The 261403-nt window shown below is 37.4% G+C and overlaps 2 protein-coding genes across 2 annotated transcripts; both read right to left on the reverse strand.

The window, feature by feature from the left end:
• Positions 1–33499: 33499 nt before the first annotated feature.
• Positions 33500–69994, reverse strand: SERPINI2 (serpin family I member 2). The gene is made up of 9 exons (XM_036851344.1): positions 69971–69994; positions 63129–63381; positions 58080–58310; positions 56075–56269; positions 55803–55995; positions 44259–44356; positions 40975–41061; positions 37833–37922; positions 33500–33595 (listed from the first exon to the last, which is right to left on the reverse strand). Exons 1-9 carry the CDS (start codon positions 69992–69994, stop codon positions 33516–33518), a joined length of 1251 nt encoding a protein of 416 aa, XP_036707239.1. The 3' UTR covers positions 33500–33515.
• A 1688-nt stretch (positions 69995–71682) lies between these two features.
• WDR49 (WD repeat domain 49) lies at positions 71683–227690 on the reverse strand. Its single transcript, XM_036849652.1, is given in 23 exon segments — positions 71683–71813; positions 88860–89006; positions 90870–90950; positions 90953–90978; positions 99941–100119; positions 104025–104222; positions 104996–105183; positions 107171–107335; positions 108998–109096; positions 111040–111096; positions 111099–111173; positions 111645–111652; positions 121379–121518; positions 124685–124849; positions 155413–155646; positions 173831–173979; positions 175833–176000; positions 195791–195965; positions 197138–197314; positions 200628–200916; positions 200918–201057; positions 225531–225539; positions 227523–227690. Coding segments are annotated over 23 exon segments (3168 nt in total).
• Positions 227691–261403: the final 33713 nt, after the last annotated feature.

A 261403-nucleotide genomic window follows, 5' to 3' on the forward strand; every position in this document is an offset into this window, starting at 1 on the left:
GATAAAATATCCTTTCTGCTGAAGCAGAAGGCATTTAACTGGCACACCAGCAATTGTGCAAATAAGTTACCACATCTGTATCAGGAGGACAGTATTCCTGAGAGTTTGGGCAAATCCATGCTTCATTGTGTCAGTCTGAAGACAAGATCTGAATGTAAGTTTTCTGAACTAGAAATATTCAATTTAAAGAGATAAAAATTAAGCATGAAGAAATTGAGAACACAGACTTACTGAATTCAAAAAAATAACTGCAACGTCATGCTTAAAAAGATACATTCTCTCTCTCATACACACACACACACACACACACATACACACACACACTTCCATTAAGCAAGCCCAGCTCATCAAGTAACCTTATTTTGTACTTGGTAGGCACTACCTGGAGGAAAACTGTGGCTGGTCTCAGGACTTTCTAGTCACTCACAGGTAATAAAAGTTCTTAGATGAGTAATACAAATGTCCAGTCCCACATAATTGTCAAAACTCTGCATGTGACTTAACATTAAGGCTGTTCTCTTTCACAGTGGTTGGGCCTCCGGAATGCAGGGAAGCCTGGAGTCAAGCAAACATTAAGAAAAGCTTGGGTTTCCATTCCTCATCATCCATTCATGTTTCAGTCTTACTGATTGCCTGTGTTAGGGTCACAGGAAAGGATGAGGGTTAAAACAGAACAGTCTTAACTTGCCTGGTTATGAGCCTCCTGGGTGTTTAAAGCAGACCATTCTCCAAAGACCACTCCACTCCATCCAGTGGGGACTTCTTACCTGCATTGCTCTGGATGCAGGTGGCACATTCTCCTCAGACCTTTGCTTACTGAGCCCCTAGGCATCAAGTGATCATTCTCACTTCTCTCTGTAGGATATCAGTGGTCCTCCTGGAGAGAGTTTTAAATGACCCACTTTCTCTTACGTTTTTGCATGTCCCATGTCGGACCTGTAGAAACGCTCTTTCACCCTTTGCCCTGCCACGCTGTGGGAATGCAGGACAGCCACGTGGTCACCTCTCTTTGGCTCAAACACCAGCAACCCGCCAGCCTAACAATCGTACTTCTGACTCCTCAGATGGAATAAAAAACCAGCCAACTGTGTCCCCAGCTGCAGGGACCCATTGATGTACATCTTACCAGGCTTGAAATGACAGTCAGGGACTGTCAACAGACATTATCCAAAACCTGGAAATAAGCTAAAGGAATAACTACATGTCTTTTCAGATACACTCTAAGAGTCCACTCAAAGGTTATCTTATCCTCTAGGAAAATGTACCTTTGTGTGATCATCTTTTACTAATCATAAAGCTCTGTTTCTGTGAAGTTACATGTTAATCAGTAGGGGTTTTTTTCATCTACAATTTTCACATCATCTGCATCTAGATTTTTGAACCAGCTTAAACCATCCTGGTAGTTCCCGCCTTAATGAATAAAAGAAACATGTAAATTCTATATTTATAGAACATCATGTTCTTAACTATTGAAATTATATTTTGATAGTAGGTACCAAGCCTTCCTCTTCTGAAGGGAGATGGGACACATGGTAGACCAGAAACTGGCCAAAAGTACTCTTTCAATCTTCACTCCACTCTTGGCTCCTCAAACTTTTTTATAGGCAGAAGTTGATGGTCAGTTCAGGATTGTAAAACAGGTTTTCCACCATCTCCCTTTTACACGTCCTGAAATTTAGGTTTACTTTGAAATGGAGCACCTAGTTTCTTCATGCCCTGGCAGACACTGACTATGTGTCCTATTACATACGTATGGGATTTTTCAAATTGTCAAGGGTAGCCAAGCTTTAGAGGCAACATAAAATAACAAAAAGATTTCTCAAAAATGTAAATTAGGGTGATATAAATATATTTAAATATATCTTAAGGATTAAACTTAAAAAGGAAAAAGAAGAAACTTGTAGTTAGGAGGTGGGATTGTCCTTTTATAATTTTTCTCAGCATTGTAATTTCTGGCTGTCACCTATGACACAGAATTCTTCAGCAAATAAATTTTCATAACACAAGGCAATGATCACTGATGTTTCAAAAGTGGAGGAAGATCATCAGGGCATATGATAAATTCCTGCTTCCTGCAATGTGCAGTCCTTTCCCAGTTGAAAAATAAATGTATAAGCTTTTTGGATGGGCATAGTGTTTTTAACCAGCATTTATTCAACACCAGCTCTATTGCAGACACTGCCCTAAGAGGGACACAAATAGGAGCAAAGACTGTATCTCTGCCCTTGAGGAACCCATTGTCTCTTGAGGGAAGTGAGAGATAACAAATAATTAATATGTAATATAGCAAGTATTATATTCACAAAGTATGGGAGCAAGACGTGTGTGGCATGGCCGGAAGTTCTGGGTGGTTCAAACATAGCATGTGTGACAGGGAGATAGGATAAAAAGCTGTGCTGGGGTCAAATTTAAAAGCACCTCGACATTACACTGTTCAAAATGGAAATTACAAAATTGTTTTTAAAACAGAAATTAATCATCTCAGTATGCTTATAACAGCATCTTTTAAAGATAATTCTGGTGGTAATGTGAAAATAGAGCCAAAGGAGAAAATGGAGACAAAGAGACACGTTTAAAATATGGTTATATTAGTCTGAGATAGAAATGATGAGTCTGGAATAAATCAATGCAGAGGGCACAGGCCAAAGATAATAGATTCAAGGGGATTTCATAAACTACAACAGGATTTGAAGACTGAAGAAACGTGGTTGTCGAAGAACAGGAAACAGTTCACAGAGTGAGGGTTGAAGAGATGGCACAGAAATGAGTTCAGTTTTGACGTTTTTATTTTTGAGATAGCAATTGGAAATAATGAAAAGTAAAATATAGGTCAAGTTGTTGGGAAAGTGATGGGGTTGGCCATGTATATCAGAGTGTCATCAGCATATAGAGAGTAACCAAAGCTAAAGGAGGAGTTTTGAAAACGTTCCAGGAGCCTTCTAAAAACTATGGAGGAAGTGGTTTTGAGAGAGACATTCATCCGACATTGCTAAAATAGATGGATATGAAACTCATACTTGGCCTTTTTTATCCAGCAGTGTTCATTGCAAGGTCCTCACAAATGAGCATGACACCCTGAATGAATTTATTAATGTGATCCTCAGTTATTCTCACTGTCATTCATATATTTACCGCTGAGAAGCATGGACTACATAAGTGGTAAAAATAAAAGAACTGGCATTGGTCCCTGAAACATGTGTTGCCAATACAAATACACCTACATACAACTTAGGTAAACAGGTTCAGAGTAGATGAAGATAGAACTCAGGTGAACTAGAAAGACACTTTATTTGACTATAACATTATGTTCTTTCTTTTTTTTTTTACTACATCCTCTGATTTAATATGAGGTTAGTATTTCTTGGTTCCATCCAGAGATTAATAAACACCTATAGTGCACCAATAATCTACCCCTCATTTCCCTCTCTTTGCCTGGCAACAATCTGTGAGCTTTGGCAGCCATGTTTTCCTGCACTGCCCAGCCCACCGTTGTAATGATTTAGTGGACAGAGTCCATAAATACGTGAATAAATTCAAACAAGATTCTTTCTCGTGAGAATGTATATTTGAAACTGAGAGGGTGATTCTTGGGTTAACAATATTCTGCCATGTCAACTAGAGAAAGAAAAAAAAATAAACGGAAGAAAGGACAAAAGGAATTTTAAAAAGGAAGAAGGGAGGGAATTTTATGGAAGCTTTCCCTTTCCTGAGGACTAGCTACATTCTAGCCTTTGGGTTCCATGATATACTCTTATATCCTTAAAATAAATTCCCCTTTGTTACTTAAACTGGCATGGCTTGATTTCAGTTGTACAGAAAAAAGAATCTTGACTAAGATGACTGTCAGAATTGTAATACTAAAGTAACTTCCTGTATAAGGCAAGTCCAAAGTTAGATTCCCAGAGAATTATTTTAAACAACGGTTGAACATTAATCTATGTCTCTCATAATTTTAAATTAATATTCCTACATATACAAAGATAGGAAGGTAATTTGGCATTCTTTTGAAGCCATTCTATCAAAAAAAAGGTAAAATCTCTTGTTTATTTTTGAATCAGTTTAATTTCTTAGTTTATTTACTTTAAGTGTAGCTGTGCCAGTTTTGCTAGCAGACAATTATTTATAATTGATGTAGCTTTAGGGAAAAGCTAACCTTAAAAAGAAAAAAGCTGGCATTTCAGAGAAAAAGACATTCATTTTGATCCTTGCCAAGCTTTAATAAGTGTATCGTACTGTCTTCTTGAGATTTATGCACTGTTAGCTGTACCTCATTCGGAAAATTTGCATTTTTTCTCTTATGCAGTCAAGCTGGGAGGCACAAAACAAGAGTTATAAGGTTTGTTTGACATGAGATATCTAACAGTAAATTTCTTTCATCAACTTTATTCTATAGCTCTGATCCCCAAGGGCAGATTTTTCATCATATTTTGTGAAATATTTTATAATAGCCTTACCTTTTGCAGAAGTTGCTCCCAAAACATTCCAAAGGAGCTGTTACAACTCTCTCCACTATAGAACATACTAGATTTACCATTCTTATGCCCACTGTGAGTTAACATGACCTATGTATCCATCTTCATATTAATTCAGAAAACCATATGCATCTAATGTAGCCAGCTTTCATGAAGGTGTAGACATTCGCCAAATACTTCTTGAGGACCTATTATGTCCCATTTACTTGGACAAATAATGGCTACAATGATGAACAAGACAGATTTGTATTCTGTCCTTGCAGAAAAGACAGTTTAGATGGGAGGTACAGACAAGAAACTCAGAATATTAACTACTAAATCTGTATGAGAAATAATACTCTAGAAGCACAAAGGAAGGAAACTAACCCAACAGTTGAGGTTCAAGAAAGGCTTCTTAGCCTAAGTGATGCCCTATCTGGTTTTGGCCCAATTGTTGAGTAGGAGCTCCAGACTGGTTTGGGGGAATGGGTGAAATTAGGGAGTATTCTGGGTAGAAAAAAAAGCATATGCAAACATCCCCACGATGAGTTAGAGAATCTAAAAATGCCCAACATTACTGAAACTTGAAAGGGACTTAGGAGAAGTGGGGAAGAGGGAGAAAAGAAGTGACAGTCACACAACTCTGGCAAAGGGGAGAATAAAAGCCCATTGCTACAGTCAGGCAGATACTAGTGGCCTACGACAAGATAGCACGATTAAAAGAAAGTTTAAGGATCCAATATTTATATGAAAAATTCATCAGTGGACTTGGAATTGATTAGATGAGAGGCTGAGGAATAAAGGGTGATCCCTAGTATTTATGGACCTGAAGATAGGATTTTCGTATCTATGTTCATGAGAGATATTGGTCTGTAGTTTTCTTTTCCTGTAATGTCTTTTTCTGGTTTTGTTATAAGAGAAATGCTGACCTCATAGAATGAATTAGGAAGTATTCCCTCTGCTTCTATCTTCTGAAAATAATTGTACATGATTGGTATAATTCCTTCCTTAAATGTTTGGTGGAATTCACCAGTGTATCCATTTGGGCCTGGTGCTTTCTGTTTTAAAAGGTTATTAATTATTGGTTCAGTTTATTTAATAGATATAGGCCTGTTCAGATAGTCTATCTCTTCATATGTGTTGGTAAATTGTATCTTTCAAGAAATCAGTCAGTTTCATCTAGGTTATCAAATCTGTGGACATAGAGTTGTTCTCTCATTTTGCCTTAGGTGGCTTGGATAGAGGCTTATTGATTTTATTGATCATTTCAAAGAACCAGCTATTGGTTTCATTTATTTTCTCTATTGATTTCCTGTTTTCAATATTATTGATTTCTGCTCTAATTCTTATTATTTCTTTTCTTCTGCTAACTCTGGATTTAATTTTATCTTATTTTTCTAGTTTTCTAAGGTAGAAACTTAGGTGATTGATTTTAGATCTTTTCTTCTAATGTATGTATTCAATACTATAAATTTTCCCCCTTAGCACTGCTTTCACTGTCACACAAATATTGATAAATTGTGTCTTTTTTATTTCGTTCAAAATATTTTTTCATTTCTCTTATATTTCCTCTTTGACCCTTGTGTTATTTAGAAGTGTGTTGTTTAATCTTCAAGTATTTGGAGACTTTCCAGCAATCATCCTGTTATTGATTTCTAGTTTAGTTTCATTATGATCTGAGAGCAGACACTATATGATTTCTATTCTTTTTGTTACTGTGTGTTTTATGGCCTAGAATATGGTCTATCTTGGTGAAAATCCATGTAAGCTTTATAAGAATGTATATTCTGCTCTTGTTGGATAAAGTAGTCTATTGATGTCCTTTATATCCAGTTGATTGATGGTATTGATGAGTTCAACTCTGTCCTTACTGATTTTCTGCCTTTTGGACTTGTCCATTTCCGCTGGAGGAGGATTGAAGTCTCCAACTATAATAATGAACTTATATATTTCTGCTTGCCATTCTTCCAGTTTTTGCCTCACATATTTGAACACTGTTGTTAAATATAATATATAAGTATTAAGAATTGTTATGTCTTCTTGGAGAACTGATCCCTTTATCATAAGGCAATGTCCCTCTTTATTCCTGATAACTTTCCTTGCTCTGAAGTCTGCTCTGTCTGAAATTAATATTACTTCTGCTTTCTTTTGATTAGTGTTAGCATGGTTTATATTTCTCCATCCTTTTACTTTTTTGTATATGGGTCTTTATTTTAAAGTGAGTTTCTTTTAGACAATGTATAGTTGGATTTTGGTTTTTGATCCACGCTGACACTCTTTTAATTGGTCCATTTAGACTATTGGTATTCCAAATAATTATTGATATAGTTAAATTAATGTCTACAAATTTGTTACTTTTTTCTTTTTTTTTTGCTCTTGTTCTTTGTTGTTATTTTTATCTTCCACTTTTTTCTACTTTTTCTGGTTTTAATTGAGCACTTTACATGATTCCATTTTCTCTCTTCTCTTAGTATGTTAGTTTACCTTTTTTAAAATGCTTTTTAGTTGTAGTCCTAGTATTTATCATATACATTTAGAACTAATCCAAGTCCACTTTCAAATAACACTAAACTGCTTCACAGATAGTGTGAGTACCTTATAATAACAAAATAATCCTAATTCTCCCCTCACCTCCATTATATCACTGCTATCATTCACTTCATTATATATACATATGAATATATATATATACAATATTGAATACATTGTTGCTATTATCATTTTGAACAAACTGTTGTGTGTTAGCTCAATTGCGAATAAGAAACATAAAAGTTTTTCTTTTATCTTCACTTATTCTTTCTCCAGTGTTCTTCCTTTCTTTGTGTAGATCTGTTTCTGACCTATACCATTTTCCTTCTCTCTAAAGAACTTTTTAAAAACATTTCTTTCAAGAAAGTCTACTAGAAACAAATTCCTCAATTTTTGTTTATCTGAAATATTCTTTACTCCTCCTTCCCTCCTGAAGGATAATTCTATGTTAACTCTTAAGTTACAGAATTCTAGGTCAGTGGGATTTTTTTCTCAACACTTTAAATATTTCATTGCACTCTCTCCTGGCTCACATGGTTTCTAAGCAGAAATCAGTCTTTACTCCTCTCTAGGTAAGGTGTTTCACCCTCTGGCTTCTTTATATTTGATTTTTTTATAATTTGAGAATGATATGCCTAGGTAAAGTTTTTGGCATTTATTCTGCTTCATCTTCTCTGACCTTCCCAGATCTGTAGTTTGGTGTCTGACATTTATTTGGGCAAATTCTCAGTCATTATTGTTTCAAATATTTCTCTCTTTCTTCTCCTTTTGGTATTCCCAGTGCATGTATGTTACACCTTCTGTAGTTGTCCCATAGCACTTGGATATTCTGGGTTTTTTTAGGCTTTAATCTATTTGTTTTTCAATTTTGGAGGTTCTTATTGAGATATCCTCCTGTTCAGAGACTCCTTCTTCAGCCATGTGCAGTCCACTAATAAGTCTATCAAAGGCATTCTTCATTTCTGTCCCAGTGTTTTTGATTCCTAGCATTTCTCCTTGATTCTTTCTTAGAATATCCATCTCTCTGCTTACATTGCCCATCTGTTCTTGCATGATGTCTTCTTTATCCATTAAAGCTCTCAGCATATCAGTCATGCTTTAAATCCTCAGAACTGATAATTCCAACATCCCTGACATATCTGGGTCTGGTTCTGATGCTTGCTTTGTCTCCTTGAACTATGCTTTTTGCCTTTTAGTATGTCTTGTAATGTTTTTCCTGATAGCTGGACATGATGCACTCGGTAAAAGGAACTGGTGTAAGTAGGCCTTTAGTAATGTACTGAAAGGTGTGGGAAGAGGGGAAATATTCATTTTATGACTAGGTCTCAGTCCTTTAGTGAGCCTGAGCCTCTGGACTGTGATCTTCCCATATACTTCTCAGTTGTTCCACCTCCCCTTCAGCTGGGACAGAATGACTAAAGCAAGCTGGAGTTGGGTGTTTCCCTTCTCCCAGGCCAGTTAGGCTCTGCTAAAACCCCAGCAGGTTAGACTCTGATTAAATAATTTTTCCTAAGGGTGGATCTTCTGAAGAAGAACAGAAAGCTCTGGTATATTTAAAAACAACTTTTTCCCCTCCCCTTGCCAAAAGCATGAAGGGTTTTCCTCCAATATTTACTGTGAGAACGTGGTAGAATTTCAGGAGGCAAAACACACAAAAGTGTGTGGTCCCTCCAATGACTGGGTCCTTCTGGAGTTTTTGACTTTCTAAGTTGTCTACACTGCACCTCCTTCAATTCTTCAATTACAGTTCAGGTTTCTTGACCCTGGCACTGGTTCCCCAGGATGTTTCTGGTCCAGAAAGTTGTGATTCTCTGTATTTTTCCTGTGGGTCTCTATAATTTGGAGGCAGTGGTTGGCCCTGTGACCTCACTTCTCTTGTGGATCTAAGAAGCACTGTTGATTTTTCAGTTTATTCAGCCTCTTACTTGTTGTTAGGACTGAATGGTGACTTCCAACCTTCTTGCCAGTAGAAGCTCACCAGACCAGAAACCAGAATCGTCTGTTTGTTTTTTTAATAGTTCATATGAGACAATCATAAAAATTTGCAAATCTTAAATTTGCATTTACTTCATAGTGAGTTTTAACATTTTCTAATGGCCATTTGTATTTCTAGTTCTGCTAAGTGCTTCTTTTCAACATGATTGATTTTTAATTGTTACCATTTGGTCTCTACTGTAAATAAGGTCATCTTTTCTTTCACCCAAATTATTGAGATATATACTTAAAATGTAATACAATAGATTACACACATTTTAAGTTTACAGCCAATGAATTTTAACAAATGTGTACATGTAATTACCACTAAAATCAAGATAGAGAAAATATATATCATCCCCAAAAAGTTCCTGCTTGCCTCTTTGCAATTAATACCCCCAAACAACCACTGATCTGCTATCTTCCACTGTGGAATAATTTTTCCTTTTCTAGAATTTATTATAAACATAAACATAAAGTTTGTACTCTTTTGTGTAAATCTTCTTTCACTCAGCATAATGTTTTTGAAATTTTTCCATGTTGATGTGTGTATCAGCAATTTGTTCCCTTCTGTTGCTGAGAACTATTTCACTGGATAGATATACCACAATTTGTTTATACACTCACCTTTTAATGGATATTTAATTGTATCTAGTTTTTGTCTCTTACAAATAAAGTTACTATAAATACTTATGTGAAAGTATGAGAGTTCAATTTACCACCACTTCTTTTATGGGCATGACCTGGAAATTGCATGTATGCCTTCCGTCTATATCCCATTAAACAGGGCTTGGTCATGTGACAACACCTGGCTGTGAGGGAACCTGGAAATATAGTCTGTATCTGGGAGACCAGGTATCTGTCTAAAACTCAGGGTTTCTATTACAATGGAAGAAAGTCAAGATGGAAATGTCAGGGATTGTCTTCATGTGAAGGGGAGAAATCTCATCTGGCTTCTAGATTTTGGATGGGTGTTGGTGCCATTATCTGATTTGACATTTAAGTGGATGGATGAGTAAACTGTTCACTATAACACTCTGATATATTTCCAGCACTGATTAAAGCTGAAAATATAAATTTGGGCGTCATCAACATATGGATGGAATTTAAAGCAATGGGATGAGATAAGAGTCCCTAGGGAGTAAGTGTAAGATATGGTTTCTATCTGATGATGCAATGATTTCACCAACTGCTTTCAGAGCCCAAGCTAAATATAACTATCACTAGCAGAATGCTAGTTAGCCTAAAACAAAACAAAACAAAAAATCCTTTTACCTGGTAATATAGTAAACTACTTAAGGATTATATTTCCCAGCCTCTCTAAAAGGTAGGTGTGGCTGTATGACTAAATTCTTACCAACAGAATGTGAGTGAATCTCCAGTCTGGATGCCCATCCCCAGACAGACTCTTCTATAAAAGGAAAAACTAACTTCTTTCCTATTTAAGCCACTATATTTGAATTTATTTTTAGCAGCTTAAGTTTTTATTTTCAGGATCAGATGGCCAGATTTAATAAATAATATTAAAATTTGTCAAAGGCAACGAGTAAAAAAATTTGCATATTGACAAAAATTCACTATGAAGTCAGGAAGTTGTAGACCTGGTGTTTCTTTTATTAAGTTCTGAGGACCTTTTACATCAGGATCACCACAGGTCCTTCTTATTTTTTCCAATACAGATTTTGGGGCTCCACCTTGGATTTATTGAATCTCTCTCCTAGAATCTTCATTTTAATAAGTTCCATAACTGACTTGATATAAAATTTTTGAAAATCAACTTTATAGAAGGACATAGAGCACTATTTTCCTCCCTCCTCAAGTAAATTAAATCTAACTTTGTGGTAAGGATTTGTCCTTGGGGTAGAAAATTTATTTTACTGTAACAATAGTCAGGAACTGGTCTATCAGATTACTGTAGCAGCTTAAGTTTTAACTGATTCAAGAAGTATATCCAAGTATTTCTTATGCTCAACTAAATGAATCTCCACTGACACTCATTTTATTCATTCTTATTGATTTTATCACAATCTTGGGGGGTTTTTTTAGCATCATTTATTTGGGTTTAGTTTTCAAAAAGTATCAGGTTGCTAGTATTTCTAAACTACTCCAAGAAATAAAGATACTACCTTACAGAATATTAATGAATATTTTCTTCATATACTTGCAATTCTTTCCAGTCATTGCCTCAATTAATTCTTGATGCTAAAGTTTAATAAATAATATTAAAATTTGTCAAAGGCAATGAGTTAAAAAAAAGATAGCTAATGTGGTTGTCCTCATTTCACTGAAGAGGAAACTGAAGTAGAGATATTAAATTATTTACCTATAAGAGAAAACCAAATTAATGGAGAAGGTGGAAGTAAAATGCAATTCCCTCACTTCTGTCTTTATTGAACTATTGAATTACAAGTCACAACCAATTAAAAACATGATGTAAGAGCTAAGCAGTATAACCTGTTTATCATGTAAACTATGGGCCCCAAAAAACTGCCCATTAGCAGTTTGTAAAATGTTTCTTTTAGTGAATTTTATTGACCTTTTTCACTATTAAGTTTACATAAATATACATAGATATAGACAGATAGGTGAAGATGTAGAAACTTTTAAAAATAGAAAATATATTCACTCCAAATTTTCCACACTTATCAAATCTGTTTATATCTGGATGTATTTTTTCTAGCCCTTTCTCTATCCATATCACTAATCATTTAATTTTCACATAATTGTGATCAAATATAAATTCAAATGGCATCTAAAAAACATAGTGTTTCTCAGCACAAGTGAAATTCAGCAGAAATCCATTGGGTGGAGTTGTACTATAGCTTAACATTTCGAAGTATTTCTCAACTGTGTCTTTTTAACTTTTTCTCCAGTCTTCATATAGTTTATGGCTAAGCAATATTTGCTATTTGAAGACCTAAAAAATATTTTATTCCAACTGGAAATTGTTTGGAGATTATTGGTTTAGGCATTATTCTCTTTTCTGATTGTGTCTAATACAAGTCACATGCAATTTAGAATTTAATAATCCTGTCAAAGAATATAGTTGCCTATTTTCCAAAAAATATGCAGATTAATGAGATTAAATAGAAAATAACAATTGGCTTGGTAAAAAAAAAAATGCTGCTCTGTCTTTTCACCTCTCAAACTCATGTTTTTTCTGCCATCAAAAAAGACAGGTAAACATCTGATATTCCAACTCCTCTGAGCTACGTGCACCAAATATGCAAGGTTTCATTAATGTTCATCCATTCTAATACATGCTACAGAAAGTTGCCAGAAGTTTTACGTATTCTTGAGGAACAAGCTCTCAAAAAAACTTCTGTACCTGCATACACAATCAGGTTAATCTCTCTCTGGCAGAATTTCGGACTTAAGTGTGCATTAATATCAAGGACCCAATCTTAGAAATTCTGATTCAGCCATAAGAGGTGGATCTCAAGAATTTCACAGGTACCTGCAATGGTCCAAGGATCACATGTGAAAGCACCACCCTGAGGGAAGAACAAAGAAGATGGGGACTTGGCCTCAGTTAGTTCTCAGTCTTGAGCCATGGGAGGAAATAGAGGCGTATGAAAACTGGCCTGTGACTCAATTATCCCTCCAATTCCATTCATTCATCTTCTGAAGGAAGAACTAAAATTTTCTCACTTACTCCCTAGGGTTCATTCCCCAACCCTCTCAAAAATGCACCAGCTACTTATGCCATTTAGAAGAATGAAGGCCAAGATTGTAGTGGGAAAATGATGAGATATGGGAATTTACATATTGTTCTAGATAAGTATTTTCTTTGATTTGTTAGGAATTACTAAATTCTTTCTTAGGAAAAGATAATGTTCTTGAATATTCTGCTTTTGTTCTCACAGTTTGTATATAATAGTTAACAATTTTGGTCCTAGCTGATTTCACCAGTAGTACTGGTCTTTTTATGCAGGAATAAGTTTGTGAATTTTCTTTTGCTGGGTATACAGTAAGTATAGGCAGGATTACTAGTGTTAGAAAGCAGCCTGGCACCATGGAAAGATCATAAAGAATCCTGAGATCTGAATTTGAATCTTAATTCCATACATAGTAGCTGAGTAAAAAAGGGGCAGGTTCTTGACATCCATGAGTTTCACATTTGTAAAATATCAATAATAGTGCTTTAACAACTTCATCATGATGGTCGTGATGAAGTTCTCAAGAGAGCAAATAATGAAAATACTTTGTAAGCTGTGAAATGTTTTGAAAATCACAATAACCTTGTTTCTAACAACATATTCACACTTCCAAGTCATTATCCAAAAGACCACTGGCTGTAAACTATGCATATGAATTGAAGGCTGGGAGTCTGTCAAAATGTTCATCAATGAACGATTAAATCAACACTGAACACCCTTTCTGTTTTCAGTGCAATGTCAACTCTGATACAGCCAGTAAAGATACATTCCTCATGGTGCAGGTGATTACAATAGAATTATAGAATATTAGAGTGAGAGACACCTTAGAGGTGTGTTTCTTGATCATAAGACTCACTTGGGGTGTTTGTTAAAATCTCCAGTTTCCTAGTCCCACATCAGATCTAGTGAATCAGAATCTCCAGGAGACCTGAGAATCTGTATTCTGTAATAAATACAAGGATATTGTTATGATCAGAAATAAAAACCTAGGAAACTGTTTCTAAGCCACTTTTCTCCAAACTCCTATACAATGTTAAGTATCGCTGAGACAATCAATACCCTTTAACATTTTGTTGACTTAAAAAAAAATACATGCGCTACATGAGAGCTGCGAGTTAAGTTTTTTGGGGGCAAAATGAAGACTGCAGCCCTGGAGAGAGCGTTTCAGATAACTCTGAGAAACTGCTCGAGGTGAGCCGTGGAGCCAGGATATATAGGAGTTTTTCAGCAAAGGACAGGTAGTCGGGAACGTCAAAAATTATTCTTAATTGAAGAAAACCAGATATCTCAAGTTAAGGAATTTAGCGCTTTTCTATGTATGGGAAGATGCAAGAGTCTTGGCTCACTGAAATCACTCCTCTGATATGCACCTCAGCTCTCTGGGGCCAGTATCCTGACACATCCTGAGTTTCCTCAGGGCTCACCACGGGGAGTGGCTGCAGTCTGATGGCTGCTAGATGGCAGGGATTCTTTTCAGCCCTGAGTTTCCTCACCTCACATTGGAGGGCTGCAATCGTTGATGACTGTGATATCCTTTGTTTATTGATATGGCAGGAAATATTTCATTTCTCAGTTTCAAAGGGTAATGTATTCTATCATTGGTCTTTCAGTCAAAGAGTTGGAAAGACAAGATCGCATACATGAAACAGCAGCAAGCACTGTAATTGGTGAGTTTTGTGATGATACACACTGACGCTATGTGCTGGACACCTTTGCTCGAAGTAATGTGGACAAAGACATACCTAGAAAATAAAAGCATCCAATTCCAGGTTAATATTTGGTCTGGAGAGCATGACATATGTGCTTCTACAGTAATAAATGTTCAAAAGTAGTAAGGTTTGTACTTTCTTATTTTTATGACAACATCAATTAACCTATGAGTGGCATTTTTAGAGCTCATACCACACCTATGCCAGACACTGTAGAAAGAAATAGGAAGAATTACGTGTTGGTTTCTTCCATTCACATGTGGCCTTGAGCTTCCTCAGAGCAGGCACCATGCCTCATTTTTCTCCCGGCCCCCTTTGCTCTGGGATGGAGAAAGAGCTGCACCTCCTTTCCCAACTCCAGCATATAGAAGACCAACTTGGGTCATGTTTTAAGAGGCTTTGAAATGGCTAAAACATCACCAGCTTGCTTTACGTGGTCCCACCTTCTCCCTTCTCCTCCACTCAGTACAGGCTGCACTAGGAGAGCACCAGCGTCTGCTCCCTCACCATGGCCCTGCCATCCTTCTCATCCTGCCTTTCCCACATAATTGTGAAGTCTACATGTACTGGCCTGGCCTGAGGCTCACCCAAGAGGCGACTTAAACCAGCTTCACCATATCAGGGTGCACACTTTTTTTCCTTTTCCTTATATCTCTCTCTATTTGATTCTGGCCCATTTTGCCTTTCGGCCCACACACATCATAAATTACCAGTTTGACTCTATGACATAAATCACAGCAAGATCCTTTTTGACCCAGCTCCTAGAGAAATGGAAATAAAAACACAAATAAACAAATGGGACCTAATGAAACTTAAAAGCTTTTGCACAGCAAAGGAAACCATAAACAAGACCAAAAGACAACCCTCAGAATGGGAGAAAATATTTGCAAATGAAGCAACTGACAGAGGATTAATCTCCAAGATTTACAAGCAGCTCATGCAGCTCAATAACAAAAAAACAAACAACCCAATCCAAAAATGGGCAGAAGACCTAAATAGACATTTCTCCAAAGAAGATATACAGATGGCCAACAGACACATGAAAGAATGCTCAACATCATTAATCACTAGAGAAATGCAAATCAAAACTACAATGAGGTATCATCTCACACCAGTCAGAATGGCCATCATCAAAAAATCTACAAACAATAAATGCTGGAGAGGGTGTGGAGAAAAGGGAACCCTCTTGCACTGTTGGTGGGAATGTAAATTGATACAGCCACTATGGAGAACAGTATGGAGGTTCCTTAAAAAACTACAAATAGAACTACCATATGACCCAGCAATCCCACTACTGGGCATATACCCTGAGAAAACCATAGTTCAAAAAGAGTCATGTACCAAAATGTTCATTGCAGCTCTATTTACAATAGCCAGGACATGGAAGCAACCTAAATGTCCATTGACAGATGAATGGATAAAGAAGATGTGGCACATATATACAATGGAATATTACTCAGCCATAAAAAGAAATGAAATGGAGGTATTTGTAATGAGGTGGATGGAGTTAGAGTCTGTCATAAAGAGTGAAGTAAGTCAGAAAGAGAAAAACAAATACAGTATGCTAACACATATATACGGAATCTAAGGAAAAAAAAAAAAAGGCCATGAAGAACCTAGTGGCAAGACGGGAATAAAGACACAGACCTACTAGAGAATGGACTTGAGGATATGGGGAGGGGGTGGGGTGAGATGTGACAGGATGAGAGAGTGTCATGGACATATATACACTACCAAATGTAAAATAGATAGCTAGTGGGAAGCAGCCGCATAGCACAGGGAGATCAGCTCGGTGCTTTGTGACCACCTAGAGGGGTGGGATGGGGAGGGTGGGAGGGAGGGAGATGCAAGAGGGAAGAGATATGGGAACATATTGTATATGTATAACTGATTAACTTTGTTATAAAGCAGAAGCTAACACACCATTGTAAGGCAATTATACTTCAATAAAGATGTTTAAAAAAAAAAAAAAAAAGTTGTCAGTCTGATCCATCCATTAAAAATTTCCCATCAACTCAATGATTTAAAAAAAAAAAGAAATATTTTCTATATCTAGTGAATTTATTATGTAATATGTACAAATCAAATATATAAAAATTTAATGAGTATTTATAATTACTGCTTGTTGGTATTTACTCTAAATCCTTCTCTTTTTTGTCTAAAGAATTATGATAGCACATGAAAGAAAGTTTAGTTTTAGATATCTGATATTTGCAACCTTTTAGCAAAATTTAAGGACATGTGAGACACCAGAAATATATTGTTCTTAAATAGGCAGGGTATTATCGTAGGCCAATGTGGCTTCATTCCAAACCTTGTACAGGAGTAGATAATTAAGAGCCATTGTTAAACTGATGAGAATGAGCAAATATCAGATACAAGAAAAGGTAATTTACAGAGATAATCCACGTAAAAGCTAAAGCTGCTGAAAGTTTGATTAAATCACAAAAGCTGTTCATTCACTCACTGATGAACTCATTCATTCAGTCACTCACTCAATAAGTATCTTGTGAATACTTCATCACAACAACTGTTTTGTTAATACAGCACAAGGACAATAATTGCCATTTATAGAGTACCGGTTACGTGTCTCGAGAATAGGAAAAAGATCAAGTTAGAGACAGTGGCAGTGACTGAAGTCATTGGAATTGTTGAAATAACCCAATGAGAAAAGGTAGATGATACAGAACTCTTGAACTCTCTCATAGAAAAGGTAGACAAAGGATAAGGACACTGAGAGGGAGACTGAGAAGGAAAGAATGAGATGATGACCAGAAAAACTAAGTCACAAAAAAAAAACAAGGAAAGAGATTAATTCGAGATGAGGATAGTGTCCAAGGGAGCTAAATGCTGCAAGAGAATGAAGACTGAAGCACATTCACTGCACTTGGGGAATAGAAGATTGCTCCCGAACTCTAATAGGATATTTTCATGAAGAGGTGGGATGGAAAACTGACTGCACTGAACTGCAGACTGAATGAGAGATGAAGGTGAATAAAAAATTAATATAGGTTTTTCTTTCCTGAACTTGACTTTTAAACTGAATGGGAACTCCTGACCTGAAATTAGTAATTGAAGAGGACATTCCAGTGAGTTGTTGTCACCAACAATTAAAAAGCCTATGATGTAGCACAGGGAGATCAGCTCGGTGCTTTTTGCCCACCTAAAGGGGTGGGATAGGGAGGGTGTGAGGGAGACGCAAGAGGGAGGAGATATGGGGATATATGTTTACGTATAGCTGATTCACTTTGTTATACAGCAGAAACTAACACACCATGGTAAAGCAATTACACTCCAATAAAGATGTTAAGAAAGAAAAAGCCTATGATGAGAAAGATGCAGTAAGTGCTTTCTCCAACTTAAGCAACCAATAAACTCTTCCCAACTGGAAAAGAGATTATCATAGCTCCCTTTATGTTATGTTGATTTGCAACCTAAGTGACATCTTCAGAGATAATTAGCCCTTAATAATATGCTTTTATGAGCACCACTTCTGTGTGAAGGGTCTAAGAAAGGCATACATTTATAAAGAAGAATATCAATAAACGCTTAAAGGCAATTTGGGCAAAAGCCAACTTACATTTTTCCCAACAGTGGAAAAGTTTAACACATCTTTCTTAGTAATTTATACAATGGAGACACTTTGCAGGGAGCTCATGAGATTGGAAGTGTGTATGCAAAAGATGTAAATGTTAAGGGAAATCTAAACTATAGGCCCATTAATAAGATGTTTCTTAGGATAGTCCTCAACGTGAGCACCATGGATATATCTAGGAAAAGGTTTTACACTTCAGATTTCACTGCAGATTAGTGAGCTCTCTCAGTTTTTCTACTGTGATCTCTAGGAAGGAAGGAGAAGGGAGAGGGAAGGACCTTGAGGAGTGGCAACCAAGAACTAAGCCCTAACATTATTCCTGAAAAGAAGGCAAGGAATGGAAATTGTGCAAGGTGGAAAAGTTTGAATTTTGCGGGTAGGACTTAGCATTTGAAAAATAATAATCTAACTCAAGAGATCAGTTTTCTCCTAGTAGTTCCTGAATGGCCTGTCTGCCTACTGACACAGGAACTGGGAGGAGAGGCTATTGCTTGCGAAGCTGGAAGCTTTCCCATTCAGTCCACCGCTAGGAGCACCTTTTGCCTGTTCGCTCCACTCTCTGCCCTAAGTGGCCACTACGTCAATGTTTACTTGGTCTGCTGGGTGGCGCCAGATCATCACATAACTACAGAATCCCAGCAGCATCAAGCATTTCAAAAACTTCAAATGCATAAGTATAAAGGTACAACCTTCACTATATTTTTTAAATTTTTCTAACAAAATCCAAATAACGATACCAGAAAGAAAGAGTATGAAATCTCTCAAGTGTAATACATTAATTTAAAATAGTTTTTCCTAAAATTAATGCTAAAACATTTTTATATAGAAGGAATGCCCAAAGGTAATGTCTGTATCTACATGACTTTTCCAATCAGAGAGGCAAATAGAGGTGCAATATGGTTTATGAAAACAATATCCGAGTGTTGTAATTACTGGTATGCTCTCAGATGGTTCTGGGAAGATCTTGACCTGGTCTTACCACCAGCTCAGTGTAACATCTCCACTGTGCCCCAGTCCCTCACAGTGCCTCCAAGTTTATCTTTGGCTACCATATTCTCCTCCAAGCTTATTTTAGGCAACTGTAAACTCACCTCCATACCCAACTCATAATCAGGCCCAAGTAGCCTTCAGAGGGCTTATTCACTCTCTCCCCATTAAAAATATTCCTGTCGTATGTCCCATACTTTCAAGTTTTCACTAAGCAATAGTTACTTTATTGAATTAATTATGCAGAAAATGTTTTGAATGATTCTATGGTAGATACTGCTACTGGTCTATCAAAATCCATACTCCTATCTTTCCATAGTAATAGGGTTCAAACTGGATATGTGGCTATCTAGCTAGAGACTATATTTTCCAGATTCCTTTGCAGCTGGGATGTGACTTAGTTATCATCAAGGGACGGTGCATGGAAGTGATAAGTGCAATTTCTACCTCACTGGTTTAAAAGAAAATTGCCTGTCTTAGACATCTGCTCTTTTCCCTTGCCTTCAGCCAGAACATGGACTTGTCTGCAATTCAGCTTTTACTGCAGAGATGAAGACATTTCCTAGGAACTGACAGATCTTTTAAAGTCATTGTATTTAGGACCTACTTTTTTTAAATAGCAATTTAGCCGTTACTTAACTAATACAGATATTAATAGAGCAGTGAGTTTCATCTCCCACGTTTGCATTTTTGACACAGGTGGCCCAGAGATCTATTTACTTAATGACAAATAGCACCTCTACTACAAGAATTCTCCATGCCTTAGCAAGTCAACCATGTCCGCTACTCTCCCAGCACTAATGATTTGAAGGAAAAAAACTATGTCTTTCTAGCTCTAGCATTTAGCACAGGTTTTAGTACAATGGTAGGTATAGAATAGATGTTTGTATAGAATAGATGTTTAAAAATATTGGGAATAGGAAGGGTTTACAGCCTCTAAAGTCCTGCCACATTGGCAGCCACTTAACCTACTTACACACAGGGTGAGCCCTGCAAAGGTTAGGCTTTATGAGAACCACTACTGCTACATTGATGGATATAATATCAAGCCAGAAAAAAGACCATATGGCTAATGCATCCACATTTTGACCTGCCAGAAAATGCGGCAGCTCATCAGAAGATCAGCAGTAATATTGACATTGCTAACTTTATTGACCTCTGAACTGTGCTTTAATATTAGGTGTCACAAAATTACAGGAATGGTGAGATACCTATAGGCTTAATTAAAAAAATACTGTGGAATTAATTTACCAGATGAAAGATAATAAGAAATTTGAATCTTTAGCATTCATGTCACTGTTTGGATGCTGTATTAAAGCAATCATGGCTCTCCCTGGTGCCTCATCAAAGGCTGTGTTTGGATAAGTTAGGGCACACCTGGGCAACACTGACCTCATTTAAGCATTATTCTCTAAAGGACACTGCTTGAGAGCATTTCTTAATCTGCTCTACACAATAATCTTAGCTTCATTTGTATATTTGGTCTGCCAAGTCTAGGAACCCATCTATAACAAGCCTGGAAAGTGATTTTTGTTCTGGACTTAATAATAACAGCAAAATAAGTCATGGAAGAATGTACTCAACCTATAGTTTTTTGACTTAATATATGCCCAAGGAATACAAATAATATCTTGATGCTAATTTTCAATGCCTCTTCACTAAGAAATCAGAGCCAAGTGTAGACAGAGAAAATGTCTCTTAGGACCCAGGATAAATCTAAGATACAGGATGGTCTTAGTCTACTGTTCTCTGAGTCTTAGAGTGTTCCCTTTCTCCTTCACTCTTCTTTGTCAGGTATTTTTTTAGATTCACCTTCCCTTGCTTTTGAAGATTGAATATAAAAGGCATGATAGGTAGCTCTGGGCTTGGGAGAGATATAAACAAGTTGCTCTGCCTGATCTGATTCCAGTTGAAACTGCCCTATCATAAATCAGAGGATTTCATTTTTGTCTCCCTCTGTCCAGTTCAGCCTATGAAAAAAATACTTTAGAGTTAAGGCAAAAGGTCATTATTAATAAAGCATTTGCATTTTCCTGGTCTGGAAACTCCTAAGAATCTGGGCATGCTGACCGCTAATATTTGCAAGTCATTGGGAAGAGTCAAATGGAGGCCCACATACCATATGTCTAAGTATTTAAAAGTTATAAATCCAGCCAAAAATTTAAAGGAAATATGTCTATTCTCTTACCTTAATAAATAAAACTTCAAAATAACCTGGAAGGCCAGATTTGAATTTAGAATTCTTGAATTAATTGGGTTCCTTTAGCAAAATATGGCAGCATAAAGACAGCCAGCCCCTCATCCCCAGAAGGAAGTAACCCACTCTTTTCTCTTTCACCCTGCCTCTGGCTCACTCTGGAAGGAGTGTGGTTGCATGTCCATCCCAACCTGTAAGTCCAAGCTCCATCTACCACCCTGCAAATACCAGTCCTTTGGCCCTTTCTTGGGTCTCAAGATGGTCCCTCTAGCTGTGCAACAATTCCTAGAGAGAACAAACTCTTGGGAGTGCCCTACACTAACGGTGAAAGAAGGCTTGGGACTGTTTGGGAAGTGAATTCTAGGATTTCAGATATCCAAAGCATGATCTAAAAGAGAGAGTTCCAAGCTCTAGATGGACTCATTCCCTTGGTTTTGCAGATTTTTAGCTCCTTGGTCAAAGGAGGTTTATAACAGGAGACCCAAACTCTCTTGCCTGGGACTAATTGTGAATCTAGGGCAGCAGTAGGCAGCCAGGAGAAGATTTGGAAGTTGGGTTCTGCTCCTGTTTCCTAATACAGCCACCTGATTTCAACATTTGGGAAAGGATCCTTTTGAGTATATCAGTTGTGAGCTATGTTATACAATGACATGGGAATTGATCACATCAAATCAGGTTCCCAAGACTGGTGAAAGACTAGGAAGAAATAATTTGGGGCAGAGCTATGATAAGCATTGGAAATGAGAATTTTCGAATTGTTTACAAAAAGAACTATTACTACAGCATATGTCATATTGCCCTAGTTACTAAATTAGTCTAATTAAGATCTAACTTTCTAGTCCCAAGTGTAGAGCTATAGAAATGATTTTTTCCCCTTTAATTAAGTGGGTACTTACACAGGGACATGTGTAAGACAGCACTGATAAGACACAGGCAAGTGTGAATACCACTTCCAATTTCTCCCTTTAACTAGAGGAATCAAAGACAGTGCATGGTCAAGGAAGAGATTTGGGTGTTAACATTTTTTCAGCATTCTCTAGGCAGCATTGAAGATGAGTAGATCGCATTCGTAAACAGTTTTTTGGCTCTTCCAGGAGAAGCCCACAGTTGCATGTCAGACCAAATTGTTCATGTCCTGCTGACTTAGGCTATAAGGGTGGGATGGCATTTAGGCCTTCCATTTTATGAGTGTAATTGGGTGTAATTCTAACATCACCCACAGTGATGAGGCACTCTGACAAACAGCGTTCTGGACAGAACCCTTTAAAAATGGATCCCAATGCTAAAAGTCAACTGCAGGCTCCCACTTCAGACTTACAGATATCGCCAGTTATTTTCTCAGGTTGCATCAGCCCCCATTTATATATAGGTTCTGATTAATTTAGGTGAGAGTCTGGTGCCCAAAGAGAGAAAGTTCATTATAACATAGCAGTTGCTTAGGGAGGCCCAAACTTCATAAAGAGAACTGTCCAGGGGACTTACACCAAAACAGACACCTACAATGATATGTAAAGAAAGTGGTTTATGCCAGTTACTAGAACTGTAGTGATTATGTGCTGATATCATGATTGACTGAGACTCTGGGTAGGGTAACTAAGTTACTTAGATATAAGTAGAAATCTGTAGCATATAATTACATATCTCTTATTTCTAGTGAAAGGCAGTGTTTGTCCAGCTCTCAAGGCACTTCTCTGAGACCTAATTTATATTCCTTCATGAACATCAGCCCCTAAATACCTGTAAGCAATAACTATGTTAATCAGGGCTGAACATATAACCCAAATTGGGCTAATCAGATTATTGCAAGCTGGAATAATCTGGAACTGTAATTCAGTGATGCCAGCCAGCCTCTGCTGGTGGGTTGGCTTGTAAATGTGGAAACTTACGTGGGAACTTACTTCATACTTAACCATATGCATAAAGCAGCAAAAAAAGCTGATCTACAGAGACAAATGAATTTATCAGGATCCCAAAGAGAAGCAAAGATGAGAAACCATAGTGTTCCAAAAAAAAAAGAGTAATGCTTTAATAACCTCCTGAACACTTGATGTTGGTTACTTCCAGTTTCTTGTCCTTCCTGAAACTCGGTTGCAGTTTCTCCCTTGGTAATCAAAATACCCCTATATCCTCAAATAAATCCTCTTTCCTGTTTCAGCATGGTAGGTTTCTGTAGCCAGAGAGCCTTGACTAAACATTACTTGAATTTCTAATTTACCCTGTAAAGAACTCTGCAAACACTGGGTAGATAAAGATGAGTCTTGCTCTTCTTTTAATGCGTGTTCTCTACAAAACAATTTCGATGATGTTTTATTTCCTCAGGGGAAAAAATACAAACACACACACACACACACACACACACACACACACACACGTAGTTTTTTAAATTGCATTAACTCTCTGTTGCCCTTCCTATGGCTATATTCTGCTCTGTAGTCATGCTCTGCAGTCCATCTGTCCTGCAGTCATGTAAAGGATTTTATAGCTATTCTGTTTCTTTTTCTGGTATGAGAAAAAATTGGGGGGCTGGGGCACAGTAGTACTTGAAATAGTTACCCACATTATGCAGATATCTCTATTATGTGCCTATCTCACAGTACCGTACACTCCTGGCTCCCAGACTTATGCTGCTACTTCTTCCACCCATCAGTCATCTCATTTTTTTGTTTTTGTTTTTGTAATCTTTAACCATCTCCTATCAGTGTGGCCTATGTAAATATACCCTAGGGGTTTACAAGAATTTTGGTCTCAGGGTATCTTTCCACACTTAAAAATCGCTGAGCACACCAGAGAGGTAAATATTTTTCATACTAAAGAATAAAACTGAGCAATTTTTAAAAATATTTATATTAGTTCATTTTAAAATAGCAATAATAAACCTATGACATGTTAACATAAATTATGTGTCTTTATTTTAAAAAACTACATTTTCCAAATTTTAAAACAATCACAGGGAAGAGTAGCAGGTGTTTATATTTTTCATATCTCCTTTTTATATCTCGTTTAATAGAAGACAGCTATAGTTTCATATCTATCTGCATTCAATCTGTTGCAGTATCATATATTTTGCATGTAGCCTATGGAAACTCCAGCCCACGCTCATGAGAGACTGAGAGTGAAATGGGCAAATACCTTCATAATATTATTATGAAAATAGTTCAGACTCATAGAGTCTCAGGTACTTTCAAGAGTTCCTAGACCATACTTCAAAAAGTACTGCCATACACTATAAAACCACAATATTAATCTAACAATCAAAAAATAAAATATTAAATATTTTACAAAAAGTAAATCTTTTTGTTTTGGCTTTTAACTAAACTAAAAAAATTCACATATTTGTGGCATCTTATACCACTAATTTCTGAAGGGAAAATTACTTTCCTATTATAAATTTACTAATGCATAAAATACTTTGGTGAAATTTAAATTGAATCTGAAAAAGCTTATATAATCTATCCATATAGTGGACTAGTTTGTTAACTTTTCATTGTCCGATAGAATGAATAAATTAGTAACTTACTTTATTAAGTGTCTTAGAAGACTAACATTACCTTTTTCCTTTGAATGCTCACATATAGAATTGGACTATTCTAGCATTTTTCAATTTGATATATTTTTTATCCTAACCTACTGGTACAATAAGTATATAAATAAATATACTAGTCAAAATCGAATTGCAGAATTCTATACATCTCTAAAAGGAAAATGTATGCTGTGATTTGGTACATCTGAGAAAGCTCAAACACCCCAACTCCCAAATTATCTTTCTTCAGTAATCTCTAGATAATTTGATCCAACACAATTTCCTCTCTTAACAGTCTTTTGAAAATGCACCAGAGTAGAACTCCCTTAATCATATTCTATCTGTTCTCAGATGATTAGTTCCATGTCAAATTCAATATTTATAAAGATATCGAAAGTTACCTCCTTATTCTTTTCTCCACTCTGGACAGGTACAACACTTCAAGGTGATGTTAAGGGCAGGGAAATCAATTTAAGAAGTAGCCTACCTGGACTGCAGTGAAACATTGCACAAGACATGGAGGAAAACATGTATCTACTTTTTCCCTGTTGAATTCTAGATTTTTTTTTCCAAGGTGGAGACAAGATGAGAAAATATGGATATTAAACTAAATAAGTAACTATTTATGTTGACTTTAACAATCAGCAGGGAAAGCAATGTCAGCAGCTTCCAATTCTTTTAAGACTTAACCCTTTTACATGCAAATCATATTCTTCCCTTTCATGTTATCATTTTCTGTATATAGCTGAATTTTCTGTCTTTGGCCTTGAAAACATCAAACTGATCTGCAAGTAATTTATGGCTGCTAAAATAAAACTCAGCTCTCTTTAAAGCCAGGCAACAAAATCCAGATCGCAGCAACATAATAGAAACATTAACAATGACCAGCACCTAATCAGAATCACTACATACGCAAAGAAGCAGAAATGTGATCCATCAATAAAAGGAAAATCAACCAAAATAACAGAGATAATGGATTTAGCTGACAAGGGCTTAAAATAGCTATTAGAAATATATTTAAGGATCTAAAAGAAAACTTCTAAAAAACTGGAGGAAAATGGAAGGTTTTTTAAAAATAAAACTTCTAGAGCTAAAAATATAATATAATAAAAATTTTACTAGATGGAATTCAGTGAAGATTAGACCCTACAGAAGAAAAGATTAATGAACTTTAAATACATTAAAATGGAATCTATGCAAACCAAGTTATACATAAAAACATAAACAAAGCTACAGTGTCCTGTGGAGTGATGCAATGCAGTTACCATACATGCAATTGAAGTCCAGAAGAGGTGGGGAGAGGAAAAAATGTTTGGAAAAATAATGGCCAAAAATTTCCAAAACCGATATTAACTATTAATCCATGAATCCAATAAGAACAACCCCAAGCAGAATAAACACAATGAAGATAACATCACAGCACATTGTTATCAAATTGCTGAAAAGCAGTTAGAGAACAGGGCACATTACCTAAAGGGAACACTTTAATTGTGCATTTCTCAGCCTCAAGAACTGTGAGAATTAAATGTCTGTGTTAAGCCCACCCAGCCTATGGCATTTTGTTGTAGCAGCCTGAGCCGACTAAGATACAACACCATAGGGATGGAATTACTGAGGGAGATTGAGTCTCTGATAGTCGTGGGACCTCTATACCAGCCATGGACTGACAGCCCCCAGTCAGTGAACTTTTGTTATTTTAAGTCACTATTTTCTGAGTCACTGTTATTCATGGTTGAAACAAAGTCTACCTTACACAATTATATACAATTTTGGGGTCCTCATACTGTCTGATAAGGCAAACATACACCTGAATTGGTGACTCTAACAAAGTTCTTTAATAACTTCGATTTGATGACCCCCCTCACTGAGCAACTATCAGGATGCAGCAGAGTCCTAGGTCCTATGAGAAACAAATGTGAATAAGGCTTTATTACGATGCAATTAAAAAACACACAACTCTTCCTGGGCCCATTGTTATGTGAGCAACTCAAATAACTCTTATGATACAGGGGAGAATGTTGGAGGGAAGAAGTAGAAATCAAGAAAGACTTGGATGGCATTTTTAGGAAAGGAAATATTTGGACTAAGTCCTGAAGCTCAATTAGAGCTTTGACAGACAGAAGAGAAAAGTATTTCCAGTCAAAGGAAGCAGCTTTAGTAGACACCACCCGAGGTGAGAGATCGGAGAGGTGCTGGATGACCAAGCACAGATGAGTGAAGCTTAGTCTAGAAGCTAGACTAGTCTAGAAGTCTTAGTCTAGAAGTCTGGGATTAAATTATGAAAGAATTTGAATATTGGCTGCAGAGTCTTGGTTTTACATCACCTTTGTAATTTATTTACCTCCTTTCATTTGGATTTTTTTTTTTTTTTTTTTTGGCTGCGTTGGGTCTTCGTTACTGCACGCAGGCTTTCGCTAGTTGCCGCGAGTGGGGGCTTCTCTTCGTTGCGGTGCCCAGGCTTCTCATTGAGGTGCCTTCTCTTGTTGCGGAGCACGGGCTCTAGGCGCGCGGCCTTCAGTAGTTGTGGCATGTGGGCTCTAGAGCACAGGCTCAGTAGCTGTGGCGCACGGGGTTGGTTGCTCTGCGGCATGTGGGATCTTCCTGGACCGGGGCTCAAACCCGTGTCCCCTGCAGTGGCAGGCGGATTCTTAACAACTGCACCACCAGGGAAGCCCCCCTTTCATTTGGATTTTAATGTAATCTTTTCTCATTGGCCTTTTTCTTCACTAAATCTTGTGTTCTGGTGGCTTCTTTCAAATCGTACTGATTATCGGATCATTCTAATTATAGCAAAAAAAAAAATCGTAGAAGAGAAGCAGTTTATCTTGTTTCAGTGGTTCTCAAAGTATGGTTCCCAGACCAGTAGCATCAGCACCATCTGGAAACTTGTTAGCAATGTAAATACTTAGGACCCAATCCAGACCTCCCAGGGTGGCTCACCTACCCTGAGGTAGGGACCAGCAATCTGTGATTTGACAAGCCCTCTAGGTGATTCTGATGCACACTGAAGTGTGAGAACTACTGGCTTAGTGATTAAGACGTGAGGTCTGGAGTCAGAGAACCAGAGTTCAAATACCAAATTTACACTCCATGCATGCCCTTGAGCAAAATATCTTAATATTTTGGTTTCAATTTTCTCATTTTGCAAAGGGTGGGGCAGAAATGTGATGATTATGTAAGATACTGTATATACTTTACTCAGTGATAGTAGGACCTCTGTAAGTATAAGCTATCATTAATTACAAAATTGAAATTTAATTGCCAGAAATTTTTCTCTGTATAGTTTCATGGATACAAAGAATATGAATAATGTGATACAAGCCATGACAAACTAAAGAATTCAAATCTAATATGTATATAGAATCCAAAAGAAAATCTGTTTTAATCTCCACAAATGCTTGTTGAGATCTTCTAAGACCAGCTTTTTTTCTGTCATTTTCTGTGAATCATTGAGCACATGCTTTTAAGAATCATTAGCGAGGCCACATCTGCATCCCTTGCAAGTAGGCATAATTTTTTTATATGAGTCAAAAATCTTTTCAGGACAAATCTTTAAAGATACCCTCAACCTCCACCTCCCACTTCCACACACACACACACCCCCCCACACACACACCACACACACACATCCCCACACACACACACACACACACCACACCACACACACACCCCACACACACCCCACCCCCCCCACACACACACCCCCACACACACCCACACACCACCACACACACACCACACACACACCACACACACACCCCCACACCCCCCACCACACACCCCCCACACACACCACACCACACACACACACCACACACACCACACACACACACCCCCACACACACCCCACACAAACACCCCCACCACACACACCCCACACACACACACCCACACAACCACACACACCCCAACACACACCCCACACACACCCCACACACACCCCACACACACCACACACACACACACCACACACACACACACACACACCAAACACACACCACACACACCCACACACACACCACACACACCATACACACCACACACACACACACACCAAACCACACACACCACACACACCACACACCACACACACACACACACCACATACACACACACAGATTAACTAGGAGGTAAAGGCTGGTTTTATATTACGAAAAGAGTCTCAATCAAGAGAGTTATGTGGCAGCCAGTAAAGCACCCCATTAGTGAGCTTTCTGCATTTTACATCCTTCCTCTCTTTTGGTGAAGATACATTTTTACCATGGAGCTGAGCAGTTTGCATGGGAAAATGCACTGTATCATTCCTGTACTTCTTTCACAGAATTAGCCAAAATGAAATAGCATTCCAGAATTTTGTCTTACCAGGTGTCAGCACCAGGATGAGAAAACGTACAGTACAGACTAATACATGGAAAACATGTATTAAAAACATAGGTGTACTACTTTCTTGAGCACTAGGTACCTAGCTCCTGTGGCTTAACATCACATGGTATATTTCTTGTTCCTAGTAGAGTCCAGTACGGGAATCCCTGGTCAAGGGTGATGGGCAGAGAATAGAGTGGCTGTGATCCATGTAATTATTCAGGGACCCAGGCTGATGGAGATTTGCCATCTTCCAGATGCCTTGTCAGGCTTTCAATGTCATCCTTGATGTTGATATGCAGCCAACAGAGTGACAAAAGAGAAAGAAAAGTAGGCAGCTTGCTTCCTCACCACTGTAGCCAGAAGGACACATAACATTGCTGCTCATATTCCACCTGGTGAGGACAGGCCAAGTAGTCTACCAAGTTCAAGTTCAAGAGAGATATGAATGTAGTCTTCAGCTAGATACCTGCGTCTGTATACACATGGTTTACTTTCCAGGTTATCACAGGCAACAGTTACCAAATAGTTCCACAGCTTAACAAACTCTGCTGCTTTCAGCCTGCTCTGTCTGTGTTCTTATTGTTGCTGTCATGTTTTTGCTGTCCAACTACAAATTACACCACATACTTTCCATACTTTACAAAAGCATTCCATTAAAGTACCAATTAACACTCACTATTGTCACTTACAACCTCTTAAATTTCAATGAAAATGTAACTCTTGCTCACATCAGTCCCAGGCCGGTAGGTATTCCTGATTGACTTTGGCCCCAGCAGCAGAGAGGATCCGGACACACGATGACAGAGGAACCCAGGCTAACAGAGGCTCTGTCATCTTCTAAATAGAGCTTCCAGGGTGGCCTTGAGCATTGGCATCTAGCTGGTACAGGAGAAGAGAGCAGTTAGAGAGGGACATTTATTTCTTAATCATTTGGGCTCACAAGCGACACACTCACCTCCACTCAAATTCCACTAAAGAGAACTAATTACAAGGGTCCACTTAGATAAATGCAATGGTAGGAGAAATGAAGTCCTCAGCTAGGCTGCCACTGCCCAGCAACATCTCTGCACCTCAAAACCACTCTCAGAAGTCTTCACTAGATAGGGGTCTCTCCCACAATGGTAAAATTGTTTTATGTGCATTCTATTTTTAAAAATTAAATCTCAAACTTATGAAAGAAACAACTGTATCATTTTTTATAACCTATATGAGAAAAGATCTGAAAAAGAGTTGATATAGGTATATGTATAACTGAATCACTTTGCTGTACACCTGAAACTAAAACAAACATTGTAAATCAACTATACTCCAATAAACTATTTCTTTAAAAAGAAACAACTGTAAATAGTTAATGTCATGGACCAAAATTCTACTGAGAGTTGCATCCTGGATTTTTGTTTTATTTTATGAAAAAACACTGCTTATAGACAATATTGACTCAAAAGACATTATTCCAAATGTATCTTTGTTGAGAAGATTTACAAACATAGGACTTTGGAAAAAGGACTTAAATAGGATTTGTCCATCTTTTCACTGTACAGGTGAGGACACCAGCGTTCCAGAGAATTGAGGTGACAAGCCAAAAATATAACATTAGACAGTGAAAAATATATCATCTTTCATTTCCTTTATATTATATGCCATCAAGGTGGTCACTTGAGGCATCAAAAAGCGAAAGAAACTAGACTTTTGACCTCTTGAATTTTAGGCTTCAGATTTAGAGATGATCACACAAGGAGCCAGAAAAAAAGGAATGGCAGGAGGAAAAAGTGCTCTGACAAGCAAACATTCCAGTAGGTCCACTTTTCCACCCTATTCGTGGAGTCAGTCTCAGGATCCACAGCTCAGGTGGACTTACCCCTTCTAGGGTGTGTCTCAGGCCGTCCTGTGAGAAATATCCTATTTCCAGAGGTCCAAAGCACTGGCTTCTAACAACATTTGCCTAAAGTTTCCTCTGTATCTTTCAAGGTTTCCAGGTTTCTATTAACCAATTCAGGAGAATTCTATAAACCTCATCCCCAAAATACAAATTGTTTATTATCTCAGACCTTTGACCTGCCAGGTTCCACTTCCTAATGTAGCAGACTCCTTCCTCTGAAATATGCCATGAATTATAACTATGTGAAGTCAATGAAACCTAATTCCATAGTTTCCAAAAAAATATATTAATACTTTAATGGCCATTTTGCCTCAAAGAAGAAAAAAAAATATATATATATATATATGATGTATTAAACTTTTACGAGGGCTATTAATTTGACAATATTTTTATCCACATAGATTACATACTGTTATGAATCTTAAAGATTTCATATAGCTTGGCAGCGAAAACTATTTCACTTATTTCATAAATAAATAAATACACATATATATTATAAATATATTCCAGACCCTTCTAACCTTTGTAATATGGAACTATAATAACTACTGAGTTAATTGCAATGAAAGTGAAGATTAAGGTTTTAATCTTGGAAGTGCTCTGACAACTGTGTGTCTGGAATGGGGGAAGGGGAGATTTTCAGCTTGAATCCACACCAGAAGGCTACTCTCTCTCCTATAAGGAGCTTAAACTCTCTCCTTTTGTAAGGCAAATAATACCTACCAGATGTAGAGCATGAAATCAGAGGAGAAAACAGCAACAATGCAAAGCTGGACTCCATTGTAGGGAAACTGAGGCAGACATTTAGCAGATCTTGTTGAAGAAAAGCATCTATATTAGGGACATATGAACACATGTACTTAAAGTGAAACCTGGGCAGTCACCTGATTACATTATCTCATTTTATAAAGCCCTCCTTCTCTCCTTATCCTGTTTTATTTCTTCACTGGTTCACTGTCTTTCTGCCACCAGTAAATTGCCAGCTTGATGAGGGCAGAGACCTTATCAGTTTTGTTCACTGGTCTCTCCCTGGTGCCTAGAACAGTACCTGGAACACAGTGGAAGCTCAATAAATATTTGGGGAAAGAATGAATGACTCTCCAGAGCAGATTAACACGTAACACGTGGAAGAGGATCATAAGAACTCATGCAATCCAGGGAAAACAGGAATTTGGACAGACCTGAATAAAACTACTGGCCTCTTAACAGTGTATTATGCTCTTCTTCCTAAGTCAAGGAAGAATATTTCTAAACCAGTTCCATGGTGAGGAACAAACTTGTGATATATCATGAACATACATATTAGCATTTATATCTGTGTTATATCTAAGTAAGCTGGAGTTGACAGTCCAGGAAAACTAACATTTCTTTAAATTATGTTATGGTTTTAAGCCATCACAATTAGTTCTAAAGTTGTCTTCATAATGTCTTGAGTATTGCTCTAGGTTTTGCTATAGATGGACACCTAGACGTTGGAGACCAGACAGCACAAAGTTTCAGGGGAAGACCTGTGCAACTTTAAAGGACTTACATAGGAGGGATTGTAACTCAGTGATTACGGTCCCAGTCTCCTAGTTCAGACACTCCTGAGTTCAAACTTAGAAATACGGTAAAGACCACCATATTTATTTACTATATGTTCTTGACTAATTTATATAATGTCTTTGAGCTTCAGTTTCTTCATCAGGAGGATGGGTAATAGTATCTCATAGGATCTTTCATGCATTTAACATAATGCCCAAAAAAGTGCTTACTTCAGTGCCTGCCACAAAATTAGGGCTCAACAATGGATAGCCATTATCATTAAACTCTCTGCAGAGAATTGCCAACACAAACAAAAGGACACTTTACATCACTAACATAAAAATGGGAAAACTGTGAAACACTTTATATGAAGTCATTAGAATGTAGTATTATTTGGGGTATTTACATCTGACATCAGAGGAAGTGTCTTGCATTTAATATTTGTAGATTACAATCTTGGCTCTAACACTGCCATTAGCTCAATGTTATAAAATCATGGAAGGTCAGCATCCTGAATCAGGCTAATTTAGCTGCCACTTTCATGTACAGGAAAGTTTTATAAAAGTTCTCATCATTTCTACTTTTTTACATGTTTAAAGCATAAATCAGAAGAAAAAATTGGTATGTCCCCAAAGGTATTGAAATAAGGCAACTGTTAAACACAACACATGGAGTATCAAGTTAAGTTAACTACATACTCAAAGTTTGTCTACTGTCATGGGTACTGGATTTTTGTATCTCAGCTTGGACCACAAAGAGGTACCCAGCACACCCACTCTCTCTTGACCTTACTTCCCCATGGTCTGGATAATGCTGCTATGCCTGGGAGTCGGGTAGTCCAGTCTTTTAAGAATGCAGACTTTGATATCTAAGACAGGAATCTGATATCTAAGCTATCTTAGATGGATTGTTCTAACATATTAATATTAATATCTTATGTAAGTTCACTGCTTTTGATTCATGTATACTCTATAAAAATACAGAAAGAACAAAAACATTTAATGCATAATTTCATTTATTTATGAATACAGATTAATAAAGGCACAGTTTAAAACAAAAAGGATATATAGAAAATATTTGATGATAGTTCACAATCACTATTGTCCATATTCTGAGTCTGTGCTTTTCATTCACAGTGATCCAGATCTCTTCCCTTCATCTTCTGGGTGTCAGGATTTGTCACCCTTTCCCATAACAAAATTGAATCTAGGAAAAGAAAAAAAAAACTTTCGGAATTTCTGGAAAAAATGACAATATGAATATTTCTTATATTTTAACAAATCATTGTCTTTTTTCTCTATAAGGTAAAATAGGCAATGTCTAATAGCAAAACCCACTCCTTTGTCTAAAATAGATAATTATATCATTATTAATCATTTTCTGATAATTTATGAAGTTAAATTAAACACCCAACACGCTTGTCATGGAAAATGCATTAGTCCTGTTTTTCATAAAGGAAAGCAAAAATAAAGTGACAGAGAGGTGTTCTCCTAAATATAGAGACTCAGTCAGGCAAACATGGAATAATAAAATGGTGATGAGCATGGACGCATTTTAAATTTAAGGTATTAGCAGACATCTCTTTATGCATGTAATATAAACCATTGGGGTTAAAAGTGCAGCTTTTCAGATCTCTTCCTTCAGCTCTGAATCAAAGCTTACTGCTAAAGACAATATTTTCACATCTCTAGTGCTTTCAAATCCTCACCGGTGATATAGTATAAAGCAAAAATGTAAACACGTAAACATCTGTTTCCAGCCATTCTGCGTGTGCAAGTGAAAAGGAACTAAGAACTAGAGGACAAAACAGAAATAAATGATGTGTTAAAATCCATTCACCTTTCTTTTCCACTAGGGTAAGGAAGTGGCTCAATGTCAAGCGTGCCTTGAGTTATGTCCCTTAAAGTCATATGTAATAAAGGTTTATTTCAAAAGTGATAAAATAAATTTTACATAATTTTAAAGCTTACATGTATTTGAAATAACAATGGCAGAAATGAAATAAAAAGGAAGAACCCTTTTTCATTAACTCCTTACTGTTCAGTCCAAAAGACAGACACAGTCTTAAAAGAATCAATAACATGGAAATAGACATAATCTTTAGCAGATTTTTTCTTTTTATGATTATAATTAATAATACTTTGCCTCAAAAATCTCAGAATAATTCCCCAAACACAAGAGAACAAATATTCTATTTTTCAGACAGATAGAGATATATAACTTCCTCAGGATGTATACTATATTTAGCCACAATAGGAATCAACAGTAACTCTTGTGTCTTTATAATTCTATGGCATTAAAATGCTTACCAGAATTGCTTGCTTGGGGAATTCTTGAAGTAACTTTCATAGAAACTAACCTCATAAATTGAAGATAATAGTTTAAAGTTCTAAACACTGAGAAGTATAGGACATTACATAAAAGCAATTTGTCCCGGGCTTCCCTAGTGGCGCAGTGGTTGAGAGTCTGCCTGCCAATGCAGGGGACACGGGTTCGAACCCTGGTCTGGGAGGATTCCACATGCCACGGAGCGGCTGGGCCCGTGAGCCACAACTACTGAGCCTGCGCGTCTGGAGCCTGTGCTCCGCAACAAGAGAGGCCGCGATAGTGAGAGGCCCGCGCACCGCGACGAGGAGTGGCCCCCGCTTGCCGCAGCTAGAGAAAGCCCTCGCACAGAAACGAGACCCAACACAGCCATAAAAAAAAAAAAAAAAAAAAAAAAAAAAGCCATTTGTCCCAGCCTTTTCAATCTGTTTTTTTTGACCAAGAGAACCACATTTTGAGTAGAGTCTTCATGCAATCACCAATCTACTCACTACTAAATTGGAACAGATTAGTGAAATCTTCCATGACATAGTCACAGTGGATTCAGAGGCAGGCTAAAGCAGAAATCATTGTTGTTTCCACATTTCTTTCATGCCCACTTCTTAAGAAGTGTCCCTCATATTAATCAATATAGTTATAAAACATCTCCATCAGATGGAAGCAGTTTTTACTTCATAATGTAAAAATACAATAGCATAACCAAAGCTAATGACCTAGAAAAAAAGATTTTTCAGTGAATACCCTGCAGTCTGCTTCTCCCTTCAACCCATGACCTGAAAGAGTTATAAACACAACATTTGTTTATTATGTATGGAGTACTGTCAGTTTCAAAACCAAGATTCACTACTTTCTGAGAAATGGCACATTTCATGTAGTATCTTTGACAATTTTCTTCTGAAAGTCTCTAACGCTGGCCTATACCCTCAGCCTAAAAGAAGAAAAATTGTCCTTCATTTCCCTAGAAGTTTGGCTTGGTAAGAGGTTTGGATGAATATACTGAAATATATATGATAGGAAGTCAAATACTGATAGGAAAATACAAGTAATGTATGGATTTTGCATAAGAGGATTGGTTGACCAAAACAAAATTTAAAATTTAGGTAAAAATTGGTTGTACTAAATCTAAAATTATTCACCCTCATACTCCAGAAATTGTCAAATGAATATATTTTATATAAATCATTAAGCCATTTAGTAGTTTACTATACCATGCTAAATCACCAGCTTCGTTAATCCCCATGATTTCTTCAGTTCATTTGTGAGAGGAAAAATAAATAAATCACTGAATGTGTATTGTCTTAAGGTAATAACCCATTCTACATTTTACATGGCGACAATTTACAGCCTCCAGTAAATGAGTGGCCATTCATTTTAAACAATACTTTAAGGGAGTAACCCTAGTTTAGAAAGTCTCATTACAATAGAGATCATAAAACAGTGGAAATTGTCATTAAGGGTCTGATAGTTAATTATTACCATACATAAATAAATAAGTGAATTATTTTGGGTTTTGAATTTTCACTGCTGTTTAACTGATAGCTATTACATGCCCATAGTCATCAACTTGGAAAATAAAGAGTCAAACATCATTATTCTAAACACCATTATTTCCTAGTGCATTGATGCCCAATGAGCTTCATTTCTTTCTGTTCTCCATACTCAATAGCTACACACTGATGGCAAGAAATTAGAGTTATCCTAAGGTTAAAGGTGTATAGATCAAATGACATACTCAGAATATCTCTTAACACTGACACATCCACTACTAGAATTGAAGTTGTGTTAATACAATCTCAGCAAATCTGAAACTGTCCCATTGTTTCCAAGATATAACTTTCAGAAAGGTCATTCAGCATTAGTTTCATGGAACTTGAAAAAAGAGACTGATATATCCCTTAGGGGGCCAGTATTGCTAGTTAATCTAACAGATTCAGATTCTGAAATTAACTCTGCCTCTTCTCCACGTAAAACAATTTATATAGAGAAAATTTCCATTTTTCTTCCTTCATTTATTCAGTCGTTCACTCATTTACATTTATTGATGTATTCACAATGAACACTATGTGCCAGGCAGTGTCACAGGTTTCATATATTCTTTTATTTAACTCTACAAGTACTAATATTATGTTCAAATAGGAGGTGGGGAAAATAAGGCTTAGAAAGTATAAGTGACTTGTCTTACAACTATTAGTTCATTAAGTTGGGACTTGAACCCCAAGTCCAAACCTTCAATCTCTAGGAGCACTGATATTAAGTGCAAGGCACTTTGCCAAATACTGGGCTGGATAAAGAAATGAATAAGATATAATCTCTTTTCCCCTGGTTTATAGTCCTCACATGGTGTTATGACTCCTGAGAAGTCCTAAATATACACTTAAAGAAAGTTTCCTCACTGTATCCACATTTCTGGCCTCTCTTTTTCATAAGAGAAATTGCAAAAACATCTACTCAGACAATCTGCATTTACGTTGCCATTGTGTCTAACGCCAGTCCAATCGACTACTACCCCTACATTTTGTACCCCTACCTTTTGTGCATTATCTTTCACAATTGGCCAAATTGGAGATTTGGAATAATATTTGACTCCTCCATCCCACTCAGAGCCTATAGCTAGTCACTTATTCTTTTGGAATCTACCTATGAAACCTTTCACAACTGTGCAACTTCCAATTTCCACTCCCATTATGGCATCATTGAAAGGAAAGTTGACTTCTGAAGCAAAAAAGTCTTATTCTCACCACCACTTTTCAGTTGTATGACCTTAGACAAACTACACAACCTCTCTCTGAGCATCTATGTCTTTATTCGTCAAATATCTAACTTATTGGAATGGTGTTAGCTGTCGAGATTGGTATTTAAAATCACCAGCACGTACAGTAACTATCTCGGCAGCTATTACTACTATTGCTCTATTTTAGGTCACTGTCATCTCTTAGAACACAATGCCTGGTACAAAACAAGCACTCAAGAAATAGACGCTAGAAAATTTTTGAAAAAAATTAAAATAAATTCAATAAATTGAAAGAACAAATGATTCAGATGTATAGACTGAGATTAGCATCTAGGACTAGGTCTATTTAACTTAAGCAGTTCCCCCAGGGAATTCTCAAAAAGGTACCTGTTGGGTTATTCTTCATAATAAACAGAAACGGATGGTTTGCTATAAATTGGTTTTGAGGCAGACTCATGATCACAGGGACGTGTATGCCTATGAAACAGAGACAACAGTTATTTAGATGTGCACATTAAGAGATCAGTAAAGAAAATATATCCATAATGTCCATACTAGTTTTTGTAGACAGGAAAGGTCATTTTGTTTGAGAAATTAACATGTGGAAAAATAACCATTTTCTAAATACAAAGAAATTTGGAATAAATTTAAAAATCGAAGAGCAGAAGAATAAATATTGGATTACTCATTGAATAATTCTAACTTCACATTTATGCTCAAGGAAGAAGAAAGCCAGAACTAGTTTCAGTGTAGTGAAAGCAGTTGAAAATTTCATCTTTTAAGCAGTAACTTTCTGCTCACTTTTTATTTGCGTTATATGATTTATCTCATAATTTTTCAACTCCTAATTCCTATCCAGGTATGTTTGTACTTCATTTCTATTCTCCAGGCTTGTAGTAATCACATCTGGCTTCAAATTTACTTTTTTTAACTTTTCCAAAATTATTCTGTGAGCTCAGAACTTTTAGGATTTGTGCTGTGAATGTGTATGGGATTTTTATTATGATATTAGAAGGAGAGGTTTGCTGCCTTAACAATTATTTACTATAATAATTTGTATCATGCTCCTCCATTGTGGCATTTATCAATATTTCAGAGTGGATAAATTTAAATGGCTGGATTGTTTTTCTTTCTAGATTAAATATTTCTGCACTCAATTCAGATGTTTTATTTACCAGTAATGTAATAATTTTGTATAATTTTTTCAGACCTATGAACATAGTTTTTAAAATGCAACACGTGATCAGAATTGAAAAACAAATGTAGAGAAGGAAAAAACTATTCCTCTACACTTTTTGTTTGTAACTGGGGTGTGCAAATTAAACTGACAAAAGACAGATTAACAAAAGAAATGGTTTTATTTTGTATCCACACAGGAGCTTCACAGAAAAGAAACGAATACCCAAAGAAGGGGTTATATCATTTTAACAAAAAGTGGTAAATTGTGGAGAAGTGACTACACAAAGGAAAAGGGGTTTGAGTGTCTAGGGGTGGTAAATTGTGGGAAGGTAAATATATGGGGAAAATTAACGGTATATAGGGATTATTTAGCAAGGTTTTCTTATGCAGACTCATATCAGTGGCAACTTTCATCTCCTATGCCAAATGTTCCTTCTCTTGGCATGGAAGACAAGAAGGGAGATACCTCCACAAGGGAAATTTATGCCCTGATTTTAGACATGTAAGAAGAGGGTAGAGAGCTCTCTTTGTATCTGCTGTTTCTCAATTGCCTTCAGCTCAAAATAACTCTTCTGCAAAAATGGCATATTTGGGGGTGGCATATTCTGATCCCTTGCACAATCCAAAATAACCTTAGTAATATTAAATGCATGGCATTCTTCTACCTGAAATATCAGGGCTATGATAACCAAATTACCAGTGAATATAGACTCGTGTCTGAATTAATGAGATAATACAGAAAAGCACAGTCAGGATCACGCCCATTCTCACTTGGGTGGATACTTGAGTTCCTTTGTTCCTGAGCATCCACTGAGTAGATGCCTGAAAGTCAAAACACTCACACTAACTATTTAAGTGTGATACATCAGGGTCACTGCTGATCCCTTAATGATTGTTACATCCTCTTAGAGAACTCTACGCTTAAAACAAGAGGCATCAGGTGATAGCAGAAAGAGTTCTGAACTTGAAGTCAGGGAACCTGATTTCAGTCCATACCCTACTGTCTATTATTAGCATGACCTTAGGCAAACCACTTCACATGTGGGCCTGTTTCTCCACCGACATAATGAGAGAATCAGACAATGATCAATAAGGACTCTTCCAATTCTGTGTAAAAGCAAGTGGAAAATTTGTCTACGTGAACTAGCAACTTCATCCCAAAGCCACCTTTGATTTCTCCAAGGACTGTAATAGCTCATCCCCTCCAATCTAAGTTGCTTGAGCACAGTAATGCAAAGTCCTTCAGGAGATGACACAACAGTAGAGGGAGTCCAGTGTGCCCCACCCAGATGTCAAAATCCATCGCCATTACATAGCATTATAAATTAATCAAGAAATTAATAATGTGGATATAAATGTATCAATATGACTATTTAAAGGATGCATATCTTTTACATACAGGTTAAAGTCCAAATGGTCTGAAGAATTAAAATAGACTTATGAGGAGTTCATTAAAGTTGCCCTTCCATTTCTAATTGAATTTAAGGCTTTTCTCCAATTATTTTTTGAGTATTACTTTTATGCAGCACAGATACTATCCAAAATGCCATTTGTTCAAGGAAATATATCATAGAAGTGGTTCTCAAGCTGTAATGTGCACACAAGTCACCAAGAGACCTCGGAAAATGCAGATGCTGGCTTAATAGGTCTGGAGTTGAGCCTGAGGTTCTGCATTTCTAACTAGTTCCCAAGGGGCACTGATGCTGCTGGCCTATGCATTACACCCGCAGTTGCAAGGATAGGCTCCAAGTCACTGCAGAGCAGTGTTTCTCAACCTGGGATTCACATTGTTATCACTTAGGGAAAGGTAAGAAAATACTGAAGGCTGAATCTCATCTGCAGAGATACCGATCTAATTATTTTGGGGTGCGGTCTGGGCACAGAATTTTTAAAAGCTTTTCAGCTGACTCTAATGTGCTGCTAAGTTCGAGAGCCACTGCCATAGAGATAACAAGAGTCAAATTAGAAAAGTAGGGACTAAGAGCTCAAAGGAAGAATGAAATTAATACAATTTCTTAAGAGTGAACATTCCTGAGCAATCATGATTTCAGGTTTGAGCCTAAAGTTTTCTCCAAGGGTCCTATCTGCTAATGGGCAGGTAATCCAATTTACAAATAAGTAGATATCAGTAGATGAGCCTCAACTCGTAATCAAGTCCCTTCCCTTTTCTTTTGCCTTAAACTCCAGCCGCACAGATGCATAAAAAGCTTATATAGCCATTTTTCCCTTCCTTCAGTGTACTGGACAGCAGGAGGAGAAAAGGAGATCAGAGGACCACAGAGTGGCAGCACCCTCACGCTCATTTCCTCCAGTCCTTCCTCCTGGCTTGCTGTGACATCATTTGTCCTACCTGTTGATGTTGCAGCTTCACTGCCATCTTCGTTTATCTCGAAGAAAACTTGTTGCATGACTTGGGAAACATACACCTCAGAGGAATCTGTAGGAAAATATGAAAGGGCATTGAAGGGTTAAAACTCAGGGCTATTATTTATTGGATCCCAGGTGAATTATATTTTCAAATGAACAAAGAAAAAGGAAAAGAATCCAAACTCTTTCCAAGTTAGTTAATTTGCTAGAGATAAATGTGGTTTAGGTTTAGCTCTTGCAGAGATGAGGTAGAGAAGATATGGAGACACCAAGTTTAGCTCAGATATAAAAGATAAAGATGGAAGGCAATAAGCCTCAAATCAGGTACCCCACTAAGTGAAATATTTGAATGGACAAAGGGTTTTGCCTCCCTTAGTCATGATCTACAGGCAAGATGAAAAAGGCTTTACAGATTTGAATTAATCCCACCCTATGTCTTCGACCTCAAAGCCAACTTGCCTTTTAACTTCTGTATTGGGTTTTGATCTGAGTTTAGAACAAAATTTACTTTCCTTCAAGACTGATGAGGCGATCAGAGTCTAAAGAGCTTTTGTGTCATCTGTTACAAAATCGCTTCAGAGCTATGCTTTAAAACCTGTCAAATTTCTCAGTGTAAGATAGTGTCTTAATAACGTTTTGTTCTGCCGTGGAAACAAGCTGAGAGAGAAGGCCCCTCTCCTCCCCTTGGTGGAACTGATGCATGTGTGAAGCGTTTCTGGCATAGTGACCTGTGAAGAGTCTCCTCGAGAAGGGGGCGTGAAACCATGAGTTCAGAAGCCACCTGCCACCCAGAACAGATAGATCTGACAATGTTCCTCAGAGAGACAATGGAAAGGTGGTCGTGAGTTCAGTGGTGGCGAAAGGGTGAGGAAAGGAAGGCGAGCCTTGAAACTTGAAGAGAAAGGAGGTTTGTCCCTCGTGAGAGAGAAAGCTGATGTGACGCAGGTAGACTCCACCAAGACGACCGAATTTAGAAGGATTCATGAAGAAATAATTTAGTCAAGGAGAACCAGCTCTGACAGCTTACAGAAAAGTGAATCCCCTCAGGCAAGATAGAGAGAAGTCATCAAAGGGTTATTTGCATAAAAAATGGCTTCCTAAAAATAACTCCAAACTGCTTGTAATGACTCTGTCTGGGCCCCTGATCACCTCTCATCCTCATCTCCGACCCTCCTCTCCGAGTCCAGTAGCTCCAGCTACAAGGTCAAGCATCAAGACTTTAGACCCACCTCTCCCTCTGTTTAAAATCCCTTTGCCCAGAACTTTCCCTGATTGGCTCCCTTGTTACTTAGGTCTCAGCAAAAATGACACTTCCTCAAAGCAATTGTCCCTTCTCACCATGTCTAATTCTGCTCTTATCTGATCTAAATCTCTTTATCCCATGACTCTATTTTAGTTAATCCATAGCATTTATCACCTCACCATTTAATTAATTAATTACTTGTTAATTGTCCATCTGCCCTAACAGATGTAAACTTCATTAGAAGAGGGAATTTGTAGATTTTATTCAGCTCTAGAAAACTGCCTGGCACATAGTTGGCTTTCAGTAAATACTTACCAAATAAATGAATCAATGGATAAGGCTATGTCTAGTGATAGAAACACGTAAGATGGAGAAAAGGGGGCATCTGCATCATTAGTGTGGGTTAACTACATTTTAACTACTTTGATTCTTTGGTTCTGTCTTGTTGCCTGAAATAGAACAACCACAGCCAAGGCTGGCACTATTTCTGGTCTTCAGGAGAATAGTGAATTAATTCCCTGCCATCCCTATTTACCATTTGTAAGTAGCCAATAAACATTTGCTAAAGGCTACTGTGAACCAGTCCAATGCTAGTGCTGTGTGATAGTTACACAAAAGAGACACTATCTTATACTCATGTCATTCACAAGTTTTGAATGAAATGTTTTCAATAGAGTTATTTTGGAAACTTTGAGACGAATATTTTAACGTAGTTAAAACAACTCAAATAGGCAACTCAGAGCAAAAAATGTTGGACATTTATTCTTACGTAAATCTTCTTGTAAAAGGAGATGTTATAGAAGTCACAAATTGCTGGGAATCTGCAGAGCGAGTGGCTGTTTGAAAGTCTGAGATATAGCAAGTGAGCTTCCGAAGGCCAGAAAGAAATTTGAGAGGAAGAGGTGTTTAAAAAATGGTTTGGTTTATTTCAAGTTGGTGAGGTGGCTGCATTCCAGGACACACTTAGATAGCATCCTGTTGCAGTATTTAATTCTGACTGTCTCATTCCTGATGCTGATGAAATTGTCAGAGATGTCAGATCTATCCGGCAGTGTGAGAACAAACAGCTAAATCATGCGTGAAGGTGATAATGAACAGATATGTCACCTGTGTACCCCACCCACCTCCTCCGCCAGGAAAACTCATTCATTCTATTCATTTACTCACATAATTGATGAGTGCATAAATTAATGAATACTTCTCCAAAGCCCAAATTTTATATAGGAATACACAATAATGCTGGGTTATGATATCCAACCCCATCAGACAGACAAGCCTGTATCATTAGGACTGTTGGTTTTTTTTATATATATAAAACAGAAGACTGAATTTAAAAAAGGGCAGATAACTTAGGACAAATTGGCCCTCTTCATCCATTTTTTTCTCTTTAGTTATTTTTGAACTAGTGGGTACTGCCAGGATGAGAAAAATTAAAGACTGTCTTGGGCTTTGTTGTGTAAGTAAGTGTCTTAACCGTACACAATTTCCCGGGTGCCAGTTAGCATAAAAGCTCCTTCTCCTCAGATGTGTTGTCAGTCTCAAGCTAAATCTACAAACTGCAGCATTACAATTTCTAGATTGTGTTCATCATCCAGCAGCTTGTGGATGCCTATTTCATGGCCTCTAATATTACCGAATTAACATTTGCTAATTGGTTTATAAAAGTTTTATTAGCTCTGCTTAGATGAGAGCCTCAAAGTTGTAATTCCCATTATTCAGATAAGGAAATCCAAACAGGGCTGGAATAAAAGCCCATATAATACTTTTCCTACACAGTCTCACTGTAAGCATGGTTAGAAGGCTTATCTAACATTCTATAATGCTGTCTGACTTTCATTAAGCAAAACTACTTAAGTGCAAAATAGAGTGCTTGTTTACAGACAGCTTGACATGACTATGACATTTATTCTCTGTGTATGTATTTTCTGGGGCCAAATGCTCTCTCAGTTTTAAGATCAGTCAGTTAACATCATTACTAAGAAAACATATTTACATGATAATATAAGAATAATTTTCCATATTACCTGTTATTCCAGAAAGGTCACAGCCACCACTAAATATCTCAGTTATATTCAATGAATACAAAGCTTCTTTGAAGTCTAATTTTTGTTCTACTTTAAATCTGTTTTAAAAAATGAAGAGGAAAATTTTTGAAACACTGTACACATTTTCTACCAAAATGATTTTTATAAAATGGATGACTTGGAAGAGATTTTATTGTGAAATATTTTGTTTTCATTATCCCAGTTACGTTTCCTCACTTTTCACACCATTTTTCCCCAGCTCCACTGAGCAGTTCTGAGTTGCTAATAACTTGTTTCCCAGATAAATGGTTGGTTGGGAAGGGAGAAGCAAATACTCTATTTTTTGAAGTAACAATTACCCAACAAAACAGGGTGAATTCTAGTTAAGTTTTCAATTATTTGCTTCTTCGCTAGAAATGTAAAGCTTCCTTCCAGCAACTATACACACTCAGATTTTTCACATCATCAAAGATGGTTCCTGGCAGGCATCCAAGAGACTATGAGCCAGAAACAGAAGCCAACGGTCCTTAAAGAAGATTGTTGGCTACTGAGGTACAGAGAGGGGGCATTAGTAACCTATGAGCCTTCCCATCTATTGTCACAGTTGATGTGACTTCCTTCAGTTTACGGACACACCTAACATCTTCCCAAAAAGCCCTGTATTTTACAGGTAAAAGATTGAAAGAGAACTAAATTTCTTTCCAATAAAGTAAAAATTATAGGAAAAAAAAAAAAAAAAGCTGGCCAATACTTCTAATGCAGGGCCCTAAGTTAGGACTCCAGATTCTACGCAAGTCTCCAAGCCTCGATTTGCCTGAAGAGGGAGCTTCACCAATGAATCTCAAAGATTCTCTCAGGCACTGATCTTCTATGATTCCAAGTCAACAGCAATCAGTGACCCTCACTTTCCCATTTCAATAAAAAGGGGGGGGGGAGAAAAAAAAAAGAAGCTAGTACTTACTGGCTTTAAAGATGCTAAAAGCATCCATTTACATTTGACAACCAGGTTGGAGACTTTGTTTATGAAAGAAAAGAGTCTAAAGTCCTCCAACAGGGGGCTATGTATATTTCCTACCTCAGGGAAATCCCAGGACAGCTCCTGCCCAAGGAGCTCTGTCTGTGCCCTAGCTGGGCCTTTGCCCCCGTGCTCTCTGGTTTGGATGCAGACACGATTGCCCAAGCACAGGATCCTTGCTTAGCTAACAGGTAGGCCCACATCTGGGGCTAGAAATTAGCTTGTGCAATCAGTCTAATTAGATCATTGTTTTAATTGCCAAATACTGAACAAGCTTCTTAATTATAGTTCTTCAAAACAAGGAACATGCTGTGGCAAAAATTTACTGGCCCTATATTATTTCTTGGTAAAATATTATGCCCTTTTGGAAGATGTTTATTCATTCAGAACCCTAGCTGACTGGAGATGGGCACAACTCACTACATGCACATTAAAACCTACTGATAATGAAAATAACTTGTTTTATGTCAATCATTTTCAACTTCTTCCTTTTAACTTCCTGCTAAGAAAGATAATATGCAGCATGATGGTTTTGAGGCTTTGGGGTTGTTCTTTTTTTCTATTTTCATTACCACACTTTTTTTATACTGAATGGAGTATGGGCTTCTAAAATGTTGAGGATAAATGTTCTATTCCACCCATAATTTAGCAATTTTTAGTATAATAGTCCAATGATTTTGGGATAATGACAAGAATACTGCAAGACTTATTACAACCTCTAATAAGGTCTAATTATACCGAGAGTCATTTAAGTAACAGTCTTGCTCATAACATAGTCCAATGAAACCTACAGTGATAGAAACCCATTCAACCATTTAATAAAAGTATAATCTACGGCCGATTTCTAATTAGCCATAATTATTGGAGCCATGAATAGTCAGGTGTGAAGTAGCACTTCTGTGTGTTAGCAGTTAATATAGATCATAGTTTTTAATCTTCACAAAAACCCTAGGAAGTGAGCATTACTATTCCCATTAACATATAAGAAAGTGGAGGTTTTGAGAAGGTTGATTTTCAGACTCAAGGACAAGATAGGAGACAGGGCTAGGATTCAAATGCAGGTCCCTTCCAAGTCAGAGCTAATGTGCTAACTTCCACTGCCTTCTAATCTAAATATAATCCAAAATTGTAATCTCGATTAATACAATATGTGTAGTGTTAATTGTGTACCTCTTCCAAATTTTGTGAATCTTAATATTTATTCTAGATGTGGTTCATTTCCTCTTTTCCTTGACTCTCCTCTAAAATTGTCAAAAAAAATACAGCTAAAGGTAAAAGAATGAGTAGCAAAAGGACTGGATAGACAATTACCAACAAAACAATCATGAAATGAATGTTTTAGCCTATGTAAACATTATCTGCCTCCTTAAAAGGCAGCAATTTACTGCCCTAGGCTACCATTGTGCTTAAAGGGGTCTCACACAGGTTAAAGCTGCAGAAAACGAAGGAACACAATTCAGAGTTTCTGTTTGAAGAAGGAGTCACTCCTGGTCTGCAGGCCCTACTGTGGATTGGTGTTGTCCCTTTCTTCTCCTTTATACCCAGGACTCTTGTTTAATGACAAAATGTCTTCGACTGATTTCCCTCAAGGTCCCTGTCCTTATTGTTTGGAATTCCACTTTTGATACAGTGGGCTTGAGTCATCTTTGGAAGGTTCAGGCTTAGAAACAACCAAGTCTTAGGGCTGCCCACAAGGATAAAAATATAACACAATCCTTTACAGTGGTGGACTTGGACTATTACGTGAGTACATAGTAGTTTCTGGTCACTTTGTGTGTGTGTGTGTGTGTGTGTGTGTGTGTGTTTGTGTGAAATATTCCATTGGCCTCAAGGGCTGAATTAAAAATGCTTTCTGTCACATAGGAAACATATCTGGACAATGCTTAATGTAAACTTGGATTCCAATTTGTATCAGTGTTTGATAGGCTAAAGTGAAAGAACATTTAGAATCATCATTGAAGCTGGTCATGACTTATCTATTCTCACACCCAGCCTCATTTTCCCTGAGGTCACTTTCTCTCACCCACACGCAGTTCACATTCACGCACTTAGAGATCCAAAGCTGGACAAGCCGGGGATGGATTTCTAGCCCAGCAAGAATATGATGTGCTATGGAAGCTGTTATCTCTTTCCGAAAGTCTCTGTGGAACTGCTGCGTCACATCTGTCACCTGGCTGCTCATCCTATCCCTGCCTTGACCATTTGCTCTGTGCTGTGCTCTGCCTCATGTTTGCCCCACATTACACAAGAGTTTTCCGACTCCTGCAATTTTGACTCTGCCATTTGCTAGCTGTGTGACCACAGGCAAGGTACTTACCTGTCTGCACCTCAACTGTAACCTGAATATAAAATAGATCTCTATCAAATTACGGTGGTGATTAACTGAGATAATGGCAAAGAGCGGAAGCATCCAGGATAGTGCTGGCACATTAATGGACTGTCAAGACATTTTAAAGTTGAATGAGAATAATAATAAAAATAATAATGAGATGATCCTGAGTACTAAAAACATAACAAACATTTTCTCATTATACTCCTTGCAGCAACCCAAAGAGACATGTATTATTAGTCTCCCATTTAACAATAAGAGAAAAATCTTAGGCAAGATGATCAAAGTCACGCAGTAAGGAGATGGCAGAGCTCTTGGTCTTCAATATTATGTTCTATTTTCCATAATCTGGTTTCAACAGTTGATAAAAGATACTGTGAGATGTCACATCAGTGAGTATTTTTAAATATTCAGTATCTCAGAAGAACTATGGCTCTTGCTTAGTTATTACTATACTTTTGAATAAAAGTGTAGTATTTAACAAGTTCAAAGACCCAGACTGCCAAAAATTTAATGACAACTATGAAGCCTCTCCCAAAGGAAACACATATATGACCTTACACTCATAAACTTGCTAATAATGTCAAGAGCTTCAAGGACTCTGAATTTTACCCCAGAACTCTCCATAAGTCCGTGGTGCCCAGTCAAGGACTGCTACAAAAGAAGAAGAAAATCAATGTCTTCTCATTTTCCTAGAAAGTCAAACTTAGAACCTCAGAACTATCTATTCCTTCTTAACTCATATCTCGTTAGTCACACACCCCAATAAATGTCTCACCCGCCTCTTACTTCCGCAGTGAGGCTGCTCCTTTAAGCACTAATTACTTAGTGCCCAATTTGTTGCAGTGGTTTCTGAACTTACCATTTGGGCTTCAGTCTTTCCCTCTTTAACACATCCTGAACATCACTATTATTCAGATTAAAGTAACAAATGCTCACTGAGCAGTTACTATTTTTTAGATGCACACATTGTGATGGTGTCGTAGAAAGGAAATATGCATAGCTCCTGACCTCAAGAAGTTTATAGTCAAGTAGGGAAGACGAACAAATAATTTTAATATAACTGCTATGCAGAAATAAACACAAGGTATTAGGAGAACTTTTCCTAGCAGGGAGAAGGGAAGGTGTTGTGGAATCTTGCATGGAGAGATCAGAAAAGCTATCTGAAACCCAAACTTGGTTTTAAGGGCCAACAGAAGTTATCCAGAACAAACTGGGAATGGGGGGGAGAATCGAGAGAGAGTTCAGACAAGTTATCCAGCATGAACAAAGGCACTGTGACTACCAAATATATCTTTCTAAGATGCTGCCTTTATCATTCCACCATCCTACTTGGAAATTTACAATAATTCCCCATTGCATATGAGACTTTTCCCTCTTGATTCTTTTAAAGCCCAGTTCAAATCCTTCTTCTTCCATGAAGCCTTTGTTTACAATTCCAGTCTCTGGGGCTCCCTCTCCCTTCTCTCCTCTCTTTTTTCATGAACCTCTTAGTGCTTACTTGTTGTACTATTATTTCAGTATTTACTGTATATTGTTAGTAAACTTCTTGTGCAAATTTTGCACCACTCTATCTAAGTGGCAACCATCTTATCAAATAGGAATCCTGTCTATCACTTTGCATCTGTCCCAGTCCCCTGTTCACAGTGGGGTCCCAATCAATCTCTGTTTTGAACTGGAGATAAATGTTCTAATAAGTAGTAAACTAATAAGATCATGAGGCTGTGAGCCAATGGAAATGAGAGCTAATCCTGTCTCCCAGCACTTAACTGAATGTCAATCAATTTACTTTTTGAGTGACATAGTTTCCTTATCTGTGGAATGCAAGTTATAACCAAGTCACACTATAGAACTACAGCATTTAGTATTAAAATGTAAATATTAAATGCTTTACAAAGTTAAAATGTTATATAGATGAAAGTTTCTTGTTTATTTACCTTATTTACATGTACTAAATGATCGATTTTGCCCATATATATAATCATAAAAATACAATCTCAAACTGTTTCTTATACAGAGAAAGAAATCTGATACATAGTAAGGGTGTGTTAGACTCATCAACCTGAGGAAATCTGACTACTAAGATGTTTATAGGATTCCCTATTAAATTTAGAAAAAGTAATGTGATGATTTTAGCTGGTATCCAACTGTAGGATAATGTCCAAAATTAAGTATCCAATATGTTACAAATAGTAAACACTAGAAAGCACCCTAGTATTTTTAGACTATATCTTATTGGCCTTGATTCTAAACTAGTCATATATCAAAGAGGGGAAGGAGAAGTGTTTCTATACTGTTTCTAACAGTAACTATAATCTAGTCACTCACACCCTCTTTCCTACTGTTGCTTATATACAAGCATTTTTATGGTTAATTTTTCTTTTCTTGGCATTTACTGAACTTTGCCCCCAGAGAGGTTTTCATTTATTTATTTTTACAATGACAAAATTTTTCATAGTTGGTGGTATGGGTTGAACTGTGTTCCCCTCCCACCCAAATTCATATGTCAAAGCTCTAACCACCAGCAGTTTATAATGTGACCATATTTGGAAACAGGGTCATTGCAGATGTAATTAGTTAGGTTGAGGGTGTAAAAACTTTAATAAACAGAAATATCAGTTAAACAGAGTTGGGAGACCAGAAGGGGGAGCTTACATGCTCTGTGAGGGCAAGGATAACAGAGCTCAACTGGAAGAAGAAAGATTCCTCTTCCTTCCTGCAAGGACTCAGCCAATGAAAAGCCATAGACTCTTTGTTTATTATAGCCCTCCCAACTTCCTTTTCCCCTCTATAAAAGCGTCTCCTTCCCTTGCCATTGGAGGACTTGCATGTGGCCCACAATGGTTGCAGACCCCAAATTCTCTGTTGATTCTGAATAAACCCATGTTTGCTGGAGAAACATCTGACAGTCTATTTGATTCAGGTCAACAGGATCATACTGGAGTAGAGCCAGCCCTTGATCCAATGTGACTAGTGTCCTTATAAGAAAGGAGGATGTTGTGTGAAGAGAGATGGCCATGTGAGGCAAAGATTGGCGTAATGAAACTACAAGCAGAGGAATACCAAGGACCCTGTACAATTTTCCCTCTTCCATACTGAACACAGATTTTAAATGGGTATTTTTCTGTTATAAGGAAGTTGTTCATTTTGAGGAAAATGTATTTCAAGACTTTCAATCCATGATCTGAGTGCTCAGGAAACTTAATTCAATAAATGTGTCCTGGTGGATTAAAATTATTCATAAACTTAGCAGATAAGCAAATCATTCCTTCAAGAAATCAGAAAACTCATCCTTTTAGTAAAAACTGAATACATTTTAAATGTAATGTTGTATTAATGTGATTGAATAATTGATAACAAAATTTTCAGTCTCGTGAATTTTAAAAATGTCATTTTTATTTCTCTAGAGCGAAGTTTCCAAGGAAATGACTCGATGTCCTACCTTTCACTGCATGTATGGGAGGGAGGAATGGCCTCATCAGCATCCTCACAGGGAATGAATTCAAGAGTGACTAGAAAAGTGAATTCTGGTTTTTGAGATACTTAAAATTAGATAAAGGGAAATAACATAGAATCTCTTTCTTTGATTATATTTATGTAATTTAACTCAACAATATTCATTCAGCACACACTATGTACCATGAAATGTGCTAGGGATTAAGGAAACCAAAATGAAGGAGTCATAAGCCTCTCTCCTAGAGCTCACATCTTAATAAGATAGACAAGAGTGTGGGCAAGAAATGAAAATGCAATGTAATATGTGCTATAGTGTAAATTAGAATAAAGTGTTCTAGAAATAAAGATAAGGAATGGTTGATTCTAACTGAGTATGTTGGGGAAACCTACACGAAATTCATTTTAAGGGGATCTTGAAGGATGATGAGAAAGTAGTGGTTAGACACCATGGAGAAGGGCATGACTAAGGGGATAGGAGGGAGGAAGGTTGAGAAGTCAAAGGAATCTTTCTGGTTTGGTACTGGCTGAGCAGTGATGTTTCTAACAAAGAAAAAATACCATTACTTATTTAGCATCTTCTATTGATACTTGCCAGGCTTTGTGCTATGAATAGAAGTATGCAATGAGGTACTGTAACTGAAGGTACCACCACATTAAAAAAAAACTTTGGTGTCTGCCAAGGCGGGGTGCGGGTTGGATGGATTGGGAGATTGGGATTGACGATTGGGATTGACATATGTACACTACTATGCATGAAGTAGTTGGCTGGTGAGTGCCTACTGTATAGCACAGGGGGGAAAAAAGGTACAATCTGTTTGCAGGACATATATTAAGTTAACCTGAAAAATGCATTCAAATATAAATTAGGTGCAGACAAGTACTGTTTGATTCCACTTATTCGAGGTACCTAGAATGGTCAAATTCATAGAGTCAGAAAGTACACTGGTTGATGCCAGGGGGCGGGGGGACGGAGTGGGTGTGGCGGGGGGAGAGGAGGAATGGGAAGTTAGTGTTTAAAGGGGACAGAGTTTCAGTTTAGGAAGGTGAAAAATTTGGGAGATGGATGATGCTGAGAGTTGCACAACAATGTGAATGTACTTAGTGCCACTGAACTGTACAGTTACATATGGTTAAAATAGTATGTTTTATATTGTGACTTTTACCACAATGAAAAAACATTTAAAAATAAAATAAAATAAAATAAAATAGTAGTATTTTGAAATACAAATAGCTACAGTTACAGCAGCTAATAATAGTAATTAGCTACCAACTTTGTTTCTTTCTGTAGATTTGTTTCTTTACATAGCTGTAATCATTGTAAAAAATTTTTAATCCAGTTTTTTTTCTATTAAAATATACCATAATTTTTTCTCATTATCACAGCCTCCATATCTATCATTGTTATTGGCTAGGTTACATTCTACCACACTTTTCTTAAAATTCGTTTACTGTTGAACTTTTACATTATTTCTGTATTTTTTCAAAATAAACAATGTTGTGATAAAAAAAATATTTGGTGCCTGGAATTTGTTTGGAAAAGGTGGTACAACAGCCAACTGATGTTTCTGCTTCCATATAACTGAAGATTCAATTTCGCCTTTTAAGGCAAGTTCTTCATTTGTTTGGGAAAAGCAACACAGTGAGCTTTTTTCATGCAAATAGAACCCCTGGGATGGAGATGGAGAAGTTTGAGATGATGAGAGCAGAATCTGTTCTACCCCACATGAAGACATTGTTTTCACTAAGGGTTGAAATCTACTGCTATAGATTCCTATTACTACTAGGAATCTGGCCTTAGAGGGGATGGAAGAAAATCTGTGTTACCTTCATTTTATGCTAGGAAAAGTTGAAGGACTCTGGATGCTGGGTAGGATGGAGATGGGAAAGACACCTCTTTTGGGTGAGTGGCCCCCGGCACCATGACAATGGCAGGCTAAGGATAATAATGGACAGGGGAAGACTCCCTGGTACAAGAAATGACCTACATTCCAGGAATACTCATCCCTGAAACCTGGTTTTAAACTTCTTTTCACCTTGTAAGCCCTTTTTATTATTAGATTTCAGTAAAGTTTGGTTAAACATTGAAGTTGCTCTTACTTGTAGTAGTTTGCCAAGGGCTACCTTAACAAATTACCGCAAACTATATGGCTTAAATAACAGAAATGTATTGTCTCACAGTTCTGGAGTTTAGAAGTCCAAAATCAAGGTGTCTGCAGCATTGGTTCCCTCTGAGAGCTGTGAGGGAAAGATCTGTTCCAGACCTCTCACCTTGGCTTGTAGATGGCCATCTTCTCCCTATGTCTCTTCACATCATCTTCCCTCCCTGTGTATCTTTGTATCCAAATTCCTCCTTTTTATAAGGACTCCATCCATACTGGATTAGGGCCACTCTAATGACTTCTCTTTAACTTGATTACCTCTACAAAGACTCTATCTCCAAATAAGGCCACATTCTGAGGTAGCGGGAGTTAGCATTTCAACATACGAATTTGGAGAGCTCATAACTCAACACATAACAGTGTTCCTGGGCAAATTAAAAGCAAAGTCTGTGTCCACACTATGGGAGAAGTTGTATGAGAAGTGTGGCTACAGTTTGGAGTGGCTGATAACAAGGCCAAGTGGTTTGGAAAAGCTGTCCAGACTACAGTAGTCTAGGCAGATTTGCGGACTGTGAACCATTCCTGTTGGGATTCCTAAAATGTTGGAGAAGGGAATTCTGAAAAAAGCCTGTATTTCCTATTGTCAATTCAGTTTGGAACTTATACATTATTATCTAGGCATTTGTTATCTAGACTAATGCAGATGGAGATACCTTAGTTATAGGTACCATTATCCCCATTTTGTACTAATAAAACCACAACTCAGGACATTAAGTGACTCTCCTAAGACCCCACTACTAGTACATAGCACAGACAGTTCTCAAACTGAGGGGTATTTTTGTGTGTGACCCCAAATATTAATCTTTCCAAAGGGAAAAGAGAGAGAGAAGTAAATTTGAAAGTAACCAGTTCCAAAAATTATTATTTCTATGATTAATAGGTAAACTATCCATCACATACACCATTATATCCCTGGTGTTTGGCACATAGTAGGAGCTAAAAGAAATACTCTTTGAAAGACTGAATAACATCCAAGTAGAGATTTACAGATGGTAAAGAACTGGAAGAGAGATTGGAAGGAGAGAGTCGATATTAGAGACATGAATAGTAAGGAACAAATGAAAGAGAGAGGAAGAGGAAATTTCTGAAAATGAAACTCTGGTAAATATTATCTGGGGACAGAAGGAAAACAGGTATAAGTCAGGGAGAGGAAAATTTCACAGAAAGAGAGAAAAATAAATAGAAGTAATTAATGCCATAGGGGTTAAAGAAAGAAGGGTCTTCAAGAAAAAGGCAATGGTTAAAAATACTTGGATCAAGAGCCCAGAGTTAGGGTGAGGGAATCATAGGATACCTCTTTCTCCAGGATACCAAGGAAGACAGAGGAAGAGAAGTTTAGCAAAAATGTACACAATTTTTGAGGTGAAGGGTAGAGAGGTGAGTCTGCATGATAATATGTTTTCTTTAAGGAACAGGTAGTTGAGACATACATTGAGAGTAAGAGAATCAACATGAAGCAGTGCCTGGAGAGCAGAGGTAAAATCTTGGTGGGGTGTTAGAAAAGAAAGTTCTCTGAAGAGAAAGACTACTAAGTTCCAGCCTCAGGGAGGCCAGAGTGACTGATTTGGAGAGTTTTGCTTAACAAAATCAGTAGTTGGGAGCAGGAGTAGCTTGTTGAGGAGAGAACTACAGAAGGACAAAGACAAGGTGACAGATATATTTAAAATGTTTGGTGAGAGTACGATTGAAATAACTGACTGGATCCCGGCTAAGTGGGAAAATAAGGAAAAGTCAAGAGGGTGGAGAGGTGGAGGGTCAGGAAGGCCTTGATGAGTTTGAAGAAAAGTTTAGAAATGAAGGGACAGAAAATAATCTATTAGACATCTGTCTCTTTTTAGAAGTTCAGGTAGAGTGTGATTTATTTGGGCACCCCTTACTCTCTGAAGTTTCTCCTGTCTCCAGGAACCATGATATAAAAAAATTAGTGTTTATAATTATGGCTTCCTGAGATACACCTTTGTGATTTCCATTTTGTATTAACTATCTGAAATGACCCCAATATTTCATAATAACTATAAATGGAAAGTAACTTTTAAAATTGTGTAAAAATTAGAAATTTTTAAATATATATATAAATATATATACCCCAATAATAAAAAATGACCCTAGGATTCTATTTATATTTTAGTGACTCTTACAGCACCATCTGTCAAAGGTACTTTAACATATCTTTTAATTGTAGAGTATCGCAAGAGTCTTGGGGATTATATTTTCCTTAAACACAATAGAAGACAAAATATTTTAAATTCCAATCAGGAAAAAAAAGTTAGAGAAAGATAAGTTTGTATAATAAAAAGAATAATAATTCCTTTTAATCTCAGCATTCTGTTTTGAAGACTTACATTTGTTCATCTCTTTCAGAGACTATTGAGTACTTAAATTCCATCCTTCTCATGGCAAAGCAATGCTGGCAATGTTCAGACCTGCCTTTGTAACCATAAAGTAGAGTAACAACTCCAAACGGGTTTTTTTCTTTTTATGTTTGTCAATAGCCTTTTCAAGCATTGGTTATCTTTCAGCCGGCTATTCAAGTCCCTCTATAAGTGAAAACATAAGAACAAGAATGATAAAATGACATTACCTACCTAGGGAGACTTATTTCCACTTCCTCTTCTTGCATCTCAGAGAACCACTGCAGGATTTGATGAGCAGTAATTAGCTTTTCCATTTCTTCTATGCTCACATCTTCTGCAGGAAGTATGATAATTAAACTAAACTCATCACCTTTGTAAGGTAATTCTAAAACCTGGTAGTTCATGGAGGACTCAGAAAAATAACCTGGAACAGAGAAAATAAAATATTAATATACTTGGCAATTCCCAAAATAGTGCTTTAGAGTGTGATTTTTTCATATTACCGTATTTTGTTCTCAGAAGAGTCTTCATCATTGGAATTTTAACTGCTGCACCATATTTCTGAGTGAAATTCATCAGCCTTGTGTCTTCTTTTCTAAATTTCTGTTTCCAATCCCCCTTGAAATAAATAGCGTTCACCAAAACAAGCCGAGTCAGAGGGCCAAATTCTTCCCCTGAAAATATGTTTTTAATTTTTCCTGTGAAAGGAATAGAGGAAGAGGTGGGAAGAAATATGCAATAGTTATTCAAAGGAACTGCTTTAAATGGAATTAAAACAAAAATTTATTTTGCTAATCAATTAAAAACAGGGTGCTTTATCATTTAAACTTGGCAATTTTGAGAACAAAGGGGAACTTTGTTAGATATTTCACTTGGAAACAGGTACAAACAGGATTCCACTAGGAAACAGGAGGTACAGGATTGTCTTAGGCAAATTTGGACAGGCCTAGTAATGGCCTCTCTTTAGTGAGATTATTTGTGTAAATTGTTTCTCAGACAGAAAGAACAAAAACTAAGTATCTCTTCCTCATATTTGTTGGTAATTTTTAAACTTTATTTCAAGGTTCTTCAGCAGGTCAATCAGAATTAATATGTTAATGGTTCACTCAAATTCTCCACTCTTGCAGCTGCAGCCACTGACCATTGGGAGAAGACAAGAATAGAGTGGCTAGTATGATATTCCTCTTCTAACGAACCAGTCTCCTGGACTTCCCTGGTGGTGCAGTGGTTAAGAATCTGCCTGCCAATGCAGGGGACACGGGTTTGAGCCCTGGTCTGGGAAGATGCCACATGCTGCGGAGCAACGAAGTCCGTGCACCACAACTACTGAGCCTGCGCTCTAGAGCCCGCCAGCCACAACTACTGAGCCCGCGTGCCATGACTACTGAAGCCTGAGCGCCTAGAGCCGGTTCCCCCACAACACGAGAAGCCACCACAGTGAGAAGTCCGCGCACCGCAAGGAAGAGTAGCCCCCGCTTGCCGCAACTAGGGAAAGCCTGCGCATAGCAACGAAGACCCAACGCAGCCAAAAATTAATTAATTAATTAATTTAAAAATAAATAAATAAATAAAAATTAAAAACCAGTCTCCTATTTCTATGTCCAATGAGTATTTCCAAGCTGTGAGTCAATAGCATGATCAGGTGCCATGGAGCTGTCTAGGGATGTGTATCATTGTGTATCCCAATAATAGGACTTTCCTATGAACACTGCTCACTGCACCCTTCTCATATTTTCAACTTATGCTTCCCCATAGGAGGCTCCCCATGAAAAGTACAGTGGCGTCTTACACATCACAGTTTTTTGTAACAGAACGAATGAACAAAGAAACAAGCTACTATTAATTGAGGACCTGATATATGCTGTTCATTTCACGTACATTTTTTTTAACCTTCCAATAATCCTGAAATGTTTTAATAGTATCCTCATTTTAAATGGAGCATAGTTTAGAACTCGTCAGAATTTGAACTCAGATCTGTATGAGTTTAATCTTGTGTTCAACTGTGTCACTCAGTAGCGCCTTTGGAATTTTTGCCAGCTTACACTTAAAGTTTAGATTACAACTTTATGACAGAACTATCAATATTTATTATGAAACATTAACACATTCAACTAACATGAGTTAATTATTTACAATATATGTGGGAAAGAAGGCATCTGAGATGGACAGATCTAAGTTTTACCTGGCCAAAGATATTATTCCTGCTGCCATACTTAAAAACCCTATACTTAAACAAAAATTATTATTAAAATTCTTCCATCAAGAATTCTACAAATAGGTATCTCTCTCAAACAAAAAATAATAATCTGTATACCTTTCAAAGCAGCTTACAATTTTTCTCTGTTTTACAATTTAGTATTAATTTGAATAACAGGAAAGCAAAATAGGAGATTTGATCCCTCTGAACCACAATTTAATAGGAAAATATTCAACCATTCTTTACTTTAGGATATTAAAAACCATGAATACAATGGCAAATAATGACTTTATGAAAATGGGAAACTTTACCATCTGTTTTGCTTTCTACCCAGGTACTTATTGTCTCTGCACAAGCCTTTGCATTCTGAAAATCCACCAGTTTTATGGCACTCTGAAAAAATTCCTTGTTGCCATGGAGATACTGTTCTTTCACAGTGAATCCTTCTTGAAGGTAGAGGGCATTGGCAAGATTAAATGTAAATTCTTGTTTTTTCTCTGAGATGGCAGAGAAAAATGACTTCAGCACAGAAAATTCTTCTCCTAAAAAATAATTATAATGTATACTGACATATTGAACAACATAAAAACAACAGCTTCTCAGCTTTGCTTCTAAGCGCTCTGATTCATATCACCATTTTTGGCACCCTTAGGTATAACTAATGATCCTTTCTAAGTTAGTATAAATATTTTAAGCATTTATCTCCTGTGGAATATGCATTTTGTAGAGAAATCAGCTCTCATATAGGAAAAAAAAATGTCCAGGTAAATTTGAAGTTTGTCAAAAACAAGAATATGCATTTAAACAGGCTGAAGGAAACTCCCTCTTTATAATCAAATTTAGCTCATTCTTAGTTGTTGGAAAGGTATCTTTAGAATCTCATTCTTTGCATAACATGCAATATTTATGAAAGAGGAATACTAATGAATGCTGATGGCAGCTAAGACAGTGATGAGCAATCCTTTTCACTACTACTTTTATTTCAGCTTAAGAAAGAATTGCTCTCTTATGAGCAACTGTGCCTGTCCAAGTTTTGAAATTTATGAGGTACCCTTATAATTATCTCTGGAGATGCGTAAGAATCAAAATTACCTATTTTTTCAGGTTCACGAATCTATATACTTTGGCTGTCTTCGTGAACAATAAAGATCTTTAACCATTCCAACTATAACCACTAGCCAAATGAGTCTGTCAGAGTCAGCTACGAATCACTGTTGGCCCATTGCTTATTTATCACTGGGTCATTCTGACCACCATGTTTTCAGGAAGCTGTATGTGCCGTGAGAGAATTCAGCTCTGATCGTTACTCAGTGGCTTCCTATTTATTACCAGAGGGCACCAATATTTTTCATTCCCTTCTGGCTTAATTCTGGAACTCAATTGTTGAATCTGGGAACTGTATTTCAAATCCAAGGTTCCTTCAGAGCCTTTGTTTATTTTGAGTTAAATACTGAAAATACCACTTTCATAACTTAAAAGTTGATTGCATGCAATTAACCTCTATGGAAGAAAACACAAATGGTTCATCATTGGGAGATGTCCACTGAATAAAGAGGGAAAAGAAAAGACTGAGAGGAACTTGCTATGAGGTGTCTATTGGAAATAAGGTGTGTAAGTGTGTGTGTAAACCTTTTATCAGAGAGCTAGCAGCCCATAAGGCATCTTTGTGCAAATAAGAACTCACACCCTCACTGAGTGGTGGTGGTAGGCTGCATGCCCATATCTTGTCCAGCTGAATGGAGACTACATTTCGGTCCCCACTTGTCTCCTTGTCCTGGTGCTCTTGTGCAGATACAACCTACATAACCATAGAGCAGGCTTGGAAGGTATGTGGCATCATATTTCAAACTCCATGATTCTCCATTTGTGGGGATATAGACACAGACATAAACAATTTTAGATACAAACACTTACTTCCATATGATTGGATATGAAGAATATCAATAATTCTTTACAACCCTGGAATTCCTTACATAAGGAGGAATGTTAATCTATTTTACTTGTTTATACAATGATTTCAGATGCAATCATTTCTTGCTATTGGAAGCTGAGAGAATATCTCAACAGCTGAGAGCCTACAAAGAAGACTTTCTGAGGGAAGGCATAGAGCTTCTCCAAAAGAATTAAGTAAGGTCAGAAATAAAGTGGCAGAATTTGAAACCAATTTTCAGAAGTTTGTAATTTATGAACATCTTTAAAGGAATGGGGAAAAAAGGAGAGGGGGAGAAAAATATAGTTCCAACTCATTTGTCAGAGCAAATAAATTTATGTCATGTACTTAAGGTCTAAGACTGTTTGACAAACAGTCAGCTGCCCTTTGATAAATCAGTGGACTCAGAAGTCAATGAAAAAATATCACCAATAGCACAAGTTTGGAGAATATAAAGTTATCTGCCTTATACATTTGATTTAATTTACAGATTAATAGTTTCTTTTAGCACAGATCAAAAAGAATACATATCCATGGCTCCTGGTAAGCAATGAGAATAAGTTTATTTCATTTCCTAAAACAGAGCCATGGAAAACCTACCAGTCATGGAGTGAATGTGACTTTTGGTTTGGTTGTACCAGAACTCCAAAAAATGTTCTAAAATTTAGTACATGTTTACTTCTCCTGCTATTAAAAGCCCAAAGACCAACTGTGTGTACAATGTGAGAGATCCAAAGATGAAAACAAAGGCAGTCATAGAATTATAGATTATTTTAGCTGAAAGATCCAGAGAAATCAACTAATCCAAACTCCTCTTTTTATAATGAGGAATCTAAAATCCAGAGAGATAAGATAACTTGAAAGGTGCCCAATCACAAGGTCATTTGTATGCTTAACTGAGACAGGAGTTCATGCTCTTCTCTTTCTATAACCCTCTTGGAATAAAGAAGCACCTTTAAGTTAGTCTTCGATTAATAAGCAGCATCATTAGAGGCAAAGCAAAATGGAGTATTATCAGATGCTCAGTAAACTGGAGAAGGTAAATTCTGAGCAGACGCTTTGGCAATGGGGAAAGAAGGATAAGTGAGGATACTGAGAGCTCCAGTTGGGGTAGGATGCTAGGAGTTGTATGCCCATCTGAAGAATAAGCAGTTTAGATGTGAAACAGGTTGGTAGCCGGAAAAGTAAAATATAGCCTGACTGAACAGATAGCACCGTTTGACAATCAGAGGGAATTGAAGGCAGGGCCAGGACCAAGATGGGTCAATGAGACACTCATTTTGGCATAAAATTTAAGGAGATGCCAACAAATTCAGTAATCAAGATAAATAATATTTTACTGCAATATATTTTTAAATCAATATTAACACAAAGAAATCCATGATGAACAAAATATAAAAGTTTTAAATAAAGACAGGCTCATTGTTACTGATTTTTCTTTTTGTCTTGGGTTCCAGTATGGCTCTGCTAGGCACTACCTTCTGATCTGTCACACCCTTTGTTCTACCCTTAACACCATTTTGCTTTTCATTCTTTTCATCTTCCTGCACTTTTTCTCTCTGTTCCCCTCCTTAACTCTGTGTCTTCTTTTCCTTTATTTCTTAATTTTCCCTTCTTTTTTTTATTTTCCAGAGTTTAATATTTATATTTTCTCCCTTTTTGGCTGGTCTTCTTTTCTTTTTGTACTTATCCTCCATCTGTGCCTCTTTCTCCCTCCCTTAATGAAGTATAATAGAAAGCAAGTTTGGTAGATTTTGTTACGCGTGTTAAAAGGTTAATGTTTAATTGTCCGTATATACTCTTGCAAAGAAAATACTAAAATGTTCATTATTGCTCTTGTGACCTATAACCCTCAGTGAATCATTTTTAGAACTAGTTCTGGGCAAGTTACTCAACCTTTCTCTGACTCGGTATCCTCATCCGTATAGCAGGGTTATGTCTGCCTCACAGAGTAATTGTGAGGATTAAATGAGATAAGCACATAAAACAGTGACTGGTACACTATATATATATATATGTTTGATAATCTCATCATTATTATTGCTATGATTATTATTATATTCACAATCCAGAGTTGTTAAGACTCCCATGTTCCTCTATAAGATGGATTCATTTAAAGTAATTTAAATTTCGGAGGCTCTAATTTTGCTAGTTTACCGTGGAATCAACTTTACATACCTTCATAAATGTTCTATTACTTTCCAAAGCAGTATCATGTGATATAAATGTTTCTGGGGCTGTGTAGTGGGATTTGCTGAAATTAATACAGACAATGAAGACTAGATCTGCAACACAGTGGCTTCGTTTTACATTATCCACAAAGGAAAACTCTTGCAATTAACTTCACTATCACCAACTTCTTTTCTACATAAAATTGCCTTTATTTAAAATGAAGCAAATAAAACCTTGTAAATAATTTATTCAGAAAAACAATTTCCTAAAAATAACTACTCTGTGCTAAAGCAAACATACTGAAATTGGTCATAGTTACAGTGACTAAATGTCCAAATCAAAAATCTGGAAGTCACCTCTGATGTTTAGGACACAGTATCTGACAGTGATGTAAACATTTTAAACTAAAATGGAAATTGAAAGCACAGGATAGCCAGGGAGATGGACAACTACCCCCTGAAATGGGATACCAGCACTAAAGCATCGACACAGTATCCCAGATAGGCCTTTGGGACGCTAGAAAACAACTACTCACATGCAATGGGTTATATAAATGCTTCTTTTTTAAAATTTTCTTTAAAAACTATTAAATAAGCTTTTAAAATGAATGCTTTTTCTTGGTCTCATTTAAGTGAAAATGTTAAATTCTAATTAAAAACTAATTTTTAAAAGCTTACACAATAATAAGAGATGCACACAAAGATTTCTGGGTGAGGGTACTCACTGAAGCATTTTTATAAGAGAAGTGCTGGATATTACCTAATGAAGAAGGGTTAGGTGAGTATGCAATAATGTTTTCATCAGAGGCAAGAAGACGCAGCAATTAAAAACTACATTCTGAAGCAGTTGCATGATATGAAGAAATGATCAGAACACAGTAAGTGCTAGTAGAAGAATATGTGTATACATATATATGGGTGTATATCTACACATACACATACACACGTGCACGCACAACATAATCTCACTTAAAACTGGCTAAAACAGGCTAGAATAAAATATACAGACATAGTCACAATTTTTATGTGTATAGAATTAATTTTTTAATAAATTATTTTGGTAATATTTTCATTAAGAAACAATTATAATTATTTACATTGACAATTATTTGCATTTAAAATTCACCATTTTATAATTTCATACTTCTCATAACTTTTTATATTTATTAAAGTTCTATGACCCTGAGCTTCTCTGATAGTTTAAAAATAAATTTGGTCAGATCTTATCCAGTATAAATAATCATATGTAAGAATCTCACCAGTTGAGGTTTCTTGAAATTTTAAACTTTGTCTTATCTGCTGTTCTGTTATCCCTTTTGCTCCCAGTTGTACCATTCCAAGGGCCAGAGTTGTTCCAAAAGGGGAAATTATGATGTTGTTCTTATGAGATAAACAAACAGCTTGATAAAGATCCACTGCAAATTCGGTATTTCTTTGAGCCAAGGGGCTTGAGGCTTGACTTCCAGAAAAAGTCATTAGGAGACTCCACAACAAAATCTTATCCATTTTGACCTCTGTGCATTGGTTAATTCAAAATTTGTTAGTTTTCAAAATAATCAGAGTTTACCATAGTAAGCTCAATAGAAAGATTTCTATTAGAACTTTCTGTCTTATTAGAACAAACTACCACAAGAAGATTCTAATGTCAATTTCCAGACTAAGCATCTTCTATTAGGAGAAATAGGCCATGTGCTAATAGCATTTTTAATATGCATTCAAGAAGCAGTACAAATGTACTGCAGTTTTTTTTTAATTAAAGGAGAAATTATAATGCTGGAATATTATCAATAGCAATACTATCTCTGAATAGCTATGTGATAGTTTTTTGCATCTTTTCCATGGTTTTAGATGGGATACTTGCAACTCTGATATCAAGGGAAATTTCTGTTCAGACTACTCTAAAATAGTTTAAAGAACAAAAGGAGAAATGGAATAAAAACCGGACACACTCCAGTGTGGTTTTGAACCTATAATATTAGGAAATTCAAGTATTCTAAATCAGTTGAGTAATCTGGCTAACTTCTTACAGCAACAAGTCTCACACTTTACGGAATGGTGAAATAACCTCCAAACCCACCTCGTACTTTTCCAAACAGAGGTTTTAAAAACTCAGAAAAAAATTATAAAGAAACAAAATTACAATCAAATATAAATGGTACAATAACAAGAAATGAAGAAAGCAATTTTTTAAAACTCAAAGAATAATTTGACAAATAAATTAACAAATATAAGAAAGCTGCGACTGAAAACTGTAACCAATTCACAACACTAATGACACCGTATTAAACTGCTCTCCACTAAAACTCCAGGAAATTCAACCATCTCATTACATCTGGAGCAGAATGAGTTTTACAATATTACTGCAGACTTAGTAGAATACTGACTCTGAAGTATTTTAAATTTTAAGTACTTTAAATGAATAAATTTTAAATAAAATTTCAAAGTATTTAAAATTTTAGTAACACTAGTTTTACCCTACAAATAATACATTTTAGTCACTTTCAATAACTCCTAGTTTAATAGGTTACTAGGAAGTAACTCTTTATTGGCCGTAAATATGAAAACCTCCGGAATAATGTTTTGTTAGCCTTAAAGAAATGAAGAACTATATTTCTAGTGTGTTTTGCAGATTATTAGGAAGGCTTCCATGACCCCTAAATGGCTAAGAAACACTAAAAATCACTATTATACATAAAGATTACTAATAGTTGATTATTTTCCAAAACTAAGTTGTAGAGTCATTATCTAGATATTTCCATTTCTTTTCTAATATGTGTAGTTAAACTTAGATATACAATTTACAAAGAAAAAAATACTCAAAACACAATCCAAAGCAATTGTTAGAAAATAATGTGTTGATAAACTGCAAATATAAATATATGCTATCAAGCAAATGTCTTATTTAAGATTAAATTAGTACATAAGGTTGTGAGTGGTAGTGCAACAATAGTAAAAGTAAAAGTGTAAAAGATGTTTTACATGCAAAATAAATTTCTGAGTATCATTTTCTAATATATTCAATATCTCAGAAGATTTCTGACCAAAATATCAGTTTGTAGATACATAAGTAGTCAAAATGTTATCAAAAATTTTAAGTCATCAAGTGGCAATTCGTTTGGCCCATTTTTAAGTACTTGGTTTATATTAGAATAACAAGCAATATTATGAAGGATGTAATTTTTCCCTAGTAGTAGAATCTGGGAGTTGCCCTATCATTATTAACAGTCTTAATAATTAAAATGTATATTCTTTGAGCATCCATTTCTCCCAGGAAATTTATAGGCCCTTAATAAACTACAAGCTCATGCAAAAAAATCGTTTTAAAAATTCACTTACCTCATTGGGTTTTGGATTGTGTCTCATCAGAAAACACAAAGTACTGGTGAACTAAACAGCCTGATGAATAGTCTTATAAGAATTTGACCTTCAAATTTGTAGTGAAAATTTAGGGAAAATTTAATCTTTTAAGGAAAATAAAAGTAATGTGTTAATTTGATACATTTAAATAATAGCTGCACCAAAGTGAATTGAAATGCCATTCCCTTACTCTATTAAACACTCATGGTCAATGTTGTTGCATACATACTTTATTCAAACGCTATTTAATTTCAAGGTACTTACCCGAAATTGGCTTCTGATTACTCACTGTAATGTTACAGCTAAAATGTGTCTGCTGGGAAACACTAGTACATGGAACACCTGATCAGTCAAGGCCAACTCTACTTATCTTGAACATTGCTCGATTAATTCCTCTAAAACCAAAGCAGGTGTTCACAACATTTGTACAGAAGGACTAACATGACCAGGTTAATGATCAATTATGAAATATGCAAGAACTGAGAGAGAAAACAATAGAATTTTTTTAAATCATTAAGTTTGATTTATTATTTCATCCATTATTCCACTTCTTTTATAAGTAGAAACAGAATGTGGAAGAATGTGCCAGTGGTTGTAAATCTGCTAGTAATTAGTTCTTTTTTTTTTTTTTTTTTATTTTTGTTTTTGTTTTTTTTTTCTTTTTGTTTTTTACAGAACTTCCACATCAGATTACCAATGCATTCCATCATAAATATTTCAGAATGCCTATAAGAAAAAGAATAAAGTTAAATCAAGTCCAAACTGCAGAGACAAATTACTGCTGTGTTTATAGAGTTCTCAACAATTCATCAAATTATACAATAGTCAGAGGAGTTTCCTGGATATACAAGGCCCATTTGAATCCTTAGGAAACAGAGAGAATACTGAAGAAATATAGTCTTTATGTTGAGCAAAAACACCAGATTAAGATTATTGACTTACCAAATTATCAGGATAATATCAAGATATTATTAAATATGAATAATTTGATAATAAACATTGGTGTTACTTTTATATGCTTTTAAAATTCTACATGATTTTCTCTACAAACAGGTTATTAATAAAAAATGGATGTATAACTGAATGGGTTTTGATCTCATTTTTCTAGTGCAAATCAATCACCTCAGGGACTTCCCTGTTGATGCAGTGGTTAAGAATCCGCCTGCCAATGCAGGGGACACGGGTTCGAGCCCCGGTCCGGGAAGATTCCACATGCTGCGGAGCAACTAAGCCTGTGCGTCACAACTACTGAGCCTGCGCTCTAGAGCCTGCAAGCCACAACTACTGAGCCCGCGTGTCACAATTACTGAAGCCTGCGTACCTAGAGCCCGTGCTCCACAACAAGAGAAGCCACTGCAATGAAAAGCCCAACACAGCCAAAAATAAATAAATTAAAAAAAATATTATAAAAAAAATCACCTCAATGGCAATCAGATATTAAACACATTGTGTTATTCATCAGAGGCCTCTGAGAAGAGAAAGGGAAAATTTGGTCCAGTTTCAATTAAACAAATATTCACTATTGATCACTAAATGTAATATTATTTCTGATAAATTTATGAGAAAGGAATAAAATTAATGTAGATACCTTTTAAAAAAATTCATTAAAAAAAACTTTTGCAAGGACCCTGTTAACCTCTTTCAATGTCCTAACAGGGCTATAGCTCAGGCCACAGAAGCCTGATGACAGTCATAGGCTGTCTCTTAATTTACTAAAATTCTTAATTTCCCATCTAGGCATCTCTAAATGTTTTCTAAATCTTGGGTTATATTCTAATATTACTTACTCTAGCATAAGCAAACTCTATTCCAGCTTCAACTTAACGCTGTTGGAGATAATTTTCCAAACACAGAATTATACAACACGAGAACATTATCATTCCTCTTGTTCTACTCGTCAATTCATAAGTAAGTCTGAATGCCTAAGACTATCGTTCAATCAACGCTCTTCTACCCATGCAGTGACACCAGCAAATATCCATCACAAGTACCCTTGGCTACCAAATTATTATGTCTGTACATTACTCAGATGATAATGTGACTTACCCAGGGAAAGGCCATTACTTTTCCTTCCAATGACAGAGACAGACACTCTGTCTTAGTAAGATCACTTAATGAAGTTGTTCGGTAAGAACCTCATGTTATAGCAGTTCCAGCAGAATGTATATTTTCCTGTCTCTTGGGTAGTAAAAAGCAATGGCCATGAATTTCTCCTCCCTGGTTTAAGCTCTTTTAACTGACAATAAAGATACCATGATTGTCCATAAAATATTGCTGCAAACCTTTGAAATATTTTTACAAATCTGTTTTCTCTATAACTCTATTTGCTCCTAGATCATCAAGAAAAAAACATTCATTAGTGAGAGCCAAAGCATCCTGCTATAAATTTGAGCACCATCATTACTGCCACTGTAAAAAATACACTTGAATGTGTATAAAAATAATAGCAAGGGGTTGCAGCTTCAATCTCATTATCTTTCTTAGCGTTTTATAGTTTTTTTTTAAGTAAAAATGTATTTAATTCCAAACTAAAAACATATAAGCAAGCGCTCTCATTTGTAAAGGACATAAAAGTTAATTCTTCCATCTGAGTATGGATTAATTTCAGGCATTCTTTCCTTTGTCAGTTTGCTCTATATATTTTGAGTGATAAGAGGAAAATGTTCTGTGAAGAGAACAGGCTAAATTATATTTAGTGTAAGTCTACACAGTACAAACAAAGTAGCCTATTGAAAATTATGGCACATCCTATTTTGCCATTTTTCCACTGCAGAAAAAATGGCTCTTAAATAATTGAACCTAAATGTTAATTTCAGAAACAGCTTATAAAGTCTTCAGTTCTATTAACATTTGATAGGTGAGACCCTGCTACCTGCCTGGCACAATTAGATGCTGGAAGATATAAAAGAGTTAAGACATAATAACTAAATGTCTTTTTATTTTTTCCTTTTGTGAGTGTTTTTGTTCCACATTATTAGAAACAGTAACATTAAAAGAGACTTTCATACCTTAAAAGTTCTATTCTCATTAAATATAGAGAATAGACAGCTCTATTAATGAGCTGAGACAGTTCCTCTTAATTCCTTCTACCAAACAGGCCCTGAAGTTAACTAAGGATGAATTAGGCTCACACACAGCATAGTGCCATGCACACACAGTAGGCCACAGAGAGAAGTTCTGTCTACATGAACCAAGCTATTTCAGAACAATCACTTCAAACAGAGTCGTCTCCAGGGCTGAAAAAATATAAAATAGGTCTAGTAAAAGAATTTCCAAATTATAACAGAAAAACTAGAGGGCTCATTCAATCTTTACTTTAAAACCATTGCATTTTATGTGCCTTCACTCCAGAAAGCTGATGGCAGGAGAAGTGTATTCTATTTATATGTGTATACCTGGTGTCTACAACAGTTCCTTGCATATGCCTTCAATAACTGGTGGGATAGATGGATGGATGGATGCAGAAAAGGGCCTTCACGAAGTATTTGGTAACCATATTATATCTCTTTAACATCTTAATATTCCTTTAAATTTCTGGAAATAAGGCTCAAATTTCACTCCACTGTACTGTCACCAATCTATGATTCATAGATCATACGCTCTAAGTTTGAAATGATGGATTGTCCAATCAAACCTGCCAACTAATCCAAGAATTCTCTGCAACATCCCTGTGAGAGTTATTCAGCCTCTGCTTTGACATCTCAAGGAACCCTTTGGACTAAGGCAAAATTTTTCATTTTTTAAAATAATTTACTTTAAATACCTTAAATTTACAGAAAAGTTGCTGATATAACACAAAGAACTACCATCTCCGTCTCTCCTTCTCTCTGTTTCTTCAGTTGTTAACATTTCACCACATATGTGTGCTCTATCTATATACCTAATCTCTCTTTCCCTCCCTCTCTCTCTTTTTCCTTTCATATATATATATATATATAATATATATATATATATTATATATATATATATATATATAGTGTGTGTGTGTAAATATATGTGGTGTGTTTGTTGTATACATAAATATATATAAACATTATAATTAGTATTTTTTGAATCATTTGAGAGCAAGATGCAATCACAATTTTCAATCACTCCTAAACATTTCATTCTATCTATCTATCTATCTATCTATCTAAAATCATGAGTTCACATTGATATCTATAATCCCAATCCCAAATCTCAGGGTTGTTTCTAGTGTTCTCCTTTTCAAATTTTATAAATACCTTCTATAACAGTGAGATACTCGGCTCTCATTATCCTCTATATATTTACTAATTTATTCATTTATTTACTCAATATTTATTTGTACAATATAACCAATCTCCCAACTATGCTGGTCATCTCCACTCACCCCTCTGCCTTCCCACCCACTAATTCCCTCTCCCATTGACCCCTCCCATACTCTTGGGTCCAGTAAGCTTCTTTCTGCTGGGTCTTCTCTCAGCTCCTCCTACTTCCTTTCCTAGCTGTACAGTGGGCCTACTGCCAGCAATTCTGTACCAAGATGAGAAGTGAAGATGGGAAGGAAAGGGAAAATAGGAAACCTTTTCAAGTTCAACAGAGATTAGGAAGAAATTCTAGAATCTGCCTTCTTAGCATTGTGCCCGTCAGTTCTACTCTCTTTCTTCACTGCAGCTTTGAAATATTTGAGGATAGTTTGTATCTCCCATGAATTCTCTTTCTTAAGCCAGACCTCCCCATTTCTTTATTTGTTCCTCTAGAATATGGTTTCCAGGAACATTACTGCTCTGACAACATTCTCCAACATTTGTTGAGATTGATTCTTCCAAATATCTTTCTCCTACATCTTTCCCATATGTGATTGTCATTCAATGAGAAGGAGAAGGAATATTCATAGAACTCACAACGTCTGACTCAGGATTCACTTAAATGTAGATGAAATAGGCAACTGTCTTCTGAAAATCCGTCTTCTGCCACCCTCTCTATCAAGCTAAAGCATTTGCTCCACCGATGCTGAAAATTCTACAGTTAGAGTTCATTCCACTGACTTTATACTAATAAGAAATGCATGAACAGAATAGTGAAAGGTGAAAACCATGGCCTTTGGAGTAAAACAGATCTAGGCTCCAATCTCTACTCTGCCATCAATAATTGGGCACTCTCCTAATGTATCCAAATCTCAGATTTTAACCCCTTAAAATAGATATATCTTATACAATTATTGTGAGGTTTAAATATGATAAACTTTTGCAGTTACTGGACAGAGTAGACTGTAGAACCTTACATATTGTCAATTCCTTTACTTGTGTGTGTTACTGCAAAATTCTTAAAAAACAAATATTTTTAAAGGAGTCTTTAAAATACAAAAAAAAAAACTAAAGTTATGTGAATGAATTGATTAATTATTCCTACAGGACACATTAGCTAATGTACCATAAGAATACTGGTTGCCTAGTAGATAATATTTATAAAGAAAAATGGATCAATAAAGTGATGTGTTTCAGAGCCAAACAGTCCCGACTTGACCTTACACATAAAATGAGCCTTTTACACAGCCCCAGTCCCCTATTTTTCCCCCAAGGCTATTCCCTCTTTGGTTGTGCCATGCCTCTCAATTTTAGAGTATAGTATAACAAAGTATAGAAGCAAAACATATGCAGTAATTTCTCAAGAAGTACATAGAAGGATAAATATGTCATTAAAAATTAATAGTAATAGCTGCTATTGACAAGGTGTAATTGCATTATCAGAATCATTTTTTAAAAATCTAGAAAGTGTATATAAGTCTGAATGCTTTTCTAAGTCAAGTTTATATATTCACTGTGTCAGTACATATTTAATTTCAATGCAAATTGATTTTACAATGAAAACTGAACAAAAATATTTATCTATAGGAGCAACAAGAAGTGTGACTGGTTAGAACACTTTGTTCTGGAGTTGTACATTTTTTATATAAAAACACTTGAGAATAGATAATACCAATTGCTATTGCCCCCCTCTTTAGCCACATTTTTCTATTAAAATGTAGAGAAAGTGAAAGGTGATGGATAAAAGCACTAAAACATTGTTTCAAAATGAAGCTTCCTGAAGTTCAAATATAAAGTAAAAGAAAGGAGCAATATTTTTTTTAATTTATTTATTTATTTTTGGCTGTCTTGGGTCTTCATTTCTGTGAGAGGGCTTTCTCTAGTTGCGGCAAGTGGGGGCCCCTCTTCATCGCGGTGCGCGGGCCTCTCACTGTCGCGGCCTCTCTTGTTGCGGAGCACAGGCTCCAGACGCGCAGGCTCAGTAGTTGTGGCTCACGGGCCTAGTTGCTCCGCAGCATGTGGGATCTTCCCAGACCAGGGCTCGAACCCGTGTCCCCTGCATTGGCAGGCAGATTCTCAACCACTGCGCCACCACGGAAGCCCGGAGCAATATTTTTGATTCCATTTTTTTTTTTTGCATTTTATATACATACTTTATGTGACCATGAAATATTTATTTTTCTTTCAATTAGAATGGCTTCTTATTCCTTTTTATCTTCAGATCACTACTTGTGTCTTGACATAATTGCCTGGTTCTTCATTTACGATCCAGAATTTCTTTGGGAAATAGGCTTTTCTCATCAAATACTGCTTTCAATGCTACAAAATGATGAAGAAAATGACATATAAACTATACTTGGCAAAAGATCCAATTAAATGAAATAGTGGGGAGAAATTTTCAAACTTCACTTCTTCTCAAAATGTGGATGTTCTTAAAACCAAGAGTGCTCTGGGAAAATTTCCTCTTAAGCTTCTGCTATTCCTTTTAGTTCAATTTAAATTTAAAAGTTAAATTTTAACAGAGTTTGTCCTATTAATGTATTTATAACAGGGTAGAGATCTACCATTTAACGGGAGAAGTCTAAAGAAGCTTGTGTTTTCCATTCTTGTTTTTTAATCTACTTAACAGCTATCAAGGACTCATAAAAAGCAAAGAACAAATTATTCTGTATTGAAATAAGACAATTAAAAGCATCAACACACAGTTTGACTGTCTGCATGACTAAACAAGTACGTCTGCAATCACATCCTTATAACATAGTTTGACCTGCAGGGATCTGTGGCTTAAGAGGAAAAAGAGCCAAATTATCCCCATGAATGGTTATACGTGCATCAGTGAGAAGCGGGAGGAAACTGTGCCACGCATTCAAAAAAATAATTTTGGCCTTTTGCTAAATTTTGTCATTTCAACAAATGTTTATTGAAAATATATTACGTACTGTGCTCAGGGATAATGGGGCACAAATATAACTAAGTCACAGGCTTCCTCCCAACTGGCAGAAAGTGGGAGCAGTAGCCAAATAACCAAAATGTCATCTATAATATGACACCATTCTAAGAGAATATGAGCAATGTAAATTGTGGTTAAACATATAAAGAGCTTATAACAATACGCAGAGATCAGAGAAAAAGTTTTAAGAATCGGATGCTATTTGAGATAGATCTTGAAGCCCAGAGAGGATTTTCATTGATAATGAGGACTATGGAGATGAGGAAGGGTTTGCAAGGGGGAAAGGAAATGTCAACTAGAAGGAACAAAGTAAATACAAGTATGGAGAAACAGAGCTACTCTTCAGGTAACTCTGAGTAATTCAGTACAATTTAACATAAAGGAGAGGAAAGTAGAATGAGATTGAAGCTGGACTGAGGGGCACTTTAAGTACCAAGCCAAGAATTATGAAACAAAGAAACTACATTAACATTGAATAACCTCACAGTATAGAGGCATCTTTATATATTTGGATTAAAAACAAAAAACAAAAAAACTCTCCACTTCTCTTACAAATATAACTGTAAAAGTCAGTATCTTGCCCCCTTTGCTCTTGAATATTATACAAGGAAAACCAAGAAAATGAGGGGAAGTAACTCCGCGAACAAATTCCACGTTCAGCAAAACCCAAAGGTAGATGTAACCTGCAGCCTACAAAACATGAAGAAGGGTAGCCAAACAGCTGAAATTGGGCAGAAGTTACACAAGATAAATCGATCCGCATGGAGAGTATAAGAAGGCCAGCAGCAGCTGCAGCATTTCAGAAAGTGCTGGCAAAGAGACACTCACTAAAGATGAGGGGCTCACCCTGCGGTCCAAATGCTGTATCTTTCATTTATATCTATGGATGCTACACGGGGTGAAGAAGGCTGGGAGCAAAAGGTCTCCCCAACCTCATTTGGTTCAGCGAAACATATGAGGCAGGACTATATAAAGAATCACACCCACGAGCCATTTTCTGCTAAAAGCAGTCTGCCTCTGTAGGTTGTAAAACTTGAAGGCCACACTGATCCCATGTCCCAGGCTCTCACCCAGGGACCTGCTACAAATTTCAAGTCTAAGAAAACCAAACTCATTAAAGATAATTGATTAAAAGGGTAAATTTTAAAAACTGGCATAGCATGGACATAAATGTATTACAAGCAAAATTAAAAACTTAAATTTAAAAAATTTAAAAAAGAGCAGCAAAACTAATCAATACATAGATCACCACCAGGAACATGTTGCCATTGGACAAATATCGTTACTAAGCATTTTGCCACAAATTAAATTTTAAAACTTGAAAACGCTCCTGTCTCTATGAAAGAAGATCACAGAGCAAAAGTCCCTTCATCTCAGGGATGAGATGAAGACACAACGGGAAGTGATGAAATGTCAGCTGGCAGAGCTCAGGAAAAAAATATCACAAGTGAGAATAGACTGAATGGTAACACAATGGGAAGCGTAGAGTGTACGAGTGAGAAAAACAAATAAGATGAAAATTAAAAACAGAACAAATTAGAGGGAAATGATAGATATTGGGGAAAAAAAGACCTAACAAATACATAAATGGGCTGAGTCCTTAAGAAAGAAAAATTAAGCAGAAATATTTTAAAGTGTCATGTAATAAAACTTTCCTCAAATAAGAGACAACCTGACATATATAAAAAGGACATACTGTTAATTACCTCTTCAATGGCCCTATCTGCAAATAGAGTCACATTATACGATGCTGTGGGGTTAGGAATTTGGGGAAACACAGTTCAGCCCATAGCATATATTTTGGAACTTTTAAATGACCAGTGAAGCTGCAGGAGCTTCAGTCTTGCTTCTGCATTTTTGGTAACTCAGTTCCAAACACAATCAGTTTTATTAATGTGTCTTCACTTTTCCAAAATCCTGATCCCTTTATTTCTTGGTAAATTTGGTATTTCTTGGTATAATTTATGTCTTGTATAGCTTAGAGATAGCCAAACTTTGTTATTGGCCTGAGACAATTTTTAAAATTGTGGCAAACATGGAGTTTGGTGATATGTCTAGTGGAAAGAAGGAGTTGGAGGCAAAAAGGATATAAATAAAAGACCTAACTTTTCTTGCTCTGGGGGAAAAAAAAGGACATAACTTGTGCCAGGAATAATAGAAGAGTCAAAAACAAGGCATATCCTACTAAAGTTACTAGACTTTAAAGATAAAGGCAGAATCATTTGGCAACCAAGCAAAATGATCAAGTCACTCAAAAGAAGAGAAATATATGTATTGCATTTGATATCTTCATAGCAATGATCAATACCAGTAGACAGTAAAGAGAGCAACTCCCACAAGATAAGTAAGGAAAGAACATGTGAGGTATGAATACTATAAACATCCAAACTGCCCATCAAATCTGAAAACTACCAATAGTTTCAACTTGCAGGGAGTTCATGGACTATTGTTCCCAAGAGTCCTTTTTGAGGAAATTACAACATAAACTGAGAAATGACTGAGGAAAAGATTTGGTGGTGAGCACCAAATATATTTTAACGTAGAAGTGGGATTAAAATAACATAAAGTTTAGGATGACAAATTAGAAGGCAAATGTCACATGCCTGACAACGTAGAAATGATACAATTAACAAAAATTGGGAAAGTAAGAAAGAAGTTTCATTCATGTTAGATCAGTAACAGCTGAGAGACAAAGGACTTAAACCAACAAGTCAAGTAATAGCCGTATAAGCAAATTTAACAAAAGCACAAAGAAAAATCATATTATTGAACAAAATTGTGTGGTGGAAGAGGGGGAGGGGAATGAAGAAACATGTTCATTTATCATCAGTCAGCATGGATTTGTTACTGCCCTAGAAAAATAAAGGGCGACAACAATTATAATTATATGAATCTATAAGTATAAAGGTACTACCAGAACAAACATATAACACACCCCCCAAATAAAAACGAAGAAAAAGATTACAGGTCCAGTGAAAACTTCAAAAAATATATAAACAGTAAATAGCAGAAAAGAGTATGAGAAATACAAAACCAAACTGTCTAATATAACAACAAATTTAAATGTGCTCAATTTCATGATTTTAAAAAATGGATTTTTTAGTTGGATCAAAGGCAAAAAAACCCGATTCACATCTAAAATAAAATGATTCTGAAAATTTGAAATAAAAGGATGGGAAAAGTATACCAGGCAAATCAAAATCAAAAGAAAGCAGGGATCAAAATCTAAAATCATAGATGCACGAAGAAACCCTCAAAGGATACACAGACACTCGCAGTAGTGGTTGCCAGAAATAGGTGATAGTGGGAACTGGACAGATCAGCATCATGCAAGGGAGGTAGACTTCTCACTGAACAATGTTTTATATGTTCTATTATTTGATCAGTGTGAATATATGCTGCTTTTCATATAAGAAAGTATATGAAAAACAGCATATTCTGTTTTTTAATAAGACAGAAATGGAACCTGGACCTACCTCATAAGCAAAGTTACAAATGAAAAGCCTTTCCACTTGCCTAACACCAGCGGTACAAGATAGTGTGGATTTCTGCACATTAGCAGTTGATTCTGTCCTCTGTTGTCTGAAGGTAAGCACATCAGAATCACAAGGCATTCTGAATGCCTCAGAGCTCTCCTGAGGTCCACTGTGAAAGCCAAAATGTTACTTCTGAAATAAACCCTAGCTGGTTTACTGAGATCTGTCTCTCAACTAGACAAGGAATTTTCATTGTAATTGACTGGGTTTCAGGACAATTAAACCAATAACTAACCGATAGGCCTTTGCAAGTTCTTTGACAGGGATAATCTTTCTAGGATAATTTATTTTTCTGAGTTAAAAAACAAATGATAAAAAATTCATATGCAATTCATATGCAAGGGTAGATACCTGTTTTCTGGGCCTGAAGCTTACAACTTGGGGAGCTTTCTTTAAGAAAATGAACATAAAATTGCAAACACAAAATTATTCATAAAAGCGGTTATGTACTTAGAATGAGAAAATAAATCTCAACAAATTACTGGAGTTTTGTAGAGCTGAATCCTTTTCTTCTCAGATCTCTTTTAGGAAAGGCACCTGAAATGCTTACCTGGAAATGATTCCTGCTTGCAACCTCGCTTCCTCTCTTCACCCAGAACACCCTAAAACTCCCCGCAACTCCTAATACTCACAAGGGACTTTGTAGATAAGGCTTATAAAACTTAACCTACATTAGCTTCACTAGCAATCTCCTTTATGTGGCGAAAGCCATGTCATTAACCTAACACCTTCTAAATGAATAATGGTCATCAATTCCTCTCACTATTCAGAGTAACAGCATCTGCTGGGTTAATGGCATAATGTTTGCATATAAGTGAGTCTGCCATGGATTATGATACATGTGAGAAACCATTAACCATTTATTGAACCTGTTTAAGATTATCAAAGAATGTCTTTAACCTTGCTGTGATGACTTGTTTTCTTGATGAACTTGGCAAGGCTCTTCCCAGTTATTCAATCAAACACTAATCTAGGTGTTGCTCTGAAGAAATTTTGCCTATATAGTTGAAGTCCCTAATCAATGGATTTTAAGTAAGGAGATTATCCTGGATAATTTGGGAGAGCCAGACTTAAATCAGTTGGAAGGCCTTAGAAGCAGGACTGAGGCTTCCCTAAGACAGAAAAGAAATGCCAACACTGGACAAAACTTCTGCCTGTGCCCATGGAGTTCAGTCCTCTTCCTTTAACTACCTGTGGACGGCTCTACTCCTTTTGGACTTGCTCCACCAGCCCTCACAATCCCATAAGGCAATTCCTTGTCATAAATTTCAATACATGGTCCTGCTTGTTCTGTTCCCTGCACCCCGACTGATACACTTGCCATAAAGTGCATTGTTTAACGCAGAATCATCGTGAAGGGCGAAGCATTCTTATTGAGACAAATAGACTGGTTTGTCAAGGTTCCTGCAGTTTGTGACTGGAGTCTGTCAGATACTCCTTGAAAAGAAAATTTATGTTTATTCAAATATACAGCTTATCTTAAAGCACCTTCAAGTTCCCACATAGGTGTTATGTGGGACCTCAAGCCTTAAACTTCTCGCCTTATGGGTCCAACAACTTACTTAGAATCTTGGTGAGTAGTTCACTCAGAAGGGTGAGTAACAGCCAGTGTATTTGGACTCATTGCATCCAAATGGACCCATCTTTAAAGCTTCTAAGGGCTTCCTTCTCACTTAAAATAAACCCAAGTTTCTTGCCCAGGCTACCTCATCCCACATGAACGGATCCCTAATTCTTCCACCCAAATCTCGTGCTCACTATGAGCGTCTCTCACACTCTACCCTGGCAACACTGACGTTTCTGACCCTGGAATACGCCAACCTTGTTCCCACCTCAGTAGCTTTACACTTCTGCTCCCATCCTTGGAATATTCTGTCCCCATTCGTTTGTGGAACTGCTTCCTCTTATCTTTCAGGATTCAGCCCAACAATCAGAGAGAGCTTCACTGATGCCCCCCCTTAGTCACGTTCCATCACATTGTCTTGCTTTATTTTCCTCGTACCTTTTGTCAATATCACTATCCAAATGTATCTTCTTATATTCAGTTATTTATTTATTGTCTATCATGCCCCTAGGTGATAAATTCAATGAGAGCAAAGACCTTGTTTGTCTTTATACCCCATATACCCTTAGCACCCAGCATTGTGTCTGGTACTTACATAGAAGATGGTCACAAAAATGTATTTGTTGAATAAGTGAGCAAATGAATGAAGATACCTCCAGGCTTGTAAAGGGGTGGGATCACTCCTCACACTTTGGAATTCCTGCCTTCCAGAGACCCGAGGGACTCTATTATGGTAATAGAAGGCTGGTCCTCCATGTCATTTATCTATATATCCATCCACTTACCGCAACCCCTGCTCTTAAAAATTAACATCAAGTGTTATTGGTAACCATTTATGTTCTCTATTTCCTACTTGGGAAAAGATGACATTATACATTAATCACTTCGTTTTATAGTTGGCTGCCCAACAAGGCTTGTTATAATGATAACCAAGAGGTGTTTTAAAAGCGATGAAAATGAAAGACGTGGTGGTCATGAAGCTATTCAAACATTTTCACTAAAATAAAATGATTCAGTGATTTTCATAAAGCAAAGTTAATCTTTATCATCTGATCCCTCCCTTGCCCCCTAATTGGAGACTAACTATATATCAGATGAACAACAGTGGCAAACCTCACAAAGTCACCCTGGCAAGAAGGGACTTAGCGACTATGTAAACACAGCACTGCAATGACCAGCTGTTGTTAGTTTATGAATATACGGTATTCTGAAAACTTTCTCTTCAATTCACATCCTCCATCCTATTCTAAGTCCTCTAGATAAGTGCTTCTCAAACTTTAATGTGCATAAAAATCACCTAGAAATCTTGTTAAAATGCAGATTCTGATTCCATAGATCTGAGTTGAGGCCTGTGATGCTGCATTTCTAACATGCTCCTGGGTGACGCCCAGGCTATATCCACTGCCCGCATTTTGACATCAAGGTTCTAATTCCTAAATATAGACTCTAGATCAGGATGGCCAGGCTGTCATTTAATTTCAGCCATCACTGTGTAACAATCAGGTAACAAAGCAACAGGTTGTTGGCAGAGTAGTGAGAATTTATCAAAATGCTTTAGTGGTCTTCATATGGCTCTTAAATGATCGTGCTTGGGACCCGTTCAACCTTTTTTTTAAGACTTTTTTTTTTTATGAGCTGTTTTATTTTTACAACAAAATTGAAAGGAAGGTACAAGTATTTCTCATATATCCCCTGCCCGCACACATGCAAACCCTCCCCCGTTATCAACATCAGTCACCAGAATGGTATATTTTTTAGTAAGGGTGAATCTACACTGACACATCATTATCACCCAAAGTGCATTGTTTACCTAAAGTTTCACTCTTGGTGTTGCACATTTTAAGAATATTTAAAGGATAATGACAAATATCCTTCATTATAATATCATACAGAGTATTTTCATTGCCCTAAAAAAATCCGCTGTGCTCCTATTCACCTCTTCTCCTCCTTCCCTGGCAACCATTGACCTTTTTATTGTCTCCATAGTTTCGCCTTTTTAGAATCCCATAGAGTAGGAATCATTCAGTGTGTACCTTCTCAGATTAGTTACTTCCACTTAATAATATTCATTTAAGATTCTTCCATGTCTTTTCATGGCTTGACAGCTCTTTTTTTTAAGTGCTAAATAATATTCCATTGTCCGGATGTACCACAGTTTATTTATCCATTCACATGCTGAAGGACATCTTCGTTGCTTCCAAGTTTTGGCAATTATGAATAAAGCTGCTGTAAAGATCTGCATGCAGGTTTCTGTATGAAAATAAGTTTTCAGGTCCTTTGGGTAAATACCAAAGAGCATGATTGCTGGATTGCACGTTAAGAGTATGTTTAGTTTGTAAGAAACTGACAAACTGCCTTCCAAAGTGGCTGTACAGTTTTGCATTCCCACCAGCAATAAATGAGAGTTCCTGTTTCTCCACATCCTCACCAGCATTTGGTGGTGTGAGCGTCCTGGAGTTCGGCCATTCTAATGCGTGTGTAGCGATAACTCATTGTTCTCTCACTTTGCATTTCGCTGATAACATATGATGTGAAGCATCTGTTGAATCTCTTAAAAAAATGTTTTTCACATGTTAATGACTTCTGTTTTATAGGACTCAAATTATGGTGATATCATATAAACAAAGATATAAAATAATAGGAAGGATTTTTTTACTTCTAAGATATCTCTGAGTTTTGTGCTCAGTCTGGATCTTCAGTTATCTAAGATTTCCTGGCATGAATCATGTGTAGAAATCTCTCATTTCCTACTAAAAATGACTATATCTATAAATGCATTCTTCTTGTATTTAATGATTTGTCCAAGTAAGAAGATTTCCACAATATTTGATTCTTTTTCTTTACTGGTACTAGATTTAAGATAGTATTTTAAAGCAAAGATATATAAGGTTGATTTTACTAAAATCCTGTGTGTATACTTTTCACCTGTAGCTTAAGAATTATAGAGAGTAAGTTTGTATATCAATGAAAAACCTGTATTGTCTATAGCACACCCTTCTGAGTAGGCAGATTCTGGCTGAGTTCACCATTTTTGAACTATTTTGCCCCTCTCTGTAAATTGCAGGTTACCATGGATATGCAAACTCCGTCTCATCTGGTAGAGTGTTAACTGACTTGCTCCGCTTCCTTGGAAACACCAGTTTTTGTACCTACCTGCAAATTGGGTCAGGGACAGTTATCTTGCACAAATTATCAACTCTTACCAAATTTTCAATCCTCCCACTTTTCTTCAATATCTGGCCACAATCCTCCAAACGTTTTCAATTCTTCTCACATCTGTCTAAAACTGAGAACTAAAACCTGACAGCCCAGATCTTTATTCAGACTCTATGCTGCCTTGCAGCTGTCCTTTGCTCTCAGGACCTCCAGAACACCAAAACAACTGAACTTCCCCCCCTCCTAACATCTGGTTCAACGGGTTTTACAGAAGCAATGCCAACAAGAATCCCTGAGAGACACTTCTCAAGACAGTTTTGCCCCACCCAGAAGATTCATGATCACCTCTGGGTTGTTCAACAATGAGCGGTAATCATTCATCTTGAACAAAAGTAAGGGGGCTGACAACATTGACCTTTACCCTGTGCAACTAGAAAGTGGAGGCAGTTAAGAAATGGCCCGACCCTCTTGCATTCCAGAAACAGATAACAGCAAAGGACCACTCTTCTCTCTCTCATTCTGAAATAAGACCCTCTTCACCCTCCTCCCAAGTCTAATAAGACTCATGGATTCATTAACCTGTCTCTATAATAGCTCAAGCCCCCTTCCTTTTTTTGAGATACTCCTCTTTAATGACTATTCTCCCTGTTGCAATAGCTTGAATAAAATCATCTCTTTAATTGTCCCGCACATTTTGTCTTTGACAAACAACAACAACAAAACAATTCACCTGAGGTATCACTAATGCAGCATTTTCTCTACGCTGGAAGTTTTAAAGATTTTATAGGTACAATATGATGACTTCTGGGGAATTTATTGGCAAAACCTGACCCAGAGCCACTTCTAAGTAGATTCCAGTTTTTTGAATAAAGCGTATCAAAAAGGGGTTTCAAGCTGTTTGAGAACCCACGGGGAACAACTTGGAAGCTAAAGAGAGAGTGTGAAAGATGTTTCAACTTGAAAGGGAAAGAAAGAAAATACAAAAGAACATTAAAAACACAGTAGGTAAAACTGAAAAGTCACCTGGGGCTTATGAAGTGTCTGAAAACTGTCCCAAGTTCCAAAGCGGTAGTTTAGAATGTTGAAAGTAAGTCTGGCAAAATGCCTCTCATCATACAATTGCCAAATAACCTTCAGCACACTGTAATTATGGAGATTTCAGGAATGTGTGTAAAATGCAGTGCAAAGACTTAAGGTAGACTCTGTAATGATAGTGTGGAGGAGGGCATGTATTAGTAATTGAGATTTTTTTTAAGTGCTCATTTATAATAACAATTTTTAAATTCAGTAGCCTCCTACGAAAAAGGAGATGAACAAATTTAAATGAAAGTGATAAAAATAGGTAATATTATAGTGAAATAGCTGGTATTAGAAAGCCGCATAAGAATAGGTTGCCTAGGGACTACAATTTCAACGTTATTTGAACAAGGGAGGCTGTACCTAGAAATATTAATAACATGGACACCTGTGAAACAGGGACACTTCTCAACTAGGGTCCACCTTTTACTAGCTATGCGAGACTAGGTATGTTATTTAAACTCTTTTTTCTATCCCACAGAGTCTATGCCAGAGACTCTTTATATAGTAAATAGAGGCAATAATAATTCCTATAACATAGAGCCATTTAGTGGAATAATAATGATAAAATACCATCAATAAAGAAGGTGTCAGGCTCTGTGCTAAGGGCTTCACATGGGTTATTTCACTTAATGTTCACAGCAACATTATGAAGACGGTAACTAATACGATGCCCATTATTAGTTGAAGAAACTAAGGCATAGAGAGTTTAACAGACCTGCTAAAGGTCATATAGCTAGCAAGTGGTAGAGTCTTGATTTGAAGCTAGGTTTATGCTTGAAATTTTGCCCTTACTATACCTTTATTGCTTTGAGTCTTCCAAGTTTTATTCATTCTATAAATGGAAATTCTCCAAAAGACAACCATAACCATTAACACTTTATAACTGAGTAGGAATAATGACTGTGATTTCAAAGGTTACAAAATAATGTAAAGGACCAGGAGTGGGATAGAAAGCATGAATAACCAGGGAAGATGGTACTATGCCAATGATCAGTGCATTGCCCCTGAGCTCCAAAGCCACTCTTCACTGCTTGCTGCGTGATAATGGACCAGAGTCTTGTAAATGGTTCTCCTTTGACAGCTGGTACAAAGTTGAGCTCTGTCACTAGAGGGCACTAGAGGGACCCTGGAGGAGAAATGGATTTCTCTCCAAGCGGGTGCTCCCCTCACCAGGCTCCTGCAGGGCAGTTCCTCCAGCACTAGAGTCCTACAGCATGACTTCCCCAGGACCAAGCTCGTCCAGTGCCTTCTGCAGCTCCAGACTCCTGTGATGCAAGGATGGCTTTTCCAGAGCCACAGCTTCCCTTGCCACCCTCGCAGGTGACTTTGCAGCAGAGTGCCGCCTGTCTGCCAGCATGCAATGAATGACTTTCTGTAATCCCGCAGGAGGCAAGAAGAGGGCCGCCAGTGTAACTCCTCCCTGTGAACAGCCTCCCCTGCAGCCCCTTGATGGCTTTGCAGTGAGTTCTGAGACACAGCACCTCCCTGTGGATGGCTTCCCCTGACGCCCCTGAGAGCAGATTTCTGCAAGTTCCATCTGCAGCAGCTCTGCCACCTTGCCAGGTGGCAAGACAGCGATAAGCCCTCTTGCACAAGGTCTGGGTCTCTGCCCTAGCTTAGGTGGGCATATTCCCTGGTCTATCTCAGGCCTGGGAGTCGTGGCTTCTCTTTAGATCTTCTATTCCTGTGTTCTTTAGAATTCTCTTTGCTGCTTACTGGCCAATGTTCTATACTGTGCATATATTATATCTAAAATCGGAAGAAAAAATGAACTGAAAAATAAAATTAATTCTAAAACATGCCTTGACTGTAGTTGCTGCTGACTATAGTTGCTCTTCAGTTACCTTTCTTTTTCTTTCCTCCCTACTGTAGTCAGTTTCTTGGAAAAGTGTTAGCTTTTCTTGGTAGATGTCCCACAGGTACTTCCGACTCAACATATTCTGAAAACTAACTCTAAATCATCTTCTCCTCCTATATTTCCTCTCTCAGTAATTGTCTCTCTTTGACATAGTTATCTGGGCTGGAAACCTGATAGTCATACATGTCTTAACATCTCATCAGGGCACAAAATCCTTTAAATTCTATCTCTGTAACACTTCTCAAATTAATAGTTACTTCCTTTCTAGGGTCCCCTTATCTTCAAAATAATAATAGTTACCATTTATGAGTGCTTATTATGTGCTAGTCATTGTGCTAAAATTAACCCACACAACTCCAAGAAGCAGGTACCATTAGCCCCATTTTACAGATGAGAAAACTGAGACTTTGTAGCTTATTTAATTTATCCAGATATAAACATCTAGTAGAAGGCAAAGTGAAAATTCAAAAGAAGATAGCTGCGTCATACAACAAGTTCCCACCACTCTAATACATACACTGCCTTCAGTCTAGCCCCACTATAATGCATCAACTACACAGTTTCCAGAAAGCTTTCTAGAATGCAAATCTGGTCATGTCACTTGCCTGCTTAAACATTTCAACAGGAATTTTGTTTCTGGATAGGATTTAATAAGTAGTGGCAGGTCTTCCTTCTCATTGCACCAGATAGAAAAAAAAAAAAAAGGTAAATTACAGAAATAATATTCTTAAAGCCTTCAGAGAGCTGTGAAAACAAATATTATCAAATTAAAATTCATGAGATAGTAGAACCATTCTCAGATGAGCTGAGATTGCCAAATCATTTCTTACCTTTGGGGATTAATCATGTCTGGGCATTGCTAAGAAACAGGCTTGCCATAGACAGAGAGATTTTCTAAGGGAAGGGAAAATCAGAAGAGCTTTTGATGACTATGTGGGTTGGTGTGATGGACTGGAATTTGGAGCAACTTTATAACTGTGGCCAGGGTTCCCCACAGGACATATTCTGAGTGCTGGGGTAGTGTGGGAGGCTGTGGATTGGACTGGGGAGGCAGCTTAATGTTTCCTGCGGTCACAGTATTCCACTACAGGGAGAGGCCTAAAACAAACATTTGAAACTGAAAGTAAACGAAGTCTAACCAAAGCCATAACCCAGCACTGACCGAACTCCATCCCTAATTGGATTAACATGATCCACCCTTCATGCTCTCTGTCCAGCTAAGGAAAGGGTGCACTGCCTCAGAGGAAAAACATTAAGTTCATTATCTGTAGATCTTTAACACATAATTTCTGTCATATAATAAAAAATTATACAGAAATTACAGGACTTGCAAGAAAGAAGGAAAATGTGACCAATAACCAAGAGGAAAAAATAAGACGTTAGAAACAGATCCAAGGATCACCCAGATACTGATGTTAGCAGGCCAGGACTTTTAAATTATTATAAATATGTTAAAGAAAACAGAGAGAAAATTTGGACAAAATGGATGAAAACAGAAGTAATTTCAACTGAGTATTAGAATATATATAAACAAGATTCAAATGGCATTTTAGAAATATATATACATATATATATACACACATATACATATAAAATCTGAAATTGGGAACTGATATCATGGGTTTAAAAGAGACTGGCAAAAGAGACAGGACTAGTGAATGCAAAGATAAGTCAATATAAAATATCCAAAATGAAGCCCAGAGAAGAAAATAAAATGGAAAAATGAGAAGAACATAAGAAATGTTTGTGATATGATGAAAATCCAACGTATGTGTAATTGCAGTCCCAGAAGGACTGGAGAGTGGGAACAGGAAAGAAACAATATTTGAAAAGATAATAGCTGAGAATTATTCAACATTGAAGAAAGATGTATTCAAGGATTCCTATCAACCCCAAGCAGTATATATACAGAGAAAAGCATATTTATGCCCACTGTGATAAAACTGCTAAAAAACAAGGATAAAGAAAAAAATCTGTAAAGCAGCCAGAAAAAAGATTGCATTCAAAGAAGCAACAATAATATGAAGAGTGGAATTTTAAACAGGAACTATAGGAGCAAGGAAGCAATGGGATGGTATCTTTAAAGAGTTGAAAAAAACTGCTATCTAGGGTTTTAAACCCAGTGAAAAAATCTTTCCAAAGTCAAAATAAAATAAACGCATTTTTCAGACACATAAAAGCTGGGAAAATTACTCACCAGCAGACCAACATTATAAGAAATACTGCAGAAATTTCTTCTGAATAAAGGAAAATAATCTCAGATGGAAGCCTAGTACCCCGAAAAGAAATAAAGTACTGTAACCTCTAGAGTAATCACTAAAAGGCTAACACAAAGAGATCTACAAACTGAACAATTAATAGAAGAGATAAAATGGGATAATTCAGAATACTTGACTAAAACATTCCAATGGTTCCTCATTTCTGGTAAAATAAATACCAAAGTCCTTAACACAGTATACCAGATGCTCCATGATTTGGCCCCCATTTACCTCTCTGGCCTTAATTCTCATCATGTCCCTTCTAGAACCCAGCCATCTGGGACTACTCATAGCTCCCTTAGTACACCATCCATATACTGTTCCTTTGCCAGAAATATCGTCCCTCTTTTTCCTTACCTAACTAATATCAATTTAACTTTTAATATCTAGCTCAGGCACAATCTGGTTTCTCTGAAAAATCATCTATGAACCTCCACGTGATCCCACAGTACCCAGTGCTTATCTCTATTATAGCCTTTGATGTAAAACATAATGGTTTCCTAATCTAGTTCCCTCAACTAGTCTTCAAGAGCTTTGAAAGCTGTACCTCTACACGTCAGCTCTGTGCCTCTACCACCCAGCACAAGGGTCAGCACAGAGAAGGCATTCAATATTCACCAGGAAGGCTAAATAAACACATGAGCAAACATGATTTCTGCATCAGCTATTTGAAGACTGCTATTATGCAGAGCATGTTACCATCCTCTCCCATTCTCCAGATCTTTATTTCTAAATAGCACACCAGTACCTCAAACTCAGCACATTCCAAACTCAACTCTATTCATCTGTGTCAAACTCAGTCAACGTGGCACCATCTGAAGTCACCCACTGCAGCCAGCTTGGAATCATTTGGACTCCTGCCCTACTTCATCCACAATGCGTCTTTCCTTATGTTTCCTTGATCTTGACTTCCTCTTCTTCTCCCTCACCCTTTGAACTCCTACTCATTTTAAGCCCCAGCTCAGAGGTGACTTCCACTAATTCCTTCTTATGCCCCAGGCAGAGTTAATCTGCCTTCTTCCCTGATGCTTCCACAGAACCTCATTTGTGGTGGCACGTGTCATGCATTCTGTTGTCCTCAGTAGTTTACATCTGTCTCTCCCTCAAGTCGGTGAAACTTCTTAAAAAAGGAAATATTTTCACTTGCAGAGAAGGCAGATGAGTGGAAATATATAAAAGGGAGCAAAGGAAGAAAAGCTGAAGAAGAAAGTAGAAAAGCAAAAGAGAGAAAACATCTTTTTTAAATGGTGTGGAAATTATAGGAAAATTTTATATTAAGAAATCCAGGAGAAAAAATTCTCTTTGAAAATGTATTAGAGTTTTTTTTGTATTTTCAGTATTCCCAACCAGCCGTTCACCCCCAACTTCCCCTACACATCCTCCCTGCCCATGAGGAGAATTTATCTGCAGATGAAGGAGAATTCTCCTGCTGCAGAACATGCAAGGCTCCTCACAGAAACAGGAGCTCCCAGGGCTGAGGAGAGGCATTTGCTGCCCTCAACCTTGCTCTCTCCCACTTCTTGGCTCTCCAGCTTCTGCAGTCTCCTTCTCTCCTATTTCTCTTGCCTCTATTCTGACTCCTTGCTCCATCTTGGTTTCCTCCTGTGTGCATGTTCTCTGTCTGGACTGTCTTTACACTTGGTTCTGGCTCCCTGGATCTTTTCTTACTGTCTGTTCCCCACATTCTCTTCTGTCTGTGACTCAGCAGGACAAGATAAGTCCTCTCCATCTTTATTCTTGAAGATGAATCATCCTGGGGAAAAAGCAGTAGGCTGATAGACTGAAAGCCCAGTCAGATGCACTAAAGGTTATTTAAAGCCCTAACGTTTGTGGATTCATGTTTTTAGAAGAAATGAGAAGATATCATAGACGATCCTCCTGAGAGCAAATGAACGATTATAGATTTAGAAAAGAGAAACTGAGAAAAAGCAAAGGAAGCTGATAATAATTAGACTGGAAATATAGCGGTGAGAAATGACAGCTGTACCTTGTTTACAAGTGGAATTAAAAAAAAAAGAAAGTTGACCAGCTGTTATAAGGAACCAAGCAGAGACAAGAGGCTTAAACTTCCCCAAGTGTAGACATAAATGCCTCCCTCCTACAAGGGTTATTATTTCTCAAGGATGATGTTGAACCCCCATCTCAGAGGATTTGAAAAGTTTAGAAACCACAGATCTCAGATGGTTCGAGTGCAGTTCTGATCTTTTGACTGTTACAAGTTGAAAAACTTCTCTTTTCATTAATTATTTTAAATGAGTTCCCTGCAGTGTCCATATGCTTTCTGAGTGCCTCGCTGAGTAACAGGTTGTGTCGCCTGCACTCCCGTCAGGTCCCTCTTTGCTGGTAGGATGTTTGTACAGAAATTACTCTTCAAATTCTTAGACACTCGGAAGCCTATACCAGTGCGAAAAATAGAGCATTCTTTTGCACATCTTGTTTCCAAATCCTCGGAGATCATTCACTTCTGTTTTCTAAATTAAGCTTTCTTGTCGACTCATCATATTAGCCTAGCACAACAGCTGGAAGGCTCTAAGACAATACACTTTAAGTAGCTGCTATTTATAGTGTTTCACATGAAAAGAACAAAACCAGATTGTCAGAGATTCTGTTCTGAAGCTGCCTTAGGATACCTCTTTCTCTGGTATCAGATCTGAAAAGTAAGATTATTGGGGGGAATGGGTTCTCGTTCATAGCAGACTCATGATATATATTCATGGCATTCTGACTTCAGAAAAGTGGCAAAACAAAAATATTCCTCTTATGTATTTTGGCCTGTTGGCTGTGCTTTCTGAGAACACAGATCGGCAGCTGAGCTATAAATCTTAGCAGTCAAACCACACTTCATTTCACTGCAACCTACAAGGCAAACCCGTGTTACTTTCCTGCTTTTCTACTTTGTTTTCTTCATTGGTTGAGTTTCGTGGGGAGAGAGGGTGGACGTGGTATGATGGTTGAGGACTTACTTTCAGAAAGTGATGGAAGCTCTGGAATTTGGGGACATTCCTCCTCTGGCTCTTCCCTAAAGTATTTCTCAGGGTCTAGAAGAAAAGCTGGTTTATTCACTTCAGGTAGTTCTTTCAAGTTTCCAATGCTTAATGACCTAAAACCGCCTTTACAACGGCAGGTTTTAAGGGAGGATGGAAAAAAAAAAAAGTATAATATCATTAATTCCTCAGAAAGAGCTAGCACATTTCCAAGTTAACTTTTTAAAAAAAATTCTAACCTCCCTGTTACTCAGCTGGTACAGCTGCAGATCAGCAAACCCTATAAACACAGCTGTTCAAGATAAATCCATGGTCCCTTTATGCAAAGGGACCAAAAGAAACTCAAGGCTCCCCATTCATTTATTTTTCATTGTGTATTCTTTGCTATTTTCCCTTGAAAATGAGTATTCTGCAGTTTTGGAAAAGCTCCAGTTTCTCTGTTATCTGCAAGAAAACTGTAGGCTTTGTGAGATGGAATCTATTTTTCAGCATTTAACAACATATCTAAAATTTTGAGTTTGCAGGTTCATTTTCATTTTGCTAAAATGTAAACCAGCTCTTTATTATTGTATCTATGATGCACACAATGAGATAATGGGAAGGAAGACTCTTAATTATGCCCTTACAGGCAAAGTCTTGGACAAAATTAAAAAGTCTTCTTTTTGTTTCATGGGATAAATGGATAATGGAATGGAAGTCTACAAAAACTTAATTCAAGATGTGATTCTATGTTTGTTTAACTGTTAGCTCTGTGAAGGTAAAAACTGTCCGTGCTTTTGTCATTGTGGTGGCTCAGTATCTAGGAAAAGTAAACTAACAGGTAATGAGCACCTGCTCCGAGACAAGTCATGTGCCATGTCAGTGGTTCTCAAACTGTACCAGGCATCAGAATCATCTGCAGGGCTTATCAAAGCACAAACCACTTGCACCATTCCCGTTTCTAACTTAGTTGGGTGGGGATGGGGCCCCAGAATGTACCTAAATTCCCAGTGATGCTGATGCTGGTAGACCAGGGAACGTACTTTGGGAACCAATGTGTTATATTAAACCAAAGGAGAAATCTTCACAACCTGTAAAGTGTCATTATGCCCTTTTGACAGATGAGGAAATCAAGGCTCAAGATGCTTTGGTAACTTGCCTGAATTTACATAACTGGTAAATGGTAGGCCTTGGACATCAACTCAAGTATATTTCACTCTAAAAGTTGTGCTCCAAGGTATAATAATAATAAATAATATTACTAATAAAACTGTATTGAGTTTCTACAATATGCCAGACACTAAGTGCTTCACATATATTTTCTCATGTAATCATGACAAAACCCCTATAGAGTAGATTAGTTTATAAATATGCATTGAATATTAACAAATAATAATGAACATTTTGACAGCAAAGTTTCAACAGAAACGAGCACATTTGCTCTGTGAAAGTGCAGCTTCCCCTTGGACATAAGTTGACAAAAGATTTGTAGTGAGTGAAATATTCTCGTTATATGATGGAGCTTCGAGAACGATTCTCAGTACTCTTCTAAATAACACACTTCAGTATGATAACAATTCTTTTGTTTCAATTACTTTTTTTACAGTTTTTTTCTGGTCAGTCACAACTAAACAAATACGTTGTTCTGTGTGGCTTTGGGCTTTCTGAGAACAAAAATAGTTTTAATTTTATTTTTATCTTTTAAACACTTAGGAGAGAGAATTAACATCCTGTGCCAACTCTGTTTTGGAGACTATAGTGGGCATTTTCCACATGTTTTCTGGTTTAGACCTTATACTTCTGCCTATTGTACACTCTGAAGGCTTGGACAAGTCACTTAATATCTCTGAGCCTCGCTTTCCTCCTTTGTTAAAATGAGATCACAAGAGCTTACTTTCAGATTTATTAAGGAACACCAACATCCCTGGCACATAGAGTAGTTACTTGTTTTCTTCATACCAATCTATAAAATAATAACATGATAAAAATATATCAACAGTGATTACTTACTGAATGATTTTTTTATAACTTCACCATTGTAAAGGTTATGTGTTTTTTTCTTACAAACATTTCTTTCCTTATATTCATACCTAAATTTATAACTTCTGATGGTCTGACACTGGAAGAAAATAATTTATGATGAAACAAAATATCAACCACAAAGGATGAACAGACACTTTCTGGCTATAAATATACACCTTTAACAAAAAAAAATCTCTATCCTGTGGACCTAAGTAGTGACAATTGTTTACACTAATCAAGTTATATCTTTGAATAAAATGCCTACTAGCCAGGTGATGGTATAAAAGTGTAAGAGCCACGAAGGAGGAGAAGCTAGTTAAGCAAAGGTCCTGTCCCATAAAAACTGGAAGGTCAGAGAAAAAACTATGAAGAAGAAAATGCCACAGACATGCACACTATCCTTGCCCTGTGTGTAAGTTATATGGGCTAATCAGTGGTATGTGTCAAAAGCTCTTTTATCCAGTGTTATGCCTGGATCTTCATTTATGGTATCCAAGATGCAAAAAGAAAAAAAAAGTTCAGTGCTTTTGAGGCTTGTTATATGAATCGATAGGAAAACTTTAGATTAGCTTGAATCCACAGGAAAAGCTTTTATCAATAAAACACAGGAAGTGAAACCATTCCATAGTTGTATATAATTCCAGTCAGAAAACAGGAAATGGTCTCAAATATATTTAACATTCACTGTCACAGACCTCAACCTTAACAGCTACAAGCCATGTTTCCAAAAATTGTTATTATTCTCTTGGAAGCCTCAGGCCAGAAAACATACCTATTTTTCACAAAATCATTGAGAGCCATGGGGCCTGCCCTCTCCCTTCTGCCTCCTTTCCTTGCACCCTTTAACCCTTTGTGATTACTGCTGCCCTTAACCTTTATTCCCTATTTTGCTACACACTGAGTAGCTATAGAACCTTGAGATGTTTCCTATACTCTCAGCCTCAATTTCCTGCTCTGTATGAGATTCTTACTGTGATTTTAAAGGAGATAAGATGGATGAATGCTCAGCGATGTGTCTAATAAATAATAGTATTTAATAAATGTTTATTTCCCTCCTTCCTTTTCCTCTCCCCTAGTTGACTGTATCTCCCAAACCCAAATGAGCTTAAATGTAAAAGTTTCATTTTAGAGTAGTTTTAGAGTTACAGAAAAGTTGCAAAGATAGTACAGAGTTCTGGTATACCCCTCACCCAATTCTCCCTGTTGTTAACATCTTATATTACCCTTTGTCACAATCAATACTGATAGTATTAGTATTAGTATTTATTAGTATTATTAGTATTTATTAGTATTTATTAGTATTATTAGTATTTATTAGTATTTATTAGTATTGATCCTAATAAAATTAGGATCAATAAAATAAATTAGTATTTATTAGTATTATTAGTATTTATTAGTATTATTAGTATTTATTAGTATTTATTAGTATTGATCCTAATAAAATTAGTATTTTATTAGGATTTTCCTAGCTTTTCCTAATGTCCTTTTTCTATCCCAGGATACCACATTACATTTAGTTTTCTGACTCCTTAGTTTTCTCTGGTCTATGATAATTTCTCAGACTTGCCTTGTTTTAGATGACCTTGACAATTTTAAGAAATATCAGTCATTTTTTTCGTAGAATCTCCTTCAATTTGGGTTTGTCTGATGTTTTTCTTATGGTTACACGAGGATTATGGGTTCTTGGGAGGAAGATAACAGAGATGAAGTGCTATTCTCATTGTATCTTATCAAGGGCACAGGCTATCAACCTGACTTACCACTGTTGATGTTAACTTTATCACCTGGCCAAGGTTGTGTTTCCCAAGTTTCTGCAGTTACTTTTTCCCTTCCTGTCTATACACTACTCTCTGGAGGCAAGTTTCCAAGCACAGTCTACACTTAAGGAAGATGAAGAGGAGAGTTAAGCTCTACCTCCTTGATTGGGGGGTGTATCTACATAAATTATTCGGAATTATAGATTTTTTTTAAGGAAACCTTTGCCATCCAAAAGACTGATGGTAGGTAGCAGCTTTTCCCCAAATCACACTGGAACGATCTCCCTCACAACATACTATCTCCCATGAATAAGACATATTATTCAACCCTCAGAATGGGAGAAAATATTTTTAAACAAAGCAACTGACAAAGGATTAATCTCCAAAATATACAAACAGCTCATGCAGCTCAATATCAAAAAACAAATAACCCAATCAAAAAATGGGCAGAAGATCTACACAGACATTTCTCCAAAGAAGACATACAGATAAATGGCCAACAAACACATGAAAAGATGCTCAACATCACTAATTAATAGAGAAATGCAAATCAAAACTACAATGAGGTATCACCTCATTTGAGTTAGAATGGTCATCATCCAAAAATCTACAAACAATAAATGTTGGAAAGGGTGTGGAGAAACAGGAACTCTCTTACACTGTTGGTGGGAATGTAAATCGATACAGCCACTATGGAGAACAGTATGGAGGTTCCTCAAAAAACTAAAAATAGAACTACCATATGACCCAGCAATCCCACTCCTGGGCATATACCTGGAGAAAACCATAATTCCAAAAGATACATGCACCCCAATGTTCATTGCAGCACTATTTACAATAGCCAGGACATGGAAGCAACCTAAATGTCCATCAACAGAGGAATGGATAAAGAAGATGTGGTACATATATACAATGAATATTACTCATCCATAAGAAGGAACGAAATAGTGCCATTTGCAGAGACGTTGGTAGACCTAGAGACTGTCATACAGAGTGAGGTAAGTCAGAAAGAGAAAAACAAATATTGTATATCACTTATCTGTGGAGTCTAGAGAAATGGTACAGATGAACTTATTTGCAAAGCAGAAATAGAGAGAGAGGTAGAGACAAACATATGGATACCAAGGGGGTAAGGGGTTTGAGATGAATTGTGAGATTTGGAATTGACATATACACACTACTATGTATAAAACAGATAACTAATGAGAACCTACTGTATAGTACAGGGAACTCTACTCAGTGCTCTATGGTGACCTAAATGGGAAGGAAATCTAAAAAAGAGGGGATATGTGTATATGTATAACTGATTCACTTTGCTGTATAGCAGAAATTAACACAACATTGTAAAGCAACTATACCCCAATAAAAATTAATTTTAAAAAAAGACATGTTTATTCAGCCACTATCTGGGCTTTGAAGACAAGAATGATGGTATCCTTAGAGAGTCATTTTAAATAGTAAGAGAATCTGTAAAAATAAGAAGTTGGTGGTGGATGCAAGAAAGGTAGATTACGGTGCAGTTAGGTCTTGCAGTTACTAGGTTAAGAATATATTTTTTCCCTCAGAAAAGTAAAACTGAAATAAACTGAGGTGCAAAAGTTTGAGGGAGGTCTATCTTTGGACTAGTTAACACCAGACCTTAGTTTTTCTCCAAACACCCTGAATGGTTTCCTGCTTTTAGATCCTTTGTTTTCCAGCTCTCTCATCCAGTGGCATTTAAACTGAGTATCTTTTGTATGAAATGAAAGACTTTGTCTATCTGCACTAAAGAGTTTAATCCACAGAGGGAAAGAGGAAGGCAGACAGTAAGAGAAACTCTTCTAGAGAGTCATAACAATCTGCACTAATTAGATGACTGCCTAGGAAATGGAGCTATACTGATAAAACTCCAAGACAAAGGGCAGTTCTATGAACAACTAGACTGTAGAATCAACTTCGATTTACAGGCCAACCTATTGCTTCTTTTCCATAGACATTTGACTTCTTGGAAAGTGGTTACTAAGAAAATGTACAGGGAACTGGAAAGAGGTGAATATTCCTAAGAGTCCAATATTCCCAGTGGTCGAATACAAAGAAGCTAAAGAATGTAATAAGGAACAATAGAGTTTAAAACTTTTGCAAAAATGTCTTATATGGTAATGCAAGAAGGGAGCCTACTATGGGCTCTGGCATCCTTGCCATCAATTCTATGAGAAGGAAAGACTCTAAATCTGCCATCTCTCGGTTCTGGATGTAGAAAGGAGGAGTGATGTGTGACAAGTCCCCAAGTGCCCTAAAGGAAAGTGAAGGTGCCTAGAGTAGTGGCTTACCCATAGCAGGTACTTGACAAAACATTTGATCACTTGACTCAGAGACCAGCAACTTTTCAATATGGTCACATGTTGCTTGTCAGGCAGGCAGAATAGAGCAGTGGCAAAGTGTACTGACTCTGGGGTTAGAATGCCTGCTTTGGGGTCCCTGGCTCACCTCTTGTTCGTTGTGTAAATCACTTAACTTTTTTCTGTCTTTCTTTCCTAGTTATGAAATGGAGATTATAATTGTAGATATCACCAAGGATTATAGTGACAATTAAATGTTAAACACATAAAAACCCTAGAACAGTGCCTGGAATATGGTAAGAACTCAATAAGTATTGGCTACTATCTCTTTAAGAAAGAATAATACAATATTTTTCACTCAAAGCAGGAGTTCCAACACCCCCTACAGCCAGTTCTAATACCCTTATTTTATTTTATGTTTGTATTTTTTATATTTATAATATTCCTATTTTATTTTCTCACATAAGCTCTACTGGCAGAATAATTAGATAATCACCAGCATATAAATAATATTAAATATCAGTTCCCATCTAATAATAATACGGAATTTAGAACATAATTATTTCATATTTCTAAGGAGCATTAATTTTAAGTGTACCTTCTGCCTTATATAAACTTACAGAGAAATTAATGGAATATATGTTTCATTTCCCATCTAATTATTTTATCCTGGTTTCTAATAATCATTTCCCCATAAATATTTTTTTAATGGTAGCCAAAGAAAAATTTGTCAGATAGTAGAAGATGGGGTAGATTTGCTCTTTGTTGCCCTAGAATAAAATGAAGACGGATGAAAGCATGTCCTACAAATGGATAGATCCGACCTACAATTAGAGCCCTTCTATAATAAAGAGTGGTTGAATAACAGAGAAGGCTATCTGCACGATGGTGAGTGCAGCCCATAGGATATATTCAAGAAGAGGCTGGGATGTGCTTCTCTTAAGGCCTCAATTGGAATTAGTCTAGCAGACATCAGATACCTCTTTCAAGTTCATTATCAAATTATTAAAGATTAACAAACGTGAAAAATGTTTACTCTCACAAATAATTAAAAAATACAACATAAAACTGATGATTTATCAGAGTGGCAATTTTAAGACAATGACAACAGTCAGTGTTGGTTCAGAGACAGCCATTTCCATATACTGCTGGTGGTGGAGCCTTCACATCATTGGGATGACAATTTAGCAAGACACAGAGGCCTTTAAAACTTTGACTCAGCAACTCCAATTCAAAGAATTTATTGTAATGATGAATTCAGTCAGGTACTCTTAACACGTGTGCATGAAGGTATTTAAATAAATGTTTCTCAGTTAAAATTTGTAAACAGTTTAAATATTTTAAAAGAAGAGAATGTTTAAAAAGCTACGTGATAAATTCCTAAGAGGCCATTACGAGTACTGATGTCTGTAGATACTCATATTAAGTAACTCGGAAGTGTACTGGCTGTATGTTTTTAAGTAGTAAAACAGGTTATAAACTGTGTGTATTATATCCTCATGTTTATAAAATGTATATTTGTTTATTTGTATAAGCATGCTCAGAACAAGACCTGAAGAGTGAAATACCTAAGTGTTATTGGTGGTTTTGCTGCTAATGATTTCTTTTCATCTTTTTCTTCTTGCTTATTTGTATTTCTAATTTTTCTCCTAATGAACATGTATTATTTTCATAATAAAGAAATACTGTAAGGTTATATTGTCTAAATTATTCATTGTATCTACAATTTTTCTAGATTAGAATAATTTTGTGTGAATCCAGAAACCAAATATTGCCATAGATTAAGAAAAATGCATGTCCACTGTGGTTTTTGTTCCCCCATTTACTTTTTTCAGTTATTTCTTTTTCCCCCCATTTTCTAGTGGTAATATGACTTTTGCAGAACCTACAGAAGGAGAAAAATCTATTTCTTTGTGTCAATTTCTAACTCAGCATTAGGACTTCCTATTTTCTCTTAAATTCTATATTCATCTGCATATCCCCAGGACTTAAATTGAAGATGACATTTTACCACCTACCTACTTCTCACACACAATACTATAAAATACCTTAAGCACTATGAAAACCTGGTATTTATGTATAAGACAGAACATCATAAAAACCAAGCTTTTTATCCTGGAAATAGAATCTTAGGAGTTAAGATGAGAACACGGCTTTAAATTATTAAAATTTTCCTTCATTTTTCATGCTTCTTTCATTTTCTATTGGCTTTTTTCTTTTTTCATCTCTATCTTTCTTACTCTTCCTCCCCCTCCATTTAAACATCCCTCCACCCGCATACACACACCAAATGTGCTTTTCCCCTTTTAGTCTCTCTAAATTCTTTCATATATTTAGTTTTCTTTCATACTTTTACATATGGACAAGAAATGGCATGGTTTTCTCCTTGGATTTCCTAATCTGATTAGAAATAGGGCACATTCTTCAGAATAATATTTTCTTAGGGAAAAGGTGATCTGTAATCTCTTCAGTACTGGATGGAGGCCACAAAGGACATTCTACAGCTGACAATTGTATTTCATTTGTAGGTTTTCTCCATAGGATTCATGGACATGCTTCTGGGAGAAGTGAGGGCTGTACCTGCCAAGTCAATTCTGAGGATACGTTTTTAACCTTTTCTTTTCAATTAGTTCAGAAATTCCAAAATGATATCATTCCGTTCTATCTCATTATTACAAAGTCGTAAAATTTATTTCAATTCACTCATTTGAATTAAAGGCAGAAATTTTAAATATCACAGGTAATTTTGGATGTGTTGTCACTTGAAAAGATGCAGTAAACAGAGATAACTTTGCTTTTTACTGCCGGGAACATCTCCCAAGGCCCACAGAAATGTATAACGAAGGTGAGACGATCACTCTGCTGTAGTCTTATTTCCTCTGGCAGAATGCAAAGCTCTAGTTTTAAGAGAAATCTGTGAATTTAAGAATCTATACATCAGCACTAATTTTCAGAAGACAAGTAAAGTCATGGAACAATAGGAAATGAAATAAGATGGATAGAAGTCAGGAAAGAAGTCAACAGTTTAAAGTGCCAATTTTTAAATCTAAGGAAAGGCTAATTTTAAAAAAAAAGAATAACTGAGATTGTCATAAGGAATGGGAAATTAGTATCTTGGCTGAAATACTCAAACAGGAATCTGTGACACTTGCATTCACTCTTCTAGGAGTGTCACAGGAAGAGAAACAATGATCAATCTGTGTTACCCTGGGGTAACTTTATCTCCTGATCTGTACAATTGAGTTGGGTGGCTGGGTGGGGGCATTTTATCGTACAGCAAGTCTTTCCATTCTCAGCACTCTATTCTTGTACAGGGTCGGTCATGCCGTATTTCTAAATTGAAAGATTCTTCTGCCTGAAAGTAAAATGCCACTTGACATTTCAGCAAGCCATAATTCAAGGAAATGGAAGAACAAATACCAAAAGGTAATTTAGTGTAACAGGATGTTTAAAGGGGAATTTTTTTTTCTTTCCTACCTCGTCATCAGAGGTCCAAAAAGTCTGAAAGCAAAATAATTAATTAATTAAGAGGTAAAAAGTATTCCCACATTCCAAAGTGAGGTGCTAGATCGATTCCTTGCGCAGGCCCACTTTGTCAATGAGGTAGCGTCTTGTGATGCTCAGGCCAACCACCACTCTAGGATAGAAACAGACTAAGGATGCAGCAATCCTAAGAGAGGACTGCACTGGAGAGAGTCGTAGGTGTGCACTGAGAACCACTCCCACAGGAGAGGAGGAATGCTTCGCCCTCAGTTCTAGCTCCTGTTCACATAAACCAGGCAAAGAGTTTAACACATGCCCCGTGGGGTAACCATTAGAGGGACACAGTGAACCAGTGACTCGTTAATATCTGCAAAAGTCTACTGTGGTTGAAAGTACCCCGGTGAGCAGGGGGAGAAGGGGTAGCTGTGGAGCAGTTTGTGTGGCAAGGATGTGCGAGCTTCCTATTGGTCAAGCAGAAGTTAACCCAGGAGAAGCTGTGCAAGAGGCGAGGCTGCCAGTGTGAGGGGACTGGAACAGAAAAACCCCAACTGGTGGGTTTGAGCCCCAAGAGTTTAGCCAAAGAGTGCATTAATTTGGAAAGGTGCAATGCAGAGGTCTCTGCGTGGTGTCATCAGAGAACCCTCAACTGTACTCCCTTAATGTAAACTATGGACTTTAGTTAATAATAAAGTATCAATATTGGTTCATCAATAACAAATGTACCACACTAATGTTTGACACTGTGTGGGATGGGCGTGGGGTATGTAGGAATTCTCTGTGCTTTCTAGGCAATTTTTCTGTAGACCTTAAAAAAAGTAATATAGGCACATGGTAATAAAAATGCCAATTGTATCAAAGAAAATACAATGAACAAAACTGTTTTCTCAAAAGATTGTTTAATATGAAAGGTGAAATTATGAGAGCATGAGTTAGCAAGAATATAGGAAACAAAAGAAGCAATTAAAACTGCCTGGCATTAGAGTTAGAGGAATGTAAGAATGGGATCCATCAGAGTGGCATGAAAAGAAGAAATGGCTGAACAACAGGAAGGAAAGGCTAGAAGTCATAAAAGGAGAGTGATATCCAATAGTCAAAGTCAAGCTCTTTGAACTTCTGACATATAAACCTCTGTGTGCCTTACCAAAACCAGGAGTAAAATCTGACATACTTTCGAAGATGGACAGGTAACTAGCTAGGTAGATACATACGTACACATATACACACATATATTGCTTTTGAAGAAAGGGGTTAATTTCCAAAATTAGGTTGATGATGGAGTAGAAACAAAAGACTAGAAGACGCAGAATAGAAGTCAAGCATTCAACAGACAAGAAGTAAGAATCAGATATCACCCTGAGAACATACGTTCTCCCCTTGCTACACACACATACCTACCAATAACCTAAATGTTAGCAAAATCTTGAGGTAGTCATTGAACATTCCACAAAGCACAGAAGGAATTTGGGGCCAATTTCACTCTTTACAGGTAAGATGTACTTACTTGTATGTTGACTCTTAGTTTTTCTTATCAAGTAGCGAATGCTTTGATGGGTCTAACCATGATTCCTCCTTATAAAGCAAAGGAATTTCCTTTATGCTTTTCTCTTGAATCTTATCTTCCATTAAATTAGTATTGCTTTTAGGAAGGGAAAAACAGTTCTCAAGTTGCCAATGCTTTGCCTGAAAAAACAGAGATTTACTTTTATAAAATGTATTTTCCTTGAACATTTATATGTGTCTAACATGTGCTAGATTATTAATTGAAGTCCTGGGGACACCAGAAATGAAGATGATATGGTTCCCGAACTCAAGGAGCTTACAGTCTTCTAAGGGAGATGGGACGCATACATGTAACTTTAATAAAGTTAGAAAGCGATGTATCATAAGAAACAAACAGATATTTTCTGAAGAGATAATAATGAACTGCAAAAAAAGAAATTAACATTCCCACTTTAAAATCCTGTATAGCAAGATGTATATTAACTAGAAAGAAAAACAAAGCTTTTGTTGAAGAACTGTCGGAATTTTTCATACTACTACTTTCTTTGCATCTTCCCCTCCCAAAATCTCAAATGCCAGTCCAATTACTGAGTACTTTTTCCTAGAAAAATATATGTTTTACATGAAAATATATGTGTTACATGATAGTTTTCACAGATCTTGGCCACAGCTCTTAATGTGTATCCATCTAGCGAGAGCTCCCCATTGACAATTTATGTTTTAAATACAGAAGCAATTTCCTTGTCTTCTATTTGTTCACAGTGTATCCACAGGAATGCAGCAGGGAACACAGGCTGTGTGATATGAGGGAACATTAGGGGTCCCCAGCATATCTGACTGGCCTACGAATGATCAACCTTTGTCAGAGGATTTACAAAGTAAAATGCCTACAGGGGTCAGGAAGGCAGCGTCAATGAATGAATCAAGTCTCATATAAGATGATAAATAACAAATGAAAGTCAGTCTCAGTGTTCATAGGCAAAAGGGAAAGAAAGGTGGCATTACACCGACTTAGAGGGAACCCATTTTCCATAAAGGGGGCCATAGCTACTCTCAGGGAATGACATGTTCTTTTCCAAGAGAAGCAAGAAATTTGGATCTTATATGAAACCTCTTAATGTTTAAACGTGGGCAACTAAATCAAATTTTAAACACTGGGTGAATAGGCTCAATCAAAGTCACTGGCCATCAAAGCAATCAGCTGAGGAGGGGTGCTAGTACACACTCTGCCCAACACAACAGCGGTTAGTGCTGAGATGGACACTGAAGAAGCACAAGCATCATCTAATTTCTTTTTATACCACAGTCATCTGACAGTTTCCTGGGATAAATGTATCTCCACAGATAAACCATCCCTACCCCTATCTCTCCAACTCTAGAAATAGACATAGCACACCACATACTTTTAAAAATCTAACTTGAAAACCAACCTCAGATCAATAGCTATGTTATAAAACTGATTCACAGTTATTTTTTTTAAAAAACTTCTTTTTTGAAATATACTGAATCACACTGCACTAAATTTTGAATACTTTAATCAGACTGAATGTGATTGGAAAATGAAGCCTTAGTGTAGGAAATTGAAATACATGATTGCTTTTCCTTTTGTTTTTGTAACTGCTAGAACAGAATTAATTCCACGAAAAGACAAATGCAACATTCAAATGTAGGTCAAAAGTCACTACACTGTACAAATCAAACTGGTTCAGGAAAAATTGCTCTGATCCTAGCTATATTTAAGAATTGAGTCTCTTCTTATCTCTGTATTTCCGTGTGTCTCCCATATCTTTCTGTTCTTTCTGTGAAAGGGTGTCTCTTCTCACACTATGAGAAGGACATTCACTGTTGCTTCTTTCCAGCATCTGCTAATTTTCTCTCTTTCTTCCTCCCCTCCTCTCCATTGCCCTCCCCTCCCACTGCCTCCCGTGGCCCTTGGAACTAGCAGCACCCATATCCAAGACAGCTTGACAAAAGCGGGTTCTTAAAAAAAATTTAAAGCTCAAGCAGAAGGGACTAGAAAACCCAGCTGTCCCCCGCTTTGCCCGCCTTTATTTTCTAAAACTACCCAGCTCTGGTGGCTCTTTTCCTATCTCGAACAGAAGGGAAAAAAACCAAACTATTTTCACGCAGGCTATCTGAGGCTGAGTCCTTTGAAATACAAAAGTAGAGATGCGGATGGACCTAGAGACTGTCATACAGAGTGAAGTAAGTCAGAAAGGGAAAAACAAATATCGTATATTAACGCATATACGTGGAACCTAGAAAAATGGGACAGAAGAACCAGTGTGCAGGGCACAAATAGAGACACAGATGTAGAGAACAAACGTATGGACACCAAGGGGGGAAAGTGGCAGGGGCGGGGGGCGGTGATGGGATGAATTGGGAGATTTTGATTGATATATATACACTAATATATATAAAATGGATAACTAAAAAGAACATGCTGTATAAAAAAAAATAAAATTCAAAAAAAAAAAGACTTTACAAAATAACTAAGGAAAACTATCAAGGGTATAAAATGAACAGTTTTACTAGCACATATTTCTTAATTAAAATAAAATTGCAGTACAGATTGTGTTTGGTGGACACAGTTTATATGGCACCCATACCTAGAACAGCCCTATTTCTTGCTTCAGCGCCATCTAAAGGACTTATACTCCAGATAACACCCGCTTGAAGACACTCTTTTTTTCTGCACCTCATCTCACCAGAGCCCATGTGGCATGGCCATATAACAATGTCAGCATTGCATTAACTTCTCCAACTGCCAGAAGCAGCTGTTCAGCTCCTTTCATGTTCAGAATGCCAGCTTTGCCCCACGCTGTCTCATCACACCTGCCCACACACTGATTTGAGTTCCCACCCAGACACTCTTTTTCCTGAGAAAAGTCTAGCACTTGCCTTATTTACAGAGCAGAAGAGGCTGTACAGCTCTTGGAGACTTCCGCATTACCCAGCCCAAAACGGTCCACCTGCCCAATTTACCATCATTTTCTGATTTACCATCACCCTCCATGTCCTAAAGGGCTGTACAGAATTCTGTCAGCACAGGTTGATATCCTCAAGCCGACCTCACAAAGGGAGCAACGACAGACTTTGTCTTCCAGCATGAAGAGAATCGCCATACTCAGGGCATGAGAGTGGTACCTGAGGCTGCTGAATAGGGCCAAGTCAACCGGCCAGATGGAAACTGAGGTTCCAGGGTATGCTCACACCACCATGTCTGAACAGTGCTGGTTGAAACAGATCGGGCTGATATTTTGTCCCCCGAAGTACAAAGGGAACAGGAGCTGAGTTCCCATGAAAATAAACGGAAAAAAGAAAAGAAATGTGAGACGATGAATATTTTCTTTCTTCTATTTTTTTATAAGCAGGTATAAATTAGAGCTTAGTTTCATGGGAGGAAGGGGTTAAAAGCATGAGCTCTGAGATGAGCCAGCTTGAGTCAAACGCCAAACTCTACCACTTATTAGCTTCTGTGAGCCCAGGCAATTTATTCAAACTCTCTGTGCCTCTGTTTCCTCATCTATAAAATGGGAATAATGAGCATTCCTCCCTCATGGGATGGGCAATTGTGAAGATTACATGAAATTATTCATGTAGAGACCTTAGAACAGGAGAAACTCAGCAAACATTAGCAATTGTTATTTAGGCAGGAATAAATCAGACAATGAACAGAAAAGTTTGTTTTTTTTCTAAAATTTTCTATATTTGATTATTACTTGGCTGTCATAGTCATCTGTCTGTTTAATAGTAATGCAGTAAATTTATCCACATTGTAGTATGTTTCTACTAAATTTTGAAATTGAAGGGATCCACTTATTTTGGAGGAGAAATTTTTCTCAGAAATCCTGGTACATTTTGAGCTGCGTAGAGTCCCCAAACTTTTCATGTCTCCAGTGTCCACCACTTGATGGAACTGCCTTGGTTAATAAGGGAGGCCTGGAGCTACAGTTCCAGAAATGGAAGTCAGTTCTTTCATGACTAATGAACTTTAATGGCCGATGAGATTCAAATGGAAATCAGGCCTAGCTCATAATAAATGTCAAGTAAATATTAGAATAATAAAAAAACGATATTTCTACCTGACCAAAGATCTGGACAGGAGCACCACAGACATCAGTCACACAAATGCTGCGGTCTGCAGAGGCAGAGAGAACCAATTAGCGGCCGCCCGGCTCACACATCTCTAAGGAACTTATCCAGTCTTCATGAGGTCGGAACGATCTTATCAGAGTTGGGGCCTCTGTGAGTTTGTTCTTACTGGAATTAAGACAGTACTCCTGAATGAACAGAAATGCCAGAATTCTAAAATGTCCAAATATTAAATGATTGCAGTGATGGAACACTTTTTTTTAAAGTCTGATACGGAAATTGAAAAAGGTACATTTGGGAACAGCAATCTGTGATACAAATGCAAAAGAACAGCTCATGATAACAGAGGTTAGGAAAATGGTATTAACATTCAAAAAAATGTTTCTAACTGATTTAACTAACTTGAGAAGTGGAAAGAAAGAAAGGAGGGGAAGGGGGAGGATGGAAAGAAAAAAAATCAACAGTAAAATCAGCTATTTGATGAAATTGATGAACTTTATCATGTATATAGGTCATCACATATTATACTATTTTATAGTATTATTAGAAAATTGAGCAGGTAATCAGTGACACAAAAATCCCAAACTAACTCAGGATGGCAATAATGTTAGATGAAAGGCCAGGACTCTATTAAATTATGTTTACGGTCTCATTTCAAATAAGGCATATCTTAACTGTTTATTCTCAAACAATGCGTGGTACATTACTGACAACACTGCATTCCTAAATTGGGGGATTGACTTGACGATATATTAACAGAGGATTTTCAATATTGAGAAAAATCTGTTTTTCCCCATGAATTATTTAAAAAAAGTCTGATCAATACATATGTTTTCTTTAAAATCCTCAGATTGATTGTGTCTTCCTTTATCTAGAAAACAGACAAGACCTGATTCATAGTTATCTGCAACAAAAGGCAATCAAAAATAATAAAGATAATGTTAGAATTTTTTCAATGTACCTCTGTATTCCAGATTTTCAAACACCCCTCAAGATCTCCTGCGGCGAGGTATCAATTTGACTTATCAGTAGACACAATAATGGAACCAACAACATTATGAGCCAAAAATTCAGCCAGAATGTGCTTCTTAAATGTATCCCAGAACCTGACACACCCAGATCCTCCACATGACACCAGGTTGGCTCCCCCTAATATGTAAGAGAACCCCTAATTAGGAAACTACAAACACAAGAAACATCTTCCTCACTGGTTTGCCCTGTAGGAAGCATATGGATGTTGGAGAGGTGAGTAGCCCCAAAATCAACTACGAGCACTCTGATTCTCTCAAATATAAACTGGAAAAAGCCCTATGATACCTTCACTGGTTTTTGTTGAATATTAAATGAGATAGGATGTGTAAGATGTTCCATTAAATCTAGTTACCACTACTTCATTCATTATTTTGATATTATTTGGGTTTTCAATTTTGATAGAAGTAATCTGTTACTTCAAAAATACTAATTTCAACATTATGATAATATTCCAATTATCCAAACACATCCAAATAGATCCAATATATCCAAATATATCCAATATTCCAAACACATCTTTCTTAATTACCCATTGGACACGTATACCAAAGAAGTAAAATTCCTCTTGCACAGAGCTGGATGCATATACGTAGTTATAGCAGCATAGCTATTGATTCCTCTATGTAGCCGTATGCTTTGAATTCTACTTATGAGCTTGTGTTTTAATCTTTCATCAAGAATTCATTGTAAGTCCTTATGGAACACTTTCTTGGTTCATAGGCCTAGAACTAACTTTTTCATTTTCCATTTTTATATGCTTGTAGAAGCACTTTACCTAAATTATTCTTCTGTGGCAAAGTTCCTATTATTATTTGATAAATCTGTAGAAGACTTCCAATTTGCTTCACAAGTGTGCTGCCTATTAACAATCATATCTGTTCAAGGTAGAAATAATGGTATGTAGCCGCTTCAGTGGAAACAATTTGGGAATACTGATAACAGCAAGAAGAATTAGTGTTGAGAGCAATTTCAGGATAATAGTTCATTTTGTAAGTATAAGCGCGTCCTGGAAAATAGAGAGCTTTAGAATCTAACTGTTTCAAGGTCTATTCTAAATATTTCACAATGGTTCTAAAACTCTATAAGGGTATACCTTTATTGACTTTTAATGCAGAAAAATTATATAAGAAAATCATGCAGATTTTCCATCTGCAAATTGAATATGAGAAAGTGAATGTGGAAAACATGGTTCAGATATGTTTCGTTTTTCAATCATATAACATATGTATGTCTAGATTCCTAATGTTAAGGAAAAATATTTCTAAAATTAAAAAATTACTTCTTTAGGTGAAAGGTCAAAACTATGCATTGTTCTCAGGAGCAGATTTTTACTTTGGGAGCACGTAGGCTGCATCAACACCACACTAACACAGCCATTGAAGACAAAGGGGAAATTAAGCAAACAGTTATTTAATCTATTATAATATCAAATAACTATGGTAAATCATATGTTAGCATACATCTTAGAAGAAGCTCTAACCAGAACTCTGACTTATTCTGGAAAGGATTCGTAGTTGGTAAAGACACCCAAGGCATTACCCATAGCCCGCCACCAAAAAAATTAAGACAAAGAGCAGGCAGCTCTCTTGATCAGCAGTTAGCAGCAGCTATTTCAAATTTTGCTATTGCCCCCAATCTCCAAGTTTCTCACTATTTTCTCGTAGCCCATTTTGATAATAAGTGCCAGTGTGGTCATCTCAAGACTCAACCCTTCTACCCCATGTAGACCTAAGCTTTGGCTCATATATTTGGAACATGTTTCTTGCTGTGCCCTCTACCCTACCAAATCTCTACGCCACGGCTACAACACCAATTCTGATTGTTGCCCAGAGTTTTTCTCACTCTGATCCTGACATACGCAGCACTGTATAAATTGCTTGTGGGGTCTGGTCTAGCTCCTGCTCCCGGACCCATCCTCCTGAATCCTAACCTCGTCTGCCATGGCCTGTGGCTTCCTGTGACCTGGTGCTGGCTGTTCGCTAGACGCAGTCGAACTCTACAAGACCTCGATCGGATTAGATTGAACTTTCTTTATTGTTCCCTGCTCCAACACTTGACAATATATCAAAGCAGTCTACAGTCAAAATATAAATATATATTTTACCTGTGGCTGCAATGCTTTTTCTTGCTTCAAGGAAGCAAAGCCTCATAACAGCATTATTGCACTCAGTGTCCGTCTCAAAGGAACAGGCTCCCAGAGTAGCCTGGTCAGCCGTGGGGTGGGTGGGGCAGCTCTTCCCAGCACCAGGAAGCTTTTGAGGCTCTATATCTGAGATGGAGAGAAGCCAGGTGTCTTAATGAACAGATATATGCTTTTCAAACAAAACACTTATGAAAAACAATAGGCTCACCCCCATCACAGCCTCCAAAGACTCCAGCAAATCTCACAATAGGTTTCCAGTCAACATCTACGGAGCCTTCGCTGTTCACTTCCTCAACCCTAACTTCAAGGATTGCTTGATTCCATTTTTATTTCTCATACTCCATACAAGCTTACTGTGTTTTCCCTTGATGTGAATTAATAGGGACTTCATTTTATAGTCCCTGCTAACACCTTAGAGATCCTGATACGTTCAAGACAAATGTGATATTTGTCTTGATATTATATCATGGCATTTTCAGCTTATTAATCATTAATATTAAGCTTGCAAATAATTTGATGAACATGAGATACGACTATGTAATGTATTTCAATGATCATTCTTAAGCAATATTATTTTAGTGAGTTACCCTGGAAAGGATATTCCTAATGGTGCTTCAATTATCTAATGATATCATCTCCAAGCCACACTAATAAAAACTGGGGATATTCATCTCAGGATCTATAAATAGTCTGCACACAGTTATGAAAAACCTATACAGAGGTGTCTTCAAAATTTCAAAGCAAGAAATCTATAGCAGTGCCTCTTGTGTCTTTTATAAATTTGACATTATCTGCTTTTCTTTCCTATCTGTCTGGCTGTTTTTAATCATAGCCACAATTAGGTTCGCTATCAGAACAAGACTGTGCTCTCCTGAGGACTAAGGCAGACAAAGAGGCAGAATTCCACCCTCTCCATGGAGGGTTCAGATGAACCCTCATGATTAGCTCTTTGTACATAAAGCAGGTCAGAGTTTTGTGCCTGCAGCCAAGTAAACTCTAAATCTCTTAAGTTAGTCATCTTCCTCCTAAAAAATTACTCCCTTAGCTTTTCACACATACACACAAAAGCTGTATCTGATGACCAGTCCTTTCATAAGGTCTAACTCAGCCTCTGTGAGTTTATCCAGTTAAGACAACAGAAACTCACTGGGCCATGAGGAATGACATATCCATCACCCAAATAAATTAGTCTAAGGAAAAACCTTTAGTATCTAAAGAAACTAAAATAAAATGTGAAAGGCAATTGTCAAGACATTTTGCTTAAGTATAAAATATTCATCTGCTATGCTAAACTCCCATAAAATACAATTTACTCCCATCTCATGCTCCTCACAGGTTTCTAAAGCAAGAAATAATTTAAGATTTCCAGGTGGTGTAATATTTAATACAAGCTCTAGATTGAGCCTGAGCAGCCTATCAAGTGAACACGAGTTCCCATTTTCCTACCAAGGAGTGCCCAAGGTTCAGCCAAAGGCAATCTGGCGAGGTTTATTGGCAAAAAATAAACTAGATACAAATGAGAGGCCTGCTCCCTGCTGTCAGTAATTCAGAAACGCTGATGTAGCATAAAGAGAAGGAACGGCAAGCCATGGAGAATTTGCTAAGCCAAGTAAATCTCAAGGTTCTTTTTAGTCACTTTGACGAGACAACGATATCACTAATCCCTTGTGCTTATAGCCAATCATCTATAATTTAGGAGCAAGCTGCAGCAGGTCCATGAACAAACAACAAACAGCTTACTGTGGCTGAACTCAGCCACATTATTTTAGTTGCAAACTTAACGCTCACCCGATTTTGATTTTAGCAGCCGCTGATAAGCAGGGTGAAGGACATAGTGAGCATTTTCTGTGCTATTGTTCCACAGAACAGTTTCTCCATCATAACTCCCTATTATGAGCCAAGACAGAGAACAGAAATTGCCAGAAAGTTAGATAGAAAATATGAACAGCAATTAGAAGAAATCATTATCGAAATAACTTACACGGAATCTGGCACTTCGTAAGTTCTCACTATGTATTTGGAGATATGAATGAAGAGTAATTACTAGTGTTTTTATTACACTTTAGAACTTAGAAACTTCATGAAATATCTGTTCAGTAAGTGTGATAGAAATTATTGTTATATCTTTTTCATTTTATAGTAATAAAGCAGTCAGTATAAAAGCTTTGTAATGAAACAGCTTGAGTCTGAGTCCTGGTTCTACCACCTACTAGCTGTGTAACCTTGGGCAACTTATTTAACTTTACTTGATGCCACAAGTTCCTCACCTATAAAACTTGGTTAATAATTTTATTTTTTTCATAGGGCTGCTGTGAAGAATGAAAAGCACTTAGTACCTAGCATATTACAAATACTGAAAAAGTGTTAATAATTTTTATCATATTTGTTTATTATTGAGTGAGGGCAAACCAATTAAGTCCTTCTGGGTTTCTGTTTCCTACATTCTTCGTGTGTGTGTGTGTGTGTGTGCGCGCGCGTGTGTGTTCTTTTCTTTTAATTGAAGTATAGTTGATGTGTGTGTGTTCTTTCAGTTCCTTCTCTTTTATGTCCTTTATTGAATGTTGCTTTCTCCAATCTTAAAACTTTCCCTACACAAAGTCCTTCCCTACTGCTCATTACAGAAAACATAGAAAAGCCCAAATAGCGAGGCTAAGTCTGACCAAGCCTGTCCTGGGAGAAGCAGTGCATGCCCAGACCACTGCTCACAGCAGCCCAGTGAGGAAAGCTCCCTAGTGAGCAGAGTGCCAACATCAAGTGGAGAGCAGAAGACAAGAGTTGAGTGGGCTGTACTGATGGTGTCTTTCTTGGGATTTGGAGAGAGAAGAGAGTAATACATGCTGAACTCTGCATTGTCCTGGAGAGGGCAGCCCGTGTAACTCACAAACTGCCCGAGGATGATGGGTTTCCATGGATTAGCTGTCCGTGGGAGTAGACTTCCAGCAGCTACATAGCAAATTCAACTGCAGAGTTGGCCCCCCAGAAGATAATCAGGCAAGTTCTGAAAACAATGAAACTTTAAGTGTAGATAGAGCAGGAAACCTTGTATTGTAACACTTCATAGATATCCAAGCTCTTTTCCTGTAATTTTTCATTCCTCTTAATTGATGACATTTTTGGTTCTATAAAAAAAAATTAGTCTGTCAAAATACAGACTTGATAATTTCATGGTGCAATCTGTCTTTATAAATTGGTTTCTTTGGCTGGAAATGATTCAGCAATTTCTGATCCTCTTTAATATGTCACGTCAAAGTATGCCTGTAGATCCTTTCAAGAGCTTGGATTTATAGACGTTTCATGAGACCAGTCTTTAATCAATGTTATTTAGACTAAATTGTGCCAAAGGGTTAATGTGTTCCCATTATAAAATATCTGAGTGCCACAGAAGTGTGATTTGTACCCAACAGCCCTAATGCTGCTCCTCAAAAAAGGACAATGAAAATAAAAGCTTGTATTTACTGATGAGCTTATTGTGAGCACTGGGTTAAACCCTTACAAGATTATCTTGTGCAATCTTCACTATAAACCAAGATACTGATATATTATTATTAATCGGAAAAAATTATAATTTAGAGTTTAAATAACTTGCTCAGTATGAGGTAGTGGCAAGTGGTGGAACCAGGATCTGAAGCCAGGTAGCCAAGCTCAGGAGCTGATGGTCATCACCATTATCACCCAGCCCTAGAAATAAGGACCAAGAGTATCTCTAAGGGCAAGGACTGCTTCTTTAAGAAATCTTTTCAGTTTGCAGTTGAGAAAAGGCTTTTTCAAAGTGAGTGAGGCAAAAAAAATACAATTTTCACAACTGATTGTCAAGTGAAGGTTCAAGTAACCTGTAACAAGAATTTGTGGAGGTAAAAATGCAGTACGTAAGATATCATTACGGTGTGTACTCCTCCTTTCCATTCTTCAGGCTGGATGAAAAACTGCTTGAAGTTTTTACTTAGAGTAAAACAGACTAATAGCCCTAGTGAAAAAGGATATAGGGCTTCCCTGGTGGCGCAGTGGTTGAGAATCTGCCTGCTAATGCAGGGGACATGGGTTCGAGCCCTGGTCTGGGAAGATCCCACATGCCGTGGAGCGACTGGGCCCGTGAGCCACAACTACTGAGCCTGCGCGTCTGGAGCCTGTGCTCCGCAACAAGAGAGGCCACGATAGTGAGAGGCCCGCGCACCGCGATGAAGAGTGGCCCCCGCTTGCCGCAACTAGAGAAAGCCCTAGCACAGAAACAAAGACCCAACATAGCAATCAATCAGTCAATCAATCAATCAATCAATCAATCTAAAAAAAAAAAAAGGATATAGCATTTAGCTGTGGATGGATATAAAAGTGATACAGATATTGAGTGCCCATCATGCACTTGGATGGTGTGATTTGAGAGGTCTAAAAGATGCTGCTGCCCAAAATTTTATCCCTACTTGTCATCCATAAGGCTGACTTCCCACACTGAACTTGCTTTTGGATGCTCTCCTGAATTGTCTGGTAAATTATAAATATTTAATATCAGAAGGTTAATCTTCCTTTCATAATCATTAAACCAACCATGTATGCATTTATCAGATTAATTATCCACAACCAAGACCCTAGAACAAAATTTCTCCAACATGGAACCACCAAAAGGTTTTTGACAGTAACAATAAAAAAGGGTAGAGTCTGTGGGTCCTTTTTCATACAGTATCTTGAGGAACTATATTTGTGGAACACTTGAAAATGCCACTTCAAAGAAATGGGATGGAGGACAGATATGTTTTCAACAGAAAGAGTAGTTTTTAAAAGGTCAGTATTCTGGGGCACTTCTGGTGAATTTGAGGACAGACCAGAAAAGACAGAGAATGAAATGTCTTGTGCCTGGTAGGGAAGGGAGAAGGCTAAAGTTAAATTTGGGGGGCATCAAAATATGGGGCCACCCTGTTTCCTCTTGATTGCAGCACTGGCTCCCAGCCTCTGGTAAGCCTCTCCCTCCTTCTAGAGCCAGACACATTTCAAAGGAGCATTTGTAATCCCAGGCTTGGTGTCTTCACCCACGTTCTCTCTTCACCTTTCTGAAATCTTGCTTTCTATTCCACCCATGCTAAAGGTCTCCCAATTGCCCTGCCAGTGTAACTAACTCCTCACCCTCTGATGGATGTGAGTTCGTTCCTGGAAATTCTTCTGTTTCCAAACGCCCTGCTTCTCTTCCTGCCTCCCCAACCTTTCACTCTTTGTACTCTACTTCACCTCCCTTTTCTCTTTCTCTCTTGTGAATATGGACATTACTTACTGTCATTCCTCCACTCCCCTCTCACTGCTCAAAAGGGCTTGTTCAGAGATTTTGTATACCACCGTAATTTCCAATCTCACTTCTGTACAAATGGCTCTTAAATTTATCTACATTTAGAACTTTTTCCAGTGTTGAGTCGTTCCCACTTGACAGCTGACAGTTCCATTATAGTTTCCATCAGCAACATATGAAAAATCCAAATTTTTCATCTTCGCTCCACAGGAGGACTCCCTAAATTCCCAAAATTGGTTAATAGACCAGAATTCCAACTTCCTGCATGTCTTTCTCTTCCCTAGTCAAATAAAATACTCAGATTCTTCCTCTGTGATATGTTACATATTCATTCCTTCCTTTTTATTTTAAATAACCAGTGACAGCTTCCTAGCTCAGCACTCACTAGCTCATGGTTGAAAATTTTTAATAGCCTCTTAACCCATTTCACTGTTTCTAGGCTACCCACCTCTGGTACATTCTTCATCCTGAAACCAGATTAATCATTCCATTCAGGAGCTCTTAATACACATTCATTCTACAAGCATTTCTTTTCTCCTTGGAAGTCCCTGTTCATGGTGCTGCAGGGGACAGAGCCATGAACATAAAGTGACTAAAATGCAAAGTGAAATGTGCTAAGTGCCAAGGAAGTACTGACCAACTGCCATGGAAATCCAGGTGTAGAAATCACAGAAGGCTGAGTGAAGGGGTTATTTTTGAGCTGGACCATAACGGATGGGTAAGATTTGGAAGAGGAAGTCACTCTAGGCAGAGTGGGGAAACAGCATGATCAAAAGGTAAGGCTAAGGCCCTGTTAAAACCATTTCTTAGTTTTTTCTATTTCCTACATGACAAAATTCAAATGTCTGGAGGCCTGTTATTCAAGATCTAATAATATTTGGATCCAATCAACTTTTTTAGAGTTTTTCCCTCTATCCTTCTATCCTTGGTTTTCAAAGTAAAATGTGAATGTCCAGCTATTTGAGAGGGCTACTAGAAGCCACAGGGTAAATATGGCATGCCTTCCTAAGTGTTCATTTTACTCAAAGGGTTTTAGGGAAAATATTTTTATATTTAAAATAAGGATACATGAATTCATGAAATAGAATGTAAAATTCACCTGGATTTTACAGATAGAATGCAAGTTTTCAAATAACTTTCTTGCTTGCAAGAGCTGTTTTGAGCTGTTAGGAGTATTCAGAGGCTGTTTCTGAAGCACATCTCATATTCAAGCCAAGCAATACTCTTACTGCTAAGTACGCTTTGCATTTCTAGCTGCCTTTTTTTTTTTAAGATTTATTTATTATTTATTTAATTATTTTATTTATTTTTGGCTGCATCGGGTCTTAGCTGCGGCACGCAGGATCTTCGTTGAGGTGTGGGGATCTTTCGTTGTGGCGCGCCGGCTCTTCGCTGTGGTGCGCGGACTTCTCTCTAGCTGTGGTGTGTGGGTTTTCTCTTCTCTAGTTGTAGTGCACAGGCTCCAGGGCACATGGGCTCTGTAGTTGTGGCGTGCGGGTTCCAGAGCTTGTGGGCTCTGTAGTTTGTGGCACGGCGGGCTCTGTAGTTGAGGTGCGTGAGCTCAGTAGTTGTGGCACGCGGGCTTAGTTGCCCCGCAGCATGTGGGATCTTAGTTCCCTGATCAGGGATAACCCATGTCCCCTGCATTGTAAGACGGATGCTTTACCACTGGACCACCAGGGAAGTCCCCTAGCTGCTTTGTTTTTATTCATGATGGGCTCTTCCATTCCTCCATGGATTTCCTTTCACACACAGACCCACATCTACCTGTCTACACACCCATTTGTTAAGGCTATCTTGTTCTGTAGTCTTCCTTAATAACTAGTGCTGAAAGAAATATTTCCCTCTTCTGACCTCTTACATCATTTGTAGTTTACTTACAACATTTAATTAATATTATATAGTCTCTGCTCCTCTGCTAGATTGTAAGCTCTCAGAAACCAGGGATCGTGTCTTATTCTACAACCCTCAGTGGCAATCATAGTGACCTACACATATTAAGTATTCAATAAATATTTGTCAAATGAATGAAGGAAAAATTCTCTGCTCAGATGTTACCTCCTTGGGTAAGCCTTCCCTGACCACCCAAGCTAAAGACTCTTCCTTGAGTTTCTCATTCTTCATCTACATCATTTTTCTTTATTACATTATCATTATGTGATATTGGGGTCTTTACCTATTTGTCTGTTCCTTTTCTGTCTCTCCTACCATAAATAGGCTCTAGGAGAGCAAAGACTTTGTTTTTTCCCCTCAGCATCAGTAGTGCCTAGAATAGTACCTAGAAAATAATAGGCATTTCATTAAAACTTGCTGAATCAATATATGAATTATTTTATTTTTAAATCAATAATTTAATATTAATGTACCCTTAATATTAAGGCTTAGCAAGAAAAGATAATATAAATAAGGTAATTTGCAGTTCTGAAATTGTCATTAATCTCATAATAGCTTTATATGCATATATTTTTAATTTTCTCTCTACCTATTGGTAAGTTTGGTTGAAGAGGTTACCTTTTGGGAATGGAGAATGTGAAGGTGGGAGTGAGAGAGAAGCGATCAGTCCATATCTCTTCTATTATCTCTCAGCCAAAATACAATGTCAGATGTCTTCTTTGCCAAGCTGTCCATATTAACTAGGTATATTTAGGGAATACCACCCAAAGGCACAAAATCCTTTTCATAAGATGGTATAAAAAGCCCTTCTGACAGTTGACCTTGTGTGTCATAATGGTGAGAAACTAATTAGCTGCCACATTTCCCTTGAAACGTAACCTGAAGCTTTCATTTGAAATGACAGTTATCCTTAAAATACCTTCAGAATCCACACTGTATTTCTTACTTTGTACATTTCCAAGATAACTATTTTTTTTAAGTTTGTACTTTTGCCAAAAGTAAAATTGAAGTGCAGAATGAGCCAATTTTTAGGCCATTTTAGGAGTCTGAGAGATTTGTTCTTTCTGACATTGAAGGAGTTTACTAGTTCCATTCCGCACCTCACATTTGAAATCTTGGGAATACTGCTACTGAGTCATTGTGTCTTCTTGTGATGCCTACCTTATCTCTAATTCAGAATTTAGATATGATGACCAACTTTGTGAAAGCAAAATTAGTTTACCTGTCCAGGGCAAATTTTTTTTTAATGTTTTAAAAAACAATCTCTTTTAGGATGAATGAGATAGGAAAATAACTTTTACCAAAACTTATCATGTAGAAATTGTCATGGTGAGAACAAAAGATCACAGTCAACTATTTGTTCCCTCGGAGGTTAATTGTTCATGTTTTGTTACTCTAATTATCATAAGAACGTATCCGTGTGCGATCCATTGCTTTTTAGGCCAAAAGGATTATCTCAAAGATAGAGAATGAGGTCAAAATAAATCAGTTCATTTTTATTCTTTTTCCTAAAATTTGCGGAGTCCAATTTTGGATACTGAAACTGTCACAAAATTAGTTTTGAGGGTTATTTGCGAATTTCAAACATACGTGCCCCCTCCTAGCCTCCAACAAGATTATTCAGAATAAGTCACAACTTTGGAAGTTTTCATTCTGATTCTTATCCTAATAATAGAAACTGACTGAGTCATATATAAGATTATGTATAGTTCCTTAGCAAGGCAATTATTAAGAATTTAATATCTTGTGATAGATAAGTTTTATTGTTGAGGAACTTCAAATCCCTAATCTCATTTCCCTTAAAAGTACTTTTAGAAATAAAATTATATCAACAGCTATTTACTGACCATTTACTTTTTAAAGGACGCTACTATCAATCATATTTTCAGAATTATTTGAAATTATATGAAAGATTCTCTTTTTATTTGTATAAGTCTAGATATTTTACAGACATAAAACCTTCATAAAGAGAGGTTTCTCCTTTAACTAAAAGAAGAGAAATAAAGTGGGGAAAACAAAGAGCTTGAGTTTATTTCTACAGAGAGTTGTAAATACAGAATCATGGAATTTTAGGGCATAAAATTAAGATAAAAATAAGATCAGGGCTTCCCTGGTGGTGCAGTGGTTGAGAATCTGCCTGCTAATGCAGGGGACACGGGTTCGAGCCCTGGTCTGGGAAGATCCCACATGCCGCGGAGCAACTAGGCCCGTGAGCCACAACTACTGAGCCTGCGCGTCTGGAGCCTGTGCTCCGCAACAAGAGAGGCCGCGAGAGTGAGAGGCCCGCGCACCGCGATGAAGAGTGGTCCCCGCTTGCCGCAACTAGAGAAAGCCCTCGCACAGAAACGAAGACCCAGCACAGCCAAAACTAAATAAATAATAAATAAAAGAAATACAAACTGGGTACTAAATACAGATTCTAATTTAAAAAAAAAAAAGATCAAACCTTAAACTATTATGATTATTTGATTTCACCAGAACTATACATATTAGGTGACTACTTTTAACAAATGCAAAGGTAATTGATCATCTATTTACTTAGTTTTACCAACATAAATACAGCTAGGTATTTAACCAGGTATTTTTTAACTGACCCTATGTCAATTCACAACTTTGTCTCTAAGCATATTTTGCTTAAGGTGATAAGAAACATATTTCTAGAAGTTCTGAATTTGGGGCTTCTTTTTTCTGATGGAAATATTCTCTAGATATGAAAGGTCATATTCCTAAATAACCAGCACGGGCTCTCTGATTCAGGCTTTGCTTAGGCCCATTTCACAGTGACATTTTCCATATCTTGCCTTGTATGCGTCGACTCCCCAACTAGCATGTGATGCCCTTGAAGGAAGGAATCCTGCTTCTTCACTTTCAGTCCATCATTGTTCCTAACTCCATGCTTTCCATCTAGGTGCAGTTTAAAGATATTTGTGGAAAGGAAAGGGGAAAAATCATGGTAAGCTAAAACTCTAAGGTATTGTTAAGTTGATAAATGTGTGTTTTTTTATGTGTTTCTTCAAATGCACAAAACTGATTCATTAGCTTTGACTGACATGGCCAACCTACTCATTCATATTATTTATTTAAAAGAATATAATTGATCTCCCAAGATTTAATGACTCCATCTGTAACTCGGGAATGGTGGAAAGAGCATGGACCTTGGCATAGAATTCTAACTCGGCTGCCTGCTAGCCTTGGCCAGGCTACCCAACCTCTTCAAGCCTTGCCTCCTCCTTTGTGAAAGAGAATTGGTAATACTTAGCTTTCTGGCTTACTGTAATGAGAGAATAGATTTGAATAGCTACTCTGCTTTCCTCTAATTCGGAGTGTAATTACTGGGTAATCAATCTCCCTAATCCTCAGATTCCCTGTCTATTCAATAAACGTTAATTAAGCCATTCAACAAATATCATTGAGCATCTAATAAGCCCCAGAAACTATATATATATATACATATATATATAGCATATGTATATATATATGCTTATTAAATGCTCAATATATATATTCCTAGGTTAAATAAAGTACAGGAAACTAAACAACACAAAGACAAAAGGGGGCATATTTCCACCCTGGGAGTAAAGAGAAACGTTCTGGTGGAAAAGATACATGAATGAGACTTGAAATAGGAATAAACATTAGCCACATGAAAAATATTTGGAGAGAGTTCTAGATAAGGGGAGAGAATAAAGGCATGGGGTTGAGAAACAGTACGGTTTGTATGGAAACAGTCTGACAGCAAGTTGTTATTTGAGTTTAGAATGTACACAAGAATGGGTGAGTATGAAGCTCAGAACAGTCCAGGCCAGAGGGCGTTTCGTGGGTTTTTTTGTAGACACTTTAAAAAGCTTTAAACAACAAACAAGGAAGTGACATAGACAGATCGCATTGTAGAAAGGAATCACTGTAGAAATCATTAAAATGAGCAAATCTATTTAAGAGGTAAAAGGGAAGCATTACTAGAGGAAAGGACAAATAAGAAGGCTGTGACATTCATGTATGTAGAAATGATGCTCTGAATTATACAGTTTAGTAGTAATAGGAACAGATTTGAAAAAATATTTAGAATATAAAATAGATAAGGCTTAGTGACTACTTGGTTGTGAAGTTGAGTGAGAAGGGAAAACCAAGGTGGATGAACAGGGTGTCTAGCAATTAACTGAAGCTCCGAATCTAAGAGAAGAAGCAGATTTGGGGAAAGGGAATGAATAATACATTCAGTTTAGAATATGTGGAATTTGGGATTGCAGTCAGACGCATCCAGCAAGCAAATGGATAAGTGAGCTTAGAGAGATAAGAGCTGAAGATAGAGATTTGAGATATCTACAAAATATTGCCTACCTTCTGAGAGGAAGCTAAAGATTAGGTTAGATAGTGTATGTAAAGTGCGTAATGCTACAAAGCACTATGAATAAAATAAATTGGATGGCATATTTATGTACCTAACTCAATAAATGTAATTTCTATTCCATCTTGGGCAGAATTATCAGACCAATTTCTTTATTTAAATAGAGCCTAAAGTTAAAGTTACAGTATAACTTAACAGCCTCCTCTGGGTTTTAAAGAAAGCTTAATAAGCTGACGGTTAATCTTCCAGTTATTTCTTCTCAAATCACTAAACTATTATGGAGTTGGCTTAATGGACCATCCTCCCCAAGCCAGAACCAAAAAACTGACCTGTTCTCTTGCCTCTTTGTTAAATGCCTCTTGGTTAAAAAAACGACCCTGCAAAGATCCTGCAAAATCCATCCTAACGTAAGACCTTCTACTTAGGAAATATAATTTTTAAATTCATCAACATGAAAGTAAAACAATATAATTGGGAATGCATTCATTCAATTTTCAATTCCAACCACAGGGATCCAAGTCCTGACAACCTTGTGGAAGATGGAAAAGATGGAGGAAAATGAGAGGAGTGGCAAGTTTTCCTCCACTCATTTCAATCCTCCCAAAAATTCCTCCCCAAGATTATAGAAAGTGACCACCCACCATGTTGGGGAAGCTAGCAAAGTAGTCTTGTTCAGGCTTCAGATGTGGCACTAGGCCTCTCTCTGACGGGACAATGACGCTAAAGCTGGCTGCCTGCCAAACTGCTGAGCTACACCCAGGCCAGCAAGGGTGGCACTAGCACACACTGTAAACCATTAGATAAGATAGGGAGTAAGTCATGGGACTTCTTGAACCTTGAGGGTCTGGCCAGCCCCCGGGGATCAAGAACATTCTCAGACTTAAGAGTTAAGACCAAGGCATTTACGACAACAACCAGAGCTGCAAACTTGCACATAGGTTGACTGTTATCAGCCTGTGGCCTGGTGCTAAAAGCTGGGCTCCTTTGAGTGGCAAACTGAAGTCTCAGCAATGGGGTGGACACACCGCCTGGGACCTTCCCAACTGGGACTCCAGATTGCTGTTCAAGGGACTTCCCAGCGCTGCTTGGATCTGGATGTAGCTGCTTCCCCAATTCAGTGATGTATAAACCTGTCTTTACCATTCTTTCTTAGTTAGTTATACTATTCTTTTCTTAATTAGTATACTGTAATCTTTGTTCATTCAATAAACTCTCTCTAAATTCTTGTTTGAGCATAGAGTTGTTATTTTGCCAGCGAATCCTACTAACCTTGAAACCGAAAGTAAGGCTTTCAGCAAAACACACCAATACAGGTCAAATCATTGGGTGTTCTTTTAAACCACTTTTGGATGACTCTATATATCTAATCTTTAAAAATTTCCCCCTGTAACCAATTAAAAAACCTCACATTTGATGCTATTTCTAGCCATGGATGTATAAAAAATATAACTAAGAAAATGGTGTGTCTCCATAGTTTTGACTAACGCTGATTAATTTTTAAAGTTCTTTTTTGTTACATTCACAATTTAAAGTGGCTCAGCTGTATACTACACATCTACCCTGCCATGATATTAGAGAACTTCACTTATTCATTGCCATAGCCTAATTATAGAGATCATTAGGCCGTAGTCTGCTGGAGTGGTTATGAGTCATTGATGGATCATGATTACTCCCAGGGATGTGAAGAAGCTGTGCCTTTCAAAGGTGGGGATGATTAAATTAGTTCTTTATAGCACGTAGACTATACGTGCTATTAAGAACTATAATTAATGAACTATGCTTTCTTTACTTATAGTCAAACAACCCCTGAAAACTAAGCTGTGTGTGTGTGTGTCACTATATTTTCTAGTCCGTGTGTTTACATTTGCATTAGGCAAAAGCCTTCCCTATGACTGATAAAAATCCCCAAATAAATACTGCTGGTCTTCTAGGTATAAAATCTGATTTAGTCCTACTTCAAACCATTAAGATCATATTTCTATAGTGAATAATCTTGGTCAAATTACCTATTAGAGCAATATTTTGTGAACTGTTGAATTTATGGACAATATATTTTCAAAACACACTTTAATTTTCCTAGTGCTTATACAATGCCATAGAAAAGGCCATTTATGATCCCTTAGTTCTCTCAGGAAAAGAGGAAAGAAAACTAATTTTCCTTATAATGAATGGAAAAATTGCTCCTTGAGAAGAGTAAGTGGGCTGTGAAAGGCCCTTCTCTGCACTGATATGAAGGAGGTGCTAACATAGATTTCAGCAGGCTGTTCCCCTCTTGTGCTGTCATTTAAACTAAGTAACAAGAGAAGAAGGAATGAGTTCCTTTTACAGTTGAAGGAATGCAATTTATACATTAAGAATTTATTGACTATAAAATTTGGGAAACTTTTGGATTTAATCCCCAGGAAGTGGTATTATGTTTCTATCTGGAATGGTTAAAGAAGAAGATTCCCAAAGCCAGGAGAAAGCAATGTAACACTTCTCAAAGCCACTCAAACTACATGATCTTAAAATATTTTATTCACAAGCATTCAGTCAATTCCAAATAGAGTTTCACTCACCTAGGTCACCAGCGAGTTAAAGATGCAGAATCAGTCAGGATTTCTATGTTCTTTTTTCTTTTAGATTTTGATTTAAATAAAACTTTCTCCTTTTACCTTCCTACAGTTTTGCATGAAGCACATCATACCTGTCCCAGCCTGTAACCAGAATTGTCTTCTTAAGAACCAGGATGTGTGAAATATCCACAGCTCCCTCTTGCCCAACATTTAGTGTGTGGTGACAATAGCCATTGAGGTCCCAGACCTTCAAGAGAAATATTAAAATCAGCTTTGAGACAAGAAAAGAAAATGTCTTCTTCAATGAGTACATTAACAGGGTGTAATAGGATTATTTTGCACGTTTTTGTTTACATCCTGGACTAGGGTTGATTCACTTGAGATACATAATAATTAAAGAAAATCCTCTCACCATTTGAATTTAGCTATTATATTTATTACTCGTTTTGTTACCTTATCAGTCTATTCTAATATTGTTGATTCAAAGGCTATAAATAAGTGTATATTTTTTAGGTGGAGACTATACAAAATCATGAAAAGCCACATTTTGGAGTCTGTCGGAATCCTGGTTCTTTCTCAAAGTGTCTTTCTAAATTTTGGTTTCCTCATTTATGACACAGGACCTTTACTCTTCAGGCCTGCTTGGAATTTTAAACATCTAATCCAGAGCCTGAAACACAGTCATCATGTCCTAGGTTTCCTATCTTCTGCCAATAAAACCTCCTGTTGACAGTGCGTGCCAGACCCAAGCCCACAGAAGCACAAGCAATTCCAGTTTACCTCCTCAGGCAGTGGGTGAGGATGTAGACCTGATGGGTGTACTTTAAGAGAGGAGGTCATTAGGTCACCAGCAGTTAAAACTAAGCCCTGCTATGAAACATTATTGGTTCATCATCAAAGAGCAAGTTGGCACCTTCTATCAAGATTAAAACACATATACGCTTTGCCTCAAAAATTCAACTTCTAGAAAATCATCACACAGAGACACTCATATGTATGAAATGACATATTCTGAAGGATATTCTGGATGCTTTGTTTACAAAAGCTAAAGATTTAAATCAACTTAATTGCTCACTAACAAGAGACTGAACATCAGAATATGGAAAATCTACAGTAGCATATAATGTAACTATTAAGAAGAATGAGTCACCTCCAAGTGTCTAAGCTTTGCCCAGAGTCGACCAGCTATGGAAACTTAAAGCAAGTTGCTTTATCTCCTTGGGCTTCAGTTTCCTCCTCTGGTATAATAATAGTACCAACCATGTAGAGGTGTGCGTGTGTAAAGGGCTTAGGACAGTGCCTGGTTCATAGTAACCATGTGATAAAATTTAACTAACATCATTATTGTTGTTGTTTGCATTCATATGAATCAATGTCCAATACAGGGAAATGCAAAATGCAGAACAGCATGGACAGCGGACTGCCACTGAGAAAAAAATGGTGCTCATAGTCTAGAAAGTTGTACAAGAAACTAGTACCACTGGTAGCCACAAGGGAGGAGCTGGGAACAGGGGTGAGAAAGAGACTTTCTTTTCACTGTATATCCCTTTTATGTTTAAAATTTTATTGTGTGCATACATTATTCAAAACAATTAATTTAAAAACAGACACTTCAAAACCGTGATAAATAGGGCAATACTTTTGAATCTTTGATTGCATAGGTACTGGGTTTTAGATTCTAAATTATAAATGAGATTGGAAAATATCTTTCATTCTTGTTTTTTCATAGAATGTGGCCAGCGCAGCTCAACCTTGATTTATGCATCTTACATACCTACACTGAAATTGCCAAAGTTCAGAATTCTGTTGTGCTATTGTGATAAAGATAAATGTACCTTCAAAAGCTGTGATTGTAATACTAAATCCACATTAACTTCTAATATGTCAAGGCTTGAGCTGAGACATTGAGGGGTATACATGCTCTTCACCCACATCACTTTGTTCTCCTCTAAATATGGCTCTTACCAAGTCCACCTAAAATAATACCCACAAAAAAGTACTGTAAAGACGTGACTGTCTCCAGATCCTATCAAGCTGTGACCCTTAGCTGGGACCATTTTTGCAACCATCTACAAGTCTGCCCTACCCTAGACTCTATGACCAGTTATTCCTAAGATAGGGATAAAAATAACCTAATCCATTCCCTTCATTTTTCACTTCAGCCTTGTATCCAAGGACTGGTAAGTGGGCTTCTCACTTGTTCCTTTTGCCTAAGCCACTAATACTCCAGTTCCAGTTATTCTTGTGTTATTCTACCTTGACTATTGGGATTGGGATTATCCCATTACCTTCCCACATTTTACCAGTTCTCCCATGAACTAGATTACTTTACTTAAACACATGCTCCCAGCCCACACCTCATGCCATTAACCTTCCCAGCGGCCACGTTCTGCTGATTTCTAGAGATTCTCACTGCAACATGCTTCACACTGACCGTTGCAGCCTGGAATCTCCCGGAATACTTGCCCCCAACTTCCATAATGTTCTACCTACATATCCAGGTAGCTTTCCACTACCCTCTCATGCAGCCTACCTGAATGCATCTTACAACCTAACACGGAAGGTACATCTAATTAACAGCCTTCTGACCCCAGTTATGACAGAAATTTGAGAACCATTCAAAGCTTATTCAAGAAACTGCCTTCTGTTGCCTCAGACTGTCACAAGTCATCTCCCATCCAACACTGTCATCTCTCTTGAAGCTGAGAAGAACAGAGAAGATTCACTGGTAAGCATGATTTCAGATTGTATCTAGTTTTGCCTGAAATTTTGATCACCTTTGCAAAGTAAAATAGCACTTTCCTCCCCAGAAGAAATTAATAATAGTTACAAAATTTAAAAACTGGGAGGATAAAATAGTGTTAGTTTAGGATGGATAATAAATAAGATTATGATTGTTCTTCCTACTTTCCTTCTTTACTGTCTTACTTACCTTCACATAAAAATGCAGATTACAAAATGGGTTGATTTCTAAAAATTCATTTTCTGAAAAATTTGCATCTATGCAATTTTTAAAGTTTACTTACTTGCCCTGATTTCTCATTTTATATACCAAAAAAAAAAGAAAAAGAAAGAAAAAAGAAAACTAGAGACATCAGCTGAAGCACATGAAAATTATTCAGGCTTCTTATTCCCCAATGTGGTCCTCTATGGCTTTCTGAAATAAGTAAGCCAAGTTGTGCTTTGATTCTAAATAATTTATTCAGAAAAATCATTTATTCATTTTTCCTCAGAGGTTTATTTTCCTAACAGCTTTGTTATTAGATGGTTTGGGTTATTTAGCTCTTCTTATCTTCTCATCTCTCTTCTGGAAAGACCAAAAATACCAACACAAATATAGCCAAAGCTGTGTCTCCTCGCACAATATTTTAGCCCTCTCATATCTGGATAGAAAAGCGTCACTGTGTTCGCACCTTTACAGTCCCATCTGTGCTGCCAGTCAAAAGCCGTGTCTCATTTGCATCGAGGGCCATTGTGCTGATTTCTGCGTTGCCATGGCAACCAGTAAACTGTTTGATTTTCTGCCCAGTGTCTATCATCCAGAAGGAAACAGTCGACCCCGCATCAGAACTCATTACCTACAAGAAAATAACAGTGTAGAGAAATTAAATATAGTTCCAGAGTCCAGCATTTTTATTTAAATAAAATATCCAGCCTGTGCATTTCCACTAGTGAGATTCCCCCAACAGTGACAATTTCGTAATGTATTTGCTTTCTTTTTGTTAAGCTGATAACATTTCAATTTCTAGGCCAGAACTGAGGTAAGGAAGTCATGATTCTCTTTATCAGAGAAGACAGGAATCTTCTTTCCTTACCCACTGTTCAGCTTAGTGTCTAGGGGCCATCCTGAAATCGAATCCTACTGAAATCAACTTATAAATCTTTCACATTTAGATGAGAAACTTGATTTTATCAGTCATGATGTTCTGACACTATTTACTGTATGAAAAGAAACCTTTTATTATATATTAGCTTCCATTTAGCATTCAGAAAATAAAGCACTACCAGCCATTATGGGGAAAAGTTCATTTCAGCAAATTGCTAGAGTTACTGCTTCTAATGCCATTAGTCTCTTCCTTCCTTTTTTCCTCAAGGTACTGTGTATATTTTTACAACTAACACAATTTTTGATGGGTCACTAAAAACAAAGAACACAGGAAGGTTAAATATAAATCTGCATATACACTCCAAGAGGAAGGCAACCAAACAAATGCAAGAAGGGATAGGATTATATATAGTAGTTCCATAGTAAGAAATTTAATAGTGTCAAGTAGACTGCTAATTTCAGCTCTAGGTATTTAGGCATCCTTTAAGAGACTTATAGGTTAAAACTACCTTGCCCATATGACTTTGGGACCCAAAGGAATGAAAGAAAAAAAAAAAAAAAACACTAAACATAAAAATGTGTAGACAGAAAGTTGCCTGAAGCAATATCTAGATTTTAAGAAAATTTAAAGTGCATCTTTATCCACTTAGGTATTGATTACCAATGTATAAATATAAATGTATTAAGAATATGTTAAATTAAAGTGTCACATTCTCATAATTAAATGAGTTAAAGTTTATCAAATGTATGTTTGGAAGGCCTGGATAACTGGCTGTCATACATGTATTCACTCATTCATTCACTCTACAGGCATTCACTGAACGTCCACTGGGTGCCAGCTCCATGAGGGCAGTGGGGCTTCACTGATGCATCCCTGCTCTCAAGGGGTCTATTGTCTAGGCTTGTACACTAGAATCACTTTAAAAATCACAGTTGTGTACCAGACCAGAGACTCAGACTTGATTGGATCAGGCAGTGGAATTTGTAAAGAGTTCCGCAGGTTATTTAAGTATGCAACCGGGTCGGGTGCTACTGGGCTAGAGGGAGAAACAGACAAGAAGTAAATAAATGCCCAACAATCCTACAAGTTTAGAGGTATCACTCCTGGGTGATCTGGGGGCACAGAGAGTAAAATCCCAAATCCATTCACTGGAGTGGGGAATGGGGATAAAAGGTGAGGGGGATCAATCAGGGATTGAAGATAGGAACGTGTATTTATTGAGTGCCAAGCCCTTTACACTCACTACCTCATTTGATCTTTAAAGAAACTCTGTAAAATTATGTTATCACCCTCTCTCTACCAGTGATGAAATTGAGATTCTAATTAGTTAAGTACCATTCCCAAGCTTATATAACGAGGTTTGAATCCTGGGCCTTCTATGACAGACACATCATAAGGCCTTCCTCTATTTCAGCATCCTACCCCAGATAATTAAGAGTGATAAGAAGACAGAACTTGGAGGCTATTCCAAGCATGAGAAACAGTAAGAAGCGTAATGGAGCCAGAGTACAGACAATGAGATAAATGGTGGAATATCAGGTGAAGAAGCAACTGACGACAGATATTTGAAATCCCTAATGAGCAATGCCAGAGAATAATGGGTAGTGTGTATAAAGTTGTTTTTTTTTTTTTAAACTGGGAAAGGGTTCATGGCTTTCATTGGTTATCAGTGGCATGTATGACTCAAAATAAAATTAAGAACAATCTCTTTGTTCTTAATAAGGAGGAGAGAGATATTGCATTTTTGTTGGTTGGTTTGTGAAGGTACCTCTGGCAGCAGTGTGGAAAACAAACAGGTTGTGAGAAGACCATTTAGAGGCTGCTGTATCAGTCCGGGTGGAGATGCTCACCTGAGACAGTAGTCCCAGAGGTAAAAAAGAAGAGGAGGGATTGAATGAAAGGGCCACCGTTTAGCAATCTTTATGCCTCAGTAAAGAACTGATCGTGAGCGTGGGAGCTCTCACAGACCTTTTTTCCCCTGATACTACAACTCTTAATCGGACAATTTCTTAAATGATGTAAAACTATGTCTATGCTATACATTTTCTCTCTGTGAAATCAAAAGTAGCTTCAAAGTTTAATTACTGGTATTAAACTACAGTGCAATTTCTAGAACAAATGACCTGGATCTTCATAATAATGTGACCTAACACTTTAATTATCATTCCATGTAACTGTGTTTCTATTTGTTTTGGTTTGTGCAATATGCATGGTGGTTAAGCACTGGGTCTCAAGCCAGCATGCCTGAGTTTAAATGTCAGTGTCTGACCTTGGATTCATTACTTAATCTCTCTAAGCTTCAGTTTCCTCACCTATAAACCAGAGAGAATCATAGTCACTACCTTAAACCATTTTTAAGAGGTTTAAGTAAGCTAATATTTGTAAAGCATTTAGCACAGTTCATGGCATACAATAAATGTCATAAAAGTTAGCTAGTGTTACTATTCTATTTAAGCTTAATCATCTGACATTTTATTTGGACTCATATCCCTTTTCATATCCAAATCAATTTAAGAAAAACATTTAATGTCTTGTTTTCGTCCAACCATGAGAGTGAATGTAGACAGCTACATTTCAGAAACCAGCTTTTTAGATGTACGTTGAAATTTAAAATTATATCACACTTGGAATTTTCTCACATAACTATTTAAGAATTTGGATTGTATTCATTAAAGATAAAGCCATGAAAACATAATATTCCAAGCATGAGTGAAAATTTTGATAGTGGTCTTTGAAGAAAAGGTTAGAGGATTTTATGATTTCAAGTCAAAAAGTGTTTATTGAGCATCTATTATATGCTAGGCATTTCAGTACTAAAAGATGAGTATTCCCTGATAGAGACAAAAAAGGCAAAATAAAGTAAACAAGGTTCAAAGAAAGACCTGCTTACTTGTTTAAGACTGGCATCATGCACATTACAAAGCATTTCGTCATCCACCCACCCTTTTACCTAATGTAGACATTCGATCAGGAATTAGTAACCTTTGCTTTTTCCTATGTTGCACTCTCCTTCCTCTGACTTACCTGGCTGAACCCCAACATACTGTTCATTACTTTTCAGCACTTTACTCATTTCACAATTTCTCATGAAATCGGAATCAATAATGACAACAGTGTATAGCCAGTCAGATTTCATTTTATGGCAATCTACCTTAAGGCGCAGTCTTCAGGAAAACAACGTGTTGAAATACAAGGACTGACTATGTCACAAACACACACCTGGTATTAACCAGAATCTGCTCAAACTATGACAATATCAGAATACAAGAATAACAAGGCAGGTGAAAAGACGTTCAAAGTCAAGTGAGAGAGGAGGGCGTTTACCATCACTTGGCAGATGAAGTGGTTTGACTACAGGACCGTGAGGACCGTATTTTTAGCAAGCTGTTTTCATCGGCAATAAACTCCAGGAATAAGTATTGGCATCATATTTATATGCCACATTTTGATGATACCAAGTCCCTTTAAGTTTTCAGTTTCCTCCTGGCTGCTTCTTATCAGATGAGATCTTAACCTTTGAGGACAGGGCCTTGGCGTCTGCAGAGCAGAAACGGCACTGTCCTAATAACTACACTTCAGTGCAAATGGACCCTGTGAGCAAGTCGTTCTGATGCAGGCACACTCCACCTTATGTACCTGAGTTAATAACTGTTTAGGAATATATGGGTCTTTTTTGTCTCTCTCATCTGAAGCTGTCACAGCCAATCAGACAATTCTAAGATATGTGAGGCTCTATCCATGTGCTCTAATTGTCTTTTTTTAAAAAAATAAGTTTATTTATTTATTTATTTATTTTAATTTTTGGCTGCATTGGGTCTTCGTTGCTGCGCGGGCTTTCTCTAGTTGCGGCGAGCAGGGGCTACTCTTCGTTGCGGTGCGCAGGCTTCTCATTGCAGTGGCCTCTCTCATTGTGGAGCACGGGCTCTAGGCGCGCGGGCTTCAGTAGTTGTGGCTCACGGGCTCTAGAGCACAGGCTCAGTGGTTGTGGCACACGAGCTTAGTTGCTCCGCGGCATGTGGGATCTTCCCGGACCAGGGATCGAACCCGTGTCCCTTGCATTGGCAGGCGGATTCTCAACCACTGCGCCACCAGGGAAGCCCCTAACTGTCTTTTTGCTATTCCAACAACACTAAGCACTTCTGTTCTCTTTTACATGCATCTCAAATTCTAGGTCTAAGCAAGAAAAACCAAAAATTGCAGCAGCAGATATTGCTGGCTACCAAGGGATCAGGACATTTGACTTAACTGCTGTTTATAATTTCATTTTTTTAAGTCAGTGCTGTTTGTGGTCCCATAATATAAAGCAGGTTGCCTCCTTTATTTCTATTTTGCATCAAATCTCTAGAAGTTACTTACCAGTAAGTAGTGAGGTGAGGAGAATGATAATATCTCAGAGTACTGGTACAGACAAAGAATTCAAATATTTTAAAGCAGTCATTCTCTATTTATAAATCTTATTTGCCAGATATTACTTCTTTGTAGATTAATTTGTAATTGGATCTTTCAGACTCATTCCTTTAGTTTGTCGAACCCCTACAGTATGCAAGGCACAGGATCTAGGCACTGGGGATCCAACAGTAAAAAATTCCTGCCCTTATATTTAGTGAGGGAAGAGGGGAGAGATGCAACTAAATGAGAAAAAAAGCATGCACACACACACACACAAACACACACACACACACACACACACACACACGATGTTTAGTGGTGATAAGCATTATAGAGAAAAATATAACCAAGAAGGAGGTAGAGATCACTGGGAGTGGGTTAAAAGCTGGGGGCTCTGGGAAGGTTTCCCTGAGGAATTATTTGAAGAAAGACACAGAGGTGAGGGAGGGAGCCATACAGATACCTGGGTGAAGAGAGTCCCAGGAAAAGGAAAGAGCAATGCAAAAGCCCTGAGACAGACTGTCCTTGGCATGTTCAAGGACTAGAAAGGAGGCCAGCAAGGCTTAGGCAGTATGAATAACGGGAAGGACCACGGGCTGTGACCGCCTGTGATCATTATACAGGTGCTCAAAACACTCCCCCAATCAGTAGGCACCCACAGGGATTAGGGTATGAAGTCAGAAAAGTATCACTTCCCTTTTTTTGGGTAATTTTATTTAGCTTTTACTCCCGCTTTGTTCTATGTATCTTTATACACAATATTCTTTGTCTTTCATAGAAAATCTACACAGGAGGTATTATAATTCTTATTTTACATATAAGAAAACATTGCTTAGAGAAATTACTTGCTCACTGGAAAGCATTAGGAACTCTGACTCTAAAACGTCACTACGTCCCTCCTTCTAAAAAATTGCTAAGAAAAACTACTTCAAAAAATAGTTGAGACTGCATTGGACTTGCAGGTCCGGGTGCTGCAAGCTTGGAAGTTGTCACTCCATCCTAACAGTGAGTAAAAACCCGGACAAACTGAAAGATCAACAACTCCTCTTAGATCAGTAAGGGAAGTGAGGTCACAGGGCAGATCACTGCCCTCCAAACTGGAGAGACCAACAGGCAGATCGAGAAAATCACAACCTACCAGAGCAGAAACTCATGAACTGAAAACTCCCCAGGAAACAGAGGCAAGAGAGGAAAACCTGAACTGTAATTTATGAATCACTGGAGGCTCAAAGTGGACAAGTCTGAGAGTTAAAAATTCTGGGAGCTGGTGATAGGGGAGCCTTCACAAGTTTATGAGTTTTATTTTGAGGTTAGGGACCAGGTTCTCCCTATAAATATTAGAGAAAAATCCCCTCATGCTCTGTCAGGGTCAGAGAGAAGGGAACAGCTTCAAAATACGTCAGACAGCTCTGTTCTTCTTAACAAGGTTTGCCCTCGGGAGAAACTGTTTAACAGAGCCTAACCTGCTGGGGTTTCATCAGAGCCTAACTGACATGGGAAAAGAAAAGACCAAATTCTAGCTAGTTCTAGCTTTCTTGTGTCACCGAAGGGTGGAAGACAACTGAGAAGCGTAGGTGAAGTGCACAGTCCAGAGGCACAGGCTCACTAAAAGACTGCGACCTAATCACAGAACTACAGAATACTTACCCCCCCCCACCACCTGACCACCACATCTCGAAAGGCCTGTTTACATCAGTCCCTTTGGCCCAGCACAACATGTCCGACTATCAAGAAAATCTACAAAACATACTAAAAGGCAAAATAAAATTTCTATTTGAAGAAATAGAGCAAGCATCAGACTCAGACACGGCAGAGACATTAGAATGATCAGATCTGGAATTTAAAACAACTAATGTTAATAAGCTAAGGGGTCTAATGGGTAAAATAGACAGCTTGTAAGAACAGATGGGTTGGGTAACATAAGCAGAGAAATAGAAATCCTTAAGAATCAAAAAGAAATGCTAGAGATCAAAAATATTGTAACAGAAATGAAGCATGCCTTTGATGGGCTTACTAGTAGACTGGATATGCCTGGGGAAAGCATCTCTGAGCTTGAGGATAAATCAGAAACCTCAGAAACTGAAAAGCAATGCGAGCAGAGACTGAAAAACAAAATACAGTATCCAAGAACTGTGGCACAACTAAACAAGGTGTAACATTCACATAATGAGAATACCAGAAGGAGAAGAAAGAAAGGAATAGAAGAAATACTTGAAACAATAATGACTGAGAACTTCCCCAAATTAGTGTTGGACATCAAACCACAGATTCAGGAAGCTCACATAACACCAGGAAGGATAAATGTAAAAAAACTACACCTAGGTATATCATATTCAAACTACAGAAAATCAAGGATAAAGAAAAGATCTTGAAAGAAGCCAGTGGAAAAAGATACCTACCTTACCTACAAAGGAACAAAGATAAGAATTACACCTGACTTCTCAAAAAACATGCAAGCAAGAAGGGATTGGAGTGAAATTAAAGTGCTGACAGCAAAAAGTCACCAACCTAGAATTCTGTATCCTGCAAAAATAACTAAAAATAAAGGAGAAATAAAGACATTCTCAGACAAAGAAAAATTGAGGGAATTTGCTGCCAGTAGACCTGACTTCAAAATAGACTAAAAGACGTTCTTCAGAGAAAAGAAAATTAATATAGGTCAGAAAATTGGGTCTACAAAAAGAAAGGAAGAATATTGAATAGGAATAAGTGAAGATTAAAAAAACTTTTATTTGTTTTATCCTTAATTGACCTAATAGGTAACAGTTTGCTCAAACCAATAATGGCAACAATGTATTAAATTATATATTTAATATGTATTATGTATATACATAATGTGTAATTATGTATATAATTAAATTATATACTTAAGGGAAATGAATGACAGCAATGATACAAGGGACAAGAGGGAGGAATTAGATTATTTTATTAGTATAAGGTACTAACACTACCTGTGAAACAATATAGTGTTATTTGAAAGTAGACTTGGATTAGTTATAAATGTATATTGAAAACTCCAGGGCAATCTAAAGAAAATTTTAAAAATATATATATATGACTGATAATGCTAAGAAAGGAAAGGAAACAGAATCATTTAAAATACTCAATTAAAACCACAAGAGGCGGGGCTTCCCTGGTGGCACAGTGGTTAAGAATCCACCTGCCAATGCAGGGAACATGGGTTCAAGCCCCGGTCCGGGAAGATCCCACATGCCGCGGAGCAACTAAGCCTGTGTGCCACAACTACTGAGCCTGTGCTCTAGAGCCCGTGAACCACAACTACTGAAGCCCACACACCTAGAGCCTGTGCTCTGCAACAAGAGAAGCCACCGCAATGAGAAGCCTGTGCACCGCAATGAAGAGTAGCCCTGGCTCGCCGCAACTAGCGAAAGCCAGCACGCAGCAACAAAGACCCAATGCAGCCAAAAATAAGTAAATAAATAAAGTAGCTTTCTAAAAAAAAACCACAAGAGGCAAAAAAAAATGTAAAAGACAAAAATAGGAGCAAAGAATAAGGGCAACCAACAGAAAACAGTAACAAATATGGTAGCTATTAATCCAACTGTATCAATAATCACTTAAAATGTCAAAGGTCAAAAGGTACAAATCAAGTCAAATTGTCAGAGCAGATCAAAAATAAGACCAACTATATATATGTAGTCTAAAAAAACCCCACTTTAAATATAAAAGCACATATAGATTAAAAGCAAATGCATAAGGAATGGTATGCCATGCTAACATTAAATAAAAGAAAGCAGAAATGGCTATATTAATTTCAGACAAAGCAGACTTCAGAGCAGGGAAAGTTATTAGGAATAAAAAGGGCATTTCATAATGATAATGGTGAATTCTCCAAGAAAACATAACAATCCCTAATGTGTATGTGTCTAAAAACTGTGTCAAACTACATGAAGCAAAACTTGTAGAATTGCAAGGAGAAATACATGAACCCACTATTATATTAGGAGACTTCAGCACCCCTCTATCAGAAATGGACAGAACCCTTCTAGGCAGAAAATCAGTAATGATATAGTTGAACTCAACAACACCATCAATCAACTGAATACAATTGACATCTATGGACTACTTCAGCCAACCACAGCAAAACACATTTTTCTCAAGCTCTCATGGAAAACTGACCAAGATAAACCACATTTGGAGTCATAAAACACTCCTTAACAAATTTAAAAGAATAGAAATCATACAATGTTTGATCTCAGACCACAATGAAATTAAACTAGAAATGTATAACAGAAAGGTAACCGGAAAATCCCCAAATACTTGAAGACTAAACAACACATTTCAAATAAAGCATGGGTCAAGGAAGAAACATCAAGAGAAATTTTAAAATATTTTTAACTAAATGAAAATGAAAATACACCTTATCAAAATTTATGAGATTTTCCTCTAAGCACCAGGCCAGAGAAAGCAGTGCTTAGAAGAAAATTTATGGCACTGAATGCATTAGGGGAAAAGAAAAAAAAAAAAGATCTAAAATCAATCATCTAAAATTCTACTTACAAAATTTTCTGGGGGAAAAAAAGAGTTAATACAATTAAAAATAAGCAGAAAAAAGAAAAATTAGAATAGAAATCAGTGAAATTAAAAATCAAAAATCAATCAAATTAATGAAAACAAAAGCTGGTTCTTTGAAAAAATTTTAAAAATTAATAAGATTCTAGCCAGGCTAAATAAGAAAAAAAAGAGAGAAGACACAAATTGCTAATATCAGAAATCAAAGAGAGGACATCACCCAAGACCCCATACACATTAAAAGGATAATAGAGGAATGCTAAACAACTCTATGCCCACAAATTTGATAACCTAGATGAAATGGGCTAATATATTTGACATAATCTGCCCAACCTCACACAAGAAGAAATAGTCGTATTAAAAGAAATAAGACAGGAGAAGTCTGAACAGGCATATATATTTTAAAGAAATTAAATCAATAGTTAATAGTGTTCCAAAAGAGGAAGTACCAGGCTAGATGGGTTCATTAGTGAGTTTTACCAAATATTTAAGGAAGAAATTATGCCAATTCTCTACAATCTCATTCAGGGAATAGAAGCAGAGGAAATACTTCCTAACTCATTCTATGAGGCCAGCCTTACCCTAATACCAAAACCAGACAAAAACACTACATGTAAAGTATAGATCTCTACTCTCATGAACATAGAGGCAAAAAAATTCAAAAAATAATTTTTTAACGTTATACTGTTATATTTATTTGATCACATACCTGTTCATTTATTGATTCCCTCTATCCGTCCATCAATCCGTTATTTTCTGATGTACTTCAAAGTATATTGAAGACATCAGTACAGGTCTCTATAAACATTTCAACAGGCATATCATTTATCCTTGTTTATAGTTCTTTCTTTTTTGCCTTTTTTTTGGAATTTTTGAATTTTATTTTATTTATATTTTTATGCAGCAGGTTCTTATTAGTCATCCATTTTAAACATATTAGTGTATATATGTCAATCGCAATCTCCCAATTCATCACACCACCTCCCCCCCGCTCCACTTCCCCCCTTGGAGTCCATACGTTTGTTCTCTACATCTGTGTCTCTATTTCTGCCCTGCAAACTGGTTCATCTGTACCATTTTTCTAGGTTCCACATATATGTGTTAATATACGATATTTGTTTCTCTCTTTCTGACTTCGCTCTATATGACAGTCTCTAGATCCATCCATGTCTCTACAAATGACCCAATTTTGTTCCTTTTTATGGCTGAGTAATATTCCATTGTATATATGTGCCACATCTTCTTTATCCATTCATCCGATGATGGACACTTAGGTTGCTTCCATGACCTGACTATTGTAAATAGTGTTGCAATGAACAATGGGATGCCTGTGTCTTTTTGAATTATGGTTTTCTCTTGGTATATGCCCAATAGTGGGATTGCTGGGTCATATGGTAATTCTATTTTTAGTTTTTTAAGGAACCTCCATACTGTTCCCCATAGTGGCTGTATCAATTTACGTTCCCACCAACAGTGGAAGAGGGTTCCCTTTTCTCCACATCCTCTCCAGCATTTCTCATTTGTAGATTTTCTGATGATGCCCATTCTAACTGGTATGAGGTGATACCTCATTGTAGTTTTGATTTGCATTTCTCTAATAATTAGTGATGTTGAGCAGCTTTTCATGTGCCTCTTGGCCATCTGTATGTCCTCTTTGGAGAAATGTCTATTTAGGTCTTCTGCCCATTTTTGGATTGGGTTGTTTGCTTTTTTAATATTGAGCTGCATGAGCTGTTTATATATTTTGGAGATTAATCCTTTGTCCACTGATTCATTTGCAAATATTTTCTCCCATTCTGAGGGCTGTCTTTTCATCTTGTTTGTAGTTTCCTTTGTTTTGCAAAGGGTTTCAAGTTTCATTAGGTCCCATTTGTTTATTTTTGTTTTTATTTCCATTAGTCTAGGAGGTGGATCAAAAAAGATCTTGCTGTGATTTATGTCAAAGAGTGTTCTTCCCATGTTTTCCTCTAAGAGATTTAGAGTGTCCAGACTTACATTTAGGTCTTTAATTGATCTTGAGTTTATTTTTGTGTATGGTGTTAGGGAGTGTTCTAATTTCATTCTTTTACATGTAGCTGTCCAGTTTTCCCAGCATCACTAATTGAAGAGACTGTCTTTTCTCCATTGTATATCCTTGCCTCCTTTGTCATAGATTAGTTTACCATAGGTGCCTGGGTTTATCTCTGGGCTATCTATCCTGTTCCATTGATCTGTATTTCTGTTTTTGTGCCAGTACCATATTGTCTTGATTACTGTAGCTTTGTAGTATCATCAGAAGTCAGGGAGTCTGCTTCCTCCAGCTCCGGTTTTTTCCCTCAAGATTGCTTTGGCTATTCGGAGCCTTTTGTGTCTCCATACAAATTTTAAGATTTTTTTGTTCTACTTCTGTAAAAAATGCAATTGGTAATTTGATAGGGATTACATTGAATCTATAGATTGCTTTGGGTAGATAGTCATTTTCACAATATTGATTCTTCCAATCCAAGAACGTATTATATCTCTCTATCTGTTTGTATCATCTTTAATTTCTTTCATCAGTGTCTTTTAGTTTTCTGCTTACAGGTCTTTTGTTTCCCTGGGTAGGTTTATTCCTAGGTATTTTATTCTTTTTGTTGCAATGCTCAATGGGAGTGCTTCCTTAATTTCTCTTTCAGATTTTTCATCATTAGTGTATAGGAATGCAAGAGATTTCTGTGCATTAATTTTGTATCCTGCAACTTTACCAAATTCACTGATTAGCTCCAGTAATTTTTTAGTGTCATCTTTAGGATTCTCTAAGTATACTATCATGTCATCTGCAAACAGTGACAGTTTTCTTCTTCTTTTCCAATTTGTATTCCTTTTATTTCTTTTTCTCCTCTGATTGTCGTGACTAGGACTTCCAAAACTATGTTGAATAATAGTGGCAAGAGTGGACATCCTTGTCTCGTTCCTGATCTTAGAAGAAATGGTTTCAGATTTTCACCATTGAGAATGATGCTTGCTGTGGGTTTGTCATATATGGCCTTTATTATGTTGAGGTAGGTTCCCTCTATGCCCACTTTCTGGAGAGTTTTTATCCTAAATGGGTGTTATATTTTGTCAAAAGCTTTTTCTGCACCTATTGAGATGATCATATGGTTTTTATTCTTCAGTATGTTAATATAGTGTATCACATTGATTTATTTGCATATATTGAAGAACCCTTGCATTCCTGGGATAAATCCCATTTGATCATGGTGTATGATCCTTTAATGTGTTGTCAGAGTCTGTTTGCTAGTATTTTGTTGAGGATTTTTGCATCTATGTTCATCAGTGATACTGGTCTGTCATTTTCTTTTTTTGTAGTACCTTTGTCTGGTTTTGGTATCAGGGAGATGGTGGCCTCGTGGAATGAGTTTAGGAGTGTTCCTTCCTCTGCAAATTTTTGGAATAGTTTGAGAAGGATGGGTGTTAGCTCTTCTCTAAATGTTTGATAGAATTCACCTGTGAAGCAATCTTGTTCTGGACTTTTGTTTGTTGGAAGATTTTTAATCACAGTTTCAATTTCACTACTTGTGATTTGTCTATTCATACTTTCTATTTCTTCCGGGTTCAGTCTTGGAAGGTCATACCTTTCTAAAAATTTGTCCATTTCTTCTTGGTTGTCCATTTTATTGGCTTAGAGTTGCTTGTAGTAGTCTCTTAGGATGCTTTGTATTTCTGCGGTGTCTGTTGTAACTTCTCCTTTCTCATTTCTAATTTCCTTGATTTGAGTCCTCTCCTTCTTTTTCTTGATGAGTCTGGCTAACGGTTTATCAATTTTGTTTATCTTCTCAAAGAACCAGCTTTTAGTTTTATTGATCTTTGCTATTGCTTTCTTTGTTTCTATTTCATTTATTTCTGCTCTGATCTTTATGATTTCTTTCCTTCTACTAACTTTGGGTTTTGTTTCTTCTTCTTTCTCTAGTTCCTTTAGGTGTAAGGTTAGATTGTTTATGTGAGATTTTTCTTGTTTCTTGAGGTAGGCTTTTATAGCTATAAACTTCCCTCTTAGAACTGCTTTTGCTGCATCCCATAGGTTTTGGATCATTATGTTTTCGTTGTCATTTGTCTCTAGATATTCTCTGATTTCCCCTTTGATTTCTTATCTCTTGGTTATTTAGTAATGTATTGTTTAGCCTCCATGTGTTTGTGCTTTTTATGGTTTTTTTCCCTGTAATTGATTTCTAATCTCATAGCGTTGTGGTCAGAAAGGATACTTGATATGCTTTCAATTTTCTTAAATTTACTGAGGCTTGATTTGTGACCCAAGATGTGATCTATCCTGGAGAATGTTCCATGTGCACTTGAGAAGAAAGTGTAATCTGCTGTTTTAGATGGAATGTCCTATAAATATCAATTAAATCTATCTGGTCTATTGTGTCATTTAAAGCCTGTGTTTCCTTATTAATTTTCTGTCTGAATATCTGTCCATTGGTGTAAGTGAGGTGTTAAAGTCTCCCACTATTATTGTGTTACTGTTGATTTCCTCTTTTATAGCTCTTAGCATTTGCCTTATGTATTGAGGGGCTCCTATGTTGGGTGCATATATATTTATAATTCTTATATGTTCTTCTTGGCTTGATCCCTTGATCATTATGTTGTGTCCTTCTTTGTCTCTTGTAATATTCTTTATTTTAAAGTCTATTTTATCTGATATGAGTATTGCTACTCCAGCTTTCTTTTGATTTCCATTTGTATGGAATATCTTTTTCCATCCCCTCATTTTCAGTCTGTATGTGTCTCTAGGTCTTAAGTGGGTCTCTTGTAGACCCCCTATATATAGGTCTTCTTTTTGTATCCATTCAGCAAGCCTGTGTCTTTTGGTTGGCGCATTTAATCCATTCACATTTAAGGTAATTATCAATATGTATGTTCCTATGACCATTTTCTTAATTGTTTTGGGTTTGTTTTTGTAGGTCCTTTTCTTCTCTTGTGTTTCCCACTTAGAGAAGTTCCCTTAGCATTTGTTGTAGAGCTGGTTTGGTGGTGCTGAATTCTCTTAGCTTTTGCTTGTCTGTAAAGCTTTTGATTTCTCCATTGGATGTGAATGAGATCCTTGCCGGGTAGAGTATCCTTGGTTGTAGGTTCTTCCCTTTCATCATTTGAAATATATCATTGCCACTCCCTTCTGGCTTGTAGAGTTTCTGCTGAGAAATCAGCTGTTAACCTTATGGGAGTTCCCTTTTATGTTATTTGTTGTTTTTCCCTTGTTGCTTTTAACAATTTTTCTTTGTCTTTAATTTTTGTCAATTTGATTACTATGTGCCTCAGTGTGTTTCTCCTTGGGTTTACCCTGCCTGGGACTCTCTGTGCTTCCTGGAGTTGGGTGGCTATTTCACTTCCTATGTTAGGGAAGTTTTCGACTACAAACTCTTCAAATATTTTCTCAGGTCCTTTCTCTCTCTCTTCTCCTTCTGGGACCCCTATAATGCAAATGTTGTTGCATTTAATGTTGTCCCAGAGGTCTCTTAGGCTGTCTTTATTTCTTTTCATTCTTTTTTCTTTATTCTGATCCATGGCAGTGAGTTCCACCATTCTGTCTTCCAGGTCACTTATCCATTCTCCTGCCTCAGTTATTCTGCTATTGACTCCTTCTAGTGTATTTTTCATTACAGTTATTGCATTGTTCACCTCTGTTTGTTTGTTCTTTAATTCTTCTAGGTGTTTGTTCTTTAATTCTTCTAGGTCTTTGTTAAAAATTTCTTGCATTTTCTCGATCTTTGCCTCTGTTCTTTTTCTGAGGTCTTTGATCATCTTCACTATCATTATTCTGAATTCTTTTTCTGGAAGGTTGCCTATCTCCACTTCATTTAGCTGTTTTTCTGGGGTTTTATGTTGTTCCTTCATCTGGTACATAGCCCTCTGCCTTTTCATTTTGTCTATGTTTCTGTGAATGTAGTTTTCGTTCCACAGGCTGCAGGATTGTAGTTCCTCTTGCTTCTGCTGTCTGCCTTCTGGTGGATGAAGCTATCTAGGAGGCTTGTGTAAGTTTCCTGATGGGAGGGACTGGTGGTGGGTAGAGCTGGGTGTTGCTTTGGTGGGCAGAGCTCAGTAGAACTTTTATCCACTTGTCTGCTGATGGGTGGGGCTGGGTTCCCTCCCAGTTGGTTGTTTGGCCTGAGGCGACCCAACACTGGAGCCTACACAGCTCTTTGGCGGGGCTAATGGTGGACTCTGGGAGGGCTCACACCAAGGAGTACTTCCCAGAATTTCTGCTGCCAGTGTCCTTGTCCTCATAGTGAGCCACAGCCACCCCCACCTCTGCAGGAGACCCTCCAACACTAGCAGGTAGGTCTGTTTCAGTCTCCTATGGGGTCACTGCTCCTTCCCCTGGGTCCCGATGCGCACACTACTTGTGTGCCCTCCAAGAGGTAGTCTCTGTTTTCCCCAGTCCTATTTAAGTCCTGCAATCAAATCCCACTAGGCTTCGAAGTCTGATTCTTTAGGAATTCCTCCTCCCGTTGCTGGACTCCCAGGTTGGGAAGCCTGACGTGAGGCTCAGAACCTTCACTCTAGTGGGTGGACTTCTGTGGTATAACTGTTCTCCAGTTTGTGAGTCACCCACCCAGCAGTTATGGGATTTGATTTTATTGTGATTGCACCCCTCCTACTGTCTTATTGTGGCTTCTCCTTTGTCTTTGGATGTGGGGTATCTTTTTCAGTGAGTTCCAGTGTCTTCCTGTTGATGATTGTTCAGCAGTTAGTTGTGACTCCAGTGCTCTCGCAAGACAGAGTGAGCGCACATCCTCCTACTCTGCCATCTTGAACCAATCTTCAAAAAAAATAATTTTAAATCAACTCCAACAATGCATAAGAAGAATTTGGTTGGTTCAACTTCTGAAAATTAATTAATGTAAACCAGGGGGCCCCAACCCCTGGGCCTGTAAGGAACCAGGCTGCACAGCAGGAGGTGAGCAGTGGGCAAGCAAGCAAAGCTTCATCTGCTACTCCCCACTGCTCCCCATTGCTCACATTACCGCCTCAACCATCCCCCACCCCCACCCTTGCCCCATCCGTGGAAAAACTGTCTTCCACGAAACCAGTCCCTGGTGCCAAAAAGGTTGGGTAATGCTGATGTAAACCATCATATCAATAGGCTTAAAAAGAAAAATCACATGATTATACCAACAGATGTAAAAAACAAAACAAACCCATGACAAAATCCAACACCCACTTATGATTAAAAACTCTCAGTAAAATAAGAATAGAGGGGAACTTCCTTCACTTGACAAAAAATATCTACAAAAAACATGGAGCTACTATCATACTTAATAGTGAGAATCTTGACTCTTTCTTACTAAGGTCAGGTACAAGGCAAGGATGTTCCCTCTCATCACTCCTTTTCAACATTATATGGAAGCTCTGCCTAATGTAATAAGACAAGTAAAGGGGAAAAGGCATAAAGGTTGGGAACAAAGAAATAAAACTGTCTTTGCTAGCAGATGACATGATCCTCTATGTAGAAAATCTTAAAGAATTGACCAAAAAGATCTCCTGGAACTAAGAAGCGATTATTGCAGGATTGCAGGATACAAAGTTAATATACAAAAGTCAATCATTTTCCTATACAGCAGCAATGAACAAGAGGAATTTGGAAATAATACCACAATACAATTTACATTAGCATCCACAAAGCTGAAATAATATAAATCTAATAAAATATGTAGAAGATCTATATGAGGTAATGTACAAAACTCTGCTGAATGAAATCAAAGACTAAATAAATGAGAGATATTCCATGTTCATGGTTAGGAAGACTTAATATTGTCGAGATCTCAGTTCTTTCCAAGTTAATCTATATGTTTCATGCAATTCAAATCAAAATCCCAATAAGTTACTTTGTGGATGGATATCAACAAACTGATTCTAAAGTTTATAGAGAAAGACCACATACTCAGATGTAGCGACACAATATTGCAGAAGAAGAACAAATCAGAGGATTGACACTACCTGACTTCACAACTTACTATAAAGCTGCAATAATCAAAACAGTATGATACTGGTAAAAGAATAGACAGCCAGATCAGTGGAACAAAATAGAGAGCACAAAATTAGACTACATCAATATAGTCAACTGATCTTTGACAAAAAAGCAAAGGCAATACAATGGAGAAAAGATAATCTTTTCAACAAATGGTCCTTGAACAACTGGACATCCACATATAAAAATATGAATTTGGGGGCTTCCCTGGTGGCGCAGTGGTTGAGAATCTGCCTGCCAATGCAGGGGACACGGGTTCAAGCCCTGGTCTGGGAAGATCCCACATGCCACGGAGCAACTAGGCCCGTGAGCCACAATTACTGAGCCTGCGCGTCGGGAGCCTGTGCTCCACAACGAGAGAGGCCGCGATAGTGAGAGGCCCGCGCACCGCGATGAAGAGTGGCCCCCACTTGCCGCAACTAGAGAAAGCCCTCGCACAGAAACGAAGACCCAACACAGCCAAAAATAAATAAATAAATAAATAAATAAATAAAATTTTTTAAAAAAAATATGAATTTGGACACAGACTTTACACCTTTCACAAAAACTAACTTGAAATGGATCACAGACCTAAATATAAAACACAAAACTATAAAACTCAAAGAAGATAACATAGGAGAAAATTTAAATAACCTTGGGTTTGATGATGCCTTTTTAGATAAAACACCAAAGGTATAGTACATGAAAAAATAACTGAAAGCTAGACTTCATTAAATTTAAAATTTTCTGGTCTGCAAAAGACACTGTCAGGAGAATAAAAAGACAAGCCAAGATCGGGAGAAAATATTTTCAAGACATATTTGATGAATCACAGTTACCCAAAATACACAAAGAACACTTAAAATTCAACAATAAGAAAACAAACAACCCAATTTAAAAAAATGGGCCAAAGACATTAACAGACACCTCACTAAGGAAGGTAAACAAATGGCAAGTAAGCATTTGAAAAGATGCTTCCCATCATATGTCATCAAGGAAATACAAAGTAAAACAAAAATGTGATACTACACATCTATTAGAGTGGACTAGATCTAGAACACTGACAACACCAAATGCTGACAAGGATGTGGAGTAATAGAAACTCTCATTCTTTGATGGTGGGAAAGTAAGATGGTACAGCCACTTTAGAAGGCAATTGACAATTTTTTTACAAAACTAAATATACTCTTACCATATAATCCAGCCACCATGCTCTTTGATGTTTACCCAAAGGGGTTGAAAACTCATGTCCACATGAAAGCCTGCACACAGATGTTTATAGTTGCTTTATTCATAATTGCCAGTACTTGGAAGCAACTAAGATGTCCTTCAGCAGGTGAATGGATAAATAATCTGCGGTACATCCATACAATGGAATTTTTTTTTTTTTTTTTAAGTTTATTTTTTCAAGTTTATTTATTTATTTATTTATGTTTGGCTGTGTCGGGTCTTCGTTTCTGTGCGAGGGCTTTCTCTAGTTGCGGCAAGCGGGGGCTACTCTTCATCGCGGTGCGCAGGCCTCTCACTATCGCGGCCTCTCTTGTTGCGGAGCACAGGCTCCAGACGCGCAGGCTCAGTAGTTGTGGCTCACCGGCCCAGTTGCTCCGTGGCATGTGGGATCCTCCCAGACCAGGGCTTGAACCCGTGTCCCCTGCATTGGCAGGCAGATTCTCAACCACTGCGCCACCAGGGAAGCCCCATACAATGGAATCTTATTCAGTGTTCTAAAAAAATAAGCTATCAAGACATTAAGATACATAGAGGAAATGTAAATGCATACTACTGAGTAATAGAAGCCAATCTGAAAAGTCTACATACTGTATGATTCCAATTATATGACACTCTGAAAAAACTAAACTATATAGCAACAGTCAGCTCTACCCACCATCAGAGCCTCCCATCAAGCCTCTTAGATAGCCTCAACCACCAGAGGGCAGACAACAGAAGCAAGAAAAACTATAATCCTGCAGCCTGTGGACCAAAAACCACAGTTACAGAAAGATAGAGAAGATGAAAAGGCAGAGGGCTATGTACCAGATGAAGGAACAAGAAAAAACCCCAGAAAAACAACTAAATGAAGTGCAGATAGGCAACCTTCCAGAAAAAGAATTCAGAATAATGATAGTGAAGATGATCCAGGACCTCGGAATAAGAATGGAGGCAAAGATTGAGAAGATGCAAGAAATGATTAACAAAGACCTAGAAGAATTAAAGAACAAACAAACAGAGATGACCAATACAATAACTGAAATGAAAACTACACTAGAAGGAATCAATAGCAGAATAACTGAGGCAGAAGAACGGATAAGTGACCTGGAAGACAGAATGGTGGAATTCACTGCTGCGGAACAGACTAAAGAAAAAAGAATGAAAAGAAATGAAGACAGCCTAAGAGACCTCTGGGACAACATTAAACGCAACAACATTCGCATTATAGGGGTCCCAGAAGGAGAAGAGAGAGAGAAAGGACCAGAGAAAATATTTGAAGAGATTATAGTCGAAAACTTCCCTAACATGGGAAAGGAAATAGCCACCCAAGTCCAGGAAGCGCAGAGAGTCCCATACAGGATAAACCCAAGGAGAAACACGCCGAGACACATAGTAATCAAAGTGGCAAAAATTAAAGACAAAGAAAAATTATTGAAAGCAGCAAGGGAAAAACGACAAATAACATACAAGGGAACTCCCATAAGGTTAACAGCTGATTTCTCAGCAGAAACTCTGCAAGCCAGAAGGGAGTGGCATGATATACTTAAAGTGATGAAAGGGAAGAACCTACAACCAAGATTACTCTACCCGGCAAGGATCTCATTTAGATTTGATGGAGAAATCAAAAGCTTTGCAGACAAGCAAAAGCTAAGAGAATTCAGCACCACCAAACCAGCTCTACAACAAATGCTAAAGGAACTTCTCTAAGTGGGAAACACAAGAGAAGAAAAGGACCTACAAAAACAAACCCAAAACAATTAAGAAAATGGTCATAGGAACATACATATCGATAATTACCTTAAACGTGAATGGATTAAATGCCCCAACCAAAAGACATAGACTGGCTGAATGGATACAAAAACAAGACCCATATATATGCTGTCTACAAGAGACCCACTTTAGACCTAGGGACACATACAGACTGAAAGTGAGGGGATGGAAAAAGATATTCCATGCAAATGGAAATCAAAAGAAAGCTGGAGTAGCTATACTCATATCAGATAAAATAGACTTTAAAATAAAGAATGTTACAAGAGACAAGGAAGGACACTACATAATGATCCAGGGATCAATCCAAGAAGAAGATATAACAATTATAAATATTTATGCACCCAACATAGGAGCACCTCAATACATAAGGCAACTGCTAACAGCTATAAAAGAGGAAATCGACAGTAACACAATAATAGTGGGGGACTTTAACACCTCACTTACACCAATGGACAGATCATCCAAAATGAAAATAAATAAGGAAACAGAAGCTTTAAATGACACAATAGACCAGATAGATTTAATTGATATATATAGGACATTCCATCCAAAAACAGCAGATTGCACGTTCTTCTCAAGTGCGCACGGAACATTCTCCAGGATAGATCACATCTTGGGTCACAAATCAAGCCTCAGTAAATTTAAGAAAATTGAAAGCATATCAAGCATCTTTTCTGACCACAACGCTATGAGATTAGAAATGAATTACAGGGAAAAAAACATAAAAAGGACAAACACATGGAGGCTAAACAATATGTTACTAAATAACCAAGAGATCACTGAAGAAATCAAAGAGGAAATAAAAAAATACCTAGAGACAAATGACAATGAAAACACGACGACCCAAAACCTATGGGATGCAGCAAAAGCAGTTCTAAGAGGGAAGTTTATAGCTATACAAGCCTACCTCAAGAAACAAGAAAAATCTCAAGTAAACAATCTAACCTTACACCTAAAGAAACTAGAGAAAGAAGAACAAACAAAACCCAAAGTTAGCAGAAGGAAAGAAATCATAAAGATCAGAGCAGAAATAAATGAAATAGAAACAAAGAAAACAATAGCAAAGATCAATAAAACTAAAAGTTGGTTCTTTGAGAAGATAAACAAAATTGATAAGCCATTAGCCAGACTCATCAAGAAAAAGAGGGAGAGGACTCAAATCAATAAAATCAGAAATGAAAAAGGAGAAGTTACAACAGACACCGCAGAAATACAAAGCATCCTAAGAGACTACTACAAGCAACTTTATGCCAATAAAATGGACAACCTGGAAGAAATGGACAAATTCTTAGAAAGGTATAACCTTCCCAGACTGAATCAGGAAGAAACAGAAAATATGAACAGACCAATCACAAGTAATGAAATTGAAACTGTGATTAAAAATCTTCCAACAAACAAAAGTCCAGGACCAGATGGCTTCACAGGTGAATTCTATCAAACATTTAGAGAAGAGCTAACACCCATCCTTGTCAAACTCTTCCAAAAAATTGCAGAGGAAGGAACACTCCCAAACTCATTCTATGAGGCCACCATCACCCTGATACCAAAACCAGACAAAGACACTACAAAAAAAGAAAATTACAGACCAATATCACTGATGAATATAGATGCAAAAATCCTCAACAAAATACTAGCAAACAGAATCCAGCAACACATTAAAAGGATCATACACCACGATCAAGTGGGATTTATCCCAGGGATGCAAGGATTCTTCAATATACGCAAATCAATCAATGTGATACACCATATTAACAAACTGAAGAATAAAAACCATATGATCATCTCAATAGATGCAGAAAAAGCTTTTGACAAAATTCAACACCCATTTCTGATAAAAACTCTCCAGAAAGTGGGCATAGAGGGAACCTACCTCAACATAATAAAGGCCATATATGACAAACCCACAGCAAACATCATTCTCAATGGTGAAAAACTGAAAGCATTTCCTCTAAGATCAGGAACGAGACAAGGATGTCCACTCTCACCACTATTATTCAACATAGTTCTGGAAGTCCTAGCCACGGCAATCAGGGAAGAAAAAGAAATAAAAGGAATACAAATTGGAAAAGAAGAAGTAAAACTGTCACTGTTTGCGGATGACATGATACTATACATAGAGAATCCTAAAACTGCCACCAGAAAACTGCTAGAGCTAATGAATGAATATGGTAAAGTTGCAGGATACAAAATTAATGCACAGAAATCTCTTGCATTCCTATACACTAATGATGAAAAATCTGAAAGAGAAATTATGGAAACACTCCCATTTACCATTGCAACAAAAAGAATAAAATACCTAGGAATAAACCTACCCAGGGAAACAAAAGACCTGTAAGCAGAAAACTATAAGACACTGATGAAAGAAATTAAAGATGATACCAACAGATGGAGAGATATACCATGTTCTTGGATTGGAAGAATCAACATTGTGAAAATGAGTATACTACCCAAAGCAATCTACAGATTCAGTGCAATCCCTATCAAATTACCAATGGCATTTTTTGCGGAGCTAGAACAAATCATCTTAAAATTTGTATGGAGACACAAAAGACCCCGAATAGCCAAAGCAGTCTTGAGGGAAAAAAACGGAGCTGGAGGAATCAGACTCCCTGACTTCAGACTATACTACAAAGCTACAGTAATCAAGACAATATGGTACTGGCACAAAAACAGAAACATAGATCAATGGAACAAGATAGAAAGCCCAGAGATTAACCCACGCACCTATGGTCAACTAATCTATGACAAAGGAGGCAAAGATATACAATGGAGAAAAGACAGTCTCTTCAATAAGTGGTGCTGGGAAAACTGGACAGCTACATGTAAAAGAATGAAATTAGAATACTCCCTAACACCATACACAAAAATAAACTCAAAATGGATTAGAGACCTAAATGTAAGACTGGACACTATAAAACTCGTAGAGGAAAACATAGGAAGAACACTCTTTGACATAAATCACAGCAAGATCTTTTTTGATCCACCTCCTAGAGTAATGGAAATAAAAACAAAAATAAACAAGTGGGACCTAATGAAACTTCAAAGCTTTTGCACAGCAAAGGAAACCATAAACAAGACGAAAAGACAACCCTCAGAATGGGAGAAAATATTTGCAAATGAATCAACGGACAAAGGATTAATCTCCAAAATATATAAACAGCTCATTCAGCTCAATATCAAAGAAACAAACACCCCAATCCAAAAATGGGCAGAAGACCTAAATAGACATTTCTCCAAAGAAGACATACAGACGGCCACGAAGCACATGAAAAGATGCTCAACATCACTAATTATTAGAGAAATGCAAATCAAAACTACAATGAGGTATCACCTCACTCCTGTTAGAATGGGCATCATCAGAAAATCTACAAACAACAAATGCTGGAGAGGGTGTGGAGAAAAGGGAACCCTCTTGCACTGTTGGTGGGAATGTAAATTGATACAGCCACTATGGAGAACAATATGGAGTTTCCTTAAAAAACTAAAAATAGAATTACCATATGACCCAGCAATCCCACTACTGGGCATATACCCAGAGAAAACCGTAATTCAAAAAGACACATGCACCCGAATGTTCATTGCAGCACTATTTACAATAGCCAGGTCATGGAAGCCACCTAAATGCCCATCGACAGACGAATGGATAAAGAAGTTGTGGTACATATATACGATGGAATATTACTCAGCCATAAAAAGGAACGAAATTGAGTCATTTGTTGAGACGTGGATGGATCTAGAGACTGTCATACAGAGTGAAGTAAGTCAGAAAGAGAAAAACAAATATCGTATATTAATGCATGTATGTGGAACCTAGAAAAATGGTACAGATGAGCCAGTTTGCAGGGCAGAAGTTGAGACACAGATGTAGAGAATGGACATATGGACACCAAGGGGGGGAAAACTGCAGTGAGGTTGGGATGGTGGTGTGCTGAATTGGGCGATTGGGATTGACATGTATACACTGATGTGTATAAAATTGATGCCTAATAAGAACCTGCAGTATAAAAAAACAAACAAAACAACTAATACTAAACTTTCATTGGGTTATTTATATGGAAATATGTTAATATAAATGTTTCAGACATTACATGAAATTTCTAAAAATCTTATATTTGTATTTGTATGGAAATATGTATGGAAATATGTTAATATAAATGTTTCAGACATTACATGAAATTTCTAAAAAAAAAAAAAAAAAAAAAAACTAAACTATATAGACAGTAAAAAGATCAGTGGTTGCCAGGGGTTAAGGGAGGGTGGGATAAATAGGTGGAGCACAGAGGATTTTTATGATGCTATAATGATAGACATGTCATTATACATTTGTCTAAACTCTTAAAATGTATAACACCAAGAGTGACCCCTTATATAAACTGTGATTACACTTGATGGTAAGGATGTGTCAATATAGTTTTATCAAGTGTAACAAACATACCATTCTACTGGGGAATGTGGATAAAGGAAGAGGTTATGCATGTGAGGGACAGGAGTATACAGGATATTTCTGTACCTTCTTCTTAATTTTGCTATGAACCTAAAAATGCTCTTTAAAAAAAAAATTCTTTTTTTTAAATAGTCTTAAAAAAATAGCTGAGACTGTGTTAATGACAGAGGCTGAGGAAAGGGTCATCTTTTACCCTGCTGATGGATTTAACGCAGCTTTTATGCAGAAAATTTGACAACATCTGTCAAGGTTATTGTCATAAATACTCTCTGACCCACTAATTCCAGTTCTAGAAATTTATCCCACAGGTATTTCCTCACTAGTGCCAAAATTTGTGCATTCAGGGTAAAAAATTACTACATTATTTGTAACACAAAAATACTGGAATCCATCTAAACACCCATAAGAACTGATTAATAAAGTTTGGCACACCAATTTAATAGAATACCATGCAGCTGACAAAAAGAAAGAGGATACTCTGGATAAGGAGATAAATAAAATGATCTTTCGGCTGTATTGTTGGGTGGAAAATCAATGTACAGAGCAGTGTTTCTGTGCAAAGAGCATTTAAAATAATAAATATTCTTAAATATTAAGAATTATTATATACATCTATTTAAAAGTGAGTATACATATTTACTTGTATATGAATACAACAGCCCTTAAAGTGTTCTCATGGATCTCATGATCCTCCAGGAAAGGAAACTGGTAGGTAAAAACAGGGATAAGAGGAAATTTTCACTGTATACCCTTTGTCCATTTGAGTGTTATAACACTGAAATGTATTATTCCTTCCAAGTAATCACATTTAAATAAGTGTGTGTGTGTGTGTGTTTGTGTGTGTGTTGGTTTAACCTTAAGGCTAGGGTGTTTCCCACATCTCCATCAAGTGACCAGAGCTCACAGCCTCAGTATTGACATGCAACCAAGGACAGCCTTAAGCTGGCCAGTGAAGAAAAGCCACGTAACTGAAGGCTGGTCACTTGGAGCCCAGCAGTAAGCAGGCAAAGAGAAAGTTTTCACTAGTGTTCATCCAGTTCTGTTCAATTAGCAGCTCATTGATTTTGCCTGAAATACAAGCACTAAAGAGGTGCTTGTAAGGTGGGGATAAATTTCCCTCAAGCTTGTCCCCTTCCCTCTGCTCAGATATTACATTTCCCACGGGAACTACCAATTGAATTGGTTAGATTCTCAAATATCTCAATTCCCCCAAAATCGTATGCAGAAAGGAAGACAGGAGATGCGCTGTCACTAAAAAATTATACCCTAGTCCCATTTTTAATGAATGATTGGCATCATGTTTCCTGTGAGAGTGTGAGAGTTGGTCCTCAAGAAAAAACACTACTCTGGATAAAGTAAAGGAGGTCTAATCTTCAAATTTTCAAAGCCAACAGCCCATGCTGAATTACAGGAGCCCCGTCAGGGATCTCAGGAGTCCTGCTGGAGGCCGCCAGGCAGCCATTGTCTGACAGGTCTCTTTACGTACGCATGTGATTAATGTGTTTACTCTTAGAGATCAGGTAAAATGGGAAGATTCAGGAGGCCATTTTTGTATCAAATTGTCTCATACGCATATATTGTAACCTAGAAATTCATTCTCAAGATTTTACCTTACAGAGATAAAGTCATGAGTGTGAATATATTTATGCATAAAGACATGCATAATAGCAAAATGCTCATTAAGGCAAATGGATCAGTAAATTATGATACATACATACAATAAGACACTGTGCTGCCTTTTAAAAATGATGAAGTAGATCTACATTTAGGTACAAGGAAATAATTCCAATATGTTTTAGAATAAGAAAGTAGGTTACAGACCATATTCAGGTGAAATAGTCTATGCACAGAGAGATATTTAGAAGATTTTTAGATATTTTGATGACGTTTCAGCTATATTTAATTCTTTATCTGAACTTACTGCATTGTTTTAATTTCTTATAATAAGCAAGTAATGTTTTACAAAAAATAAATTATTTCAGTGAGAAAAATAGTAAATATCATTGTCTGTCAAGATTTGATGATACCGATATATTTAGTCTGACGATAAATATGTCTAGATGCAAAACACACTGAAACATTACCTATTTTACAAAAACACATAAACCCACATCATTAGGATGAGAGCCATGGTGATAAGTCAGAAATTTTGTCTATTCTAGTTTATATGTTACCTACAAATACATTTTTAAAGTTCCCCAGCATTCATGGGTTTTTAAGAAAGGCTTTATTTAAGAATTCTATGCAAAGACAGTTCATTAGAACTACCTCCAGGATATTGAGTGACTTTGATTCTTTCAAAATTGTGCATTCCAGGGACTCCCTCAACCTGTCCCAACTTGTTCTGCCACTAGCTGTGAGGGCAAGCTGTGCTGGGTGAAATAAAGCATAAGGTTCCTCTTCAAAGGCCCTGTGTGGCTTAACATCACTTTCTTAGATTAGGATGCGAGGGTACCATAAGGCAGGAAGATAAAGAGAAGTCACAGAAATATGCCATGTCACTTTCATATAGAAATAATGGTAGGTTCCCACTGATGACCAAATAGAATGAAATAATAGTAAAGTGTCAGCAACATGTTGAAATGACAACGGAAGGGAAGGTTTTCATTAGATTCAGATAAAAGGAAAGTCTTTCAAAAAGACACCAAAGCAAATAACCAAAGAGCAAGCACCAGTGGACTGAAAAAGCATGGGTTCATTTTGAACTTAGAATTAGAAATAGCAGTAAAAGGAATCGAACATCCATTGGTGCTCAGAAGAGTGTTGGGAGTTGTAGGAAAACACAGAAGTGGAAGACAAGGATCTTTCCCTTCCATCAAACATGGGAGGGGAGAAAGTGAGAATTTAGCTAAGTGTTTAACTGGAAAACAACTAGAAATGCAACCGACACGCAGAGAGGGGAGAGAGGTATGGCAGGAGATGTCCCTGGAGACCTCGGATGTCTAGAGGACCAGAGATGAGCCCTGGAACTGAATGTTTACCAGCAGGAACTTCAATGGCAGAGAAGAGAAGGGGCAGGAAAAAAACTCTTCCTCACCTCAAGGGACCAGAGACAAAGCCCAATTCAGGGGCCCCTCCGCCTTTCTAACTCTTCCCAACATCTGCTTTCATATGACACATGGGTAAAATAAAGAGTAAGAAATATCAAGATGTTAATAAGAAAAAGAGGTGTCCTAAAGCATCACCCTTCAACCTGAGAGGTATGGGGGAGCGGGGGGAGACTTGCCAGGGCTGGCCGCCTGGGAGGAAGGAGGACAACTTCCAAGAGGCAGGACACAGTAAGGTAATGCTGCAGAGATACCTGTTGTTACCATTATTACATCTATGCTCACACCACCCCCGCCCTGCCACACACACACTTTTGAAAGTCAATAAACTGAAGCTTAGACACCATAAATAGTCTGCCCAACATTTGAACTCACATTTCTCTAACTCAGCAGTTCTCAAAACTTTTGATCTCGGAATCCCTTTACACTACTAAAAATTATTGAAGAATCCAAATAGCTTCTATTTATGTGGGCAATAGAGACAGAGACAGAGGTAGAGATAAAGACAGAGACAGACAAAGAAACATATATATTTACCAAAGTAGAAATTTAAACTGAGAAATTGTTAAAACACAGGAATACAAAAGCACGCATTCCTTTAGCCATCAGAGCAACGATGTCTTCACTCATCATATAGCCTCTAGAAAACTCCATGGTACACTCATGAAACAAGAGAGGAAAAAGTAAACAGCAAGTTAATATTATAATGAAAACAGCTGTGATCTTGAAGATCCTCTGAAAGGATCTGACTTCCCCAGGGATCTGAGATCACGCTGTGAAAACTGCTGTTCTAACCTCGTCTATATTTTTCCAAGACTAGACCTTGGTACGTTGAGTGAATGACCTTCACAATCTGGCTCTAAGCTCCCTTCACTGCCTCAAGTCCCACAGTTTTTGCTAAGTATCCCCAAACTAGCCATACCAGAATAAACCCTCTCCCTGAAAAAATAATGTAGAGTCTGTGCTCAAGCTTCTTTGCAGGTGGCCATGTTGTACCTTCTGTCTGGAACTACTTCCTTCTCTCCTCTTAGGGGTTCCCACTCTAGATTTCAGGGCTCTGCTAAATGTCACCCACCCCAGCCCCAGCCAGATTTGATCACTTTCCAAGGATAGCACTTTGCTTTTACCCCTATTCATTTTACTCTACTCCATTGTTTCCTTGTGAGTTGGTCATGTGTCTGCTTCCTCTTCTTTCACCCCACAGGCCTGTAATGAGCACCTACCCGGCAATGAGCTCTTGGAAGACGCCCTGAACCTGCGTCTCCCTGAACTACGGGGGCGAAGAAACTATGTGGCACCTGAATCTTTGATCCCTCATTCCTGGCACCTGAAACTTATTCAAAATTGTTTTATTTGCTTTGTCTAATTATTCTGAAATGATAAATTATCACTGGCTGATGGGACTGTGGGCGATATTGTTTTCTTTGCACTTGACGGCAACATATTTTTACAATTATAAATGTTATACAACGTTAAAGTGTTTCTCTATAATTTAGCTGCTAATAGTCAGGAAACACTTAAGTATGACACACAGCTCTACGTGCTTTATATACATATTAATGCATTTAATTATTTATACTTTGAACAGCAGAAATAAGTAGAGGCATGAATATCCAACTCATTTGTACAGAGATTCTTTCTACATAATATTCCATATGTGCATAGTCTATTGTTGCCTATAACTTGCGTATCCTTGTGTTATCTTGGCTTTATCTTCATGTTCCAAATGGAAGATTCCAGACCTTCTTTGTGTCCCATTTCCTGAATTCCTCATGGAAGATTGCTCATTTTATGGTCAGGCAATAGCAAATCGTAACATCAACACACAAACCTAGCACTTTAACTTTGCAGATCTCAATTAGCAGAATGTTCTCCTGGAAACAAATACATCTCTCAGTGGCCACCAAGGAGTCGCATTAACTGGTTGCGTTCATAAAGTTCAGTAAAACATTTACGAGGGAATGTTTTGCCCGAAGATGGAAATCAAAATGGATCATTTTGTAAAGGATTTTTATCTCCTAGAATACCCAGAAAACAGAGTGTTTGAAGTAGTGACATGACACATTACTCATTACTAACAAAGGGCTCTCCTCCCCTTGCACCCAATCTGAACTACTCATTTCTGTGTGGATGCAGAAGCTTCTGCAGCAAGGAAAGAAAGAATGGGCTGGAGTTACTGTTTAATTGGCCGCAAGCTGGATACTGGCTGTCTGCTTGGCTCCTGCTGTGCTGTGACTGTCAGGCCTGAGGTGATCATGGTCGCAGACTAAGCTCCATGGGTGCCCGCGCGCTCTGTGATATCCACAGGCTGGCCCTCCCTATCCTCTAAGAAGGCCTGTGGTCCTTGCGGCATCTCCACCCCAGAGGAGCCCGCTTCCTCATTGACATGCAGGGAGCGCTCCCACAAGCAAAAGCTGCAAAGCGTCATTACCGTGGTCGGGAGACAAACAACACTCGCACTGCATACCAAGTGGCACCACATTTAACTGAATCATTTTATTATGAATACATTTCGGGCTGCCACTGTGAGCCACTTGCCTAAACTATGCCAGCAAAATGGATCTTTGCTAATTACATTTCATGCATATTTCAGACCTTTCCATGGGGATGCAGGAGGATGGTGTTCATAAAAGGGAATTTTACAGCCAGGTTCACTTGCATTTGGCATTAAAACCCAAACTAGTGGGTAACAAAGATAAGTTCAATTACATTCCATGTTGTGTTTGTTTTAGCTGGAATGTTTCCTCCTAGTAACTCTACCAGTGCTGCTGTGGTCACTGGTTGAAAATGAAATCACTCTTCAAATCCACCTGAATACATATTATTGCAGAAATGCACACACTTATTAAATCATTTCTTTTCCACATTTCCTTTTCTATATTTGTCCTTAGATTGAATTAAGGAAATGAGCCTCTGGATGTGGGGACATGTCAGGAGAGTGACAGAAAAACATCATTACCTGCTTCAAGACCGAATTGTAAAGCACACAAGTGACTGCTTTCTTGTGGCTTTTCACCCTCTTGCTGGAATCACTATTCATTGCCAGCAATGCTAGCTGGTTATTAAATGAGATGAAAAGTCGTCCGTGGGCTTCATCAAAGTGGAAGAGACATCTGAAGTCCTGACTTTTAGAGAAAGAACAAGCTATCCTCTGGAGGGATACCTGGTGCTGAATATCCCAGAGTCTCAAAACCTGCATGAAAAGTAACAAAGTCACATGAATATGTCAAGAATAATTCTAATTTTTTAGCCAGCTTTTCTCTAGCTCATCCTCGATCCCAGGCAGGCTTTGCATAGTGCTGTAATTGTTCACACTTCTCTCATAGCACATATTTTTTTGTGTTTCCGTTCTCTGCTTCAGTATCTCCTCAATTGTAATCTCTTCTAGGGAAGGGATTGTGTTTTGTCTCAGTCCCCAGAAAAGTGCCTGCATTTAGTAGGTGCTTATGGTAGGTGGAGTAATCATCTTCAAAGACGCCCACGTCCTAATCCCTGGAAAATGTGAATATGCTATCTTACATGCCAAAAGAGATTTTGCAGATGTCATAAATTAAGGCCTTTGAGATGGAGAGATTATCCTGGTTGATTTGGGCAAGTCCAATGTAATCACAAGGGAGATCAGAGTGATGGGATGTGAGATGGACTCTACCTAATGTTCCTGGCTTCGAGGAAGGAGAAAGGGGGCCATGAACCAGGAGAGCTGGAGAAGGCAAGGGAACGATTCTCCCCCAGAACCTCCAGAAAAGAAGACAGCCCTTGGAGCACCTTGATTTTAGCCCAGTGAGACCCAGGCTGGAATTCTAACCTACAAAACATTAAAGGTGTGTTGTTTCAAACCACTGAGTTTGTGGTTATCTGTCACAGTAGCAATAGAAAATGAATACAACCTCTTTCGATAGATAGATAGAAAGATAGATAATATATGTATATATTTTTTGATGAAATAAAAGACTTGTTATTAAATGAAATCAAGTTCAGATAAATCACAGACAATTAAGGCACAAAAAATGACATGCAGATGGAACAAGATAAACACTGAAGGAAATGGGAAGAGCAGCTTTGCAGATGCAAGTGTTGCCACTGTCAGTCACGGTGCAGAATTAACACAGGGCAGTGAGGGAGAGTCAGAGTGAACACAGCGAAAATCCTCTCCAATAGGGGCCAGCGGGCCAGCTCTAGGGCCAAACGTTTTGGGTTCTGATTTTGGCTCTATCCCTTACTGCAGGGTGACTTCTAGTAAATTTCTTTGTCTCTCTGAGTTTTTGATGTGGTACCTACCTAATCTGATGCTATGAAGAGTGAATGAGAGCCCATGTCAAGCATTTAGCCTGATGACCAGTATGTGGTCAGTGTTCAGTAAATGGTTTTTTTTCATTATTAAGTGTATTTTAGTCTTTTTATTGTATAAACATTAGAACCTAAGAGCAAAAAAGTTTCTTTCAAATAAACTAGTGCATCTTATCCAGTATGAGAATTATTTTAAATTATCTATAAAAGATGACCTCTGTTTAAACGAGTGTTTATTACTCCATAGGGCAGGCTACCCAGTAGTTTTTAACCTATTTTAAATCATATACTCCTTTGGGGGAAAAAAAAAATCATTTGAAAACGATGGTCCATCCCCTCCTCCTAAATGCATATACCCATACATGCACACAATTTTCCACATAATTTCTTTGGATACATAGACACACACATCTCCCATACAGATCCTGATATCCCATGGGATAGAAATTCCTAGAGTAATCATTATGATCAGCCAAAGATGTCCTTGTCTACCTTTTGATTCTATCCTACTCTCTTTTCCTACATAAGCCTCTTCGTATACCTCTTTGTCCAGGGTAAATGGCCCCAGTTCTTTCAACATCTTAACATCATTTTCAGATCTCCCTCCACCATGGCAGCCTCTTGATTCTCTCACTTTGTCTTTTTTTTCCCATTTTCTCTCCAGGGGAGGATGGTCATCCAGGCCTTGTTTACTTTTTAAAAAAAATAATAAGGGCTTCCCTGGTGGCGCAGTGGTTGAGAATCTGCCTGCCAATGCAGGGGACACGGGTTCGAGCCCTGGTCTGGGAAGATCCCACATGCTGCAGAGCAACTAGGCCCGTGAGCCACAACTACTGAGCCTGCGCGTCTGGAGCCTGTGCTCCGCAACAAGAGAGGCCACGACAGTGAGAGGCCTGCGCACCGCGATGAAGAGTGGCCTCCGCTTGCCGCAACTGGAGAAAGCCCTCGCACAGAAACGAAGACCCAACACAGCCAAAATAAATAAATAAATAATTTAAAAAATATATATATATATATATATAATAAGATATGTCCATGGTGTAAAATGCAATAGCATCGAAGGGATTTTTCTTCAACCCATCCCTCTCGGCCTCAAGTCCCACTCCTCAGAGACAGCCTTTAACTCTTTTTGAGTTATGGTTTTCTCCGTAACACCAAATAATAGCTCTGTGTGTGTGTGTGTGTGTGTGTGTGTGTGTGCGCGTGTGTGTGTGAACATAGCATATATTAATCATACATTGAATGACACTCTCCTCTGAAAGTAATGCAGTTACTTACACTCATTTTCTCCCTTTCTCTTCCCATTGTCCCAATCTAAACATTGTTATTTTTTTTAGTCCTATTGTTATTATGCTTTAAAATAATATACTTACACATTAATTACTGCACTATCAATATAAGACAGTATCTCTCTGCTCACTAATATGTAAAATGAATACCTCAGGGTCCTCAAGGACCTGTTTAAGCAAAGTGCTCAGAATTGAGCCAATATTTCAGGTGTGTTCTAACCACTGTTACAGGCACTGTGACTTCTTTAAAGCAGCCTACTTTTACGTGAGCTGATTAAGCCACTCCAACATGCATTGCCCTTACCTTGGGGTCCTGACTGAGCAAAACTCTAAATCTTATTCCCATGAACAAATAATCAAGCCAGACATCTACCATCCTACCTTCAAAAATCTGATGTTGTAAGCTAAAACTAGGATTTTTCTAGTTTCAAAGTGTGAAGATATAATTTTGAATCCTAATTCTATTATATTGATAATTCCTCCCTGATTTGTCCACACATTCCATGGAATACAGTAGATGGTCAATAGATATTTTCTTAATTTGTTGAAGGTTGTGGTTCATTTAACAACTATGTTTTTATCCCACTCACTGTTAAAAATATTAGCTAGGATAAGTCCAAAAATATAACACTTCCATAAAAAAGCTTGCCTCACTTCTATATGGTTATTTATCCAATTGCAGATCTCATCTAATTCACAATGAAATTTTATGAGACTTTTTCAAACATCTTGCAGAAATGAGTATGCTTGATGTATAGGGTAACCTCTCCACTTACTAACACTTATAACAAACTTAACTTCTACCAGATAAGCAGCATTACCAATCCCTCTAATCCCAAGAATATATATTTATAAAGTAAATTGGGTTTTCTTGGCAAGAATTTTTTATTTTTTTTTTTATTTTATTTATTTATTTATTTATTTATTTATTTATTTATTTATGGCTGTGTTGGGTCTTCGTTTCTGTGCGAGGGCTTCCTCTAGTTGCAGCAAATGGGGGCCACTCTTCATCGCGGTGCACGGGCCTCTCACTATCGCGGCCTCTCTTGTTGCGGAGCACAGGCTCCAGACGCGCAGGCTCAGTAATTGTGGCTCACGGGTCTAGTTGCTCCGCGGCATGTGGGATCTTCCCAGACCAGGGCTCGAACCCATGTCCCCTGCATTGGCAGGCAGATTCTCAACCACTGTGCCACCAGGGAAGCCCAAGAATTTTTTATTAAACAACTTATTCTACAACAACAATTTAAAACATTCTGGCCACTCTCCAGAGAATGTTTATCCTCAAAAATATAAACTCTACAAGAACTAAGACTTGCAAATATATTTCAAAGTGTTCTAAATATAAATAGGATTGATAAGCTATTATTTTGAATGTTAAAGCCACATAGATTAGATGCATCTAGATCATTCTCAAACACTCATATAACTTACAATAGTCATATCCTCATTGTTCAAAATCCTGTCTTGTTTGGTATGGACTCCCTCCTAAAAAACTGAAATTAACTTCATTTCAGAAAAATAATCTGGGGCATGGTTGAGTATAGATTAACAATAACTCAACAGTATTAGTGGACTATAATTTCCCCAGAATCATTTTCTGCATGTTGTTCAAATCATTTATGTTGACTTTAATATCTCATTGACATTTAGTCACATAAATTAAGTGAAAAATTAAAAATAGATGAGTGATAACCTCTACTCTATGACAGGTGAGTTCTTGCTATTAGCAATTAAAATTAGAGGTGCATTCTTTTAAGCAAAATGTGTATATTCATTAATTTTTCTTAAAATTAATTTTTACTTTTCTTCTTTCCCTTCTTCCCTTGAAGAACCCTTAACTCTCGTAATTAGTGATCCTACTAAGTCCCCTTCTGTCTTTAATTCTCTAATTTTTCTTTCTGCTGAGAATCAAAGCCAACAACATTTATATACTGTCATCAATGTATAAAACAGTGTTTCAGCATTCTCCCAGAAATCATGTCATGGTAGTTGACCTCCCGTATGGTTTTCAATTTCTTCTACACTTCACATTCTATACCAGTGGTTCTTAATCTTGACATTAGAAATACCTAAGGTGTTTTAGAAATTGCTTATGTTTGAGCCTTTTCCCAAACCTATTAAATCAGACTCTCTGAGGATGGGGCTCAGGCATTAGATTTTTGGGTTTGTTTTCTTTTAATTTCCCAAGTATTTTCATTGTATTGTACTTTAACTTCTCAATTTGGTTTTAAGATCAATGCTAATCTCCTTGAACAAGACATCTTTCTCTCAGCTTAATCAGTAATATCATATGGCTTGGCTTTAAACCAGATAACTGTACTCCCCTAATCAGTCTATATCTTTTTAATCAAGAAAAATATCTCACATTAATTCTATTTTATTAATCAAGTCCTTTTGCAAAATATCACTTAAATATCTAGTTAATATTTGAGAATCCTTGATTTTCCTCTTTTTTTATATTCAAATTGACTTCTGGAATAGAATTAGGTCACATTTCAGAAAGGAGTATATTTAATATCATTTTCCATTCCAATATCTCAGAGAAGTTTTCTTTATTCTTAGTAGGAAAAATAAAGAAATTGGTAAACACCCAGGCTTAAAAATTATAATTGAGTAACTGATTATTTTTTAATTTATATTTTCCATATATTTTCATCTAAACTGTACTTTCTATTTTCATCACGATACCTGAGAACTTGTGATGCTTGTCCAAACTCAGACTTACTAAGTCTAGTCCTTGAAATACTTTATATAGGGGGTCTTTACTTCATCTCCATTTTTATAGTATTTGGAGGAGTAAGCATCCAAGCTTGTGATTTTATATCAAGGCAAAATTTAGCTTTTCACATAATGATGAGGACTTATTTTTCTACTTAATCTTTATCTTGTTTCAACTGTTACCCACTTAATAATGCAGGATTATAAAAGCAAATCCTGCACTATTCATATACACTAGCACTAGAAATCAGTGGATTGGGACTCCAGACTCCAGATATCTCGATCCTAGTTTTAATATTACTCAGGTCTGTCAGATTAGGTATATTATATTACTTCTCCATTTCCTCACCTTTATACAGAAGGGAACACAGCCAGCTCTGAAATTCTGTCAATCTTGTCTGAATGTACTGAAATTGCTCAATCCATTACCTATAGATTCCAAAATAACAACAACTGAAGCAATTTCAAGAAGGTGTATTGTGAAGATTGGGCTAAAGAAATGTAGTCTAATTTTACAAAAAATTTCTTCCTGCCTCCTGCCAGAGATGGACAGAATCATTTCACATAGGCATAATAAAACTATAACAAGTAAATAAACAAAACTTTTCTTTTATCCTATAAATATTAGAATTATAAATGGGTAACTTCATGGATGGGTGGGTACAAAAATATATGTATGGATGGATACAGAATCTGTTTTCAGTGCACTTCTTAAAACCAAATCAGCATTATTTACATATTGGCAACATGTCTAAATTTAATTCAAAGTAGTTAGGGGGAAAAAAGATTCATAGTTTCCTAATAATGATATAAAAGTGAGGGAAAAGTAGAAGACAGACTTAGAGAACTGCATCAAAATGAGATTTGTTTGGCTGCATCAAAGAGAACTGCATCAAAATGAGATTTGTTTGGCTGCATCAAATATTTGCTACTAACTCCTACCATCCTGTAGGGCATAGATATAAAATGACAATAAGAAAAAGAGAGAGAGAGTATATATCGCTAAGGGGATTTTGAAGACAGCAGTGCAGCAGCTCAGCTCTCCAGGATAATCCACAAAAATGGATAGCCTACTTGCAGATAATAGGATAACAGGAACTGAGGGCATTGGCTCTCCTGAATATACCTTTATGTATTAACAAGTCTATTTATTTAGAATTTAAGCCTTTGGATAATCCACAAAGGCATAATCAGTGAATGCTTAAAGGCAATTTTGTTTGACATGATATATGCTAGCACAAGTATTCTACTGAATACCTCAGCTAATGTTTTTATCTTGAAGTAATATAACAGATCTTCCTTTAAGAAATATTTTTGCCATTTTTTTCCTAAGGATTGAGGTCCACCTTAAAATATTAGTGGGAAGTTAAAATCTTCTCTTGTGCTATTCATTGTTAAATTGTTACCATAGCCATTATCATCTTTTTTTCATTCTTTTCAACAAAAATGAAAGAAGACATACAGCTCTAGGACACAGATTTCTATTGTGTGTCTGTTTGTGTATTCTATCATTGACCTTGAAAAAGTCAAAACGTTTCTTAATGCTATGAATTGTTCTGCAAAAATCTCATTAATTTCCCAGTTGAAGTTCAGCAATAAATTTAACTAATATCAACATTTTATTTAAATGGATTTCTTTTTTCAGAACAAAAGTCCTTTGGGGAATTTTAAAATTTCAGTTAAATTGATTTTTTTGCTATTATCATTGCTCACATAACACTGAAAAACATAACAGAATTTTTTGCAGTCTTTAAACAAAAGTTTTCTAACTTTGCCTTTCAAAGATCACTGTTTCTCTTTTACATCACAAAGTAAACCTAAACACTTTAAATTTTTTTCTTTCTTTTTTAACTCAATATTTATACTAACAACTGCTTTGAAGAAAGTCAGTGAAAACCAGCTAGAACAAGGGAATCCTGGTTCAAGTATCATTCCAGACTAGCTTTTTGTAGGCGGTCTTCCTGCTTCAAAGAAAAACAACTCTGAATAAAACATAATTTCTGCTGCCTTGCTGGACCTTCAGGGATTGAGACAATCTCCACAGGTCCAAAAGAAGAAGGAGGAAAAAAGAAGCAAACTTCACAAGGAGACAGTGAACAGTAGGCATAAATGAGTAGACTATAATCAGGAGGGAGGGCAGACAGCAGAAGCAAGAAGAACTACAATCCTGCAGCCTGTGGAACAAAAACCACATTCATAGAAAGACAGACAAAATGAAAAGGCAGAGGACTATGTACCAGATGAAGGAAAAAGATAAAACCTCAGAAAAACAACTAAATGAAGTGAAGATAGGGAAACTTCCAAAAAAGAATTCAGAATAATGATAGTAAAGATGATCAAAGACCTCAGAAAAAGAATGGATGCAAAGATCGAGAAGATGCAAGAAATGTTTAACAAAGATCTAGAAGAATTAAAGAACAAACACCTAGAAGAATTAAAAAACAAACAAACAGAGACGAACAATGCAATAATTGAAATGAAAAATACACTAGATGGAATCAAAAGCAGAATAACTGAGGCAGGAGAATGGATAAGTAACACAGAAGACAGAATGGTGGAATTCACTGCCATGGAACAGAATAAAGAAAAAGAATGAAAAGAAATGAAGACTGCCTAAAAGACCTCTGGGACAACATTAAATGCACCAACATTAGCATTATAGGGGTCCCAGAAGGAGAAGAGAGAAAGGACCTGAGAAAATATTTGAAGAGATTATACTCAAAAACTTCCCTAACATAGGAAATGAAATAGCCACCCAACTCCAGGAAGCACAGAGAGTCCCAGGCAGGACAAACCCAAGGAGAAACACACTGAGGCACATAGTAATCAAATTGACAAAAATTAAAGACAAAGAAAAATTATGAAAAGCAACAAGGGAAAAACAACAAATAACATAAAAAGGAACTCCCATAAGGTTAACAGCTGATTTCTCAGCAGAAACTCTACAAGTTAGAAGGGAGTGGCATGATATATTTAAAGTGATGAAAGGGAAGAACCTACAACCAAGGTTACTCTACCCGGCAAGGATCTCATTCACATCCAATGGAGAAATCAAAAGCTTTACAGACAAGCAAAAGCTAAGAGAATTCAGCACCACCAAACCAGCTCTACAACAAATGCTAAGGGAACTTCTCTAAGTGGGAAATACAAGAGAAGAAAAGGACCTACAAAAACAAACCTAAAACAATTAAGAAAATGGTCATAGGAACATACATATCGATAATTACCTTAAATGTGAATGGATTAAATGCTCCAACCATAAGACATAGGCTCGCTGAATGGATACAAAAAGAAGACCTATATATATACTGTCTACAAGAGACCCACTTCAGACCAAGGGACACATACAGACTGAAAATGAGGGGATGGAAAAAGATATTCCATACAAATGGAAATCAAAAGAAAGCCGGAGTAGCAATACTCATATCAGATAAAATAGATTTTAAAATAAAGAATGTTATAAGACACAAGGAAGGACACAACATAATGATCAAGGGATCAATCCAAGAAGAACATATAACAATTATAAATATATATGCATCCAAAAGAGGAGCCCCTCAATACATAAGGCAAATGCTAAGAGCTATAAAAGAGGAAATCGACAGTAACACAATAATAGTGGGGGAATTTAACACCTCACTTACACCAATGGACAGATCATTCAGACAGAAAATTAATAAAGAAACACGAGCTTTAAATGACACAATAGACCAGATACATTTAATTGATATTTATAGGACATTCCATCTGAAAACAGCAGATTACACTTTCTTCTCAAGTGCACATGGAACATTCTACAGGATAGATCACATCTTGGGTCACAAATCAAGGCACAGTAAATTTAAGAAAATTGAAATCACATCAAGCATCTGTTCTGACCACAATGCTATGAGATTAGAAATCAATTACAGGCAAAAAAAAAACATAAAAAACACAAACACATGGAGGCTAAACAATACGTTACTAAGTTACCGAGAGATAACTGAAGAAATCAAAGAGGAAATCCAAAAATACCTAGAGACAAATGACGACGAAAACACGATGATCCAAAACCTATGAGATGCAGCAAAAGCAGTTCTAAGAGGGAAGTTTATAGCTATACAAGGCTACCTCAAGAAACAAGAAAAATCTCACATAAACAATCTAACCTTACACCTAAAGGAACTAGAGAAAGAAGAACAAAACCCAAAGTTAGTAGAAGGAAAGAATCATAAAGATCAGAGCAGAAATAAATGAAATAGAAACAAAACAATAGCAAAGATCAATAAAACTAAAAGCTGGTTCTTTGAGAAGATAAACAAAATTGATAAGCCATTAGCCAGACTCATCAAGAAAAAGAGGGAGAGGACTCAAATCAAGGAAATTAGAAATGAGAAAGGAGAAGTTACAACAGACACCGCAGAAATACAAAGCCTCCTAAGAGACTACTACAAGCAACTCTATGCCAATAAAATGGACAACCTGGAAGAAATGGACCAATTCTTAAAAGGTATAACCTTCCAAGACTGAACCCAGAAGAAATAGAAAATATGAACAGACCAATCACAAGTAATGAAATTGAAACTGTGATTAAAAATCTTCCAACAAACAAAAGCCCAGGACCAGATGGCTTCACAGGTGAATTCTATCAAACATTTAGAGAAGAGCTAACACCCATCCTTCTCAAACTCTTCCAAAAAATTGCAGAGGAAGGAACACTGCCAAACACATTCTATGAGGCCACCATCACCCTGATGTAAAAACCAAAGATACTACAAAAAAAGAAAATTACAGACCAATATCACTGATGAATATAAATGCAAAAATTCTCAACAAAGTACTAGCAAATAAACTCCAACAACACATTGAAAGTTTCACACACCATGATCAAGTGGGATTTATCCCAGGGATGCAAGGATTCTTCAATATATGCAAATCAATCAATGTGATACACGATAGTAACAAATTGAAGAATAAAAACCAAATGATCATCTCAATAGATGCACAAAAAGCTTTTGACAAAATTCAACACCCATTTAGGAAACAAACTCTCCAGAAAGTGGGCATAGAGGGAACCTACCTTAACATAATAAAGGCCATATACGACAAACCTATAGCAAACATCATTCTCAATGGTGAAAATCTGAAAGCATTTCCTCTAAGATCAGGAACAAGACAAGGATGTCCACTCTCGCCACTATTATTCAACATAGTTTTGGAAGTCCTAGCCATGACAATCAGAGAAGAAAAAGAAATAAAAGGAATACAAATTGGAAATGAAGAATTAAAACTGTCACTATTTGCAGATGACATGATGCTATACATAGATAATCCTAAAGATGCCACCAGAAAATGACTAGAGCTAATCAATGAATTGGTAAAGTTGCAGGATACAAAATTAATGCACAGAAATCTCTGGCATTCCTATACACTAACAACGAAAGATCACAAAGAGAAATTAAGGAAACACTCCAATTCACCATTGCAACAAAAAGAATAAAATACCTAGGAATAAACCTACTTTAGGAGGTAAAAGACCTGTAATCAGAAAACTATAAGACACTGATGAAAGAAATTAAAGATGATACAAACAGATGGAGAGTTATACCACGTTCTTGGATTGGAAGAATCAACATTGTGAAAATGACTATACTGCCCAAGGCAATCTACAGATTCAATGCAATCCCTATCAAACTACCAATGGCATTTTTCACATAACTAGAACAAAAAATTTAACAATTTGTATGGAAACACAAAAGACCCCAAATAGCCAAAGCAGTCTTGAGGGACAGAAGAACAGAGCTGGAGGAATCAGACTCCCTGACTTCAAACGATACTACAAAGCTACAGTAATCAAGACAATATGGTACTGGCACAAAAACAGAAATATAGATCAATGGAACAGGATAGAAAGCCCAGAGATAAACCCATGCACATATGGTCACCTTATGTTTGATAAAGGAGGCAAGGATATACAATGGAGCAAAGACAGCCTCTTCAGTAAGTGGTGCTGGGAAAACTGGACAGCTACATGTAAAAGAATGTAATTAGAACACTCCTTAACACCATGCACAAAAATAAACTCAAAATCGATTAAAGACCTAAATGTAAGCCCAGACACTATAAAACTCATAGAGGAAAACATCGGCAGAACACTCTATGACATAAATCACAGCAAGATCCTTTTTGAGCCACCTCCTAGAGAAATGGAAATAAAAACAAAAATAAACAAATGGGACCTAATGAAACTTAAAAGCTTTTGCACAGCAAAGGAAACTATAAACAAGACCAAAAGACAACCCTCAGAATGGGAGAAGATATTTGCAAATGAATCAACAAAGGATTAATCTCCAAAATATACAAACAGCTCATGCAGCTCAATATTAAAAAAAACAAACAACCCAATCTAAAAATGGGCAGAAGACCTAAATAAACATTTCTCCAAAGAAGATATACAGATTGCCAACAAACACATGAAAGGATGCTCAACATCACTAATTATTAGAGAAATGCAAATCAAAACTACAATGAGGAATCACCTCACACCGGTTAGAATGGGCATCATAAGAAAATCTACAAACAATAAATGCTGGAGAGGGTGTGGAGAAAAGGGAACCCTCTTGCACTGTTGGTGGGAATGTAAATTGATACAACCACTATGGAGGACAGTATGGAGGTTCCTTAAAAAACTAAAATTAGAATTACCATATGACCCAGCAATCCCACTACTGGGCATATACCCAGAGAAAACCATAATTCAAAAAGAAACATGCACCCCAATGTTCATTGCAGCACTATTTACAATAGCTAGGTCATGGAAGCAACCTAAATGTCCATGGACAGACGAATGGATAAAGAAGTTGTGGTACATATATACAATGAAATATTACTCGCCCATTAAAAAGCAATGAAATTGGGTCACTTGTAGAGACATGGATGGACCTAGAGACTTTAGTACAGAGTGAAGTAAGTCAGAAAGAGAAAAACAAATATCGTATATTAATGCATATATGTGGAATCTAGAAAAATGGTACAGATGAACCAGTTTGCAGGGCAGAAATAGAGACACAGATGTAGAGAACAAACGTATGGACACCAAGGGGGGAAAGCAGGGTGGGGGGTGGTGGTGGTGGTGGTGGGATGAATTTGGAGATTGGGATTGACATGTATACACTGATATGTATAAAACAGATAACTAATAAGAACCTGCTGTATAAAAAATAAAAAAATTAAAAACTATAACCAGGAGCCTAAGACTTGGACCAGCAGTGAGTCGGAGGCACTGAGGCAAGACTGTTCAATTAAAAGGACAACAAAAAAGGAAAATGCAGTAGCCTCAGGACAGTAGTTTTCCTCATTTCCATTCTGCAGAAACAAACACAAATCTTCTCTGGAGAAAAGCATTTTCAATTTCATTCCTCAGAATGCCTATAGTTTAGCAACAGCAAAAAATGAGGTAACAATAAAAGATAACCAGACATAGAAAGAATCAATAAGGAACAATTCACCATGAGGAAGAATCATCAGAATAGTAAATATCTAAGTTGGATCCCCAAGGACTCCAGGTATTAGAATTATTTGATAAGAAAATGCAGTAATTAATATGAAATTAAAGAGCTAAAAGTCAAAATCCCCCAAATGAGCAAACAACAAAAGAGCATACAAAATTACCAGGCAGTTAAAAAATGTTTTAGAAAAAAATTGTTAAATTTTAAAACTAAATGTATAGGTTATATAGAAAGTGGGCACATCCCATTATAAACACTCCCATAAAAGTCAAGAATATGATAAGATGCCACCTGAAACGTGGAGGAAAAACCTCAACAAGGAATGGGAAATTTGTGTACAATTTTTCTGAAAGGTATTTTAAAAAATGAATAAATGGATAAATACAGGGTGTGCTTCCTCAATATTTTAAAGATGTCACCTATCAAATTCAATGTAAATCCAATCCAAAAATTAATACTGTTTTTCATGAAATATGAATACTGATCCTAACATTTACTTAGAAGGATAAGATGCCAGAGGATTGTTAAAATTAAAAAAACCCAAAAAACAAAAAAACCCCACAGAAGTAGGAATTTCTCTACCAGATATCAAAACATACAATAAAGCTATGCTGGTTAAAACAGTGGTGTATTTATGTAGGAAAAGGCAAATAGACTAATGGAAAGAATAAAGCATCCAGAAACAAATTCATGTATACCTGGAAATTCAAATGATAACAGTGGAACTTCAAACCAGTGAGGGAGACAAATTTTTCAAAAGAAATTATTCAAAAAGAATCTTGGATGTCCATTTGTAGGAAAAAAAAAACATTTTACACAAAAATAAACTGCAAAGTTAAATGCAAAACAAAAATCGACAATAGAATAAGTATTAGCAGAAACTAAAGGAGAACACCTCTATAAATATGAATTGTGGAACATGTTCCTAAGCTAGATACAAAACCAGAGCCACAAAGAAAATCATTTCTTAGACTCAACTTCATAAAAATTTAAAACTTTTGAATGATAAAAATCACATAAACAAAGTTAAAAGATGTATGCTTGAAAGAGACAAAATATTTGCATCATATATAATAAAGGATAATGAATATATTTTTCAAACTACTACTATTGATAGTATTCCCGAGTCCAGTTGATAAGATAAAGGGCTTGATCAGATAATGCACAAAAAACAAGAAATATAAATGGCTAAAAAATAATTGAAGAAGAAATTCATCCTAATTTTTTGTCCATTAGATTCACAAAAGAATGAACACATTAGTGGTATCTATCACTGACAAGAATGTGGGGAAAGAAACACCTTTACACACCTCTGACGTGTATACCAATTGGAACAATATTCCTGCATCTAAACCATCCTTTAAGAATTGAATCCCTGTTGACCCAATAGCATCACTTCTAGAAATGTATCTCTAAGAACATATCACAAGAAATTACTTATGTGGTCTTAAAGATGTGTGTGTGCATGTGTGTGTAAATGTGTGTGTGTGTGTGTGACAGCTGGTTAGAGACAATATCTCTTATAATCAACAGGTGATTGAATAATTAAATTATGACCATCCATACTATGAATTACTATGTAGCAGGTAAAAATTCAGGTCTATGTATACTCACATTGAAAGATCTCCAGGAGATATTGTTTAGGGAAAACAAGTTGCAGGAAAGTATGTCTCATGTGATGCCACTTACATAAATACTACTTTGTATTTGTATACGCACATAGGATGGTATACAGTATATAATAATAAATTATAACAACACCACATATTATTATAATATAACATGTTATAGTATATAAGTATGTGATATAAATATAAGACAATACACATCATGTTAATAATAGATATTTCTTGGGAGAGGGATTGATTTGAAGGGGGAGTGAAGAAAAGGGATATTCACTTCTTGTACTACATGCTTTCTCATTTGTAATTTTTACAGAAGAGCATTAATCTGTTTACTTGCATAATTTAAACAAAATGAAAATGGCTTTGTCTCTGGATGGATAGAGGAAAGTTGAGGAGAGAGGGTATGCAGAAGGGAAAGGAAGACACACAGGTAAGAGCTAGTCACCAGCACAAGAGTCTTTGAATTTTCCTTCCCAACCTTGGGTGCACAATACAGAAACCAGACTCTGGGAAAAATCAAAACCTCAAACAAAAGATTAAGTTACAAACGATCTGATTCTGGTGGCCAAATCAGGATTAGTAGCCCAGGAGAGAAGAGTTAGGAGCAATAGAAAAGCCTAATCAGATTCACTGGTTGAGATATTTCCCAGAGGCTTTGAAAATCCTCTTACTCTCATGGTGATTCCTCCTCTAAATGACCAAGTTACTGGCTCCCAGCAGGGCCTTGCCATCAGTGATTGCCATCTTATGAGACAATTTAGGAGTCCAAAGCAAAATGCAATTGGACTATTACTTATACCAAATGCTATAGGGATAAACTTATTGTTTAATAATCACTGGAAAGCACAATAGAGCAGTTTTCCAAAAAAGAACTGAAGTAAGTCTCAGGAAATTATTTGGAACTAAATTACTTTGGTCTGAAAATCCTTTAATTTAGCAATTCATAGACCAAAATATGGTTCAATCAAAGACTCTTTGAAAAAAGAATGCTTTCTTTCATTTTCCCTGTTCCCTAAATTAACCCTAGTCCTATAAAATATCCAAAAGAATTTTATGCAATAAAACAAAGGCTTAACCTGGTAGCTGAAAGCCCTGTGGTTTGTTGTGAAGACATACAGGCTAAGACTCTTATGCATTTATCGAAGTGAAATGGATTTATACTAATGTGAAAGCCGGCATGACAAGCTTCATTACAATGTAATGGTATAAAAGTCAAAGCAAAAATAGCATGATAAAACTGACTTGAAAGAGGCCAGGTAGTCTTAACATTGATGATAGCTATACACAATCAATTCTGACTCTAAGAACATTTTTTTCACTTGCTTTTAAAGTTATAACACCTTTCAGGGAATTCTATAATGATAAAATATCTGTTATTTCTTTCATATTTAGCTTTGATAAAGATTTGTGCATTTAACTAAAATTTATTCAGGACCTACTATGTATATGGCACAACCCAAAAAGAGAGTTCCAAACCTCGTGAATCCTGTCGGTTAGTTGATAGTTACACTATTTTATATGCTTTATTCAACATGTATTTAACGTACATTAATATGTGCTAGATACTGGGAAACAGAAAAATGAATTCAACAAATAATCTTTGTCTTTAAGCACTCAAAATACAGTGAAAGATAGAGTATACATATACAACCTTCAAGTATACATGTCAGGTTGTGTTAAATTCAATAATGGGGGACTTCCCTGGTGGTCCAGTGGTTAAGAATCCGTCTTGCAGTGCAGGGGATGCCGGTTCGATCCCTGGTCAGGGAACTAAGATTCCCACATGCCGCGGGGCAACTGAGCCCGTAGGCCACAACTACAGCAACAAAGAGCCCACGCACCACAAGGAAAGATCCTGCACGTGCAACTAAGATCTGAGGCAGCCAAAAAAAAACCACAAATAAATAAATATTTTAAAGAACAAATTCAATAATGGGAGTTAGAACAAAGTGCTAAAAGATCTCAGAAAATAAAACAACTAAAGGCTAAGGCATCAGAAAAGTTTTCATTCTGAGTTTCTTTGGTATTTAAGATTCACAGTAATATGTATTCACTTCAAACTGTCAAAAAATAATCACTGGGGCTTCCCTGATGGCGCAGTGATTAAGAATCTGCCCGCCAATGCAGGGGACACGGGTTCGAGCCCTGGTCCGGGAAGATCCCACATGCCACAGAGCAACTAAGCCTGTGAGCCACAACTACTGAGCCCGTGAGCCTAGAGCCCGTGCTCCACAACAAGAGAAGCCACTGCAGTGAGAAGCCCACTTGCCGCAACTGGAGAAAGCCCGCATGCAACAACGAAGACCCAATGCAGCCAAAAAAAAAAAAATCACTGAACAAACACTGCAAGGTGCCAAGCACTGTGACTGACACCAAGTGTACAAGCTGAAAAGACACTGACCCTACTTAGGAAAGCTAACTACAATTTCAGTACAACAGAACACCTGCTCTAAGGAGGGACACACAGGTGCATTGGGAGTGCAGAGAAAGAAACACCTAGGTCTGTCTGAAAGACTCCAGAAAGTCTGAAACTTCAAGGATAAATAGGCTTTTGCCAATTGAGCATGGAGGAGAGGGAACTGAAGGCAGAAAGAAGGGCACGTGGCAGAGCCATGAGGCAGCATGGTGGAAACAGGCAAAGTGTGATGCGGAGCATCAAATGAATGGAAGAGAAACGCAAGAAGCGAGGTGGGCCTGGTAGACTGGGGGAGGGCTTTATATAAAAGCTTAAGAATTTTAGAGCTGATATTTAGAATGAGGGTAAGAGGAAGTATTGAAGATTTTTTTCTTAGACACCACTTAATTAGCAGGATGAAGGGCAGATTGGAATGAGACCTATATGCAAGAAGGGAGACATGTTAGGCACCTTGCAATGTTTTGGGTGAGCTAAAGATTATTATCGAAAGATAATAATTCAAAAGAAGATGAGATTTTGAATTAGAGCAATGGCAGTTGAGAGGGAGAGGTGAGGCTGATAAATATATTTGATGGTAGAATCAACTAGAGTTGGCAGTTGAGTGGTGAAGTTTCAGGTGAAGGGAGGAGATTTACAGTCTGATAGGTAATACAGTAAAATAAGCAAGTTTGGCAGGACTCATGCACAGGGTGAGGCTAAGGAGTTGAAGACGAATTTCTATTTTTTCTATGTAACTTTCACATATACAAGTATCACTTTAGAATAGAATTAAAAGTCAGAGTCACCGAAAAAGTCTCAGAGGCTGTCCCCAGTAAGCCTATTGCCCGTCCTTCTTCTCTTCACAGCCAGGTATCTTGCAATCTATCACACGTTAACTGGATCTATATCAGGCATTATGTAAAACAGAAGCTTTACAGAGGAACACATGACGAGATTATTAGAGATAAAGAAATTCTTCTGGGAGATATGAGTAGCAAATAATGTGATCAGGATACAACCGGGACTACCTGGTTTTGGTACAATGTTTTTCCCACCATATTTAGAATGTGCACCAATATTATCAAATAGAATGGACTAATATACTTAACTGAAATGTTCTTAATGTACTTGATATTCTTCAGATTAACTTTGATTTCTAATTTACTGAGTCTCTTCAATGGAAAAGCAACAATAGTTCATTGGCTGTGCTTATTCCATATCTTAGCAAAGCAACATTTTCTCATTCCCATTTCTGTTTTGTATTTTTATTGGATTAGTGAGTACTTTGGAAACTCTCAAAATGTGGCCTATTGAGAACCCAAAAGTAAGGATTACATCTATGAGTACATGGCTTAAAAAAAAATTTTTTTCATGAAATACCTTGTCCAGTTGCCCAGGACTATTCCTAAATTACCATCAGTATCATTTTTAAAATACAGATTTCCAAAAACATAGTAGTAAGTCACTGTATTATAAAAATCTACACCAGCTCTAAGAGGAATTTCAGACCAAAGATAGATTTGGGTAGGAAATGGGGAGGCAGAACTAAATAAATTAAATGCACACTGTTACTAACTTTATCTTTGGAGAAGACGAAGAGTTGTTTTCTTGCAGCAAAGAATTGGACAGCTATTACGCTGGCTGAGTGACCCCAAAGGACACCAACCAGCTTAGAGACAACATAGGGGTTCCAAAGGCAAACTTTATTGTTAAAGCCAGCAGTTGCTAATCAGAATTAGAAAGAAAAAGAATGTTTTTAATAACATGAATACTCTACTTTTTTTTGAAACGAGTATATCACATACTGTATCAACGTAGGTTGATAAAATCCTTCTGAGCACTAATGCACCCTTGTCTTGAAGGAAGGAAAATCTTATCATTGTCCAATAGCCCAGGCTAATAGAGCATGAATGCTATCACTGGAAATAGCTGAAATGCAGGGTGTAGGGGAGAAGGAGTCTGCATGGGGTGAAAGGACAAGACAGTTCCATTAAGAGGCAACCAGTAGCCCAACCCGGAGGGCAGAAAATCCTTCTCCCAGTCCCAAAGTTCCCCCTCTACAGCCATCACAGCCTAGGAATGCAGACCACGTTAAAATTATCCCAGGGGTAAGAGAGAACTAAAACAATATTTAAAGTTTCCAAATTGATGAAAAAGTGTAAGGAAACCAATTATTTTCACTGTCATGTAAATAATCAAGTATTTGCAAGCAAATAAGCAGCAGAAATATATGTTTGACCTGCTCTATTGAGGCAATAGTTTTTTTGTTTTTTTTTGTTTTTTTAACACAAATTGATTATATTCAGGGAGCATATCAAAAACTGGGAGCACAGTGCTTCTTCAGGTCTGGGGAAACTCAGCAGAGCACTCTTTGTCGTTCCCTTGTTTAGGGCCAACCGTGGAGCTGAACTTATTCACATTTACGGAATCGCCATAAATGGCAGACCCCTATTTGGATTAATACCCAGAGTAAGGGTTATAGCAATAAGAACCCACTCTTGTTTCAAGTCTTTACCCCATAGTATGAAATTAGTAAGACAATTGATAAATTTTACCCTGAGTGTTACTGCATACAGTAAGTAATATGTAATACCAGCACTGTGCCAGGTACAAGGTAGCGATCAGTATAAAGGGGCTGAAATAATCAATGAATCAATGCAATGGTTGATATTTGAGTCCTCCCAAACTCAATTCACTAACTCCTCCAGCTTTCTCTAATAAATCTACAATCCTCCTTGAAAGTCTGATGTTGGCATATTCCTGAGTTCAAAGTCAAGGTCTCTTTTTACCATGATTGTCAGCTGTGATTGTTGGGAATTTTAGAGACTCAGCTTAGCTGATATCAATACTCTTTATATAAATGATAATTTTTGAAAGAGGGTTAATATGATCCATTCTGTAGGCCATGTATGTTCATTCTCTGTACTAGCCTATTAATTTTCAAAATAATACCTCACTTTTTTATAATATTTGAACTAATATCATATATATCAAATTATCAGCTTTCAAAATATCTAAATATTTTATTTAAATAGATAATGCCTGAAAACCTTTATCGCTTATTTCTTCAGCTAAAATTTACATCAAAAAAAGAACTCTCCTTTAGTATGCTAAAGGACAAATCTGAAATTTTTCAAAAAGCATTGGAAGTTGTATTCTGAAAGGTGATTGAAAAACATTCTACATTTTGCATTTCTCTAGTAAGTGAGTGAGTGTGTGTGTGCGTGTGTGTGTGCACGCACATAAGAAAATGATGTATTTGGGTTGAGCATTTGGTGATGTTAGGAAGATGGCAGAAGGCAGACACTGCATTCTTTCTCTATGTCATTTTGCATTCCCCACCAATTCTGATAAAAAGACTCATTAAAGCACTGGGGAACTTTCTCATATTGTCACCCCAATGTAGTTCATATACGCTGCACATCATAATGCATCATTATCAGACATAATAAAATGTGAGCTGTTCAAGTTGGTCTCTCTAGCAATAAAGCAACATGGTGAAGAGGCTCCAAGCATGCAGATATGCATACCAGACTACTGATGAGTCCCTCACAGTTATCATGATTTATTTTACATACCAATTAAATTGAGACGAGAGTGGTAATCAAAAGCATGAATGCCCTGGGCAATGTTGAAGGATGTCATTTTAAGATGCTTTTTTGATTTCTCTCTGCATGCCAGCACCATAGTGTTTGTATTGCTGGTTGTACTGGAAATAATAGCATCTAAGGACGCATTGTAAGTAACTGATTAAAAAAGAAAAGAAAAGAAAAGAAAAGAAAACAACCTTTAGTCGATTTCTCAAAAGATACAGGCAAAACAGAATTGTTTTAAAAGATAAAATTAAAAATTAAACTCAGATTATGATGATGCAACCTGACACTTAGAAAACACCTCACTAACCCCTTCTCTCACCAAAGAACCTACAGCGAAAAGTTACATCAAAGTCTGCATTCAGACTTTTCCTCCACCCCAACGATAGCTTAAAATTTTTTTTAATTAGAACACATGACAGGAAACAATATTAATCACAATAATCATGTGGGATCCTCGAGATATAAGCATCTGGCCAAAATGCTGGGTTCTTCCTCCTGGGCCTAAAGCAGGCAAACAGGAGCTCATGAGCCATCTGCTGCTCTCAAGGTCCGGCTCACGCCCAATCCATAGGTTTTTTTATGTTTTGACTGGTCTAGAATGTTTCAGAGTGGGGTGTCCTGGACTTAATGCTCTGCCAAGAGTCACAAACACAGCTAGAAGCCCAGGTTGATTGGCTGTTCCCCTGTTCCTGATTATCTAGTACTAGACGGGCAGCAAAATCCCACTTCCCAAGCAACAAAAGTGATCCTGCTGCCTTTTGTCAGAACGACCTATGCATTCCTATCAGACTCTCAGGCTCCAAAAGACATAGCTGCTCAGTCACCAACTTCAAACCACTAAGCCCTCCATGGTTAGAGGGCAGTTCTCTTTTGCATTTTGCTAAGACAATGATTTGTGCCCCAAGGTGAAAGATTTCTGATTTGACCTCAAGCCCAAATTTCTGCCTCACATAAAGACGGATGTTGGAACTTTGTACAGCTTAAGAAAAGTTGCTTTAATAGAACGGCTCTTGAAAATGTTTCTGATCTGTTTATTTTACAGAATCAAGAATAACACTCTTGGAATACAATTCTCAATGGATCACTCACATTCCTGCACTTCTTATGAAACTAATCCCTGACAGCACTTCCTTCCACACTATCTTGTTAAAGGTGTTTACATAGAAAACAGCCTTAGAATGTAAGATCGCTTCTCCCTTTGCAGCAAATGATAGACAAACTTACTACCAAGAATAACTCTGGAGCAAAAGATAGCACGCGCCTGCCCACTGTAGAAGATTCAGGTTCTCTAAACTCAGGGTTCCTCTCCTGTAACATGACCCACTGCGTGTGCAGGCATTAGTCTGCAACTGTCTGCTTTGCCTCTGTGGGACTTGGGTGTCAAGGGGAACTGACACAAATATGCAGATACTCATGGGGCTTGCTGTGCTGGGAGAAATGAAGTCTTTTTTCTCTAACACAGGAGTCTTCTGTCCTCTGTCATTTTAAGATTATTTTAAAAATTCTTTCTCCAAGTGAGAACCACAGTATTTGTATTGTTAGCTGTGCTGGAAATGGCAAGCTAACTTATTAGTAACTACCTTGGAAATAGTCTTACTATTTTGGTGAAAGAATTTAATTTGCTTTATATAGATATGTGTATATACATATGTGTATAAATATACACACATATATATGAATACATACATTTCCGAATTACTAAAGGCAAGGAAATTCTGAGAGGTAGAAGTATAGCTCAATACATTCTTTCCTTTGAGCTTATTCTATTAAGATGATTGCTTCTAAAAGCAACTGGGACTTATATGTTTTAACATGACCAATTTAAAACTAAGGAGATTAGGGCTATTCATGTGTCACATACAGATGTCCTCTCTCAAAACACAGCATCCAATCTTCAGATTTATTAGGCATCTACTATGTGCCCTGTGCTATGATACCTTTAATAAGAGAAGAAATAGACATAGCTTTGATGGTCCCAAGCTTGGAAAAAAAGATATGTAAATCAAACAATTACAGAAAACTTTAGTATACAATAAAGGGATAAATTGAGTAGTACAGAAATTATAATAGAAGTTCAAAGATGAAAGAAACCAGTGTGGGCTTCAGGGTTTGGAAGACATTTGGTGGGCCCTGACAAAAAGAGAGCATTTCAAGAGATAAGTGGTGACAAAACACATGTGTGGGAAACAAAAGGTAAACTCCAGAATCCAGAGCCTCAAAGAAGACGAATCTACTCCTTTATTTTACAGGCTAAGAAATAGAGACCCGTGCAGGTTCAAAGATTTGGCCAAAGTCAGCAACTGACTGCTGTCCAACTCAGAACTAGAGCCCAAGCATTCTGATTCTGAGTTTGGTAGTTTAATGTTATATAATGTGCAATATTAAAAATCCAGTCGGGATTGGACATTAGCGTTTGGCAGAGCCAGAGTACAAAGTCAGATCTGATCTCCTGACCACTGGAACAGGGCTTCTCATATTTTAATATGCACAACTGTCACCTACAGATCGGTGTTAAAACACAGATTCTCATTCAGAAAACCTAAGGTGCTGCATTGCTAACGATCCGCAGTTGTGTTTGCTGATGCTCTCTTAGGACCACACTTGGAGCAGCAAGACACTAGAATACATTCCTTAGAGCACTGCCATCCTTCTATAGCCTAGAGAATTAAACCACAGTTCTTAAAATTTGGGATATCAAATGCCCCTTTGGGAATCTGATGAAAGATATAGACCTTCTCCACCAGAAAGATGTGTACACACACAAAATTTTATATAAAGTATCAGGATCTGGGGAACCTCCCCCCTTCTACTCATGAAGCCCAACCATGATAGATCTGAAGAACTCAGCTAATTAATTTCCAGCTACAAAGTAATTTGGGATTGCAAAACACTCCACCTGCTTTTTCAAGTGATTCTTAAAGTTTCTGTTACTAATGATGGATATGCTTTATGTTAATCAATGCCGAGTAAGCAGCTCTTTGCAGGGGAGAGCCCTTTGCAGGAAGCAGCTCTCTGCAGGAGGCCCCTTTTGTCTTGTCACTTTAGCAAAGCTATATTGTAACTAACCTTTAAACTAGGCGCCCCCATGCTCTACTCACCTCCTGCCCAAGCACACCTTTCAAATCTTTTGATCACACAATGCCTTGCCTAACCTGTTGATGCTTTCCTTACATCAAAGAAATAGAAATGAAGACTAAGTAATTAACAGATGACTAGATCTTTTCCCCAGCTTCCCCTTCTGTAATCCCTCAAGCCAACTGTGTGAACAAGACAGCATTTAAAGAAAGATCACAAGGAGTCCACAAGTCTGCATGCAATGGGAGAAGGTGATGAATCTGACCCCCTACCTCAATGATTAAATGAGTTTGCTCCCCCTTTTTCCCTTTAAAAACTTTCATGGCCGAGCAGAATCTTCCGAGTTGGTTCTAGAACACAAGTCCGCCTTCTCCCCAGGTTGCAGGCCTCCTGAATAAAGCAGCCTTTCCATTTCTACCATCACTTGTCTCTCAAGTATTGACTTTCAAGTGGCGAGCAGCCCAACCTGAGTTCAGTAATGCCCACTTTGGCGCAACTAAGGAGCCCGTGAGCTGCAACTAAGGAGCCCGCCTGCCGCAACTAAGACCCCACACAACCAAATTAATTAACTTTTAAAAATACAAAAAAAAAAAAATACCCACTTTGGGCTTCTCTTTTTAGTTTCTACTTCTTTAAAGTAAATGAGTTTAACCGATCTTTGATGCCAGGGTTCTACAAATCAATGCCAGAAAACAATTTCTAAGGAAAAAAGGAGGAGCTGCAATAATGCAAAGGAGACTTTCAGAAAGGAGAGCTCACAGAGCTCTAGGCAAACAGAATAATTCACTGAGCAGTGTATTGTGAAATGTCGTGAAACACAAAAAGACTGCTAAGGGCCAAACTGGTCTATTTCTCCACTCTGCCCAGAATTCACCTGGATGGTGCATTTCTTGCTCATTCCCCATCATGTAATCTCCCTCAATCTATGGATTACTTATAATAATTATTCGGGTAATTTTTTGAATCCCTCCCATTCATTACCAGGTATCATCATGCCAGATGCCCTCACCCTGTAGTCATCTTCAGTGGGCAGATATCCCAAATTTACTGATGAGGAAATAGTCCAAAAGCCATATCACCCAAAGGCATGTGGCTAATTGGAGGTGGAGATGAGATTGAGCCCAGTCCTGTCTGGCTGTGAGCTTCCCATTTTGTACTACTGCATCCTTATTTTTCACTAAGCCACACTGCTGTATGTATGCCAGGTTCTTTCTATTACCAACCACATTTCTGTTCCCCAGCCTCTCAATCCCAGACCAAACTCCCACTTCATCTTTAGTCTTTCCTGATCTCTTCACTTTTTTATTGCTACTTATCCCCCTAGGACATAGTATTCCTATGTCCTCTTGTTTTCCATCTTTTTCTCATCTACTCTTTCCTTCTTAAAAGAAAGAAAGAAAGAGATAAATGAAGGAAGGAAGGAGTAATCAGTTCTTATAAAACTGAGTTCTTTGAGCCTCACTGGGGAGCAATTAATTTTAGGAACATAAAGGTTGCTGATCACTTTTACACTAACACTGCTACTTTACTAGAAGTACCAACAGTATAAAATCTGACGACAAGTATCCTCGTCAGGAGCAACCTCAATGAAAATATTCCCTTTGTTTACAGAAAATGCTAAGAGTTATTATAACCTGACTTAATGAAGCAATATTATAATACATAAAGTATACAACACAGTACTATAATTATATCTTCAAGTCCATGGAAATTCCATAATATAATTACACTACAATCAAAATAAAGTATTTCTACCCAGAAAATTGCTTTGTCATGTGTTTCCACATTATATCCAAGTATCTTCTTTAGTTTTGAGGCTATAAAGAAAGACATATAAAGAAGTACATTCTGCCCCGGTATTTAAAGTATGGCTGTAAGATTTGAATCTGGAGGTTAGCAAGTGACATTCATGGGCCTGTAGTGTTACATATTAGAGGCTCAACAATTCACACTTTATTTCTAAACCAAGATATAACCCGTTTCTGATTAAATTGTAAAATGCCGGAGCTCCTGAAAATGCCTGACCAAAAGGTGAAAGTAAAGCCATTTCCTTAAAATCAGATTAACTGATATATAAAAATGTGTTCCTCCCTTCTTGAAGAGAGGAAAGGAAATAATGGGTTATGATGAAAAAGTTTTTAAAATATCAAGCTAGGGAATGGGATGAACTGATAAAGTATATGAGTTGTTTTTAACATTCTCAGTGAGTTTGGGGATTGGTAAAGAAACATTTTAAAATTACTTTTCAATAATATTTGAGAGGAAAAAAGACAATTTGATCATGTCTGTCCATTACGATGCTAACTTTCAGCTCTTCCACTGTCTTGCCCCTTAGTCATAAAAAAGGCATTAAGGGAAGCTGTCATTGATCTCTGTCCTCATGTTGCTGTCAAAATAACCCTGTGTAGGGCTTTCCTGGTGGCGCAGTGGTTGAGAATCTGCCTGCCAATGCAGGGGACACGGGTTCGAGCCCTGGTCAGGGAAGATCCCGCATGCCGCGGAGCAACTAGGCCCGTGCGCCACAACTACTGAGCCTGCGCGTCTGGAGCCTGTGCTTGGCAATGAGAGGCCGCGATAGTGAGAGGCCCGCGCACCGCGATGAAGAGTGGCCCCCGCTTGCCACAACTAGAGAAAGCCCTCGCACAGAAACGAAGGCCCAACACAGCCATAAATAAATAAATAAGGGTATTTAAAAAAAAACAAAAACCCTGTGGAATAGCAATTAGTTAATGTGAAAAAAGTGATTTGAAATGAAAAGTGATGCCCAAAAACTAAGTAAGTAATCTTATTAAGTACCCTTAGAGTAAGCTAGAATGAGGCCACTCTTTTATCATTTGCCAACAGATGAAAGCTATAGCAGGGTAGAAAATTGGGCCATTTCTAACTAGGAATTCTTATTATCATTTTTCAGGCTTTTACTTTATGAGTCACATGACTTAGGAAAACTCACTACCTTGAACTTTCTTTGATGCCCTCTTGTTTGAGGGAGTTTATTTTCAGTTGCATTTCTTATTTTGAAGTTGGAGTACCATTCTCTGAGACCACCACAGGGCTCTCTACATTCTGAGCAGCTGCCATTTCAAAGAGGAAAGATAAGAAAGAATAATTCTATCTATTCCATTTTTAAAAATCAAAATACATCTAACTCAGCACTGGTAGGTATATTAAAAATAATAATGCAGTTCATTTAATGAATTTTCAGAATACTGATTAGACCTATGTTCACAATACAATGGATCTTACCCTTCCACCACACTGTGGAACGAGCTGCAGGAAAAGATCTTTTACTTCAAACTGAGGCCAGTGGCTCACAGCTGATTTCAACTGCTTTAAACCCAGTGAGGGCGCTGGCAGGAAGGGCAGCGTGTTCCAGCTGACTCAGTGGTGCACCATTTTTGTCTGGAGGACTGATTTAGATGCAGGGAAGTGGAAAAACACACCAGCAAGACACTAAATCTGGCTTCTCTTCCAAACTTAGTCCCATCAATTATGAAGGCTCCCAAAGCAAACGACCTGCTGTCTGGATTCTAAATTCCAGGGCACAGTTCCATTAATTAGCTCAGTAATTATTGACTTTATCAGTTCAAACTCGTAGCCGTGGTCAAACAAAGGGGGCGAAACACCCTTCAACATAATAAAAAGTCAATCATTTTTATTATTGGCAATTTAGTATTCACTCTTTCCGGAACTGTACTTCCAGTCTCTGGTTTCCAAGGTTTCCAATGATATTGTCTATATGAAAAGGTAATTCTTTGGGACCAAAAAAAAAAGAGAAACTTCTTTGAGGTTGAAGACATTTATGTCTTGCCACTACTGCCCAAAATCACTGTACTTACTTTTCAAGCATTTCAGAAGGTAATTATTTTTCCGTTAAAATACACCACAGAACCACTCAGATGCAATGAAAACATTTTCTCCTTCAAAGTTTTAAATAAGTATGAACCTTACCTTAAAGCAGTAAGCTAGGGGGTCAGGGCAAGATGGCGGAAGAGTAAGACGCGGAGATCACCTTCCTTCCCACAGATACATCAGAAATACATCTACACGTGGAACAGCTCCTACAGAACACCTACTGAACGCTGGCAGAAGACGTCAGACCTCCCAAAAGGCAAGAAACTCCCCACGTACCTGGGTAGGGCAAAAGAAAAAAGAAAAAACGGACACAAAAGAATAGGGACGGGACCCGCACCAGCGGGAGGGAGCCGTGAAGGAGGAAAGGTTTCCGCGCACTAGGAAGCCCCTTCGCGGGCGGAGACTGCGGGTGGCAGAGGGGGGAAGCTTCGGAGCCACGGAGGAGAGCGCAGCCACAGGGGTGCGGAGGGCAAAGCGGAGAGATTCCCGCACAGAGGCTCTGCGCCGAGCAGCACTCACCAGCCCGAGGGGCTTGTCTGCTCACCCGCCGGGGCGGGCTGGGCTGGGAGCTGAGGCTCGGGCTTCGGTCGGATCACAGGGAGAGGACTGGGGTTGGCGGCGTGAACACAGCCTGAAGGGGTTAGTGCGCCACAGCTAGCCGGGAGGGAGTCCGGGAAAAAGTCTGCAGCTGCCGAAGAGGCAAGAGACTTTTTCTTACCTCTGTTTCCTGGTGCGCGAGGAGAGGGGATTCAGAGCGCCGCCTAAACGAGCTCCAGAGACCGGCACGAGCCGCGGCTAACAGCGCGGACCCCAGAGACGGGCGTGAGACGCTAAGGCTGCTGCTGCCGCCACCAAGAAGCCTGTGTGCGAGCACAGGTCACTCTCCACACCGCCCCTCCCGGGAGCCTGTGCAGCCCGCCACTGCCAGCGTCCCGTGATCCCGGGACAACTTCCCCGGGAGAATGCACGGCACGCCTCAGGCTGCTGCAACGTCATGCCGGCCTCGGCCGCCGCAGGCTCGCCCCGCCTCCTCCGTACCGCTCCCTCCCCCCGCCTGAGTGAGCCAGAGCCCCCGAAGCAGCTGCTCCTTTAACCCCGTCCTGTCTGAGCGAAGAACAGACGCCCTCAGGCGACCTACACGCAGAGGCGGGGACAAATCCAAAGCTGAACCCTGGGAGCTGTGCGAACAAAGAAGAGAAAGGGAAATTTCTCCTACCAGCCTCAGAAGCAGCGGATTAAAGCTCCACAAACAACTTGATGTACCTGCATCTGTGGAATACCTGAATAGACAACGAATCATCCCAAATTCAGGAGGTGGACTTTGGGAGCAGGATATATTAATTTTTCCCCTTTTCCCTTTTTTGTGAGTGTATATGTGAATGCTTCTGGGTGAGATTTTGTATGTATAGCTTTGCTTGCACCATTTGTCCTAGGGTTCGGTCCGTCCATTTTTTTTTTTTTTTTTTTTTACTTAAAAATTTTTTTTCTTAATAAGTGTTTTCTTAATAATATTTTCCTTATTTTCTATTTTTAAAAATTAAAAAAAATTTTTCTTAATAAGTTTTTTCATATTTTTTATTTTAAAATATTAAAACAACTTTTTTCTTAATAAAGTTTTTTCTTAATAATTTTTTTCTTATTTTTTATTATAAAAAATTAATAAATTTATTTAAAAAAATTAAAAAAAAAATTTTTCTTAATAAATTTTTCCGTAATAATTTTTTTCTTATTTTTTATTATAATAGCTTTATTTTATTTTATTTTATTTTATTTTATCCTCTTTCTTTCTTTCTATTTTTTCTCCCTTTTATTCTGAGCCGTGTGGATGAAAGGCTCTTGGTGCTCTAGCCAGGCATCAGGGCTGTGCCTCTGAGGTGGGAGAGCCAATTTCAGGACACTGGTCCACAAGAGACCTCCCAGCTCCACGTAATACCAAATGGCAAAAATCTCTCAGAGATCTCCATCTCAACATCAAGACCCAGCTTCACTCAACGACCAGCAAGTTACAGTTCTGGACACCCTATGCCAAACAACTAGCAAGACAGGAACACAGCCCCATCCATTAGCAGAGAGGCTGCCTAAAATCATAATAAGGCCACAGACACCCCAAAACACACCACCAGACGTGGACGTGCCCACCAGAAAGACAAGATCCAACCTCATCCACCAGAACACAGGCACTAGTCCCCTCCACCAGGAAGCCTACACAACCCACTGAACCAACCTTAGCCACTGGGGACAGATACCAAAAACAACAGGAACTATGAACCTGCAGCCTGTGAAAAGGAGACCCCAAACACAGTAAGATAAGCAAAATGAGAAGACAGAAAAACACACAGCAGATGAAGGAGCAGGGTCAAAACACACCAGACCTAACAAATGAAGAAGAAATAGGTAGTCTACCTGAAAAAGAATTCAGAATAATGATAGTAAGGATGACCCAAAATCTTGGAAATAGAATAGACAAAATGCAAGAAACATTTAACAAGGACATAGAAGAACTAAAGTGGAACCAAGCAACGATGAAAAACACAATAAATGAAATTAAAAATACTCTAGACGGGATCAATAGCAGAATAACTGAGGCAGAAGAACGGATAAGTGACCTGGGAGACAGAATGGTGGAATTCACTGTTGCGGAACAGAATAAAGAAAAAAGAATGAAAAGAACTGAGGACAGTCTCAGAGACCTCTGGGACAACATTAAACGCACCAACATTCGAATTATAGGGGTCCCAGAAGAAGAAGAGAAAAAGAAAGGGACTGAGAAAATATTTGAAGAGATTATAGTTGAAAACTTCCCTAATATGGGAAAGGAAATAGTTAATCAGGTCCAGGAAGCACAGAGAGTCGCATACAGGATAAATCCAAGGAGAAACATGCCAAGACACATATTAATCAAACTATCAAAAATTAAATATAAAGAAAACATATTAAAAGCAGCAAGGGAAAAACAACAAATAACACACAAGGGAATCCCCATAAGGTTAACAGCTGATCTTTCAGCAGAAACTCTGCAAGCCAGAAGGGAGTGGCAGGATATACTTAAAGTGATGAAGGAGAAAATCCTACAACCAAGATTACTCTACCCAGCAAGGATCTCATTCAGATTTGATGGAGAAATTAAAACCTTTACAGACAAGCAAAAGCTGAGAGAGTTCAGCGCCACCAAACCAGCTTTACAACAAATGCCAAAGGAACTTCTCTAGGCAGGAAACACAAGAGAAGGAAAAGACCTACAATAACAAACCCAAAAAATTAAGAAAATGGTAATAGGAACATACATATCGATAATTATCTTAAATGTAAATGGATTAAATGCTCCAACCAAAAGACATAGACTGGCTGAATGGATACAAAACCAAGACCCGTATATATGCTGTCTACAAGAGACCCACTTCAGACCTAGGGACACATACAGACTGAAAGTGAGGGGATGGAAAAAGATATTCTATGCAAAAGGAAATCAAAAGAAAGCTGGAGTAGTAATTCTCAGTTCAGACAAAACAGACTTTAAAATAAAGACTATTACAAGAGACAAAGAAGGACACTACATAATGATCAAGGGATCGATCCAAGAAGATATAACAATTGTAGATATTTATGCACCCAACATAGGAGCACCTCAATACATAAGGCAAATACTAACAGCCATAAAAGGGGAAATCGACAGTAACACAATCATAGTAGGGGACTTTAACACCTCACTTTCACCAATGGACAGATCATCCAAAATGAAAATAAATAAGGAAACACAAGTTTTAAATGATACATTAAACAAGATGGACTTAATTCATATTTATAGGACATTCCACCCAAAAACAACAGAATACACATTTTTCTCAAGTGCTCATGGAACATTCTCCAGGCTAGATCATATCATGGGTCACAAATCAAGCCTTGGTAAATTTAAGAAAATTGAAATCGTATCAAGTATCTTTTCTGACCACAACGCTATGAGACTAGATATCAATTACAGGAAAAGATCTGTAAAAAATGCAAACACATGGAAGCTACACAATACACTACTTAATAACGAAGTGATCACTGAAGAAATCAAAGGGGAAATCAAAAAATACCTAGAAACAAATGACAATGGAGACACGACGACCCAAAACATATGGGATGTAGCAAACGTAGTTCTAAGAGGGAAGTTTATAGCAATACAAGCCTACATCAAGAAACAGGAAACATCTCGAATAAACAACCTAACCTTGCACCTAAAGCAATTAGAGAAAGAAGAACAAAAAAACCCCAAAGCTAGCAGAAGGAAAGAAATCATAAAGATCAGATCAGAAATAAATGAAAAAGAAATGAAGGAGACAATAGCGAAGATCAATAAAACTAAAAGCTGGTTCTTTGAGAAGATAAACAAAATTGATAAACCATTAGCCAGACTCATCAAGAAAAAGAGGGAGAAGACTCAAATCAATAGAATTAGAAATGAAAAAGGAGAAGTAACCACTGACACTGCAGAAATACAAACGATCATGAGAGATTACTACAAGCAATTCTATGCCAGTAAAATGGACAACCTGGAAAAAATGGACAAATTCTTAGAAATGCACAACCTGCCGAGACTGAACCAGGAAGAAATAGAAAATATGAATAGACCAATCACAAGCACTGAAATTGAAACTGTGATTAAAAATCTTCCAACAAACAAAAGCCCAGGACCAGATGGCTTCACAGGCGAATTCTATCAAACATTTAGAGAAGAGCTAACACCTATCCTTGTCAAACTCTTCCAAAATATTGCAGAGGGAGGAACACTCCCAAACTCATTCTACGAGGCCACCACCACCCTGATACCAAAACCAGACAAAGATGTCACAAAGAAAGAAAACTACAGGCCAGTATCACTGATGAACATAGATGCAAAAATCCTCAACAAAATACTAGCAAACAGAATCCAACAGCACATTAAAAGGATCATACACCATGATCAAGTGGGGTTTATTCCAGGAATGCAAGAATTCTTCAATATACGCAAATCAATCAATGTGATACACCATATTAACAAATTGAAGGAGAAAGACCATATGATCATCTCAATAGATGCAGAGAAAGCTTTTGACAAAATTCAACACCCATTTATGATAAAAACCCTCCAGAAAGGAGGCATAGAGGGAACTTTCCTCAATATAATAAAGGACATATATGACAAACCCACAGCCAACATTGTCCTCAATGGTGAAAACCTGAAACCATTTCCACTAAGATCAGGAACAAGACAAGGTTGCCCACTCTCACCACTATTATTCAACATAGTTTTGGACGCTTTAGCCACAGCAATCAGAGAAGAAAAAGAAATAAAAGGAATCCAAATCGGAAAAGAAGAAGTAAAGCTGTCACTGTTTGCAGATGACATGATACTATACATAGAGAATCCTAAAGATGCTACCAGAAAACTACTAGAGCTAATCAATGAATTTGGTAAAGTAGCAGGATACAAAATTTATGCACAGAAATCTCTTGCATTTCTATGCACTAATGATGAAAAATCTGAAAGTGAAATTAAGAAAACACTCCCATTTACCATTGCAACAAAAAGAATAAAATATCTAGGAATAAACCTACCTAAAGAGACAAAAGACCTGTATGCAGAAAGTTATAAGACACTGATGAAAGAAATTAAAGATGGTACAAATAGATGGAGAGATATATCATGTTCTTGGATTGGAAGAATCAACATTGTGAAAATGACTCTACTACCCAAAGCAATCTACAGATTCAATGCAATCCCTATCAAACTACCACTGGCATTTTTCACAGAACTAGAACAAAAAATTTCACAATTTGTATGGAGACACAAAAGACCCCGAATAGCCAAAGCAGTCTTGAGGGACAGAAGAACAGAGCTGGAGGAATCAGACTCCCTGACTTCAAACGATACTACAAAGCTACAGTAATCAAGACAGTTTGGTACTGGCACAAAAACAGAAACATAGATCAATGGAACAGGATAGAAAGCCAGAGATAAACCCACGCACATATGGTCACCTTATCTTTGATAAAGGAGGCAAGCATATACAGTGGAGAAAAGACAGCCTCTTCAATAAGTGGTGCTGGGAAAACTGGACAGGTACATGTAAAAGTATGAAATTAGAACACTCCCTGACACCATACACAAAAATAAACTCAAAATGGATTAAAGACCTAAGTGTAAGGCCAGACACTATCAAACTCTTAGAGGAAAACATAGGCAGAACACTCTATGAGATAAATCACAACAAGATCCTTTTTGACCCAGCTCCTAGAGAAATGGAAATAAGAACACAAATAAACAAATGGGACCTAATGAAACTTAAAAGCTTTTGCACAGCAAAGGAAACCATAAACAAGACCAAAAGACAACCCTCAGAATGGGAGAAAATATTTGCAAATGAAGCAATTGACAAAGGATTAATCTCCAAGATTTATAAGCAGCTCATGCAGCTCAATAACAAAAAAACTAACAACCCAATCCAAAAATGGGCAGAAGACCTAAATAGACATTTCTCCAAAGAAGATATACAGATTGCCAACAGACACATGAAAGAATGCTCAACATCATTAATCATTAGAGAAATGCAAATCAAAACTACAATGAGATATCATCTCACACTGGTCAGAATGGCCATCATCAAAAAATCTAGAAACAATAAATGCTGGAGAGGGTGTGGAGAAAAGGGAACACTCTTGCACTGTTGGTGGGAATGTAAATTGATACAGCCACTATGGAGAACAGTATGGAGGTTCCTTAAAAAACTAAAAATAGAACTACCATACGACCCAGCAATCCCACTACTGGGCATATACCCTGAGAAAACCATAATTCAAAAAGAGTCATGTACCAAAATGTTCATTGCAGCTCTATTTACAATAGCCAGGACATGGAAGCAACCTAAGTGTCCATCATCGGATGAATGGATAAAGAAGATGTGGCACATATATACAATGGAATATTACTCAGCCATAAAAAGAAATGAAATGGAGGTATTTGTAGTGAGGTGGATGGAGTTAGAGTCTGTCATACAGAGTGAAGTAAGTCAGAAAGAGAAAAACAAATACAGTATGCTAACACATATATATGGAATCTAAGAAAAAAAAGAAAAAAAAAAGGTCATGAAGAACCTAGTGGCAAGACGGGAATAAAGACACAGACCTACTAGAGAATGGACTTGAGGATATGGGGAGGGGGAGGGGTAAGATGTGACAGGGTGAGAGAGTGGCACGGACATAGATACACTACCAAATGTAAAATAGATATCTAGTGGGAAGCAGCCGCATAGCACAGGGAGATCAGCTCGGTGCTTTGTGACCACCTAGAGGGGTGGGATAGGGAGGGTGGGAGGGAGGGAGACGCAAGAGGGAAGAGATATGGGAACATATGTATATGTATAACTGATTCACTTTGTTATAAAGCAGAAACTAACACACCATTGTAAAGCAATTATACTCCAATAAAGATGTTAAAAAAAAAAAAAAGCAGTAAGCTAATATTCGTACGTCTGAAACTGAGTTTTTCTTTTGACATTTCAATTTTACAGATATTTTATCATTAGCTTCAGTGAAACATTATCACCAAACTTGCCATGCATTAGTTTCTTTCCTCAATTGTACATTCCCTCCTCACACTGAGAAGGAAATCAGTACAAATATTTCTTGAGGAGGTCTAAGAATATCAATTCATGTTGCTGGGGTAAAAAGAGTATCACATGAACGCAGCCATTGTTTGCTTGCTCCTGACACAGTAAGGCTTGCAGACCAAGAGGCATAATCACTACTAAGCCCACCGTCCTGTACTTGAGTCCAGCCTGCCTTCTTCCTCTTCCTGCCTCCTCATTTCAGCCTTCTTCCATTCTCCTCATAGGGAAATAACTGACCTGCAAACAAACCAAAAACAAAAAAGTTGTATTTAAGCTTCGAGTCCCAGTGACTAAATCTGGGAAAAGGCAGTCATCCACTGCTTAGGACGGAAGCCAGTCCCCTTTCAGAGGTACCTGAGTTTCAAATCTAAAACTTGAAAGAAGACAAAGTCTTATATAGATATTTCACATTTCCATATTCTCTACTTTCTCCTTTTTAAAATTTATTTATTTATTTATTTATTTTTATTTTTTGGCTGTGTTGGGTCTTCGTTTCGTGCGAGGGCTTTCTCTAGTTGTGGCAAGCGGGGGCCACTCTTCATCGCGGTGCGCGGGCCTCTCACTATCGCGGCCCTTCCCGTTGCGGGGCGCAGGCTGAGTAGTTGTGGCTCACAGGCCCAGTTGCTCCACGGCATGTGGGATCTTCCCAGACCAGGGCTCGAACCCGTGTCCCCTGCATTGGCAGGCAGATTCTCAACCACTGCGCCACTAGGGAAGCCCCACCACCAGGGAAGCCCCTCTCCTTTTTGAGTTATCTTCTCTTCTACTGCATTTCTTCAACAGCCATTCATAGAGTATTACACTATACATTATCGGTAAATATATTTTTCTCACCCTGACCATTTTCTTTTTACCATAAATAACCCCCCTTTTAAAAAAAAAGAAGTCTACCAATATTTGCAAGATTTCTTTTGGTTTCTCTTTTCTTCTGAAATATTTTTAATAACATTTATTCAATGTCTTAGTCCAGGCTGCTGTAACAAAATATAGAGAACTAGTGATTTAAACAACAAACATTTATCTCCCACAGTTCTGGAGGCTGGGAAGTCCAAGACCAGATGCTGACAGATTTGGTGCCTGGTCAGGGTCTACTTCCTAGTTCACAGATGCCTTACTTCTCACTGTGCCCTCATGTGGGGAAGAAGTGAGAGAGCTCTCTGGGGGTCTCTTCCTGCTCACAAGAGCTACACCTTCATGACGTAATCACCTCCCAAAGGCACCATTATAAGGGGGTAGGCGGTGGGCTTAGGACTTCAACGTATGAATTTGGTGGGGGGGAGGAGGACACAAAAGTCCAGTCCATACATTCTGCCCCTGCCCCTCTCCCCAAATTCATGTCCTTCTCGCATGTAAAATACATCTCAACAGTCCTAGAAGTCTTAACTCATTCCAACAACAACTCTAAAGTCTAAGTTCAAATCTCATCCAGATATCTAAATCAGACATGGGTAAAACTCAGGATACAATCCATCCTGAGGTAAATTGCTCTCCAAGCTGTGAACTTGTGAAACCAAACAAGCTACACGTTTCCAAAATAAAATGGTAGAACAGGCATGTGACAGGCATTCCCATTCCAAAAAGAAGAAAGAACAAAGAGGTGATAGGTCTCAAGTAAATATAAAACCTAACAGGGGGAAACTCCGTTAAACTTTATGGCTCAAAAATAGCCCATTGGTCTGATAATCTGCCTTCCAAATGTACTGGGATAGCAACGTCACCCCCAAAGGTACTGCCCACGCTGTGGCAATGGCCCCACCTATGCCGCGGCTCTCTGAAGTAGCCCCACTCGTGTCAGGGCTCCATTGGCTGCAGCCCACACCACAGGTCTCTGCAGGGCTCCCCCCAACCGAGGCACTAGGCTGGGGCATGCTAGCCCACCTGAACCACAGAGGCAGTCTCACTCACCCTTTGAAACCACTCTGCAATATCTCAGAAGAAAAGATCCAGGAGCTTGAAGACATAGAAATAGAATCCAACTCAACTAAAGCATAGTGATTTAAAAAAAGAACCAGCTGAATAAAAATGAAAAAGCCTCCATAACTAGTAGGGCAATATCAAGCATCTTACAGAAAAAAAAAAAAGAGGGGGAGACAAAAAACTTCAGAAAAAATAGCAATAGAAAAATTTTCAAATTTAATGAAAATCCAAGAATCACAATGAATTCCAGTCAGCATAAACACACACACACACACACAAACACACACACACACACACACCAAGAAAACTAAGGCACATCACAATCAGATTGCTTAAAATCAGTGAGAATGGGAAAGTCGTATGAAACATTATACTACGTGTTATAAAGGACACTAAGGAGAATAAAGGTCATATTTCCTGCCCTAAAAATATTGTTTTAACTTTCAATTTTATGTATAAATGTGATTTGTATGTGAGACATCCAAATTTGGGACATCTGGAATTGGAAGGGTTATGACAGACAGAACCAATATTCTGATGTGGGTACAGAAATTTGTAGGAACCCAGGAGCAAAACCAAAATTGAGAAGTTTGCAAATTACACAAGGAAGAGTCCACCTGAATTAGATGGTTGAAGAGACAAATATGAAGCTTGGCAAAGGGAAGGGAAGTATCAGAACAATACTGGTAAGAAAGATTCTTCTTTTGTGGCAGATCAGGAGTATCTCAGAATAAAGAATCCTAGAAGTAGTCAACATTGAGAAAGTGAGCTGGGGAGAGTCTGAGCATTGGGCCCAGGAGGGCATCTGTCAACTGCAAATAGAACATTCCCTACCTGGGAACAGAAGTCTTTGTGAGATATTCTAAAACGTCTCATCATTCCACATTTCAGACCTCAAGCCCTGAAGACTCCTGTTTGAAAAGGTTGCTTGTTTCTCTCCTTGCTTTATCATTTCCATTTTCTCATGATCCCAACTAGCCAATCTGATTGCAGTTTCTTTCTTTGTCCTCCAATCTATGCTGGACAGAACTACTAAATAAAATTTTCCTAAATGCTGTCTACATCAGGTCTGGCCAAATTTCCTCAAAAACCTTCAATGCTTCACTGTTTCATTTTTTCTGTTAAATGTGAACTTGGCCTGGTTGCCAAGATCTTCCAACAGACATCCAACAGGCACTGTTATGTCCTTAATACTCCATCTCTGATCTATTCATGTCCATCTCACCCTCCATTATTGTGCCTGCTTGCCTACCTTTATGTTCACCATGCTCTCTTTTTTCCCCTCTACCCATCCATCCTTCAAATACCACCACTCACCCCTGAAGCTCTTCCTCATTTCTTTTCCTGCTTAAGAATTACAATAGGAGTCAAAATCTTGTTTATATGATTTAGTAGTTAATTTTCAGTACCATTGTACAATGTTCGAATACATGCTTTTATATTAGTCTTTAATTCTTACTTACCTATTAAGTTTTTTGAGTTAAGCCTATAATTTATCTTTCTTCCACTGCCTCCAATGCCTAAGACAGTTTTAAAGCACAGAAAATATAAATAATTGTCAACTGATTTAAATAAGCGGACTAAAGTAAATATATTTTTTCAGCTATTCTTCCAAAGACTATTCGCTTGATTATGAGTTTTAATTCAAAGAGCTAAGACATATATAATCTAAATTAGATAGCAAAGATCCCTAATTTTTTAATATATATAAAACTTTTCTGTAGCCAATTCCTAATTGCTGTGGTTTAGAGGCTAAACTCCAAAGGTGGATTCCTTAAGTCATAAACATGAATATCTACTGTTGATACTAAACTAAGTTCGCATATTCTTTTGTCAGTAGGTAAAAGAACTACAAATCAGAATGGTATGTTGGAAATATGATGAGCAGTGAATTCACATTGACCTAGAGAAAAATTCTTGTCCTGCAACTTAACAGACAAGAGCTCATCAGCAGATTACTTCACCAGTAGGGTTGGTTTTTGAGAGGTTTAAATGAAATTGTGACAGAGTCTAGAGTGAGAGCTTTTCATTCTCTCCCTGAGTGTGAAGAGAGTATTTAGACACTACTCATATTCAGACAAATGATCTCAATTTTAAAACCTTGTTACATTCCCAACCTTTTCAAAAACAGAATTCTATTAGCTTTTTCTCTGTATTTATTCATATTAATTTAAGGTCATGGCACTCAAACTAAACTTCAGGGAACTTACTACAAGCAGATTTCAAGAACTATAACTTTATTACTGTGGTCTTTTTAGTCTTTAGTTTATGTATTAAAATATCATGCTTGTTTGGAAGCAGCTGTAATACCTCCCTCACTTTCAAGGACTCTCTTCACTTTCTAGTACTTTCTTGTTTCCACGTTATGAAAATATAACACATAATTTTGTGCCTGTCACACATAGTGGATGACCAAAACATTTTACCTTTTGGTTTTCCCACAATTTATATCATGCCAGAATTACAGGATAGGTAGAAAGTACCAAAGAATGGTATGATTTATATTGAAGAAAAAAGTGCAGAACCTATAGTTCATCATGTGGGATATTATTATTGTAGGTCATGCATTAAGGAATTAGTTCCAAACTCTTAAAACTCAAAAATGGCAAAACTACCATAAAAGCCAACTGTTGGGTCCATTTTGACTATCTCTTCTTCAAAGAACATTAGGAATATACCTACAATATAACAATGAGATTGACAGTTTCCATTCCAATCATTATTGGAATGTAGCATTATTTAATGTAGCAGTTAAGAAGTGAGAAAAATACCATAGTCCTTAGTGTCTGGACCAAAGGAGAGATCAGAGCAGAAACTGCACATTTGGATCTTGAACCATCAGATGCAAATTTTGTAAAAAATTAGGCATATTGTGAAACTAACAAACTCATTGTTGACTAGGTTTTAAGAAAGTCCTGGCCTTCCATAGATGCTGTTTTATAACATAATCCTATCACACAGAAAATTGCCACTCAAGTACTCTAGATCAGAGCAACTCAGTCATTATACCAAAAAAGAGAAAAAAGAAAAGAAACTGAGAAGAGTCCATTCTGAAGGCAGTCAAACTAATACACTTCCCGTGAGAATATAAAGAAAGCAAGGGAGTGTTTTGAGGGTACTTGTTAAATTCTTTTATTAAGTAGACCCAAATGTGACTAAACAAAATTAGTTAGGATCAGAGTTGGGGTGAAGTTAAATGGATTCTGTGACAATTTTCTCCCCTGTCTTGAGATTTCTTGACTGCACAGTTCGCCTGAATTAATTGTATGAGGCATAAATTTTAGAAGGAAAAAAAAGAAAGAAGTAATTCCTGCTAGTGTGCAGGGGATAGCAGAGTCCAGGTCAAAACCTCCAGGGAATCAATGATTAGTTTCTAGACTTGAACACTGTGTGTGAAACATTTTCATTAAGAAGGTAAATGTAGAAGTCTAAGGTGACACTTTCATTGTTGTTTAAATTCAGTACCTTGTCTGACCCAGTCTCCACAATGAAGTTTGTGCCCTAACATATAGCAACATTTGTGATGTCCAGAGCACAGCTCTGCCCAGTTAATGGTCACGGTTGCTTCTTCATCTTCACATGCACCAGCAGGATGCTCAAAAAGGGAAATCAAGGCTGTTGTCAAAGCAATTACTTGAACCTTGAGAAAGACATTACAAGAAAAACAAACGTGGGTAGGGTAACTGTTGCAAGAAGATTCTATGTTCTTTACGATTAATAAGGAATAGGTATTGAATTAACAGGCATTTCTTTAATATTATTTCAAGGTTGCAGGCAGTTATATTGAAAGACATGACACTACAAGGTTGCTAATGCAATTACCAAGGGCATTTTATTTGTTTGCTTTTATGATCTATTTGTCATTAAAAACAGTAAAGATGGGTGCTTCCCAGGTGGCGCAGTGGTTGAGAATCTGCCTGCCAATGCAGGGGACACAGGTTCGAGCCCTGGTCTGGGAAGATCCCACATGCTGCAGAGCAACTAGGCCCGTGAGCCACAACTACTGAGCCTGCGCGTCTGGAGCCTGTGCTCCGCAACAAGAGAGGCCGCGACAGTGAGAGTCCCTCGCACCGCGATGAAGAGTGGCCCCCACTCGCCGCAAATAGAGAAAGCCCTCGCACAGAAATGAAGACCCAACACAGCCAAAAATTAATTAATTAATTAATTAATTTTTTTTTAAAACCCAGTAAAGATGAAAGGCTTACATAACTATGAGTGGAAATTGTTCAAATTAGACTATTTCAGCATTCACAGGCATATTCTACTGTCGTTCAGTAAGAAGTCATTTTTCAGAGGTCAGGTGGAATTTGATGGGAAGACAGAAATCATTGTATGCAGTGTCTGGGGTCAGTGGTGCTCTCTCTAATGCACCTATTCCTTTGTCACATGAGACAGGAAATAAGCATTTCCCAGGAGCTTGCTACTGAGAAGCCTGAAATCTTATAAATGAAAATGTGAACAATCAATTTGAAAGAATTATTAGAGATAACTTTAGACATTTAATATTAAATGTTTATTAATATTGGGGTCTAATAGATTAAGCATCCTATGGTGAAAAAGTTAGCAAATACTTTTTTCTAAATAAGGAAAATGAGACTATACACAGGCAAGAAAACCACAGGGAAGATTGGTTTTCATATGTAAGGAGAGGAATTATGACCTAATCCATCTTTTTCATGTCCAAGGTGTGTGGCCTTGTAATCTATAAAGTAGTTCAATTAGGGGGTCACATTCATTGTACTCTGTTTCTATTTTGAGCTAAGGTTTGATGATTAAATCCATAGTGTTCAACCTTATCCTTCCCTCACTTACCTTTCCGGTTATGTCCCCAAGAGAAAGAACTGACTCATTGGCATCAAAAGGGTCATCCCAATAATCCATGCAAATTGGTGTTCCTTTCAGGCCTTGGAGTTTACATTGACAAGGAAATTCTTCTTTGGACAGCAGATCATAGAAACAAATCTCTTTTCTTGTAAAAGCCACCGCTATCTAAAGTAGCAAAGTAGAAAATCAGAAAATATTTCTGATGGATTTAGTGAAAACAATATGAAAAGCAGACATGCAAATCTTAGCACCAAATCAGACATTTTCACCTGAGGGTCCTTAAGGTATTACAGAAGTATAGCATGGTGGCACAAATGTGCTTCATTCTAACCAAGTATTCTAGGCAAGATAAAAACTTTCCCATTTGAACACACTTTCTTCCCTATCCCTACTTCACAGACCCCCAACTTCTTCCACCCATGGGAGACTAGGCAACTAATCACAGGAAAGACAAAGACGTAGAGGGCTACAGCATCACACAACCATACAGAAACTTTACAAACCATGTTTTATGAGGCAAGCAGAGGCTTTCACAGAAATAAATTGATGAAAATTCTGTAAGTAGCCTTCCTAAGTCAAATAAAATCCTAAAAACTATTTAAGAAAGGGTAAATACATTTGTAAATAAAATTGACAAAATTTTAGCTAGACTAAACCCCCCCAAAAAGAGAGAAGATACACATTACTAAATTCAGAAATAAAAGAGTAGATATTACCATCAACCTTACAGAAATTAAGAAAAGGATTATAAGAGAATACCATGACCAACTGTAAGCCAACAAATTAGATAACTGAAATGAAATGTACAAATGCCTAGAAACACAAAATTACCTAAACTAACTCAAGAAGAAATAGAAAATCTCAGCAGACATATAATAAATAGAAAGATTGAATTCGTAATCAAAAAATTTTCCCACAAAGAAAATCCCAGGCCTGGATGGCTTTTCATTAATAAGTTCTATCAAACATTTAAAGAATTAACCCCAATCTTTCTCAAACTCTTCCAAAAACTAGAAATGGAGGGAACACTTTCCAAATCATTTCATGAGGCCAGTATTTCCTAATACCAAAACCACACGAAGACATCACAAGAAAAGAAAACTGCAGACCAATATTCCTAATGAATATAGATGTAAAAATCTTCAGCTAAATACTATCAAAGAGAGTCCAGCAACATATAAAAAAGATTACACACCATGACCAAGTAATATTTATACCAGTGTAGGGAAACAAAATTTGCCACCTCAAAATGTGTCTCTTTGGCATGAGGATTAATTTAGGTTGATTATTTTTAAGAAATAGAAGACTCAGGAAGTTTTTCTTTTTACCTCCCCCCTAGCTGCCTGAAGAATTTGGATAAAGGGCTTGTTCCTAGAATAGAGCTATCACCAGAGATAACTGCAAAGACCATGGGCTAGATGTGATGGCAGAAACTGAGGGTCTAGAGTCCACTCTGAGTTCCAGCATCTCTGTATGGCCCAGCAAATATTTGTAGACCAAATATTTGCTTTTCCATCCTCATGTAAATTGCCTTCATCCCCTTTGAAATCCCAAACCACCATCCCAACACCTTCTTTTGTCTTTGCTAAAGATGATATTTAAGGTGAGGACTTTGGACACTTTGGTGAGTTACTCAGTTTTCCTGGGTCCCTTCCATATATACATGTTATTAGACTTTTGTTTGATTTCCCCTGTTAACCTGTCTCATTTCAACTTAATTATTGGACCAACCTAGAAGGGTAGAGGAAAATTTCTTCCTCCCAACACCAGGAATACCAGGTTAGTTTAACACATACAAATATCAACTAATGTAAGACACCATATAAATAGAATAAAGGAAAAAGGTGGTATGATCGTCTTAATAAATACAAAACAACATTTAACAAAACCCAATGCATTTTCATAAGAATATTCAACAAATTAGGAATAAAAGAAACTTGATAAAGAGCATGTACAAAACAAAACAAAACAAAAACACAACCTACAGCTGATATCATACTTAATGGTGAAAAATTGATTGTACTCTCCCTAAGATCAGAAATAAGACGAGGCTGTTCACTCTCACCACTTCTATTCAACACTGTGCTGGAGTTTCTAGCCAGGGAAATTTGTCAAGAAAAGTAAATAAAAGGCATCCAGATTGGAAAGGAAGAAGTTAAACTAACTCTATTCGTAGATGACACGATCTTATATACAGAAAATCTTAGGGAATCAACAACAATAACAAAACCAATTGGAACCAATAAGTGAGTTCAGCAAAGTTGTAGAATATAAGATTACTTTAAAAAAACTATATTCACTAGCAATGAACAATCTTGAAAATGAAATATCAAAGGCAGTGTAAGAGAAAGAAAAGACAAAGCACAACCTGGGATACAATATTTGTAAATTATCCATCATATAATTGCATATAACCAGAATATATAAAGAACTCTCAAAACTCAATAATAACAAAATTTACTCAATAAAAAATGGGCAAAGGATTTGAACAGACACTTCACCGAAGAGGATAAATAGTTAGCAAATCAGCACATGGAAATATACTCAACACTATTAGTCATTAGGTGATTCACACTATCAAACAAACAATTAACAAACTATTAAAAAAATCATAAGACAGAAATATGTACATGACTGGATATTTGATGATATTAAGGAATTATTGCTATTGATATTAAATGTAATATGGTATTATGGTTATGCTAAAAAGAGAGACTTTTTTAGAAATACTGAAATATTTACAGATTAGATGATTGGATATTTTGGATTTCAATAGAGGGGAGATGTAGATGAAACAAGATTGGCTGTGAATTGTAAATGGCTAAGGGTGGATATTGGTTCTTAATGGGATTATCTCTGCTTGTGTGTAAGCTTAAATTTTTTCATAGTAAAATTTACCATCTGCTTAATGTAAAATACTAAGAATATGGATTCTTTAAGCTGCATTCTTCCCTCACAAATTGATTTTCTTTCCAGTATGTTACCTTTCTCATAGGTCTAGTTATATGAGGGTATTTGGACTAAATGGGCCCTACCCATCAAAATTAAGAAACTGACTAGTACAGTGGTCAACATCAGATAAGCAGTTCCCTGAAATTGCACTGAGCTGTGCTATGCACTGAGCTGTGCTATGCACTGATATAGCCTCTCAGCTCTGCATACAGATCCAAGACTCTGCTAAAAACTACAGAGTCATAAAGGTCTTATCAGCTAGTAATGCAGCATGGCCTCACTGGGGACAGAGACAAGAATCTGAGTCACTACTAGCCTTGTCGTTTAAAGGCACACAACAGAACAGTTTGTGAATTGGAGTAACTCACTTGGCTTTACCTGCATTCCCTCCAGGTGAGATGAGAGGTACAAAAGAGTAGCGCAGCTCTCTGTCACTGCTAGTGTCATACTTGCTATTGATCAGGAGCCCTGTCTTATCATTTCCCCCCTTTTACAAGCAATAAATTTATTAATAAAGACTCTGTACCTTGTTTACATTTTCCAGAGAAGCCATACTTGTCAGCCACAGGTGTTTAAGATTCTTGGCATCTGAAGTGACGGGAAGCACTTCTTGCAGCTTTAAATTCTCTCCCCAGATTCCTACTAAACCTTCCTTCCTGATGATCAGATAACGACTTGAACTTCTTAAGAAAATTACTTTTTGAATGATGTCCTTGTGTTTCACTGGGAGGAATTCAAGGTCTTTCCACTGGGGAACCACCATTGCCTTTGCTTGTTCATCTTTCTCATAAAGTGTTAACAGCATAAATGAAGTGCTTGTCCCAATTAATACAGCCATCTTGGGCCACATCCACTTTATCAAAGAGCTCTCCATATTCTTCCTTTGTGCCCCAACCAACAATCTCTGTCATCCTCTGCACAAACTCTTCTCTGGACATACAAATGGTTTGACTTGGCTCTGAGGGTTAGAAACAGGAAAAAAAACAAGACATCAGTGAAAACGTCCTAAATACCAGAGCACTGTGCTACCCCCAAAGGTGGATCTAATCAGCAATTCTTCCAAGATGCAAAGAAAAACATCTACTTTATAATGGTGCTATACTTAAATGAATTGGGGATGCAGAGCAAATAACTGACAGACCTACAAGCTGACATCCTCAATCACAGATGTCCTTATAACTGGCAGAGGGAGATAGGAGAGTCAGAGATTTGATATGATGATGCATGCAGAGGTCAGAGTGATGTAGGGCTATGAACCAAGGACTGCAGGTGACCTCTAGAAGCTGGACAAGGTAAGGAAAGAGATTATCCCCTAGAGCCTCCAGAAGGAAGACAATCTTGACAACACATTGATTTTAGCCCTGTAAAACCCATTTTGGAATTCTGAGCTGTAGAACTGTAAAATGATACATTTGTGACGTTTATGCTACTAAGTTTGTGGTAATTTGTTATAGCATCAATGGGAAACAAATACAGTGGTTTAGAGAAAATGGGTGAATCCCTGAAGAGAGTTTAGCGTAGCCAGTAAAATGATATCACAGTGACACTTTAAACCAAGGGCAAGAAGTCACCTCTATGAACACACCATTACAAAGACAGCAAAACCTTATAAGTTGATTTTCTTTATTCGTGGTAGTTATGTTCTATAAAGCCTTTGCAAACACTAAATTAGCAGATACTGAAGCATGGCTTTTATGGGAAATACAACATTAGGTTTCTGTGAGCCTCTGGTCACAATATTTTCATTGTCAATTCATAATTTTGTTTTATGTCTGTTTCCACTGAAAGACATTTTAATATATATTGTTAATTCATTAACAGTGAATTCATGGCCAACATTACTATAAGTCAAGACTGAGTGAAGCTTATCTAACACACGTATTTTCTCCATAAGGCACAGCACAGCCTTCTTGCACTTAGACAGAACTTTACACTACACTTAGGGAGCCATTTTAAACAGTGAAATCACCGAAAAAAGCACAAAATGCAAAAACTTGGCACCAAGTGGACCACAAATAGGACACTTGTTTACAGTACGAGAGCTGGAATAAGAAGGCAGCGTGTCACTGAGTTTGACCTCAGCATTGAACCGGCACACTGGAAGACTGCAACTTTCTGCCACTCTGTACATGTCTGTGAATGACCATGAAGGTGCCTTGAGTATTGACTTGGGGGTTACAAATAAATTTTAGCAAGTAGGCAAATTCACAAATACAGAATCCGTGAATAATGAGAAGCATCTGTATTTCAAATAAGTATATAGCTTAATATTGATAGGCTGTTTAGCTTAGTGAGCTTCATGATGAGAGGATCTATTTTTCTACTACCTCAGAGCCAAAGAGTCAGAATTGACAGTAAGCACAGGGAGGCAGCATATTGTAGAGCAGGTCAAACAATTGTAGGTTTAATCCTGGTTCCACCAGAGACTGTGGGAAATACTGGCAAGTTACTTCACTGTTGAGGCTTAATTCTCCCATCTGTAAAGTGGATATAGCAAAACATCAATCTCAAGAAAATGATTATGAAGGTTAAATGACATATCAGAAAATGCAGAAAAAGCATTTGACAAAATTCAACACCCATTCATGATAAAAACTCTCAGTAAACTAAGAATAGAAGGAGACTTCCTCAACTTGGTAAAGAATATCTGCCAAAAACATACAGGTAACATCATACTTAATGGTGAAACTTGTAGCATTCCCACTAAGGATCAGGTACAAGGCAAGCATGTCTTCCTCTCACCATCGCTTTTCAACATCATATTGGAAGCTCTACTTAATGCAATAAGACAAAAAAGGAAGTAAAATTATAATGATTGGGAAGAAAAATAAAACTGTCTTTGTTCACAGATGACATGATCATCTATGTAGAAAATCTGAAAGAATCAACAAAAAAGCTCCTGGAACTAAGAAGCGATGATAACAAGATTGCAGGATACAAGATTAATATACAAAAGTCAGTAGCTTTCCTATACGCCAGCAATGAACAAGAAGAATTTGATATTAAAACCATAATACCATTTTACATTAGCACCCTCAAAAATGAAATACATATAAATCTAACAAAGTGTGTATGAGATCTATATGAGGAAAACTACAAAATTCCTATCAGCAAAGTCAATAACTAAATTATTGGAGAGATATTCCACGTTCATAGAGAGGAAGACTCAGTATTGTCAAGATCTCAGTTCTTCCCAAGATAATCTATAGATTCCATGCAATTCCAATAAAGGTCTCAGCAAGTTATTTTGTGGATATTGAAAAACTGACTCCAAATTTATATGGCGAGGCCAAAGAATGAGATGAGCTAACACAATGTGAAGGACAAGAACAAAGTTGGAAGCCTGACTCTACCCAACTTCAAGATTTATTATAAAACTGCAGTAACCCAGACAGTGTGGTATTGGCATAAGAATATAGAACCAGATCAATGAAACAGAATAAAGAGCCCAGAAACAGACCCATATAAACACAGTCAACTGATCTTTGACAAAGGACCAAAAGCAATACAATGGAGAAAAGATAAAACCTTCAACAAATGGTGCTGGAATAACTGGACATCCACATAGCAGAAAAATGAATCTAGACACAGACCTTATACCATTCACAAAGATTAACTCAAAATGGATCACAGACCTAAATGTAAAACACAAAACTATAAAACTCCTAGAAGATAACATAGAAACAAACCTAAATGACCTTGAGTTTGGTCGTTTAGGTTTGTTTTTAGATGCAACACCAAAGGCACAATCCATGAAAGAAAGAATTCATAATCTGGATTTCATTAAAATTTAAAACCTTCTCATGAAAAACAATTTCAAGAGAATTAGTAGACAAGCCATAGACAGGGAAGTATTTTCAAAAGATACATCTGATAAATAATTCATCCAACATATACAAAGAATTCTTAAAGTTCAACAATAAGAAAACAAATAATCCAATTAAAAATGGGCCAAGGACCTTAATAGATACCTCACCAAAGTACATATACAGATGGCAAATAAGCATATGAAAGGATGTTCCATATCATATGTCATCAGGGAAATGCTAATTAAAACAACAGTGATATATCACTACATACCTGTTAGAATGGCCAAAATCTGGAACACTAACAACAGTAAATGCTGACACAGATGTAAAGTAACAGGAACTCTCATACGTTGTTGGTGGCAACATAAAATCATAGAGCCACTTTGGAAGAGAAGTTAGCAGTTTCTTACAAAATTAAACATACTCTTACCATATGTAGATCCAGCAATCACACACCTTAGGATTTACTCAAAGGATTTGAAAACTAATATCCACACGAAAGCCTGCACACTGATCTTTATAGCAGCTTTATTCATAATTGCCAATACTTGGAAGCAACCAAGATGTACTTCATAGGTGAATGGATAAATAAACTATAGTACATCCACAGAATAGAATAGTATTCAGTGCTAAAAAGAAATGAGCTCTCAAGCCATGAAAAGACATGGAGCAAACTTAAATGCATGTTACTAACTGAAAGAAGCCAATCTGAAAAGGTTACACGCTGTGTGATTCCAACTACATGACATTCTGGAAAAGGCAAATTATGGAGACAGTAAAAAGATCAATGGTTGCCAGGGATTAGAGAAGTAGAGGACGATGAATAGGCAGAGCACAGAGAATTTTCAGGGCAGTGAAACTACCCTGTATGGAACCACATTAACGCATACATGTCGTGATACATTCGTCCAAACCCATAGAACGTACAACACCAAGAGTGAACCTTAATGCAAACTGTGGACTTTGGGTGAGTATGATGTGTCAAAGTAGATTTATGAGTTGTAACAAGTGTACTCCTCTGGTGGCGATGCGGATAATGGGGGAGGGTATGCATGTTTCAGGGTAAGGGGTATATGTGTAATCTCTGTACATTCCCCTTAACTTTGTTGTGAACCTAAAACTGCTCTAAAAATATAAAGTCTTAATAAAAAAGGTTAACTGAGATACCACGTGTGTGAGAACTAAGTAATCAAGTGTTTAATAGAAGTTAGTCTAAGCTTTTAATTAATTAAATTAACTTTCTGAGAAATAACTGGTATCTAGCCATTTGAACTACTCAGAAGTCCATCATTCTTATCTTTGTTAAATTATTTTTAGACTAAAAAGTTTAGATGAGGGAAATTTTTCAGTGACCCAGACTTTAAGAGTATGGAAAGAAACCTGATCTTAAAATCACTCCATTTGAGCCCAAACTGCAAACTGTTTCTGAAAGCTAAGTCAAGTCGATCTTGTATTTTAAACTATTATGTAATGACATCAATCAGCCTCTCAAATCTATATCATTATCCCTTTAACAAAAAGCACTTTAAAGCCAAACCTTAAAGTATTTTCTTCCTATAAGTTTGTAATTTATTTTTATTTCTACGAACGAGAAACTGTTCTGACTGACAAATACCAAGACAATTTCTTCTTTACATTCTAGAATATGGAATGGCAAATAGACCATAAACAAAGAAGAAAATAAATTTTCTTCCCCAAAGTAACATATACGATCAACTTTATAATTTTCTGCACATTGATAATGCCAATATGCACAGGGGGAAAATTTGAGAAATACTTCCAATTTATGAAATGTGACAGAGAAGCACAATTGTATGACATACTTGGCAATTCTATTACTAATTGTTCACTCACTAGCTTTTTTTGCTTTTAGTTTTAAAATAAAACCATGGTTTTACCATAAAAATCCTTCATTATAATTAAATATGCACCAGGGAAGTCCCACATTAAACAATTTTTTTTTTTTTTTTTTTTTTTTTTTTTTAATGAGAGAAGACTGGGAGACAGGTGTTCAATCATTCACCCGATTTTTTTTTTTTTTTTTAAGATTTATTGATTGATCGATTGATTGCTATGTTGGGTCTTCGTTTCTGTGCGAGGGCTTTCTCTGGTTGCGGCAAGCGGGGGCCACTCCTCATCGCGGTGCGCGGGCCTCTCACTATCGCGGCCTCTCTTGTTGCAGAGCACAGGCTCCAGACGCGCAGGCTCAGCAATTGTGGCTCACAGGCCTAGTCGCTCTGCGGCGTGTGGGATCTTCCCAGACCAGGGCCCGAACCCGTGTCCCCTGCATTAGCAGGCAGATTCTCAGCCACTGCGCCACCAGGGAAGCCCCCTAAACAATTTTACTGAAGCAATATTTATTATTGTTGAAGACACATCCACATCAAGTTAAATTCACAAGCATATATTTATTCTACCTAGGGAAATATTAAGAATTTATGAAATTGGATTTCATTATAAAACATAGAGCATAAAATAATTCTCAGTCCCTTCAACTGAAAATTTAATTAGTATGGCTTTAACAAAACCTTCTTCCCATAGACAATTTGTTCTAAATTGAATGTAGGCCTTCCAAATAAAAACTACCTCATAATGTTTTAAAGTATACCCTTTCCCTCCCATTAGTCGTGATTCTCTGTCTGGCCTTTTTGAGTAATAATTAGTACTCCTGCATCTATTAGAACTCCTTTTCTAATAAAATTGAAGAGTGAATGATCCATTAGAAAACGTATTCTCATTCAGCTCTTTCTAAGATGATGTTAACAAATTAATTTTTCTATGTCTATGTAACTATGAGTAAGAAAATAACCAGCTATGGCCTCTCATTGTTCTTGCAAGGAAGCTAATATACTCAGAATGTCTAGCTGATTATCTCAGCAAGCACGACTTTAGACCTTTAGAAAATCTTCCTGTCTTCCTGAATCCCTTTCAAAGAATATTCTAAAAAAATCATCTCCTTTTGCCTAGAAAGCATTTTCTGCAGCTACAGTCAGTTCTTGTGAGCTGTCTTTAAGAAAAAAAAAAAAGCATGAACTCTGTTACATTCTCTTCAGCTTTTGAGCTTTGTTAAGATTTGGATTTCACTGTAACTTATATAAAAACTGAGCCCTAAGCCTAAGCACAAAATTCTGAAAATTTAACCTTTTTAAGAAACTTGACAGCCCTTTTTTTCACCAAGAAGAGATCACGTACTTTCAATTAGCAATATATGAGTGTGCCAACACATTTAAAAATTATTTATTTTTTGCATAAAATAACCCTTGTTTACTATAGAAAAGACAAAATATAGATAAGCCAAAAATTAAAATCCTCCGTAATGCCATCAGCCTACCAGACTTGTTCCTAGGCAGAAACAGAAATAGCTGTGCATTATTTACCAAATGGTGTCATGATTTACATACCTTTGTGTGCTGCTTTTTCCATTTTACATCATACCATGAAGCTATGCCTTGTATAATATATACTGGTCTTTAACATCATTTTAATGGCCACACAATATTATATGGAAAGGCATAAAATTTATAACCCCTGTTAATAAAAACTTCAGTTGTTTCCAGTGCTTTCCCGTTTCATATAAACAACCCTGCAACAAACATTCCTGCACATACATCTTTGCTTGTTTGTCCAATTATTTCCTGAGGGAAATTCCCTAGAAGCAGAATTGCTGAGTCAAAGAATTTGCACAAGTTTTTGATATATTTTGCCAAATCTTCCTCCAGAAGACTCAACAAATTTACATTTCCATTAACAAAGTATGAGACTGCCTATACCTCACCAAGCTGGGGTATTCTCATTCTTCTTAAGGGTCACCAACTGGTTTCTAAAAAATAGTTCTAGTAAGGCTGAACATTGACATACTTGCTGGCAAAACAGATCAAACATTCCCAAAGCAGACACAAATCTTTCCAAATCTGCTGACTCTTAGAAATGTTGTTTATCTTTGTTTTTTCCTTAACTTTTTCCTATAGCAATATTTTATAATGAAATGAGGGAAAAAATTTTTTCTTTTTTTTCCTACTCTGTAAACAGGGAGTTTCCCAAGACAAGAATACAAGTCCTACTTTAAAACTACAAAGAGAGTACAATCCAGTTTAGTCAGAAATCTGGGTATTTTCTCCTTTGTCAAAGCTGATAGTGGGTTAACATGTCACTGACCCAAGTTTCACTGCCTTTATCCATTGTTGAGTATTTACTTTCAGATTCTGAAAATTAATGTCAAATGGCAAGTTGTAAACCACTCAGAGAAGTATTTCCATCCATTGATCTATTTATTAATAAATATATATTGAACATGTACATCATACAAGGTATCATGAGGTAGATTTATTTATTCATTCATTCAACAAACACTTATTAAGTGCCTTCTCCATGCCAAACACTATTCTAAGCCCTCAGCACCGGCTCTGAACAAGGTAGTTGAAGTCTATGCTCTTCGAGTACTTACATTGCAGTGGGGAGCCCAGGTATGCTGATCACATTGAATGACACATGGCTCTAGGTTACCAAAAGTAAAAAAAATCACAAGAATCACACTAATTATTGCTTTTCCTAATTTCAAACTGAATTTAGGACTTAAACGTGTCAAAAACATTCCATGAACTGAAACCTTGTGTGGACCAGAAATCTTTCTTAAGTCTGAAAAAAAAAATTTGTTTTTAGATGATTAAAATTCTGCAGTGCTTCTTTTTCTCTACATAAAAAAACAGTTTCTAATAGGATCTCAGAATCTTGTTTTCCCCAGAATCTGCTGGTTTTATCAAGTACTTAACCAAAAATAATATTTCTTCTGTCAAATATGTAGCATGATTTTTGGGTAATGCTCCATGACAGCTGGATGAAGATACACTATCTCAGTGCATCCTTCCCCCCATCTCTATAATTAAATTTAAAATTGGCATGCTGCTTCCTCACACTTCATTCCATTGCACTTGCCTCAATTTCCCTTGGTCACAAAGTGCATTGGTTATGAATATGTATTAGAGTTTGCTGTCAAACCCTGTGAACATCTTCTGGAGCAGAAGATTAGATATGTTAATTCAAACAGATGCATCAGTTTATACCATCCCTTGCAATTTTCATCTACCAATGAACATTCATAAGAGATTGAACAACAGAAGAGACTAGTCTTCCAGCCAAGGTTCATACTGCTATTTTTTCTTGCTTCAATGGATTTTAGTTGGTTTTAATTTTCATTTACATTATGATATCAATGATTCAAGAGCTCACCAATCTGAATGGAGTTAAATTTTTGTGACTAACAAAGACACAGGCCTTGAAACCCCCATACTGAATTTAAGGTTTAGAACTAAACTCTCCCAAACCACAAATTCAACAGTTAGATTTCCTATACAACTGGTAAATTAGAAGTGAATTGCAGCTGCAGGATAAAAAGTCAATAAATCTTTCTCTTTTAAATAAAGATCATATTCCCTGAGAAGTGTAAGTGTCATAATATTTTTCTCTAAGTCTATGGAAGTCTTTAATTTTCTGCTATGGACCTAAACCATGTTTATCACTATCATCTGTTTTGCCTAAGCTTAAAAACTTGGAGGGATGAGCCTGACCAGTGGAATGGTGTAGCCAAGAGACATTTGAGCTTCATTGATCTTCATTTGGAAATATCCTTACAGTAGGATAAACATACACTGTTTTTAAAAACAGCTGCTCTTAGAATTAGAAATGAAAAAGGGGAAGTAACAAGTGACACTGCAGAAATACAAAGGATCATGAGAGATTACTACAAGCAACTCTATGCCAATAAAATGGACAACCTGGAAGAAATGGACAAATTCTTAGAAATGCACAACCTGCCGAGACTGAACCAGGAAGAAATAGAAAATATCAACAGACCAATCACAAGCACTGAAATTGAAACTGTGATTAAAAATCTTCCAACAAACAAAAGCCCAGGACCAGGTGGCTTCACAGGTGAATTCTATCAAACATTTAGAGAAGAGCTAACACCTATCCTTCTCAAACTCTTCCAAAATATTGCAGAGGGAGGAACACTCCCCAACTCATTCTACGAGGCCACCATCACCCTGATACCAAAACCAGACAAAGATGTCACAAAGAAAGAAAACTACAGGCCAATATCACTGATGAACATAGATGCAAAAATCCTCAACAAAATACTAGCAAACAGAATCCAACAGCACATTAAAAGGATCATACACCACGATCAAGTGGGGTTTATCCCAGGAATGCAAGGATTCTTCAATATACGCAAATCAATCAATGTGATACACCATATTAACAAATTGAAGGAGAAAAACCATATGATCATCTCAATCGATGCAGAGAAAGCTTTTGACAAAATTCAACACCCATTTATGATAAAAGCCCTGCAGAAAGTAGGCATAGAGGGAACTTTCCTCAACATAATAAAGGCCATATATGACAAACCCACAGCCAACATTGTCCTCAATGGTGAAAAACTGAAACCATTTCCACTAAGATCAGGAACAAGACAAGGTTGCCCACTCTCACCACTATTATTCAACATAGTTTTGGAAGTGTTAGCCACAGCAATCAGAGAAGAAAAAGAAATAAAAGGAATCCAAATTGGAAAAGAAGAAGTAAAGCTGTCACTGTTTGCAGATGACATGATACTATACATAGAGAATCCTAAAGATGGTACCAGAAAACTCCTAGAGCTAATCAATGAATTTGGTAAAGTAGCAGGATACAAAATTAATGCACAGAAATCTCTTGCATTCCTATACACTAATGATGAAAAATCTGAAAGTGAAATTAAGAAAACACTCCCGTTTACCATTGCAACAAAAAGAATAATATATCTAGGAATAAACCTACCTAAGGAGACAAAAGACCTGTATGCAGAAAATTATAAGACACTGATGAAAGAAATTAAAGATGGTACAAATAGATGGAGAGATATACCATGTTTTTGGATTGGAAGAATCAACATTGTGAAAATGACTATACTACCCGAAGCAATCTATAGATTTAATGCAATCCCTATCAAACTACCACTGGCATTTTTCACAGAACTAGAACAAAAAATTTCACAATTTGTATGGAAATACAAGTAGATTTGTTCTAATTCTTCTTAATGACTGTATAGTATTCCATGGTATGGATTTTCCATAATTTGTATAATCAAGTCCCTATATAATTAATTTCTTACTTACATGATTTGCTATACATATATATTTTCTTTTTTCCAAATGATCCATCATACCTTTCCTAACAAGCTTCATTCATTTTTCTCCCTAAAGTCTTTGCTTCTGAATCCCTCCATTCTTGGGTTTCTGTCTGCTGATTTCTCTCTGTGCCACATGCAATGTTGACACCCTGGCAGTACTGCTCACCTCTCTCCTGGAGTCCACTCTTCCCTAGATACTATAATTTGTTCTTCCTTTATTAACTCTTTCATTTTGCTCTAGCACATTTTCCAATAGCTAACTTTAAAAGTGCATCTGGATATTTAGATGTCCAAGCTGCTTATTTTGCCTTTATATTTATTTTGGTTGAATATAGCATTTCATATAGAAAATATCTTTTGTCCAAATTTTGAAGGTATTGCTTCCTTCACTTGTAGCATCCAGAGCAGTTATTAGGAAAGCCATGGCCCTTCAGAACCTAGTACATTGACCCTTTTACCCTTCTTGGTTAAGTCTGTGAACATATTTTACTGTTTTCTACTTTCCAAAACTGTTTTGCAGTCATTTTCTAATGACATTTCATATTCTATTTTCTTTGATAGAGTTCATTTATTATTCTCAGTGAAACCTGGGGAAGAAGAGGCAAAAAATACATGTGTCAATTCACAAAAAAAAAAAAACAAAAAACAATTGCTCTCTCTTCACTGGAAACCACAGATGGAGTCAAAGAATTGCACACATCCATGAACTTCAGGCATGTTAGAGCTGGAAGAAAGTTTAGAGAATCTACACCAAAACCTTCATTTAAAAGGAAGAAACTGAGGCCCAGAGAATTAAAAAGACTTCTCTGAGGTCACATAGCTCACTGTTGGCAGAAATAGGCTTAGAATCTAGGATTTCCAATTCCTAACCACTTTCATCATGCCACAAATATGTTGACTTCAACAAAATCTGATTCTCTCTAGGATAGCACATTCATCAAAAAAACAAAAATATGAGGTTGGAATGTGTATACCCAAATGGTCTCATGCAATTTCGCTAAAAGCTATTTACTTAGAACCCTAAAGCTTTCTGTTGATCTACTTAAAATTTACATATGAACTCTGAATCAATATAGTAAGCAGGAAATGACTTAAAAGTCAGAAAGATTCCAACCCAGGTTCCAGATGAAAATTTTTTAAACCAAATTATCAGCTCCTTCCTGCTCTTCGTATCCTTCTCAAACCAGAAATCCAACACTTCAACCAATCTCTGGCCATTATACTCATTCCTTTTCTCTGTCACACTTCCATCCCAGGTGTCTAGCGAAACACTAGCCCTGGAAAAGCATCTTCTCCATGACTACATCCAGGCTGCTGAACAAGTATCACAGAAATGGGCAGAATGGTGTCACAGTAATAAAATGCATGATCTCCAACCTCAAAAGGTCCCTCCTATGCTACTAGGAACGCTTCCATGTTTCCTGGTTGAACTCTTACCCTTATTTTCATTTTCTTCAAACACCTACTTCATCATATCCCTGTCCATTCCTAACAGAGAAGTCTGACTACTAATTCACAGCAATGAAGAAGGAAAATAGAGAGGAGGAGGAAGAGGGGTAGGGGACATCAATCAGATGGGAACTTCCTCAGTTTTCTGCACGCACATAGAGATTGACCTGCATCTGTAGCCATTTCCTTCCCTCCTTCCTGTGGTAACAGAAATTCTCCTGTTTCCTGGATATGTCCTTCCCCCACCACCTCAGTGACTCTCTTCTCTTGCTCTCTATTGACTCCTTTTCATAAGCATTTCAACATAATCAAATTACTTGAACTGTTAAAAATCTTCCCTGACATTCCCATCTGCTTTCAGCTACTGCCCCACCTTCTCCTTCCGAACAACCATCTCAAAGGAATCACGTTCACACACTTGTCTCAATTTTCTCTCCTCCAATTTACTCAACCTTTGCAGTCCAGCTTCTTTCCCTTCACCTCCACTGAAACGGTTCTTACCAAGAAGATTAAAAACCTTTAACTAAATCTTTTAGTGGATTCTTTCCAGTTCTTATAAGGTGAAAAATGTACCAAGTTAATATTTGATGCCAAAATATCCTGGTTTGAGAAAATTTCTTGAGACTTCTATTTAGTTAGAAAGTGAAACCTGAGGCCCATGAAAGACATCGATCAAGAAAGCAAAAGTTTCAAGCTGCTCTAAAGGAGAGAAGAAGAATTTGGTATTTGTTTTTGTTGTTTCTTTAAACAGATGGGAAGAGAATAGTGTCAGAAAGGGCAGGTGGACAGGATGGGAGACAACAGGAGGGCCGACGGTGACGCGGCAACAAAGGGCCATTGAGAATATCCCATAGGCAACACGGCCATTGAGAAAATCCCATAGGCAACACGGCCATTGAGAAAATCCCATAGGCAACACAGCCATTGATAAAATATAGATATAAATACTTGTTAGTTTTTCATGAACCTCCCTCCATGTGGCTTCAAGCCACTAAGATACAGCCTCCCCCACACACATATACACACACCCTTAATCTCCTCCTCAGCTCTTCTGCTGAAGAATTCGGCCTCCCACGCACCTACGGTCACCTAATCTATGACATAGGAGGCAAGAATATACAATGGAGAAAAGACAGTCTCTTCAATAAGTGGTGCTGGGAAAACTGGACAGCTACATGTAAAAGAATGAAATTAGACACTCCCTAACACCACATACAAAAATAAACTTAAAATGGATTAAAGACCTAAATGTAAGGCCAGACACTATCAAATTCTTAGAGGAAAACATAGGGAGAACACTCTCTGACATAAATCACAGCAAGATCTTTTTTGACCCACCTCCTAGAATAATGAAAACAAAAACAAAAATAAACAAATGGGACCTAATGAAACTTAAAAGCTTTTGCACTGCAAAGGAAACCATAAATAAGATGAAAAGACAGCCCTCAGAATGGGAGAAAATATTTGCAAATGAAGCAACTGACAAGGGATTAATCTCCAAAATATACAAACAGCTCATGCAGCTCAATATCAAAAAAACAAACAACCCAATCAAAAAATGGGCAGAAGACCTAAATAGACATTTCTCCAAAGAAGACAATACAGATGGCCAAGAGGCACATGAAAAGATGCTCAGCATCACTAATTATTAGAGAAATGCAAATCGAGACTACAATGAGGTATCACCTCACACCAGTCAGAATGGCCATCATCAAAAAATCTACAAACAATAAATGTTGGAAAGGGTATGGAGAAAAGGGAACCCTCCTACACTGTTGGTGGGAATGTAAATTGATACAGCCACTATGGAGAACAGTATGGAAGTTCCTTAACAAACTAAAAATAGAACTACCATATGACCCAGCAATCCCACTACTGGGCATATACCCGGAGAAAACCATAATTCAAAAAGATACATGCACCCCAATGTTCAGCGCAGCACTATTTACAATAGCCAGGACATGCAAGCAACCTAAATGTCCATCAACAGAGGAATGGATAAAGAAGATGTGGTACATATATACAAGGGAATATTACTCAGCCATAAGAAGGAACGAAATAGTGCCATTTGCAGAGACGTGGATGGAACTAGAGACTGTCATACAGAGTGAAATAAGTCAGAAAGAGAAAAACAAATATTGTATAATATCACTTATATGTGGAGTCTAGAAAAATGGTGCAGATGACTTATTGGCAAAGCAGAAATAGAGACATAGATGTAGAGAACAAACATATGGATACCAAGGGGAGAAGGCGGGGGTGGGGTGAATTGGGAGATTGGGATTGACATATATACACTATTGATACTATGTATAAAATAGATAACTAATGAGAACCTACTGTATAGCACAGGGAACTCTACTCAGTGCTCTGTGGTGACCCAAATCGTAAGGAAATCCAAAAAGGAGGGGATATACGTTTACGTATAGCTGATTCACTTTGCTGTACAGCAGAAACTAACACAACATTGTAAAGCAACTGTACTCCAATAAAACTTTTTTTAAAAAAACTCATCAAACTGAAAAAAAAAAAGAATTTGGCCTTTATGACGGCTGCTTTGGGGGTTTTTCCTTCCCCAGAACTTTAGTAGTCTAATCATACCACATCAATGGTGGGAGAAGCTCCAGTATTTTTTCTGGCAGCATTTACCAGTGTCTGTTCACTGACCAAAGTCCACAGTTGATTAAGGTTGACTGTTATGCAGAAGCTCTGCCAGAAAGCAAGGAAGTGATAAAAGATTGATGGAAACATGTAAAAAGGATGCAGGAGCTGGCTTGAAGGGGCTCACACTGTCCAAACTTGGGCAATTTCAGTATCAGAAAGAATAATGATGGTAATAGATAATAAAGCATTGAATAGAATAAATGAATCCACGAGTCTGTAGTAACACCCAAGATACAGAGAGACAGACAGACAGACAAACAGATAATAGAAGGAAGAGAGAAAAGGGAGTGAGAAAGAGGAAGCCTCTTTATTACAGAGGAATGCTACATTGAGAATAAACAAGGATCAAAAGAATTTAAAAGTCACCATTTTCCAAGCCTATGTAGTCATTGTTTCAAGCAAAGATCATCAATTAATGCTCAAACTAATGGGCAAAAGTTATTGAAGAATACTATAACACAAGATCAAGGTACCACGCCACAGGTACCTCTACAAGGTAGAACTCTAGTGGACCCACTTTATCAAGGGATCCAACTTATAGCATCACCAGTAATGAGGCAAATTGACATGCTGTGCCTCTGATGTCATTCAAGAGGTGGACATAACATTTCTTACGTAGTATCCTTGCCAAAAATGGTGAACCTAAATCTAACAGTGAAGAATCAATAAGAAAATCCAGATTGGGAGATGTTCTAGACATCTGACATGACCCTTCAAAAATATCTATGTCATGATAGATGAGAAAAAGTAAGAGAATGCTTCTAGATTAAAGGAAACTAAAGGAAATGTGTGATCCTGGAAGGGATCTATAATTTTTTTAAAAAACCAAAACATGAAAGACATTACCAGGACAAACAGGGATATTTTAATACACACATTTTTATTAGGTAATATATGAAGTTAAATTTGCTGGGTAAGATAATTTCATTGTTGTTATTTAGAAGAAGACCCTTGTTCCTAGGAGATATATTTTGAGCTAATTGGGGCAAACTATCATCATGCCTGAAATAACTTTTAAATGACTGAGGTAAAACCATGTGCTATGTTCTGAATATCCATGTCCCCCCAAAATTCACAAGTTGAAGTCTTAATGCCCCATGTAATGATATTAAGAGGTGGGACCATTGGGAAGTGATAGGTTATGAAGATGGAGCCCTTATAGATGGAATTAGTGCTCTTATAAAAGAGACTTCAGAGAGCTCCCTAGCCCCTTCCACCATGTGAAGACATAACAAGAAGTCTACAGCCTGGGAGTGGGCCCTCACCCACCCATGCTGGTACCCTGATCTCAGACTCCCAGCCTCCAGAACTGTGAGAAATAAATTTCTGTTGTTTATAAGCTACCCAGGCAGCAAAATATTAACAATTGCTGAATCTGGGTGCAGGGTATATATTCACTGCACTTGTCTTTCCACTTTCAAATTTCTGTAGGTTTGATATTTTTCAAAACAAAAAGTTCAAGGAGAAAAAAAAATACTCATTTCTCTTCCTGTGTTCCCCAACTCAATGTATGCTACCACCTTAATACACTCAATTGATCAACAAGTTCTGTGCACCATCACTCCCGAATCTCTCCAGTAATCTCTGCTGTGCAGGCAGGCCATTGTACCAGCCCTCTAAGTGGCTTCTCCGCCTCCTTTCGGTCCTGCTCCCACCTCCACCCCCGAAACAATTCCAAAAAATACAGCCTTAGTGATCATTTCCAAAATGCCAATCCCATCATGTCATTCCCATGATTAAAACATGTCAGTGGCTCTGTACAGTCCCCCAATGTCCGTCTCTTTATTTATTTATTTGTGTGTGTGTGTGTGTGTATCACTTCTTCTTTACCCATTCATCTATTGGACACTTAGGTTGCTTCCACATATTGACTGTTACAAATAATGCTGAAATGAACCTAAGGGTGCATACATTTTTAAAAAATTTTTATTTTATTTATTTATTTATTATACAGCAGGTCCTTACTAGTTATCTATTTTATACATATTAGCATATATATGTCAATCCCAATCTCCCAATTCATCCCACCACCACCACCACCACCACCACCCACTTCCCCCCTTGGTGTCCATACATTTGTTCTCTACATCTGTGTCTCTATTTCTGCCTTGCAAACTGGTTCATCTGTACCATTTTTCTAGATTCCACATATATGCGTTAATATACGAGATTTGTTTTTCTCTTTCTGACTTACTTCACTCTGTATGACAGTCTCTAGGTCCATCCACGTCTCTACAAATGACCCAATTTCATTCCTTTTTATGGCTGAGTAATACTCCATTGTATATATGTACCACATCTTCTTTATCTGTCCATCTCTTTGTCCATCTCTTTAACACAGTTCTCTAAGGCCCTCTTGATGGTTCTGGCTTGATGCTCTAGCCTTATCTTTCCTTCCTTTCCCCGTTGCAGATGAGTTTTCTGACTTCTTCAAAAAGCATCACACTGTTTCTGCCCAAGCAGACTTTGTACTTCGCATCCTCTTTCTAGAAAACTACTCTCCCAAGCCGCATTTACCTGCCTGAGTGATGCCCTTCTGTCAGATGGCAGCCTGGATGTTACTTCCTCCAGGAAGCCTCCCCGGAGTCCCCTCCCCAATGTGAGCTATGTGCTCCCCCAACATTGCTCTCTCCTCAGAGCACTGAGTGATTACAGAATAACTCCAAGGTTATTTGTCAATATAGCTCTCCATGAGGGAAGGTCTGGGTCTCAGTGGTTTTCAACTTCCATAGGGTAAACATTCAATAAATATCTGTTGTCAGAATCAGTAAATGAATGAATGTATTGTTAATATTCTCATCTATATTGTAGAAGTGGTGCTCATCTGTTTTACCAATAATAGCCAGTTTGGGGAGGGGGTCAGAGTAGTGAACAATGGTCAAGTTATAGAATCATACCATGTAAAATAATGTTGGAAAATGAGAAATAAATTTGAGTAAAGTTTAGCGCTGTTCACTAAGAGAAAAGAGACAAAAATGGAAATCACACCACTTTGGGTGATGTTCTGGTTTTGCCAACAACTCAAATGGACAAATCCCTTCATTTGGATTTTGGTTTCCTCACCTGAAAAATAAAGGCAACAATGGCTCTCTATAGTCTCTCTCTTAATGCTAAAGTTCAATGAAAGGAAAGTGATGGAGAAAAATACTTCATAGAGAGCCAAAGTATCTATAAAAGGTGCTGCTTTTAAATTCAGCATTGTTAGACCATACATTTAGAAAATAGTAGCACCGAGTCTTTAGGCTATTAAGATATACTGACATTTTAATAACATTTATCTTTGCATTGAATTATGGTATAGATAAGGAGTCCACAAAGCCATTTGCCATACCTCACCCTGCTACAAGCACAGTTCTATTTTTCCATAATTGAGACCTTGACACACAAGGTCTCAATTATGGAAAATACACACATTTTTCATTTTAGAATATGATTACGCACTGTTCTGCAATTTTCTTTTTTTCACTGAACGGTAAATCTTGGCAATCTTATGTCTTCCTTATTCTTTTTAATAGCTGAGTAGTAGAAGTATACCATAATTCATTTATCCATTAATCTATTGATGAATATTTGGGGTGTTTTAAATACTCCATTTTATTGACAATATTAAAAAGAATATTTTTATACAAATTTTATTTCTGTATCTGTCATAATTTATTTAGGATAGCTTGTAGAATTGGAATTGCTGGTTCAAAAAGTATGCATTTGATACATTTTACATTTGATATATTCCAGAAAATTGCCTACCAAAAAAGCCTTCACAATTTACAATCTTAGTAATAGTGTTCATTTCCCTGATTCTTTGCCAACAGTAAACATTATTGATCTTTTTAATCTTTGCCAAGCTGATGAATGAAAAAGGATGTCTTCTTTTTTTTTTTTTTTTTTTTTTAATTTATTTATCAGTAATAGTGGCTCACGGGCTTAGTTGCTCCGTGGCATGTGGGATCTTCCCAGACCAGGGCCCGAACCCGTGTCTCCTGCATTGGCAGGCAGATTCTCAACCACTGCGCCACCAGGGAAGCCCGATGTCTTCTTTTTTGAAGAAGCTTCAAATCCAATTCCTAGTGAGTTTGAGTTCTTTTCACATGATTAGCAGCTATTTATGTGGCACTCTTCCTTGAATGCACAAAATAAAATATGTAATATATATTATAAGTAAAATACACTGTATGTAAAATAAAGCTACATGTGATATGTGTACATGCATATATGGGTAGAAATGAATGAAAAATACACTAGAAGTATGCAACATTAAGAGTAGTTACCCAGGGTACTGTAGTTGCTAAGGGTAAGCCATGGTAAGAGGAGACTTTCATGTGTAACTTTGATTTTGTACAATGAAAATAATGTATTCCTTCTTTTTCTTTTAATAATAAAAGAACTGTTAAATAAATAGGAATCATAAAAATTGTATATGACGGACTGCACCCCTTTTTTCTGTTTGTTTCTCCTCCCTCAACTTCCAGGAAATAACCCTGCTTCGTTATTTATGGTATGGACTCCAGTTGTTTCTCTACCCCCTTGAAGGATTTCCCTAAGATCCTGTCTTAGACACTCTGCTCTTTCCTCAAGATAATCTCATTTGCACCCAGGGTCGCCACGCTCTGGGGTCTCACACCGATTTCTCTCTGCCAGCTTGATCCTTCTACATGGCTCTGCTTGTACTTAATGAGAGCATCTGCAATTAGAGAAAGAAAAGAACACACAGGAGCTATGAAGAGAGACAACAGGAACAGGATAAGGTGCTAACCCAGCCTGGGTAGTGAGAGAAGACTTTCTGGGATGGTGGTATTTAAACATGAAGTATGAGTAGGAGTTGGCTGGAGATTGGAGGGAGGGAAGTGGGAATATTCCAACATGAGGCACCAGCATTTGATAGGTCCTAAAACAGGAATACTGTTAAAGCATTCAAGTAACTAAAATACCACCAGCATGAACAATTTGGGTAATGTGCCAGTGTCAGATAATTTTGTGACTGACTTGTTGGAACCATAAATCCAGACTGAATACCAGTGGCGAGGGGAGGGGTCCTTGAAGGCGGAGGTAAGGATTCCCTTGAAAGAAATGGATGTTCCCATTCTTTACAGCCTTAGGAAAGTGGAGAGATAGGTCTTAGACTAAAGTAAAGGAAAATATTTTCTGGTATCTCTGGGGCCAATAATCAGTTTGGCCTCCAGGCTCTAAGGAATGAGCAGTCTGGTATATTTCCAGGGGGATTAAGGTGCTGAAAGTAGCCCTTTGGCCATATAAATGTGGCCAGAAGTGAGGAAGGGGAACAAGTTAGTAGGATACCAAGAGAAAGGTCTGAAACAGCCTTATCCAATAGCACTTTCTGTGATGAAGAAACTCTTCTATAATCTGCACTATCCGATGTGGTGCCTACAAGCTACATGAGCCTACTGAATGAGCCTACATGAGTAACTGAATTTTTTATTTTATTAAATTCTAACTTTATTTCATTTTAACTTAAATAGCCACATGTGGCCCATGGCCACCATATTGGACAGATCTGGAGGAAGACCAGTGTGACAACCTGGCCTCAGGGGTGTTGAGAGAATTAGGGAGGGAGAACATGGGAGGTGATGGAGTAGAGGAAAACCGTGTCCCTGGAAGTCCTCAGCAGAGAATGCTGGTGCCCAGAGAATCAATATCTCACAAGATGCTTATCCACAATATGGCGGTAAGACGTGATGAGGGAAGAAAAGACCCAAGGGATTCGTGTCTGAGCAAGCGTGAGGCAGAGCTTCAGGCAAAGGTCAGAAATCAACAAGAGACAATTCAGAGGGTTCCTATTTCTAGCAACAAAGTTGGTGGGGTCTTGTCTCATCATTGGGTGTGCTATACTTGCTAACACAGGACAAATGTGAAATCAAAACAGCACAAATTATAGTTCTCCAGTTGTCTTTCTTCATTTTCCTTTTTTAATTTTCAGGAAATTACAAAGGTAGGCTGTGCCCTAGGTCTAAAGGTCTGGCTAAGTTGATACACTACAAATGAATAGCAATAGGCATCTTTGCTTTCTTTCTTTCTCCTTTATGACCAGTTTCTTGGTTGCCTTCTCTGCTTCAGTCCTGGCCAAAGCTTAAGGTTAAAATGTCTGTCCCCCAAAAGCACTCTTCACCACCCTCTCTGACCAAGATTAATTTTTATAAGCACCTGTTATGAAAGCACACAGAGAAATTAGAAAAGGCATGAAGCTGTTAGAACTTGTCACAAAATTTAGCACAAAGGCAGCAGTGTTCAGGAAGACCGAATTTTCATATGTGTTGACAAAGAACTTCACTTGCTTGTGTTTTGGTGATGGCATCGTTTGTTAACCTCACCCATGAATTCTAGCAACTCAGACAAAATCACCAAAGAATTCCTCTGTTGTTTCCAATTGTGCCAGCTGCAGGGCTGTTGGATTTGTCTTCACACTTTTACCTTAATGCTGAGGAGGGGTGCCTGCAGGGTTCACTGATTTTCTACTGCCATCAAAAATAGGTTTTTTTGATTCCACTAAGGGAGTTGGGGCGAGAAATGCTCTGCCCTGCTGCCTTTGTTCAGCAGGTGATGGATTGACTGAGATTGCTGAATGTACTCTGTACTATGGAATAAAGTTATAGATTAAGCTTTACCTGTTTACTTTCTCTCAAGCCTCCACTGAATGCCTTTAGAAAGGAAAAAAATAATAAAAAAGCAATGAGTTTATTCCTATCTTTCCCTTTTATTCTTCCACCCTTCTCTGCATTGATTTTATTGTAGGAAGTGTTGATTATTTGCTGATTGTGCATTAATTCCAAGTTACCAAGGCACAGTGCCTGTGTGCTACTAACTTGACATGCTCGTTTTGTTAATGAAGTCCTTATTCTATTGGATTCCTATTCCTTAGAGCAAATCTCAAAGGGAGATTGCCTGGTGGCCAGTGGGAGCCATGCCATACAATGGGCTGGGAAGTTGGCAATCTACCCCAGAACCCTGGCTCTGCCCCATGGGATAACTCAATTAAATATCTTTGAGCTTTATTCTCCTTATGTGTAAATGGGAAATAAAAATATCTGCCCTGCCTACATTCCAGGCTGGTGAGAGGATCAAATAACACGATACCTACAGAAGTGTTTTATAAAATCTTACTGAACTTCAAAGATATTAAATTTTTATTCATCATTTTTACCTCCACTGATTCCTAGAAAGAGTTTTAGTTCAGTTACAATAGAAGATACATAGGCAGTTGGACCATTAAGGCAAAGATAAAAGAGCAAGGATCATATAATGAAAACAAAAGATAATTGTTCCAGAAAAATCTATGTAAAGAATAGTTGTATCAGTTGAACACTAAATTTAGCTTTGAACTTCCTGGCAGCTAAGGCAAAACACAAAACACCATTAGGCACACGACTTTCCTTAATCTATGAAATAAGCACGCTGGTTTATTAGGAGAGATGGAAAGTTTCCTACCATTAACTCTAAGGATTGTGGGTGAGAATGTTTTCTGGGCAGGCGCCTGCCTACACTTTCCAGATCCCTTGCAATTGGGATGGGAACCTGGTCCACAAAACCCTTCCCCACGTGCTCCTTCATGCTCTTCCCCCATGACTAGCTTGGCATATGGCCATTGTGGAAGGAAGAAGATGGAAGGAGCCTGGGGACCAGAATCCCTACTTGGAGCTGCCTGCCTATTAGAAATATCTGCTCTCTATATGAGCAAGAAATAAGTCTTTATCATGAATGTGCTATTATTCACAGTTATTATTTTACACAGTTTGCACACCCTATAAAAATAAAGATTTTCTAATTTTGGAACTTTATTGGATTCCATAATATACAGTTTTTAACTATCAGTCTTACCTTAAAAAATTTTTTTTTAATGATCTTCATGGACTGTCTCATATTTTGACAGAGGCAAGCAAAATCTAACAGTTCTGAGGAAAGGGAATGAAACAAAGATGGGTGATTTTATTTATGTGCTTGGAATGGTGATGTCTGGGGTAGAAGAGAAAGAAGCAAGAGGTAAGAATAGTTCTGGAACATGAGCCATAGCCAGGAAGGCCTGTCCATTTGGGTAACTTAATAGTGGAGATACAGTGAGCAATGAGAAGGCGGGTCCCTAATGAACTGGGAGAATCCTGACAGTTCAGAAAGAAGGATAAATAATGGAAAGGTGGGAATCTGACTGTCTGTATATTTTTTTCAATCTCATAGCCTTTTAATAGATTAGCCCCAGCTCACTTTAAAAATACAGATCAACACTGCCATCACCAAGCGGGTTACTCATTTCTCCTTCTCATCCCTGGGGGAGGTGAGGAAAGAAGGGGTGGAGCAGGAAACCAGTACTGCTCTTGTTTTTTTTGGGGGGGGGTTAATATGATTTATTTAATTGTAAATGTATGTAATTAAATTTTTTATAACAGTTACTGTCTGTATTCCCTTAGAGTCTAGCCTGCCCAGCAGGGCATTAGACCTCTCAGCTTTGTCCTGTTGGTACAAGGAAGCGTTGTTCATAGGCCCTACTGTAGGCAGAAATCTTGGGAATTTTATAAAGACAATCAAGCATGAAGATATCATACATTCTGTGGATTTAACTATTTATTATACCTTAAGCACAATTTTCAAACCTGCAAAAGTGCCTTCTGAATTTCTCTGGTCTTTTTAGATTGTCAGCACAAGTGTGTTGTGTTTAGATTCCATTCAGCTCCCCAAGACAAGTTTGTTCTGAGAACCTTCCCCGAACATCTCCGGGGACTTCCTGTTAGGATTTTTACTCTTCCTTTCTCACACTGAACTGTCTTGGCCCTTCCTACTTTAAGCAGAAATAGTGCACCTTTTACATGTGGTTTAGGAGGTTTCATTTCAAGCTATTTAACCTAAAGATTTAGTAGGACTTTGGCAAACAGCAGCATGGAGTAGACAGGGTAGGGCCAGGCCATGGCTCTGGGCCAGAAAGAATGTATCAGGAGGTGATACAGACACAGCTGCTGACAGAGGCAGGTCAGGACCCAATCCAGTGAATCCAGCAGTATAGGCAAACTAGATACAGGCCAAATAGGCAACAAGGCTTCCAAGATCAAAGACCAGACTCTCCTGACATGAACAGGTCAACAATGGAGAATTAAAGAAAAGAAATATTCAGGAACCTACATAGCCACAGTCTTGGAAGAAAGTCAGTATACATCAAGTCTCAATGCGGCTTTTCCAAAATTCCATTTCCCTTGGACCATAATTTCTATTTCTCAGAATTCCTATAAATCAGCAAATCACAGCCATCCTTCCTCCCACAATAACTGACTTCTGAAGTATCTAAGAAAATGTAAAATATGTTTGAGATTAAAATAATATGAATATCCAGAGACCACATCATTTCTCTAAGCGTTACAAGTGCTACAGGAAAGCTTAAGTAACAAGCATTTTACAATTCTATGAATAATACAAGTTTCATTCCCTGTGAGCTGATATATGACTTTTTGGACACCATCACTTGAAAGAAAAAGAAATCCTCAAGTTACTTTTCTAGTACTTCTATCCAGATAACTTCTTTGTTCTAAAGAAGAGGATCAAGACATCACTTAAAATCTTCCGCATGCTAATAAAATATGAAGTAAGACATGGAAAGATGATGCTTTTGTACTCTTCTATGTGAATTTGTGTCTTTGCAACTCATTGCTTCCACTTCCTACCCCAATTAACAGGAATGTAAAAGCATAGTTGTGAGTGTTATTCAAAGCTTAATTTTTTTTTTCAGGAAATGCATGAGTTAAAATTAAGAGAATGTTAAAGATCATGTTGTTCAACCTCTACTCACTGAACATATAATACCTATGTTAATTGAGCACTTTTTCTGTGTCAAGCACTCTTCCAAGTGCTTTCCGGATAATACCTCATTTAATCCTCACAACAACCCTGTTATTCGCACGTTAGAAACAAAGGAAACTGAGGCTCAGAGAGATTAAGCAGTTTGCACAAAGTCTCATTGTCCGTGGCAAAACTGGGACTCAAATCCAAGAAGTCTGACCCCTGACTCTTAAACACTAAGTGATTCTGACTCATATACCATCATGCAATAAACATAAGCATTACTCTCTTCATTCCTAAATGTTACTACTAAGATTTATATGGTATGTGATATCTCATTTGGAAACATATGTGAAACATTGACTACAGAAAGACTCAGCTTCCCATTTTTCAATTAAGCATTGCTACTGCTATTTAAGGACATGGACTTTACCTACTGTCTGAAAACTCTTCAGCTCCAAATAAGCAATCTGGGTACAAAAAACAAAATAGGAGATGAAAGGATCCAGTGCCAGAATCGTGGCATTCCAAGAGCATGTCTTTAGTGACTGGACTACAAATCACTGACTTTGGGGTTCTGTGTTGCAGGACAGCCCCTGAGGGCAACTTTTCTTTTCACAACAATCTACACCTGTGGCCTGTGGGCACAACGCTCATGGCAGATGGAAGAGAGTCCACAGAAATCATCTAGTATATGATTCTTCTCTAGGTGTCCATGCTGTGTGTGGAAACCGTGTTGTCTCAAGGGCCTAACTTTTATTCCCGGTTGTACATTTGCCATTGGATCGTTCCATTCTGTCTGTTGAGTCTATTAAAAAACGATGGACTTCATTTTTTCTTGAAGTATGCTTGCAAAGCTCAATTTCTTTTTTAAAATTAGATTTTTTAAAAAGATTCTAATTAGATTGTCTAGGTTCATGCAAGCTCTGAATAGCAATTTCTTTCTCCCGTTTGGTCCATGGGTGGTACCTGCTTTTCCAACTGGTTAATTTCAAAATAAGTGATCCAGGCTTTGAAACATTTAAAGTTAAAAATATATATATCTTGAGATCGAATTTTCCTATTTCACTTGGGTTCACTCCAGACTAATTGGTAATTTGAAAAGAACACCCATCCCCTAATCTTTTATAGCAGTTTCACTTTCTAACACATTGACTTTATACAGTTGACGCTCCTAATAGACCCTAGCGTTCAACTTTGTGTTCTTAGCACCAGAAAAAAACTGCCACATTTCTGTTCATTCCAGAGTCAAAGCTGTCATAGTCTGCTGTTACGTTTTTCTGAATGTCCTCAAGCTGTCAAAATGTTTGCTATGTCTATCAACATATGCCAGATTCATTTGGGGCATTGGACATGGGCAGCACTAAAATCTTTCAGACAAATGGGTTTGGATGAACTGCAAATACATGAAGATTAAAATGAGAAAAGTGTAGGGCAGAGCATGTCTTTGCTACTAAATATGATAGATTCTATTAAAAAGAAATGATTGATACTATTGGGACATTATCAACACAGGTAAAATTTAACTAGTTATACAAAACAGGGTATAGTAGAGTATTTCAGTGGTTACCAACTCTTTTTTTTGGATAGGTAAAGATTAAAATTTGTGCCAATTACAGGCCAATATAATGGTGAGATTTCATCATGCTCTATTAATTTCAAGGTGGTATTCCCAAACATTGTATGTTTGTTTCAAATTAATATGACATTCTCAAGTACCCCCAGAGGACATTCTGAAGTCCTGAGATCATATTTTAGCAACTGTAATGCAGTAGAAAGGACGGAGGCTCACGGCTACCTAAATTCCACAGCACAGAAGAGCACTTCCTCCTATCAGCATGAGAAGCTAAGAATCATTTTGATATATGCTGTTCATTAGGCATAGCTGCAGAATTCAAAATTAATTAAGATAGAGAGAAGGAACTTATTCATTTATAGTTAAAATTCCTAAGGTTTATTTTATATGTAGAATTAAAATAAAATTTTTAAAATGTTGTTTTCATTGGCATTGCTCCAATATTTACAAAAAGAGTGGCAGACTGGTCCCTCCCATGGGGTCTGGGACAATGAAGTGCCACAGTCTGCTTTGAAAAGGAGCTGTGTCGCTCGGGGTGAGGCAGGGGAGAACGTTTGCACACGGGGAAGTGGCAATTTGCATTTCCAGAGGGATACTTCCATGTTACCTGCAAGGACAGTTATTATCGGGAGTCACCCTAGAGATCTGGCTTCCCGCTGTCACCATCGTAACTTCGTTTTCCAAAAATACGTTGATCTCTAAGAAAAAAATTTGTCCAAGAATTCATTTTCCTTCCTGGATGGTAATGATATTCAACAGCAGCAATTTCATACTAAATAATGTTATTTGTCCCGAAGAACTGAGGGATAAAGTTACTCTGGTGTTAAATCCAGGTCTCACCAATTCTTTTCAATTCCCTGTTTTAACCATTAAAAAAAAAAAAAAAAAAAAAAAAAAACTTTTAAGAGAAAAATCTCTTTCTGTTTCATCCTGGTCTCCTTCATGAGCAACTCAAAGTCTCCGGGAAATAAGATTAACGCTTACCTCAAAGACTCTTTGTATTTGGACAAAGTCGCCCAGGCTGAGTTGGTTTTCAAGCAGGGCTATGCAGGCATCTTCCTCTGCAGTTGCACCTTGTGAAATTCCCTCTGGGTTCTCTGGCCCGGGCTGGGATCCTTTGTTCAACTCAAGGGTAGCATTCTGGCAACTCATAATGGCTTTAACTCTTCTTAACAGCCTTCAACTCTCTAAGTATTTTTCTTTTGCTTTTTCTTTTCCTTCAACAGGTGCCTTTGAAAAGAAACAACTTAGCAATCGAATTCCAGAATCAAAGTACATTTCAAGGTACTCAATTAGGAGGCAAAAAGTTCAAGCCCAGAGGTAGGGAATGAAAGTTCTCAACCCCCGCACTTCCTTAATTCCACAGTTTATTTTCAAAACCCACTGTTGAATTGTTTTAAAACATCCCCTCCTTATACTCTGTTTAACCTGGCTTGATTTTTAAAAGTGTAAAAGCTTCCCCCGTGTTTATAGCAACTGACACAGAATGCAACATCTAATACTCACTTAAAATGCATTAGAAAAGCAATTTCTCAAAATCTCTTTGGCTAACCTTGCTTCTATTCACATGTTGTGGTTTTAAACTCCATTTTCTTGTGTGGAGGCGTGAGGTGACACAGCTGCAAGGTTTCCGACCCAGTGAAGCGCTCGCCTCTGAAGGCCACCTTCCCAGCAATGTGGCCTTGTTTGTTTCATCCCTCCCTGCTGCCTTTGTGTGCTTCCTGGCAACCAACATAAAGCCCTTAACCTCCCCAACTAATGACTGACCTGAAGGTTGGAATTTATAATGTAAACATTGAGGCTTTTTTAAAGGGCAATTCAGCCCACTCATTTTTTATTAAATTTCACCCCTGCATTATTTAATGACAACTTTTATAAATACATTTTCTATGAAGCATGTTATGTATTACGAAACAAGATTATTAGCCAAAGAAAAGAGCAATGAATTTAGGAATGTTACATTTTCCATATAAAAAATGTTTCATTCTTATTTAATAAGACTCCATTCCTATATTCTCTTTGTCTTAGTTTCTATGTATATAAAATGGGGATGGTTTAGCATAGGCTTCCAATTCATTGAAAGTACGGGGGAGGGGGAAACACAGCATAACATAATATGATAAACCTTATGATAAAACTACTTACAGTACCATCACTGGTTCAGCTAATATTAATGAAAAGGAAGGAAAAAGGAGAAAGTTAATATTTTGTTTTAGTATTTACCATATGCCAGGCACTACACTAAGCACTTTGTAATTCCTTATCTTGTTAAAGCTTCACAATAACCCTGCAAGGCAGACAAGATCACTCTTCCCACTTTACAGATGAAGAAGCAACGTAAAGGCCAAAGGCCATGCAGTCAGTAAGGTGTGGAAAAGGACAGAGTGGCTCTGCCTTCCGAGCCTGCCCTTTAGATGGAGGTCGTCTCTGCACCTTATTTTCATCTCTGTAAAACTGAAAAGTTGTCACTAGATATTCTCTAAGTTCTTTTCCTACAATTTCATTCAACGAGCTAGTGTTCACAGGCACGTGGTGGTACAAAGCACACTCCCTACAACACAGAGAGGCAAGTATCCCAAGGCTTTCCTGAACCAGTTTTGGAAAAAAAAAAATGAAATATCATTCATGTAGCCATTAATTCATCAATTTCTCTGTCCATCATTCATTCCAAAATCCATTTACTAAGGACCTGGTGCCTACCTGTGAGGGGTTTACAGTCTTATAGGAGCTGTTACCTGTCTAGTTCATCTTTCATGCCAATCCCAATCTCTTGCTGTTTATAGTGCTGTGTTGAGAAGAATTGTGAAGTTATATGTAGGCTCAGAGGAAAAGAGTGACATTATAAATTACGGATGTGTATCACGGGCACAGAAGGGCTGAGGGAAGCATATTTACCACACATTTGCCTTTCCTGGTTTAGCCCTTCATGTAAATTAGAAAAACAACTTTAAGCCCTAATATGATAAATTCCCCTAAATCATCTCACATAGGGATAAAATTTGTCTTCTTACCATCCTAATAAGCAAATTAATAATAGTTTAGTTCAGCCAGATCAGTCCTATAAATGTCTGTAAAATGTTTTATGGTGATATGTTGAAGAGTTGGGCTTAAATAATAGACACTAATGAGGGAAGGAAGAGGAAACAGAAAAAATATTCTGTGAAGCTGCACCGGGAGAGGTAGGCGTCCCACTGGATGACGATGCAAAATTCTCTAATTATTCTAAGAAAGTCAAACTGCCTGGACTACTTAGTTTTCATAAAGATGCAGCTCTAAACATTTTCATTAGTCAAAACAGGAGAGTATAATGAACAGCTAACAAATTACTGTAGAAGTTAATTAACTGACAGTTTTCTTTCGGTAAAATCGTGGCATTGGAAATCATTCTTGATCATAAAATCTTCTATGGCTTTTACCTTCTTTGTAACGGTGTGGTTAACTTTCAGGTCATATTTCCAATGCTCTGAAAAGTCCATAACTAGCCTCTTGCCGATACTGAAATTTTCCTTCTTGCTTGCCATGAATCAATTATGAGTTTGTGAAAATCTGCCACATGCCCAGTGACATCCTAGGCTCTGTGGGGAACGGTGCACTGATGAAGACAGTCTGTGCTCTCAAAAAGTGGAAGTTTCAGGACTTCCCTCATGGCACAGTGGTTAAGAATCAGCCTGCCAATGCAGGGGACATGGGTTCAAGCCCTGGTCCGGGAAGATCCCACATGCGGCGGAGCAACTAAGCCTGTGTGCCACAACTACTGAGCCCATGTGCCACAACCCCTGAAGCCCACACGCCTAGAGCCCGTGTTCTGCAACAAGAGAAGCCACTGCAATGAGAAGCCTGTGCACCTCAGCAAAGAGCAGCCCCCGCTCGCCGCAACTAGAGAAAGCCCACGCGCAGCAATGAAGACCCAACGCAGCCAAAAATAAATGAATAAATAAATAAATAAAAATTAAAAAAAAAAAGTGGAAGGTTCAGTCTGGAGAGAAAGCTGACTGGCTGACGGACACTTGCTCTCTTTTCCGGTAGGGACCAGCCAACAGCTGCCAGCATAGCGGAGCACACGGCACCCAAGAGGACAATGCAAGCAGATACATCCACTAGCTTTCGCTTTTTTGGGAACCCTGGGACTGAATCATTCTCCCCACTGAACAGACACTCCCATATGTGTCCTTGTCACAACTCCCAGTCCACCCCCAAATCCCTGCTCTCTTCCTCCCCCGAAATTCACACGCACCAACACAAATGCAGGCCCTGTCTTTCCTCTTAATTTCCCTTCCCTTTTGTTTGTCCTCCCGTCACCCCAGGCCTGTTCTTACTAACATTCTTAATCTTTGCCTAGAATTCTCCCACCACCTCCTTCCTATAATAGAAAGCAGCTTCCCCTTATAAACCCCCTTTCCCACCACACCATCTCAAGCTGAAGCTCCTCCTTGGCCCAGGCTCCGTCCTTCAGGGTCAGTGGAAAGGTGTCTTCTCACGGTCTCCTTGCTTCTTGAACCCACATCTTCCCAACATGGTCTCAGTGGCCAAACACACCCCTACAGCCCCCAGCTCCCTTTAAACATCACCTGCTCCCAGAGCCTGAGAGAAAGCACCAGCCCAGCCTTTGGCACCTTTTTTTTTTTTTTTTTCTAATAAATCTTTATTGGAGTATAATTACTTTGCAATACTGTGTTAGTTTCTGTTGCACAACAAAGCGAATCAGCTATATGCATACACATGTCCCCGTACTGTACCTCCCTCTTGAGCCTCCCTCCCACCCTCCCTATCCCACCCCTCTAGGTGGTCACAAAGCACCGAGCTGATCTCCCTGTGCTATGCAGCTGCTTCCCACTAGTCAACTATTTTACATTCGGTAGTGTATATTATGTCCATGCTACACCTTTTAAGCCCTCAGCAAATACTAGTTTCTTTCCTTCCTTGTTCCGGATCCTCCTGGTTCAAATTAATTCCTCCTTCCACTCTGCAACCACAGCATCGTGTTTACACTTTCACTACAGCAGTTTTTCTTTCTGCCTTGCAATATAATTAGTTGCCTTTGTATCTCTCTCCCACAACATTAACTCCCTGAGGACAAGGATGGTACCTCACTAACGCCCACAGCCCTACACTGCCCAACGCAGAACTTTGTATAAACTACACAGTGGTATGGTCATGTGTACTCATTTGTAAAATAGAATGGGCTGAAAGCGAAATTCTCCTATAGCTTTGAGTTTTCAGTGCCGGGTCCTGGGAATGGGTGGCACTGAGTCCGAAACGGAGGCAGAGTTCCACAAAAAAAAATTAATGAGGGAAACAAAGTTTGAGGTTGTATCTTCAAGGCTCTTAGAATAAACTGTTCAAGCACTTTTGAAACAAAGCATTTGGTTTTTTTAAAATTTTTATTTATTTTTTGGCTGCGTTGGGTCTTCATTGCTGCACGGGGGCTTTCTCTAGTTGTGGCGAGCGGGGGCTACTCTTCGTTGCGGTGCGCGGGCTTCTCATTGCAGTGGGTTCTCTTGTTGTGGAGCACAGGCTCTAGGCATGCAGGCTTCAGTAGTTGTGGCATACGGGCTTAGTTGCTCTGCGGCATGTGGGATCTTCCCAGACCAGGGCTCGAACCCGTGTCCCCTGCATTGGCAGGCAGATTCTTAACCACTGTGCCACCAGGGAAGTCCTGAAACAAAGCATTCATTCATTCATTCATTCATTCATTTATTTTTGGCTGTGTTGGGTCTTCGTTTCTGTGCGAAGGCTTTCTCCAGTTGCGGCAAGTGGGGGCCAGTCTTCATCGCAGTGCGCGGGCCAATCACTGTCGCGGTCTCTCCCGTTGCGGAGAAGAGGCTCCAGGCGCGCAGGCTCAGTAGTTGTGGCTCACGGGCTTAGTTGCTCTGCGGCATGTGGGATCTTCCCAGACCGGGGCTCGAACCCGTGTCCCCTGCATTAGCAGGCAGATTCTCAACCACTGTGCCACCAGGGAAGCCCCAGCATTTATTTTTATACATGCAATTTCTACACAAGATGCTCCCGTGTCGAGGCCCTACTCTGTCCCAGGCACTGCTTTAGACACCAGAAAAGCAAAAATGAATGAGACACAGCTCTGTGCTCACTGTCGCTCAGAGACATATAACAGTAAACGTTGGTTTTAAGTTAATTTTACCTTTGGAGAAAGCAGGTCCCCTGTTAATTCTTAGGCAACAAAATATTTCCTTTTTTTGATCTGCTGAACAATGTCCAAAGTAAGAAAACAATATTTTTATAACAGCATTTCTCAGGCTGTTCAAGTATTTAAACACTGAGAATTCATGAAATAATGATATCCTGAAATAACTAAATATATCATTTTGCAATAAATTGCATATTGTTATATGTCAAGTTCTAGTCTAAGCAAGCAGTTGTAGCCAAATTTTAAAATACATGGAAGTGGAAGGTAAAATTAGGAAAATCCTAATTTTTGACTTAAGCATTCCTACTCATTTGAAAAAAGCAACTGTGATTTTTATATTATCAGTAGATACTTAGGATCCACTGAACTGAATATTGAGAAACAGTGCTTAAAAATATTCTCAAATTCAATCTTTTTTATGCAAATTCTGATAGGCCTTCCCAACAGTTAATCACTTTTTGAGCCCTCTTTGCTTTAACATAAAAATCCTTGTCTTTGAAATCCAGTGTCCACGTTCAAAGTCCCACATGGGCTTGTTGTTTGTCAGCGGGATTTCCACGAGGGAGCCACTTTCTGGGCAATTACTCTGAACTACCAAATTCCTTTATGTTTCCACTCTAAGAGGACACTGCATTTTATTCCATTTAGAGCTTGAGAACAGTGTGTCAAAGTCACCTTGATATTGAACACTTGCATCCATGTATAGAACCACTAAAAAGTATTCACAAAATCATTGCATGAAAGGAGTCACCGAAAATCCAGTAAACATTTATTGATTTCTTCCTTGAAGAAAGAAGGAAAGCAGGTAGGTGGGAAATTAACAATTATTGAGTCCCTAGTATATGCTAAACACTGTGTTAGGCACTTTCACAAATTAATTTTATTAAGCCTTATGATATCGCTGCAAGACACTTGATATTTTCCCAATTTTGTTTTACTGATGATGGTACCAAACAAGATTAAGTATCTTCCCCAACTTCACACAACTTGAAAATTATATAATAATATCATAGTATGGTCTCTGCTAAGACCCGACACATTTTTTCATTTAATTCTCATTGAAACTCTATGATGTGGGCACCATTATGGTCACCATTTTACAGATGAAGAAACTGAGGCTTAGGTGGATTAAATAACTTGTCTAAGATCACCCAGCAAAGCTGTAATTCAAAACTCAAATCCTTCTATGTACTCCACAGTGTAGAACCCTGTACAGAGTAATCTGCTAGACACCACAGTAAATTCTAATCCAGTTTGGGAGCTGAGATGTGTGAAAAGTGGGGAAACGAGAAAGCATATACTTGGTAATAAAGTCAAAGGAACTTAAGAATTTGGACTCAGTACACCAGGTTTAAGCTTAATTCTCTCACTTTCAATCCTTTATTTCTTGGGCAAGCTGAATCATTTCTCAAGATGAAGATAGTAATATTGTTTATTTCAGAATAGCTTTAAGGTTAAAATGAGATAATATGATGAAAGCTGCCTGTAAATTGTAAAACTTTATGCACATGAATTAGCATTAATAATAGTACACAGTCAGAGAAAGGGAAATTCCCTGCAAACTCAGAAAGATTGGGTAGGAGTTCACAGAGAGATTGCAATATTGTAATTGTAAAACAGAATGAAGCAAAATCATCCATGTCGTGACATTTTCTGTTGAAGCTGAGATTCTGTAACCATTTTCATTGCTCCTAGGAAGCTCTTACATCTAAATCCATCCCAGAGAGATCAAAGCCATATCAATATATTCAAGGTTAGTTATTAAATACAATGCTTATTGTGTGTGTGTGTGTGTGTTATACTTAACACTTTGAAAAAACATTTTCTGGCTTAGAATTAGTTAGAGATAATGGCAACTACAGAAGTCTCCTCTAATGGATCTGGTCTGCTTAGCACTGAACCTACTTTTAATAACAACAGAAATAGCTCTTCCCCATCACCAAAACAGTGTTACCACTATCCGTCATAACATGAGCCTCTTACTGTTCAAGTGCCCAAATCCCCAGAATCAGATGTTTTGTTTATAAAGCATTAAAAACTCTGTTTTAGAAGGAAAGTACTCTCTAGATGACTTAGCCTCAAGGGAGGATACATACATGTAAACATATACATATACATATGCATATGCATATGCATATAGGAGAAGAAAGAGGGGAGGAGCCATGTAAGAGTGTAAGATTGGGAGCTTCTAGACAAGTTGTCTCAAAGCAAGGGAGGGTCATGGGCAGCCACAGCGCTGATCACTACCTGGGGTGGCAGAGGTGTAATTGAGAGATAAAAATATCTCCAGAAGAGACAAAATGTAAGGGGACAAGAGCTCTAAGGTCAGAGTCAGGAGACCTGGATCTTAATGTAGTCCTACCGTGTCCATGTAACACTAGACATTTACCTTTGGGCTTCAGTTTCCTCGGTCGTAAGTGGAGATAATAATTCCTACAAACCCACTTCAAAGACTCGCTTTAAGGCTCAAAGAAGATCATGTATGTGAAAACATTTGCTAAACAGAAAGAGCTATGTAAATGTTTATTTGTTGGTTGATTCATTCATTCATTTTATAATATTTTTATGTCACTTAACATGTGTAGGGCATCATCGTCATGATACCAACGCTTATCAGTCATGGGTCTTAACAGTAAAGGGCATAAAGTCTAAAAAATGAATCGTGTAGGTAAAATAAATGTTATAGATGAAGTACTACGTGGATTTGGTTAAGAAAGAGATTGCTTAAATATATTTGAGGGGGCTTTGTGAATGGAGCAAAGATGGTTTGGGAAGAGGTGGCACTGGAGTTGGTGTTATGGCTTGCTTTATGTATCCCCAAAATTCATACGTTGAAGTCCTAACCCCTGATACCTCAGAATGTGACCTTATTTGGAATAGGGTCATTGCAGAGCCAATTAGTTAAATTAAGATGAGGTCATATTGGAGTAAGGTTGGCCCCTAAGCCAGTATGACTGGTATCCTTATAAAAAGAGGAAATTTGTACATAAACACACACACACACTACCATGTGAAGATTAGAGTTACTCTGCCACAAGCCAAGGAAATACTAGAAGCTAGAAGTGAGGGCTGGAACAGATCTTTCCTTAGTGCTTGCAGAGGAAGCATGCCTGCTGTCACCTTGATTTCAGACTTCCAGCCTCCAGAACTGTGAGATAATAAATTTCTGTTGTTTAACGAAGCCACTCAGTCTGTGGTACTTTGTTATGGCAGCCCTTGGAAATTAATACAATTGTTTATATGGTAATACAAGAAAAACAGTTTATGTATAGAAACGTATGTTATTAATATATTTATTATTGTTATGATTAAGCTAATAAAAATGTAAATATAATCACTGTAATACAATAAAATGCTATTAATATATTATAGAATATTATATTGAATATAATATACTATTATAATATTATATAATATTAAGCACCTAGCACAGTGTTTGGTACATAGTAGGCACCAAATCTTGATAAATACTTATTGAGTTAATTTTTTTATATTTATTTATTCATTTATTTGGCTGCGCCAGGTCTTAGTTGCGGCGTAAGGACCTAGTTCCCTGACCAGGGATCAAACCTGGGCCCCTGCATTGGGAGCGTGGAGTCTTAACCACTGGACCACCAGGGAAGTCCCCGAATGAATGTTTTAATAAATAAAAAGGAGATCGCAGAAAGAGGAATGGATTGGCAACAAATATATATTTTTTATCTGTTTCATACTTTCTTTTCCCTCCCGGACCAATCCCTTACTTATCACACACAAGAAAAATCAGAAAAATCCACGCTCCTGTGAAAAATGCTGCCACTTCACCTTTGTTTACTCTAAGAAATTCTGTCTAGGAAAGCAAAGAAATAGAAGTCAAAACTTGTAAAAATCAAAGTTCTGAGACAAACTGCACTTTAAAAGATTGAAAGCTGTGATCCCAAGAGAGAACACCTACCACAACAATATTTCTCACAGAACAGAATGCTCCCAGACACGGTGCTCTGATGAAAGCCCTGAAGACCACAGGCCTCTATTTGTCTGCGGCAGAAACAGCAATGGTCAAATTAATATCAGAAATACACTCCTAAATCAAGTGTTGCACGTGTACCCATAGAGAAGGCGTCTTAGAAAATGCAGATGGAATGTTCGCAATCATTGCCTAGACCAAATGCTGTCAGAGAAAATGGATCTTAATTTACTCAACATATTTTGGTTTTATAATTTTCACAATTAATTCTTGACAATGTCTGAAAAAACCTGAGGCCCTTTAAAGGCAAGCTTTAAAAATGCACTCTGGAATGGGGCAGGGAGTTAGGCATGTTCAGAGCAGATGGCAGGAGGTTTGATTACTCTGTTCATGTCCTCTACAGATGTGTGTGTGTGTGTAGGGGGCCAGTTAGCTCAGGAAAAAGCTTATCTACCTATTGGGAAAATACAGCAGTGATAATGGTCAGGAACACAAATTTACCAAGTGGGATGCTAAATTTAGGGAAGTGAGTCAGATTTTCAACTAAGGAGAAAAATGATACAAATCTATGATCAAAACCAGCTGCATGACCTTGGGAAAGTTATTCAACCTCTCCGGTTTCAGAATCTTCATCTGTAAAATTAAAAGATTAAATCATATGATCTTTAAATTCTCTTCCAGTACCTAATTTTAAGAAAGAGGGGAGGGGAAAGCGTAAGAGCCCTGTGAGCTCTGCAGGAAAAGAAAATATTCCATGTCCTAGGTAATATTATTGCATTTGTACCCACAGTACCCAGGACATGTCTTTTGACATCATAAATACTTTTTTGATGATAAATTAAATTATCATATGGACCAACTAATGCACCTGTCAGTCAAGCATTTGCCCACCTGCCACACTCTGAGCCCAACACTACCTGCTTCTCTCATTGGATTAGCAGTGGAGATTTCAGCAGCTGATTATGGCAAATGGATTCTGTCAAAAGAATACAGTTCAAATGGATTTGTTTATTCACACATTTATTTCCCCAGACACTGATTGATAGTGTGGGCCACGCATAGTGTTATGCACTGGTGCTATAAAGTGACAAAGAAAGACTGGCTCCTACTCTCATGAAGCTTACGTTCTAGTAGGGTAAGAGGTGGATTCAAGGAAGAACATACAGGGGGCTCCTAATCCAGAGTTGGAAAGATGGGGAAAGGAAGATGCATTGAAAAAATAGTCATAGTTATGATAACTCCCAAATGATGAGTAGGTATTAGCCATATAAAGAATAGGATGAAGGGGGTTTAAATAGAAGAAACAATATGAGCAAAGGTCTGGAGGTGACTGAGTTCATGGTGGATTCCTGGGGATAAAAATAATGTAGTTTGGATGGCTCATACAGCATAGGGAAGGAGGGCTGGGGGAAGGGGTGGGAGTCTGGCTGGAGAAGTAAGCTGGTCTAGATCATGACAGCTGTGCTGGGGAGCCAGGTGTTCACGCTGAGGGCGGTGAAGCTATGGAAAATTTAAGCAGAGGATGTAACATGATGAGATGTGCATTCATGGAAGATCACTGATGCCCAGTGGTTCTCATCTAGGTAATTTTTAAGTGATCTAGGCAGCTTTAAAAAAATTCAATGCCCAGTTCCACTTCAGAACAATTATTTAAAACCTCTGGAGGTGGGGGGCTTCCCTGGTGGCACAGTGGTTAAGAATCCGCCTGCCAATACAGGGGACACGGGTTCGAGCCCTGGTCCTGGAAGATCCCACATGCCGCAGAGCAACTAAGCCCGTGCACCACAACCACTGAGCCTGTGCTCTAGAGCCCACGAGCCACAACTACTGAAGCCCGTGTGCCTAGAGCCCGTGCTCCGCAACAGAAGAAGCCACTGCAATGAGAAGCCCTCGCACTGCAACGAAGACCCAACCCAGCCAAAAATAAATAAATAAAATAAATTTATTAAAAAAATTAAATCTCTGGAGGTGGAATCCAGGCACCAGTAATTTTTCGAGTTCCTCAGATGATTCCATTGTACAACTAAAATTCAGAACTACTGGGTCAAAAAGAGGCAGGATCAACTAGGAGACAATTGAAGTAATAAAGCTGACAGCTGATGATGGTTTTTATTTATCCCAGAAAAGTATCAGAAATGCAAGAGAGAGTATTTGATAAGTGTGGAGGAGAGAAAAATCCAGAATAAGCATCAGCACAATTCTGAAACCTCTTATTGTATGGTTTAGATTTCAGAAATCATTTAAATAGTTTAAACATTTTAAAACATAAAAATAATTAAATAAGACGGGGGAAAAAATGAAAATTGAACACAAATAGAAACAAGTGAACCCAACCAAATGCATCACATAACCACAAGGAAAGAAAAAACAAAACCAGTCCAGAGAATGTTGGAGCACAGGACCTTGACTATATAACCTCAATTTAAGGACAAAAAGAACTACAAAGAATCTTGAACTCTAACAGTTTTCTTGATTGCAGTGACATTTTGAAACTATTCTGAAACTATTTTGTGTGTATTACAGGGTTGCACAAATAAATGAACATTGATTTTGTTAGGAATCAGGGTTTTCATTGTAGCAGAAGGGAGATACAAACATGGAATGGGAAGAGGTGAGAAGAACTCTATGCTGTTGCATTGGAATTAGAAGATATCAGTATAAACTAATTTCTCTCTCTCTCTCACACACACACACACATACACACTTATTTCCTAGCTCTGACTGCTGAGACAACTCAAATGCAATAAGCACATTTAGCCCAGGTCTTCATTTCTAAATATGATTCTCCTTGGAGAACTAAATGATTCTAGAACCAGGGCAGGAGTAGTACAAGACAAACCTTGGATATCTTGTTTGCTAGAAAGTTAAAAAAAAAAATGCTTTAAAAATGATAGGGCTTCCCTGGTGGCGCAGTGGTTGAGAGTCTGCCTGCCAATGCAGGGGACATGGGTTCGAGCCCTGGTCTGGGAAGATCCCACATGCCGCGGAGCAACTAGGCCCGTGAGCCACAACTACTGAGCCTGCGCGTCTGGAGCCTGTGCTCCGCAACAAGAGAGGCCGCGACAGTGAGAGGCCCGCGCACCGCAATGAAGAGTGGCCCCCGCTCGCCGCAACTAGAGAAAGCCCTCGCACAGAAACGAAGACCCAACACAGCCAAAAATAAATATAAATAAATAAATAAATAATTTTTTAAAAAAAGGTATACATGAACCAACAGCAGAACTGAGTCAATCTTGAAAAAATAATGATAGACACGTCAACAAGAAATCGGTGAAGGCAAAAAGGGACTCACACTGGCCAAATTGGAGTCAACTTGAGCAACAAAATGAATAATGACAGGAATGGGTAACACAAAGAACTTTTAAGAAGGGTCCATGATTCTATACTGATACAAATAAATATATATATATATATATTTGTATCAGTATACAAATATACTTTCCACTTTCTTCCTCTCTCTCTCTATCTATATATATATATATAGATAGAGAGAGAGAGAGAGAGAGAGAGAGGAAGAAAGTGGAAAGAAGGAAACAAGGAAGGAAGGAAGGGAGGGAGGAAGGGAGGAAGGAAAGGGTGGAAGGAAGGAAGTGGACAGGTAGGGAATAAAAAGAGGTAAATCTTGATAGAGTTAGAAAAGCACTACTTCACAACCAACTTTAGTAATAATTGATTCAGGAAAAGATCATCAATTGATTAAAGTTTCTTAAAAAATAAAATATTTACACAATTTCAAAGTATCTTCCCCACAGATTACTTACATTACAGAAGCAAAAGGGGTACCTTGCAGTGGAGTAAGTTATTGGAGTTAACATCACCAATAATGGGACAGACTGACATCACGTGCATCTGGATGTGATGTGCCGAGAAGGACCCAGCATCACTTCCACAACATCCCTGCCAAACCCAGAACTGACTCTATTCATGAGTAAACAGACACATCCGAATAGAGAGAATTCCATAAGACATCCAACCATCCTCTTCCCAAAATGTCAATGTCATGAAATGATAAAGAATCGTTGAAACTGAAGACACAAGGCAACTACATGCAACTCATAATCCCAGATTGGCTCCTTGAATTGGGGTTGAGTGAAGGGAGGGAACAGCATTGGGAGGAAAGGCAACATTTAAATATGGACTGTATATTAGAAAATAGTATTGAATCAATATGAAATTTTCCAAATTTGATAATGGCCCCGTGGTTATGTAAGAGAATGTTTTTATTCTTAGAGATACATGGTGATGTATTTAGGATAAGGGTCATGATGCCTGTAATGTTTTCAACTGGCTCAACAATAATGATCATATATAATAACTCTAAATACACACTTACACACATAGATGTATATTATTGTACTCCTCTTACAGCTCTGTAGCTTTAAAATTTTTTCAAGATAAAAGTACAAACTTCAGGATTTGAGCTTCAGCAGGGGAAGCACCCACTGTCACCCAGCTGAGTGTGTGAGGACATCCTCACTTAGGGAAGCCAGTGGCTTTGGGGTCACTTTGGCTTTTACAGCTGGGAGTCACCCAGTACCCCTCCTCCCAACCAGGTGCCCAAGACTGTGTCCATTCTCCAGCACAGCCTGCATCTCATAGTACTGAAGACACTACGAGAATACTGTGTTAGGAAAATAAATACGAGTACCTAAATATCAATACTCCACAAATAGAGCTACCCAAACACTACCATTAGGCAATGTAGGTCAGGCTATTTGGGTCATAAAAACCAAACTCACTTACATAGTCAAGCAATGGGGGTTTGTTATATAGTGTGATTAAAAAGAGGAAGAGAGGGACACACTGGGCACTCCTGGAGAAGTAATGAATTACAGGCATACCTTGTTTTATTGTGCTTCACAAATACAGCATGTTTTACAAAATGAAGGTTTGTGGACACCACAGTTAGCTGGTTCCCAGAAACCTAGGTCCAGCAAGTCTAAAACTGCTCATTGCTTTTAACCTTGTGTATTCTCCAGTATTTTCTAACAAGACAAATGTTGTTATCACCTTCCTAATTGTTTGTATCTATTAGGAATGTACTAGCTTGCAAGTAGCAAGAGAAATTTTTTTTGTTTTTTGTTTTAATATAGCTAGAAATCTAGAAAAAGGCAGTTGCTGTTGTTGGTTAAGTGACTCCAGTATCAACTTCCTGAGATTTTCTCAGTCTTTCCCTCAGCTGCTCCAGTCATCATGTTCACATTCAGGATAGGATGAAGGGAAGAGAGAACGCCTTTCCTATTTTATCATGTAAAAACAAAGGCCTTTCCAGAGCCCCAAACAATCTTCCACTTATGGTTTCATTGGCCAGAATCATGTCATTTGCCATGTGGTCATTTCTGCCTATAAGGGAGTCTGGGAAAAACAGACTATCTTGCCTGGTGTTGGGTACGATGTTCTTCTGTATGAAAACAGGGTTTTGTTACCAAGGAAGAGACAGGAAAGGGATGCTGGGTAGGGAACCCAAACTGCTTGCAAGATGGCTAGAAAAAAATTAACGGCTGTTTCAGTAGCTTTTTCAAGTCTCAGAAATGCCTGGCATTTGGCCTTTTGTAGAATCGCCCTTGCCATATTAACTCCAGGAATTATAAGGAGTTTATGTATACTGGACCTAAGAAAACTGAGAGTCTGACTAAGGACTGCAACAGTTCAAGCACCTGTACTTCCCTGCTGCAAATGACTTTGGAGAAATGAATAACCAGTACTATGAGATGCAGGCTGTGCTGGAGAATGGAAACGGTCTTGGGCACCTGGGTGGGAGGAGGGGTGCTGGGTGACTCCCAGCTGTAAAAGCCAAGGTGGCAACCCTGTGTCGAGCAATTTTTCCAATAGCATTTGCTCACTTTGTGTCTCTGTGTAATTTTTGTAATATTTCAAACTTTTTCATTATCATTATATTTGTTATGGTCACCTGTGATCAGTGATTTTGACGTTACTGTTGCAAAAAGATTACAACTCACTAAAGGCTCAGATGATGGTTAGCATTTTTTAGCAATAAAGTATTTTTTAATTAAGGCGTGTACTTTTTTTTTTAGACATAATTCTATCACACACTTACTAGACTACAGTATAGTGTAGACATAACTTGTATATGCACTGGGAAACCAAAAAATTTTTGTGACTTGATTTATTGTGGTGATCTGGAACTGAACCCTCAACACCTCCAAGGTGTGCCTTCACAGTAGAGCCAAGTTTGATGCAGTACTGGAAGGTCATTCTGGAACAAAACCAAGGCTGGGAATTGGATTATCTTATCTCAATAGCAGTCAATTGAATTTTTACCTAAATGTAACTTGAGCAACTCTTCTGCTGTTTGTTTTTGTGTTTCTACACCCTACTTTTTCACTACAAACTGACAACTTATCCTCTGATCAATTTTCTCCACCTCATCCTTACTGGTGGTCTCTGTTTCCTCCTAATGGTGGCCCATATGTGCCTCTTCTGTTTCGTGGCTTCATTGTATTATTTCAGTTTCCTCTCCCACTGCCAACCAATTTTCAGAATTACCTAGTTTAGAATTTAGAGCAAGGGTCTGAAGTGGCCCGGCTCATCACAGTGGAGGACAGCTGTACTTCAGACTGGCTATCTCAAAAGCCAACCCCAGTAATTTTTGCCATTGGATAAGCTTTCCACCCCTGTTCCAATCAGTGTTGATAGGGAGGGTCATATAAAAATAGCCAAGATCCCTTTCCTTTAGCAATGACCATGGCTGGGGCAGTTTCCTTCAAGAGAGGAGTCTGGAGGAAACCAAGTAACTCATGTAGGGCTTGTGAGTACTATCAGAAAAAAAGGGAAAGATAAGAAATATGTTAGTGCTTTTTGTGTCCAGGAGTCCCACTGCGTCCTGCTTGGTTTCAGTAGGGGCTCAGATCCAGGCATTTTACATGCACTTATCCTCCCAGCAAAACAGAGTGCTAACCCTGACTCTGTTCTGCAGACAGGGAACAGGTTCAGAGAGTGTGTATATGTATTCTTCTTTGTGTGCTTTTGTCTGTATAGCTTTGTTTTTACCATTTGTCCTAGGGTTCTGTCTGTCCGTTTTTTTGTTTTTTTGGTTTTTTTTAGTATAGTTTCTAGCGCTTCTTATCATTGGTGGATTTGTCTTTTGGTTTGGTTGCTCTCTTCTTTCTTTCTTTTTCTTATTACTTTTTTATTTTTAATAATATTTTAAAAAAATTTTATTTTAATAACTTTACTTATTTTCTTTCTGTTCTTTTCTTTCTTTCTTTCTTTCTTTCTTTCTTTTTTTCTCCTTTTCTGAGGCTGTGTGGCTGACAGGATCTTGGTGCTCCAGCTAGGTGTCAGGCCTGAGCCTCTGAGGTGGGAGAGCCAAGTTCAGGACATTGGTCCACCAGAAACCTCCCAGCTCCACGTAATATCAAACGGCTAAGCCTCTCCCAGAAATCTCCATCTCAACACTAAGACCCAGCTCCACTCAATGACCAGCAAGCTACAGTGCTGGACACCCTATGCCAAACAACTAGCAAGACAGGAACACAACCCCACCCATTAGCAGAGAGGCTGCCTAAAATCATGATGAGGTCACAGACACCCCAAAACAAACCACCAGACGTGGTCCTGACCACCAGAAAGACAAGATCAAGCCTCATCCACCAGAACACAGGCAGCAGTCCCCTCCACCAGCAACCCTATACAACCCACTGAACCAACCTTAGCCACTGGGGGCAGACACCAAAAACAATGGGAACTGCGAACCTGTAGCCTTCAAAAAGGAGACCCCAAACACAGTAAGTTAAGGAAAATGAGAAGACAGATAAATACGCAGCAGATGAAGGAGCAAGGTAAAAACCCACGAGACCAAACAAATGAAGAGGAAATAGGCAGTCTACCTGAAAAAGAATTCAGAGTAATGATGGTAAAGATGATCCAAAATCTTGGAAATAGAATGGAGAAAATACAAGAAACATTCAACAAGGACGTAGAAGAAATAAAGAGCAAACAAACAATGATGAACAACACAATAAATGAAATTAAAAATTCTCTAGAAGGAATCAATAGCAGAAGAACCAATAAGTGACCTGGAAGATAAAATAGTGGAAATAACTACCACAGAGCAGAATAAAGGAAAAAGAATGAAAAGAATTGAAGACAGTCTTAGAGACCTCTGGGACAACATTAAATGCACCAACATTTGAATTATAGAGATCCCAGAAGAAGAAGAGGAAAAAAAAGGGACTGAGAAAATAATTGAAGAGATTATAGTTGAAAACTTTCCCAGTATGGGAAAGGAAATAGTCAATCAAGTCCAGGAAGCAGAGAAAATCCCATACAGGATAAATCCAAGGAAAACACGTCAAGACACATATTAATTAAACTATCAAAAATTAATTACAAAGAAAGAATATTAAAAGCAGCAAGGGAAAAGCAACAATTAACATACAAGGGAATTCCCATAAGGTTAAAAGCTGATCTTTCAGCAGAAACTCTGCAAGCCAGAAGGGACATATTTAAAGTGATGAAAGGGAAAAACCTACAACCAAGATTACTCTACCCAGCAAGGATCTCATTCAGATTCAATGGAGAAATTAAAACCTGTACAGACAAGCAAAATTTAAGTGAATTCAGCACCACCAAACAAGCTTTACAACAAATGCCAAAGGAACTTCTCTAGGCAGGAAACACAACAGAAGGAAAAGACCTACAAAAACAAACCCAAAACAATTAAGAAAATGGTAATAGGAACATACGTATCTATAACTACCTTAAATGTAAATGGTTTAAATGCTCCAACCAAAAGACATAGACTGGCTGAATGGATACAAAAACAAGACCTGTATACATGCAGTCTACAAGAGACCAACTTCAGACCTAGGGACACATACAGACTGACAGTGAGGGGATGGAAAAAGATATTCCATGCAAATGGAAATCAAAAGAAAGCTGGAGTAGCAATTCTCATATCAGACAAAATAGACTTTAAAATAAAGACTATTACAAGAGACAAAGAAGGACACTACATAATGATCAAGGGATCAATCCAAGAAGAAGACATAAGAATTGTAAATATTTATGCACCCAACATAGGAGCACCTCAATACATAAGACAAATGCTAACAGCCATAAGGGAAAATTGACAGTGACACAATAATAGTAGCTGACTTTAACAACCCACTTTCACCAATGGACAGATCATCCAAAATGAAAATAAATAAGGAAACACAAGCTCTAAATGATACATTAAACTAGACGGACTTAATTGATATTTATAGGACATTCCATCCAAAAACAAAAGAATACACTTTCTTCTCAAGCGCTCATGGAACATTCTCCAGGATAGATCATATCTTGGGTCACAAATCAAACCTTGGTAAATTTAAGAAAACAAATTGTATCAAGTATCTTTTCCAACCACAACGCTATGAGACTAGATATCAATTGCAGGAAAAAAATCTGTAAAAAATACAAACACATGGAGGCTAAACAATACACTACCAAATAACCAAGCGATCACTGAAGAAATCAAAGAGGAAATCAAAAAATATCTAGAAAAATATGACAATGAAAACATGATGACCCAAAACCTATGGGATGCAGCAAAAGAAGTTCTAAGAGGGAAGTTTATAGCAATACAATCCTACCTCAAGAAACAAGAAACATCTCAAATAAACAACCTAACCTGACACTTAAAGCAATTAGAGAATGAAGAGCAAAAAAACCCCAAAGTTAGCAGAAGGAAAGAAATCATAAGTATCAGATCAGAAATAAATGAAAAAGAAATGAAGGAAATGATAGCAAAGATCAATAAAACTAAAAGCTTTGAGAAGTTCTTTGAGAAGATAAACAAAATTGATAAACCATTAGCCAAACTCATCAAGAAAAAAAGGGAGAAGACTCAAATCAATAGAATTAGAAATGAAAAAGGAGACGTAACAACTGACACTGCAGAAATACAAAGGATCATGAGAGATTACTACAAGCAGGTATATGCCAATAAAATGGACAACCTGGAACAAATGGACAAATCCTTAGAAAAGCACAACCTTTCAAGACTGAACCAGGAAGAAACAGAAAATATAAACAGACTAATCATAAGCACTGAAATTGAGACTGTGATTAAACATCTTCCAACAAACAAAAGCCCAGGACCAGATGGCTTCACAGGCGAATTCTATCAAACATTTAGAGAAGAGCTAACACCTATCCTTGTCAAACTCTTCCAAAATATAGCAAAGGGAGGAACACTCCCAAAGTCATTCTATGAGGCCACCATCACCCTGATACCAAAACCAGACAAAGACGTCACAAAGAAAGAAAACTACAGGCCAGTATCATTGATGAACATAGATGCAAAAATCCTCAACAAAATACCAGCACACAGTATCCAACAGCACATTGAAAGGATCATACACCATGATCAAGTGGGGTTTATTCCAGGAATGCAAGGATTCTTCAATATACACCATCAGTGTGATACACCATATTAACAAACTGAAGGATAAAACCATATGATCATCTCAGTAGATGCAGAAAAAGCTTTCAGCAAAATTCAACACCCATTTATGATAATAATCCTCCAGAAAGTAGGCATAGAGGGAACTTACCTCAACATAATAAAGGCCATATATGACACACCCACAGCCGACATGGTTCTCAATGGTGAAAAACTGAAACCATTTCCACTAAGATCAGGAACAAGACAAGTTTGCCCACTCTCACCACTATTATTCAACATAGTTTTGGAGGCTTCAGCCACATCAATACAAGAAGAAAAAGAAATAAAAGGAATCCAAATTGGAAAAGAAGAAGTAAAACTGTCACTGTTTGCAGATGACATGATACTGTACATAGAGAATCCTAAAGATGCCACCAGAAAACTACTAGAGCTAATCAATGAATTTGGTAAAGCAGCAGGATACAAAATTAATGCACAAAAATCTCTTGTGTTCCTATACACTAATGATGAAAAATCTGAAAGAGAAATTAAGGAAACACTCACATTTACCATTGCAACAAAAAGAATAAAATATCTAGGAATAAACCTACCTAAGGAGACAAAAGACCTGTATGCAGAACACTATAAGACACTGATGAAAGAAATTAAGGAGGATACAAACAGATGGAGAGATATACCATGTTCTTGGATTGGAAGAATGAACATTGTGAAAAAGACTATGCTACCCAAAGCAATCTACAGATTCAATGCAATCCCTATCAAATTACCAATGGCATTTTTCACAGAACTAGAACAAAAAATTGCACAATTTGTTTGGAAACACAAAAGACCCCGAATAGCCAAAGCAATGTTGAGAAAGAAAAACGGAGCTGGAGCAACCAGGCTCCCTGACCTCAGACTATACTACAAAGCTACAGTAATCAAGACAGTATGGTACTGGCACAAAAACAGAAATATAGATCAATGGAACAGGATAGAAAGCCCAGAGATAAACCCACACACATATGATCACCTTATCTTTGATAAAGGGGGTAAGAGTATACAATGGAGAAAAGACTGCCTCTTCAATAAGTGGTGCTGGGAAATCTGGACAGCTACATGTAAAAGAATGAAATTAGGACACTCCCTAACACCATACACAAAAATAAAGTCAAAACGGATTAAAGACCTAACTGTAAGACCAGACACTATAAAACTCTTAGAGGAAAACATAGGCAGAACACTCTATGACATAAATCACAGCAAGATCCTTTTTGACCCACCTCCTAGAGAAATGGAAATAAAAACAAAGATAAACAAATGAGACCTAATGAAACTTAAAAGCTTTTGCACAGCAAAGGAAACCATAAACAAGATGAAAAGACAATCCTCAGAATGGAAGAAAATATTTGCAAATGAAGCAACTGACAAAGGGTTAATCTCCAAAATATACAAGCAGCTCATGCAGCTCAATATCAAAAAAACAAACAACCCAATCCAAAAATGGGCAGAAGACCTAAATAAACATTTCTCCAAAGAAGATATACAGATTGCCAACAAACACAGGAAAGGATGCTCAACATCATTAATCATTAGAGAAATGCAAATCAAAACTACAATGAGGTATCACCTCACACCGGTCAGAATGGTCATCATCAAAAAATCTACGAATGAGAAATGCTGGAGAGGATGTGGAGAAAGGGGAACACTTTTGCAGTGTTGGTGGGAATGTAAATTGATACAGCCACTATGGAGAACAGTATGGAGGTTCCTTAAAAAACTAAAAATAGAACTACTATATGACCCAGCAATCCCACTACTGGGCATATACCCTGAGAAAACCATTATTCAAAAAGTTTCATGTACCACAATGTTCATTGCAGCTCTATTTACAATAGCTAGGAAATGGAAGCAACCTAAGTGTCCATCGACAGATGAATGGATAAAGAAGATGTTGCACATATATACAATGGAATATTACTCAGCCATAAAAAGAAACGAAATTGAGTTATTTTTAGTGATGTGGATGGACCTAGAGACTGTCATACAGAGTGAAATAAGTCAGAAGGAGAAAAACATATACCATATGCTAACACATATATATGGAATCTAAAAAAAAAAAAAAAAAAGTTCTGAAGAGCCTAGTGGCAGAATAGGAATAAAGACGCAGATGTAGAGAATGGACTTGAGGACACAGGGAGGGGGAAGGGTAAGCTGGGACGAAGTGAGAGATGGCATGAACATATATACACTACCAAATGTAAATTAGATAGCTAGTGGGAAGCAGCCGCATAGCACAGGGAGATCAGCTCGGTGCTTTGTGACCACCTAGAGGGGTGGGATAGGGAGGGTGGGAGGGAGACGCAAGAGGGAGGAGATATGGGGATATATGTATATGTATAGCTGATTCACTTTGTTATAAAGCAGAAACTAACACACCATTGTAAAGCAATTATACTCCAATAAAGATGTTAAAAAAAAAGAGAAATATGTCAGTGAGTATAATGGTATTCAGAGAATAACTTTATAACTATACTTGCAAAGCCAGACTCTGTAGGATAATTGTAGATGAAATGAGATATTAAATATGCTGTTATGAATAGCTGATTTGATTTAGAAGGATGACTGCTATTTCCTGGCAGTGGTATCAAATGACTGGGTTTATTTTCTCAAAGTCCTTAGTAACACAGGCTTGAAAAAGCTTAGCCCTTTTGCTTGGAATGTAAATGTCAAACTGTCAAAATCATAAAAATATCTCAAACAATTTCTGGAAAAAGCTTAATAGAAAAGAGAAGTGCATAAACATTATAAAAGGGATCAAATATAAATGCCAACAAAGAAAATAGGTGAAATAGATCAGTATTCAGCTATAATTGATGCCCCCCCCCAAATCTTAATTTCATTTGGAGTTCAATCTATGTAATTTCTTCTTTTTCAAATTCCATTTAGAATAATATCCTGTTGATAATCTGTAGCTTTTCATGCAGTGTGCCTAGGTGATGAGACATCTTTTCTGAAGCACTCTTTGCTCTCTTATTTAGCATCTTTACAAAACAATAACAAATATCTTTATTTCATGCTGAGTGAAACATTTCAGCACGTTTATAAGGCAACGTTACTTAGAATCATCTTCCAGGCCATTTTCCTTCTTCCTCTAATTTCTTGTAGCTGAAAGCCACGGTATGCAAATTCACTTTTACATTCTTGCGTGTTTTTTTCATGGGGTCCCTCCCTCCTTTCTTTAGTATTAATTTTAGCAAGTGAGACCATCTATCTTAGGTCTTCCTTAACATAGCTGCAGTTCAATAGTTTTACTTGCATTCTCTTCCCTGATTTTCTTTTCTGTTGCTAATCTCAGACTCCCAGCCTCCAAATCTGTGAGAAAATGAAATTTTGTTGTTTAAGCCATGCAGTTTATGGTATTTCATGACAGCCAGACTAGACTGATACAAGTGGGCTTATCCTCATTAATAACACTAGGTTTTACTCAAAATGCATGCTTTTACATTTACCACAGTTGGTTTGCATAGTTCATTGGATGGCTGGAAACAGTGTTTGGACTTTCTAGACATATTATTTCTTAATTTGAAACCCAGGAGTATCCCATTTTAGCCAACATGAGTATGCCAATTTAGAACCTTCTCAGAATAGAAAATTGTCTCCCATGTTAACCTGCCAGTTAACAGCAAGAGCACCAAGACCAGGGAAAAGAGAAATGGAGCTTACTTCCTACCAGTGCTCCCTGTGGAAGAAGGGGGCTGGAAGGATTGAGGGAGCCCACAGCTTCCCCCTGAATCTGTCCTCCCAAAGCACAGGGTCTTCATTTACCTCTAAAGCTCAGTCTTTTAATTCATAGGTTTCAGGAATTTTGAATTTCACAAACCAGCAAAATTATTTGAAATATTGGAAAAGGAAGTTCCAGGTTTGGAGAACAATGGTGGCTGTCTGATTCTTAATATCCCACACATTTTCCTATTTGAAATGACAAATTCAGTAAGAGTAAATGAAACCTTAGCTGACTTATGCCTTCAGTATTACTAGGAGACAGCAAACACTGCGACCTTCAAATCACCTGTGAGTCGAGAAGAAAAATCCAAGAGTTTTTACTTCTCTCCTGCTGCTGGCAAGCCTGTGAGCAAGGAGAGAAAGTAAGGGGACGTTTAAGAGAGCCTCTGAAAAGGAGCAGAAAGGAAAAGAGGACTTAGAAAAAGCAAAGGTAAAATCATCTCTAGAAAGAGAAAGTGCAACATTAAAGGCCAGAATTCTGAAAAGAGGTGGGTACTTGATAGAAAGTTTGCAGCATGAGTTGCAGGGAAGAGGCAAGACTGGATGTGACAGCTTTGATGAAGCACCACGTCCAGAGAAGAATGAGGCAGTAGAAGGAAAGAAGAAAATAAGAAGGGGAAATGAAGTATCTGGTGGTAATAGAAAAGAAACAAGGCACACTGGGCTTTCTCTTTCCCCAACAGCAACACAATTAATTTTCACTGCTGAAAATCCCCCTACCTTGAAAAAATAATGAAAAAAAAGAAGCAGCTAAAGAAAACTGAGGCAGTATACCCCAAGTAAATAAAATATACTCAAATAAGCATGTGATATATGAAAAAGTAGACTAAATCAGAAATACAAGTACTAAGGACTCAAATGCACGAAAAAAGGGAGAAATGAGAGTTGGTTGAATGTGGGAAAGAAATAGAAAAAAATTACACCAGAAATAAAGGTTAACGTAATTCAAAAAGAGTCATGTACCACAATGTTCATTGCAGCTCTATTTACAATAGCCAGGACATGGAAGCAACTTAGGTGTCCATCAACAGATGAATGGATAAAGAAGATGTGGCACATACATACAATGGAATATTACTCAGCCATAAAAAGAAATGAAATTGAGTTATTTGTAGTGAAGTGGATGGACCTAGAGTCTGTCATACAGAGTGAAGTAAGTCAAAAAGAGAAAAACAAATACTGTAGGCTAACACATATATATGGGATCTAAGAAAAAATGGTTCTAAAGAACCTAGGGGCAGGACAGGAATAAAGATGCAGACGTAGAGAATGGACTTGAGGACACAGGGAGGGCGAAGGGCAAGCTGGGACCAAGTGAGAGAGTGGCATGGATATATGCACTACCAAATGTAAAATAGCTAGCTAGTGGGAATCAGCCGCATAGCACAGGGAGATCAGCTTCGTGCTTTGTGACCACCTAGAGGGGGTGGGATAGGGAGGGTGGGAGGGAGACGCAAGAGGGAGGAGATATGGGGATATATGTATATGTATAGCTGATTCACTTTGTTATAAAGCAGAAACTAACACACCATTGTAAAGCAATTATACTCCAATAAAAAAAAAGAAATAAAGGTTAAATTACAAGGTGCCTGAGAGAGTAGATACGGATAAAAATTTAATAAAGGATCTTGAAGAAAAGCAGGAAAATAATTAAATAAAGCAAGAAGTAAAAAAAGGTCACAAAGACCAAGGCCTGGAGCTCACCATCTGGAACCACTTCTGAACGGTTCCAGAGTGACTCAGCTTGCCCTTAATCCACAGTTGCACTAGAGGGCGGTGATACGGTGGCCAGGACAGAGGTGGGTTTAATAAAAAAGAATGGAACGTCAAAAAAAAAAGGTCACAAAGAAAGTGGAAGACAAAGCACCGAGCTGATCTCTCTACGTTTGTGTCTTTATTCCTGTCTTGCCCCTAGGTTCATCAGAACCATTTTTTCTTTTTCTTTCTTTTTTTTTAGATTCCATATATATGTGTTAGCCTACAGTATTTGTCTTTCCCTTTCTGACTTACTTCACTCTGTATGACAGACTCTAGGTCCATCCACCTCACTACACATATTTTCATTTCTTTTTACGGCTGAGTAATATTCCATTGTATATATGTGCCACATCTTCTTTATCCATTCATCTGCCGATGGACATTTAGGTTGCTTCCATGTCCTGGCTATTGTAAATAGTGCTGCAATGAACATTGTGGTACATGACTTTTTTGAATTATTGTTTTCTCAGGGTATATGCCCAGTAGTGGGATTTCTGGATGAGGGGTGGGATAGGGAGGGTGGGAGGGAGATGCAAGAGGGAGGAGATATGGGGATATATGTATACATATAGCTGATTCACTTTGTTATACAGCAGAAACTAACACAACATTGTAAAGCAATTATACTCCAATAAAGATGTTGGAGTATAAAAGAAAAGAAGAAAGTGGAAGACAGGTAAGGAGAGTTCAACATGTTAATTGATGTCCCAGAAAGACGAAACAATGGAATAGAATTCATATTTAAAACTGTAATCCAGGAACACTTTACAGAAATAAAGGAAGACCTCAATCTGCACATAGAAAGGGCATATTAGTTATCAAGAAAATTGACCTGGAATGACCAACTCTGATACATATCTTAATAAAACTACTAGACTCTGAAAATAAGGAAAAAATCCTAGGGTTTCCAGGCAAAAAAGACAAAATAATGTAAAGGCAAGAGAATGAGATCAACACCAGACATCTCAGAAACAACATACAAAGCAAGGTAATAGCGAAGCTACAATTTTCAAGAAATTTAAGGAAAGAATATGTGAACTAAGGATATTATATACAACCAAGATATTCTTTAAGTATCAAGACTACAGGAAAATAATGTTGAACCTCCAAGAACTCAGAGAATACAATATAAATGTATAGCATAAAAGCTACTAGAGGATGAGCTTCATCCAACCAGTAGACAACTGAGAAAACTTAGGCAAAGGGACAACTCGTGAGCATTCATATACTTAATTGTAGCGTTCATTTAGACTGAAACAATGGTGGAAACAAAGGTAGAAGAAAACCATGCAAATATTCTGTGTTCTGATAAAGTAGAAAAATGTAATTAGAAATAAGAGAAGGGAGAGAAAAAGGGAAATGCAGAAAAAGAACACTGACTCTCATTTAGGTAATAGGTGAGCGTTAAAGGATATGATTTAAAACTGACATACCAGATGATGAAAATTTAAGTAAGAAAAAAAGGGGTTAAAAATTCTGGAATATATTAACACAAAGCCACCACTAGGATAAAAATATAAACCTTCCTAAATACAAAAGGAATTATTTTAAAAAGCAAAGAGGGTACAACCAAGTAGAAAAGAATACACAGTAATTATAACATAATACATGCAGAAATTATAACAGAATTAGCCCAAACATAATAGTCATATCAATAAATTGAATGGGTTTAACTCAAGGTCAAAAGACAAATTTCAAAAGGCACTAAACAAGAGGGGAAAAAAGGACACTTTATAATGTTGAAATCCACATTCACATTTAGGATGTAACAGGTATGAATATCTACACAACAAATAACACAGCAACCACCTATGTAAAACAAATGCTACAAGAGATGCAGGGAGAAACAGAGAAACACACTGCTAATAGATACTTTAACACACAGTACGAGACAGGTCAAGTAAGCCAAATAAAAAATATGTAAGAACTAAACAACAGGAAGTAATTTGGGGGGGATATATATTGCATACTACATACTAATAATAGAGAAAATACAATCTTCTCAAGTATACATGAAACATTTGCAGGGATATACAAAGTATATACAAAGCAGATATACTATCTGCTTATAGTATCAGCAGATACTATAAAGTTATTGCAAACAGTACTTGCTGATCACAATGCAATAATACTAGAAGTTAAAAATGCAACCAAAGATGATCCTCTACTTGGAAATTAAAGATATTCTAATAAACTTAACTCTTGGGCAAAACAGGATGTATAAACAAAAATTACAGAATTTCTAAAAAATAATGATAATAAATACAACTGTGGGATACATTCTAAGCAGTGATCAGACAAAATTTCATGGCACTGAATAACCTATATCTATAAAAAGACAAAGATTAATTACATTCCCAACTGAAAGAACTAGAAGAACAACAACAAAGTAAAACAAAAGCCCAAGGAAGAAAATAATAAATATAAGAGCAGAAATTAAAATTAAAGAAGTAGAGAAGGAAAAACTATACACAAAATTAATGAATAAAATCCTGGAAAAACAGGAACAACATAGACAAAGGATTAGCCAGTTTAATAAAAAAAGGGAGGGGGAGAGAGTACAAATATACAGAATAACAAATAATAAAAAAGAAATAGCTATTGATACAGAGAAAAATGTTTAAAAAAATAAAAGATTATTTTACTCACTTCAATAGAAATACACATCTGAAAATCTAGAGGAAATGGATACTTTCTTAGAAAAATGTAATTTAACAAACTGACTCCTGTAGAAAGCTTAAAAAATTTTGCACAGGAGAAATAGTTATCAAACATTTACTCCACAAAGAAGCATCAAGCCCAGATGGTTTCATGGAGGAATTGATAAATTTGTCTACATAAAAATGTTTTAATTTTGCATGATAAAAAATAACCAAATTCAAAATCACAAAAAGATACAAAAATGGTCCTTAAACATGAATGTTTAACTTCACTCACAGTAGGAGAAATGCAAATTGAAGATACAATGAGATACCATTTCTCACCCATCTTCTGGCAAAATTTCAAAAGCTTGACAATATTAAGTGAAGCCTTAATATTGAGAAGGCTTCAAATATGGGAAGGGAAGAAGGGAAACAAATAGTCTCATACATTCCTGGCGGAGTGTGAATTGTCTCAACCTTTATGGAAAAGAATTTGTCAATATCTAATAAAACTGCATATGCATATGCTGTTTGACTAGTAGCAACCCCACTTCTAGAAATCTACTCTGAAGGTATACTTCAAACAAACCAGAAATATATATGTAGGAACATTCATTGTAGCATTGCTTGTAATTTGCAAAATGCTGAAAACTATCTGAATGCCCAAGCATGGTAGATTGATCAGATAAATAAATTATGGTACCTACACACCATGGAACACTAGGCTGCTACAAAAAAAAAAAAAAAAAAAGAGAGAGAGAGGTCGCTATGGACTTACACGGAGTGATTTCTGGAGATGTTAAAGACAGTAAGTATGTGAAACAGCTAATAAACACATGAAAAGATGCTCAACGTCATTCGTCACTAGGGAAATGCAAATTTCCCTATGAGATACCATTTGGTATCTACAAGAATGCCTATAACAAAAAATAGTCAATAACAAATGATGGTGAAGATGTAGAGAAATGGGAACCCTCCTAAATTCTGCTGGGAACGTAAAATGGTATAGCCACGTGGAAAACAGTATGATACTTTCTTAAAAGTTTAAATACAAATTTATCATACAACCCAACATTTCCACTCTTAGGTATCTACCCAAAAGAAATGAAAACCCATGTCCAAAAAAGACTTGCAGGTGAATGTTCATGCAGCATTATGCATCATAGCCAAGAAGGAAGCAACTCAAATGTCCATCAACTATTTAAAGCATAGATAAATAAAATATAGGAGATTCATATAATGGAATACTATTCGGTAATAAGAATACTGACAGAAAATGCTGATCTATGCAATGACTTGGATGGACCTCAAAAACGTTATGCTAAGTAAAAGAAGCCAGGCTAAAAAGACAACATTGTATGATTTTATTTATATGAAACATCCAGAAAATAAAAGTCCATAGAGACAAAGTGGCTAGTGGTTGCCTGGAACTGGGGAGGAGACAGGGTGGCATGGGAACAAGGGTAAACCAGTAACCAGGCATGAGGGATTTTATCCAAATGATCGAAGGATTCCAAAACTGGGTTGTGGTCAGGTTGCATGACTCTTAAAATGGGTGAATTTTGTGGCAGTAAATCATACCTCAATAGTTTTTTTGGTTGTTTGTTTTCTAAGGCTTATTTAATAAACCATGCATCAATAAAGTTGTATTCTAAAAACGCATGTATAGAAACAGACTCACAGACTTAGAGAATGAACTTACGGTGTCCAGGGGGAAGGGGTGGGAGGGAGGGATAGGGAGTTTGGGATTGACATGTACACACTGCTAGATTTAAAATGGATAACCATGGTGGGAATGTAAATTGACCCAGCCACTATGGAGAACAGTATGGAGGTTCCTTAAAAAACTAAAAAATGAACTCCCATACGACCCAGCAATCCCACTACTGGGCATATACCTAGAGAAAACTATAATTCAAAAAGAGTCATGTACCACAATGTTCACTGCAGCTCTATTTACAATAGCCAGGACATGGAAGCAACCTAAGTGTCCATCGACAGATGAATGGATAAAGAAGATGTGGCACATATACACAATGGAATATTACTCAGCCATAAAAGGAAACGAAACTGAGTTATTTGTAGCGATGTGGATGGACCTAGAGTCTGTCACACAGAGTGAAGTAAGTCAGAAGGAGAAAAACAAATACCGTATTCTAACACATATATATGGAATCTAAAAAAAAGAAAAAAAAAAAGGTCATGAAGAACCTAGGGGCAAGACAGGGATAAAGACGCAGACCTACTAGAGAATGGACTTGAGGATATGGGGAGGGGGAAGGGTAAGCTGGGACAAAGTGAGAGTGGCATGGACATATATACACTACCAAATGTAAAATAGATAGCTAGTGGGAAGCAGCCGCATAGCACAGGGAGATCAGCTCTGTGCTTTGTGACCACCTAGAGGGGTGGGATAGGGAGGGTGGGAGGGAGGGAGATGCAAGAGGGAAGAGATATGGGGATATATGTATATGTATAACTGATTCACTTTGTTATACAGCAGAAACTAACACACCATTGTAAAGCAATTATACTCCAATAAAGATGTTAAAAAAATAAAATAAAATAAAATGGATAATGAACAAGGACCTACTGTACAGCACAGGGAACTCTATTCAATGTAATGTAACAACCTAATTGGGAAAAGAACTTGAAAAAAAATAGATACATGTATATGTGTAACTGAATCACTTTGCTGTACACCTGAAACTAACACAACACTATTAATCACCTATACTCCAATTTAAAATAGAAAGTAAAAAAAAAAAAAAAAAGGCATGTATATAGAGGGACCAACCCTCCCAGTTTGTCTGACTCTCCCAGTTTTAGCACTAAAAATTCTGTGTCCCAAGAAACTTCACAGTCCTAGGCAAACTGGGAGGGTTGGTTTCCCTACATGAATGCTACCTTTTGTGTAAGAATGAAGGGGGGGATAAGAAAACACATCTATCATTACTTTTCTTCATCAAAAGAAACACAGAAAACACCAAAAAATAGTGGAGTTGGATACTTAGGTGGCAGGGTGGGGAATGGGGCAGAAGCAGTAAGAGTGACGCTTCTCTAGTATACTTTTTGGTATAGTTCTGATGTTTAGAAGCATGTTAATGTTCTATGTATTTTCAAATGAATAAAATTAAATTTACAAGGATAGGAAGTGTGTGGGGATGGGCAGGGGGAAGGAACCTTAAACCTGGAAGAAAACTGAAACAAATGAACCCAATTTATTTCAAATAAATAACAATCACAGTGAAGGACAAAAAAGAATTAATCCAAGTAATTCATGAACACAAAATGTAATTACATATTCTTAGTCTTGGGCAGGGTACAGACAGGGGAAGAACTGCAAACAGTCTTGTAGTCTTTTAAATGTGTTTTTAATAGTGATAGGGCAAAAGAAATTCTATGACTCTTTCAGATGTACTGTAGGACTGAACAAGTGAATAAATTGATTTTTCAGGGAGCCAGGATTCTGAGGAAGAAGGGACATAGAAACACGGAATGGGGAAAGCAAGAAAGAACCCTATGAGGATGGACTGCAATTGGAGGTATTAGTGTGAACTCATGATTTCTGAAATCAAACATCATGTGCATATGACATGTAAAATGTATGTGTACATGCATATCCGTGTGTGTATGTCTGTATGTGCACATTTCCTAGTTCTGTCTGAATAGGCCTAGAAGCAAGATGACACCCAGTAGCAATGACACGTAGTAGCAATGAGCCTACCCAGCAGCCAGCAGATCTATGTACCTGTTATCATTCCCCAGAGTTCCTTGGAGAAACTGCTGAATCCAGATCCTGGGACATATTTAAGATAATGTGCTTCAAAAAAAAAAAAAAAAAACAAAAAGGTAGTGGAAGCCACAAGGACATAGAAACAAGATTGAAATTGAAGGTACTCCTAACTGGTCAAATCTCAGACCATTTTAAGTACCAAAGTAAGTAATGAATTATAAGCCATTGAAAAAAATAGAAAACCAGGAGTCCAAAACAACAGTAACTATAAAAATTCATGGGGACAGATATGGACTAATGAATGGAAAGATGGGAGAGAAAGGAGGGTTCAGGCTTACAGAGAACACTGTGTCAACTGGTACATAAGAAGAAATGCTGGAGTTGGAAAATCACCATTTTGTAACTGTCAAAGTAAAGACTGAATAAACAAGAATCATCAATGGATGCTAAATATTGGGGTGGAAATGTTGGTGTTAAGCATGGACTTAAAAAGAGCCTTCCACAGATTGCTTATCAGGTATAAGGTAAAAACTAGTAACTATACATTGGAGAAACTGAACAACACCTTGACCAGCTGACCAAAATTAACAGTGAGGAGCAGATGGGACACCGTGTAGTTATCCTGGCCAAGAATGCATAGCCTGAATCTAATCATGAGGAAACCCAAAATGAGGAACATTCTATTATTAAAGGGAGGATAGGGGAGGGGACAGAAGACTGTATTTTTCAAAAATAGCTCAACACCATAAAAGACAAAGGCAGCCATGGAAATGACCCAGGGTAAAGGAGATTAAGGAAAGGTAAGCAAATCAACAAATGATAAAATAAAAATGGTAAAATCTTAACAATAGGTCAATCTGGATAAAAGATGTGTTGATGTTCTTTGCACTATTCTTACTCTTGCCAATTTCTGGTAAGTTTGAAATCCCTTGAAATTATTTCCATATAAAAAGTTAAAAAAACAATTAGGAAGGCCTGACATTGGGTTACTAACCTCATGTTTTGCCAAACAAGGTTATTACAATGCAATCATGAAAAAACCCCATACTACCACCATCTACAATTATATCACTTTGTTTAAAAAAAGTGTGAGGAGAGGGCATATTAAACATCCCAAGCATAGCAATGATCTTAAATAAAAGAATGGTCCTTTAAAATGAATAAATTTAGATTTATGAAAAAGACTTATCACATTATCCTAATTTTTCTCATTTCCCCGTGGACCAGGGACTGCTAAGTCACCTTGGTGTTAGGGAATTAGTCATTCTAAATGGTGCATTTTTGACAATGGATGAAGTACAGTTCAGTGGAAAGAGCATGGAGTCTGGAAACAAATGTTGAATTCAAATCCTGGCTCCAGCAATTACCAGCTTTGTAACCTAAGCTCTCTCAGCCAGTTTCCTCAATTGTAAGGCAGGTGGCTAAATCACAGAGTGTTAAGAGAATTAAATTAATGTATCTAGAATAATGCTTGACACAGAGGTGCTCAACAAATGTCTCCTCTCTTCCTTTGCTCGGTAGCCACCTTTCTGTTCTCTGGAGTTGTATATGACTGGGGCCACACTGGTCCTTTCCTCCTTGACCCAAAAACACAAACCCACTAGGATCATGTAAGAAACTGAATTATCCTGAGAATAAACCTCCTTTTTGGAGGTAAATTTCATGAAAATAGAAGCCAGACATATTGCATAGTAGAATAAAAAGACAGAAGACTTATAAAAACAGATGAGTTGGGGCACGGCTGGTAACTGATGAGTTCTCTTAAGGAGGTAAAGACAAGAGGAAGAAAGACAGTACTTGTTTATCTTAGAAAGGTCTGCTGCTCAAAAAAAAGAAAAACAGTATATTTTTTCTTCATATATTCACAAGTCTATTTTGCAAATAACCATCCTTCTACTTCCAAGAGCGAAAAATAGCTTATACCAAAAACAAACAGTATTAAAATTGCCAGTTCTTTGTGTTTTACTAGCTATGTATCTCTGAAGAAAAAAAAAAAAAATCAATTCAGTAAAATGTCCATAAATTATGAGATTTCATCCAATTGTCTATTTTTTTTTGCTCCCCTCCACATATTTCCTGTTTACATCTAACAGGACGATTTCCTTTTATGTTGCTAATGACAGTAATTCTTTAAAAGTCTGTTTTTTAAAATGGGAGAAAGAATTTTAAAAAATAACTAAATTGCATCATAGCAAAAAAATTTATATTGCCAACATAAATTTAGTTTAACATTTAAAATCTTTATAAAAGATAAATTCTGATTTTTTCCTTTATTTTATCATAATTGAAAAATGAAATCACTTAACATGAATACTTGATACATGATTTCCTTAAAACTTCTCTACGGTAAAACAAAACTGTACATATTTAAAGAGTGTATATAATATTATTAACACTCATGACAATTTCAAACCAACTAGCACTGGTACAGCTTCAACTTACTATTAGTTGTGGCTATT

Source organism: Balaenoptera musculus, chromosome 4 (assembly GCF_009873245.2).
Source record: "Balaenoptera musculus isolate JJ_BM4_2016_0621 chromosome 4, mBalMus1.pri.v3, whole genome shotgun sequence".
Taxonomy (NCBI): Eukaryota; Metazoa; Chordata; class Mammalia; order Artiodactyla; family Balaenopteridae; genus Balaenoptera; species Balaenoptera musculus.

What these genes read in the sequence shown, in the direction of transcription:
- SERPINI2 (XM_036851344.1), bottom strand. Translation starts at nt 69,994, where the DNA reads ATGTTGGAGAATGTTGTCAGAGCA. An exon ending in TGGAGAATGTTGTCAGAGCA is followed by an intron (nt 63,382 to 69,970) that starts GTAATGTTCCTG and finishes CAATGCACAGAG; the next exon opens with GTCAAAATGGATAAGATTTT. An exon ending in ATTTCAAGAAACCTCAACTG is followed by an intron (nt 58,311 to 63,128) that starts GTGAGATTCTTA and finishes ATTATTTTTTAG; the next exon opens with GAGAAGAATTTTCTGTGCTG.